At 41.7% G+C, this 264,142-nt stretch overlaps 2 protein-coding genes across 2 annotated transcripts; one reads left to right on the top strand and one right to left on the bottom strand.

Moving 5' to 3' along the window:
• The first annotated feature begins 46,178 nt into the window (after nucleotides 1–46,178).
• On the top strand, nucleotides 46,179–236,705 carry MYO1E (myosin IE). The gene is made up of 28 exons (XM_019732308.3): nucleotides 46,179–46,572; nucleotides 123,015–123,158; nucleotides 129,060–129,149; nucleotides 132,277–132,371; nucleotides 152,070–152,157; nucleotides 155,782–155,871; nucleotides 159,635–159,766; nucleotides 162,259–162,393; nucleotides 163,797–163,929; nucleotides 168,854–169,050; nucleotides 172,099–172,179; nucleotides 172,485–172,571; nucleotides 174,894–174,980; nucleotides 175,939–176,106; nucleotides 177,116–177,201; nucleotides 179,236–179,317; nucleotides 184,174–184,280; nucleotides 189,692–189,790; nucleotides 196,434–196,578; nucleotides 200,061–200,175; nucleotides 200,391–200,560; nucleotides 202,017–202,162; nucleotides 209,318–209,464; nucleotides 210,977–211,134; nucleotides 213,144–213,236; nucleotides 215,675–215,876; nucleotides 226,744–226,913; nucleotides 235,602–236,705. Exons 1-28 carry the CDS (start codon nucleotides 46,570–46,572, stop codon nucleotides 235,676–235,678), a joined length of 3,327 nt encoding a protein of 1,108 aa, XP_019587867.1. The 5' UTR covers nucleotides 46,179–46,569; the 3' UTR covers nucleotides 235,679–236,705.
• A 5,038-nt stretch (nucleotides 236,706–241,743) lies between these two features.
• CCNB2 (cyclin B2) lies at nucleotides 241,744–255,954 on the bottom strand. The gene is made up of 9 exons (XM_019732213.3): nucleotides 255,797–255,954; nucleotides 254,036–254,164; nucleotides 253,834–253,947; nucleotides 247,421–247,591; nucleotides 247,159–247,317; nucleotides 245,426–245,662; nucleotides 244,986–245,126; nucleotides 243,129–243,239; nucleotides 241,744–242,022 (listed from the first exon to the last, which is right to left on the bottom strand). The coding sequence occupies exons 1-9, from the start codon at nucleotides 255,818–255,820 to the stop codon at nucleotides 241,912–241,914; spliced, it is 1,197 nt and encodes a 398-aa protein (XP_019587772.2). The 5' UTR covers nucleotides 255,821–255,954; the 3' UTR covers nucleotides 241,744–241,911.
• Between the last annotated feature and the right edge of the window lie 8,188 nt (nucleotides 255,955–264,142).

Genomic DNA, 264,142 nt, shown 5'->3' with positions numbered 1-264,142 from the left:
TGTGCAGGTGTACTAACCCTCGCTGCTGCCAAGTGTTATTTAATGAAACACCTTGATACCCGCCGCTGGGACCAAGGATCGTGCCTCACCCGCGACAGACGCGCGACAAGAAAGACCTGCTACCACCCTTCTTCCTTACATTCCTTCCTTCTCCCTTCCACCTCATCCCCCTCCAGGGGCGTCCTAACTCTTTCCACCTTCCTCTCTATTTGGATTCTAAACGGTATGCACGAGCCGATCCACTCAATGTTGCTTCCTCTGGGTGGGCGGGATTTAATTTAAGCAGTGTTGGGGACCTCCACCTTTGCCTGCCTCACGGCCTCCTGTCGCAAGTATTTACTCAGTTGCTGTCTGACCCCTCCCCCCCCACCAGCCTGAGCCCCTCCACCCAGGAGAAGGAACAGTGACCTGGTAGAAAGACCCTGGGTTGTGGAGGCAGTTGTTTTGGAAAGCTCTCTCTCCAGCAGTTACTTCTGTGTGGTCTTGAGTATTCTATGACTATCTCCACACCTATAAAACGGGCTCATGCTCCCCTCTACAAACGGTTCATGCATCCATAACATTCATTCAGTCAACAATATTTATTGGATGCCTCTCAAATTCTAGAAACTGTGTCTAGTTCTAAGCTTAGACACAATGGTGAAAAAGAAGAAAAAGTGACAGCACCCCCCCCCCCCGCCCCTGCTCTCATAGAGCTTACAGCCTGAGACACATTAATCAAATAATCACAAACACATGTGAAACTGCCATTGTGCTAAGGAGAGTGCATGACCTTGAGATCTGTGATGTGGAGGTGGGATCTAACAGCATCCCTTTAGCTCAGGGATTAGTCTTTCCTTTTCTCCCTTAGGTTCCCACTGCCTGGCACATGGTATGCATGCAATAAATATATATTGAATTAAATCCTATGTCATGGTGATAACAGCATCATTCAGTTTTCCAGTGACTTTTTGCCACTGAAAATATATTTGAAACATATGTAACTTGCTACTATGTCTGGAAGGGTGTGTAGGTGTTACTGGAAAGTGCCAGTTCAAACCCAGAGACCATCATCAAGGGTCCTGAGAAAGGTTCAAAAGGTTCTTGTCTGTCCCTACCAGGTTGCCTTCCATTGTGTATGGTGTGCATCTCAGATGGGCACATGAAAGTCCCCTCTGTCTCATTTCCCCTCTTTGCTTACTATTCCACTCTCTCCCCATGTCCTCGCTTCATCCTGCCACCCACCTTTGAGTTAGAACCTCAGGGCACCCATTTCTGGCCTCCTAGAAGCATGACAGTGGGTCCTTATATTCCTCAGAGTGGAGCACCTATAAAACAGGGAACTCAATCCTGCTACTACTGTTGGCTTTAAATCATAACTTTGATGCTTTACTTGCCACATGACTCCATCACTCTCAAGTGTAGGGAAGGAGAAGAGCTGGGAGGTGAGGGGCCCTTGTCACATATATGTGTACTCTTCTATTTAGGCTGACTTTAATTTCCTTCTTAAAAATCATACCAATTCACGTTAAGTAAAATCCAAAATTTAAAAAGATTCATTAACAAGAAGACAAACAATTGTAGCTTTTTCAAGCTCTGAATTCCTCAGTAGGAATCCTGAAGTTTCATAGTAGCCGTCCTTGAATCAGACCCATAACCCCCCACTTCTGATCATTTCTTTCCTTTCCAGGTGATTTTTTTTTTTAAATACGAACGAACAAAATTTAGTGCACAATAATTTAAGCCTACCCTAGTTTTTTTTTTTAAACTTTTATTTATTTAAGTGTGTTTTTCCAGGACCCGTCAGCTCCAAGTCAAGTAGTTTTTTCAATTCTAGTTGTGGAGGGCGCAGCTCACAGTGGCCCATGTGTGGATCGAACCGGGAACCTTGTTGTTAAGAGGACTGCGCTCTAACCAACTGAGCTAACCAGCCGCCCAAGCCTACACTAGTTTTTTCCCAACTCATACACTATTTCTATAGAATAAATTTTAAATAACTATTTTTCCAGAATCATTTGACTATGATTCATTACAGGAATTAGATTTTTCTGCATTACTTTAATTAAAAAGCTATGGTTTATCACAAATTATTTTATGTTGGCAAAGGTTACTGAAAATAATTCATCAGAGAGAACAATTTTATCAACTTTACAGCTGTCATATTATTCATTAAATACAAATTACCTGTGCAGCATATTGTGTTAGACATTTTGGAGAATTTTTTAAAGTGATTTATTGCACAGCTGAGTACTGTTTCTACCTGTGTGTCAGCACCACCACTAGTCATGAAGATATGATGTACAGGGCATCTATGAGGCTACCAAGCAGTCTCATTTGGTAAAGGTCAAGGGTTTGTATGGGGCAAAAGCGGTATTTGTAAAAAGGTTGGAAAGCAGGCCAAGAAGGTGGTGAGCCCTGCGTGATGGATAAAAAGTTAGCACCTTATTTTGTAGCCCACGATTCTCAATCGGGCTTCTCACTCTGTGAGGTGTCAAGATCCATTGTGAAGCTATCACATGATGTCACACTGTGTTCCTCACTAGTAATCAGGTACCAAAGGATTGACCTGCAAGCAATGGTCACATATAAGGACCAGAAAGAGGAAGAGGGGTCCCACAAAGGGAACAATGAAGAGGAACCAGAGACGTAAGTATAGGCACAACATCAGAGAAGCTCCAGGTGGAAAGATTCAAGAACTCAAGGAAATTTAGTGAAGGCCACTAGTCACTTTCATGAGTATTTTTTAGTTATCAGATTGCTGTGGGTTAAAAAAAGGCTGTCTGCGGGAGGAATGCAAGAGCAGGTGTGAGCCGCTCTTTAAAAAAGTTTGGCAGTGTAGGGAAGGTGAGAAATAAAATCAATAGAGAGGTTTCTAGTGCCCAGTGGACATTTTCATGACAGGAGAAAATAGTCTTTGCGTCTACATGTATCGTTGTAGTCGTGCAGAAATGAAGAGCACAATACATTATTTTGCACTAACTCTGTGTAAATCCTGCCATTAATTTCATCATCACCATATTCCTTTTCTTTTTAAAATGTTTCATCAATAAGAGAAATCTTACATTGAGCAAAGGTGGGGTTCAGGCCTTGGGACATCATTCTCTTAATAACCAACTAAAAACCTGGGTTAACAATCAGTTAACACAACCTATATTCTTCGTTCTGGCTTTTCTTTGTTGGTTTTCTTTGTTGATAAAAGTAACATCTTAGAATTAAAGAAATCCCTTTTTTTTCTTTTAAATGCTAAAGTAATTGATTTTTCATACGTCTTGAGTAAACTGTAATTGGCTTATTTGTTTTTACTAATAATTTCCTTTTATGTGTTGGCTAATTCTCTCAAATATTATGTTTTGCTTATGAATTTGTTAGTGTCTATCTATCTCACAAGAATTTTTAAAAAGTAACTATAATTAAGGCACCACCAGCAGAGAAAGCATAAAATATTAAAAGATTCTTCCTAGTTGTGTTAATTTAGGAAATTTTATCTATGTCTTAACTTAGATAATTGCTGGTATACATAACAGCCTGGGTTGTATTGAAATAGCGTACAACTGAGCCGTCACATAATACTACTCTCTAGAGTGTGAAATCTGGAGTAAAGGAGGATTCGTTCAAAGAGCTTATGGGCAGAAATTCTAGAATAACCTAAAAATAAAACACATTCATCCAAAACACCCAGTTTAATGCAAGTTGAGCATTACAGAAAACTCCATTGCACATTGATTTTGGAAAACACTTCTTTCCAACAATTTTCAGAAAATAGAACAAATATATATAGTCTTTAAGCTATTCTGAAGTTTCATGCCACAATGGCTCAGTTCAATATAGTTCAGCAAACATTTATGTTTATGATATTTACCTGGATGAGCCAGTTATGACACCACCGTTTAGACAAGGGAGCCCCGTGTAAGCTGATGCTCTTGTTTCAGCTTCTCTGCCAAGTAGTGCTGTGATCCTCACAGGGAGGAGAATTGAAAGACAACTTTCACTTCTGTTCAACAACACAAAAGAAATGACAATACCTACTGTATGACAATATGTACAACATACATGTTACCGTATACAGTGCCATGCCAAGCCACACTGAAGCTAGGAGAAGGAAAAATCAAGACTATTGATCCTGTGCTTTTCAAAAATTTTAACATTTTGTGTATCGTAGATTTTTTTGCATTCCTTTTGATTTTTCTAAATACTGCATTAAAATGTTATTTATCTTCATTACTGAGTTGTTTGTGCACCCCCTTAAATTCTGCACTTGAGACGAGTGCCTTACTCACCTCACTTTGACCCTGCCCCTGTTGGTATAATAGCTAATGTTTATGTGTCAGGCCCTGTGCTAAGTCCTTTACCTACAGTATTTCATTTCTTCCTTGCAACAACCCATGCGTAAAAGTGAGGCTTAGAGGCATTACGTGGCTTGTCCAAGGTCCCAAAGCTGTTAAGTGCTAGAGCTGAATTTGAATGTGGGCACCTTCGATACCATAGCCTCTGCCTCCCGATGACCACATGAGACTAGAAAGGAAAAATGCATCACAAACTTCAGTATTTAAAGTGTGTGGCATAGTGAGACTTAAATAAATGTTGTTCCCTTTTCCCTTCCCTTCCCCCAAAGATAGCCTATGTTAAAGATTATAAATATTAAAAATTATTTTGAGACAGCAAATGAACTTTAGCATTCTGATTTCTAAGTCTTTGTCTCACATCTACATAAGCAAAAGAGTGAAGCTTTAGTGTAATTTTCCAACTGAATCTGATAAAAGAATCTTTAGTTTGAAATGCACAGAGACTGAAATATTTGGGGATTTGAGCATCTTCTTAAATAATGAGACTAAAGCAAGTTCTTTATGAGTACATGCTTGCCAGCGAAAAGTATATAGAGTGATACACATTTTTAAATCCTAATTGTTAATAGACAATACATATCTTGCTCTTAAAATAAAATTAATACTATGCAGTTTGTGCTCAAAGAGAAATACCAAGTATCAAGAGAAATACCAAGTATTTCTCTTTGTTTCCCCTCCAACATTTGGATACACTTTAATCATTTTCATGTACATATAACAGATTTCCCAAGGCAATGTGAATGGGTTGTAGGATTTTCTATCAGGAGCTGGAGCCCCACATTGCTATAGTAGGTTATCATCACTATACATTCAGGAAACAGCTTTCTCTTCCCCTTAGAATCATAAATTGGACACATTCTTTTTTTCCTTAGGAGGATCCATGCTGTAAAGTTGCTGGAAACTGTTGGTATGTGTTTAAGCAAGTTACTTAATCTCTCTTTGACTCAGGTTCATCTATAAAATGGGAATAACGTAGTGCCTACCTCATTAGGTTCTATTGAAGATCAAAGGTACCAATTCATGTAAAAAAGTTTAGGATAGCATTTTAGTTACTATTTTAATATTGTTTACTATCTAATACCATATACATTTTATTATTTTCTCTAAGACCCAATCAGAAGAATAGTGGTCTAATTAATATTGACTCAACTATTTTATTTTATATATGGAGAAAAAATTTGGTAATTAATCTGGTTGACTCATCCCTCACACTATTAATGATGTTGCTTGTCTTAGAACAATTCTAAGTATCCTTCTGGTGTCAGTCACACCCCAAAAACATCTCTTTTTTCCTTTGCATGTAGTTATCAATGTCCTCGTCAAACCTATGTTCAGTTCCTAATATCTTGAATCCTTGTTGGCTGCACCTAACACAAATGACAAGGTCTCTCTTCTCCAAGAACAATGAGTGAGATGATCACAGTATGGCTGCTGCCTCATCTATCTGAATCCTTCCTGCTCACCTATGTGATCCATCCAGGCCCTTAAAATGGGAAAGAGGCCTATGTATTTGGTATTGTAAGAAAGGTAGAAATGGCATTACTGGCCCATCCTCCTTCTTCCCACTGCCAACTGAAGTCATTCTTCTCACAACAGACATCTCTGAGGATGGATGAATGTCGCTAGCAATGACTTTGAAATCAATGACCACCCCTGCCGCCGCCACCACCAGACAGTTATCTGGCCCTGCTTTCAGTTGTTCGGTTTCTTGTCATGACCTATAAAGTAATATTTCAAAGCAACACCAGAACAAGGAAGACGCCCACACTACTCCCACCACACCTGATCTGGATTGTGTCCTCTAAGATTCTTTCCTCCACCTGCCTAGCCTGTTGTTAGCATCAACATTGCATGTGGCCCTCTTCCTCACGAGTATCTCTACCCAAGACCCTCCATCAAAAGTTAGGGCTTAGCTTCTCCTGGCATATTTTCTGCCAAATCTAGTCAGAATAGTGAACTACTAATTAATATTAGTTCCACTATTTTATTTTACACATGGAGACAGAATTTGGTAATTCCAGTGCTTACAAGTCAGAACATCATTTTTGGACAGGTCTGGGTGACAAATACAAAATTATTACTAATTCATTTTAGGTTTAAAACCCAAGCATACACAGTATCTAAACCTTAAGTTAATCAGTTAAATATTTCTTTTTCCAAGGAAGAGTCTATCCTTTTTCCCAGGGGAGAAAATAATAATGGTATTTATAGGAAAATTTCCACAAAAGATATTTGCTTTTACTAAGTTTAAAGAGAGAAAACTATCATTAAGATTTCAAAAAAAAAGTCTTCAACATAGGCAGTTCTTGTGAGCAATATTGAAGGGCAGGACAACTAATAAGACTGCCCATAGTAAGCCCCCTAAAGTTGCAGAAATTATAGCAAAAAAAATTTCTTATAACTGAGAGAATTAGATAGATTGAACAGAACCGCCAAGTACCTGACACAGTGAATGAAAAAAGACCCATACCAAGGCAACTCATTTTGAAATTTCAGAACACTACAGAGAAAGAGAAGATCCTAAAATCTTCCAGACTGTAAATATATCACATACAAAGAATTAGGAGTCAGAATGACATCAGATTTCTCAATAGTAACACTGGAAGAAAGATTAGTACCTTTAAAATTCTGAGAGAAACTTATTTCTATTCTAGAACTCTACAACCAGTGAAACTACCCATCAAGTCGGAGGGCAAAATAAGGTCATTTTCATATATGCTAGTTCCCAAAAAAGTATCCCATATGCACCCTTTCTCAAGAATCTACTGTGAAATGTAAACTATATGAGAAAGTAAACCAAAAAGAAATAGAAATGGGTCCAGGAAGTGGAAGAGCCACTCCAAGGTAATAGCAAAGGGCATTCTTAGGAATATGATAAAAGGAATTCCAGGACTGATGTCTAGCAGGTCTTATGGAGAGCAACCAGTGCAGATGAAGCAAGAAGAAGAGAGCCACAGGGAGGATAGCCTAAGAAAATGAGAGAGAGAGAGAGAGAGAGAGAGAGAGAGAGGGAGAGAAAGAGAGAGAGAGAGAGAGAGAGAGAGAGAGAGGAATAGACCCAATATGTTTGACCATAGTGAGGGGAATTATAGTTCATTTGGAAAGTTTGTAGATGAACTAATGAGAGATGCAAAAATAACTAAACCAATGGCCAAAAGAGGCAATTATTAATGCCAAGAGTAAAAAAAAAAAAAAAAAGAAAGGTGTACAATCATAACTGGCCTAGCTGTAAATAAGACACAATGTAAACATTATCAGTTTAATCAAAAATTCTTACGTCACTATATTGGGAAGGTTGGGGGAGGAGAAGTATATGTGGCAGAAGGTAGACTGAGGCATCTGAGAAGACTAAATCCTTATCTTCCATAGTAGGAAGTCAATAGATAATGTTTAACAGTGAAAGATCAAGAAACATCAGTATAAGCATATGAAATCTGACAAGTTCGTGAACATGTTGCAATGATGTTACTAGCCTTTTTTGATATCAGAGTGATTAATCATTATGAATTTGCACCAACTGGACAAACAGTTAACCAAGTTTACTATCTGAAAGTGCTGAAAAACCTGCACGAAAAAGTTAGTCGACCTGAACTTTTCGCAAACAATTCATGGCTCTTGCATCACGACAATACACATCACTATCTGTGGGGGAGTTTTTAGTCAGTAAACAAATAACTGCATTGGAACACCATCCCTACTCACCTGATCTGGCCCCCAATGACTTCTTTCTTTACCCAAAGATAAAGGAACTATTGAAAGGAAGACATTTTGATGACATTCAGGACATCAAGGGTAAAACAATGACAGCTCTGATGGCCATTCCAGAAAAAGAGTTCCAAAACTGCTTTGAAGGGTGGACTAGGCACTGGCGTCAGTGCATAGCTTCCCAAGGGAAGAACTTCAAAGGTGACTGTAATGATATTCAGCCATGAGGTATGTAGCACTTTTTCTAGGATGAATTCGCAAACTTAATTGTCTGACCTTGTATTTGACTTTATAAACCCAGTACATGTATTTATTTGATGCAAAAAAGTTAAAAGAAAAGCTCAGTGTATTTTTAAAGTACATGTACCTATTATTTTGAAAATCCTCAGGATATTTATTTAAGAGTCTTATTACTGCCTCTCTTCCTAGAACATAATTTCTGTATTTCTATTTTGGGCACATTCAACATGTGTGGTTAGCAAACCACAATTCTGCCATCTCAGAATGGCATTATGAAACCTTTTTTAGAGGACTTAAGACACTAATTTAAAAACCATTTTTGTTCAAAAGAACATAAACCCATTGACTGTATAGCAAATTGTTCCAAATATATTTTAACAACTTTCTGACAAAAAATTCAGTATATGGCTTATCCGGTCAGTTTTAGTCCGTTAAAAATAGAATAGTCAGGGCGGCCAGATGGCTCAGTTGGTTAGAGCCCGAGCTCTCAACAACTAGGTTGCCAGTTCAATTCCCACATGGGATGGTGGACTCTGTCCCCTGCAAGTAAAGATTGAAAATGGCAACTGGACTTAGGGCTGAGCTGCGCCCTCCACAACTAGATTGAAGGACAGCGACTTGGAGCTGATGGGCCCTGGAGAAACACACTATTCCCCAATATTCCCCAATAAAATTGAAAAAAAAAAAAAGAAATCGAATAGTCAAGGGTGGCCGGCTGGCTCAGTTGGTTAGAGCTCAGTACTCATAACACCCAGGTCGCCGGTTCGATCCCCATATGCGCCACTGTGAGCTGCACCCTCCACAACTAGGTTGAAACAACTACTTGACTTGGAGCTGATGGGTCCTGGAAAAACACATCTAAAATAAAAAGTTTAAAACATTATTAAAAAAAAAAATAGAATAGTCAAGGTAAAGCCCATTTTATTAATACAAAAAAAAATTTCTGGATATATAATAGATATTCATTTAAAGTGTGATATGTGTGCATATAACTATAATAATGTTTTAAAGCAAGAGAAAAAAAGACTTCCATTTTAATTAACTTTTTATAAGCATTATTGTATAAAGAAAAACTACGCAGTTTTCCCTCTGCCTGTGTTTTTCTTTCTTATGAGTCTTTTTTTTTTTTCTCACTTACAAAGAACACTCACTTCTGACACTTCTGGTCACCAAATGTGTAGAGGTGTTTCCCCACACTAAGAAATTCTCCATGACACTAACTGGGTGCCCTACAATTTAACTCAATTCTGACACCATCTAGGTGGAGATAATATCAGATCCCACAGGTTAAGTGCACAATCCCACAAGGCTGCCCCACCCCACTTCAGACGCCAATCACAAGTCTCAGGTAACTATTACCTGTGCTTCTGACCAATCCACTGTAAATCAGAGGTTCCCATGACCTCCTCCTTGGGTTCGATTAATTTGCTAGAGCAGCTCACAGAACTCAGGAAAACAGTTTACTTGTTTATTATAAAAGGACATGTTAAAGGAGACAGATGAACATTCAGATGGAAGAGATGCATAGATATGTGGGAAGGGGCTTGCAGTTTCCATGCCCTCTCCAAGCACACCACCCTCCCCGCATCGCCACTTGTTCACCAACCTAGAAGCTCTTTGAACTCCGTACTTTTGGAACTTTTATGGAGGTTTCATCACGTAGGCATGATCCATCATCAACTCTATTTCAAACCTTCTCCCTTCTCAAGAGAATCGAGGCTGGAGCTGAAAATTCCAAGCTTCTAGTCATGACTTGGTCTTCCCAGTGACCAGCCCTCATCCTGGAACCTACCCAGAGTCACCTCATTAGAACAAAGGACATTCCTATCACCCAGGCAATTACAAAGGTTTCAGGAGTCTTGTGTCAGGAAGTGGGGTCAAAGACCAAATATGTTAGAACAAAGATGCCCCTAGAACTTTTGTCACTTTGGAAATCACAAGCTTTTAAAAATTTTTAGGAGCTCCATGTCAGGACCAGGGGCAGTTATATGTTATATATTGTATAACATATATAATACATGAATTTTCATGTAATAGAAGAACTCCAGAATTCAGAGTCAAAAGACTTGTGTTCAAATTTTGGCTTCATCTCTTACTAACTGGATGATCTGGGGAAAGTTATTTAATTTTTTTGAGCCCCAATTCACTCATCTGGTGAGCACCTAGACTGGGTTAGGCCCTATTTTAGGCACGAGGGATACAGTTGTCATTGTGTAGTCTAAGCCCTTCTGGAGCTTGTGGGGAAGATCATAAACAAGGAAAGCCATTTTAGATAGTGATGAGGATCATGAAAAAACACACAAAAATCCCATATGATAGTCACTGGTGTGGAACCTGGTGTCTAGTTCAGAAAGGGTGGCTAGCATGGACTTCTCTAAGAAGGGGAGATGTCACTGACATCTGGATGATCTAAAACAAGCTATGTGAAGATCTAGGAGAAGAGAATTTCAGGCAGAAGGAACAGCCAGTAAAGAAGGGGCTTGGCATATGTGGGGACTAGAAAGAAGGCTGGTGTGTAGAGTTTAGAAAGAGATGGGGAGAGAGGGGCACTAGATGAATTCAGGGGGCAGTGTATGTAGGCGTTTGAAAGCCATAGTAGAGAGTTTTAGTTTTGTTTAAAATGAGAGCCAAAGGACAGTTTTAAGCAGGAAAGTAACCTGATCTGATTTGCTCTAGTGGCTATTTTGAGAATGAATTACAAGAGGGTATAAGAAAAAGCAGAGAAACTAGTTTTAAGGCCTGTAGTGAGGTATGATGATGGCTTGGATTACAATGCAGGGGAGATGGAGATAGAAGTGGACTGATTTTGGGTATCAGGTAAAAGAAGAGTTAAGCCAACTTGCCATGAATTAGTTAGGGATGGAGGAAAGGGAAATCAATGTGTGTTGTTGTTGTTTTAATCAGAGCAACTGGGTAAACTCTGATACCATTTATGAGATGGAGAACTCTGTGGAAGGAGCAAGAGCTCAGTTTTAGACTTAAGTGTAAAATGCCTATTCAACCTCTAAGAAGAAATACCAAGGTGGCAGCTGAAACTATGAGTCTGAAGTTTGGGGGAGAGTTTGAACAGAAGATATCACTTGATTAGCATTAGCTTCTAGGAGAAGCTACTTAAAGCCACGAAAACGGATGAGATCATCTAGGGAAGACCTGCAGATAGGAAATTGCATGGGTCCCAGAACCAAGCGCTGGACAGAGAAGGAGGAACCAGATGCCTGGAATCAAGAACCAGGAATCAGAAGAGGAGATGGAGAAGAAGGAGCCTGCGTGGGTGAAAGAGAACCAGCAGTGTATGGTGACAAGAGGCAAAAGAAGAGTTTCAAGGAGAGTGTTGTTGACCAAAAGTGAGTGATGGATTTGGCAACACGGACGTCATCGGTGACCACGACGAGAGCTGTTTCAGTTTCAGTGGAGTGGTAAGGACATAATCACAATGGGAGCAGGTTGGGGAAAAGATGGGACATGAATAAAGAAGCAGTGACCATAGACAATACAGTAAAGGGAAGCATAAAAACGAGAAAGTAGCCAGAAAGGTATCATAGGGATCAAGGGGGGCTTTTTGTTGTTGTTTTGGTTTGTTTTTTAAAACAGAAGACATTAGAACAAGTTTTTTTTGACAGTAGTGATCCAGTAAAGGGGGAGAAGTCAGTGATGCAAGAGAAAAGAGGGAATGAGTTTAAATTCCTGACAGGTAAATAATTAAGTTCCTTAAATTGTATGAAAAAACTTCCAGCTAAAACTCCTTAATTTTGAACAGTCCTGTGAAGATTTCTGGGGTTTTGTTAGCGGCTTCTCATTCCTTGTTTCAATGCATTTAATCTTGAGTTTACATGTATCCAGTTTTTTGGGGTTTTTTTTTGCTTTCTGAGAGTTTAACTTTCTACATAATTCATACTTGTCACAGATAATAAGTCTCTCTCAACACGAGGCATTATTTTGTTGTGATTAAGAGATCAAGTCCTGGCGTCAGACTGGCTTGGGTTAAGCCTCAGCTCTGCCACCTGGTAGCTGTGTGGGCTCAGGCAAGTTAATTAAATTCTCTGAGCTTCAGTGTTCTTTTCTATCAAAAGTTAATAATACTTATTTCATTACGTTGTTCTGAGACTTAAATAGAAAAATACAGTAGGCAGTCCATGAATAATAGTTGCTATTACCATTATCACATAAGCAAATAAAAAGCAAAGTGAAAAAACATTCATATAGTTAAGAGATTTACAATTGTTTAAGAGTTCACAAATTGCCGGGTGAATTCAATGGATGACAGAAAGGTCTTCTGAATCACCCAAGTAATTTTTGCTTTCAAACAGTTGCGTTAAATGTTTCTTTGGAACTGGATAGAGGTGGTGGTTTCACATCAGTGTGACTGTACAAAATGCCACTGAATTATACTTTTAAATGGTTAATTTTATTTTATGTAAACTTTATGTCAATTAAAACAAGTATGCATTAATACCTGCTATGCGCAAGGCACATATTTTGCGCCTCTACCTTATTTTGTTTGTGAAGATATGGCCACAATGAACTCTCTTGGTCAAGAACATCAAGTTAAAGCAGAGGTAGATGATAGGTTGATGATAGATAGATAGATAGATAGATAGATAGATAGATAGATAGATAGATAGATAGATAGATAGATAGATAGATAGATAAAGACAGGGTTTGATGGTTTAGAAAATCTGTCCCCAAAGAGAGAGTTTAAACACCTCAATACTTTTTCTCATGCAGAACTAAAGGCTCCAGGAATTGGCCGGTAATAAATACAAGGTACAGTCAAGCAGAAAAGTCCACATAAAGCACATATACAAGCAAGGGTTTAGACTGAGGTTTTAGACAAAAGAGCAGAAATTCAAGAAAGGATTCTGTGAGGAAAGCAGATGGGAGAAGTCTGAGGCAGCACCAGGGAGAGCTCCCAGGCAGTTAGACATTTCCTACTATGCCCGAAGAAGCCACCATCCTTCCAGGTCTGAAATTCTGGGGCTCCTTCTCTTGGCGCCTAAGCTCCTATTCTAAGTGATTGCAGAGACCTACGACTGCAGCTTGTCTTTCATGATCTATCAGTGTCCATACGATGGAATGAATGGCAAGTTCTTGGACAGGAAGGTGACCCCACGTGAAAGCATTCCGGGGCACCAGGAAGCGCTGTCTCACTATGCTGTAGTTTTTAAGGACTGCTGGGGCCCAGAGGCAGTGAGGTGCCCCAGGACCAGATGCCTTAGCGATTGCACATTCTTCCGTTATTCCATCATTTCCATTGATCTGCCTAAGGTCACACAGCTAGTGAGTAACAGAGATAAGATTGATGGCAGAAGGGAAGAGCAGTAACATTTGCTGATCTCCTGGTGTCTACCAGGCAGGGAGAAGGAAGAGGAGCTGCCACCCATTTCCTTCCAAGCACTCAGGTCTTCCCCATCTTGCCCTGCCTTTAAAGCAGGGCCATCGAGGATTCAAAGACGCTTCTGACCTCCAGAGATGGGGACCACATCTGCTTCCACACAGGAATCTTTGGCCAAGCTTTCAGGGACTTGCCTTGCCACTGAGCCCCAATTCTAGGACATCGCTGCCCAAGCACCACTCTGTGTTAGAATGCCGATGCACGGGTCCCACGCCAGAACTATGAAACAGAATCTGCATTTTAACAAGATTGCTCGTTGATTTTTATGCACATTAAAGAACTGGGAAGCATTCACCTGGAGAACATGACCCCACCAGAACTTGTCTTCTTCACTGGATGAGAAAACAGTGGTCCAGGAGGCAGGAGTCCTGGTCATTGGAATTATTGGGGGGAAAATCTGGAATTCTATGTTATAAAAGAATCTCAGCAACGCCTTGCCATTTGGAATTTATAAGGAATAGCTATTCGATTATATAATAACTCATATAAACAACCAGAAAGAAATGTGATAAAAAGGAAGAAACAAAGGGGAAATTTTTTTCTAGGCTGATATTCACTATGCAACAACAGGCAACTGATACTCGGTACGGAACATGTTTATTTTTCCATTAAACTCAGCTGTCCTAATTTAAGAGAGCCTCCCAAAATACCAGTTTAGCTTTCCTCAGTTAAAAGTTGTTGAATTTTTTTAGACAATGAAGTTAATTGTCATCACTGCAGAAGAGAGAACAAAGTGTCATAAAGTCACAGAAAAATGTCCCTACCTACACATAGTGCCAGTGACATGACTGGGGGACCCTATGACTAAAGGCATGTCCTGGTCACATAAATTGACAGGGTCACGATTGGGATTACCAGAATCAGCACTAGAAGCTGCATATAAGTGATATGTTTCCTGCTCGTGTTTGCTTTTTGCATTTCAATTTCCCAACAGGAACACTTTGTTCTGCTTCTTAGATGGAAGTCCCTCAGGAGTGATTCTCCATTTTTACCTTGCAGTGGATTTTCTAGGCTATCATTTCAGGTAAATTCTCTGTGAATCAATCAAGTTTTGGGCTGAGGGAAATCAAGGAAGGGAAAGGGGGCTGGGGTAGTAAGACCCAAAATATATTTAAGCCTCAAGAGGTTTCTTGTCTTGCTGGGCAGAGTTAAATTATATATTATATATTTTGTATAACACACACACACATCAAGAAACCATTGAAAAGAAATGAAAGACAGAGTAATAAAGTCCTAAATTATATGGCTCATACTTTCAAGGCTACCTTCTGAAAAGAGACTAAGAAAGCTTCCAATGGACTCTGGTATATGTGTGCCATTTCAGCACATAGAAGAGGGATTAGGGGCAATTCCTAGAAAGGAAAAAGGGAGAACAAAGATGAGAGCTATTTAATATCCTTTAATCTTACATTTTTACTTCCTTAAGTGGGAAGAAAAATGATAGTATTTGGTTTGGTTGACTCATAGATTTTTAGGAGAATTAAAGGAGATGGTATTTATAAATGTTTTATAATCTAAAGAGTTAATCAAACTGACAAAATGATTTTAGTAACTAAACCTACCAGTAGTGATTTAAAACCAAAATATCAACTTCTGATTTTACAACTCAAGACAAAACAGCCAAAAGATTTGTATCAGACTTCTGCATAAGATCTTTGCCTGCAGTCAGTCAGAAACCAAATTACAGTTCAGAAGAATAATAGTGGCCACCATTTATTATACAGTGTTTCCCTGAAAATAAGACCTAGCCAGACAATCAGCTCTAATGTATCTTTTGGGACAAAAATTAATATAAAACCAGGTCTTATAGTATGTTATATTATATCATATCATATCACATCTTATTATATATTACATTACATTACATTACATTACATTACATTACATTACATTACATTACATTACATTACATTACATTACATTATATTATACCTGGTCGTATGTTATAGTAGACTAAGACCAGGTCTTATATTAATTTTTGCCCCAAAAGACACATTAGAGCTGATTGTCCAGCTAGGCCTTGTTTTCGGGGAACCCCGGTAGACCAGTGTGCTGGGCTCTCTGCACACATGACCTTGTTGATTCCTCGCAGCCCTGTGAGGAGGGACAGCAGCCCCCACGCTGCACCAGCCAAGCTTCACAACTAATAACTAATGATGACTTAACTTCATGCCCTTCTGGCTTCAAAGCTCAAGCTCTTACCCCTATGTTACCAGGTTTGAAAACGAAATCAGTGTAAGAAAAGTTGTTCATTAAGGTTTTTCCTGCCATGCCAAGTGCTAGCATGAACATGTGGAAGAAAAAATAGCTGAATAAGTGAACTGAAGTGAACATTGTACCATCCTTAAGAACCACTTCTGCAACTTTGGGTGAGCTACTGATCAGACTGGATTCTAACAATCTTTCTAAGCTTTCTTTACTCACTCTTGGAGAGAACAGATTCAAGAGAGACCATAGAACCAACCTGCCTATCCCCGCTGAGTTAGAGAATGTTGTTTTCTGAAAAGAGAAAAGTAGGGTTACAGCTAATGAATTTGACTGATTTTTATAATCAATCAATAATTTTACTTTGGATAAATTACATCCAGGGCATCTCTATTCTACATACGGTAGATTTTCTGTTGCCACTGTTTGTGGCTTCACTTCTGCACTGGTCTATGAGCACAATCTTAAAACTACGTTCATAGCTCGTGTTATGTCCTCAGTGCACCATGAAGCTTCTGCGATGACGTTCATTTGGTTCCTTAGAAAAGAAAAGGTGTCTCCTCGCTTAATGTGTTCCTGGTAAAGTAGAATGAGTCTCTCTCTCTCTCTTTTTTTTTACATTGCTATATTGATCATAGAGTAAGCGTAACATTTAGAGCTTGAGCTTGAGGAGGCAACATTAAGAAAATCAAGTAAATATAAAAGGGGAGGTGACAGGTTGGGATGGCATTGGAGGGGAGGATTGAATCTGGATACTGGGGAGCATTCATCCATCTGGACCCTCAGTGAGCTGAACTCACTTTCTATTTATAGTCTCTTATTTTGATTTTCTTTTAAGTCATTTCCCAGGATTCTTTCAGGACAATAATGGAAGCTCCTCTACTGCTTCACCACACACTTCCCCATCGTCCACCAACCTCCTTAGTGATTCTGGGCACATCACCTGGGGAAGACACACCTGCAGAAGTCTAGAATGGTTGTTTAGAAACTCTAGCTGCTTACCCACAGAAATAATTTTGCAAAACTATGTACCACTGTGTCCATTTTAAAGTTGATATCTAAAAATTTTCACCATAACGTCAGATAATTGTAAAAGGTGTCATTTCTAGCATAATGATATTTTAAAACTGAACTGTTCCAACACACTTGGGAATGATTCCAATATCCTCTAAGCACCACAGCTATTTGAAACATACCCGATAGGGTCGTTATGAAGACTCAAGCACTTAATAGATGCACCATGCCCTGCACAGGATAAACACTATGTATTTGCTGTGCATGTGGGTGTATGGAGAGAGAAAGTGGTGGCAAGATGTTGGCAGTCAGTCTTAGAAGGGGTTGTAGCAGATAATGTTGATGCCCCAGACCCCAGCCCCTCAGCCCATGTTTGCATTTGCTCGCAGCTGTGGGTCACAGTTTCTGCAGCTCTGAAGACTTCATACCTCACGTGATGCACTTCTCTGCTTCCTTACCAGAGGGTTTTCTTTCTCCAGCATAAAGGAGTTTACTCCTTTCTATTTATAGTGTTATCTATTTATAACATGATGCATAGGTCCAACCTGGAAACTGATGCAATTGACTCCCTCAGGGTCAACCCTCGACCAATGGGGAACAGGAGGCAGTGGGAAAAAGCCCCCATCTCCTCATCCTCTGAGGAGACCACTGGGAAGCTTGTACAGTGTCCCAGAGGGTCCCCAGCAAGACTGAGCCCTGGTGGCCCACAGTGGTGACCATCTTATGAAGCACAGATTATTGTGGTTTTCCTTTTCCTGCCATTTTCAAAATAAATAGATTTATTTTAACGTCTTAGAAAAGCAGCTTCATGGTGTGTATAGTGGGGCACTGTCCTTGGCTGTGCTCCAGGGTCTAGCCTATGGCCCTCCCAAAGATTTTGTAAGCTTCTGAATATCCCTTAAAAAATCCATTTCTGTTTAAAAACAAATCTTTGTTTCTAAATGTAATTAATAGCGAGAGATACAGGACAGTTGTTCTAAATGGGGGAATCCATCTGTCACTCACAGACAGCGAAACCCCTCTCAGCCTTTTCACTACTCCTGTTGCTGCCAGCAAAAAATTACCACAACTGTGGCTGCTTCTATAACAGCACAAATTGATATTTCACAGTTCTGTATGTCAGAGATCTAATATAGGTCTCACTGGGCTACAATCAAGCCCTCTTTACTCTTTTGGAGGCTCTAGAAAAGGCTGTTTCCTTGTCTTTTCCAGCTTCTAGAGGCTGCCCTTATTCTTTGGCACATGGTCACTTCCTCCATCTTCAAAGCCAGCAATTGCCAGTCAAACCTTTGTCACATGGCATCTCTCTAATCCTTTGTCTGCCTTCCTCTTCCACTTTTAAGGACTCCTATGATTAGATGGGCCCCAACTCTAGATCAGCTGATTAGCAACCTTAATTGCATCTGCCACTTTAATTCCCTTTTGCCATGTAAGGTGACATTGACAGGTTCAGGAGTCAAGATGTGGACATCTTTGGGAGAGCCATTATTCTACTGACTGGAGCCTCACAACAGCTTGACCTCCATTCTCCCTTCTCTAAGGATGACAGGAACACCTGGAAAGAAGCTGTGGCTTCCAAGCAAATAGGTTTCCATGCCTTTTCCTGAGAAATGGAGACAGCTGTCTACCGGTGGCTTAAATAAGAACTCTTGTGTGTGAATAATGGACAACACGTAATGGCTTAGAACTCTACAAATTTAGCCTTAAGTGGAGAGACTTTTATATGTTCCCAGGGTTATGTCTCCTAAAATGTGGGAATGGGATATTCATTCCTAGGTTCACAAGGTAAAATACAGTTTTTTTTTAATGCCTTCGTAACTAAGTGTTGGAGGCCTGGCTAGAGACCAGTCAGTTCCCCTTCTTGTGCAGCTAATTAAGTCCACACCCCAACTCACCTCCCTCATGAGACTGTTACACTCTGGGCCACTATATATCAAGGTACCAGACCATCCGGGACAGCACCTCTGCCCCAGAGACACTTGAAATTATTCAAAGTAATCAATTCTAAGCCTTCCTGCCCTGCCTTCCCACAGAAACCACAATACGGTATTTGCCCACGGTTCCCCTTTCTCCCTCCACCTAGTGACTGGCCCTGGTACTTCCCCCTGAGTGGCTTCTGTTTCTCCCCGGGGAGCTGTGAGTACAACAAAACCATAACGCTCTTTCCGGTTGCTCTCTCTTGACCTGCATCTGGCCTCACCCTTTCTCACCCCAGGTAATATGGTTATAAGTGTGTTTAATTGATTTTTCTCACAAAAATTTTTTAAAAATTTGGTTGATTCTCCTCCCTGCAAAGGGCTCAGGGAAGACCTTTCTCAATGGCTTCAAGGCTAATTTTAAAGCCAACAGAGGAAAGTCCAGAAAGGCCAGAGGCAACTCCACTGAGGGCTCCCCTCTGCCTTCTCCTGCCCACCCCCATGCCAGAGACCCCCTCAGGCCACTCCATAGCAGATGGCAACAAAGTGCAGGATAGGGAGCAACTCTAACACTGTTTCTTTGGAAGGCTTTTGATTGGTCTGGAACCAGCCCCCAGGGTAGGATCAGGAATTAGGACTGAAAAAAACAGTTTCACAAATAACCAGAAACTGCTTCTCACACCCACAATGCTTCAGCAAGTCTTTTCTGTTCCCAACAAATTCTGAAATCTCCTTTCCCAACACAAATGCCACACCATCTGCCCTAAACTTCCAATCTTACCTCTCGTCTTACGATCCTCAGTCTCCTTTCCACTCAGGAGCCCTGACTCTCTCCAGCATAATTTCCACACTCAGGGAGGAGCAGGGAAGCTAGATCCACGCACAGTTCTGGACAACCAACCCATGCATTGAAGCCGTCCTCCCCACGCCTCTCGGCCCCTCCGCTCTCACTCTGTCCCATTCTCCCCCATTCTCTTCACAGGGATAGTCTCACTTCCCCTGTTTTGTCTCCTACCCACTTAAGCAAGGGCTGTAGTAGATTTCACCAGAGGCGTGGACCTAGGAGACAGAGCATTTTATTCCTCTGGTGGAGGGAGTTGATTTCACTCCTCTGAGGGTGAGAGGACGGAAACATTTCCTATACTTTTGTCTCTCCTCTGCTCTGAAGAAGTGGTGCAGTTGGGTTGAGTGTGAAAACTGCTGTAGAAATTCCCATAATTACTCAAAGTAATTTCATGCCCCTGGTTATGCTTCCAGCTGAAATTGTTTGTAAACTTTTCTTAGTGGGAACTCCAATGGTCTCTGCTGGAAGATGCACACATACCACTTTTTTTCTGCTGCAGATCTAGGTTCATCCTGCTTCTCCTTCCAGTTCTCTCCAGTCCAGCTCTCGGCTGCCCACGACCTCACATGGAAAGACCCCATCTCCTCCAGTATGTCCGCTGCCTCAGCAACTCATCCCAAAGCAAATCCCAGCCTGTACCCTGTCCATGCTCCTTCCTGACCTGTGGGACTGAGATTTGGGTTCATTCATTGAGCAAAACCATAAAGTAACCATAAAGCTAATATAATTCAATATAACTGTCAAAAGCAGAATGAATAGCCTAGTGTAAAATCTACACTCCAGAAATACCTGTTGCTTCAGCTTAGCTTAAATGCATCATTGTTCCCACTCATTTCTAACTATTAAAATGGTTTCTTTCTTCCGAACACAGGATGTGGGACTATTTCCCAGGTTAATTAGTTACCCATTTCCCTGTTGGTTATAAGTCACCAGAAAGTACCTGGAGTTTTTTCCGCTTCAGTCACTGTGATTGTCCAGCTCAGAGCCCCCTTTTCTTCCCCACACTCATCCCCTGCTCTGTGGGGCAGCTGCAAGGGGGGAGAGGAAGTACTGCTTACTGGGTAAGAGCGGAGTGAATTCACTAGCTCCACTGCTAACTCTGCAACTTGAGGTCAGTTGGCTTAACCTCTCTAAGCCTCAGTTTTCTGAAAAAAATGGAACCAATAATAATAGTATGGATACTATTTTCTGTACTAACAATTTCTCTACTATAATAATAACAATACTGATGCCATTTTTGTACTATAGTTTCTGTTTTATAAGAATAATAATTTCTGTAATAATGGTACTGATACTATTTTCTGTACCAATAATTTCTGTACTATAATAACAACATGGTGCTGTTGTGTATTAATTTCCATAAGAGAGTAATCATTAATAATACTTTTTGTACTATAATAATAACCATACTGATACTATTTTCTTTACTAATAATTTCTACACTTTAATACAGGTATAATAAAAAGTTTGTGCTACCAATAATTTAATAATGATAATAATTCTGTATAATTTCTATGCTAATAATATCTGTACTAACAATACTAAAAGTTTTCTATAAAATGAGGCTAATAATACTGCTGATCTTATAGAGTTATTCTGAGCATTATAAGAGAAAACAACAGGTACAACTTAAAGAGCATGCTACATAGTACATGCTTAATAAGTGTTAGAGATGATTATTATGGTGGCTGTTGTTAAGCTTCTAGTCAGTCTCCCTTCAGCCGTTCCACCAGAGAAACCTGTGAGTAAAACTTAAAACTGGCTTGTCTTGGTAAAGAAAAGACCACTCCTGAGAGTGATCTGCAGGGAGGGAGAGCATCGCAGAGAAGCGGAGTATTCAGGGATGCTGGTAAGGAGGAAGGAAGAGTTTCCACTCCCTCCTCTGTCTCTACCGTGAGGAGGTAACTTGGGCCTTTGCCCCAAAGAAAAGCATCTTAGGAGTCATGGAGGGTCCAGAGACAGGAGAGCAAGATCCCTAAAGAGACCTGGGTCTGGAGCAGACACTAATATTGCAAGTTGTCATGGCCAGTATGGGGAGTATTATGGGGCTGGGGATAAAAAGGAGTGGCCCCTTGCCCAAAGGAGTGGCCCCTTGCCCGTGTCTGCCTCCCTTCCCCTTGCAGGGAGGGGCTTCCTTACTGTAGGGCAGAAGTGGGTGTGGCTTTTAGGTTGACCCCTCAGATTACATTTTGTTAATTAGATTTGTAGGGTTTCATGTTGCTTTCTGTATTTTATTTAAAATGGAGCCATTCCTGAAGCTATTTGGACTGGAAGCCCGTGAATTAAGGTGAACTATTTCACTTGTTTTAAGAAGTGAAAGAACAGAAGAATCAACATGTATGAGTCCCTCATCCCAACTCTCCACTTCCAGCCTGGCAGTGCTCAGATCTGTGTTCTCAGAAGCTTGGAATAGTTGACAAACAAACAAACAAACAAACAACACTTGTCCTCCAGGCCTCCTGCAGAAGTGGAGGTACAATGCCTTCCTTCCTGTGCTCATCCAAAGCACACGTCTGAAATGAATGTTGAGAACTGACTAAACAGTCTTCACAAAACAGATGCAGCTTTTTGCAAAATAAGAGACAATGCAAAATGATTTCCCTTATAGAAACAGACAATAGATCAGCAATTGCCTCAGACTGAGGGTAAGAGTGGGGATGAAGTAAGTGCAAATGGGCATGAAGAAACATTTTAGGGAGTGTGGAAATGTTTTCAAACTGGATTGTGGTCAGGGTTCCACAATGCACTAAGTTTACAAAAATCATGGAGTTGCACCTGTACAGTGGGAGAGTTTTATGATATGTGAATAATGCCTCAACAAAGCTGTCTTTTGTTTGTTTGTTTTAAGTGATGTGGGTAACTGGTTTAAATTGGCCAAATTGGTTTAAATTGGCCAAATAACATAGTGGTTAGTACCTGCATAATAGTCCGACCACTTGCAAATCATGTGCATTGGAGAAAATTTCTTCACATCACTCAGCCTCAATCTCCTCGTGTGTAGAGTGGAAGATGATATCGCATGTCTCTACAGCAGATTGCCAGTTAAATGAGATAGCTTGCAGAAAGCACCCAGCTCAGCACTGGCATGAAGCCACTGCTTCTGAAAGTATGTACTTTATCCTAAAACTAGGAATGGGGAGATGCCCTGTCGGGAGGTGTGAGTGTTGATCATTTCTTGACTTGGGAAGGGAAGTTTATTTCAGATTTTTCAGTGAGAAGGCTCTGGAAAGATAATGCTGTAGCATTGTTTCCAGCCTCTCGGGCGCACCAGGGGTCCCTGGATATTGACTTTCACCTCCTCCTGGGTCGAGTTGTGAGGGCAAAGGAAGTGAGATTTGTTACGAGGTACATGGAGAGAGCAGAAGGCTGCAGGTGCTTTGGGCCTCTTGGTGACTGTCCCAGGCCGGCTGCCCTAGGAGATGCTCGAAAGTGGGTATGATCAGGGCAACTAGAGGTGCACATGTGTCCCTGTCTCCTGAGAGATCCAGATGAGCTCTGAAAAATCAAGTCTGACTGTGAGGAGCGAAATGGGATAACTGGAGCTTGCCTCTAGAAAGCAGCAGTGTGGGAGGAAGGAAGCTGGTCCTAAACCAGCCGGGATGGCTTGTTTTCTCCTTGTGTATGGAGGACATTTTATTCTGAAGTTTTTAGGGACCATGGATGGACAGAATGAAGTATCAATTATTCCTGGAAGAAAAAAAGCATACAGATACATCATTCACCCCCTCACATACCCCATTCCTACTCTGTCCTTGGCAGGCTGACCTGCTCATTCATTCATTCAACATCTGTCTTCCGAACTTTTGCTATATGCCTGGGGCTGTTCTATACAAGATCTTTCCCCTCACAAACCTTATATTCTAGCAGGAGATACAGACAAAAAGCAAAATACCAAATAAATCTCTATATAAATGCTAACGAGGGTAAAAGATGCAGGAGACAGGGTGCCTGGTTTAGGTTGGGTGGTCAGGGAAGCTCTCTCTGAGAAAGCGGCAATTTAGCAGAGCCCTGAGGGATCAAAAGAAGTACAGGTCTGGAAGAAGGGCATCCTGCCAGAGGGAAGAGCATTTACAAAGGCTGTGGGCCACGTGTGAGTTCTGTGTGTTCAAGAAGCAGAAAGAGGCCAGGGTCACTGGAACAGGATGAGGCAGGCCCGGTGGTAGGAGATTAGTTCAGTGGAGTGGTCAGGGCCCAGACCTGTTGGCCTCCTGGCCACAGGAAACATGGATTTCATTCTAGGTGTAATGGGAAGGCGTTTGGAGTGTTTGGGGCAGGGGAGGCAGGTGATCTGATTGATAGAAGATTGTTCTGGCTGTGTGGAGAATAGACTTCTGAGTGCAGGAACTTTCTCATTGAGCTACAAATATAGACTTTCACACCAAAGGGAACAGCCCCTTCTGCCTGAGGATCCCTGTGCCCTCTGAGCTGAGAAGAAATTAGGACTGTGGACCTCACAGCACCAGAACGAGGGGAAGGATCTCTCCTCCCGTTTTGTTGTCTCAATGGGTCTTCTCCTTGCAGGTTAGGCTCTCGAATGGAGATGTCTACATTCCTCTACAGCCCCAAGAATAAATGGGTTTGCTTGCTTGTTTATTTGTGGAGGCTTACCTTTAGAAAAAATTCAATCCGCATCAATTCTCTGACATTGAGTCTTAAAGACATTGAAGAAAACATTTGTTAAGAGCTGGAGGAAATTCACGACATACAATGTTTACAAATGGAAAGAATCAATTACCTCCCGGTATGCCATGCATGCCAACCCGCTTTTTCTTTTTTTTGAAATATCTTTACAACTCTAACCAGATCTCCTTCTGCCTGGACTGAAAGAAGACACTAGGTGAGGCTTTCTAGTCAGAGACACCTTTCCATAAAATAACCAGGACACAGAAAGGTCGTAGTAGTCTGCGCAGGCTGCCATCACAAAATACCACAGACTAGGGGGAGCTTAAACAACAGACACTTCTTTCTCACAGTTGTGGAAGCTGCAAGTCCAAGATCAAGGAGCCAGAAGGGTTGGGTCCTGGTAAGGTCTCCCTCCTCCACGTCCACTTCAGCAATCCTCTTACCGTGCTCTCACGTGGCCTTTCCTATTTCCCCTGTGCACGCATGGAGAAAGAACTCTAGGGTCTCATTTGGGGGCCCTATGTCCATGCCCTCTCATTTTCATCCATACATTCATTTAATCCAAGGTCACATGCCCCACTCTTGAGAAACCCTCATGGAGTCAGTGCCGCCTCCACCAGGCCTTGTGGGGGGTCTCTAACTCAATGTTTCCAGGAGCCAGGCAGATAACATGCGTTTCAATACAAGCAGACGTTATCTGCCAAAAAGCATTCAAATACAGTTAACATTTTCAAATGATTAAAAGAAAAGTAAACATCCTTCTAGCCAAACAAAGTATATCTAAAGGACTAATTTGGCCTGTAGGCCACCAACCTGTAACCTCTGGTGAGTATAAAGGGTATGATACTTGTTCCTAAGTGTAGGAATGTGGGAGACAGAAGAACGCAAGCAGAGCCTTCTCCCCACAGGTGCCTCTTCCATGGCCAACTCTCCTAAGAACTTTGAGCCTCACATTCCTGCTGTAGTTGTAGCTGAAATGTTCTGGGTCTCAAAACAGTTCAGGGACATTAGGATAACACCACCCTACCTCCCCAGTCATGGGAGAGAAATTTGGTTTATTATTTCATATCCATATAAAGCAATAGCAAAGTTAATATAAAATAATAATTCTTTAGGATCTCAACTTAAAATCTTCCTCTTATCTGAAAATGTTAGAGAAGATCACCTTCCCTCTAAATATGCAAAGAGGAAATGTTTCCAGAATTAATTTAACACTTTTGTAGCCCTTTGGCCTGACGGATCACCGACTAAAAACTCCTGTTACATTTTGACATTGTGGACCTTAAAGACAAAACTGGAGGCCAGAGACCTGCCAGAGGAACAAGGAGCCCTGATAGCTGAGCCCATCCCTGAGAACAGCAACCATTGACCCAAGAGACCCCAGCACAGAAGTCGTCATTGTTTGCTTAGGTGTAGGGGTTGAGATGGAAAATTGGTCTGAAGCCCTCTCTTAAACGAAGCAGACTTTTTTAGGTTTTTGAGGTTTATCTCTGTCTTTAAAATATTAAATTCCCACTAGTGCCTTCCACGTATTTTCATTTTTTATTGTGGCTATAAATTGGGAGACATGATAAATTATTGAATGAAAAGGTAAAATCAGAGGAAATATTCCCAGTTTTAGGGTTTCGTAATAAAAGGAACCAGATACTTTATCGCCTTATATTTAACCAGTAACATAGAGCACAGTTGTGAATCCCACTCTCCTTCTCCTGAGATTATGCTTGTGCTTCTGCTTCCAGAGCACTGGGACCCCGTGTGTGATGTTAATCAAATAGCCAGTGGACGGGAAATCCCAAGGCAGCATGTGAACCAAAGACAAGAAACATGGGAAATGTGAGAGGAGAATTCTTAGCAGACTGGGAGTTTAGGAATGACTTCCCGGAGAAAGCAACCAGAGCTGAGAACAGAAAGAGGACCAGCATTCTTGGGGAGAAGGGAGGATCCCTGCAGCTTACAGGGAAGCCCTGCGACAGAAGGGGGTGCCGTGTTGTTGGAGCCGGAGGGTGACCAAGGTGGCTTTGACTGGAGGGGGAAGGGAAGGGAAAGACACCCGATGAAGCAGGAGAGGTGTGTGCCTGATGCCTCAGTGCTGTGCAGGCCACAGTAAGAGAGCCCCGACCGGGTTGTAAGTGGCGAGGGAAGAAGATCATGATGATATCATACCATGAAATGACACTGGCCGTAGCACGATCAGTAGAGGGGTCTGAGCTGGTGCAGGGCAACCAGACTGACAACCATTGCTGTAAGACAGGAAAGGAGGTAGTAGCTTGGACTAGCACAGGGCAGTGGAGATGGAGAGGAGACGGAGATGCTTGGTTGCCTCAGTTTTTTCACTGGAGCACTGGGATGTCTGGAGGTGGATTCATGGAGACAGAGGACATGGAAGGGGAATGGATTGGAGGGGGCTGGTGAGAGCATGAGCCAGTCTTGGACAAGCTGACTTGGAGATGCCTTTGCATCTCCCAGTCACCCCTGGTCTCCTGGTTCACACATCCCCACATTTAACGGTCGCCATAATAATGGAAGGAGGTTATCTTCAAGGTATGGAGGGATAGAAAAAGACTCGTGGGGATCCTCTCCCTCTCCCTCCACCCAGGATGGAGCCTCTTCAAGGAGTCCACTTAAGATGCTTTTTTTTTTCATTCTGGTTTAAGGAGAAACTCAGTTCTCCTATTTTGAGAAAAAAGTAGGAGGCTTTCTTAACATGGATGTGGTATTCTACCCGCTCTTCCCCTTCCTGCCCTAGAGGGATCGCATCCCTTTAAACTTGGAGAATCAGATGAAGCAGGAGACGAGGGAGAGATCCAGACGCCTACAAACGTGACTGTAGGCTGAGGCCTGGCCCAAGCGTCATGTAGGGAGTGAGTGCTCCTGCCTGCGCTCTATAATCCAGCCAGAGGAGCATCGTTCAGTTCCTCCAACATGTCACGCTTCCTCTCCCTGATGTCCGCACACATGCTGCCCCTTCCCCTTCCTCCTCTCCTACGTCCCTTTCATCTGGAGGAAGCCCTGATCATATTTCATTCGTGCTCAGACATCACCTCCTTCGGGGGGGCCTTTTCTAATGTCCACGGCCACGGATGTTCAGTGTCTCGAGCAGAGACTGCTAGTGGCAGGCACCCAGTATCCATTTTCTCCTTTCCTTCCTTACACCAGAACCTCTGCATTTTAAGCTGAGCCTACGGAGCTTTGGGATAAAGACTCTCATTTCCCAGCATCTTTTGTAGCTAGATGTGGCCATCTGGCTAAGTTCTGGCCAATGATATGAAAGTGGAAATGTTTGCAACTTCTGGGATGTGATCTTATAGGGAGAGGATGTGCCTTTCTCCTCCTTCCTCCATTGGAATATAATGGCTGATTCTCTAGCTCCCTAGTTGTCCCATAAAGACAGGCCACACCCTAGGGGTAGAGCCTTGCCCTGGAATGAGATTGGGTGTGTTTTCTAATGACTTCACAGACCTACTCTGCACTGCCTACTGCCTGCTTTTACGTGTGTAAGAGAGAAATAAACTTCCATCCTGTGCAAGGCACTGTTATTTTGGAGGTTTAGCCACATGCAGCCAAACCCAATCCTAACTTTTCCAGTGTCCCTCCCATGTGTTTCTCCCCCCCCTCACCAAGAAAACATTTACACCCTATATTATCATTACACAGTTGCTTATCTGGGTGAAACAAAATCTGCCCTCCTAGAATTTAGACTTTTCTTCTTATGCAGATGGCTCCCACGCTGCCCCCACCTAACATACAGATCACTCATGTATCCACACGTGTTTAGGACGTAACTGAAAAGCCAGGCCCCGTTATCCAAAGGCAATGCTATGGAACCACTTTAAATGCTGCTTTCCAGTCTCGAGGCAATGCCACCGTTAGGACTGTGTCCATTTCTCTAGTGCAACATCTCTGTCATGGACGGAACAGTCAAATAATACTACCAATAAATGCACCGAAGACAACAAGGCAAAAAAGCAGGCACAAAAATGTCTTATAACTGGCATCTCCTAGTCTACATGTTCTGATGTGTGGTGTTTGGCAAATCAAAAGTAATTTTAAAAACTCTGATGGTTTGGCATTTGGAATGTTGAAAGCAATCTGGAAAGTCCTGATAGCCAGCATTTGTGTCTCTATCACTAGCTGCAGAAACAGATTGTCAGGATGGATCAGAGGAGTGAGTGTCTCCAGGGGAGATCAGCTCATTTGTAGCTACATTAAAGAGTTTGGGTGATGTGCTCTTTAACAGACTTTAGCAATGAGCCTATGCTGATTCACTCACCTTTTTGTCCCCAGAGCCTTTCAGAGAGTCAAATACTGTGTGATTTTTGCTTTAATTGGCTCACATGTAATGGATAAAGGCTTCGAAGTATAAGCGCAAGTAATAATGGCCAAGAGCTAGATAGAAGCACAAAACCTGGACAGTATTTCTGTAACCTGAAACAAAAGTAATTACGCAATATCAACAGCATAATGTCCAAATGTCTGGACAAATCTGGTAATCTTACAGGGTTGAGATCCCAGATATGCTGGCTTTTTGGACCTTCACTGTCTTTAGCCCGCAGAAGCTGCAATAATAACTCTTACTGGAGGCAAAATGTTTACCAACTAAAATGACTAGTTAGGTTACTATGTAATATTCCATTGGATTCTCCTTTTCCTGCTCCAAAATCACAGTCACATGCCACAGCTTGGAACAAGAAAAGCCTCTCTTGTCTAGGGCTCCTGCCAAAGGGCTCCACAAAGTAGCCTGGCTCCCCAGAGGATGCCCACGAGGGTTTATGAAAGTTTAGTCCCTATCACAGGGGTCAGAGACTCCAACTTGGCAATACCTATTTATGTATAGTCATCAGAGAACTCATGTAAAATAGTCGAAAGTCAAAACAATAATGCCACAGGAACCTAAATAAAATGACTTCTCTCCCTTACATTACGTGAAACCTTTTCCCTCCGCCATTGACTGTGCACATTTTACTCTGGCTAACAACCTCAGACCCACCTGGCTCCAGTGATCACACTGTGACCACTGTGGCAGAGCTCTCCTTCACACACAGACTCTGGGTAGGCCTGCGTTGTACTTATAAGACGATCCTAGCAAGGACTCTTGGCACTCCAGCTGCTTCTCACACATTCAGTTAACATTGATCAGATATTTTGAGGGTGCTTGCTATGTGCCAGGCACTATGGTGATACTAGGGATACAGTGTGATTTAAAAATGGGGTTCCTGCTCTCAGGGAGTTAACGCCCACTGGGTGACAACAATTAATGCCTATTGACCAGCTGCTGTACTCATATGTATTATATGCATTACCTCACTTAATCTTCAGTCTTATAACGTAGACTATTATCATTCCCATGTTACAGATGAGGAAGTTGAGGCAGATAAAGGGCTAAGTGCTAAAGTTTTCATGTAAAAACATGTTACAGCTGGGATTGATCCCAGGTAGCCTGAATCTAGAGACTGCGCTCTTAACTATTATGCTCGGCCTCCTTTCCATTACCTTCCCATGTGCCCACCCTGGAAGGGTGAAAGAGTCTGGGCAGTGAATAAGCAAGACATTCCCGGGCAAAGGGGAACAATCTTTTGAAGATAGAGATAAGAATGAGGTGAGAGAAATGTTTTTCTAGGAGAAGAAGTCAAGAGGAGATGTTTGAAATTTTATTCGCTTTCTTTGGGGGAAATTATATTGCATAGGATAAGGAGAAAGTGGGAGGGTGGAAGTTTGTGCTCATTCCTCGATTTGTCTCTCCAACCTTCAACTTGCATCTGAGGCAATGGGGCAGGCACATCCCTTAAAGAGGATGCGGCACCATTGGACAGAACCCAGATTTGACATATTGGAGTGAGGCCAGACTTGTCTATTTGACTAGTTGGAAGTTTCTCTAAGATTGAGGCCATAAAAACCAAGTGCTTCCTGGAGGTAAGACTGAGAAAGTTTTTGCTGAGGCTGTTTTTCTAGCTATGTGTCAGCTCTTGACAGTAATTTGCATGAAACCTGTAAGAAGTGTATTTTCAAGGCCCGAAAACATGAAATTTGCCAGATTTAATGTAGGGACTCTGGTTGACCAGACATCTATCTGCGTGCTAAGGATTTACCACGCATCATCTTCCAAGAACCAACCAGCCAGGTCCAAGGTTAACATTTTAAGAAGCAGCTGGGTCTACAAATGTGTTCTGCAACCTGCAATAGGAGAAGTGGGAGTGGGATGTCAGGCCCAAGTGGGTGGAGAGGCAAGATCAAAAGCAATATTGGCTCACAGTAGAGTCAGTGTTTTGGAGTCGCACACAAGAGTAAATGAGTTTCCTCCTCTTATGGAGTTAATGCTAGTACCAATCAGAAAAGACAGTTGTAATAACTGAATGAGTTAATGAACATAGCACACTGCACATTGGCTGCACATAATATACTTATATTCTCGAAAAATATTACCTGTCTTCATCATTACCACCACCACCCCACCACCACCATCACCACCATCATCATCACCACCATCCTGGCTCTTACACTTACCATGTATGTGACCTGGGACAAGTTTTTTAACATCTCTAAGTTTCAGATTCTTCATCTTTACATTGGAGATAAACAATAGTTATCTTTGGGGCCGGCCCAGTGGCTCAGGCGGTTAGAGCTCCATGCTCCTAACTCTGAAGGCTGCTGGTTCGATTCCCACATGGGCCAGTGGGCTCTCAACCACAAGGTTGCCAGTTCAATTCCTCAAGTCCCGCAAGGGATGGTGGGCTCCGCCCCCTGCAACTAAAATTGAACACAGCTCCTTGAGCTGAGCTGCCACTGAGCTCCTGGATGGCTCAGTTGGTTGGAGCGTGTCCTCTCAACCACAAGGTTGCCGGTTCGACTCCTGCAAGGGATGGTGGGCTGTGCCCCCTGCAACTAGCAACGGCAACTGGACCTGGAGCTGAGCTGCGCCCTCCACAACTAACATTGAAAGAAAAACTTGAAGCTGAACAGCACCCTCCACAACTAAGATTGAAAGGACAACAACTTGACTTGGAAAAAAGTCCTGGAATTACACACTGTTCCCCAATAAAGTCCTGTTCCTCTTCCCCAATAAAAATCTTTAAAAAAAAAAAAGTTATCTTTAAGGATACAGGAGGATGAAACAAGATGACACACATAAAGCACCTAACACAACGCTTGGCAAATAGTGGGTGCTCACTGAGTGGGTGTTATTACCTACTGGTTTTAAGAGCTTGCCTTTCCTGATTGGCAGTCAAAACAGGTATTCTGACATGGATGTGTACGACTATGAAAGAAGATGCCGAAGTCCACCCAATGGAAAAGTCCACTGGAAGAGACTCTCTAGTTTTCAATGGGAGTTTTTCTTTTCATCTTCTGTAGGGCCCCATGTGACATCTAAGATCTCAGATGTCCTTGGGTTTTCAGTCCCACACATTAAAGAAGCTTTTGTTGTTAAAGAAATTAGAGAAGATTGAAGATTTGGGGACTCATAGATGTAGGGTTGCCAGATTTAGTAAATAAAAATAAAAGTGTCCTATATTTTATTTGGCAATCTTGCATGGATGTCAATTATCTTTTTGAAAAATCCAAGCTAGGAGTCGACTTGAGTTTTGTGACTTTCTGTGATGCCACAGAATTCTACTTTGAAGTCTTCACGTAAGACAGATGCTACAGAACTTGCATTTCATTTCTCATCATAGATGGTTATCTGGGGGGGGGTTCTCCCATGAGGCATGTTGGGCATATATAGAAGCAAAGTGGACCTTAGAGGTTAGACAACAGTATGAAGGCTCTAGAATAACTTCCTCAAGGCTTCTCTTCATTATTATTTCCTGTTACTGTCAGTGGAATGTTGCATACTCCCTCCCTTAGCCCTTCCCTAGCCTTATAATGTCCTCTCCCTTACACTGTGGAAATAGTGCAGGGTTTCCACAGTGTAAGGGAGTGAGCTAAGGATGGTATTATGATAACCCCATGTACACCTGACTTCCTGGGCTCCATTTTGTTCAACCCGTAATAGTCAGGAGTTGACATCATTTCTCTTTCTAAACTCCAACGGCATTTCCCAGTGAAAATGCAAATGGCAGAGCAAGTATCAAGTTAATGACATTTAGCTCAAAACCAGGATAGTGTACTTACTTCTCAGTGTATTTTTTGATGGGGATGAAAGGAATATGCTTCAGAGAAAAGTCAGGTGTTAGGGACTCTCTGCCTCCTTACTAACTGCCCTACCCTAAAACATTTTCTTCTGCAGGGTAGGCCTTGATGTATTGCTGTGCGTGTGTGTGTGTGTGTGTGTGTGTGTGTGTGTGTGTGAATCCTTCCCTGGAATTTTCGTGTCCAGTTCTTACACCATTACTGGCTGATATCCCATGGAGCTAGCAGCCTTTAAGGCAGAGACTTTCAGAGCCTGGTGGCTCAACTAAGATGGGAAACAAGAGGTTTGATACCCTCCCTGGTTTCAGAGCACACCTGTCTCCCTCCTAGCCCGAGTCAGGGGGTGAGAAGAGACTGCAACAGCATATCTTGCCCCAAGGCATCATGCTCAGCTTCTAAGCCCCTCCCCCACCCCTTCCAGTTGGGAAGTTCTGAACTCATGGTCTACAGAGCTGCCCTGTCTGCCTCATGCTTGGACCGACACCATCTGAAAAGGATCAGAGGCTTTGGGGTGATACAGTTCGTCTCCCTGTCTCTCAACAGAACGGACTGCACCTGAGCCAAGGGTGTGGAGATAGAATGCATGGTGACACTTCTCTGGTCCTTAGACATCTTTACCTCCTCATACTCCCACTCTGCCTCCCAGCCTAGGTGTCAGCAAAGGTTATTTGTGACCAAGTTAGGGAAACTAACATTTTCTGCTGACATGCCCTGCCTTTAAAGATCTTGATCCTCATCCCTGCTAGCGCAGAAAGCTGTGAGGAACAGAGGGGCACTTTGCCTCATACTAGAAGCTGGGCAAAGGGCACTAATGGGTGAGGGATGGACCGTGGTTCACTGAGCTCCCCCAATATCCTGTTCAGCACAGGACATTGAGGTGGCATAAGAACCTTTAGCAGTCATGAAATCCACCCCCCTCCCTCCTAGCAGCACTGGCAGTTAGTCAACGGTGACATTGACCTTGAATTTCCCCAAATCATCTAGGAGAGGACCAAAAAGATTATGAGTTGGGAGCAAACTCTTTGGCACCCCCTTTTGTGGGACAATTCATGGGACCTCAGAATTCTCTGCCCAAACATCCCCAAGCTTGCTTCCAGACAGGGAGCAAGCCTTTTCCTAGTCAGTCCTTCTACTGGTCATTCTAATGCTGGTATGTGCACCCCAGGCTTAAGGAGTCAACTAAGAGTGAGCGTTGGGGGTCAGAGAAAGAACTTGGATTATAAGGCTAGGAAGTCTATATGGGCATGCAAGGAGTCTCTGATAAGAGGGGGAGGAGAAAGGGAAGTAGGAGGAGGGCTGAAACGTGGGCTGGCTTTCCCCATGCTGCCAGTCTGGCAAGGAACTCTAAGGAGTTCAAGAATTCTAAATTCAACCTGGCCTTCCTGGCAATCCTGAAGGTATTTTTGTCAAGGTAGGAGGACATATTTTATGTAATGATCTGTTAGCTTGATTTATAACTTCATAATATTTAGACATGTGGTTTGTGGGCTCCATTTGTGCTCTTGTCTTGGGGCCTATGATACACGACACCCCACCCTGCCACCTTCTGGGGGAGAAGCCTTCACAGCCCGCACGGCTCAGTGGTCCAGCGGGACCCACCTGCCGAGCAGCCTCCCATGTAGCCCACTCTCCAAACTGCCCTATTTTGACTCCCAAGAGTGGTTAGATCTTACAAGACATTGAGGAAAAGATTCATCCTCATGGCCTAATGTTTTTAATAAAACCTGTTATTATAATACTAGTTTTCGTATCTGTGTTTCTTAGGGCATTAAACAGAATATAACTTTTATCTAGCTTCCAGGGACCATTAAACTTAATTCAATTGAACTATGGGCCTTGGAGACGTGCCTGAGGAAGATGAGGTGGTGCACATCTGGCTGACAATCCAGGTGGCATGTGCCAGGTGAGGGAGAAGGCAACAATGGGAGGCACAAGAGGTCCCTGTAGGCAATTTGGGCACAGAGGGGGGTAAAGCTGCTGCTAGGAGAAGGACTTTGAAAACGGAGCAGAAGCGTACACAGGTATTTTTAGGGAAATTTGACTATGTGTTATGAGGAACCTGCCTAACTTTCCCAAAGAAAAGTCAGTGAACTCTGCCTTATTGGAGACTGCTTATAGCTTTGGATTTGATTGTTTTGGAGGAGGGTAACTGAGGGATGGGACCAAGTGCTGAGTCTGGCCTGAAGATGATTTTGGAGTGACAACAGAAGCTACAAAGGGCCCAGATGCGTTCAGGTTAACTAAGTAAAAGGAATATTGGGCATCTGTTTCTCTTCCTCCAGAGCTGATTGTGTGAAGGCTTCAAAATAGATGACCAAGTATCTGAGAATGGAGCAGGGGCAGCACGCTCAAACAGGGCTTCCTGGAAGATAAACTAAGAGAGAGACGAGCTGCATGCGAGGCGTTGGTCCACCAAACTCTCTGCTTTTAAATATGTGCTTTGGTTGTTTTGCTTGTCCACTTTTACTACAAAAATAGTTTGTGCTCATTAAATAAAATCGGGGAACTATAGAAACATTTATACGAAAAGAAAAATCATCCATGCCTGTACCATCTGAATCCCATCAATGTAAACATTTGTTATATTTCACTCAAGGCTTTTCTTGTTCTTTGCATAGATGGTGTGTGTGTGTGTGTGTGTGTGTGAGAGAGAGAGAGAGAGAGAGAGAGAGAGAGAGAGAGAGAGAGAGAGAGAGAGACAGAGAGAGAGAGAGAGAGACAGAGAGAGAGAGAGAGAGACAGAGAGAGAGAGAGAGAGACAGAGAGAGAGACAGAGAGACAGAGAGACAGAGAGACAGAGAGAGAGAGAGAGAGAGAGAGAGAGAGAGAGAGAGGTTATTTTAACATAATTGGATTCACTTCCCTAAAGCACTGTTTTCAAGGCAACAGGATTAATGTGATTTTTTAAGATACTAAAATGAGTCATTTTAGGATTATTGAGCAACTTCATGAGGTTTGGTAGAAACAAAGTTGACTTTTCTTTATCCTGTCATCAGGAATCATCTTATATTCAGCTGTTCTCATGTGGAAAGGATAACTAGATATAAATCAAGAGATGGAAATATAAGAAATGTAACTAAGGCACATGCTATTACGACTTCAATACTTAAATAAATTGTTACGCAAACCTGAGTCCCTCAGTCACAATAGACCTATTTCTGAATAAGGTTAAAGAGGTTAAAAATTAAGTTTAATCATTTGAATTTTCTGATAAGTCCTGTCCTAAAATGGATTAGGATTCCATTTTTATGGCATAGGTAACTTCGCATTTACTTGGTGGCTCTTCTCAAAGATGAGCAATGGATGAAACCTGACATATCTGAGCGTGGAATATCAACAGTCTGTAAGACACATCATCAATTACATTTTACATTGAGCAAAGACTGAGGAACCAGATTAATTTTGCTACAGTCCCAAAGAGACAAAAGTGGACCCTCAATTCATTATTTTCTCAGTGAGTTTGAGAAAGTGTCCTGGGGAGAAGCATTTTCAGTCGACTCAATAAGCTTTCAAAACCCTGGGCTTCTGCTTATGCAGACCCTAATACCTAGAAGATCCTATGTTACTCTCCATCCTTCTAAACTGATCTTTAAAGCCAGCCAGATCATTCATGTGCCTCCAAAAAGTCCTCCTTATGCTTTCAAAATCTTTGCTTACACAATCCCTATGTAGCCTTTGTATTATTCTGCCATATGTAACAATGTATTCTGCTTAATAACAATATTTTTAAACGTTTCTGAGTAATACGTTTACAACGGTTCAAAATCAAGCAATATAAAACATACCCAGTGTACAGCCTTGCTCCTGCCCCTGCTCCCACATCTCACAAACACTTTTTGGATTTGAATTTGCGTCTTTTCCAAAGTTTCTTCATGCAAACATAAATATAAATTTATTATTTCCTCATCCGTCTTTTCTTACACAAAAGATATACATACTATTCTTGATATACTATTCTGTGCTTTGTGCCTTTAATTTTAACTTATCAAACAAACATCAAGGAAATCTTTCCATATCATTTGAGAGAAATTCCCCATTCTGTTTTAAAAGTTTTTTTAAATTTTAAAAATTCTATTTTATGTTATCTCCTCATATATTTGACCAGTTCCACTAATGGTGAACATTTGGGCTGTTTCCAATCTTTTACTATGTCAATGATGCTATGCAGACATATGTTAATTTGCATTGTGTGTGTACATCTTTGGATAAATTCCCAAAAGCAGAATGCCTGGGTCAGAGATCGCACACAATTCTGTAATGTTGCTAAATGGTATCAAATTGCTTTGCACAGGGCTTCTACCTATTTATACTCCCACCAAAAATACAGAAGAAACCTGTTTCCCCGCAGCCTTGCCAACAGAGAGATAAAGAGGGAGAGAAAGTTTAGGAAGGAGCGGTTTAGCAACAAAAGCAACAAAAGGACAACTAGATGAAAACTGACAATGGAGCACACATATCTTTATGGATAAATGTTTTCAGATTTTTGGGGTAGATACCCAGGAGAGGGATGGCTGGGTCATACGGTAATTCTATTTTTAATTTTTTGAGGAACCTTTACACTGCCTTCCATAACAGCTGCACCAGTCTGCATTCCCACCAACAGTGTATGCGGGTTCCTTTTTCTCCACAGCCTCTCCAACACTTGTTACTATTTGTCTTGTTGATGATAGCCATTCTAACTGGGGTGAGGTGATATCTCATTGTGGTTTTTATTTGCATTTCTCTGATGATTGGTAATGTTGAGCATTTTTCCATGTCTATTTGCCATTTGTATGTCCTCTTTGGAGAAATGTCTCTTCAGGTCCTCTGACCATTTTTCAATTGGGTTCTTTGTTTTTTTGTTGTTGAGTTGCATGAGTTCCTTGTATATTTTGGATATTAGCCCCTTATCGGAGGCACTGTTTGCAAAAATCTTCTCCCATTCAGTTGGTTGCCTCTTTATTTTGTCGATGGTTTCTTTTGCTGTGCAGAAGCTTTTAAGTTTGATATAGTCCCATTCATTTATTTTAGCTTTTACTTCCTTTGCCTTTGGAGTCAAATTCACAGAACGCTCTTTGAACCCAAGGTCCATAGGCTCAGTAACTATGTTCATTTCTATGCAGTTTATTGTTTCAAGTCACGTGTGCTCCAATGTTCATTGCAGCTTTATTTACAGTGGCCAAGACATGGAAACAACCAAAATGTCCTTCGATAGATGAATGGATAAAGAAATTGTGGCATATATACACAATGGAATACTATTCAGCAATAAGAAAAGATGAAATAGGAATATTTGTGACAACATGGATGGATCTTGAGAATATAATGCTAAGCGAAATAAGTCAGACAGAAAAAACAGAGAACCATATGATTTCACTGATATGTGGTATATAAACCAAAAACAACAAAAGAACGACAAAAAATGAGAAACAAAAACTCATAGACACAGACGATAGTTTTTTGGTTACCAGAGGGTAAGGGGGGTGGTGGGGTGGTGAATGAGGGTAAAGGGGATCAAATATATGGTGATGGAAGGAGAACTGACTCTGGGTGGTGAACACACAATGGGATTTATAGATGATATAATACAGAATTGTACACATGAAATCTATGTACTTTACTAACAATTGTCACCCCAATAAACTTTAAAAAAAAAAAAGAAAAAAAGAAAACTGACAAAGGTACAGACAATACCGCTCCTGAGGTTCAACCAGTCTCTCCCGGAGATGCTTGGAACCTCTATTAGCTTCACCTGAACGCATCTAACACGAATTCACTGAACCTCCTCTTGGTTTTTCCTTTTCCACCAATGGAAGCACCATTTCCTCACATTGAAAATCTTGTAGGAGAGAGTGTGGGCAGGTAGACTTTCACTTTTTATTTTACACACTCTAAATGTGGGTGCTTTATTTTATAACAAGAAGTGCATATTTCTTTTGTGACTTAAAACCGATGGTAACGTACTACAAAAAAAAAAATTGGAATTCTGGTCACTTTTCTCTTGGTTTTTATTTATCTATTCAACCATTTTTTATTTTGTTAGCTGTTTTTCTTTTTCTTTCTTTCTTTTAGTTTTTCTCTGCCAGATACCTAGGGGAATGGTTTTAAATACCTTAGCTTTATAGGGAAGCTTATCAAGAAAAAAACATTAATTCCATTCCTTTATAAATTATTTCTAAGCACTGCCCCCTGCCATCAATCTCATACCCATTCTCAGTTTATAAACTGAATAAAAATTAAGAAAAAAAACTCTTACTGAAATGTTTAATAATTATCAGAGCTAGGATACTATTTTAGGGCAAATTTACATAGTTAGGATTTATGACAGCCGTGTGGTATTTTTTTAGGGGCGATAGTGCACTTTTCAATCCACTGAGGTCCCTTATATAAGTGCACATTTATAACCATTTTATTCCATTTGAAGCGAAATTGTACTACCTTAACTTAGAGAAGCTTATAAATGTCAGAGCTGTTTTTTAGAATCACACTGTTGGCCAAATACAGAATTCCTTTGTTACCAACACCTTATCGAAGCGTCCTCCTGTGGGAAACTACCGTGTTTCCCCAAAAATAAGACCTAACCAGAAAAGAAGCCCTAGCATGATTTTTCAGGATGCTCGTAATATAAAATAAGCCCTAACGCGTCTTTTGGAGCAAAACTTAATATAAGACCAGGTCTTATTTTCAGGGAAATACGGTAGGGCTTATTTTATATTACGAGCATCCTGAAAAATCATGCTAGGGCTTATTTTCCGGTTAAGTCTTATTTTGGGGGAAATACGGTATAACAACTTTGTGACGTTTGGCTGTACAAGTACTTTGGGATTTCCAGGAATTTCATATAGTAAAAGGGAGGGGCCCATCTCCTGTGCCCTTAACCTTTGTACATTCACTTTTGTACAGATAAGGACATTATATCTTACTGCACCTGAGCCATCTATCTCATATGGCATCAGGCAATAATCTAGATAACAAAAGAACAGTTTATTGATCTCATGGGGGCGCTGCCTGCAGCTCAGCTCACAGTTCATTTCCATCTTTGTCAACCGCAGCATTTATTCAACTATGTTCCAACTAAGTTGCATTTAGCTTTGTTGCAAAATTAGTGAACTACCGGGAAAATATCCATGTGAACTCCAGTAAGTATAAGTGTAGTTCTCATAAACTTAAAATAATCGTGACAAAGAAGGAGATCATTAGGTGTACAAAAGGTGGTGAATCTTTAGCCTCAGTGATGAAAACTCATACAGAACGCTCTCTCCACACCAGTCACTATTCTAATCACTCTATAGGACTTAATTTACTGAATTCTCACAATACCATGTGAGAAATAAATGATGCAAGCACTATCATTATCTGTTTTTACAGATAAGGAAAATGATTCACAATTCATAGAGAGGTAAATAGTCTGACCTAAATCAGAAAGCTGCCTTTTAGATGTTAGGTGGCTAACTCTGCTCAGCAGGGATGGAGAAACCCAAACTTAAAGGATACCTACTAAATTCTGAAATTATCCCTGAAGACTATATCTAAGAGAGAAGCCACAATTAGGAATTTTATACTTATTTCACCTGTCTGAAAATAGAATCCTCTCCTTGAAAAGCACAAATCTGTTTTTGAATTTCACACCTCTGACATTGGTGTGTACATTCAGGAACACGTTGTGTATGGAAGTAGGAAGCCCTTGTTGTATGTGCTTTTGATGTGCATGCAAAGAGCGGAACCCTGGGGGTGGGGTACCTGTCTCACACTGCGCCAGTGCCTACAAGTGCTCAGCAAATGTCTGCTGTGGTAGGGAGTGAAACAGTAGCGATTTGGAAACCATGCTGCCAACACCAAGAAACACTATATTCAAATAAATACTCCTGTTGATAATGGAGGAGGCACGTGTGGGGGCAGGAGGTATATGGAAAATGTCTGTACATTCCCCTCAATTTTGCAGTGACCTTAAAACCGCTCTAAAAAATAAAGTCTACTAAAAAAGAGTAAATCCCCCCAAGTGTCTGTAACAATATCTTGAACAATATGTCATCTTAAATACACATGCATACACATCTATGTGTATATAAAATATGTATAGGCATATATAGAAACACACATTTATAAGTACATGGTCATAAAGGCAAAACATATATCACATCTTAAATATATAAATACATTTTTAGGTGTATGATGATAAAGTTGAAATGACAAAGATTGTTGCAAAACTCATATATTTTTTTCTGTTGAAGAGATGAGTAGAATTTCCCTCATGGCCTCACTAAGACAACGGTGTATAAGTTAAGGCAGTGGACAGATGTAGTTGGCAAACTGAGTATCCCAAATTTGGAGTGCCTACCACGTCCCCTCCTCAGAGACTCTGTCCCTATTCACCATCTCTTTTTAATGGGGCAGTAGCTTTAGGACACCAACCCCATGACAACATTTGCTTGGAATGCAACTTACAACAGATTCAAGCAGAGCCTTCCATAGTCACACGGCATACTGACCTGTGACCTAAGTGGCATGGTTTGGGAGCTTGAGTTGAGTGAGTCAGGTTCTCTCTTTCTCTCACTCCCTCTCTTTCTGTCTCTGGAACTTGAATCAAGAGAGCAAGAGGGGAGTTTCTAGGGACCTGTGGGGAACACTGCTGAAAGGTCATTTGAGGGCCTGTGTCAGGATCATGACAAACTAAGATACTCAGCAAGCTGAAATTATGGGTGGAGGAGCCACTATGAGTAAGTGGGCGAAGCTTGAAGAGACAGAGAACACCCATCTGTGCAGGAAAGCCAGGAAGCCAGGAAAGGACCAAGAGCTTGTACCTTCCTTTGTATTCTGCTTTCTCTGGGCTCCTGGGCATACATACTTTAAAATTTTTTTTCTCATGAAGTAACCCATTTACTTTTTTTTCTTTTTGTTTGCTTCTTGTAACTAAAAGAGACTACACTGGAACAGCAGATAGCAGGAGAAAAAAGTCTCTGACAATGGAGGGTATAAACTTACAAATAACAAACACCAAAAAAGACAGGAGAACTGTAAAAGTACAGTGGTCCAGGGCCATGAAATGGTCCAGGGCAAATAGCTGTTCCATCCAATAGTCCCCAGGACCTCAGCTCAGGACAACCCTGTGAGGTAATCGATATTTAGACTGATGACTTTGACCCTTCAGGGACAAGGCTGCTTGATGTTCAGCGTATTTTCAAAAGGCAACGAAGCATGTAATTTACTGCAGAAAAATTTTCCTTCAAGTCAAAAAAGTTTTGGTGCTTTAATAAGGCAGATTCATGAAGTTATTTTTATTTTTTAGTTTTTTAAATGCATATATTTATTTACACATGCCTTGCCTTGTTCCAGTCATCTTGTAAGGATGACTTACAAGAATACATAAAATGCAATCCGATAACATGAATTGACAGTAACGGGGAAGAAAAAGAAAACCAGGCTGAGGACCTAGAATTGATCCAGGAGATTCAGTTATCTGCAAAGCTCACTTCTGTGGAACACCTCACTCCTTGACAGGTCACAGAGCACTAACTAGTGGTACTGATTATTTAATCTTTTTAAATCTGGAGAAAGGTCAGTGCTTATCTTTTGGATGTAAAAAATCAAATTAAAATGGGAAGAAATAGAAAAAGAAAATATTGGCTTCAATCAGAGAAAATATAATAATAAATATAGATAAACATACTCTAAGCTGAGTATTTTTTGTTCCTTTAGTTTGGCAAAATAATTCTTATATTTCACTAATTGTCACAGTATAGCAAAAACATTTATATTAATCAGCACATTACATTATCTATCCATTGAAATTCTCTGCAATATCCTTTTCACAAATCAATATTAGCCTATCAGGTGAAGAACAAAGCTACGTAAAGTTGAGTTAAACTCTCTATACAAATGCAATTCTTATGCCCCATAAAAAAGCAAGAATTTTTCCAGGAGTCCTGGTTTGGACAGGTTCCCAGAGTTTTAATAAATGTGTTCCTATTCATACTGGGCCTACATTAGGGAAATTTCTTCCGATGGACATTTGTACTGTGCGTATATAGTCTCACTGCTTAGAGGGTAAGAGTTTGGGTTGCAGAGTCAGGGAAAAATACAGATTTGAGGCATGCTGGCTTGGGCAAGTTAGTTCAAACTCTCTTAGTTTCTTAACTGCAAGTCAAGTTAATAGAGTTGTATAGAAAATCAAATAAGATAGTGTACATTAAGCACTTAGCTCAGTAGCTGATACCTCCTGTACCTAATAAATGATGCCTATTATAGTAGAAACTGTAGGACATTTCACATTGATGTGATACAAATCTCTTTTTCATTGGCGTCTTGTTAAAGATTTCTGGCCTAATTTTCCCATTAACAAATTTTTCTTTAATTTTATTGTTGTGGATGTATTCTGATGCTCTTTTATGGTACTAACATGGGACCTAGTTTCATTGCTGCATATGGTCTTCGTACTGATTGTTTCCCAAAATATATAAGCAGTGATTTTTTTTTTTACTGATAGATTGATATGGGAAATTGTGCTTTGTATCTGTCTTGATATTTTCCTTTGTTCCTTTTGATTCAGCTCCAGATAAAATGCAGTTAATCATGCCAACATATGTATAAAGTCTCATCTGACTAGCTCCATCATGTGTCTAGAATGAGTTTTACAATTTTAAAAGCTGATTTCACTTCATTGCTACTATGACTTCGAATAAGAATAAATATCTGGTAATATATTACTGAGTCCTCTGAAAAAAACAAGTGTAAATCAATAAAATTGAAAAAAATTCTCACTTTAAAAAGTGAGGATTTTGGAAGGAGGTGCAATTTGACAAAAAAAAATCTAGGGTGGCCATAATATATCATTCAAACTAGGCCTTTTTCGGAATGCAAGAGGGGTGAAATTAATAATTTCACTGAGATAAAGGCAAAAGCCAGGACTCTCCCAGGTAAATCAGGACATATGGTCACCCAGTCCAAAACTGACAATGTACTGCCCTAAGATGGAACTGGGCAGATTTAAAGAGATTTTCCATGAAGTTTTAGGCTCTGTCACATGATCGCACACTATGTCCTATTTTCTTCTTGGATTCTACTTTGAGAATCCAAGCGGAACTTCTGCCCTTATAATGTCAGACTCAGTTCTAATCCCTATGCCTCAATAAAAACAGTGACACACACAAAGACCCAGGGAAGCATAACAAATATGATCAAGAGCTATGGGGGTCCTAATGTTTTGGCATTTACAGCATCTTTGAGAATTTGATGAACGCTATTAACTCTCCCTGAAGAAAAGGGAACACACAAACAACAGGACCACTTGGCATGCAATTCAGAGGGCCACGGTCTGTCTGATCTCATCCAGGGACCCAGGTCTGAATCCCTAACCTAGGGACGCAGAGCATAAGTGAAGGGGAGAAGGAACCAACATTTGTTGACCATCTTTATACATATTTCATTTTGTATTCACAGCAATCTACTTTATAGGACAAGGGAACTGAAGTTCAGAGAAATTAAGATCTCACAGCTAGTTAAGTAGAAAAGCCAGACTTCAAAATCAGGATTATGTGTCACTAAATCTCATAATCCAAGTACGCCTTAGACATAAACATTAATATATACATATTTATATTTCAATCTGGAAAGGAATCATATTACAAAATCATTAAAAACAAACACCTACTAGAGTTGGTAACACCTCCTGAAACTGAAAAGAGGATTTTAGGGTAAATAAAAGTAAGCATTTTTAAAAAATCTCAACTGTTAATACAACTGACAGATGGTGTCAAGGTAGTTTTAGATAAATCGAAGATTGATAGGTTGTTGATGGATTATTAAGTGATTTTCAATGTCTCATTGTACCCCCAAGGGTTAACCTTGGGGTAAATAACTACATCTTGGTCTGTATCCCTTGAAGTCTATGTCAATCCAACTAGTAATCAGGGTTGACCATAGACTAGATGGTGGCTTAGGCATGTTATTTTCAACCTAAGTAGTGTTTCTTGTGTTACTGGTAAACTCTGGTCATTAGTTCCTAAAATATCTGATTGTATTCTGAAGCTGACATGCCCGAGACATGGAATCAGATTTACCTGAAAATTTGGTGAATCACATTTGTATGTACCCAACAATGCCTAGCACATAGTGAGTGCTTAACAGATGTCTTGCAGTTTCCTTTCCAGTCTGTACTACAGACTGCTGACAGATGAATTCTCTAACGTAAACTATAGCTCCAAAGATGGCACAGCTACCGTCACTTCTCATTATATTTGTACTTTTCCTTTAACTATTTATTGTTTTAAAATTTATCTACTCTCTCCTTTATTCTAAAATCTTAAGTTTGGTGAGGGCAGAGACCGTGCTACTCACAGTTGCTGTGCTAATCTATACAGTAAGCTTTTCGTTATAGCTATTGCCTAACTATGTGGGTGATTATTACAAGAATTTAGTCAACATGATTTTCTTTCAATTTTTGAAAATACAGATATAATTCCCATACCACAAGATTTACCCCTTTAAAATGTACAATTCGGTGGTTTTTAGTATATTTACAACGTTGTCCCACCATCCCTATTATCTAATTTAAGAATATTTTCATTGACCCAATAAGAAAACACATACCTAATAGCACTTTCTCCCATCCTCCCCTCCTCCCAGCCCGGCAATCACTAATTCACTTTCTGTCTCTATAAATTTCCCCCATTCTCTACTTTCATATAAATGGAATCATATATATCTAGTCTTTTGTGCCTGGCTCCTTTCACATAATGTTTTCAAGATTCATCCATGTTACAGTATGTGTCGGTACTTCCTTTTCAATGGTTGAATAACATTCCGTTGTATGAATATACTACATTTTGTTTACCCATTCTAGACAAGATGATTTTTAACATCCATTCTAACTTTAGGATCCTGCATTCAGGATCCTAAAGGATCCTTCCATGGCTGCCATGGAAGTTCATAGAGTAAGTCACAGCAAATCATTATGCTTCATAGTTTTTCTATGCCCTGAAGTTTTCAAATCTTACCTACCACAGATCTCAGGAGCACAATCCTGTTGTGACCCACCAAGTTTACTTCCCCAACCCTTAAAACAATAAAATCAGACTCACTACCTTTACTTCAGGATTCTGCTTTTCCTCCACCCCAATCTTCTCCTCACTGCCCACTTGATTTCTTGAAACCACACTCTGGAATAATGTACTTTTACAGGTCTATTGTTCTGCCAGTTGTTCCCAACAGATGCATTGACTGGGGCTGGATGGTGCTTTCTTCCCACTTATCTCTCCCCTGTCCCTCTGCTCACTGCACGTGCAACTTCACCATCAAAAGTACCCCCCCACCCCCCCAAAAAAAAGTCTCTCTTTGTTTTCTAAGGAAATTCAGGTAAAAGGAGGGGTGAGGGAAATGGTATTTTTGACTTTCCTCACAATCCAGACGTTGGAAAGAAAAAGGATTTCCTTTGGGCTGCTGCCACGACTCTGATCTTTTATGCTGATAAAATATTTCCTTCTTCTAAAAAAAAAAAAAGTTATGGGAAAATCATACCACTTCAGCTTGGAAGCTACACCTACTCTAACTTTCGCGTTAAAAGGAAAAACAAAACCAAAACCTGAGAGGTTTACCTCTCTTTCACAGAGGTTTTTCTTCCTGACAGTTCAGGTCTTGGCAACCCGGAGCGAGCTGGGTCAGCAGCGCTCTTCGGAGGCTGGCGTGGAGGAGGACTACAGCATCCAGAGGTCTTTGGAAACTCCAGCAGCTCCAAGCTTGTTGGCTCCTACGGTTTCCCTGAGGAGTGACGCTGTGAAAACAAACCCTGATTGGTCAGGCCTGAGCTGACTTCTCCATTTATGGACAGATTGCCCAGCCCGAGCGGAGGCTCAGCCAGAGGAGTACGGAGTAAGTAGCTGAAGAAAGAGGAGCGAGGCAGGGGAGCTAGGCTGACGCGCGGAGAGCATCGGACTCAGGCGGGCGGCGAGCACCTGGTCCGAGTGGACCCCTGCCCTCCGCAGCATGCGCCCCGCCTGCTAAGTCGCCTCGGTCTCACCCTTACCTAGCGCAGCCGATCCCGCCTGGATGGAGTGCCCCCAGGGTTCCCATTGGCTCCTGTGAGTGCTTGGGTGTCGAGAGCCTGTTTTTGGCGAAGGGAACCAACTTTTGAAGTTCGCCCAGGAGACTGCGTTCCAGCTCAGCTTCCCGGCAGCCGGACCCGGCAGAGGCGCGATCGCGGCGCGAGTCACCATGGTGAGTTGGCTGCGCAGCGTCCCAGGACGCCTGACCCTGGGCTGGGGCAGGAAGCCCCGGCGCGGGGCACCCACCTTGGGCGCGCTGCCAAGGCCAGGGGTGGAGAAGGTGGACGCGGGAGTCGGCACGTCGCGAGCCCTTATTTCCTCCTGCTTTCCTTAACCCGGGTTGGGGGAGAGGTAGTGAGGAGCCAAGGAAAACTTTCTTTCAAGTCCCTTTCGGCGTCGCAAAACTTTTTGTGACGGGGTTGCGATGGCTGCCAGCTGTCGGAAGCCAGAGTGTGGGGCGATCTGTGTTTAGGGGCACGGCCCTCGGAGGGGATCCCTTTCTTCTTGCTGGGAAGGTGGAGCAGCCTCCTGTGCTCCTCTGGTCCCACTGGCCCGGAGGTGGATCGCCGGTACGTTGGCGCAGGAGCCTGCCGGCTGCGCCGCCTCTGTCCCCGCGCGCCCCTCCCGCCCGCGGGCACCGGCGCGGGCTGCGTCCCTCTCCCCCTCCGCGGGGCCGCCTCCCGGCCCGCGTCCACAGCTGTCCCGCGGGCCATCAGCACGCTGGCGGGGGCGCAGGCGGCACAAAGGCCGGTGGGGGCGCCAGGTAGGACAAACACCTGGCGGTGGGCAGGCGGCTGTGAACGAGAGTGATCGGGTGTAGCCCCGAACTACGCCGGCCTGGACTGTGCCGGGGGCCGGCCCCGAGGGTCTTTGCGCCCAAGAGGCCGAGTAAACACCCCCATGCCTACCCCTTCCCTAGTGCGAGGTGACTGGCCCTTATCGGGTGTACCGTGAACTGTTCGCACAGGAGGAAGTCGAGTTTTTTTGTTCCTTTTCCTTTGGCACTTTGGGAATACCTGGAAGTGGCTGGCTTTTTCTCCGACTCGTTTCTGACTTTTCCTCCTTTGCCCCAACTTCCCGCCCTAGCCACCCCACCCCCAATAACCTTAGCCGCATCTCTTGGGCTTTGGTCTACTTTACTTTGCGAAGCACAAAAGCAAGGACTCTATTTTGAAGAGATTGGCAGTCCATCAGAAGAAAAAAAGAAAAAGTTCTACTGCAAGGCTTCATAGTTTCCACACTTGCTGCTTTTCAATCTTGCTTAGGTGGATGAACTGGTCCTCTTCTGGTTTGTTTGGTTTTTTAATGACTGTGAAAGTGGAACTAAGTCAAAATAATAACCAGTACAGCACTAATTTAAAAATCTATCCCGCGTGACCAGTCTGAGGGACATGTAGCAAAGGCCCATGGGAACCTACATACAAAACTCAAAAGCAGCTCTTGACCCAGTGCTGTGTTTATTATAAAAAGAAAAAAAGATTAAAAACAAACAATATTTAAAAGGACAGCCTTGACCAAAGATTTTTCTTTCTACGTAGTTCAAAATTATGTCACCTTTGCCCCCTACCTAAGAGGACATTTGATCTGCGAATAAAATTCCTCTTTCAGTTTTAGGGTTTAAGAAGTCAGACTACCCTACATTATTTTTGGAACCCCTATACAGAACCATGTACTTACACTGAGTGTGTGTCAGGGTGGAACTACCTAATTGGGCCACTGCCTAACTGGCCACTTGAACTTAAGCAATGTGATAGTCCTAGTACTTGAGAATTGCTGTAATTATTTTCCATGGTTCAATATTTCTAAAAAAAGCAAACAAACAAACAAAAAAAACAATGTTTTTGTCAAGAGCTTAAAGAATCTTACTGAATTTAAATACTTGAGAAAGTGGTACTGTGAGAAAATTAACTTTCCCTTAGTTGACGTATTTTTCCTGCTGGGCAGACTAAAAACTAGTCTAGGATACCTTTTTTGGCGACTTTGAAAACTTGGTGATCAATTAATGCCCATTGCTGTTGAAGTAGATGGTTAGTCAAATGTGTGCAGAGGAGGCATGTTCTAAGGAAGAGAGTGGTTTCCAGAGTTGTGTAGCCATGTATATTGTAGGACAGGGTGTGACTTACCTATTGATGGCTTCCCTGCCAACCACACAGATGGCCACGTTGTGGGCCGCCAGGAGACTATCATCAGTGCATCAGATACGGTTGCTGAGGCCACGATTCCCTGACAGAAAAGTTGGAACAGCTGGCTGTTCTGAAATAGGAGATGTGCCATCAGTCCATCTACTGGATCTAGAGTAATTTGGCAAAAATTAAACGATTTATTTCTTCTGTGGCTTGAAGAATTGTCTGTTCATTAGATATGTGAAGTTGCCTTGGAACAGTGCATCAGCATCTTAATTAAAGGCAGGAACCTCAGTTATAATGTTTTTTGTTTATTTAAGACCCTTGCAAGCCAAAGGAGGCTTCATTTTGTGTTTCACCTGTGTCTGGGTTTGCCTAGCTGCATCCCTCAGCTGCTTAGAATGGGAAGAGAAGGGGCATTGCCTTCTGTGGGTGTGAGGGTTAGCATGGAGAATATAATTCATCAGACTGTTGACTGGGCTGTAAGGAGAGCGCTGGATTTAAATACTTGAGAAAGTGGTACCGTGAGTCCGGTCATGATCTTTTAAGAAGTCTGGCAGTACATTAGGAAGGCTCTCCATCTATACCCAAGGCCTTACCAAGACTCATTCAGTTGTGACTCATAAGAAACATTGCCATTTTCTGACTTAGGAATGCACTGTACAATTTATAGATCATCTCCTATCTTCGTTCTGAAAACTCACTTTGGGACACTTTTCTCCATCTTTGGAGAACCAAGAACACTACCAGGCAATAGAAATTTTTAGAAGACTTGAAGAACTGAAAAATCTGATGTTTTTATAATTTAGTGTACATTGGTTAAGAGGGTAGGACAATCTCTTTTGACTTGAACTAAAGTCAAGCTTTAAAATTTCAAATTTAAATGTAAAAATTTAAGGTTTCCTTTGTAGAATCTGACTTTATCATCATCCACAATGGAAGTTCAGCTTTTGTGGCTGTGACCAGTTTGGACTGCTGATGGCCTGAGACCCATGTCTATACCTCTGCTGTGTATCTTGGACCCCAAAATTATGATTCATAGGTTTTCTGTGACTTAGACATACTGAAATATTTTAGTAAATCTGAAGTGGCCAATATATATCTCAGAATATATTCAAGATATGTTCCCTTTTCCTTCCTTGCATATTACTTGTGAGTAAACTGCAGATGTTACATATAAAAATACACAGGAATAGACTTATAAACTTAGAAATCTGATAGATAGCTAAATACAAGGTAGGTAAATTCCTTTGGGTGAAGACATGACATGTATTTAGAAAGTCTGGAGTCCATTTTAGAAGTGTTTTCTGGGAAGGTAACCATGTCCATTCCCACTGATTAGTTTATCAGATTGCCGAGTAGTTTCCTGGCCAAAACAACACAATACGACAAAACAAAACCAGAAAGGAATGGGATAAAGTACAGAAAAGTTTTGATGGAGGCAGAGGGGTTAGGGAAAACTCTAGAGTCCAGGACAGTATCTAGGGGCAAGTGTGGGTGGGCCAGCCTGGTGGGATATACTTGTCCAGCCCAGGGCAAGGAGGGAAGCCCAGTGGGGCAGCGGATGGAGAGGAATGGAAAAGTGGAGGAAGCAGACAGTTGCGGAAGCTGAAAGCCAACTCCTTCATCGTTTTTTGCCTAGGGTTTCAGTTCTATCAGTGGTTGCAAACTCAAAGGTCTAGAGAGGCCAGGATATAGTTTTTGAAGGAGTGAGGCTGGCCTCTAGAGAGTAAATATGGAACAGATGCCCCATCTACGGAGGCACCCTTACTTGACTCTAGGCCATGGTTACATCGACCATATTACCAAATTGTCTCTTTTTTCAAGAGAAGCTAAAAAAATCCAGATTTTTATGCCAGACTTGCTAATTTTTAAAAGTGTTCTGAGCATCGCGGAGACCTCCTGTATGTCATGTTTGCACACGAACCCCCTGGAGGTCATCTGTTTGCAGCCATTCCATTGTAAATCTCAAAGTGGTAGCCTGTGAACCACAGTGCTTCCTTCCTTTCACTCGCCAGCAGCAAGGTTTAAACTTCAGCCACATACCCAGGAATGGCGTTCTATTTGTAGTGGTAAATCCACACCTTCCCACTGGGTTTCCCTGAGGAGAGGGAGTGAGTTGCTTGGATCCAGGGAATCTTTAAGCTATTAAACAGGGAAAATCAACATCCAGCTGCTACTACTATTCCAAGCTATCTAAACACCAGTGTAGACATTGTGAGTTGGTGAGGTTGTAAATTGAACTTTTCTTTCTTACCCCTTCAACTGCCTCCTTCAGGGAAAGTACACCCTCTGCCCAATACTGTATGATGGCCGTCTTTTATTACTCCTTCCCTAGTTGAATCTCATGAATTTGAGGTCTGTTTCAGGGGTTATTCTTGGGGCTAGATAATGACCATTTTGGTAAATATGGCTTGGAATATGACTTTTTGCTCTTACACTTAATGTCATGAACTTATGTGAGACTGAGTGAAAGAGAACATGTAGTACTTTGCATTTCCTGATGAAGAGAGGATTGAGTCTTATTCCTGGTATGAATTTATGAAAGCTCTTTTCATCAGCTTTAAAATGCAGAACTATTTTGAAAACCTCTATACAAGTGCAAGGTATAATGAGCATCATAATGGGATATTATAGAAATTATGTACAGTCACGATTTTCAAGTTTGAGTCATCTACTATTTTGTTTATACAAAGATGCAAACTGTTTTTATTAATATGTAATTAAAATGAGTTTCTCCTTGGTGATTTAAAAATTTTTTTTTAACCTTGCTGGGACTTAATATTTACAGAGTAAATAAAGGGTTAAAGGTTAAATGCCAAAGGTATTAAAAATAAACATCTCAGTCTTATAAGCACATTCTGTAATAGTGGTAAACAAATTGTGTTTTGAATTTCAACTTCAAAATTTATTTTGGCAGAGACCAAAGGTTTTGGGCATTCTCGCAAAGTATCTTTTTTACATATCTTTATGACAGCCACACTTGAGAGAAGTAGAACTCTAAGAGTCGTCCCTAAAATAGTGACATTGGCTTTGGCCAGCCATGGAACTCACACTGTACATCTGTCAGCTCTCCCTTCTGAGTTGCCACCATGGGAAAAATACTGTTAACATTGTTCAAAGCACTTTTGAATGGTCATTTAAGAAAATCTATGTTTTCACTTCCTGTATGACCTGAAATGTTTGTGTCCAGCCAGCCTGATCACCCATCTTACTCACTAGAATTCGTATCAGGTGTCTCTCAGCTGTTTCCAGAACTTGCATTGTGTCTCAGAGGAGGAAAAATTGGCCCTCCTGAGGATGTGCAATATTGTATAGAACATGGGCTGTGGAGGCCAAAGAGTAAGTGGCTCTTTCCAGCAATAAGTATGAGAACTGAGCTGAAGGAGGCCACACTCTCTTGGGTGCTTTGTGTTCTGATGTGTTTGTTAAAAATTCATTCATAGGACTTTATAATCATATGCTGCATTGTAGAAAGTAAAACTCACACACACTTTTTATAGAAAGTCCAGAAGAGAGCTTAAGAATTCTGTCCTAAATCCTTTTGCTTGACATCACAGAGAGGTCAAGAGGGGTTAGATGACTTCAAAAGTCTCAGAGCCAGGTTTTAGCTGAGCAGGTGCCAGAATCCAGGTCTTCTGATCCAATCTAATAAGACTTTTCCCGCCAAACCACGATGGTGGATTAGAGTCTATTTCCTTAGAGTCTAGACATGACCAAGTAATTTTCTTTCTGGGACCATTCAAAAAAGCCTGCTTGGAGATAGAAGGTTGTTAACTTATTTTTGATTCACTCCTGTTTAACCTTAAAAGATTATAAGAAATACATTTAGAAGAATTCACTCATAATAATACTACCCTAATGGTATTCTTTTCATGTCTTTGGGTTTCCTTTCAATCTATCCAAAACACACATCGTTTTTATGTAGTTGTAATTATGGGGCAAATATACAACTTGTGCTGTATATTTTGCCACTTATTTTATATGTCCTTTTCCTTGGTAAGCACATTTATCATATTTTGGCAGCAGTATCATAATCCCATGCAGCCTGATTACCCAACCCGAGTCATAACTGTATAGATCTCTGCTCTGGAGCTGTGCACTCGGGAGAGTTCCTCCTGCACCCACTAAAACTGCCCTGGTCACTAATGTGCTGCTCAGCCTCCTGTTGCTCCTCAGACGTGGAGCCCCCTCTTTAATGTAGAGTCTGGAGCATGACGGGCAGGCTTGGGGTACACTCCACACTTTTAAGTCATGGCCCAAAGGTGCATACTGTGGGGTTTTCCTTAGATTATGGTGTTGGCACTCAATGTGACACCAATGGGTGCTCAGGCCTTTGGCTCCAACTTGGCAAATACAAGTGGTCGTATCATCGAGTGGTTGGAAATAGATCTTTGGACCTCAAAGTTGCAAAGACAGTTAGCATACCTGCTTGATATGTAGACATTCTTACCAAATATGGTGGCAACCACTGGGAAATTGAAGATGAATTAAGCGCTGCCTCTGCTTATGACAAGCTCACAGTCTAGTGGAGAAAGGATAACAAAAGGCTTTCATAGAGGTGATTTCATTTCATTCTTGTGCCAGTGGTGGCTTTGGTTGCCATTTTATAGGTAAGAAAACCAAAGTATAGTGAGAGAAAGAATTGCTCAGGGCCATACACCTTGTATGTAGTGAACCAAGTCTGCTAAGTTTATGTTCTTTCAAAAGCAATTAATTATTTTTAAATTTGAGTCCAAGTATCTGTATAACACTTTGTCATTTCACATATTCCTGAGGGAAGGCAAGGTTGATTTTTAAAAAATCATCTATTTTCGTTAATTTTACTCACTAATACTGAAGTGGGATAATATGATAATTCACATTGTCTATTATGAGTAGTAATGGTCTGGGCTTTAATTTCCTTGTTTTGGGTATTTGGATATCACAAAATTTGGGGACTAGATGATATCATACTGGAGCAAGCATGAAAGTAAAAGTAACGCTAGAAAGCTCTCTGATCTCAATTAAGCAAAAAATATAGAAAATAAGGAAAATGAGATAACCTCAAGAAATTCAGCCCTTTAGTCCTTATGTATAGGACAGAAAACAAACAGAAAAATTAGGATATCCTATCATTAGTCTCTTAGTAATTTAATTGGCACGACTAGCATTTGATGTTGACAGCAGTGTAGCATTACATTGTTTGGTAACAGTAATGTGTAGCACCAGGATTTAACGTGGATCACCATGTTTTGGTCAATATAGTTGTCTGATTCTAAGGAATTTTTGACAACAACAACAAAATAAGGTTGTTTTAGTGTCCCCAAGTAGATGCAGAAATTTTTGTTATAGGAAATTTTGGATTTAAGTATAGTGGCATCTATTAAGCTGGTTTAGAGTGTGAATAAAGATGGCTTCCTTCAAGACTTGGGGATGTGCTAATGCGGGAATATGTCTGCAAAGTGATAGCAATTGCCTTTCCCCCATCAGATCGTCAAACAGAAATTCCTAATATTTGGGGATGTCCTGAGGTCCTCTGAAAACATGTTGGAAACTATTGACCTGCTCCTTGACAGTGTTTGTAATAGTAAAAACAAAGAAAATCAAGAACAATCTAAATGTCCATTAGTAGAGAAATGCATCAATACATGTGACTTATTAATAATAAGGGTATCAATATGGATAGATCTCACAGAGATAATGTTTGGTTGAAAGGCAAGTTGTAGAAAGATACATATAATACCATTTAAGAAAAACACAAGACTATATTTTGGGGGATATATATTTATATACGTATATATTTATGTATATATTCTTTTCAAAATATGAATCAATGGGCTAGAAAGATACCAAGTTCAAGCTGCTGATGGGGGAAGGAGGAAAGGAAGAGGACTGACTGCAGTCAGTGGACTAACTTGAATGTTATCAGTAATGTTTTATTTGCTTTATATATTAAAAAATCCAAAGCAAATACAATAAAATAGTATCATTCATTCTGAACAGTATGTACATAGCTATATTTGGTATTCTCCATAGTTTTAACATCTTTTTCCAATTAAGAAGAAAAAGCACATGAACATACAATTCTTTATATAATTTTAGGAGATTCATAAACTTCCAAAGCCCAGTATTCTTCTAAAAGTTGTAGCAAACATTGTCTTGAGATGAATATTAGGGAGTATGTTCAATTTTAGATCTATGTCTTGTTATTTTTAATGACAGTTGACATACAATCAAACCAATAGTAAGTCCTTTTGAGTGTTATGTAAAGTGTCCTTAGGGAATACTTCCCAGGAGGTTGAGTACATCTTAGCCTCTCTTAGTCACCTTTTCATACCCTATTGTGTCTGTTAGCTTTTGGTATAACAAACCATCCCAAACTTGGTGGCTTAATAAACATTTATTATTTCTCATAATTTTGTGTATCGGCTGGACAGTTCTGGGCTGGACTGGCTCATCAGATCCCTGTGGTCAGCTGGTGGCTTGGGTGGGGATGGAGGATTTAGGATGACCTCACTCACATGTCTAATAGTTGGCACACTTTCAGTTGGGGCAATAGAGAAGACTTGGTCATGTATCTCTGGTCACAGCAAGCTAGTCCTGGCTTGTTTACACAGCAGTGGCCACAGGGTTCCAAAACAAAGCAAAAGAGAAAGCAAGCCCCAGTGCACAGTATTTTTTAAACCTCTGCTTGCATCATGCTTGCTGTTGTCCCTTTGGCCAAAGCAAGTCACATGGCCAAGTCCAGAGTCAGTGTGGGAGAGGACTACCTGGGGGCTCAGATACAGTTCCCCACCCTCAACCTTTTCTTTCAGCTTGCCTTAATTGGGTGAATACATTGAGACAGGAATAGATTCAGTGGCAGCACCAGTTTTCTCTGGCTGACCCTCTGAACCCCTGTTCATGACAGAAGCCCCCATGGCTCCTGATACGTCCACTGCTGTTTTCCCAAACCATGAGGAATTGGAATGCATTTTTTTGTATTATGGATATTCAATATGATTTTTAAATTGCTATTTTTGTTGAGAAAAAAAAGTAAAAGCAGAAGCTAACAACAAGAAGAAAAAATAACTTCTGTCTATTAATGGGAGCTTTGTGAAAATAACAAACATTTTACAATTAAGTCAAAACTGAAAGAACAGTGAATCATGCCAACCAGACTGGGCTTAGATGGCCTGTTGGACAGAAGGGTGGAATAATACTGTTTGGAACAGGTGGGGACAATACTGCTCATTGCCTAATTTGGACTTTTTGGCCAACACTGAACTGTCCATGTGGAAAAAGACATTCTCACACACAAAAATGCTTTTTTGTCTTGGTTGAAAGTCATGTCTTTTGGATTGTACAGTGGTTCCCAAAATAACACTGTATCAATTCCATATTCTGAGAGCCACATACTGTGCTATCTGTGGGCTCCTCAGCAAGATGTAATTTGAGTAGCGTTAATTTAGCTTTGTGCACAGGTCTCAAAAAATCTATTAAGCTATGGATCTTTCACTTTGACTTTCTTTCTCCCTCTTGTTTTTTAAATGAAAAAATTAAAACTACACAAATGGGGAGAAAATTCATCCAACTTTAATAATTAAAAACTCATGGCCGTGCTCTCTTCGGCAGCACATATACTAAAAAACTCATGGCCAAATGTACTTTCTCCATTTTGTTATGTGGTGTATCACATTGATTGATTTGTGCATGTTGAACCATCCTTGCATCCTTGGGATAAATCACACTTGATCACGATGTATAATCCTTTTAATGTATTATTGAATTTGGTTTGCTAGTGTTTTGTTGACGATTTTTTGCATCCAGGTTCATCAGGGATATTGGCCTATTATTTTCTTGTAGTGTCCTTATCTGGTTTTGGTAATGCTGGCCTTGTAAAATGAATTTGGAAGTGTTCCCTCCTCTTCTATTTTTTGGAAGAGTTTGAGAAGGATTGGCATGAATTCTTTAAATGTTTGGTAGAATTCACCAATGAAGCCATCTGGTCCTGGATTTTTCTTTGTTGGAAGGTTTTGATCACTGATTCAATCTCCTTACCAGTAATTGGTCTGTTCCTATTTTCCATTTCTTCATGATTCAGTCTTGGTAGGTTGTATGTTTCTAGAAATTTATCCATTTTTTTTCTAGGTTGTCTGATTTGTTGGCATATAATTATTCCAGTCTTGTTTCTTCTATTCTCACCTTTCCTTGGTTTATTTTGAAGCAAATCCTAGATATCATATCATTTCATCCTATCTCCCTATTACACTAGCTTTTAAATTAAGCAAAACTCAGCTCTTGGCACTACCATGTTTCCCCGAAAATAAGACCTAGCCGGATCATCAACTCTAATGTGTCTTTTGGAGCAAAAATTAATGTAGGACCCAGTATTATATTATATTATATTATATTATATTATATTATATTATATTATATTATATTATATTATATGATATTATTAACCTGCTCTTTTATCATATAAGACGGGTCTTATATTTTTGCTCCAAAAGACGCATTAGAGCTGATGGTCCAGATAGGTCTTATTTTCGGGGAAACACGGTAACTACTCTTTGGGTTAGAAGAAGGGGTGTATCTCAGAGAACCAAAGCAAGTAGCTTCCCTTTGACTTTTAACAGTAGGGGCTTTGTTTTACAGTACAACGCAGACATCTTCAGTCACTGGGCAGACTTCTTAAAACTTGGCCCTGTCTCATCCACAGGAGTGTCTGGCAGTGATATCTCAGCATCCGTTGTCTTGGGATGCAGGACAGGGGTGGCTCCCCACCCTTCAGTCCCAGCTATACTCAGGCACTGCCTTTAAGGATGATTGGTAGAACCAGTTTGTAGTTATTAATTTCTTCATTCCTTTTTATGCATACCTGTATCATAGTGATGGCTATACAGATAATACTTGTTTGTTTCGGTGATCAGGTACCTTGAATACAGAATGTCAAGATGAGAAGTACCCTGGAGACTATGTTGGGGTTTCTATGAAGTTGTATGCTGAAGTTTGTGTCTGTGTTTATGCGTGTATTTTCTCCTGGGAAGAAGATTCATAAATCCCCAAAATGGTCCATGCCCTCCCTAAATGACTCTCAAAGGTCCAGAGAATTTAAATAGCCTGACCAAAGTCACCTGGAAAGTTAATAGAAGATGTGGCCCTAGAATATATCTCTTGACCTGCGGTCCAGGGATCCTGGAAAAATCCTGCTTTTACTGAAAATGTTTGGAAATCAAACATAATAAAGCATTAGAGATAGAGGGAGGTTGCAAGTAGTTAGTTAAATTAATTTTTCGTAAGATTCCCAGAGACTCTTAAACCAATATAAGTTACCATGACATAATAGTAGGTATTATTTGCTGACAACTAACTTGATTTTTCAGAATTATAATAAAGCATAAAAATAGAATCACAGCATTGGTCTTGTATTATGTTTTTATATTCTCCTATGATCACAAAGAGAAATATATCCTATACAGACCCCCAATATAAATCAAGGGCATAAGGTTTTGACTTTATGTAAATAACTGAAATCTCATTTCCCTGGTGAGGATTCATTGTTATTAATTATAAAATTAGTATTTACTAATTGAGGACACATAGTAAGAAGGAAATTGCTGGACTCTGGAGCAGATTTCTGTGTTCTGTTTCTATTATCTAGGACTATGGTTTGGGGTATAGAAAAATATTTGGAATTGAGATGGCCTCTTGCTTCTAGCTCTTTCTCTCCCCTGCTCCAAGCCCCAACCATATTTCCATCTATCTACATAGCATCCTGTTTTTTCCCCAAAAGGCTCAGGCCCTTCTAAAAGCAGGAGGGTGGGAGAAGGCAGGAAACACAATTTGCACTTCTTCAGAAGTGAGGACAAACAATTAAGGCTGCCAAAAGAACTCTCTTTCTCCTCCTGCATGAAACCTGGTTTAGCACCTCTCCAGTGAATGTGGCGTGCCAATGAGTCAAGAGTTATCTGCTCTACAGAGACAATAAGGCACTGTCCTCTTAGGGGCTGTGAATCAAAGTCTTCAGGTTTTGCAGCAGTTGTATTTAAATGTCAGTTGGCAAAGATATATTTTATATATTGTAGATATAAGATGTGGTGGATTGCAAGATTCCATCACCCACAGTCCTATGGATTCCACCTCTGCAGTTGGCTTCAACCTACCTTTTTGCTTTGTCTCTCACTAGATCACCTGGCCAAGTTCAACTACTTGCTGTGCCCCTTAGAAACCTAGTTGTTCTCACCTTTGGTTGATGTCTGGCTGCAATTCTCTTCTCTTCCCTCATCCCAATGGTCTAATTCTCCTTTTAGGCCACCCCCAAGTCTACCTTCTTGAGTCTCATAGTTGGAAGTTATCTTCAAAATCTCCTGGCACTTTCTCTGTGAAGATTTTATGATTGTGTATGCCATTTTATCTTCCCTCTGATCAGTTAACGTTTCAGCTAGAGTCCTTTCTTGTTCCTTTATATCCCATCCTCTGCCCCTTATTGTCACTTGCCATACTAGGTATACAGAACTATTTTTATATGTATTGGGGGTTGGGGTGGGAAATGCTAGCATTTCCTTCTGCTGTGTATGAATTATACCTTCTTTAAAACTGCCCCCAGGTCTTTATCTTGAGGGACAAAAGTAGAGTGCAGAACTGCCAACACAGCAAAGTACTGTGAAAACCCACTCCAGTAGCCTACTGCTCTTGGTTACTCTGCTAATGGAATGAAACGGGAGGATCAAATCAGTGAGAGCACTCTGTGATTCATATGTCACAGGAACCTTTGATTTTAGTGGGAATGATAAGTCCTCTGATGTAGGTGTCACTCCTCACTTCATTTAGCTTGTTCCCAGAGATGGAATGGTGAGGACAGAGGAGAAGGATAAAGCTACTTAAAAGGGCACCTGAAAGCCGAGCTCTTTAACGGAAGGCAGGAGAATCAGTCTGCCCATCATCACGTCTTTCTTCACTCGTTAACCAGCTACACTGTGGAAACGAGGGTAAAAACCCTTTCCCCCAGCAACTCGTTCAGAATCTGGGAAGTAAGCTAGTTCTCCCAGAAAAATGCAATCCACTGTATGTGCAGGCAGTGATTTTCACAAGTGTGGTTGTTGAAGAAATAGGTAGAGATAGTAAGATGAAAGAAGGAATTGAGAAAATTGAAATGGGATATTGAAGTAGACAATCTGCATTTTTATTGCATGTAGTTTCGGAGGACAGGTTGAATTCAGATGTTTAAAATTCACAGGACTCCTAATACTGGTAAATTCAAACTGTCCTCAGGAAGTATCTGTACTGGAATTCATCAAAGAACAAAAGGGGCAGATTTGCATTTTTGGAGATTTCTGGAGAAAGTTTTCCAAGCTCTGCTCTAGGTAGATTGGGTGAGGTATTCTTGAGCTCTCCAAAGTGTAAAAGTAATGGCGTCCAAGGTGAGGCAGGAGGGAAGGGAAGAAGTCCAGGTAAGTCATGGAGGTCTGGGAAGATGGATGATCACCAGTTGGAACATTTTCAGTGAGGAATTTTGAGTGATTTGCAGACCAGGAATGGAGGACTTGGAAAAGGCAAGTTGAGGTCCTTCTGCCAATGGGAGTTTTTTGAGTGATGTTATTCATTAAATATTTGTTTATTATTCTGTCCTAGTAGGCTGTAAACTCCTTAAGTGGACACTGTGTTTTGCTCGGGTATTTTTTGTATTTCCATCACCTAACACAGTGTCTGGTGTTTGGGAGAATCAGTGACTTTGCTAAATTAAACCAAACTGTTCCCATGGTGGGTCAAAAACCTTCCAATGCAACACAGCCTGCGGTGAATGAGTGATTGATGAGAGCCGGTGGGTTAGACAGTTCACTAATTGTAAACTGGAAATGTTTTTCAAAGATAAAAATAGCCCCCTCAGATAAAACCAGGAGGGCTTCCTTTTGAGTTTTCTTTAATAGAAGAGAATATTGGCAAGTTCATCTTAGCTCTTGCAGAAGGCAGAAACTGTAGAGGGAAACCGGGTGAATGGCTTCTCACTCCCTTTATTTTAACCCTCCCTCACCTGAGACCAGAAGAGGTTAAGTGATTGCCCGAGGCCACACAACGTCTCATCTTGTCCCCTCAAGGAAGTTACAGCTCTTTCCTGGCAGAAATAGAAACAAAATTCCCCAGGACCCTTTTCAATGAAAAGTTCCCAACTCCAAATGGAACCTTCCAAATCAGGTGTGATCTGTGACTCCACTATAGGGCTTTTCTTCACTGTTGGAGGGGGCGATAAGAATAGATTAAAAGGGTAAGAAGAAGATAAGAAGATAGAAAGATAGATAAAAAGGTTTTCCTTCTTCTGTTATGTGGCCTTCAGAATGTAAAATTTCCTTACAAAAGTTTCTATCTATTCTGGTTTAAAGAGCAGATTTACTGCCTGTGTTTTTCCTTAAGCAGCCTAACCACTCACCTGCCCAAGTGGGATCTGGTTTTGCTTTCCTTTAAAGGCCAGATTGTCTCCCAGGAGACATGCTAATAGCTTAATTGTTTTGTTTATTCTGCCCCTCACAATTCCAGTAGGTTTATTTGCATTGAGAGTAGAACTTCCAGTGTCTTGGCATTTCCTTTGGTTTTGAATGGCTCTTAATGTTGCTGTTTTCTTTTTTTTTTTTTGAAATGTTGGTTATCCTTTAGTGATAGGTGTGGCTTTCTCTGCATAAAATGTTTTCTGGGTGTGGGATGGAGAAAGTGAGAGAAAGGGAGAAGATTTTATAAATGATTATATAATATGCACTCATCTATACAACAAAACTAGATTATTTTGAAGCCTGGTGTATATGCAGTTATGTTCACTTGGTTCAGATACTTTAGTCTTGGGCGTTGAAAGATTAAAGCATGCAAGGAAATGTTGATATTTAGCCTGACAAAAACTATGCACTTACAGAGCTGTGGTTTGCTTTTCAAAATGTGGAAATGTAGAAAAGCTTTGTTTCTTCACCTATGACAAAGAATTCCAAGTATAAGACTATTCTGGTTCACGATGTAATTGCATTTTTATAGGTTCAGTGTAAATGATACATTTTAGGTCAGATAGCATCATCATGCACTAGGATGGTAATTCTCAGTGCAGGGAGGTATATCTGACTTTTGGGAAGGGGAAATGTGAAAGTTGAAGGAGCTTAAATACACTTATATTGGTTAAACCTGGGTATCGTGCTCTCCTTAGAAAAGAAATGCTCTTTCCCTGCCAACTGGAGTTTGGGAATTTTAGAGTTGGGAAATCCTATAGTAGGATCTTAATGTTATAAATTACTCAGACAAATACAGGATAATGCTAATTTTGGTTGTGTTTGTGGTTATGTAGCATTACATGATGATAAAGAGTTGTCAATGGCTTCTCCACCTGGTGAGGGTGTGCTGTGTTTTGCATTCCCAGTAATTCCCTCCACAGACCTTAGCCTGTGGTGGGGGAGGTGTGCTTCCATGAATTTAACAGTTTTCCACACTATTGAAGAGAATGTGCTATTGAAATTAACCAGTTACCGAGGACCCACTCTTCATCATCTAGCATTTGCACCTCCTTTGTGGTGGGTATCATTTTCTTGGTTTACTGACAAGGAAACCGTACGTGAGTTAGGTAACCTGCTCAAAGTCACCCATCTGAAAAGTGGCAGAGGAGGGATTTAAATTCAGGGGCACCTGAATCTAAGATCTGCTTTGGAGAGGAGCTGTTTTTTCTTAGGCACGTAGATATTCAAGTTGTGGGTCCATGGGCTAGCACAGCCATCCCCGGGATGTTATTACAACTGCAGAACTTCATGCCCCGCCCCAGACCTACCAATTCTCAATCTGTATTTTAACAAGATCCCTAGGAGATTGCAAAGCACTAGTGCACCGGAACACGGTGTTCCGAGCAAGGTAACATGACTCCAAACCTGTCCTCAGAGGAAGTCTGATGGTTGTCCTCCCGGGTGTCATCTTCCAAGGACAGGGTTGCAGGTAAGCACCCTAAGCTTTCAGGGATGCCACCAATCAATCATCTCTAATGATGCTGGCCAGACAAAAACGACAGGGCGGTACTCAGGACTGGGATTGAGGGAAAGTTTGCTCCCAGGCAATTCTGGCGTCAGCTGTCCTTAAGTAGAGGCATTGGATTGATAGGTGGTTGGTTGTCTACAGCGCTTGGAAGACTCTAGGCCCAGAATGTCTCCTCCATGGCTGCTGGGGATGCTAAGCTTTCTGCCATTACTGATCCCTCTGAGCTACTGCATTGTTCTTGATAAAAGGCTGCCTGCTTGTCAGTTAATAACACCTCCCTGTGAACTAGTCTGTTGAACCTTTTCCTTAGAGTAGCCAAGAGCAGATTTTGTCAGGCTGGAGAAGAAAGAGATCCAGACGGGGCAATAGCAATAGTATGAAAATAGAGAAGGCATTGAAAAGAGCCAAACCTCTGGGGCTGGAGACAGTGCACTTTCCCTGCTCTTCCTCACTGGTTTTCATTTTAGAATTCCCCCAGATATCTAGGCTGGAGACATTAGGGTCCTTGTGTCTCGGTCTCCTCCCCTCCAGACTTCTGTTGACTATCAAGCCCTGTGAGTATGTCCTCACACTGCTCTCTCCCTTTTCACAGCTGTCACCCTAGTTTGAATCTGCATTGTGTTTTACTGGGACCATCACAAGAGTTTCTTTAGTGATCTTCACTCTCTTCCTCTGTAATTCACAGAGACAGCATTGTCAGAATCATCTTCTGACAGCTTTGCACCTGTCACTCTTACTCAAAAACTTAGCTCCTAATGAGAACAGACTAAAACTCCAAATGCGGTACTGTCTCAATGAAACCTTTTCCAGGCTGCCTCTGTCCAACTCTTATTTTCCAGTAGTCCCAGAATATGGAAACTCCAGGAGGGCAGTCTGAACACCTTGTTAGCTCCTGGCAGAGTGCCTGCACACAGTAGGTTCTCAGTAGATAGTGATTGATTGAATGGATGAATGAGTTGATTCTCATGTTGATGTTTTACAGTCCGGTTAGAATACACTCTGGTCAGGCCATTTTCCATGACTGGACTTCCCTTTTTTGCCATTTATCAGAATCCTTTGAGGCCCAAATAAAGGCTCATTTCCTGGAAACATTTGATTTAGCTCACTTAGATCATTCCTTTTTAAAATCCGTAGCCCTTGACAGGGAGTTATTTATTTGGTGCTAAATTCTATGTAATCTTACATTGCTATCTGTTTGTGTATGCGTCCTACTGCCCAGATGGAATGTAAGCCCCTTGAAGTCAGACCCTGATTTACATTTCTTTGTACTCTGCAGAATTGATCATCTTTCTCTTTGGCCTTTCCACATTCCTCTCTGCCTTCCTCAATCCCAGTCATTCAGCGGCATTTCAGTGATACTTGTGTTGGGTAATTATGGCTGCTTGTGGATCAGGTACCTCCTTCCCCCTAGGAATACATCTCGTCCGTGGGGGCAGGGACTGCATCCTCTTGTTTTCTCTTTGTGTCATCTACGGTTTGTTGAATGATGCTACAAATGTTGTCCTTTTGAATTTTATCTCCCCTCTTTTCCTTCTGCTCAGTCCTTGGAACTCCCCTTTCTCAATTTCTACAAGTACCATCATAGTGAGCAGAAGTTAATGCCTCTATGACTCAGTGTATCCTCCAGCTAGGGTGTGAAGGTGAGTCAGGAGCCACCTCAGACAGCAGTAGTGAATCTCTCACCCTGAGGGGGAGGCAGGAGTCTGCCTGGTGATCTGGAAAGAGGTTTTCCCCCCCTTCTCATTGTTTCCTTGAACTGAGCAGAGCAAATTGTTTAACTCTCTGTACTTCAATTTCATTCTTTAAAAAAAGGAACTGAGAATAGTTTACATCCTCACTGGGGTGCTGCACTGAGTATTAATAAGAATATTATAAAATGCTTTGAATCCAATCGTTGAGACAGGTCAAGTACCAAAAGGCTATCACCGCTGAAGCTGTGTACTAGATGCCTCTCCTTCTGGCTCTCCTGCCTGCCCCCAAGGTGGAGGCAACTATCCCCAAGACAGGACTACATTAGTATTTTTCTAACAAACTTGTTCAAGTCATGGTTCACTAAACTGTAGGGAAACCATACCATTTATCTCCAGTCTTAATAGATTATCTTTGAGTTACATGTTGCCTGTTAAGGAAATACCTCAAAAATTGGAAGCAATTGAGTGAGGCTAAAAATGTTTCAAGAAAACAATCTGCTTGTCCTGCCCAACTTCAAACTTTCACATCTCCTAGTTTTGGGAGGGACACAGGACGAAGAGAAATCCCAGAATGAAATGAGTTAATAATGTATTCAGTGAATTTGGACTGGGAAGTTTGCCTATTTGAAAAATTCTTGACAAAATTTCTCATCTTCCTCTTCCCTTATTGGCTAGGTAATTTAAAGTAGGCTTATTGCATTTGAATTTTCTGAATAGAGTGACTTCAGTCCACCCTTTTGCATATGGTAGATTATTCGAAGTGCATTACTGGGAGTGGAGGGAAGGCACCCATTTCTGCCTTAACCCTGGGCTGGAGGAAGCACCGCCCTGTCTAGAAGCACGCTAAACGTATGATTAGATCCAGTTCATATGCAGTGTGACAAAATCTTCTATTACTTAGAGAGAATTATAATTGCAAGTAGAAATAAAAAGGAGGTGTGTGTGTGTGTGTACCGTATTTTGCCGTGTATAATGCATAACCACGATTTTGGCCCAAACTTTCAGGAAAAAAAAAATCTTTCATTTTAATTTTTTTCATTCAAATTTTTATTTGTTCACATTTAGGTACTTGTTTTTTTGTATTATAAAGGAATTTTATTTATTTTTAACATATTATGATACAAGAAATTTTATGTAACAAATAATTACAAAACTCAAGAACAGGTACAAGGTACACGACATTTTATGTACTGGTAACAAATTTAGGGTATTTACACATCATAGAAGGCCAAGAACTCTGTAGTTGCAAGTTTGTTGTTAAGTTCATCAAAACCGATGATCGTATTCCAGGGTATTATTTTTGTCTACGGATACCGTTACTGATTTCTAGAGTTACACTTTTAACTCATAAGCACAAATAAAATAATTGAAAACATTTATATAGATATGGAATAGTACTACTCATCTATAATGCACATCCTTATTTTTCCCTCACAAATTTGGGCAAAAAAAGTGTGCATTATACATAGCAAAATACAGTGTATATCTGTATATACAGTCATATGAGAAGTTATAGGAGGAAAATGAAATAATGAATTACTAAGCATTATTTTTTTTTCTCCTCTGCCTGGGTGCTTTCTCTCCATGCATAAGTCTGAGGTAACATTCTAGATCTAAGGTCAACAAAATGCCATCCTCTCAACAAGCCTTCCTCTTCCTTGGCACCTCGCTTGAAATGCTCTTAGACCTCATACATCATGGTCTGTCTTGTGTCAGAACCAGCAGGATTCTGTGTCTCATTAAGATGTGGAACTCTAGAGAGCAGCAGTGGTTTCTGTACATTAGCCAGTGGTCTCCATCTAATTTAGAAGCACCTGTGGAGCTTTTAAAAAATGTCAATCCCTGAATTCCATCCTAGATCAGCTGAAATCAGAGTTCTGGGGGGGTGAGACTCAGAAACAACTGAATAACTTTTCAAAGCTTCCTGGGTGGTTCCTGAAAGCAGCCAGGGTTGAGAGCCTCTGTTAGTACATATTTAAGAATGGCTGACTACGCCATAATTCGGTGTAACACCAAATGCAGCTTGATCAGAATGTATTTCGCCATGCTGCAGCAAACATGAAGTTTGGGTTTTTTTTGGCAGAGGTAGTGGGAGGGTATTTTGTTTAATAAATCTGACTTCTGTAAAGAGGAGACAAGTTCCCAGGGGACTTTACAAAAGAGGAACCTTTGCTTGAACAGCACCTGGGGGCCTTCAGTCATGGCAAGGCTTGAGCAGGCTGGCTAATGCCTTGCAACCTGAATCCTCCTGCCCCTCCCCATCCTGGTGGAGCCTGAACCAGAGGCCTCCACAGCAAGGTGGTGTCTCAGTCCCCCTGGGCAGGTGATTCAGCAGGCTTGGGATGAGGCTCAGGAATCTCTTTTTCACAAGGATTCCTGGTGATTCCAGTGGGAAAGTGATGCTGCCAGCCACTGCTCTGTAGTGCTGTGGAACTGAAAATGATGTGGGCCTTGTATCATAAGCAGTGGTTCTTTTGTGTCTTTTCTAGGTTGTCTTTCTTTCCCCCAAATCATGTACAGTTATGTGCCACATAGCATTTCAGTAAACAATGGACTCAATCTATCCTGGTGATCCCTAAAAGATTGTAATGCAGCTGAAAAGTTCCTATTGCCTAGTGACACAGCCATCCTAACTTCCTAACCCAACACATTACTCGTGTCTGTGGAGATGCTGGTGTAAACAAATCTACGGTGCTGCCAGTCATGTACAAGTAGAGCACATACAATTATGTACCGTACGTAATACTTGATACTATAATAAACAGCTATGTTACTGGTTTATGTATTTACTATAACATACTTGTCATTTTAGAGGGTACTCTTTCTACTTACAAAAAATAAAAGTTTACTGTAAAGCAGTATGGCCATGTTACCCTGGCAGCAGCCTCATACCTTGTGTTTACTGAGTCTCTTGATCACATCATTTTCTCTTGTGTTTGATTGAATCTAGTGTTGTTTTGTGCAGTGACATGTACAGGCTTGTAGCCGAGGAGCAAGAGGCTAGCCTAGGGGTGGTGTAGGCCATCTAGGATTGTGGAAGTGTACTCTATGATTGCAAACGGTGAAATCCCCTACAGATGCATTTCTCAGAACATAGCCCAGTAAAGTGGCACATGACTGTAATCGTGTACTTATTTTCTCTACAACTTTTACCGTGTTTCCTCGAAAATAAGACCTAACCGGGAAATAAGTCCTAGCATGATTTTTCAGGAGGACATCCCCTGAACATAAGCCCTAATGAGTCTTTTGGAGCAAAACTTAATATAAGACCCGGTCTTATTTTGGGGGAAACACAGTACGTATGTAGTTTTAAAGTTTAGCTCCTTACATCATCTGATATAGTTTTTTTCTGGTGTGAGGGACCACACCACATAACTTTTTCCAAATGGTCCTAAAAATAGTTTGCATCAGATAATGCATTCTTCATCCTCTTCTTTAAAGTGCTGCCTTTATCCTATACTCAGTTCACATCTGTAATATGTTACTGGCCTCTTCTGATTTCATTGATCTTTTTTGCCATTCCTGAACCAGTTATCAATACCATACTGTGTAATTACTCTAGTAGTTTTAGAATGTTTTTATATTTGTTTGGGCAAGACTTCCCTAGTTATATTCCTTTTAAAATAAAGTCTTGGCCATTCATATTCGTTTTCCCTTTCTGATGAAATTTAGGTTCAGTGTCAAAGTCCCAAAACAGAATCTCTTTAGAACTTAGATTGCAGTAGGGTAGACTGGAGAGCAATTTGAGAAGGTGAACATTTTTATAACAGAGTCTTTTTATCTACCATCTTTATCAGCTCTTTTTAGGACCCTCTAGATAACTAATTATGTTTTTCCTTACACAGTTCTTTCACATTTCTTATTAAGTTCAGTAGTGGCCTTTTATAACTTTTGTTCCTAATTTGAATGGGATCTTTTCTATAATGTTTCTTTTGAAAAATATTAATTTTTAAATATCTTGTTCATATAATTTAATAGACATGTCACAACCCACAGAATTAAAATAAGAATATCACTTATCTGACTATGAAGGGATTATGGCATTCTGGTTCATTCCATTTTTTAATGAATGAACATTTTTTTTCCTTGATTAAAAAAAATAAAACAAAGCAATTTCCTCCCAAATGTCCTAGTACATACTTTCTAGATCTGTTTCTTCATTATTAGAGTGGCTTGGACCATTGGGTCATCATTCAGAAGACTCATGGCGGCTCTATGACCCCATGGGTGCAGAGGGGTGGAAGCTGGACTAAACGTATTAGGAGCAGACACACCCTGTGCTTCCGAATAGTGGCCAGGTGTTCAGTGATACACCTCTTTCCAGAGGTCAAGAAAACACAGGTAAAAGTGAAAAGAGGAGGGAAGTGTCTTAATTTTGCTTAGCAGAACAAGGGATTCAGGAATGGGAACCACGCTTTTGCTTGGAATCTCAGTAGGAAAAAAGAATGACCCCAGGAATCAAATAATTCTAAGACCTAATTATATAAAAATGTTTTGCAAACTATAAAGTGATATTCAAATGTATTAGGAAGTACTAAGTCCATGTATTTTAGCCACATTTGAGAGATTTCCAGATAATAAACAACGTCATTGCTGGATAAAACCTGGTCCATCCATCCCAGGATTCTTGTCATGGTTTTAAAGGAAGTTTTTGTGAAAGCAAAAGAAATTGTAAGGTAACTCTTTAATCCAGATACGCGTCTAAACCATGAATAACCCGTAGAAAGCCTTGGGGATTCTGGTAATTTGTGAATGTGCTGTCTATTCTTAGCATCCACAGGCTAAATACCCCTCCCCCCGTTCCTAATTGAGGGCTTGGGAGAATAATGCCCCATTATTAATAATTAATAATGCCCCATTCCTAGTACCCCTCTCTTTGCAATTTTCTGTATTTCCTCAATCATTTTTTTATTACTGGAAAAATGTTAATAAAACATAGTTAGGCGATCCTATTTTTTGATATTAAGCTAAAAGCCAAAGTTAAAGATGAATGCTTAACCAGTCAGGTTCTAACAACTAATGAATCCAGAGTTTCATGCACAAGGAATAAATATTCTGTATACTAAAGAAATTCAATTACTTTTTCTCATCTTCATATTTTCACATTATATTCTGCGGCTATGAAATAAGTAGATGTGAGATTTTTCTTTAATGTTGATTTTCTTTTTAAAGAAAAGGCTAGCAAAACATTAGGGAACCAATATATGTATAAAATTCTGCCTATGAAACAGAGGACCTGTTTGTCATTACTGGGAGAAGTAGGGGGAGGAGAAAATAACAATTAGAGCCTTCCTAATATAGAAACGACTAGAAATTCCTGGAACTAATATTTAGGATCTTTGGTTTTATACTCATGTATATTTCTATTCTGTGGTTCTGTACTCAAGTGAATGTAGATGTCAGGATGGTTTTACTGGTGAGTTCAGTAACACTTTTAATTAAGAGTTACACAGGTTTTCTAATTAGTTTCAGAGCAGAGAAAAAAAGGATTCTGAATTCTTTTCTATGAGGTTAATAAGCCGCAATTAAAAATACTGGACAAGGATGGCACAAGAAAACTAGAGAGTAATTTCACTGATTAACATAAATGCTGTCTCATTGCAGAATTTTTGAGGTAGAAAAGACTTTGGAGACATTCAGACCATGCTTGCCTTTTTTTCAGGTGAGAAAACTGAAACTCAGAGTGATGGAATGCTTATTTAAGGTCACAGTTGGGTACATGTTTCCCGAAGGCTGTTTCTTGACTGTGCAAAGTCAGAGCAGCACCCCTCTCAGGAAGGGGTGGGAATTAACAGTGAGTGAGTGAGTGCCAGTACCCACCATGTGCTGTGTGGATTATCTCCAGGAATCTCCCAGTCACGCACTAAAGGAGATTCTACTGTCTCCATTTTTCAGAAGAGAAAGCTGTGGCTTAGAGAGGCTAAGTAACTAGTGTGTGCTGAGAGTCAAATCTAGTTCTGTTTCCGTTTGCTTTTTTATTCTACTTTTCTTTTGCAACATTCTGCACTTTGCTTAGGTTTTTTTACAAATCCAACTACTGACTTTTTGATCAAGCAACCTTTCCATGTATGGCTTCCTGATTGCTTTAGGGAAAGTGCTTCCAGTGGGCTAAACACATTTAATACACTGTGGCTTCTAAACTTGCCTCTCTATGGGGGCCAAGTGGCTCTTTTGTCCGCTTCATTAATCAAGCCTCTTTTTTTTTTTAATGTCCTTTTTTTCTTCATGAAAAAGTTAGACATTTTAGAAATTTCTCTCTTTTTTCTTAAATAATTACTGCAAATTATTTTGCAAGCCATGGTCATAGCTCTTCAATATGAAAATAGATGAGTTGATAAACAAAAGTGACATGCTAGTTTGGGTTCTTGGTTCTTTAGTATCCATTGATTCTTCTTGCCTATTAACTGACTACTCTTACGCTGCTTGTATTTATTAAATCTAAATATTATGTTCTTGTAAGACTTCTAAAATCCTTCTTGATTTTATCCCAAAATAAAAATCAAACATTATAAAGTTAGTTTTAATTTTAACTTAAAATGTCCAAGTAAATTAGAAGGAAAAATAGTAAACAGGAAAACAACCTCAGAGAAAGCAATTATTTGCAAAGATGACTGTAAATATATTATCTGATCCTGTCATTTGATGCTACACTGGTCATAGAAAACGACCCCAAGTCTTACCTCTTCCTGTCTTGGCAATTTTGCTCCTCCCTCCAATTGTCCATAGAAATTATACTATTTAGAGAAAAATGTAGCAAGAACATAGCATTTTGAGGAATTAGAACCTCAATGAAACAAGGTTTTATGTGAATGGTTTGCTTTCCTTAATTTAAATGTCTGGCTAGATTTTAAAAACTCTGAGTGGCTCTAATGAGTTAAGTATGAAGGTAGGGGAAAGCCCTCCTCTTTTTTTACTTTTAAACTTTGCCCTGTCCACCTGTCTCTGTATTTCCACCTTGCCCTTCAGGTGTTTGTGCTCACCTCTGCATATCCTTTGGAGCTCTCCTCATTCTGAAAAATACAATGACCTCTTTTTCCTTTGAAGAAAGATATACTTTGCGAGTCCAAGTACATTTATTCCCACTCAACTAATGGAAGGTCCATACATTGAATTCCATTATGCAGATTTTAATTTTGGTTGCTATATTCAAATTGCAACTTTCTCCAGTTGAGCATATTTAGGAAAGAAAGGAAAAAAATAAAACACCTAATAGTTGATTATAAGAGAGGAAAAGAGAAAAATGATGAGGAATGCCTGGGAAGCGAGCCTGAAGTTCCTAGGACTGCCCCTCTATGTCTATTGGGAAGGTCTATTGGTGTGGAGGAAGTAGGCAACAGAAAAGTGGACAAATGTGGGTGTTGGGGAAGTGGACCTGAGAAATACCAACTCTATAGTACAGAACAGGTCTTGTCAAAGATGTTCCACCTCAAGTAAACAAGTTACCTTATATCTCTGGCTCCACTTGGGAACCAGGTCAGTTGAACCTTTGGTTAGAGAACCAGGCGGAGGGAAACAGATGTGTCTTATTACACGTAAAATCTACATCCAAGCACAATTAATTCAAAACCACTCATTGGACCCACTGGAGAGAAACCCCGGGAGGTTTCAGTCTAGCAAGGGATGATAACGTGGAAGTTAAGAGTTTAGTACCCACTGTTGCTAATTCAAGATGTATAAAATGTCATTGACATTTTCTTTATAGGGTGACATCTTTATTCTTTAAGTGTCTATTTTTAAATGCTGATGAGATTTTTGTTGTTTCACTTGTGGCTGTGGTCTTCTTGCACAGTTTTCCCTCTAGCATTCTAAATTTTTAGCCATAGGGCTTTTGGGTAACCTGCTTTTCCTTCCAGTGGGAAGTGGTTACAGGTTACAGAGGGTTGAAACGTTCCCTGAACAGCAGGATAGGTGGTCACCAACTCCAATACTCCTGATACCTCGTAGAGACAATCCTGGGTGGCAGCTGAGTACAATTTGGAGAGCAGGGTTGGCTCAGTGGTTTATGGAGCGAATTTAGGAGGAGGTGTTCTAAAACCACAGAGGAAACAATTTTTCTGTTTCCCACATCATAATTAAGCAAACAATGTGCCTTCATGGATTGATGATATAGTCCTATCCCTGACCAACAGGTTGAAAAAAGAAAGTTTCCTTGGCGCAGATCTGGGAGTCAGGAATGTACTGTGTGCTGAGTAAAATATTTCAACTCCTCCTTGAATCAAAAGGAAAGTTTCAACATTGACCTAGCTAACGTGGCTATTATAAAATTTTTTCCTATTAATGAAAATAGAAATTTCGATGTAAATAGAAGAGGCTACCAAATTTCCAAGGCTTTTTTTTTTTGTCCTTTCCAACTTAATTCCAGTTGCTTTGCCTCACAACGCAATTGTTGCTATGGGGTCACTGTAGCTACTACTATACCCTACCAGCTGAACCTGCAAATACCACAAAGCTTACTTCCCTCAGAAGGATTTAGTTTGATTAATTTACACTCTTGGGTGACATTTCCCAGTTGAGTAGGAGGGGAAAACTAGCTTAATTTCACTTTATTAGCCACATCATGGATGGGGAAATATAGGGAATGTGCGTAAGTGATTTATTTGCCTTATTACTTAAGTGAAGATGTTTCCAACCTTAGGTTTTACCTTGTCCTGTACGAACTTTATGAGCAAGGTATTTCAGACTGTGGTCGTTTCAATGTTCATTTAAGTCTGGCACTGCAGGCTAAGGCTTATTTTCTGCCAAATGTGAAATAGTAGAGCAGAATAAAACCATGTGTGTTACATTATAAAAATTATATCTGATGGATGTTCATGTTTAGAAAAATCATAATCAAGCTCACCATTTGTAGATATGAATTGGATAGCACAACTCCTCTGCCAAACGAAGTCGGTTTCATCATGGGTTTTATTTTTCATATCTGTAGTAAACTCATTTTGATTGTACTTTGAAACTATTCAGTGGAAATTTGTAATATGGAGCCTGGTCTGAGTCCTGGCTCTTGTAATTTTAGAGCAATTCCCTCAGTTTTCACATCTGTAAAGTGGAAATGTTCACAGTATTCTTAATAATAAATCATCTCCTGGAGTTGTTACAAAGATCAAATCAAATAACGTATCTGGAAGTATATTGTAAACTGCAAATGACTTAGTATTTGTAAGGGAGTATTATATAAGCATAGATTTGCTTTAGAACCAGGGGGCTCCTACAGGTGTGCCATATGAATTACTGGAAGTACCAGAGAACTTGCCAGATGGTCCAACATGTTTCCAAAATTCATGTCCTATTAAAAACACATATTTAAAAAGTAAAAGACACTTGTCATGGCATTCTGAGATCTAAATTTAAAAGAACATAAATAAACATTGAATATATATATTTTTTAAATCCAGGAAAAAGCTTTAAGATTTTCTTTTTGTGTTTGCTGGATGTAGTGGGGGAGGGGAGTAACAAATAGGAGTCACTGCAGGACTGGCCCTTTTGTGTGACCAGATCCCCACGCAATATAACCAAGAGGTCATTACTTGAGAAGGCGTCAGACATGGGTGCAGATATTCTAAACTACACTGGTAATATTGCTCCACATAAACTAGGGCCATGCACAATTTCAAACGGTAAAGGTCTTTCCCTTTATTTTCAAGGGGAGTCATTTGAATATATTAATTCTTTCTCCCCATATCATGCCTGCCAGGGTTTATTGGTAAATAAACATGCAGGCTGTTTAACAGTGGCAGTTCTCTACGGCAGGAAGTGTATACTCGTATACATTTTAAGGGCAAGTCCATCCTAGCCTCTAAGTAGCTAGGAAAAACAGGTGCTGGACTTAAAAAAGATCTGAGAGTGAGCCTGGCCAGATCCCTTCCACTTTTCCAGCATCGTGGGGCATGTGCCTGGGAACAGCAGTAAAAAGCAGCCCTTGATGCAGAACCAAGTGGGTTTTTTACTATTCACATTCAGCACAGATTTGCTGATGCAAAAAACATGCTCTCCTGATGTGGCCACTGAATCATCTCACTTGCTTCTTGCAAAATCTCTCAAGTCCTCTCTTCTGATTTGGTGGATCACGTCTCATACTGCAGCAGCTCGTGCTGGCCAGTGAAGTGTCTGAAAGTGTTTTCAAGTAATTTTAACAAACTCTTTGATGATAGTCCACCTTTCAGTACATACTGAGACTAGAACATATATCCACCAAGTTGTGCCAAATCCTGTTCTTTTTTTCATTTTAACATCAAATTGGTACTTTGTTTAATACTAAAACTAGAAAACCATGAGCTATGCAAGGAATGAATAAAGGTTATTTTGAGTAGGCTTGTGTCCCACGTGAAAGCCCTAGTTTTTCTTTCATAGTTTGTCCCGTTGTGATGTGAATATTCTTTTTGATACAGTTTTTATTACATTTTTCTTATAAAAGATATTAAGACTATTAAATCTCTATGCTAAAATTTGTTAAAACGTCCACAGCATTATTCACATCAAGGAGAGGTGGGTGGGTATGTTTTTTGTAAATAAGCTTCTTTTGTCGGCTTAGTAATTCCTTCCAGGTTTCTGAAAGTGTCACCCATAAAAGACACATATGGGTAGATGGAGCAAAATGTTGGAGACATCTATGATATCTAATGAGTAATAATGCTAATCGTCAATGTTAAAGAGCTGGCAAGTTTTTCCTAGGACTTCCAACTATTTTTAACCCTCCAGACTAAACCAAAAGACCTGTAGTGTCGACGAGAAGGGGCTGTTCACCTCTGCCAACTGATTTCTGTATCATCATCTTAGGGAGACTTAACAGGCTTTGGAGAATATTTGGGTGAAGTTGGTGGCAGTTTTATTGCTACCATCTGACTCTGCTTTGGGCCTGTGGCAGTTTCTGCCACTTTGTCACCAATGGGGCGGCGGGGTGGGGGTGGGGGTGAGAATGCTGTTACCATAGAGGGAAAAGATGGCATTTGGTAGCATTTCCCTATATTCATCTCAAAAATCATCTAAAATGGTCATATTTTGAAGAGCAAAGCATTCTGTTGATGTCGATTAGCTCTGAAACATTGATTACTTCTTCTCATTTGAAATTATGTTATCCATCATAAGAATGAGCAAGATGAACTAATAGAAGTTAGCAGTGGGGCTATGTGGCGGTCCCCTTGGCCCCAACTTCCATTTTGGTCTTACAGTCCCGCCAGGCTATGGGCCCAAGGGAGGCAGACGGTCTGTCTTGTTCACCACTTTTTCTCCAGGACTTAGTTCAGTGCCTGGCTTAGAGTAGGAGCTCAGTTTGTTGAATTAATTAAGTGAATGGAAAACCAAGTAGAAAAGGAGATCCGGAGAATAGCTGAAAAAATAATCAACTGCATTTTGTGTAGGTTTTTAGGTTTGTTTGGTTAACTGGTTGGTTTTGGAAGGCCAAGAATATAGAGGAAAATCCCACCAGCCTCCAGTCTTCATATGGTTGTTTGTTGGTGATGTGATGCATGGAATGAAGATGTCCTCTCCCTGTCCTTGCACCACATCTCTCCTGTTGTATCTTGGGTGTCAACCACTACTCTGTCCCCTTGTTGCTGCTGTCCTCTGCTGCTCGGAGATACCCAATACTGGTGAACATTTAGCTTCTTTCCATTTTTGTTAAACTCTCCTGCTGGTATTCCTGTGAAGCAGGATTGCTGATTTGTAGGGTATTTGCATAGATGCTTTGATAGGAACTCCATAATTGGCTTCCAGAAAGGTTTTGCCTATTTACATGCTCACCAAGAGGATAAACTAATGGAGTTATGAAAATAAGGTAACAGTTTTTAATTATTGGAGGATAATACCAAGTAACAAAAACTGCCTGTAAGCTCATAAAATTTTTTTTTTTAAATAATGTAACTACCTCCCTCATTAGTATTAATTCTTGGAAGGAAGTTTTTTTGTTTTTTGTTTTTTTAATTTTATTGGGGGATATTGGGGGACAGTGTGTTTCTCCAGGGCCCGTCAGCTCCAAGTCATTGTCCTTCAATCTAGTTGTGGAGGGCACAGCTCAGCTCCAAGTCCAGTCACTGATTTCAATCTTTAGTTGCAGGGGACACAGCCCACCATCCCATGCAGCAATCTTGTTGAGAGCTCGCATTCTAACCAACTGAGCCATCTGCCACCCCCACCCCCCCCTCCAGCTCAGAGGGAGCTCATTGTCTTCAATCTAGTTGTGGAGGGCACAGCTCACTGGCCCATGTGGGAATCGAACTGTCAACCCTGTTGTTCAGAGCTCGCGCTTTAACCAACTGAGCCATCCAGCTGCCCCTCACAAAAATTTTGAGGACAAGAGATTCTTTATATTTGTTTTATATCCCCCACCACAAAGTTAACTGAGAATGTGATTGACCTACTCAGTCAGGAAGTCTCTATCTTTCACACTCTTCCCTATTACCTGGGCCTACATCCAGGGGGTTTCAAAGGAAGAAGAAGTAGCTTTTTCCTACGAGGATATGCTTGTTCCCAAGTGTTTGCTTAGATACAGGGTGGAAATGCACAACATCTTTATTAAATTCAGTCTCTCCACTATAAACATTATGCAAATAAAGACAAAAAAGGAAGGCAAACTAGAGGCTGGAATCAAGGTAGGAAGAGAGAGTAGATCTAGAAGGAAGTGGGGAATCAAGTTTGTTCGGAGGAAGAAGGATACACCACCAATGGGAAATAGGTCTAGTGTGTGTGGTTGAGGAGTGGGTGGCAGCAGGAAGTCTCAATGTGTGTAGAAGGTGAGTAAGTGGATGGACAGTATTGGAAAGTATATGGCAATGAAGCTGGAGAGTTAAAGCAGAACGTTGAAAAGATGAGGAATTGGCACGTATGATTTCAGAATTTAAAAGAAATGTGACATTTCTATGTATGGCCAATCCAGATAAGATTTCCACCAAGTCTTCGTGGAAAGGAAAGAATTTGAGATTCATATCGCTGCCCAGCTCAGCTCCCTTTTTAGGTTTGTCTACATAATGGGAAACACTTGATTAAAAAGCAATATGGAGCCAGTCTTGACAATCTAATCGGCTGCATCCAGTAGAAAGCCAACAAAGTTAATTCCTGAAATCTCTGTTCATTTGTAACATAAAGGCGTGACCTAAGTGATGGGGAAATTTAGTTTATGGTTTTAGCATTAGACAGATCAATGACAATTCCACTGTGGATTTGGGAATACTAACTAGAAATACTTGTAACTAGACGGCTGCTGTGATTCAGATTAATTTATATTCTAAAGAGGATGAATGTCACCTCCCCAATGATGACCAAATAATGGACATCCTGGATCAGTGTAGTCACTCATTTCAGTCTAACTGTGAGTCGTAATTTGGAAATATTGCCTTTACTTTTAATTTTGAGAAGATAAATGTGTTTGTAAGAGCTGTAAAAAAGCCCAGAATTCATTCCCATTGAATTGGCTGCATTCTTGGACATTGTAATCCTATCCTGGTCTCCCAAGCAGCAATGAGAAGACTGAATTCTTTACCCATGACTTTGAGCAGGTGATCTAACCTCTCTGAAAAGCCAGTTCCTCATCAGCAAAATGGAAATAATGCCTACTTCCAGTGACAGGTTGTTTAAGGGCCCAAAATGGGAAAGGAGGTAAAAGCTAAAATACTGCAAAATTGTCAGGTGCTTTTTGCTTTTAAATTAATTTGTACTCAGATCAATTTTTGGCTAGGGCCTACATTCTAGGCTAAGAAAGAGAGCTCACAGGCTTCATTCTGCTTTAGCCATACTTTATCCTTACTTTAAAATTAGTCTTTGTATTTCCTTTCATCTCTAGAACATCACCCCTGTCCTTCAATGATAAAATAGAACTACAAGTTGTGAAATCAAACTGTGAAATTATAGAATTGTAAGCCAGAACTGGCTATAGGGAAAGAGAAAAGCATTGCCTGATTAAAGCAACTCTTATCAAGGTGAAAATGACCAACAGGTATAGCTCTAACAGGATTATTTACATTTTTTAGAGATATACTACTACTGATTGTTAATCTAAGTAAATTTCAAATGGTGGAAAACGAGGTATTGATATTTTGGGATTCAAATTTCAGTGTTTTGTGGGGTGGGGGAGTGATGTGTGTATATCATTTCCCATTAAGAAACAATTTGGGGCTGACATTGACAGTCAAATTGATTGCAATCCGTAGAAGAGAAACTCCATCCTGTCTTTTTCTTGTCTGTTGTGTATATTGTGCCACCTCCTCTATCACATCCTAAAACATGGGGCAATTACTGGGTTCCAATGACTGTTCCTCTCCTAATTTGTTGCTGGCCTCTAATTCCACATAGTGTTCTTCCCTTAGTTCAAAGATGTGCTTCTTTTAATTGTCGGTTAGAGTTTGAAAAGAAAGGTAATTGTGATTTTAAAAGCTTGCCCCTTCTCCAGGTAGATATTTTGGTCACCCCATAGGGTGTCCATAACATAGAGAGCACAACTGTGGACTGTGCAAGGCTGTTCTCATAGCTTTTGGGATTTCCCTTAATTTGTCCTTCTGCATCAGGTCAACAAACTTCTATAAAGAACCAGCTGGTAAACATTTTAGTGAACCACATAGTCTCTTTGAAACTTCTCCACTGCCATTGTAGTGTGAAATCAGCCATAGAAAATACATAAAAAATGAGTGTGGCAGTGTTCCAATAAAACTTCATTTACAAAAACAAACCGTGGGCCAGATTTGGCCCACAGGCTGCAGGTTGCTGACTCCTGTCTTACATCATTTCCATAAAGACAGGACAGATGCACTTATAATATTAAATGTAATGCATTGAATTAATTTAGGGTGGTAACTTGTAAATACCCTCAAGTTGAATCAAAGATAGATTTTTAAAAGTTTGCCTAGAAATTTCCCTTCAAAAGACTGTGTTACCACAATTTTCAGTTCATCTCTATACTATGTGCTTATAGATTGAATTAGGTTAAGGCCTGTCAATACTGGGAATATTTACTTTTCTCAAGTATACACTTTTCTGCACACAGTCTGCCATTTTCCACTTTGTACTGTCATTTTAAATTAATGCCACCGACCTAATTTAAAATATACCACTCGTAGAGCTGGCAACTGTGTAAGAGGGAAAGCAAGCAGGTCTAGGAGAGGGAAGTTTACCTTAAATGATCCCTTGAAGTCAACATCAGATACCTTGAGAAGCCATTGCTGCTTGATTTTTAAGATCTTCAATTACAGTACTTTGATTCTTAACCTAAAAAATATTCTCCTTCAGCCATTTCAAGCCATGTGAAATATCTATTACTGCTTAGGAATTTACTGTGGTTTTTCATTGATCGTGGCCCCAGACTCTGGAATATGTATTAATTTATTTGGGCAGAGAGTGTAGGAATCCACATACAGAATAAAGTAAACTTTATGCTGAAGCAGAATATTGAAGCTGGGAATGATTAATTCTTAAAAAATGAACCCTCAGCATCAATAAATATTGAATTCTAAGAAAGTTATTTTGCAGTTTGCTTTTTAAAGGACTGAGGTAATCTGACTGACTTCCCATTTAAAAGAGAGGGTTCCCCCCCCCCCCGTGAACAATATTTGTTTAGAGTCATTGGTAAATTATTAATCTGCGTTCCAGTGTTTCATGTTTGAAATATCAGTCCTCCCATCTGTGGGGGATTTGTCTCACGCTGTGCTCAGCAGAGGGTTCTGGGAAGTGGGAATGGCTGTGGTTTGCTCTTTTAAAGACCTTAAGAGAGAATCAAACAGCAGTGGTTATACAGGAAGTAGGCCTGCCCAGTGTTTGACAGCTGGCAGTTTCCATATGCAGTCATATGGTGCCATGAACTTGGAAGGAACACTAAACTGGGGGAAAATTTGGGTGGGCTTCTCCCCCCTTTGATTTGCAAAGGTCCTAGAATGTCCTTTAAAGTGCTCCTGCAGTTCTTTGGAACAGATATCAAAATCTCTTTTGGTTTGGAGCTACCCAAGTTTATATTCTGAGTCTTTGGTCCATTTTCCTCCAACAGTGCACATTTTGGGTCACTATTGGGGAGTCTAATGAACTGAACTGGTCATAAGATTCTAGGGCACTCTGGCCCTGGCTCCACACCACTTTCTGGTTATGGCAAATCAGTTAACCTCTCTGATTCCTTCACTGAATGCAGTTTATAAAAGGATGTACATCATAATGTTGCTTGAGGGTTAAGAGAAATAGCTCATGAGGCGGGCCTGAGGTCTCCTCCACAAGAATGTAAGCTCTATGGGGTAAGCTGTATTCCCAGTGCCCATAGCAGTGCCTCGTACCCAAAAGGAGCTCAATCAATATTTGTTAAATAAAGTAATACTAAGCACTCAGTAAATGTTAATTATTACTTCCATTATTAATATTATTTTCATACTAACTATTACTACATTACCCTTAGCTCAAATTCCGTTTTGAGTCTCTCTGCGTAACCTTCTGCTGACAACACTAATCTTTATGAAGCAGCTGTGGTGTCAATAGAGTACTGGGGTTCAGATACTGATCTCCCCTGATTAGCCCATGTGCATTTGCTTACTCTCTCTGAGCTAGTTTTCTCGTCTGTAAAATGGGATAATAGTACCCTTTCATAGAGTTTAAGTGGGTACCATGTCTCTGCCTTAGTTTTCTCAAGAGTTTATAAACAACCCCAGTACCTCCTCTTTTCCCCATTTCTTGGATTTTCACTTGTTCTAACTGCTTAACCCTGTAGGTGTTCCACACTGGAGCCCATTGGAAATTGCCCAAGATGTGGTCCTCTGCCCAGGGAACAGCTATGTTGAGAATGTTTGTCACAAGCGGCCAGATTTCGTCTCCACATTGATCAGATATCTGTGTTTTGATCAGGCTTATCTATGAACAGCTAGAATTGTGTATTCCCTTTACATTTCCAGGATTTGCCTTCATAAAATACTACTACTACTAATGCACATACTACTTCATGTCAGATGAATTGAAGAGATACCAAAAACAACAGCATGTTCATAGGGGTTGTAAACTTAACTTTCTGATCACCCCCACATCCCAGCAACCTTTGGTTCAATGTCTGGTCAGTCGCCAACGCAATGCAGCTCGGTTCCTTTTCAGAGTTTACAAAGCCTTAATAGTTGGAGTCTGGGAATGGATCAAGTTCTCTTTCCTCCTGTGGAATCTCTCTTCTGGTCCACACTCTTGGGAGGCAGGTCCGAGTAGAAGCTACCTGCCCAGTGCAAGATAATGCATTGCTCCTCTCCCACTCCTGTCTTCGAGCAAAGGCCAAATTCCACAAGGCCTTTTACTGCCCAGTTAATACCAAGAGTAAACTTTCTCTCACCCTCTTTACTGATACGTCTGTCACCTGGCCCTATGCCCGCTGGGTGTAGTGCAGTGGATTCAGGAACTGTCACCATCACAGCTGCTCCTGCTCGTACCAGCCCCACCATCACCTCAGTCCCACCACCCAGCTCCATCTCCTTTAGAAGTAGGAACCTCTGTAAGGCTTTGCCTTCTCCTCTACCTCCTTTCAGCAAGAGGTGAGCTTCCGCACTCCTGCCCATGCTCTTGGGCCCAATACCTTCTCTCTCAATACAGCTCCCTTAGTGCTAGGGAGGGAAGGGGGAAGAGGGTGTCCCTGTGGTTAATATTCCTTTGTCCTCTGACAGGGCGTCTCGGCCTTGCCCAGCGTGTGTCTGGAAATAACAGCCCAACCTAGCCTTTCCTTGACTTCACTCTTTTCTTCACCCCTCACATCCTAGCCACCAGCACATCTTGCATTTCTACCTATAAAGATACAAAGATACATTGAGTCTGACAGCTTTCCATTACTCCATAGCTGCCACCCTAATTCAGTGACCACCATTTCTCACCTAGAATGGTGTAGGATATTCCTAATTGATCCCTCTGCCTCCACACTTGTCCTCCTGCATTCTCCACACAGTGGTGCTGTTTTTAAAGTAAATAAATGCAAATATTTATATAATGCTTACTATGTGCCAGCATATAAAGTCGTATTTAGGACTAGATTTCCTGCATATACAAAATGGTGGAAAGGTAAGCAGCTGGAGCCTGGCAGTAGGGATAAGAGGCAAAATCTTATCCCTGTCAAGGTGGGGGCCAGATTGGAGACTCCTGTACAGAACTGTGTGCTCAATGAAAGAGGCAAATAGGAAAATACCTTCCCCATTAAAGGGGGTGGTGTTATCGACATATTCCTTCCTTTACTGAGATCCCACCCAGGTTCCGGTTCCTAAAGGTACATGTAACTCACTGATGGATTCCTAGTGCTTGGGACCTTCCTACTCTCCTCGGAGGGGTTCCCCGAATTGTAGTTTTACAAAACCTTTTAACATACATGCGAAGTGGTCCCTCAGCCAATAAGAGGTAGGCTTTGAACTGAATACTTTTGAGTCATTTCCCAGTGTCCTTTCTACTCTATTGCAGAAGGAAGGAATTCGTGTAGTGATTACATCATCTTTAATTAAAGCACGGCTATAAAACATACAAGTAGCATTGCATATTTTAACACAAAAGAAAGGTTCATAAACAAAAACAGAATGATAGAATCATAAAAATGTAAATCTATTGTGTAGGAGTGATGTAAGCCCAAAAGATTATTTAAAAACCAACAGAGGTCATCAGTTGATGTGCCACTGCAAAACATCTTGTGATTTTAAATTGGAAAGTGGGTTCAGGCTGACCACCCAAATAATTCTACTGTATAATTTTCCAGAGGAAGTGAAAATTAGTTTTGTATTGAGAGAAATATACAGCTGTCTGGGGTTCCCCCCCACCCCACCCCACCATGTAAGCACCTGATAATTAAAAAATGTACTCAAGAGAAGAGGAACCAGACCTTGGAGTTTGATTATAGAATTTGGTCTCTAAAGAATTCAAGACCATGAGGAATGTGTGGTGAGTTTCCTTTTCCAATTACACTGAAAGCTCCAATGTTGCCTCTTGTACTGTGAGAAGATTCTTGATGCCTCCACATTCTGATTTACTAGGCAGCCCTGGTCATAGATCATGGAGGTCAGAGCTGGAAGGGATTGTGGAGATCAAACCATGCCTCCCCTTTGTCAGGTGAGAAAATGAACGCCAGGTATTGGGGGTCCAAAGACTTGCCTAAGCTAACATAGTCACTGCAGATGCCATGAAAATAGACACCTGCCTCCACACTCTGCAGCTTTTCCCCAGCCTAGGTCAGCTTAAGATGGAAATGCTGGTTTAATTTTAACTAATTTAATTTTTTAACAAATAAGGAGGAAATGTTTGATTAATTTTTACAAATAACCCTCACTAGGTCTTCATGCAAAAAATTTAAAGTGATTAGACATGTACATTTTAATGCTCATTTTTAAAAAGATGCATTATTGGATTACCCTATCAAACTCTAGAAAATCCTGAGTTGAAATATGGAAATCATCTCAACCAACAGTTTATAGTGGAGTATGTGCTGGTCAGCTGATCTCACACCCTGCTAACTGGGATTTACTACAGGAATTTAAGGCCATCACTCAAGCTGTGATCATTTCCACAAAATCCCTGGTTATGTAATTTGGAGATTTTTTTTTTTTTCCCCCTACTAGAAAAGAAAAATTGAATTAGTTTAGATTGTAAAACCCTGTGGAAGAGGAAGATAGTTCTCCAGACCAGTTATTTCTTTCCAAAAAGCCTTAGAATACTAAAAATAAAAGCAAATCCAATGATAATTTTAAATTTGTAACTTGTCCTTGAGATCATCTGGATTCTTCTCAATGCTTTCATTACTCCCTGATGGAACAAAGGCCCTTAGGAGGAGGCTTTTAACATCTTTAGGACATAAGACAGCAGTTTACACACTTAACAGTCTGGGAGAAGTAGGTGTAGCACTTGGACATTCATTCAGCCAATAATTCTGAGGCTCTGCTCTGTGCTGCTTTCCACGTGAGGTGCTTGGGTAGCTCTCTCCTACCTGGCTTCCAGGAGAAGAATGTTCACCTGGAACTTGGGGAGCTCTGTCGGCATCTCTGAGATGTTTCTTCCCCATCTTTCCTCACCTTGAACCACCCCAGATTCTCTAGCATCCCTAATCGCTCCCCCAATCCTGCCCAATTCCCAAGATGGCCTGATTTCCTAATGTTCCTTTACTTTATTCTTATTAAAAAAACAAACTATTCTCTTCTATAACATGGGATTTAACTGATTTGACGTACGCTTGCACTTTTGTGTGCTTACACACTAAGTACACTGCATAGCAGAGTTAAGTCTGGGTTTTTCAACAGTTTAGATGTCATACTCAGCCTTGTTGTCCATCTAGATATATGTACTTGTCTGATTTTATGTCATGCTCTTTGACTTCAGAAAATCTAGTTCCCTTACCTTCTCCCAGCTAAGCCGTCTTTTCCTATTTATGGTTTGCGGCCAAAGTGGGCCCTGCCCTCTAGGAACGAAGGCACGAGTCTACTTCATTTAAATGTGTAGCTGGGGCAAGTGGAGATTTCCTCCCCGTCCCCCTTGAATCGTGAACCTCACATTTCTCTAGGATTCTGTTTTCATCCCCCTTTTGGAGGCTTCCTCTGTCATCCGGCAGCCAGCAGGGCTCCTGGGGCCAGAGAAGCCACTGTGGGCATAAAAGAAGGGTCTTTGTTGCTCCAAACTCAGAACACCAGAGCCCCGAAAGCTGTTCAGTGATAATAGAAGGTGACAGCCCCCCCCGATGCTCTTATGGGCCAGCCAGATCCCAAGCATGCTGCTGCTCTCTCTTCACCATCGGGTACTCCTCCGTTCGGTATGGTGGGGCCCTCCTGCTCACACCAACATTGCTGCAATCATCAAACACACGCAGCCGTCTTAAGTCTGAATTTTAATTCTCGTGTCAAAATTGTTTCTTTACGTGTCATGTTCAGACATTGCTATATTTCACCAATACTAAGACTCCATTGGTTTATTTGTTTATTTTTTTAAAGAAACTGATGTTTATTTTTCATCAAACTCGTTTTTATGTTACCACTGATTTTTAAGAAGCACGGTTTTTTATTTTTCTTTAAGAAACAAAAATGCTGTTAACTAGATTAAGATATGCCATCACTTGTAAGGTATATTCTTTTTAAATGAAAAAAATTTCAATTACAGCTGATATACAGTATTATATTAGTTTAGGAGTACAAGACATATTTTGATTTCAGATATGTTAAGTGCAAAAAAGAAACAAAAAACAGTGCTTCTTAGAATTGATAGCCTGGGTCAGGACTTGATTAGATTTCACTTTTTCCTCTAACAGAGCTACTTATATTTTTAAAATAGCCAAGTAGGCAGGGCAATTTCCTTTCAGCCCATCCCAGCTCTCAGCTTCCTTCTTATACCTGCGAGGTAAGCATTTTGAACTTGAAAAACACTTGACTGTACTCTCATATGGTCTGGATTGTTTAACCACACAAGGTTTGGACTTTGATATCTAAAAATGCTGTGCATTTCTTTTTTCTTTTAATTTCACTTTTCAAAATTAAGAAATGTCTTTTAAGATTAATATTGTCAAAATAATTTGTAGGTATAAATACAGCTTCATGTTGACAGTTTCTTAAGTTATATATAAAGGTGACTCAAAGGACACCTTTTCTCAGTAGAGTCCAGAAACACCTTTCAGTAAGAAAGGGTAATACGGAGAAGTGACCAGTGAAGGAAAAAGACAGGAAGGATTCTTGAGTTCAAAGATAACTATCTCAGAGTTCTTCTGTTGCAGCTTCACCTTGCCGAGAAATCCTTCTGACAGTTTCTGACTATATTCTTGAATATTTCCAGTGAGTAAGAACCCATTGTCTCAGAAGGGGTCCTGTTTATTTTTGAACAGCTAAACTTATTAGAAATGTCAGGGTGATTGTGTTTCTTTTATTTTTTTTTAAGAAAAATTTGTATAATCCATTTATTTTCTTTTGAAATTAGAATAAATACAGGTTACCACAGAAACTTCATGTTTGAACTAAAATTCATTTTTAATGACATTTATCAATTCATGCTGGTTTTGCTTTTCTAGAATTACCCAGCCAGACAAGCCTTTCTAAAGCGTTATGATGTCTCCTACTTCCCGAGACTTACAGGAAATGTTCAGTTCTTCTAAAACATGAAGTTAAACAGACCTGGGTTCCAGTTCAGCCCTGCAATTTACTCACTATGTGATCTTGGGTAACTTACTGATTTTCCTCATCTTTCAAATAGGGAAAATAGAGAGTTTTGTGAGAATTAATTTAGTTGGCACATGTAATGTCCTTGGTACAATGCCTAGCAAATAGTAAGTACTTAATAAATGTTAGTATTCTTAGTCACCATTCTGGTAAGCTTTTTCTACTACTTCCTACTACCCAAATTCAAGTAAAACATAAACATTTTAATCCTTTTTAACTTCCTAATTTCTATGAATGGCACCATACGTGTTCAGCCTCATAATTTTAAAATCCTGGTACCATTTCTTTTTTTCTTCAAATTTTCCCTTGATTTCAATGTTCAATCAGTTATCAAGTCTTCCGCCCACCGTTTTCTCTAATTCTCATGTCCACTTGTTTTGACAATTATAAAAATCTACACCTGGTTTCCTTGCCTCCAGCATTTCCAAGACAGTACGGTGGGAAAAGCAGGCATTTAATGGTAGCCTCACTTAGGTTCAAATCCTGATACCACCACCTACAGGACGGAGTGGGCAAGTTATTGAACCATTTTGAGACTTCGTTCCAGGACTGGTAAACTGGGAATCTGCCTTTTTCAAAGTGACTGTTGGACGATGAAGTCAATTATCAGATAATGTCTGTAGCGGTCCGGGCACACCTGAGGCATTCATTAAATGCCAGTTACCTTTCCCCTTCCCCTTTGGTTCATTGTGTTTTTGGTGACTACATGAATTCCTGAAATCACTGTTCTCATTATGTGGTACCTTGCGTAAAAATCCTCTGTGACTCCCCATTTCCTACTAAGGCGCATCTAACGTCTTCGACACGTGTAATATGGAACAAAGGTTCTAGAGCCAGGCCAAGTGTGCTGGAATCCTGGTTCCATGACTTACTAATAACCTTGACAAGTTATAGAGTTCTCATAAAAATTGAATTAGTTAGCCCATGTACAGGGTTTGGAAAAGTTCCTGACTATAATTATCCCATGCCCTCCCTGATGTCGCACCAACTTTTCTTGTCTGGCACTTCTCTCATTACTCTTCTTTAGTACTCCCAATGAGCTCCCAATGAGCCAGACAATTTATTCTCTCAAATCTGTCCCTCACTTCTGCTTCCCCTTTTATACAGGGTTCACTACTTTGGTGAATAGGAACTCCTCTACCTGAACCCAGGCTTCTCAACCAGTGTGGGACAGATACCAAAACCAGGCACTGCCCCTCTAAAATCAGACTGTGTAGACATTCTGAGGTGGGTATGCTGTACTTAGGGGTACGAAAGGCCATCAGCAGTCATCTTGTGTGTCCTAGTAGCCTTCTTTATGGAGGTCTCTATTGTTTCTCTCTTCCTAAATTTTTTCCTCTGTTCGTTTACCTTGGTGATTGTGAGTTTAGAGTTTGCCCCCAAGAATCCTGACTGTTTCCATGACTCAGGTCAGATTAAAGTCTCTCAGCCCGTTGTTCCAGCTTTTTTGGGGGAGGAGAAAAGTAAGGGCCTGTCCTATCTACATGACTCTTTTTAAAAAAGATTTTTATTAAAATATAGCTAACATACAATATTATGTTAGTTTCAGGTATACACCATAGTTGATATACCTAAAGAAGCGATCACCATGAAAAGTCTAGCAACCATCTGACACTGTACCACACTATCATAATATTATTGACTATATTCCCTATACTGTACATTACATCTGGTGTATAGCATATGTTTAGACATTTATATAATTTAAGAAGTGATCCTCTTGACTAGTCTATTACCTACCTGGCACTATACGTAGTTATTACCATATTATTGATTATATTCCCTATGCTTTACTTTACATCCCATTGGCTATTTTATAACTTCCAATTTGTATTTCTGGATTCCTTCACCTTTTTCATCCTGCCCCCAAACCCCCCTGCCATCTATAACCCCGATAGATTTAATACCCATCTGACACCATACATAGTTATTACAATATTATTCATTATATTCCTTATTCTATACCCTACCTCTCCATGACTACTGGGTAACAACCAATTTGTATTTCTTAATCCCTTCCCCCTTTTTACCCACCCCCATGGGTATCTAGCAACCATCAAAATGTTCTCTGTAATTATGAATTTGTTTCTGTTTCATTTGTTTATTTTATTCTTTAGATTCCACTTATAAGTAAAATCATATGACATTTATCTTTTGCTGTCTGACTTACTACATGCAGCACAGTACCCTTTAGGTCCATCCATGTTGTTGCGCATGGCAAGATTTTGTTCTTTCTAATGGCTGAGTAATATTCATTGTATATATGTACTACTTCTTTATCCATTCATCCATTCAGGTACACCCAGGTTGCCTTGATATCTTGGCCATTGTAGACAATGCTGCAATGAACGTATGGATGAACATGTCCCCTTGAAGTAGTGTTTTGGGTTTCTTTGCATAAATACCCAGAAGTGGGATTACTGGATCCTTGTTTGTCTCTTGTTATAGCCTCTGTTTTAAACTCTATTTTGTCTTGTATAAGTATTGCTACCCCAGCTTTTTTTGTTTGTTTGTTTTCATTTTCATGAAATATCTTTTTTCGTCCCTTTACTTTCAGTCTGTGTGTGTCTTTTGATCTGAAGTGAGTCTCTTGTAGGTAGCATATGTATGGGTCTTGTTTTCTTATCCATTCAGGCATTCTTTGTCTTTTGATTGGAATGTTTAATCTGTTTACATTTAAAGTAATTGTTGATAGATATGTAGTTATTGCCATTTTATTTATTATTCACGTTTTTTATCTTTTTTATTTTTACTATTATTATTTTTTTCTTAAAGAAGTCCCCCCACTAAGATTACTTGTAATACTGGTTTGGTGGTGATGAACTCCTTTTGCTTTTTCTTGTCTGGGAAGCTCGTTATCTGTCTTTCAATTCTAAATGATAGCTTTTCTGGGTAGAGGAACCTTGGTTGTAGGGCCTTACTTTTCATCACTTTGACTATTTCCTGCCAATCCCTTCTGGGCTGCAAAGTTTATGTTGAGAAATCAGTTGACAGTCTTATGGGTAATCCCTTGTAGGTAACTAACTGCTTTTCTCTTGCTGCTTTTAAGATTCTATCTTTGTCTTTAAACTTTGGCATTTTAATTGTGAAGTGTCTTCATGTTGGTCTGTTTGGGTTCATCTTGTTTGAGACTCTGTGCTTCTTGGGCTTGACTATCCATTTCCTTTGCCAGGTTAGGGAAGTTTTCCATCATTATTTCTTCAGGTTGGTTTTCAATTCCTTGCTCTGTATTTTCTTATTCTGGTGCCCCTACTCGTATGATGCAAATGTTGGTATGCTTGATATTGTCCCAGAGGCCCCTTTAAACTGTCCTCATTTTTTTGGATTCTTTTTTCTTTTGGCTCTTCTGTTTGGGTGTTTTCTGGCACCATATCTTCTAAATCACTGATTTGATCCTCTGCTTCATCTAATCTGTTGATTCCCTGTAATATAGTCTTCATTTCAGTTATTGTATTCTTTATTTCTGTTCTTTTTTATGTTTTCTATCCCCATTTTTATGTTTTCTATCTCTCTGTTGAAGTTGTCACTGAGATCATCGAGCATCTTTATGACCAGTGTTTTGAACTCTGTATCTGGTAGGTTGCTTGTCTCCATTTTGCTTAGTTCGTTTTCTGGAGCTTTGTTCGGTTCAAGTGCTCCAGGTATGTCCTTTGTGTGGGTTGTGTGTGCTCTCCTGTTGTAGTTGAGCCTTGGCTGCCTTGTTACATGTCAGTGGGAGAGATTGCTCTTCAGGCTGATTGGCTGTGAGGACTGGCCATGACTACAGTGGAGGAGCTGTTGTGGAGAGTCTGATCCTATGGAGTAGGACTCACTTTAGCAGGGCTCTGGTGCCTGCTCAATCTGCCCTTTGGGTTTGTTGTTTTTGGCGGTGGCTGTGTGATACTGCTGCTTGATTTGAAGCTGGCCCCTGGGTGTGCCAGCCCCCTGGCCACCTGGTAGGGCACCCACTGCAGGCAAGTTCAGTTGCAGCCTGTACCCTGCCCGGGGCTACATGGCATGAGCCACAAAGCAATCCAGAGATGGCTGGTGCCTGCACTGGGTTTGGAGGTGCCTTGAGAGGCCAAGCCATTAACCAAGGCTGGCTGCCGCTAGTGCTGGACTTAGGGCTGCTCAGCCAGAGGTACGGGACATGCTGAAGCCAGATGCTGTTTGGATTTTGTGAACCTTTGACAGACTTTAGGCAAGTCTGCAGCTTGAACCAACGCATGCAGTTTGTAGGAAAAAGCCACTGAAGCAGCTTGGATAGACCCAAAAGTTGAGTGGGGCTTGGTGTCAGAATCACCAGGGTGGGACAAATGAACAGTGTTAGTCAGGTACATGGAGACTCAGATATGGTGGCCTGCTATGTCTGCATGCAGGGAAGAGGAGGGATCAACACGGAAGTAGTGGCTTCCACCAGCTCCTCTGTCGGGGAGTAAGCTGCCCTTTCAGCCCTCACTCTGAAGCCAGACAACTCAGTTCCTCTCCATATATCCCTTTCACCTTTCGAGCTGCTGCCCCAGCACTGGGAGCTCAGAGTGAGTAAGTCCATCAACGAGGAAATTCATGCACAGGCCTTTTAAGAGTAGCGCTTGGGAGTGCAGCCCCCCCCTCTGGCTCACTCAGCCACAATCTCCACTGGTTTTCACAACCAGAAATTATGGAGACTTCTTTCCTTGGCACTGGAACCCTGGGCTGGGGAGCCTGGTGCAGTGCTGGGATACCTCTCTCTTCCCTGGGAGCAGCCAAGATATCCCTCCTGATTTTTAATGGTCACGTGATGTGGGACCAGCTAGTTCCACGTTTCTGCCGCTCCTACCAGTCTCAAGGTGGCTTCTTCTGTATATCCTTAGTTGTAGGGCTTCAGTTCAGCAAGACTTCAGGCGATTTTCAGTGATGGTTTTGTAGTTTAGTTGTAATTTTGATGTAGTCATGAGATAAGGTAAGCACAGCGTTTGCCTATTCCACCATCTTGACCAGGGGAAAAAAACAAAACAAAACTGTATGACTTTTATCCAACTGTTGGAATTGCTTTTTGGCCTGTCTCATGCCTCATTGGACTGTAAGCTCTGTGAGGGCAAGCAAAGTACCTGTCTTGTTCATCTCTGTCTCCCAACATATAGCAAAGTGCCTGGCACATAATAGGCACTCAATAGTTACTTATTGGATGGATGGATGGATGGATGGATGGATGGATGGATGGATGGATGGATGGAGCAACACAGGAAAGTACAATGACACTTTTTGGCATTTCCAAATTGCAAATATCAGATGTATTTTCTCTGCCTAGGGAGGAAACCACTTCTAGAAAGAATACAACTCAATGCTTTAGAATAGTCTTGGGTTACTGTGGTTATTTTTTGGCTCTGCTGTTGATAAAGCCATGGGAAGTTAGTTATTAGCATTTATGAGTGATATCTTAATAATATCACTTTTACAGTTACTTGGACTGAATTCAGATTTATTTCCTTAGTATAGTTTCAATTTTTAGTATGCATTATTTACTTTGTTTCATATCTTCCTTACTTAGCACAGTGATTTCATGGAAATAATAAAAGGAGTTGCTAATGAACCCAGAAGACTTCATATAAATTATCTGTGAAGTCTGCTATGGAAAGCAAGAAATCCAGTATCAAATTCGTTTGTGATTAAATGAATGTTTGTTGTTGACAGACCAATTTATATTGCCAAAAAGTGATCAGAAATAAAGTAGGATGGACACATGTAAAAAAGCATATGTGATCATTTGGTCTTAACATCAGAATTCTTTTTGGATTTTATTCATTTCCATTTCCGTTTATTTCTTTCTCTTCTCTCTATAATACTGCTGGAAAGAGAGAGTGATGCCCACAAATTTTTTTGGCAGACTTGGGTGTAAGTTAATTAGCATTTTGGCCTCCAGTCTGGAGAGCAAACCCTATTCTCTTTGTACTGGGTGCCATCAAGGAAGCTTTTCAAAGCCGAGGGGGAAAAATGGCACTCACTCCGCTGTCAAGGATTTTTATGAGGGTCAAGGAGCCTTGGCAAGAAATAAGGCCAGAATGACTTGGCTGCAGGAAAGAATGCCACAGCCCTTGTGACAGGTTAGATTTGCCATAAACCTGAATTCACTAAATTCTTAAGATGGTGAGAGATTGTTGCTCTCTGGCCCAAGAATTTTTGTACTGTATACTTTTTTTTCTTTTTTTGTGAGTGGAGGTTTGATAGTTTGACAGCTGCCCTCTCCTCGCTCACTGTCTCTCCTGCTGTTCATGCCCCTTCTCAGAATGATCGTAAGCAAACCACCCTCGTACTTGTTGGCCCACCATGCATCAACACAAAATATTCTTTGGCGTCTGCAAAGTGTTCCAAAAATGTGTCTAAGTGACCAATGAGACATGGCTTATTTGTCCTGGGAAAGTCTGATTTAATGTTCAAGTTCCACCCTGTGTGAGTTTTTATGCTAAGCTCAAACAAATATTAACATTACTCTTGATCTAAGTCTGCTGGTTTTATTATTTTTATTAGCAGCAGCAGTAGCACTAGAGCATTATTTCCAAAGGCAGAGGATTCAAGGAGGTTGTGGTGATATGTAAACTCATTCAATCTTCCTAACAGCCTGATGAAGTGGTAATTATCATCTACATTTTACAAATGAGGAAACTGAGGCACGGAGATGTTAAGTAATGAGTCAAATATATTTCTTGGAAGGTCAGGACTAGACCTTATTCTAAGGTCCCTTTCAACCCCAAGAGATGCAAATTCTTATTTGGGTGGAGATGGCACACAGGGTCAAAGATGTAACTGCTCAAGGTGAGAGAGGTGTGTGGGCGGTGGGCAGAGTGTGGAGAGAGAGAGAGAGAGAGAATCTTTGGAGGTGCCTGGGCAGCCTCAAGACAGTGGAGGGAGGGGCTAGATAGCTTCAGGAAGTTCGAGTAAAGGAGACTTGGGATCTTCCCTCCAGATGAGAGGTTGCAAACTAGTGACCCCCTAGGCTCCATGAGGCCTGGAGATGTGTTTATTTGTCTCATACATTAAAAAAAAAAAAAAAATTGAACCAGCATTTAAAAAGCAGATTTCGCATGAAAGTCCAGATTTAGACTTTTCTAGAGATATCAGATGAGGCTACCCTGGGTCTGTGTCTCCATGGTAACGATTGGCCGAAGCTGCGGGTGCATTGGCTGCCCCCTTCTATAGTCCCTCCCGCTCCAGGCAGCTCTGCTTCTGCGCTGCCTGAGTCTGTATTATCTGCCTGACCCTGTAGGCTTTTGCCTGGCAATCTCTTCTCTAGTGCAGGGACTCTCATCCTTCGTATGACATTTAGAGCCAGGTAATTCTTCGTTGTGAGGGGCTACCATGTGCGTTGGAGGACGTTTAGCCGCATCCCTTGTCTCTACCCACTAGATGCCAATAGTGCCTCTTCCTCAGTGTGAATACCAAAAATGAATCTAGACATTGTCAAATGCCTGCTGCGGAGTAAAATACCCACCTATCCCCCTTCATGAGAACCACTAAGATAGTGTAATGAGCCTAAACTACCTACAACTTGGTCTCTAAGGCTCTCTATTTTAAATTTCTGGGAATGAGAATATGATTGGGGTGGCTTGGGTCAGAGGTCTTCTCCTGTGGCCAGGTGGCAAGGTAGCATTGACCATCATGACTGCCACCTCTTGCAGGGCAGGACACCCAGTAGGTGTCCATCATAAGACATTGGAAAGGGGGATGCAAAAACTACTAGGTGAAAACGAAAGAGAGAGAGGTGAAGAATAACTCTCAATAGTATAACAATCTTAACTTTCCAAAAGACATCCTTTGTACTGATTGCCTCATTTTGTTCTCCCCACCATTCTATGAAATAGTCAAGGCACATAGTTGCCTTTGTCATTCAGTAGAGGAGGTAACTCCAATACAGAGAAAAATTTAAATTGCTGCCTGAGTGCACACAGCCACTAGATAGAGAAAGGACTAGAACCCAGGTTTTCTGGAGCCTACCCTGCCCCTCTGGTTACTTCGGACATGGGAGCCCTCTGTAACATACCACCCTGTATATTGTAGGGAGATTGTGAGAGAAAAGCCACGCCAGCCGTCATCCGACTAGCCCAGCCCTACAAACATGAGCGACGCAGTCACACATGTTTGTTGAGCAGGTTTAGTTGGCAGGAGGCCACTCTGTCTAACTCCTGCTCCAGTCCGTCTGGGTGTAACCCAGCCATTATGGTCTCTCTCGGGTTTCGAATGCACAGGGAACAATTAAGTCATTCTCATAATTTCATGTGGTACAGAAAGTCCCAAGCCAAAAATACCATCCTTGGTTCCTACTTTTAGACTTCCAGGGAACTTCCCCTGCTTCTCTCCCTGCAATTCACTTTGCTTCTTTCTTCTTTCTACTTTTCTCTTGAATGCATTGGCCAGACGCGGAATCCTAGTTAATGAGGAGCTGCAGACCCAACACAAATCAAAATAAGAGCAACATTTATTTGGTGGGAGTAGTGAAAGTCGGAATGGTCAGAGGTCCTCAAATACAGAAACTTAAAGCACAAAGAGTGTGCAGATATTATCTGGTGTATGGAAATATGAGAACTCGCCACCAAATGATCACAGAAAGATGATAGTGTGACAAGAAAAGTAGTTGTATCTACACTCCTATTATTGTTTCTGGGTCCTAGGTAACCACAGTTAAATCACTTTCTTTATCTTCAGTATATAGAATTTCTTATCCCGTAGGACTGTGACATCAGACCTGTGTTGCTGCCTTCAATAATTAATTTTTCTAGCTCTTTCTCAGAGGTATATTAACAGTTGCTTCCTGGCAATCAGACGACTGATTTGGTTCATGTGCACATAATCACTTATGTGTCCGCACACGGTGTTTCTGCTTTAGTGCTTGGCACATATTGCGGGACCTCCATTTAAGTTATATCAAAGAACTAAATGAAATGAATTCTAGTTAGAGATGACTTAAAAGTTTCTTCTGTAGGGATACGTATTATAAACTTATTTATATAACGTGTCTTCTCCCTAGAGCAGTGGTTCTCAAAAACTGCAGCCTGTATCGGAATCACCTGGAGAATTTGTGAAAACAGATTGCTGGGCCCCACCACCAACCCCAGAGCATGTGATTCAGTAGGTCTGGGGTGGGGCCAAGACTTTGCATTTCTAACAAGTTTCCAGGTATTGGTGACTTTGCTGGTCTGGAGGCCCCTTCTGTGAATAGGCGAATCAGGAATGGTGTTTTAAATATTAGGTTTCCCCTGCAGTGGTGGTGACTGCTCCTTCTGTTTCTGTGCCTCCATTTGTGTTGTCCCTGGAAAGTCCTCGTCCTGTTGGCCAGCTCAGTCTTCTGCCTCTGCCAGGCTCAGCCTAAGTTCCCATTCCTCCATGGACCCTTACCTGACTGTTCCAGTCCACTCAGGTTGCTTCCCTTCTCTGAACTCTTCTAATTTTTAAATTAAGCCTTAGACTCTGCTGCTTTGTCATGGGCACATTGCACGTTAGTCCTTTCCCCAGCTAGACCGAACTAATTTGCTTAGTGAACTCGACATGCCTCATATACACTTGAGTGTCCCTGCACCTAGGACAGGACTACACACATTGTATATAACTCAATAATTCATTGACTGATGAAGGTGCGAAGTGAATTCAGAGAGGAAATAGAATACTGTGAATGCCACCAACTGATGTACCTACCAATTTATGCTTCTGATATGGTAAACCGCTGTGATGTCTATGCCAAAAGCTGCAGATGCTTCTGCCTTCTTCAGCATTGCCCGGACTTTGGCCTTCTACAGAAAGGACGTTATGGGCTTGCTCAGTACAGTGGACATCCAGGCACACTCTCATGGTTGCCAGCACCATGCCCATTGTCTGTCAGCGAGGGCTGGGTAGGCAGAGCCCTGGGAACAAGAAAACCCAGCCTACCCTCAGCATTTCTCCAAGGACTGGTCGCTGGACTCCATGGCAGTGTGATGGCTAAAGGTTCGCATACAAGGAGAGAATTGGAGAGGAAGGGGAAGGATGGTGATTATCCTAGAAAGGTAGGTTGGGCCACACTGGAGCCCTGCCATACTAGGGATGTGGACTTTGTCCTGTAGAATATGGAGGGTTTGTTTTTGTTTTTTTTTGTTTTGTTTTTTTAAAAAAAACACGGGATGACAACCAAGTTTGTTCTTTAGAATCACAATTCTGGAGGCTACTGGTTTCTTCTGGGAGTAGGTATGAAACTAGCAAAGGCAAACTTGTAGAGTTTTTATTTGAAGGCTTCTTTCTTGATGGTGAACTCTTCCCCCTTTTCTTTAGGCACTTTTAGTTTCCTAGGGCTGCCATAACAAATTACCAAAAACTGGGTAGCAGAAAACAACAAAAACTTATGCTCTCACAGTTCTGGAGGCTAGAATCCGAAATCAGGGCATCAGTAGGGCCATGCTCTCACTGAAGTCTCTAGGAGAAAAATCTGTTCTGTGCCTTTCTCTTGGCGTCTGGTGTTGCCAACAATCCTTGGAGTGCCTTGGTTGATAGACACGTCACTCTAATGTTTGCCTCCATCATCACATGGCTTTCTCCTTGTATATCTGTTGTCTCTTCTCCTTTCCTTATAAGGACATCGGTCATATTGGATTAAGGCCCACCTGAATGACTTCATCTTAACTTGATTACATCTCCAAATATCACATTTACAATGCCCAGGGTGTAGCACTTCAACATACCTTTCTTTTGGAGGGGGACGCAGTTCAACCCATAACAGACACTTACTTTGCTGCACCTTATTGTTTTAAGACTCAAGGTAGCAGTAGGCTTGCTGTTATACCCAGCTGGTCAACTCACCTGTGTGATGTGGGCCTTGGGAGGGTTAGGAAGCTGCCTTCACCTCCAGGAAAACTAGCAACTCACTTATGTAATTATGAAGGGAGGGTACATTGTGAAGGGAGGAGCCAAAGTGCCAGGAGGTGGGACCTGACCAAAAAGACCAGTTAGGGTGCTAGTACACGTGAGAAATAATGAGCCCTTAAGTAAGGCACGTGGCATGAGAAGAGCGAGGAGGGGGTGGAGCTGAGAAACAGGTCTGAGGTAGAACCAATAGGTTTGGATGTGGGGGGAGTAAGGAGTCAAGGGTCACGCTTAGCCTATTGGAAAATGTGAGTGTGTGTGTGTGTGTGTGTTTGTGTGTATATGTGTGTGTGGGTATGTAAGTTTTCTATGGATTATATATATATATATATTTTATATTATATATTATATATATTTTATATATTATATATATATATTTCTATGGAATATATATATATGTAAAAAATACACAAGGTCTTAAAGAAAACCTCTTTGTGTCTCCCCAATTAACTTGAATTATGCTTTATTGTGTTGGAAAGAAAAGTGAAAAAATGGAAATTATATGGAAGAAAGTCGGGAGCAACCTTGGGAATAAAGGTATTTTAAAAGGAAAAATGGATAAAAGACACAAATTTTGGCCCACAACTTTCAGAGAAGGTTCCTCTCAGTGGAGTGCCTTTGTCTAAGGGAACAGCCTCCTTCAACCTACTCAGTGCCCTTCGGATGCAGCCCCTCCTGCCCTGGGCTCAAGCTGGACTACTGGCTGACCTCCGGGGAGACTCACTTTCTTAGTGGACATAAATTGCCAGGTCCTAGCATTATCATCATAATATTCTCTACCCTTCAGTAGCTTTTGCATCCATAATCTTACTCAGTTTTCACAACCTTGGAACAATGGGAAATCCCATGACCGATCAGAAGAACTGAATTCGAGTCCTGCTTCTTTTTTGGGGGCCTGGGGTGGGGTTAGTGTTTGGACAAGACTCTTAATTTCTCAAAGCTCTATTTTCTCATCAATAACACCATGCTTATAGGATTACTGTGAGGATAAACATCAGTTAATGTATGTAAAGTGCCTAGATCAGAGCCAGTGCATATACATATTTCTTCCCCTTCCCCGCTCCTCTTCAGTCTGCTTTCTCTTCTTCCTAGTTTTCTGACTCTTAGGACTCTTTCTGCCATTCTCTCCCTCTGGAAATAAAACATAAGTAAATAAAAAGAAATATGCTATATATTGTTGTAGAGGATTTGTTTTAAATTCATTGAAATTGATCATAAATTGCATACTCACCCAAAGGGCTAGATTAGGGGTATATGAAGCAAACCCTGAGAGTGAGAAGGAAATGTCAGAATTATAATCAGGATTAACGTCGATTAAATTTGAGAGACAGAATGTGGTTCTCACTCTGTCCCTGTCCCACTGTGGCCAGTCCCAGCTCTTGCGTGTTCTCTTTCCAATAAAGAACAACTCTGCTGAACCTCATCCCTCCGGGCCCCAAGGTGCCCATGCAGCTGCTGGCAGAGCGGGCCTGCTAACCCATGCTCAAGTGCCACCCAAGACGCTGGAAAGAGGCCACTGCCCAGGCCATCCCAGCAGCTCCCTTGGGTGCCATCCACTTGGACTTAGTTTCACTCTGAAGTTAGAAAGCTGTGGCCTACATTTCCAGCTAAATAAAACGGGGACAGTGATCTCGTCAGGCATGCCTCCGTGACCTGTCTCTGTGCTCTCTTTCCTTTCCCTGCCAGCAATGCCTTCCCAGTGCCCCTCCACCTCCTCACGTCCCATCCTCAAACCTTTGACCAGAAGTTCCACTTGGGAGTCTGTCCCACAGAAATGTTAGCCCCGGGTGCAAAGATACAGGCACGAGACAGCTTCCTGCAGCAGTGCTCAGAACACAGAATCCAGGAAAATAGCCCAAAGGGCCATTTTACAGGGTTTTCTTAGCTCCGTGGCTCCATGAGCAGTGACTCACCATCTCAGGACTTTTAGCTCCTGTTTGTAGCTTGTAAATTACTAATACGTATCCAGTCTGACTATAAGGACTGTGACATGAGTATGAAAGCACGTTGGTAAATTGCAAATGGTTTTGCAATTGTAAGGGATATGATGAATCAACAGTGGGAAAAACAAATCCTTTGAGGCCTTTTACAAATAAAGGCATTTTATATACTTAAACTCTTGGTACTCACAGATTTAACATTTGAGGTTTTGCCAACCTGTGGAGCAATCCCATAGCAATTTACAGTTTAGCTGAGGTATATATTTTTGTCCATCCATGAACATGAATATCTCACATGAGGATAAGTGAATAGAAGCAGTAGAAGAGGATAAAATAGGATTTCATTATAGTCTTTAAAGGCTCATTAAAACAGACAGTTGTTCAGTATCTTTTATGCCCCTACAAGAGGGCTTTGGGTTATTGGGAAAGAGTGAGACAAAAAGGTGAAAATTAGAAGTATACTGCATAATTAGATAAATCATAAAACAATTAGTGAATATAACAACAAACAACAATGTTACAGATTCTTACCTGTATTGTGCATTACTGAGAAGAGGGGAGGACCAAGGCAAAGCAAAGGCATTCAAGTAGGGAAAGGTTTGTGTAAACCTAGTGCTATAGAAGAACTTCTGGGATTAAATTTAATTTTGCCCCATTTAAATGGAAAAAATTTCCATCTGAGAATATGCAACTGCAATTACAAATGAATTTTATTGATTGTTACTGCAGTGTGAGTATTTATTTCTCTCCCACTTAAAACTCTGGCTATAGGCTGTGTAAGACTGGTATGGAGCCCTGCGGTTGCCTGGGGTTCAGGCTGCTTCCCATTTTCTGCTCTGCTACCCCCAGGGTGTGGCCCTGGTGCTTATGGGCCCACGTAACACTCTGGCCACCACCTGCCAATTTTGAGCAAGGAGGGGTAAGTGGAACCACACCTGCTCCCTCCCTTTTTGAAGGTCCTAGAACTTGCACACACCCCTTCTTACATCACCTGGCCACACCTAGCTGCACAAGAATGAATTCTTTATTCTGAGTATCTAGGTGCCCGACTAGAAGCCAGAGATTATATTACTCAGGGAAAGGAAGCACAGACAGTGTAGGTGCTGCCACAGTTCAACCTACTATCTGCCCACGAGCCAGCCAATTGTTCAGAAGGGGATCGGAATGGAGGAAGGGACAAGTCCATGCAAGAAGATTGTGACTCAAAGCTTATCACATCTGTTAGAGAGTTCCTGGGACAGTTTAGTGCTGATTGTAGTTTTGGTTTCACTAAGTTAAGGTTTCATTTAAGTTATAGTGAATGCTCTTCTTGACTTTCTGCTGGATTGGAAGGCTGCTCAGAAGCTGTTGTTGGAGAAAGAACAAAGCCAGCCCTGACATTCTCTGGTCTGACAGAGCTAGGCCTTGGTGTTCTTAGAAACTGGCCTGGCCCATCTGGGCCATGTTTGTCCTGTGAGACATGAGCAAGCTCACCCAACACCAGCCTCAGACAATGTCCAGCTGAAGCCATGGGCAAGTGAGACCAAGCAAGTCCACCACGTGATTTTGTCTAAGCACAGACAAAAACGAAGTTCTGTACAACCTACGCCAATGCCTCCCAACCATCCTCTCACCCAGTGACCACTGCTTCCTTATCAGTTTACGGCTTTCTCTCTGGTCTAGTGAGCTCCCCCTGGAGATAACATTTATTGAAATACCTCATCATAGAATTGCCTGCTTTCTTACAGTGCCTAATTTAGAGCAAAGCCCTGTTTCCTTAGACCTCTCCGAAATCCACCCAACCAAAGCCCAAATCCTGTAATAGGTTCTAATACTTTCTTACTGAGGAGGCCTCCTGGTTCCCCTCACTGCAATGAATAATGAACCCACCTTGTGCAACTACAGGTGTGTTCCTGGTGGGCTTTGGCTGGAAGACATCGACGTGTTATTGATGTCCTATATACAAGGGGTAATACTGTCCTGTAAATTCAGGAAAACTGGGTTCATTTAGAGGAGACCTCACTGTAACCTTGGGCCAGTTTCTTAACCTCTAAAAGTTTCCATTTCCTGATCTATAAATCAAGGATGGTACTACCAACTTCACAATGTTATGAAGATTAAATGAAAAAATATATGTGAAAGTGCTTTTTAAAATTACAAAGCACTTTAGAAATCCAAGGCATTTAATTTTGATTTTGACAGGGAAAATAATGACAAATTGTATTTTTCTAAGATTTGATTTGAGCTCAGGTCAATGAATAGCTCAATTTGTAGCTTAATTTACATCAGTAAGTAATTTTGCATTTGTAGTCCCCACTCATCTGTACTTGGGAAGGAACTGTGAATTCAGAGCCTGGTCCCCTGGGCTTTTCTACCTAAACCAGGCTAGTTTCAACAGAGCCCTCTTGACAGGAGAGTTCTTCTGGAAAGAAGATACAACATTCATTTGAATGGAGAAAAAAACACAGGCAAAAGTCACATTATGACTTGTTTTGTGTCCTAAGTAATTAGTAGATCACCCTTTTTCCTGACAGCCCTGTAAAATTTTCAGCGAGCTTCAGAAGCCTAAAGGAAAACTCTAGACCCAAGATATATTTCAGCTCCAGATACTTCTCGGTGTCATTATCAGGCGAGTTCTGTGAAGAGATGAAAAGAGGCTATACCTGAAAGTGAAGTAGAGTAAGAATCCAGGTCTGCCTTTTGCTTTATGTGTGACCTCGGCCAAGTTCCTGACCGTCACCTTGCTCATTTAGAAAATGGAAATAGGGATGCCTGCCTTATAAGTACTTCAGTCATCACTGCAACAGGATAATGTATGTGAAAATGCTTAACTGTGAAGTGCCACGTATTCAGGAAAGGAACCATTATATTCTTAGTGTTATTTTATTAGGCGAGGGTCTTACATGGCTTGTTCACGATAATAAGCAGCTTTTGAGCACCGACTTTATGCCAATCACAAATTGGACACTGGGAATTCAGAGACAGAGACAAGATTTTCCTGCCTACATGGCACTCAGGGTCTAGTCAGGGAATCAATTATAATTATGTCGAATTAATGTCAGGACAGCAAAACAACAGACTAATTTCTATTGATTGTATAGGAATTATATTTTGGGTTGATTGTTCTCTCCAGATATTAAGGAAAGTGCGTTAGTTATTTGGACATGTCCCCAAATCTTTAGTAGCTAACTGATCTCATTACCATTCTGGTTCTGTCAGCTTCCCGGTGTACCGTTTCTAACCTTTTCTTTCTTCACCTTTCCCCACATCTGATTCTCAGCCTGCCTGGGACTTTACTGGGGTTTTAGCCAGATCCCATCCTCTCTCATTACCTCCAACGGAGGCTTTACCTCTGCCAGGCAGTAGACAAATTCACCTTTATTTATGTGTTCTCCTTGCAATTTTTTGGAAACAGGTTTGAGGATGGAGGAAAGTAAATTCTGTGAGGTGTATCACAATTAGTGTGAGGGCATTACTTAATAAATTAATAGTATCCCTGATTCTCTCTTGACATTATCAAAATAACTCACTTATCTGGTACCATAAGGTTTACGAAGGACTTTCCTGTTCTTTATCTCATTGGTCCCTCACTAACAACCCTGAGAGGTTGGAAACCAGGGAGTTAAAGTAAATCACACCCACCCACCCCCAGGCCACCCATCCAGTATCAGAAGAGGAAATGCGAGTCTGTTCTTCAGACACCAGCCCCAGGACTTTGCACTCTGCCAGGTTGTGGCAGAATTGGGACTTTGTGATAATAAAGTTGGCTCAAGTATTGAGAGTGGTTGTTACTCACTTGATTTCTCCTAGCGTCCCAGAGAATCTTCTGAGGTATAAATGTTAGCCTCTGAGACACTGCTGAGGGCCCTAAGTGCTTTCACTGAATGCAGGGCTCCTGCTGACAAGTCTGGGAGGGGGCTGCTGCATCACAACAGGAGGCTAGCTTTCAGGATTGCAGCCACAAGGGTAAGGTTTCTTAGGAACGAGGACATTTCTGAGGAAGGAGGAGGTGAACTCTCCTGACTACAAGTTGCCATAATATAAATGGGGGAATTCATCTATTTTAAAGTGCTTAGATGTAAATACACATTGTAATATGAAGTCCACATTTTCCTCCAGAGAAGATGCTTCCTGGGCTTTGGGTACATTCGTTAATGTAGGCCATCAACTAAGGAGACATTTAAAACAAATACTGAGGATTCATAGGCTGTCATTGCCCAATTTTTAAAAGAAAAATAAGGTATAAAATAAGGCTGCTTAAAGAGTTTGTTATTGCTATTACTCTTGTTACAACTATAATTTTATCGTTTGGATGTTCTCTTAGAGCTAGGCGATGAGCCCTTCAAGAAAGCCTGCCAAAATTCTTCATAACCATACCTCCAACCAAAGAGGGTCGTTTTCAGAATGTCTTTTTAAATTAGAAACCAAGGTTTCTAGCTAAAAGTCAATCGCAGGTTTCTAGATCGGGCCCCCGCACATTGCTTTCGACCAGCACGAAACTTCCTTTATATCATGTGACCCACTTCCAGATTTCAGAAAATGTGACAACATCAGGGATGGATTCACTTCCTCCCATGATTAAGTCTGAGAGTGGGGGTGGGTGGAGAGGGTGCGTGGCTGAGAATGGCGGTGGTGACTGTTAAGTAGTTCTAAGTAGTTGGTAGTATCTTTTGCCAAGAAAGACGTAGGAAAGGGAACGGCCTTCAGTGACTGGGTAGGCAGAGCCCTGGGAACAGGAGAACCCAGCCTACCCTCAGCATTTTGCCAAGGACTGGTCTTGCTGGTTGGGAAGAGCTGTCCTAGATTTTCTTCTAAGAAGAGATTCAAGAGGGCCCAAACCCAGGCATTTAACACTTAGCACTTTACCTGAGGATAAATTATAGAGCAGCTAACTGGTCTGTAGTAAACAGTTGCTCAAATGTCCTTTCAGTTTCTCAGTGGCAACAAAGTCTATCCGACAAAGATCTTACATTACATTAAAGATTTAGGGATTCCAGTTAGGATATTTAAAACCTCTTGCCAGGTGGGAGATGGTGTCGCATGCCTCACACTAAATTTCTGTCCCACAGCTGGGCATTGAGATTTTTTTTTAAAGCAATGCTTGAGGTGGGAAACGTTTTTCTTTTTAAGAAAAAAAAATCTAATCAATTTAAATGGAATGAATGATAATTAGAGCTGACCATTGGCAGAGCTTGGGCTTGTGTTTCTAAAATGAAATTAACTATAGCATTTTTAAAATGGGGTCATTCAGGTTGGAATTCAGTTGTCCGTGAAGATCAATGATTTGTGTAAACTTAGATCTTCTCAGCTTACCTGGCAGCCAGGGGTAATATTTCACAATGAAGTGTGAAGGGCATTCTCGCATTCTTTTTCCTAGCGGTCACCGGCTCATTCAGTATCTTTATAAATTATGACAGGATTGAATCTTATGTCAACAAAATTCATTTTTCACACTGAAACTACGACTGAGTGACTTACGTGATTAATTTGTAAACCTTTGTATCTTTTCTAAAAATCATTATACCCCCAGGGCCTGACACAGTACCTAACAGGTTTTGTTGATTAGGTTCAATGGTTGAATCAGTGAATGGCTGCATACGGAAGTGGTTCAGGAAAAAGACCAAATGAGCGCAGCTGTTATTAAAAGAATGCCATCCCTGAAATTACTGTTATTGATGCCAACTCCTGTTTATGTTTATGACTCCTTGGGAATTTTGGACTACACTACCAATACTTCATGCCTCATTATTCTAGCTAGAAGAGGGAAAATGAATCTTAAATGTAAACTTTTTATCTAAAAAGTATAAAACTTTTATTTTTCCAGTATTGTTTCAGCAGTAGCTATTAAAATCACATACATACCTTTCAGGAATGGGCTCTAGGCTTGCAACACATGTGGCTTTAATATTGACAGGGCAAGGAGAATCTTTGGTCTCTGGATAGATTCACGGCTCTTCATTTCTGTGATAACTGGCTGTAGAGACAGTTTGGGCTTCATTCCAAAGTTTTGCCCCAGCTGCTCTGATTGGGGAAGTGGCCATCTACTGGTGGTTCTTGTATAAGAAAGTCCTCTCAGGTAATAGTTCCACACAATAATGTTTAGCAAAAAAAAAAAAAAAAAAAAAAAAATTTGATGACTCTCCCCCATGGGAACAAGAATGGCTGGGATCTAAGGTTGGGCATAAAGGTCTTCCTTCTCTGTGGCTCAAGAACAATTGTTGGCAAACTCTTTGAACTGACTGGTGGAACCTTCATCCTTTTCACTGATGTTGTTCTTAGCCCCCAGCTCCCTTGACCCCATCTGGCTTAAGCTGTCTGCTCCAAAGACACTTCCACCACGTCCACCTTGTAAGTGGATACTCATTTAACAGCACTGTAGCTAAAAAAGAGAGGAGGAATGAGGTTGGGGTGGGGATGAGGCTCAGAGGCACACTGTTAGAGGGAGCCACAGATAAATATCCCACCCATAATAGCTTTGTATATGGACAGACCCAATTTCCTTGTATACCCCTTTCCTCTTTCCACGCTGCTGTCTGGGCCATTAAGAATCACCTTGACTCATACTTCTGGTTTTCAGCTCAACTTCTAGGAATGCATTATTTCACGCCCTGTGGAGGTAGAACTAGGTGTCACAGATGAGGGGCCTAGCCACCCAGCAAGCTCAGCCTACCTGGAAGCCAGCAGGTGTGAGGAAACCAGCTACCATGTCTCTGAGAGGCCCATATAGATATTCCAGAGCGCTTGTCTGCCTGAAACACTTTGCTTCTGAGAGTAATGCCTTCTCCCTAAATGCTAAATAACTCGACTTTAATTCTATCAAAGTTTTTGTCAAAGTTCGAAGAGGAACAAGATATTTATGTAGTCTCAGAGTATCTCCCCACAAATTGCTTTCCACTTACATCAGGGAAATAATAGAAATTATGCAATGGGGAAATGGCACAGTACTTAACCAAGTGATAAAAATGAGTATCACCAACAAACACCAACAAACATCATTGTACCGCCAGACGTGATACCCTGAGCAGGACACAGAATCACTTGACTAGAATTCTAGCCAAGAAATGCAAAAGCTGAACCTAATTTCAAGGAAATATCAGACAAACCCCAACTGAGGGAATTTCTGTAAAATAACGGGCACAAATTCTTTAATATGTCAACATCATAGAAGACAAAAGAAAGCTGAAGAGCTGTTAGAAATGAAAAGGGACTAAAGAAATATGAAAACGAAATGCAGTACGTGATTCTGCACCAGGGGGAGAAATATTGTCAGAGGACATTATTGGGATAACTGATGAAATTGGAATATTGACTTGGATGATAAGTATCAATGTTACGTTTCCTGAAGTTGTTTAGTCTGGTTATAGAAGAAAATTCCCTTCTCAGGATATACACATTGAAGTGTTAAGGAATAAAAGGGTATGAGGTATATAACCTATTTTCAAATGGTTTAGATAAACACACACACACACACACATATTAGAGAGAGAGATTGAGACAGACAGACAGAAAGAGAGAGAGAGAGGCAGAGACAGAGAAAGAGACAGGGTGGGAAGCAAGCAAATGTGGCAAAATGTTACAAATTGGTAACAAGTATAAGAATTCTTTATTTATTTTTTGTAACTCTTCTGAGATGTTGAAATTGTTTCAAAATGAAAGGTTTTTAAAAAACCATATGTTCATTATCCTAAGATCAAAAACAAACACAATGAAAAAAAAACCCTAGTTGTCTCCTCTACCCTGAGATGGGTTGGCAATCAGCTGAAAGACCTGGAAAAAGATATTTGTCCCCTCTCTGTCCCTCATCCTTACCCCAAAGTCAAATCAAACCCTGGTGGATGTGGACAGTTCCTGCAGAGACACCAAACACCGGGTCCTGACTGTATTTCAAGGGCCCCAGGCCCGGGAACTGTTAGACGACATTGCTGCTCTCTCTGTCTCGGCCCCACAGAGCCAAGAATTCTCTCAGTAACAGTAATGGTAATGGCCGCAAATTGAGGTTAGTAGGAAAACATCTATTTTGGGTTGTAATGTTACACATAATGTGATGAGTGGACAGAAAAGAATGTACCCCAGTGAAAGGGACGGCCTGTGAACTCTGGGTCTGGTTCTGAATATCCTTACGATGCCCAGCATAGAAAACAGGAAACATCAGTTAAAATGGGAAATCTCTGTGGGCTGAATTACTGTAATTCCTCATCTTACTTAGAAGTTGGCATGGCATAGGGCTTTCATCCACAGCCTGACGTCTCTGCTTCTCCCTGCCTTGATAATTTTGCCCTTTCTTTAGGGTGGTGCATTACCAAGCTGAGAGGCTTCCAGGCTGGAATTGCTACCTTTAAGTATGCTTAGAAATTGTGTTTTTAAAGAGCTGTTTGTTTTGTCCTTATCTCTACCAGGGTTAAAAGCAGTCTAGCTCTGTTTTTGGTTCTGGTTCCCTCCTCCTGCTCCCTCTTTATTTCTAAGTAGGCGAGATCCAGCACACAGAGAGACTTACAGCCCAGCTTAATAATAACCCAGCAATAAGTGACATAGCCATCATCATACTAGACAGATGAACAGAGGGACATTCCCCGAAGCTAATGAGCCCAACCGGAAATTTGCTCTTCAGCCCTCCCCCATCTCCACCACTCCTTTGGGGTCCTCAAATGTATCAGGGAGATTTTTCCAGCCTGTTCAAGATACAAAATGGAGATAATTATACCTGCTCGCTGCCTGGCTTGCTGAGTCACTTGAGGACTCACATGGGATGATAAACAGCTAAGTAGTGAGACGCTAAAAGCAATATACAAAGAAGAGGTGGTGTTATTTCTCTTACTGGAAGGGGATCTGACTAAAGTAGTTCGGCCCATTCCCTTTGGAAAAAAGACAGTCTTTCTGTGTGACCTGGGCTGCACTCTGATTAGGATTCCATTTTGGCTGCCTACTTCCTGGGTCCACGGCCAAGTACTCAGCCCTCCTGACCTTCCCTCAGCTGCCTCTATTTTTCCTACCTGTCCTATCTGTGTTCTGCCTCCCCAATGAGAAGATAAGCTTGATGAAAGCAGGAGCCTTGTTGGTATGGTCTGCAAGTGTTACTCCAGGGTCTAGAACAGTGCTTGGCTCCTAGTAGGGGCAAAACTATTGGAATGAATGAAGGAAGGAATGAACGAATGGATGGATGCAATAACTTCCCATCCTTAGTTTTCTATCTCCCAGTTGCTCCCTGTTCTGCACAATCTTGCCCATGCCTATGGCAACAACTTGTCAGTAGCCAGTGGAGGACTCCCAAACTCTGGCTCCTAAGCTCCAGAGTTCCAGATCTGAACACCCATTGTCTCTGTGGAAAAGCTCAATAAAGATTCTGGAACTGGAATATTTGCTTATTGGCTATTGATCTGGGGCAAGTGATGTCATTTTTTGTGTGCTAGGGCCTTAAAGTGGGGATTAATGATAATGCCAACCATATAGGTTTGTGGGGACAATTAACTGAGTTTATATATGTAAAGAGTTTAGAACGTTGCTTGGTACATAGTGAGCCCTGAACAGAGTTCATTGGACAGGGTTTCATTCTAGGTTAGTGTTCCATCTGGTAAATTGGGATACTTGCCTTCTGCCTTTTCATGGTGGGATTAAGGGGCACTCTGCTAAATCCTGAATGGTTTTCTCCCAACCAAGTGTGGTCATAGTCTTTGCTTGTGCCATTTGGACCATGGGTATGTAGCTCCAGAAAAGTGGCTATCCCAACCCAGCGAACATTATGGTTGAAACAGATCATGAGGTGTGAGGCTTCTTGGCCTGCAAACTCCCGTTTGCCCACCAACCCCAAGCCTCTGGGAGAGACCCCCATCCCATCCCCCCCCAAACACTGTACAGGTTTACTTCTCAAGCTCTGGCTCTTAGAAATTCAGTCCCTTCTCGGCTGTGTGAGTGATTTAGGAAGCAGATAGTGGGTTACGATCCGATAAGAAAAGACCCCCTAACTGGGTAGGCCCATGCTCGTTTTGCAGTCTTGTTTGTAACTATAGTAATGTCACAATTCAGTTGAGATTTTCATCACACTGGTCAGGAAATTCATCGTGAAGGTTACTACAGCAACCTTAACTCTGCTCTGGAAAGCATATCCTTTACAATGGGCCCTTTCAGAGGCTGGGCCCCGAAGCTGGGCAGTGATTCAGTCTATTCAAAACACAATGGGGCAAAACAGAATAGAAAGGAACTGCACATTGTTTTTAGGCCTCCCATTGCCATCTGTAGCTTTGCGCATTGTCGTCCATCCTTGTGCCCAACTCGAGTTTTGTTTCTGCCATAATACACTTTTCATTTCACAACTCACAAGCCTGCCTGTTGAGGTGCCTTTCATGGAAGTTTAAATAATAATAACAGCTCTATAATAACAGCGGTGCACAGACTCACAGCCGAGAAGTGCTACAGAAACACCTTTAAGAAAAGGTGGTGCAGACTTTTGATTTGGAGACAAAGGAAACACCAATTACCGGGTATGTTTTAAAATAGTCAAACCTCTCTTCAAAACTGATAAATTTGCCTTGGAGTCCTGTAAAACAACTCCAGGTGTTGTTGTGGGGTTTTTTTATTTGTTTCTTTTTTAAAGGAGAAAATTTTAAATAACAAAAAAATAAAATTACCCTTGCCTTTATTCACAGACACTCAAAACAAACCCACCCAGCAAACAAAACTTGCCCACTGATTGGAAATGATTGGTTCACTTACATTTTTTTGAACTAGAGAATGTTAGGTAGGTTTTTCAAAGCTGAATTCAGCCATTTAATATGTGAGCTGTAGTTATAACAAGCAAAAGAACTGTGGTTTCCTTAGAATGGAAGTTGGAAGGAAACTTTTTTCTTCTTTAATTTTTTTTCCTTTAGAGCATTTATGGTATTTTATTTATTCACACAGCTTGCCCTATGATCAAACAACTTTTGTTGTTGTTGTATATTTAGATCTCTAGGGTTGTTTTATTTCCTTCTTTAATGTTTCCTGCATGTTTCACTTAAATCATTTGCTTTTTATCTTTCTCAGGATCTCAGGCTATTTCTCTCTTTTCTAACCTTTGTACTCTTGGTCCACTGGATTAAAAAAAATAAATTGAAATGAGTTTTTCTTCTAAGTGCAAAGTTAGCAGCTACGTCTGTATCTTAAACTCAGCCAAACTCGATCAAACAAATGGTGAAACCTTTTGCTTTTGATTCCAATGGACCTTAATTGACTTGTGGTCACTCCCAGGTATCTTTGGGTGTTGGTTATTTGATAAGTAAGTTATACTGTGCTTTTGGCCAGACTCCCAGGAAGAGAAGGGGTCACAGCCAGGGAGAATATTAAGCCTGCTGGCGCTCCTTTTCCTCAGATTTTGGGTCTCAGGGCTCAGGTAGAAAGGGACTTTTGTGCACTTGGGGGTAGAGTGTAGTACAAATCCTTCCAGCATTTTTGCAACCAGAAACCATGCAAATGTTTTTGCAAATCCACTTGTGGTCTTGCTGGCAGTTTTTGAGCACAGCCCTCTTTGGGAGATGGTGATGTTGACATCTATTTTCTATTCGCTGTCCTGCCCAAAATGGAGCACACTGTTTTCTACATAACTGGGTGGACACACTCTCCTACCTTACACAGAGAGCAGGTCAGTTTGTCTCAATTCCTTGCAGAAAGTGATTTCTGTTATTACTGCTTCCCGATCATTTGTGTGTGAATCCCAACCCCCTTGACACTCATTCCTGTCCCTTACTACAAGGAAGACCAGAGTTTACTACTGCTCTTGGCTTTGCAGGGCTGAGAGTGCCATGTGGTTTGACTTTGGAAGCTCTGTCACAAGTTCCTCCAGTGGATCCCTAGCTGGGACTGTTTTGGCAGTTGATGTCTATCTTGCCTGTTTTGTCTGAGTGAGAATTTCTGTGAGGTTATTTTTAACATACTTGAGTGTCCTTATTGTGCTAAGAGGCATCTTTGCCACAAAGGGAAATCATCATCTATTTCTCAAAGAATTTTGCACGAGAAGCCTGCATTTACTGAAGACCTGGGTGTGGGGCTCTGTCTTTGAAACTGGCTGTGAGTAGTACTTTGAAAGGGACCAACAGAGCCTATTGTCACAGGGTGGCTCCAACCGTCTGGTCTCTCAGCTTTCCTGATGCTTCTCATAGCACTAGTTATCTTTCTACTAGTAATCATATCAGTGGACCTAAAATGCCCCGCCTGTTTAGAGTGGCAATCTCTGTTCCGTAGCCAAGGCAAACCATCCAGCTTGCCATGTGGGACCTAAGGCAGCTTCAGGTGCTCTATTTGAAGCCTCACTATCAGAGAATGGCTCCCTTGTGCTATTTTCAGAGTGGGGAACCCATATCTTTTGTCTTCCCCCATAGCCTCAGTGAAAGCTGCTGTGAGTTTCTAAACCCACCAAGCCCAAGAACAGATCTGGACTCCATGACTTTCTCTGGCCAATGTTTTCATCTGTTCCATGGGGATCATAGGACCTCCCTGGTGCGATAATTCTTTTGAGACCAAATGAAACAAAGCACCTAACGTCGTGTTTGGCACGGAGTGCCAAAACAGTTCCTTAAACATTGTGGAGCACACATCTTGATGACATGCATTGACTTTTTGACGCTGTATTATATTTTACAGAATACAATGAGCAATGGGCAGCAGTCACCAGAAATTTCTTGGACTTTCTATGGAGTTGTGAGGTTAAAGCTGGTGTGACCCACCCATGCCCCTTAATCACATCAGACACGGTTAGCTTGTGTTTTGTTTTCAATTTTAGTGATTCTGGCAGAAGAAAGTTACTATTGGAAGGAGCACCATGGAATTCTCCAGCCAGAGATCTCCAGTTAGATTACAGTTTTCTAATTTCTGCTGGCATTTCTCCCATCTTCTGGAGATTGCCTTTCTCCTTTACCTACTTGTTTCTGATTTTTAAGCCAATATCTTGACTCTTAATCAACCCTACCCCCAACCCATAAACAGAGGCCTGTATCTTGGGTAGAAGGCAAAGTGTTCTAGGAAAGGGGTCCCCAAAATGTGGGATCTGTGCACCTTTGCATGCAAGATAACCCACTGGAAAACAAATATTAAAACTTCTATTTATATTGCTCTTAATATTAAAAATGAGGAAGAAATTAAGCTCTTCTAATATTTAATATTTGGGTGGACACCCATGCCCTCATGCACTCTGATGGCTAGAGGGTCAAGGTTCACAAAACCACCTCTCTGGGCCTCAGATTCCTCACTTGTAAAGTAAAACCTTTGGCCTGGTTGATTGGTAGGGAAGGCCCCTTGCAGCTATAAAATTTTAGAATGCAGAAGATAAATGTAGAAGTATTCTTGCCTCTTCCTTCCCCTATTCCTTTGCAGTTTAAACATCTCACTTATTTTTGGCCTATAAGGCATCAGTCTGTTACTCAAGATGGTCCTTATTGTACGTCTTCATTACTGGCTTCCTTTTTACTTAGCCTCTTAGATTCTCTGTGTGCCTTTTCTGGCAGCGACTATCTCCTACCCTGCTGTAGTAGATCCCTATTCTCCGAGAATCTTGAGTGCAGATGTCTCACATAGCATGCACTTATACATCATTTGTGTATCGTGAAACTTGAAAAGTTCTGTACTTCTTTGTTGAATCCTGTCTCTGCTAGTCTTATTGCCCAGATGATATGATGGTTCTCTGATTCTTTCTTGAATCATCAGATATCTAATCAGGGCATTATCCCTGGCTACCAATGTTCCCAGTTCACTTATTACTATTAACAATAACTTTACTTACCACTCACTGTGGGTCAGGCAGTGTAATATGAACTCTCCATGTATTATCTAATTTAACACTCAGAAGCCCCAAGTGGTAGATACTGATACCATCCCCCATTTCACAGAAAAAGAAAGTGATGCTTAGAGATTGGAATCCTGGCAATGCCACTTTTATTAAATGTCCTTGAAACATACCACTTCTTTAAAAGTCTTTTTAGTTGTAAGGGTACTACCACCTCTATTCAGTTAGAATCTCTTCCCCTCAGAGAGAGGGGGTCCTCTCTCTCTCGCTCTCTACGTAGCTCTCTTCACCTTCCTTTTCAACTTCTGTGTTTTTAAAAATCTGTATTTGCTTGCAGTTGAATCTTTGGAAAGGTAAGGATCCTTTGATAAGGACTCAGGCAAAATGTACCTGTTGGTGCCCTCTCCCAAACCTGGAAGAACGTAATAATGAGGGTCCTGGATAAGCTCACAGTGAAGCCTCCCAAATTGGTTTTATTGCACATTCATCCCCTGAACTGGAGGGGACGGTTCACAACAGGTAGGTGGTAAAAGCCCCTTAGAATTTCTGTAGTCAAGGACACGTGAAAACAAGATAAGAGTCTCTGTGTTCCTCCTTGCTGCACAGCCACCCATGCCCCTGACACTTGGGCCCCAGTGCTGGCCTTCCGAGGTGCAAGTGTGGCTTCTGAGACCCTAGCTGATAACAGGGGCGTCAAGAAGCAAAAGCCTGCTGTCCTGTCTATCTTAGGGCTTTTAATTGAATTATCAAGTATATATTATACATGACTCTCCCTGCCCCCTTCTAAATTCCTTCATCCCAGCCCCGTTTTTGTCCCATTCCAGTATGGGTGGTAAGAAATGGCCGGGTGATGAAAGGGACTGAGAGGATGGACCGGGAGTTATCTTCACACATGAGGTTGTCCTGAGCCTACAGGACTCTTGGTGACACTGCACCACAGTATTGATTACTGGCTGCTCTGGTGGCTTCTCCCCTTGAGATGTGCCCCCTGAACCCTCTTCTTACCACCCTGTCTGTGGCCCAAGATCTCTGTGGATCTGGTCAACATGTCTCATTTATACCCGAGAAGCTCCAAGACCAGCAACACCTTATGGCTACATTTTGTCCCTGGAGGAACATGACATCTGTGTGCCACTGATCAGGCCAGATCAAACAAGCAAAGAGTCCACATGTGCCAGTGCCCAAAACAGGAGAAGGTGTGGAAGCCATTTATCACTTCTGTACTTTTCTGGTCAGTGTCAGCAAGTGACTGTGGTGCTCAGGGGACGCCCCTCACCCCTGAGCTCAGCTTCTATCCTGGACTCGGTATTCCCCTGCTGACCCATGACACACAAAGGCTGCCCATGCCCCTGAGACAGCCCATCACATTCCAGACCCTTCTCCCCACTTAGCATATTGTGCAACAGCACCTCTAAGTGGGAGATGACATATCCATACCTCCTTATCTGTTGTACCTCCACTTAAAATCCTACTCTTACCCCCGTTCAGTGTTTCCACATTGGCTTTAAAAATATATAGGTAAGAAAAGAATTCCATAGTGAGTCCTGGGAGACTGTTTTTAATCATATTGATATCAATTCTGCTGCAGTCTGCTGATAAGTCTTTGCATATTTTTCTTTTCCCTCAGAGCAGCATTTAAATTAGGATTTCTTTCTTCCTTGGTGCAGCACAATAGTTCATTTTATGTCACAAAAAAATTGTTCAATTACCTCCCTGTTTTTATTACCATTTGAATCACCAATATGAACAAGAGCCATTGGTGCCAGTATTTCTAACCTCATCCTGTGGTCAAGATTAGCCTGTTGCCTGGAAGACAGTAGACAGTTAAAGAGAAGAATTGTCTTTAGGGGCAACGTTTCTTCCCTTTGATCTCTTGGGCTGGGAGTGATAGGAAAGCTTTTGAAACTTCACTCTTCCTTGGGGCAGACTCTGGGCCCCAGTTTTCCCTGCTGTCGCTGTCACAGTGAGGTACACCTACTTCTGAGATGAGTTCAGGCGGCCTGGAATTCATTTACCAGAGTAATGATTGAACCCGACCGTGTGCTGGGCACTGGCCCCATGCTGGGGACACGGCAGGGAACAGATTCCAAAGGCCAATGCCGTGGCACTGAGTTTTCTCTGTTTTGTGCAAGTCCAAGTAGAGCCAAACTTCTCACCCTGTGGGATCCTAGCTGCCAGGCTTTGCACAAGGTACCATACATACCCTTAAGAGTGTCTGCTTCAGGGTGTTGTGCAGATGAAAGAAGTTGATACATGACACACAGTCAACATGCAATAAAGCAGATAGTGTTAGCTTTAGCATTATTGCTGTTAACCTTATTACGAGATACAGTAGGTATAACGGTTAAGCCCCAAGATTCCAGAGCTGGGTGGTCTGAGTTTGAAGCCCAGCTGTTGGAGCTGGGCAAGTTAGTTAACTTCTCCGTGCTTCAGTGTCCTGCCTGGTCAGGTGGTGAGGATTAAATAAATTATCACGCATAAAATGTTAGCACAGTGCTAGTATGGAATGAGAATTAGTCGTTTTGTGAAAAGAATAATATTCTCCCAAAGGGGAGACAGTCACCATTTTGATTTCCTAGAGACTGAGACAGAAAAGATAGAACAGTGCTGGTAATACTCGCAGGAAGTGCTTCCCTAGAGAGAAAGAATAAATTGCAGGTGCCCAACAGAGAATTTTCTCCTTAAGACAAGCCCTTACCCTGGGGATGACTAGAATGTTCCGTGTGTGGCTGGAAGGCATGGGGGGTCCTGAGGAGAGAGAACTACAGGAGGGTTCTTGGGGCCTCTGCTGGAAAGTGCAGGACGTTCGGAATATGAATACAGAATAGTTTTCTACTTGTGAAAACAAAACCTGGGCTCTCACCTATTATCTAAAGGGGAATCTGGTCTTGCCATGTGAGATTTTCCATAGCAGAGAAAAATACGTTTGGGAAATACAATAGAAGTCATTTGAATTCCCTATGACTAGACTTGAAATTGGTAGGAACGGGCTGAACAGAGAATGGCAGTGGGTCTCCTTGTATGGAGATGGTAAGATGGGGATATACAACCCCACACTGGGTGTTTTAAATCGTACTCGTATGTCCTCATTATAATTGGAAGAAATATTTCACATCTTGAAGAAATAAAACTAACTCACCAAACTGGTGATTTTGTGGAGATGATTGTTTATGATGTAACCAAGTTAAAAAGGACAGTTTATACCAACATTTGCAGTTTATACAAGCATAGGACTGGTGGAGCTTGTCTATAGGTAAGCAAAGTTATGAAAGTAATTGATATAGATAAGTTACAGAAAAGTTATAAAAGTAGTTGAAATTGACTGATGTTTAGGAAACACTGGAGTATAGTGTATGTAAATAAAGGTCAGAACTCATAATTTCCTGGGATGGACATATCACAGGATTGGGGAGCTGGCCCACGTTTCTGCTTCAAATGGTCTCAACACTGAAGGAACTCTTAGATTACAAGAGCTACAAGTCTGTGCTTTTACAAATTGAAGAGGAAATGACCTTGCTTTGCAAGCTTGTGGTCTGGTGATGGGCCACTCTTATAAGCAGCTTGTCAGCCAGGACACACACCCTCATCCTGTTTGGAATGAGGTGGGGGGACACCAGCTACAAAAATTTTCAAATCAAAGCTTTTAGAACTGGGTAATCATCAGCCTCACCAGTAAAAACCATTGCACAGGTCCTGAAGTGACATTAATACATGGTGCAACTCTTCCAGAACAATCAAAATCTTTATACTATTTTATATCTTTGATGATATTAAACATTAACTTAATATTCATAAAGTGCATAGAACAGTGCCTGTCCCCTCGTAAGTGGTACATTCATAATTCATCAAGCCTTAGATGCTACTGGTCGTTAGAGACATCACTTTTCCCCCTTTAAAAACAAAAATGCTGACAGTTAAGCTGTGTCACAGAATTGATTTTTAAGACACATTCTAATTTCAGAATGTTAGAATTGATGGAATATGTTAACTGTTTATAACAACTTAGATTTGATTTGTTCATTGATATAGAAAATGGTCCTTTTGGGAGGGACATTTCCGACAGAGAAAGTAAAAAAAAACAACTGTTTCTTTTCCTGATTGGGGCCCATTGATATTTAAAGAAGAGTTTACTATAGCTGCAAGCTGGGGTAAACAAGAATTGGAGGCCTGAGCTGACACGGAACAACGAAAAATAGGGAAAACAGTGTCATGGATACTGAGGGTGCCAAAAGAATGTATACAAGTGGACACTTCGGTCAGCGTTGCCCAAGCAGTAGTTCGCCGTAATCAGAAGTGTCTGGACGCTGATGGTAACCACTTTGAGTACTTCTTGTAATTGCAGAAGTCAAAGGTGACTTGTATTCATCTTTTGTTATTGATATATATTGAGTATTCCAATTTTAATAGTTTTCCTTTCTTAAAATGTGTAGGCATTTTTTTGGTACCCTCTGTATATATATTTCATTTCATTTTATTAGATGCTCTCACATCCCTTATCTTATTTGATCTAACTTTTTCAATGAAAACAGCTATATATGTGTGTGCACATTTTATATAATACATGCTCAATAGAAAAATAAAGCCATGCAGAAAGTACACTTAGAGATAAACAACTACAACATTTCAACAACCATATTTTCATACAGAGAGATACCATTTTACATAAATAGTATCATATATGCAACTAAAACAAAATTGGGGCACTTTATCATCTCCTGCTACTTTTTACAAACCTTTTTTCCCTTTCCCACTCGATCAGTCAAACCAATGTTGCCAGCCGGGCATGTACTGTCTACCCTTTGCCCTCTGGTCATGTCATCATATAAAACCAGCGGTACTCCAGAAGGACTGGGGCTTGTTATGGTTGTTGGTCTTCTGTGATCTTCACAGTAGCTCCTGGGGGCACTGTAATGTGAGGAACCTCTGTCTGCCGAGCAGGTGGCTAAGGCCCACACAACACAGAGGCAGTGATTTGTGGGAGACCCTGTGGTTGAAGAGCCCAGAATCTTGGCTAGAAGGGCTAGTCTGAGAGTTACCCCTGACTTTTCTGAGATCAAGTTGGTCACAGATACAAACTCCTGGTTTATGCCTCGTGTTCCAGCTTTATTATTAACAACACTCCATTCTGCACTCAAAGTGTCCCTGTTTGGACGATAATTTATGTTTGCTCTACTTGCTTCCTGGAAGGTTGACTCTGGCCAACCTTGACTCAGAGACTGACCACTGGACCTGTGATCCTGGCTGGATCCAGCATCTACACACAGCCTTGATGGTGTTGGAAGTGAGATGTGCTGTAGCAGAAAGAGCAAAGAAAATGAAGTCAGGAATCCTGATGACACGTCTCAGCTCTGGCCCTTTGTCCCAGGGAGTAATTGAGACGTATGTGGAAGTGTCACACAAATATTGAACTTTGGTCCAGGTCACATGTACTTATATGAATGAAACTAATAAGCACATCTTCTGTCTTCATCGAGCCTCCTCTCACCCCCACTTTGTGTGCCAGCCCCACAATGTACTTTCCCACACCCAGCCCCTCCAAGCAGAGGCAACTTGGTAAATTATAATCAGACCTCAACTTTACCCATTTGTAAAAGAATAATAGAGAGATTGTAATATTCATATCCTGTAGGTAATGGGTGAATTAAATGAGATCATGTGAGACATCGGCACATATTTATGTGTTTAGTAAGTATTAGTTCTAGTTACCCGCAAGGTTGAGGAGAATGGGGGTATTTGTTGGCTGCTGACTGCCCCCTACCACTCTTCCAGAAACACTCCTTCCTTGCACTCTGTTCCCTGTACTTCAGCACACACACATGCATGCTTCAAATATAATCTTCACATCACATAATGGTGGGGCTTCTAAATTGCATAAAGTTGAAATACATTGCAAGCTCAATGCTGGCTTACTGTGCTTGGCACATAGGATACAACTAAATATTTAGGGTTGGTTCCCCTCGTCCCCCCGCCCCATAGTTTGCAGTGGAGGTGTTTCCAATCAAATAGCAGAACTGCAAAAAGTAGAATTCCCAGACTGTCAATTTAAAGATTAAAATCTAAACAGATAGTTCTGTTCCTTTCCTGTTATGACTCACTGGGACAAAAAGAAAAAAGAATCCCAATAAAAAACTAGGGCAGTTTGACGGCAGACCAGAGTGTTCCCCATGGTCCATTTTTCACAATAAGTTTATGTTTTCTCTACTTCTCAGAGTGATACCCTTCTAACACTGGGGGCATTCTAGTTCCAAGTTTTCTGGAAATCAGATCTGCTGTCTTACCATGCTTGTGTACCAGCTAACCATCTCAGACATGATATTATTTCATCCATACATCATCTCCCAACCCACCTTTCAAATCTTGAAGCTGCACAGAACCCAGGCTTAAGTGATGGTCCCTGCTTTGGGGATAGCTTGGTCACCACCGAATAACCACCCCCTGAAAATGCTTGATTGTATTGGCATCATTTTCAATGTTTCTATTTATTTTTAAATTTTACTAAGACATGCATATGGTTCTTTTAAAAATGTAAACTGCAGAAAAGTTTAAAATGGAAAGTAGAAGTCACCCTTTTCCTGAAACCCTTTCTCTCCCCAATAGAACCTTGTGTATCGTCACAAAAACAATTATATAACACATGCCTTTTTAGAAATTTAGACACATGCATTCATTTTTTACTTAATCTACATATTGATTGCTATTTTCATGAAATTGTATCTTTTGCAGATCTTTCCATGTCAGCACAAGCAGACTCCTTTCAATGACTGCATAGAACTCCTTTGTAGGGAGGGTGTGCCATGTTCTCCTTAATCCACAAACCGTGTGTCCACTTTCCCCCATTACACACTTTGCTACAGGGAACAACAGCCTTCTACATTTATCTTGGTGTATCTAGAGGTAAACTCCTGAAAATATAATTGCTGGGTCAAAGAGGTGTGAATTTCATTTTTATTTAGTTCACTGTATACGTATTGGTCTGTGTGACTACAATTTTGATGCCTATTTTCATGTTGCTCTTTAAAAATGCTATGTAGTATCCTCTTCCTAGAACAGTGTGAGAATATGGACGATTACCCCCACCCCCAGGGGGTAGCCCAACACTGGGTCTGTTGTATTTACCCAGCACATTTAATGGCCTCCCTTTTCTGGGCAACCAAAGGGCATGTTTGAAGCCTGTAGTTACCCAGTATATGATCTCCTCTCACCTGGATGAACCAAAGAAGAAAGATGGTCACGGACACACTAGTGAGAGTGTCTGCAGAACCTGGCTGTAGCAGGCAGAGGACACTGGGGCTTTCTCCAGGGAAGGCAGGCTTTCAGGAGAACAGTCCCCACCTTTGTGCTGACTCACCTTTGCTCTTCCTGGTCCCCACCCTGGTAAACACACACCAGTGAGGGACACTCCGCCTTTTCAAATCAGCCAGCGAATCTGTGAGCTGGGCTCTTCCTGTGTAAGGGACCTCCTGTGTCTTGGTGCCACCTCCTAAATGTGAGGAACAAACCAGGCCATTATGTGGATCTGGGCGTACCCCACTTTCTAGAATTTGTGTGTGAATCCATTGCTTTTTAATAAACTGAATCATCATTAGAAACTAAATGTGAACTCGAGAAAGTCTGCACTCAATCCTCATCTGATGGGAAATATCTTCCTTGTAATTTGCAGTCATTGTCAGGGGTAAGAGTAACTTTTCACCATCATCATTGTAATTATCATTATTTAATATTATTATCATTGTCATTTCTTAGCTGGCACGTCAGCAGCTACAATCCTTCCTTTGTACAGCCACGCCCCACTCATCAAGGACTGTTGGGAAATGAAATACCTTGCTGAGTACCCCTACTTGTTTAAAATGTTAACCATTTTTACTGGGGAAACAAAACAAAAAGGAGTTCCCACCCAAAAAGAAGCCCGCAGAGAAGAAGGAAGCTAGCTCTTGCCAAGGTGACAGCCTGGTAAACTGGGCCCTTGCCATCTGAGGAAAGTGGCCCTCCTCACACAGAAGGGGAGGTCCCCATTTCTGTCTTTCCTCCTCCCAGTGAGGGGTGCGAAGAAGAATCTAAGGGGTTGAGGTTTGTTCCAGAAACACAATTCATGCTTTCACAGTTCTAAGACAGTAGTTTGCGGTCTGAAGGCAACTTTCAGCCTCTGCTTCTGAGGATATTGTCTAGGGTTCGAAAATGATAAACCATTTCCCACTCTATTAACAGCCTATTAATACCCCTGCTGTTTTGATCAACTATGGTTACATTTTCCAAGGAGAAAGTGTCTTTTTTTTTGGTGCCTCTTTTAAGTAGGGGGATATTTATTGGGGTCAAAAACACATATACAAACACACCTACTGGTTAGTTCCTCCAAGACCATAGTTTTCTATGCAGAGTAATTTTTGTGAGCTCCCAGAAGGAACAATCAAGCTGGAAAAGGAAGAAGGGCAGAGGAGGGAGGAGTCACTAGGAATCTTAATCTAGTTGGAAGGAGACCGTGGGCATTTGATTGAGATCCAGTGAGTCAGGCTGTGGCCAGTGCTTTTTCTTTTTCTGCTTTACCACAAGAGGAAGAAGGAGTGGTGAGGTCCGAGGTAATTTTGTAGAACTGATGCTGCATGTGGTTCTGAGAAAGCCAAATATATCATATAAACAGTTTCCCTCTGCAAGGCAGCATGGGTGGCAAGCCTTCCAGACCCTTCTGGAGCCTGAGCCCATGGCACTGGTATGCTTTTCCTATGGTGTCTCCTTCCTGGTTGTTGTTTTTTAAATTTGCTTTTCCCAGAGACTCTTAGAATTTGCTCTTATCGAAGGACCGGTGTTTCCTACAGAGAAAACAAACAAGTTTTTAAAAGTGAAATTTAAAATGGCATCCATCTTGTTTCCTTCCAACCTCCTCCTTATCTCGAAGAGCCAATTATTACGTTTTTCTCATCCTAGTTTTGACACCTTTCTAGGTACCCTTATTCAGACTTTTTCTCTCTTTAGTCCAGATTCTCCCAAAAAGTGAACTTCTGAGAAGGCAGCAGGAGCTGTCTTGCTCAGTTCAGCGCCTACCATACTTGTCCACTGTGTGACATGTCCGGTGGGATGCATGAAGGGTTTGAAGAGAAGGGAGAATCTTCTAGTATCTTGCCATGTGTTATTTGCCGTTATTTGTTACATATTGTTTTTTTTTTTGCCCCAGTAGATTATAATGAATATCCTCCCTCCTCTAGTCTCCTCTGACAAATTAAAAATGTTTTAGATCCACTTCAAATGGCGCCTTCTCCAGGAAGTTATTTGTGTCTCTCTGAGAACAAAGGAGTCTCCTAGTGCTGGAACACCCATTTTACATGTATTTACATATCGACTGTTGCTGATGCATGAATCACCTCTGTGAGTCATGTCTGTCAATAGCTAGATGTCCTTTAATGGACAGTGAACTCCCCACTATGGTGCTCCCATCCCCCCCTAACTCCAGGGCTTGGCCCATAGCTGAACACATGGGGGAATACCACTGTAGAAATGCCAAGGTGAAGGAAACCCTGCAGGTCACAGGGTGTTTAGAAGCCATTCCTGGTGTTAAGTTGTAACTCCAATAAGCGGACAAGGGCCACAGCTTCATCTGTCCAAGGAGACCATAGGGCCAGATGAGGGCCTCCTGCTCGTAGCATGTTTTATGATCATGTGTAGGCTGCCCTGTCCATTTCTTCATACTATAGCAGTGATCAGTCATCAAAATGGAGCTTATCCTTTGAATGTGAAAGGCTAGTAGTACACTGACAGTGGTAAATTATGGAGAGAGAATTGTGACAATGTGGCCTAGTCAATGTGTGATACGTAGTCTTCCCACTTCTTAGTTCTGTCATATATATGATTTGCAAAACAAATCCAAAAAGTTCCTATTTCACTCAAATTCTACAAAACAATAAGATGGAAGGAATTCTTGGAGACCATCAATCATTGATTGTACTATACTCTAGACACTGTTTGGTGCTTTACATTATATCATTTTATTTAACTCTGATAGCAACTCTATGCAGCGGGTCTTATTTCTCCCATTTTACAAATGAGAAAAGAAAAGCTGAAGTGACACAGTGGGCTTAGATAACTTTTCCCCGCTTCACTTAGTTTGTAGATGGTAAAAGCGAAACTTGAATTCAGGTCTGAGACAGCAAATCTTTGTTCTGTTGTGTTTGACATGAGGAATATGAGTGCCCTCCCCCCACCCCCTTTTAAACCCTGAAAGAAGATAAACTATCCTAACAATTGTGTGTTTTCCATTTGTAGGGAAGCAAAGGTGCCTACCGGTACCACTGGCAAAGCCACAATGTGAAGCACAGCGGTGTGGACGACATGGTCCTGCTCTCCAAGATCACAGAGAACGCCATTGTGGAGAATCTGAAGAAGCGATACATGGACGACTACATTTTTGTATCCTTTATTGGTTTCTTTGGACATTTACAATTGATGACCGTGTCCATGGTGAAACATGGCTTTATTCCTAGTGTGAGAAGATCCAGCTGAAATTGTGAACGATGCTTTTGTGCTCACGTCATTTTCACCCTTTCAGAACGTGGTTTTGTACTTTTTTTGTCCCTTGGTTCAAGCTGTGAGAGGGGCAAAGATGATGCTAAATTATTTTCCTGGCATGTCAGAAAATCAGGATGCAGCCAATGTCTATTTTCATTCCTGGAACTGTACCGGTGACGTCCTCTAGCCACACACGTGGTGTCTAAAACCTCTGCGCTTCCTAGAGGAAGTTCCAGTCTGCACAGAGCACTGTCGATAGCGCTCCCTAATTGCAAAGTAGTTAAGTCCAGACTTGAAAAGTTTAAAAAAGAGTGCCTCCTGCAAAAAAGTAGGCCGTTTTGTCTGCTTTTCTGCATTCTTATGTTTACTAAAGGAAGCACGAGAAGTGAAGATCAGCAATTGAAAAAGCCTGACATTCTTGAGTTGTCCTTTATGTTTCCATGTTAGCTTGCCACGTGCCATTTTCTATAGGGCTTTTCAAAATTCAGCATGGAAATTTGATTCAGCTTTGTGTTGACTTCATTATAAACAGAGAACTGTGATATTTTCTTAAGTTTCTACAGGATTCAGGAGTTTTGTTGGGTGCAACGAGGTGAAGATGTGTTAGTGGAATTATTGTAGAGTTGGTCATAGTCATGTGAAGATTTGTGTAAAATCCATCTAATTGTACCAGCAAGTTTAAGTTCGATGCTGTTGGTGGCTTTTGAAGGTACGGCGGTATGGATGACCGTTCCAGGTGAAGTCTTTGCAGCCCTTGTAATCTGCATTTTAGATTTTAACCCCAAAAGCTTGGGGAGAATAGTTCTCACCTCAGTAGCTTCTGTTTATTATGTACACCATTCATTTGAGTATTTGTTAAAATCACCCACACCTGTGCAACAATCCTGGTGCGGGGACTGCCTAGCCCATTGTTGGGCGAGGAGGGTTCAACTCACCAGGCGTGGATGTAGCAATACTAATTAACAATATTCTTCCAAGGCATTTGGACAGTTCTGGTCAATACTGTGCTGGTTCTCATTTACTTTAGGAGATTTTACCAAATATCTGGGTAGTTAAATCCCTAAAGCCCCGCTTTTAAGTGTTAAGAGCTATACGTGGATTTGTTAGCTATATTATAATAGCATCTTAATCAAGGGTGGCAGCCTACTGCCTGCAGACAGATTCTTGCCTGCTGCCCATTTTATAACAGGTTTTATTGGAACCTAGCCATGCTCATTTGTTTTATTATTGTCTCTGGCTGCTCTCATGCTACAATGGCAGAGCTGAGTAGTTGCAACAGACCATATGACCCACAACGCCTAAAATAATTACTTTTCTGGCCCTTTATAGAAAAGATTTGAAGACTCCTAGGTAGCTGTGCAGAGCTTCTTCCTTTCATGTAATTGTATGGAAGCAATTGTATGGAAGCAATATTCAGTTGTAAGATTTAATTTTATTTGATCAAAAAATTGAACTATGCTCACTTGATCTGGGCTTATCATCATCAAAACATTTTAATCACTTTTATGTGCAAAACCCATGGCAGATGATAGACTAGAAAGAGTTGGGTGCAGGATATGGTTTGGACTGCCTGGCTTTGAACCTTACTCTGCATGGGCCTGGTGACCTGATGAAGTTTTGTGTGATCTATGTGCCTTGCTTTCCTCACCTGTACAATGGGAGTGATAATCAAATCTCCTGCATAAGGCTGTTGTAGGATTAAATGAAATAATGATTGCAGTAACTACATAGTAAGTATTAGTTATTATACTATGGCAAGTTCCTCCATATTTCTGAGTTATGTTCCAAAAATGCAATTGTAAAGTCGCTTATTGGAAATTCAAATGCGTTTACCATAGAAACTTTTAAATGGAAGATTGGTTTATTGACAGGCCCATAAAAGGCTGACTTCCACGAAATGTAGTTGAACAAATTATTTATTGGAATTTTCTTAGAATGTAGGCTCAGCTTATTACATTATTTACATAGAAACTTGGTTTTTGATAAACTGGGTAAGAAAAGAAAAAAATGATGACAGTGGTTCTCAGCAGCCAACCCAGGCAGATTCACTTTCTCCCCACAAAGATTGTTTACCCCTAAAGCACCAGAAAGTCCTCGAGGACAAGGGCTGTGTCTTATATGTCTTCTTATAAAACAAAAAACCAAAAAAAAAAAAAAAAACACACAAAGCTTTAAAAACCCTTTAAAGCAATATGTGTTCATTTAACATGATTTAGAAAACGCAGTCAAGCAGAAAGGAGAAAACTGAAATCACCTGTAATCTCACCCTATAGGGTTAATGCCTGTCAACTTGCTGTATATTTTTCAATTTATCCACATACAGACATGCATCTATATGTGCTTTCTTGTTCATTTTTTACAAATGATATCCTCTTGCATCGTGTATTTTAGTTTTCTGCATAATTCTTGGCATGGTGCATTATTCATTGAAAATTTGTTGACTATCAAGACTTGCTTTTTATATTCAGACAGCATAATTTTTAAATGACTCACACAGAGGGGGCTGATTATCAGCCTTTGAATCAATGACTGACTAATTGTGTGTTCTACCAAGGAAATGCGTTAGCTGACCACTAATGACTTCGTGTTTTAGAAATCTCTGCCCACTCAATAAATGAGAAACTCAGCATCGATGTGCATTCCACCAATGGCAACTCTGCTGCTTTCAGCTTTAAGGAAGTTTGACGAGTCTGTTGGATGTTTATGAAATAATACTAAGGGTCTAGCTGCAAATTTTTCCTCTGATAAGTGATAAAAGCCAAAAGCCTTCTTTATCAGTTTAGTGCTAAAGGAATATTATTATGATAACGTAGCATTATTTTAAATAAGGGGTTTTTTTTCCGTCTCCTAAGCTTAGTAGTTAAGGCAACAAGAGATTCGATTTCCAATTAAGTTATACAGTTGCTCGTTTCACCTCTTCTGTATCTAATACCAGCACATTGTCTTGTACTGAAGGTCAGCATTTGGAACAATCAATTGTTAATGCATTTAGGCTGAATGCACATTTCTTTGTTCTGCATTAAAAAAAACATCTACTTAGAAAATGCTAACATTGTTTACCAATAAAACCCCATATTTTTCAGCTTTTTAGCCTAAGACAAGGAAGGAAGGTTTAATTTACCATCCATTTTTCCTGAATGTTGCCACACTTCTTACAGTTACACTCAAAAAAAAACACACAAAAAACATTGCAGTGTTTGCTCTTGTGCCTGACGAGACATCATTTAAAGCCACTTGGCTGACAAAACTAGTTCCCGTGCAAAGCACTCCATTCTCGTCTGGTCCAACCTTCTCCAAACTTGTTTTTACTCAAAGACCACACTCAGTTGTACTTGGCATTTTCAGCCCTTGAATTAGGAATTAAGACTTTCGTGCCAGACCAAGAGGAGCTCAAGGCAGTGAGTGCAGTTGTTCTGAGTGAGGTTTGGCCCTTGGCAGTCAGTTCATGTTGGGGGTAGGGGGGCAGCATGTTGCAGTGAGATGACCGTTGGTCTGGCGGCCGGAGCCAGGGGCTCAAGATCGAGCGTGACCATTCTCCACATAATGTGACTTCACGCAAGTCATCTCACCTCCCTGACCCACGTCAGTCACAAAAACAGGGAAGTCGATTAGGTCATTGTGGGTGGTTTGGGGAATTCTCTGGCTATTAAAGAGTGTGTGTGTGTGTGTGTGTGTGTGTGTGTGTGTGTGTGTGTATGTAAGTAGAACTCTTAACTTTGCCTAATAAGACCATTAAAAACAAACTTACGGAAGCTGCACTACCATCACATCTCGTCAAAGAAAGAATATTTTAATACCCTCAAAACAGAAAGGAAATAATCTGAGAATAAAGGATAGTTTTTTAGATAGAATAAACCGAGCTTTATGAAAAATTCAGAGCGCTGTTTCCCTTTTTGTCATTCTTGCTACAGATCAGGGGAAACTCATAGATCCGCAGCAAGCATTTGGGAACCAAGATCTGTTGGGTCCCTTCTGTCTTGCAAATTCTATTACAGGAGATGGCATTTATATATGGTGTTGTTGTTTTTCTGTTTGTTTGTTTGTTTGTTTGTTTTTGTTTTGTATCATAGCCTTGTAGCTCCATACATTTTCAAAATGAACCTAGGGCCACACCTTCACGGCCAAAGATTATGTGGGTAGAGACAGTGATGGGAGCAGCTTTTTCCAAAGACACACCTGAATTATGCAGGAGGGAGTGGGAGTGAGTATTTTGAGTTCTACACAAGTGACCCACCCAGTAGGAGGCCTGTGCTCTCAGGGAAGTAGCTGAGGTCTTTGCCAACCCAGCCAGGTGGAAAAAAAGGCAGGCCGTTAGATAAACAATTAGGCCAAACTCTCACTTGAAATAACTAAAATATGTTTGTCGTCTTTAAATAAATTATCTTGCTCAATTCTTCTGATGTAGGTAAATGTGTAGCTACTTAGCCAATATGCAAACTACATTATCTATTTCAAACCCAACTTTGTTGTTTGGGAATCCTCCCAAATATTATGGCCCTTGAGAGCCTGGGAAATTTAGGGCACAGCTATAGTTTTCCCTTTTCAACCTGAGTCATTGATTCAGGATTGGCCTAGAGTAGACTGAAAGATGTTTTTTTTTTCTGAGTGTCTCCTTACCAGAATGTATATAGATGACTTCGTGAAAATCAAGACTTTATAAGATATCTCTTCACATAGCAGATTATTAATAGTAAAAACAATATGTTGGCTCCTATAGAAGCTCTTAGGCAACCCAATCCACATTTATTTGATAACCAAGGGCTTGGAAGGTAGGAAGGAATTACTGGGGAGGTGATTCCTTTGGCTTCTGTCCTCAGGCAGCTCTTTCTTTGTTCGTACTGATCAATTTGCCTCGGATAGGTGGCATTCACAGTATTCCCTTTACAACTAAAGGAGATCTCATAACTTTACCGCTTCAACTGCAAAATTTCTAAACGTTTGACATCATTGATCAAAATAAATAATGTTGGGTATGTGTGTGGTTTTATTTTTTTTGTTTTCTATTTTTTATGGGTTTTTTTTCTTTCTTCAAGAGGGCAGAGAGTTTCGTCTATTCCATTTTGTTCATTGCTGTATCTCCAGCATCTAGAACAGTGCCTGGCATGTTGTAGACACCCAATTCAAGCTAGTTGATTGTTGAATGAAAAAATGGAAAATTTTTTATGTTATAATAACACTTCTTTCATGTGAGCACATTAAAATGTGTTGTGTAAAATACTTAAGATTCAATATGAACATTCTCTCTTCTGAGAGGCCTTCCTGGATTCTTCATGCAGAAATAACACCTTCTTCCCCTAAACCTGATCTCTGGTCTGAATAATACCCTGTGGATACAACTCAGCTCCCCTAAACTTCTAAAGAGTATGACTGTTAAGTTCGTCTTGTATCCCTCTGTTTGTTAAATGAGTCTCTTCATAGTATACCTAAGAGATGAAAAAGTTCCAAGGAAAAAAATAATGTCATTTGAGAAGAGAGATGGTAACTGCGCTTTTAACACCTTCATCATGTCTGTTTTTCCTAGCTGTACATGTCACCAGTCTTAAAAGAATGTGCTTCAATTTATTTAAAATAATTTCTTTTTGTAGCACCTTGGTAATTAAGTTCATTACTCTTCCTGGAGAGGAACAAAATCTGAGCTAGCTGGTAATTGCCTTTGTCTTTATTTGTCATCTTTTAGAAAACAAATACAAGAGCTTTCCCTTTGACAGTCAGTATGGATTTTTGATAACATCCGGTTACTTAATTTGAAAAAATGTGTAGCTGTGAAGATTAATAATGGACCTTAACTGGATATAAATTCAGACATATATAGGATCTGTATTAATCTCAGTCAACCCTTTCAAGCAGATGCCATATTTTGGGGAGAAGGAAATTGAAATGTACCAAGGAGCGGTAAGTTACACGCCACATAAAGTCCTGTGGAGTTTTGGGCTTCTTGGAAGAATGTTTAGTTTTTCTTGATGTTGGCAATAATTTGCATTTCTTTACTATGAATATTATTGGGGAAGCTCAAGTAGGTGACATTGTTTGATGTTTAATGACGTGCTGCTCTTTACAGCGTAGCTCAAAAAAGCGTAGGGCTATCTAATATTGGAATATTACAAAATCAGTTAAATGGGATGTAGAACCTTGGAGCCTCTTACTCCTTCCTCACATGCCACAAAATTCTAGGACTGAAAAGTCAATAATGGGTAAAAAATAAATAGAGCCATGAGAGTCATTCTGTCTGAATCAGAACTTACTTATTAAGCTGTGGCTAGGACTGGAACATTAAAATGAATCTTTTATTACTTCATTTACTAATGCGACTCTGGTCCCTATTCAGACCCAGCTCCATAGCCATTTCTGTTGTGTGATAAAAATAGAAACTGTAATCCTAATTAATGTATTTCCTTAGGTGGTTCATCACTTCCCCAGGCCTCCCCATCTCTGCATCTTTTTCCCTTTGCTCTTCCTTTGCAGCAGAAGCACAAGAGCATTCATTAATCCTGACCCCTGGAAAACAAACAAAAGAGAGCCCACACAAATTCATTAGTTGAAGTGGAAGGCAATTTACCCAGAGCAAGAGCCCACCCCATTGTTGCCAGATGAATGGTGCTGGTCGCTAGAGCTGAAGGAGGCTGCCACGCGAGAGTCCCGTTTGATAATGCTGCCTTTATGGGAGCCCAGCACAAGGGAAACTCTGTCGGCAGAGGCTGCGCCCTGCCCTGGCGCCCTAAGCACCAGGCCAGAGGCAGGGGGCGCAGAGCTGGCTTGGCAATCTCCATGACAGCCAAGGCGGGTGGATACAAGTGCTGTGCGTTCGTGTTGTTTCTTTCCAGTTCTCTGAAAAGCATTGCTACATGAGTCCCTTTTAGGCCGTTCATCTTTTGAAGAGTTCTCTTTAAAGACATGCCCTAGAATTTTAAAAAATACACATTTATTTTTAACTGCTAATGGTAACAGAGTGTTGTAAAATTGGTGTTTACTGAGTGTCAGGTGCTGTGTTACACTTGTGACAATAATAAAACAGCCCTGGATGCTGGCTGTGTATTACTCTCCACCCCCATTTCACAGATGAGGAATCTGAGACTCGGAGTGGTAAAGTACTCCAGTCTATTAAGTGTTGGAGCTGAAGTTGGGTTTTAATAACTTTCAGGGATTTCAGGGGAGGGCAGAATCAGGTGGAGTAAATGCCTACCCTATAATCCTCATAGGTAGCTAAGAAGTTTGATGAGACCACAGATAGGAAACTAATTTGAAAAACAGAGTCACATGCAAATGTAAAGTGTAACTAGTTAATCAGCTTTAAAGCCTTAATGGGCACTGACTTGCCCACAACTTCCCCTCCACTGCCCAAAGCTCTACTGTGTTTCCCTGAAAATAAGACCTAGCCGAACCATCAATTTCAATGCATCTTTTGGAGCAAAAATTAACATAAGACCCAGTCTCATATTATACAAGATCTGGTATTACATTACATTGCATTGCATTGCATTATATTACATTATATTGTATAAGACCTGGTCTTATATTATAGTAAAATAAGACCAGGTCTTATATTAATCTTTGTTCTAAAAGATGCATTAGAGCTGATGGTCCGGCTAGGTCTTGTTTTCGGGGAAACACAGTATCCTTTTTTTCTTTCCTATTATCTATTTCCCTGTTTGCAGAAGTATTAAAAATAGACGTGCATAAACAATCTAGGCTAGAAGGCCATTTTTAAACTATGTCCTGAGGTCCCTTCCATGCATCCCTTTCTGACTGTTAGGTGAAGGCAGGGACCTATTATTCTTGTTGCTATACAGAGTTGTTCAGGCGACCAGTCCCAGAAATAGTCTCTGACCGTCACTAAGCAGTTCCCCTTGTGAACCTCCTGCTCACAACATCAGGGGAACCGTGGGCACTGGATACACCAGTGCTTAATGTTGTGTGCAAGCATCCAAGCACCCTCTTCTCGTTGCCTTTCATCATTCAACTCTGCTCTGCCAGAACTTGCAACAAATGGCAATTTCTGGGCCAGGCCCCCTTTCCTATAGTAAATCATTGGATAATAAGTATGAAAGCTGGATTAGTAAATGCTGCTGTACCTTTGCATATTTTTCTACCTTTTCAAATTACTTTCCCATCCATCATCTCAGTTACCCGTGACATTTGTAGCAGGAATATCATTATCCCAGCTTGAGAGATGGGCACCAATGAAGGGAAAGACAGAGTCTAAATGTCTTCTCACTCTGAATCTGGTATTCCTCTCACTTTTTAATGTTAGATAGCCTTAAATTTAAGGAATGTTCTTTCTCCAGCTTCATACCACATGAAGTATTTTTCTTTGTGGTAATTTTTGAGGAAGTAGTCAAGGTGGGTGCTAAGAAGTTGAACAAAGTAGGTTTGAAGTCATCCTGACATGGCAAATTTATATTTACGCATAGCTACACTATCCCATGACACTAAAACACAAACCCAGGAGAATACCCTAATGTGGTAGGATTTTTTTTTCCCCCCTCTTACTGAAATGAAACCGGTCAAACCAGTTTGTCACTTTAAAGAGCCATACCTCTTGCCCTCTTATGGAAAATTTTTAGTTTTTCTCTTTCCTCTGTCATAGATAGTCATCTCCAACTTACCTCTCAGGAAAAAAGTTGTGTAGGAATTTAGAATTCTGCTACAGTGAGATCCAGGTTTTTAGTAGCCTCTCTAAAGACCTGTTGCCCAAGTGTCTTTAGAAACGCTTAGCAATGGAATGTCATGTGCAGAGGCATGTTTGGGTGGAAGGGTGTGTGTTGGAGTATCTGAAGACGTGGGCTGATTCAGCTGAAGGCTGAATCACAGGTATGCCTCCAGGGGAATCCTTCCAAAGTCCATCTTCATTTTGTTAGGTGTAACTCCTCCTAGCCTAGGCAAGTTAATGAATTCTTGTATTATGTAAGCTTTAGGATGTAATTACAGGCATTGGAACTATACAGTGGTTTAGGCCAAGGCCAGGAAAAGAAATTTAATGTGTTGCTCTATCTGACCTTTTTTTCCCCCCCTCCTTTTCTAGGCACAGTATGAAAACCCACCTCATATCTATGCTCTTGCAGATAATATGTACAGAAACATGATCATTGACAGAGAGAACCAGTGTGTCATCATCAGGTATGGGAACGAGCCTTATTAGGCATGGAGGATGTGAGATCATGCTGTAGTTAGAGATTCTGTGGAGAAGCAGTGCTTGTGCAATAGCTGCTGATGTCAGAGGCTGGATACCTGAGTAATAAGCACACTGTCTGCTTTGTCTTGGTTTATTTTATAATTCTAAAATATAAATGCTTTGCGCTTCCGTGGGGGTGCTGTTTATATCCCTGTTGCTTAAGGCATTAAGGCTTTAGGGAACAAGGCGTTGGCCAGATCTTCATTGATCATCCCTGGGGCCCTGAACTAAAAATCGTAAAACACGTCCCCTCCCATTTGATATTTCTTTATGTCATAAGTTTCACTGTTTTGTCAGCTGGAGTCCTTTTCCCAAGGTCCCTCTTTTCTTTCCCTAAAAATACAGTTCAAGTTTGAGCTTTTTTGGTATATAATATTTTGTCATCTGCTTTGAATTTTCTATGGGCATTAGTGGTAAAGGCCAGCATTAGGTGTCTGTAGCTACATTTCAGAATCCTTTTAACCTGACCCAGCTGCCAGTTTTTGCTGGGTTTAAATGCTTTTACAATTTTGTTTACTATTATGAACATTTTCCAGCGTAGAGAAAATATAAGCCATCATTTTCCCATCACTCAGAACTTGACAGTTAACATTTTGTCATATTTGCATTCATCTTCTTTAGTTCTTTAATTTTTTATCTGAAGCATTTTTGAAAAAATTTGTATTAGGGATATTTACAAACATGCAAAAAATTAGACTGTTATGATAAGCCCCTGTGTATTTATCATCCAGCCTGTACATTTATTAATATATGGCCAAACCTGTTTTACCTAATCCTCCCATCCTGCCTCTATTTGATGATGTAAAGCACATTCTAGGTAGCAAATCATTTCGTTTGTCAGTAATTCATTATGTACCTCTAAACGATCGTTCATACCACACCTGAAAAATGAATAGTTCTTTTAACATCATCTAATATTATCAGTTCTATTCCATGACTGTTTTATAAATTCTTTTTTTATCGTTTGTTTTTATTTAGGCTCCAAACAAGGCTCATGCACTAGCCTTGGTTGCTATGTCTCTTAGTCTTTTAGTCATTAGCAATCCTCTCTCACTCTTTTTGTTTTCTTGGCATTTATTTGTTAAACGAAATGGTCTTTTGTTTCATAGAATTTTCTATAGTCTGGGATTAGCTGATTGTATACCATGATGTTATACTGTCCTCTATAGTTCCTGTGCGTTGGTATTTATATCTAAAAGCTTGATCAGATTCAGATTCAATTCTTTGGGAAAATTCTTTCTCAGTGATGCTCTGCACTTAATGCCTGTTGGTCTCTCTCTATATCACGTTCCAGTGGATTGCCAGTGGATCCATCCATTATAAATTGTCATTTCACAGTCATTGTTTAATTAATGGTTGAAAATTAGTTGTTTTCTAATTCTATGATTCCATCTATGTTTATTTGATGGACTTCTTTTATTTGGTTACCTATATTATCTGTTTAACTACATTGCAGTTTTTCTTTGGGGCCCAAAAGGTCCTAACTTTGACCAGTGAGAGCCTTTGTGTTGGCTCCTAGGTCCCTTTAATATGACCCCGGTGTTCTTTGATAGTTCCTTGTTTAAGATGTTCGAGACTCATCTTGTACATTTCTTGCCATGCCCTGGAATCAGCCATTTCACCAAAAATCTTTGGTTCATTTTAATGGTAAATGGTATGTAGACTACCAATCTGGTCACTGAGCGCTCATGGCCGTATGTTGTCAATGCTACTAGTTCTTTTCAGAAGACTGAAGAATATGAATCTTTTAAAGAAAAAAATGGAACATAAGTTCATGCTGATACTTTTCCGGTCATTTTTAAGAATATAGGATTTTTTACTCCTTTGATTTTTATATTTGTGTCCCGTTTCTCTTATGCTGAAAATGTGGGTTCCTGATGACATTATCACAATTATTTGCTTTATACTGTGTGTATAAATGTAAATATAAATATAGAAATAATATGTATCTACATATACTTATAAGTAAATACATATATATGGGATAAAGCAAATAAGTAATTTGATTAATGCTTTAAAATAACAATACCAATGTTATTAGCAGCAATACTGAATTCACTCTAAAATTCCTTTGTTTTTCTTTTGGTCCTTAAGATGTACAGTCAAAATATTGGGTTTTAAAAGTCACTTAAAACAATCTTTTTCTGTGTCATTAACATTCCAACTTGACCTATAGTTAGGTTCATTTATTTCATTTTGGATTTTAGGGGTTTAACATTTTTAAGTTTAATTTCATTTTATAATTGTATAAAATATTTACGTGGATCCAAAGTCAAAAGCATAAAACAAAGAACACTGAAGTATTCAAGGTAAGTATTTCAAGGTAAATATAGACTTCATGACATTTTACCTCTAAATATTTCCACACATCTCTGGAAAATAAAAGCATTTTATTCCTTAGCCCCAGGACCATTATCACAACTAAATAATTAGTAAAAATTTAACATCATTTAATAAGCAATCCACATTCAAATTTCTCTAATTTTTGCAAACCTGTCCTTTCCTGCTGATTTATGTACATCAAGGAACACTGGTTGCATTTAGATGTGAGTCTTTTTTTTTCAGCCTACCATAGTTCCCTTAGTACCACCGTGTTGTTTTTTTCATAGCATTGACTTGTTGAAGGCACCAACCCAATTTTCCTTTAGATACCATTCAGATTTGTCTAACTGCTTCCTCGTGATCTCACTACACTAATTCCTTCAACTGGATTTTCTGTAATTTGGAAGTTAGCCCTAAATACTTAATTAGATGCAGGTTAAGACCCTCTGGAAGGAATACTTGGGCAATGATGAGTTTGGGTTGCTTAACAGGAAATGCTTCTGTTTGACCCCAAGTGGAGGCCACTGGCCAGTGGGTGGGTGTGTGGGGTCGTTTTCTTAACTGGAATTAAATGAGAGAGTACATGAGTTTTCTAATTCAGTCCCTTGCTTTTTCTCCTTCCTTCTGGGGCCTCTAGTGAGGCAAGAAAGAAGGGAAGCATGAGCTTCCCAGTTTGGAAGCTACCCTAATCTTGCCCAGCCCACATCTCTCGCACTCAGATCCCCCTCAGCCTGTCCCTGCAGGATACACCTGCACTGTAGCAGGACATGGATCCATTTCTAGGATCCTTTTTTCCAGCTGCTCAGGTAGCAAAGACCTGAAGATACTGCTCCAAGGATTTCGGTTCCGGGGCTTCAATTTAGATGGTGGAACAGGGAGCTGCTTCGACTTCTGACGCTAACTCCCCAGAGTTAGGCCAAACATCACAAGTTAGCTTGGGGCACAGCCTCTCCAAGGCTGCCCTCACTGCAGACACCAGGGGTGGTACCCAGGCTACCCTCACTGCTGACCAGCTAGCTACAAATTCAGAGGTTCCCACTACGCCCTCAAGGTCAGTAATTTACCAGAATGACTTGCAGAGTCATGAAAGCACTGGACTTAATGAATACAACTTTATTATAGCAAAAAGATACAAATCAGAAACAGAAAAAAGTAGAGACATGTAGGGCAATACCTGGGAGGGGGTCAAATATGAAGCTTCTGGTTGTCCTCTCTTCATGAAGTCATGAATGGTGTTACCGCCTTCCGGTTACAGTGTGTGAGCTGGCGGTAGTGTCGCCAACCAGGGAAGTTCACCCGAACCTTTGGTGTCCAGAGTTTTTATTTGGGTTTAATCACATATTGCCTGCATGGTTGACCTTTAGTCTCCAGTTCCTCCAGTGAGTGGGGGAGAGTCAGGACTTTTACAAAGCCCCCATCACAAATAATATTGTTAGACTATCTCAAAGCTCCCAGGCAAACAGAGAGACTCCCATCAGGCAGGACATTCCAAGGCTGTAAAGATTACCTTCCAGTAGCCAAGGGCAAAAGCCCAGCCTCTCTTTGTGATAACTCTTTATTGCCCAAGAGCTATGTTCGTCTGCTTTGAAAAAGTACATTTGTCACCTCTGGCATGCCATGGTTCACTCTGAGCAGCTCTATAATCCTGGGCAGCAAACCCAACACTTGTCTGAGCCTCACTTAATCCTTTTGTGAGTGAACTGATGGAACTGATGACCTCTGAGGTCTCTCCTGGTTTTGGAGCTCTGTGTCACGCGGGGTGTCATGCAGGGTGTAAGCTCCCGCTCCCCACATAAGAACGCAGAACATGGTGAGGCCGAAAAGGAACACCCACGGAGCCATAGGTAGGGGAGTCATACCACTATATTCTCGCTGGTGGCTGGGTTGGAGACACAGGAAGCAGGAGCCACACTGTTCGCAACCCTCACTGCTCCGCTTGCAGGCTCAGCCACCATCTTCTTGCTAGCCCCCCATTTTCTGCTAGCATAGCCACAGCAGTTATATTAGTGGCCAATGGCTCACTGGTTACAGCTGATGGCCATCCAATCACAGTTGATGGCCATTTACTACCTGAGCCAGCACCTTTCTATGTGAGGCTGAGGGCCTGGAAACTGCACTCCTAGCTCTGTCCCCACACTCCACCCTACAGGCTCTCGCCTCACAATCTATGCGACAAGCGTCTTCCGCAAGGGGCCCTGTGTGAGGAGCCTAGAGGTGAATGCAATATCCTGGGCACAGGCAGGCTCTCTGGGCACAGCCAGGGTTTCTCAGGGCACCACCAGAGCTTCTGGGCACAGCCAGACTTCCTGAGCTTCTTAGGGTACCACCAGTCTCCCTGGGTACAGCCAGGGCCTCTCAGGGCACTGCCACTCTCTCTGGACACAGCCAGACTTCCTGGGCTCAGCCAGGGCTCTCAGGGCACTGCCACTCTCTCTGGGCTCAGCCAGACCTCCTGGACCCAGTCAGGGCTCTCAGGGCACTGCCACTCTCTCTGAGCCTCTCAGGGCACCGGCAGGGTTTCTAACATTTTCTCGACGGCGGCCGGTCGAGACACAAAAGCAAACATCCGCCAGTTCCAGTACATGGTGGTATATGTTGTCGTGCGGGAGACCCTGCTGGGCATCCAGAGAGATCTCTGCTCCCGCTCCCCACATAACGTAGGATATGGTGGGGTCAAAAAGGAACACCCGCGGAGCCATAGGTAGGGGAGTCATACTAGTATATTCTTGCTGGCGGCACTATACTCTCACTGGAGGCTGGATCCACACTGTCCACAACCAGCCATCCTAACTGCAATCTGTGCTTGCCAGCCCAGCCACCATCTTCTTGCTAGCCCCCATTCTCTCTTTTTGCTAGCGTAGCCACAGCAGTTATATTAGTGGCCAATGGCTCACTGGTTACAGCTGACGGCCAACTAGCCACAGCTGATGGCCATGCAATCACAGTTGATGGCCTTTTACTACCTGAGCCAGCACCTGTCTATGTGAGGCCGAGAGCCTGGAAACTGCTTTTTGGGGTTCTGTCCCCACATATGTTCCCAAGCAAACAGTCAAGCGGTCCATTAAATTAGGGATGGAAGGCAATTCCCCATAGTCCATAGTCATTTGCCAGGGCTGTCCTGGGGCTAAGGGACGACCTTGACCTCACCCTTATCTCCCACAGAGGACTCAGCAAGCATTTCCTCCTGGGACTACAAGTCCTGCATCCGGGCTGCCTCAGCAAGCACTTCCCACCCCACAGGATCGCAATGACCTTCGCTTTCTCCGGCCTATGCTGGTTGGAGAACCGTCCACATCTTCCCACCCCTCCACGGGGGTCCAGCTCTCCAGTAGCTGCTCCTGCTGGTCTTCCTGAGACTGAGTTTTCATATGCACAAACTTCTCCACCGCCCATCGGAGAGCTTTGGCCAGCACTGTACCCTGCTCGCTGCGTCATGTGTCACGCGGGGTGTTATGCGGGATGTCAGCTCCCGCTCCCCATATAAGAACGCAGGACATGGTGAGGCCAAAAAGGAACACCCACGGAGCCATAAGTAGGGGAGTCATACCACTATATTCTCGCTGGCAGCTGGGTTGGAGACACAGGAAGCAGGAGCCACACTGTTTGCAACCCTCACTGCACCGCTTGCAGGCTCAGCCACCATCTTCTTGCTAGGCCCCATTTTTCTGCTAGCGTAGCCACAGCAGTTATATTAATGGCCAATGGCTCACTGGTTACAGCTGACGGTCAACTAGCCATAGTTGATGGCCATCCAATTACAGTTGATGGCCATTTACTACCTGAGCCAGCACCTTTCCACGTGAGGCTGAGGGCCTGGTAACTGCACTCCTGGCTCTGTCCCCACACTCTGTTTTCCATATGATGCCAGAGGAAAAGGAAGGCAGGCAAATGCTGTTGCAGGTAGAGAGGACCGAGTTTGCAGCTAGTGACACTGGGAGAGCTGGGTGCTTGTTCAGAGAGGGGCTGAATCAAATGCTGCCTGCCTACAATCATTTGTGAACAGAAACCAAACAAAACTCATTGTCCTGGGCCTGGAATAGAAGTCTGCTCCTTGTGCTAAGGGGCTTTTGCCTTAACTGGAAAGACTAGGAGTTTTTAGAATCGTTGAATTAGAAAATAAAAAAAAATTAATGATGACCTATCCTCTGGTGTTCTTTTTAGACCTTCACCTCCCAATTACCCTGGTGTGACCACGTCTATGTGACAAAATGCATTACTCTCTAGATGCGATAGTACAGCACATAGAGGCAGTATTATCAGTTTACTCCTGATCTTACTCATGGTTTTCAAAGAGATGGATATGATACAGGATGGACTGGAAGCTGACTGTTTTCTGGATGAGAAATCAGTGTAACATACTGAAGTTAAACAGGAAAGACATCAAGGAAGGAGACGGGCTGCTTTCTCAAGCACGGGCCTCCACCAAAGCCTTGGTCCTGAGTTTTGCGTGTCTATAGACTTGTTGGGTCAAAATAGCTGGAACTTAGCAGCTTCACATAGACTGACTCTGGCCAATCAAAATCACAAATGAGTATGAATTAGAACCCACTTCAAGAGTTTATAAGGAGAATTCTGCCTGTGAACAGCTCAGCCGATTATTTCCCTGGAACATAGCCCAAGAGGGGAGCCAGATTACCATTAGAGGGTTGAACTCAGAACAAAGGAATACTATATTAGCTAAGGTCATCAGATCATGGCCCCACGTCTATCTAGAGGCAGTGAACTCAGGATGTTGCTCTATTCCTCAGCGCAGTCTATTCACTCGGGGGAAACCCATCATTTCTGGTATTTATTTTCCTGTCCTGACTCTCTGTAGGTCAACCCATTTTTATTAACCTACACTTTCTCCTGCCAATCCCAGCCATCCATTAGATTAAGTTCTAGTCAGGAAACAACACACGATTTCCTTAGATATGTCCCCATTTTCTCCAACAGTCCACTGGCAGACAGGTCAGGGAGAGTGGCTACCAATAGATGCTTATTTCATCCACCATGCCTTGTGTTCACTAATCAACTTTCCAGGGAGAAATGTTTCCAATTCTGGAATTGTCTTATTAGCTCAGTGGCTGTGGAGCTCTCTGGGCGATACATCTAGAGATTCTGTTTCAACTAATTTATGGTGAGCCCAGCACATGAATATCTTTTTTCAAGCTCCCCATTTTATTCTAGTTGGGAACTAGATGAAGCCTCCTGAAATCCTAACATCCCAATCACCTCTTGTGTTGAGCACCGTTAACTAGTCCAGGCAAGCTATGCTTCCTAAATGGCTGCCCGCTCCTCAGTGCTTTCCATATAGCTAGGTCATGTCTTTTCATGCTCTCAACCACCTGGGTGCCAGCATTTCTATTTCTCTAGGTTTCTTCTAGAAAATTAGGTTTAAGAGAATTCTAAGAGCTTCGAACTAGTAAATGGCAGAGCGTCTATTTGAACTTAGCCCTGTCTGGCTTCAAACCTCATACATGTTCTCAATACCCTACTGGTAAGTGACTCTCTGTTTCAAATGTCCCACATCTCCATGGAGGTGTTAATAGCTATCACATACTATGAGACGAGGTCAGGACATTTGGCGAGGTTGGTTATCTTGGACTTAAGTTCCTAGGGTAAAGTCACCCCCCAAAACACAGCTGCTTTCTTAAACCTAATCCTTTATATGTTGTTGGCCATGTGCTCTCTGCAACCCAGGAGGCTGGTGATTGTCCTTGCCATCAGCTGGAGGACAGACAGTTGACAAGCAGATGGACATAGTGAAAGAACACAACCTTACTGATATATCCGTCTTGATTTCTTGCCTAGAAGTAAAGATGCATTTATACACTAGAGGGCCATATGGGCCATTTCTTTATCTTGCTTGACTTGTTATCCCCTGACATGTGAGAAAGAATTATGTTTTGATCCATGCATTCGGTGCATTCTATCACTGAAGCCCTCAACAACTGAAGAAGCCAGCAGGTTTACAGATATCCCTGCTTTTCACCCCACAGTATATTCCTTGCAAGCCATGGAGTTATAAATGTGCACATTTATCAAAGAGATCTTCATATGGAACATAAAATTATGCACATTTGGCACATAAGAATAAAGTGTCAGTGTATTGTAAAGTTGACCGATATGAAATAATAAAATTCTAATAAACCTTATATAAGCTTTTAGTAAATATTAATTTTGTTTATCTTAGAATTTAGAAAAATCTCTTGATACAAAGGGTTAATATCTGTTTAAGAAGCTGTCTCAAAAGTTTAAATGGATATATTCTTTTGACAAATTTATAAGGAGACATTTAAATTATTTGAGTTCTCAACTAAAAGTTGAGACCATTCTTTATCAAATGGGCATTACACTATCTTATTATGTGAAAACATTAGAACTCTAATAATGAGGATTGAGAGAGCCTATATCGCCAAGCGTGGTCTTTTCCCCGAACTGGGGAGTGGGGAGACGGGGCTCACAAACTAGGGCCTAGTGCCTGTTTTGGTCAATAAAGTTTTATTGGAACAAAGCTACACCCATTTGTTTCCATATTATCCTTGGCTGCTTCTGTGCTACAATTGCACAGTTAAGCTATAGTGACAGAGACCATATGTGGGCCGTCACAGGAAAAGTTTGCCTTAAACCCCAATGATCACCGCAATAACCCCATTTATGTGATACACCAGCATCTCAAATTTAACAAGTTCCTAATCGCTCTTTTCATGTTATCCCAAAATTCCTCCACCAACCTTCTCTTCCAAACCCCGTTGCCAGATGAACGCTCCTTAACTATTATGTCATTTGTTTAGGTCCCACTTCTGCTAAAATATCACATTGGCTCTCCATTGCCCAATAAAGTCCTGAGTCTCTAGCTTGGGACACCTCTAACTTTATTTTCTGCTACTCGAACCAAATTGCTCTACTCTTTTCCCTCGAACGAGTCATGTTCATTTCTGTCTCCAAGTTCCTGCCTAGGTTGGTCTCTCCGTCTGGAGTTATACCCCCGCTCAAGCCTTTCTCATCTACCTCAACCCAGTGATCTCTCTCCATCCTCTAATTTCTGTAGCACCTAATATACCCCTCATTTTCATCAACTGCTTAATATTATTAGTTTTAATTTGCATGTGCTCATTTTAAGTAGTTTCTCAGTCTTTGATGACTGGAAGCTGGTGTTAGGCGTCTTAGTTTCTCTAGTACACACAATACATGTTGAATGATAATTTTGAAGCTGAAATACTTGTAATAAACTAAGTACTATTTGCGTTTAGAAAAAGGGGAGTTTAGTTTGGACTGAAACAGTCAGCAAATGTGTCTTGGAGGTGCTGGAACTTGATTTGGGTCTTCCCTATAGGATGTGTGGGGTGAAACAAACATGAATGGGGTCGGCCTGTTCGCTCAGTTGGTTAGAACGCAGTGCTCCTAACACCACGGTTGCCGGTTCCATCCCCACATGGGCCACTGTGAGCTGCGCCCTCCACAACTAGATTGAAACAGCTACTTGACTTGGAGCTGATGGGTCCTGGACAAACACACGTTAAAAAAAAAAAAAGAAGAAAGAAAAGGAAAAAAAAAGGATGAATGGCTTGATAGCTTCTGAAACTCATGTTGTGTGATGGGAGAAATGAGGACATCACTGTGATAACTAAAGAAGATTTCCATTGACAAATGGTCCTTGTCGATTACTTGAAGGCCTGAACTGGGTCTTCCACATCTGTTTCTGTATTATAGCCACATAGCATTTGTGCAGCCGTGCACGATAGGTTGATTTGGGGAAATAAGATAGATTGAATGACAGGTACCTCCTTGAATGGCAGCCTGGGTGATCTGCAGATATGCCTGCAGGCCTTGGTAAGGTCTGTCAGGTCTCTGAGAGGGACAGGATACTACAAAAGGTTGGTTTACAAAGATAAGTCTGTTAGTAGAAAAGAGATGGGATCTTGAGAGAATGTAGAAGTCCAGTGAGTGATGAAGGCCTGCTCTGAGTTGGAAAGACAAAGAGAAAACTGATGTGTGACATTCAATAAGCCTATGAAGGAATAAAGGAGTAGGAAATGAATGTGGACTCCGGGCAGTGCCAACAGAGAAATGCAACAGCTATGCTGCGTTAGTATCATTGACAATGATGAAAACTTGAAGACACAGGTAGACAGACACCTGTGAGGCCAGAAAATGAACAGGCTATATCTGCTTAGCTCATTAATCTTCTGTGGTCCAAAACCCAGAATTTGAATTTGTATTTTAAAATGACATATCTGATATCGTTGGATCTATCAGAGACATCTGTGCAAATCTATTTAATAAAATAATCATGGTGTGGTAACGGGAAATCAGAACAAGCAAGTTTTTCTCGAATTCTGTATCATGTCTGTATCACCAGATGAGATCATGGCAGTGTGGCCAGAGGCATTTCTGAAGCCCTTGCCAGCGATCTTTATGGAGACTTCCAGGGCCTTGCAGAACATTTATGTGGCAGTTTTATTGCTGCCATCAAGTATAGTCACGGAATATGGAGTACAGCATAGGGAATAGAGTCAATGGAATTATAACAGCTATATATGATGTCAGGAGGGCAATAGATTGGGAGGGGTTATCACTTTGTGAGGAGTGAAATGTCTATCTAACTAATACATTGTTTTGTACACCTGAAACTAAAAAAGCAAGTAAAAAAAAAAGTGAATTCCTATCACTTTTGGCCTGCATCAGCTCTTGGCTTGCATCAGCTCCTGCTCTCCTAGCCTGTTTTAAAAATGTCATGTCAGTGTAACAATACCACATTTCGTGCAGTTTCTAATTTTTTTTGCTTGAAATATTCTGAGGCCAGTTTTTTTCTGGAGAGTAGGGCATTCTGTCTTTAATGTGCCCAACACTAGTTTGCAAAGCCTTGTAGGTTGTATCCTGAATACATGCTGAACGAGTATTTCTTAAAGAATAAAAGACGTGAGAGAGATTTTGAAAGTACATCAAAAGGATTCGGTGACTCACTGAATGAGAATTTTAGTAGAGGAAAAGGAGATAGTTGTGACTATTGGAGCTAAGATTTCTGACTTATCTGCTTCAAAAGACATTTTGGATTTGAAACCCCTAATATTTGCAGTAGTGAAGATTAAAAATTAAAAGATTTTAAAAATCAGAGTACCTCTAATTTGGTTTGGGTCTCGTCTCTATCTAGGCACCAACAAGTCTTTCATGGATTCTCAAGCTGTCTTCGTGTCTTTGACGTATTTCAGGAACTTTTTATTAGTAGTATTGGAACTCTTTTCTGCTTCTGGTGGTCTACCCAATTTCTTGTTTATTCCAGCAGCATTGGCCTTTGAGGCTCCCTGGCCCTCTGATCTGGTTTTGGGGGGCCCCGTCAATTCACATCCCTGACTGTGGGGTTTGCATGAGGATGGCCCTCTGGCTGTGGGTTTGAAGATCAGGGGCTCAAATCTACCCTTTCCCCCAAGCTCACTGCGAATCTTACCTTCTAGCCTGTGTGCAGAAATTCCTTTATCGTCAGTCAGAGTGTTACTCAGGAGGGCTGACTCATTAACTAATTAATATATTATCCATAATCATAATAGTTAACCTTTTGGGGGAAGTTGCTTTGTGTCTCAGCATCTTTTACTTATATATCACTTACAACCTGGCAAATGAGGTATTCCTTCCCCGCTTTTTGCAGATAAAGAAACTGAGTCTTAGAGAGATGTGAAACATGGTAAACATCTCACATTTGAAATTTGGTAAAGCCATGCTCCAAGCTAGGGCTGCCTGGCTCCACTATTAAATCCTTTCCACTTTTCTCTGCTGCTTTGAGCCAGCAGGTATCAGTTTATCTGGTTAATAATACGTTACTAAACACAGTCATATTGTGCAGTGGAAAGATCCCTGGGGTTGAGTCACAGGGTAGATTCTATGCCCTTCTGTCTGAAGTGTATGACCTCTGGAAGCCTTGGTCACTTCATCTGCAAAATGGGGATTAATACCTTAAATGGATATAAGGAAAGCTGAATAAGGAAATACACATAATTTTTGCAAACTCTTGAGGAGTGATATAAATTATCTGCTAGTAACATTAAAAGGAATTTCCAAGTTAATAAGTAGTGGAGCTAGGGCTCAGACTTGGCCTCCAGACTAAATGTTGGTTTCTTCCTATTTCATCAGGCTGGGCCAAGATGAGCATTGCCAAAGGGTTGTTTTCTTGGCAGTGTATAGATGAAAATTTTATCTGCTTGACAATAATTGATTGGGAAGAATTAACCACTCTTTGTCGTTTGCACACTTTCCTCATTATGTTAAAGACTGAGTTTTTTATCATTTACTCAGTAGCTTGGCATGACTCTTTGGTTTTGGATTTTATACGTTTAGCCATTGCATGTCCTTGAGAATTTATTCTTCAGTGTTATTCCAAGGTCTTGACAGATCACCCCTTTCTCTTCAAGCAACAGAGATGCTTCACTTACTATTTTCCCAAATCTGGGAGGGCTGCAGGAAGGGAGTGTGTGAATTGAGTCTTTGGAGAAAGCTGTCCAGAATCTTCTTTGATGTGTTTCTCATTCTCAGTCACATCTTGTGATCACAATGGTGCAGGCTATTATTTGTTAGTTCCAACTGTGTGTGAGATAATAACTGTTTTTGGCAGAAGCGTTACTTAAAGGGGTGTGTGTATCAATAAAGATTCAGGAGTGGTTTACAGATTTGATTATACTACAAACTGTGCTATTCATGGAGTTACTTTGGGAAATATTGTTGATTTTAATTGACTGTCTAACCTATATGCCGATTTTAAATACATACCCTCATCTGAAGCACTATAGCTCAGGCTACTGAGTCAGAACGTCTCAAGTCTTTTCCTAGCAATGCCACTCACTAGCTATGTGTTACTGAGCAAGTTGCTTACGTTTCTCATCAAAGAATGGGGATAACAATAGTACCTACCTAACAGGGTTATTATTCATATAAAATGATTGATATACGAGGTCTGACAATTAAGTTCACGAACTTGTTGCACTGCTGTTGCTAACCTTGTTTTGATGTTAGAGGGATTATTCATTATGAATTTGTACCAACTGGACGAACAGATAACCAAGTTGACTATTTGGAAGTGCTGAAAAGGTTGTGTGAAAAAGTTAGACAACCTCAACTTTTCACCAACAATTCATGGCTCTTGCATCACGACAATGCACCAGCTCACATGGCACTGTCTGTGAGGGAGTTTTTAGCCAGTAAACAAATAACTGTATTGGAACACCCTCCCTACTCATCTGATCTAGCTGCCAGTGACTTCTTTTTTTACCCGAAGATAAAGGAAATACTGAAAGGAAGACATTTTGATGACACTCAGGACATCAAGGGTAATACAACAATAGCTCTGATGGCCATTCCAGAGAAAGAATTCCAAAATTGCTTTGAAGGGTGGACTAGGTGCTGGCGTCCAGTGCATAGCTTCCCAAGAGGAGTGTTTCGAAGGTGACTGTAGTGATATTCAGCAATGAGGTATGTAGCACTTTTTCTAGGATGAGTTCGTGACCTTAATTGTCTGACCTCGTATGTAAAGCCCTCACAGTAGTCCCTAACGTGGATTAAACACTCAGTGGACACATGCTACAATTATTATACTCAGAATATTTTAGTTTGCTCCTCTCTTTTTATTGAGGTGTAACTGACAAATTATATTAGTTTCAGGAGTATAAGATGATTCAATATTTATATATATTGCAAAATGATCTCCACAATAAGTCTAGTTAATATCCATCACCATACATAGTTATAAAAAGTTTGTTTTCTTGTGATGACGACTTTTAAGATCTGTTCTCTTAGCAACTTCCAAATCTGCAATATAGTATTAACTCTAGTCACATGCTAAATATTATGTCCCTATGACATGTATTTTGTAACTGGAAATTTGTACTTTTTGACCTCTTTTACCCACCACCACCCACCCTCCACCCCCTCCCCTGTGGCAACCACCAATCTGTGGTGGTCAACCACCTATCTCCTTTGGAATTGATGTTATTTCTCATCTTCTGGACTATTTTCCAGTCACTGATATGTTCATCTTTTATAATTCTAGAAGAAGAAAATACTATTTTGTTAAAGGTGGACTTGTATTTTTTATCCTTGTGTGAAAACTTTTGAAATGCGAATCAAATTCAATCCTAATAGGTCCCTCTATCAAAAAAGTGGGGTCTAGGAGAATACGTAGGTTGCAGTGGGAATTTTCCGAATTTCACTGTCTTGTTGATCTCCTGCCATGTTGACACAGTTGACCCCAGTATCCTTGGCTTCCCCTCCATCCTCCTGCTTGAGCCTCTCTAACCTTTTCATCGTGTTCTTGGTGGGGAGCTTTTTCTTCAGTATGTTCCTGAAATAGCAATGGTCCCCATTTAATGTAACATGCTTTGAGCTGCCAGCAACTGAAATCTCATTCAACCTGGCTTAGAAATTAAGGAAACTTGTTATCACTCCTAGAAAAACATGCAGAGGTTGTGCAGTCCCTATGGTCAGGCTGACTCAGTGGTCCACTGACGCCACCAAGGACCCAGGTCCTTTCCGCATCTCTGCTTCACGGCCTACACAGCTGAGATGGGTTCCCCTTGGCAGTTCCAGGTGAAAACCAGTGGCCATCAGAAAGTAATGTTCTCCCTTACTCCCTTCCTAGAGGAGAAAGAAACCTCTCCCATTCGTTCTTCCCTTCAATCTAATTGGGCAACTTTATTAATACGGACTCTAGACATTGCTGGGAGGATCCGATGCAGATGGTCTGCGCTGAGGGTGGGGCCAGCGTCCCATATGCCTTGTGTGCCAGGACAGGTGCGAGAACCGAATCAGGATATCATCAGGAAAGAGGAGGTGGGGAATAGTGCTCGAGTAGGAACAAACAGTGGCCACTCCAGTGCCCAAGGTGCCAGTGGAGCCTGTGCTCGAGCACACTTTTCCTTGGTCATCTCACTCACTCACACCATTTCTACTCTCCTTTACAAGCTGGTCACTCACACCACTTTGTCTTCATCCCGAACCTTTTCCTGTGCTTCAGACACATTTTAAACTGTCAGCTATCATTTCTGTCAGCCTCTGATCAAGACAACTTAAAAGAAAAAATATACACACACACAATTGATATTATCAATGATATTAGTCTTTTTCTGAACATTTAAGGGCAAGCTCCAGACATGGTAACTTATCACCCCTAAATCTTCCAGCGTGTGGTTCCTAAATACAAGACTCTGTCCTGTATAACCAGTTACAATACTCCGAATCAGGACATCAGTGTTGGGACAGCACTTCCACCCTACCTGCAGACCCCTTTTCCATTTTGCCAGTTCTCTTCTAAATGTCTTTTCCCTTTTTACTCCAGGATCCTATCCAGGAATACTTGTTAGTAATCATCTCTCTTCAGACGCCTTCATTTTGGAAGAGTTCCTCAGACTTGTGCAGTGTTTTCTGCCCTTTGCCGATTTAGGGGTTCAGCCATTAAATTCTGTACCCTGGGTCTGTCTGATGGCTCCTCATGACCAGACTCGGGTCATTCATTCTGGGCAGGAATGTCACCCTCTAATGTGCTCTCTCTCTCTCTCTCCACCTCTCCACCTCTCCACTCCCCTGCCTGGCTAACTTTACGTGTCTCACTGAGACTTAACTGGTGTGACTTGACTTAATTAGTGTGACTTCCTTTAGGAATCCTCTCCTAGCACACACTCCAATCAAGGATAGATGCCCCACACCCAGGAGTCTCTACAATGGTATCCCCATTTCAAGGCATTATTATAGCATTTGTGCACTCTTCTTCCCCAGGAGGCAGTGAGTTCCTCCAGGGCAGGGGACACATGTCATTTCAGCCTCCAACCTACGGCACAGGGAGTGGCTTAGGTGATGCATGTTGGGTAAACAAATGCACATACAAATTTTGTTTTAAAATTTTATTCCTTCTAACATGCAAACATATACAGTTGGAAAAACAACATTTCAGTTACATTAACTTGATCAGTTATAACGGAACACAGCTACTGTGGTAAGACCAGCAGACATACTTTGAGACTAGGAAGGGGGATTTGGGAATAGACTGATGAATTTTCCAACAGTAGATGTGGTTGACTTTACTTATTCTATGGGATATCTCTGAAAAAATATGACTGAAATATTTTTACATTTGCCAGAATAAGTTGAAGTGAATTGAACACACCATTGATTTTTAAGTGAGAAATAACCTTTAGACTAAGAAAAACAATTACAGTCCTTGAATTCAATTATTAATACACCCTTGTATATTAATTAGCTTCCCCCAAATATTCATGCCATTTCTTTGAAATTGTAGTATTTCTACATTTTTCCATTTCTATAGCTAGCACACACAAAATCATTACATTGTTTCCTATTTGAATTTATATTTCCTATCTTGACTTTATTTTAAATTTGCTTGGCCGGTTGCCAACCAGCTATGTAAGACCATAGGAGTTTTGTTAAAAATTCTTATTTCTAGGCCCTGTCATTAGAGACTGGGATTCAGCAGGTCAGAAGAGAGGCCCAAACATGGGCATTTTTAAAGTACTTTGAGAATTTCTTATAGGCTCCTGGATTTCGGGACCAGTGGGGGTGAAGGCACATATACTTCTAGAGTATTTTTTTTTGGTCCACTTTAGAAGTCAAGTGAAGGCAATTAAATTAAAAAAGGATGACTATAATCATAAGCCAAGCAAATTGCTCGAACTTCTCTGAGATGCAAAGCAAATAATTTCGGGTGTGCTATATGATTTGTCTGATACCTTGGGTTTTTAGTCCAGGGGAAGAAACAATATTTTCCCATCCCTAAAGGCCTGGTATAATTATGTTTGTATATACTGTAAGCTTCAAGTAATTATCTAACATTCCATTATTGTACCATACTCTGGGCAAATTACCGGCCTTTGATCAATAAAACTTCTTTTTAAGTGTCTGTAAATTGAAACCAAGAAATGAAAATTCCGATCAATATTCAGTCAGAACTAATTATTTTAAATCTTCTGAAAAATATCACAATTACTAAGAATATAGATGTCATATTATTGGACCTGGTGTTCTTATTTTAATATATGAAATGAGTTATTTTCCTTTATTATCCTTTTCTTTTGCTTCCAATAAAAGAGACAAAATATTTCATGTCTGATCATGCCATTAGCCAAAGACACAGTGGGGGAATCACTATACTTTTATTTCATGATTTTAATAGAATTTGTTATTTTTTTCCTTCTCTCTTTCACTTGCACACACACATACATGAACACACACACATTTGCTGAAAGGAATTCTAAGAGGAAAATGTTTACTCATCGTATATGAAGTTGAATAATCTAAAGAAATTGATTTTTGTTGATTATCATTGTAATGCGTGATCCCACTTTTTCTGGAAATGCTGTTTTTAAAAATCTGAAATATATGGGTAATTGCCAGTTTCAAAATGGAAGCATTAAGAGAAATCACATTAAAAGAAACAAGAGTCACCCAAATATCAGCACCCCCCAACAAGTCAGAAATATCTTTTCCCTTGTTCCATTTCCATTCTTGTCCACACATTATTTTTACATAGTTGTAATTATGTTACAGATATATTGTCTTCAGCTTATGTTGCCACTTTAATTGCATTGTCTTTATGTTGCCACATAGTTTTCAAATTATTTTAAGTGTCTGTGTTATCGTACATGGTGGTCGTACCATAGTACTCTTGGACTTCCCAATATTGTTGAATGTTCACACTAGTTACAAAATTGAAAAATGGAGTTTCATTGTTGACAAAATCTGTGCTTCATATGAGCAAGAGTGTCTTTTTTGACCCTGGATCTAGCACTTAAATCCTCTGATTGTATGGACCATTTAAACAGATAATTTCCTCATGGAGCTGAAATATTTACTAGAGCTGTTTGTGCCTGTGAGTTAGCAGGTTCTTTGTAAATGGTGTGTTCCAGACTTGCTGGCTTTCTGCTTGCCACCGTACCTTTCTTATGAAATTTAAGTTTGGTTTCTCTATTCACGTGACCCAGAAGCCAGGAGCTGAGTATGAGGATGATAAATGAGTTGCATAGATGGATTCAAACCTTTGAAGTTCTCAATGAGTATGGTTTCCTCTTTCTTCTCTATAATCTCTAATTAAACATGTATTAGTTCAAGGAAATTGAACAAAATTCTGCTATGTTTTGCTATGATGGCTACTTTAATCTTGTATTTGTTTTCTTTTGAAATATTAAATTGTTCCAAAATATATTTCAGTTTCCTTAGGAAGTCACCTGGTTAGGTTGTACCCTAAGCAAATGTTTCTTCTTGTCTTAAGTAACTAAGCAATTGATAATAATTCATTAGGTTGGGTGCTCAGAGAAGAACAATTGCTCTGTACCCTAAAATTATTGATCACCAATAGCAAACAAAAATACTGTCTGAATTTTTCATACTAAATGCCACCATTATTTTACATGCGATGGATTCCTTTAATTCTATCATGGTAACACAAAGGCTACCAATAGAGAGATGAGAAATCTGACATAAGCATATTTTGAATTGAGTGTTTTGAATTGAGGTCATCATCAATTCAAGGGGATTTTGAAGGAAGTGTGGGTATTTTGAAGAGCAGATTATATTTTAACAAAAGGGTTTCCCCATGCAGTAAGGCCACCAAGCGGAAGGTAGTCATTGTTATTCAGGATATGATTAATATTGCCTCATCATTTAATTTTAGAACTTTAATTTTAAAGTTGCTTGCATTTGTTCAGACACGTGGGTTGAAACCTGAGAGTGTCTACTGCGCTTTTTTTAAATTACAGAAGTAATATATGCGTTGCTAAATATTTGGTAAACAATGAACTGAAAGAAGTCTTCCATGGTCTCTTTTCCTTTAGCAAAACCTCTGGCAATATTTTGTGTTAGTTCTAGTCTTCTTTCCTTATGTACTATTTTTTCTTTACATTTTTGTAACTATGTTTTACGTATAATTTGAAATGGATTTCTTTTACTTCACGTTACTTCATATGCTTTTTTTCTGTGTTTACAGTCTTCATGTCAGTTGTAATTTTTGCCCAATACGCTATCCTTCTGATATTCCCTAATGTGCCTCAGTATGTCCCCTTATCTGGCATTTAGAATGCGCAATTGCCTGTGCTGTACGTCATGATGATTATCCAGACTCTGGTCCACACACCATGTTAATATTATTCAGACGAGTCATGGAGGTGAGCTGATCCTGCCATGATTTGCCTTTCTCAACCAGTGTTGTGCATTTTTTACTGAATTCCTTTCTGCCTGTTTTCTTTTTTGTTTTGGGGTTGTTGTTTTTTTGTGTTTTTTTTCAGAGGGGAGGGAGCTGGTTGTAATCAACTTAACATGGGTGGGTATTTTTGTCTTTCTTTCCTCAGTGGTGAAAGTGGTGCTGGAAAGACAGTGGCTGCCAAGTATATCATGAGTTACGTCTCCAGAGTGTCTGGTGGAGGCCCCAAAGTCCAGGTGAGTTTGTGACATGGCCCATTTTGAGACCGTTTTATATGAAATACTAGAGGATCCATTTGCTGTTTGAAAAATAATTTTTCTTCCACAGAAAAGATACTGGTTGGTTTTATAACCAAGAAACTTGAAATCTGAAAGAAATAGCGTATTATGAGATGGAGATGCCTAATATAGAATGAGCTCCTACAAATCAATGAAAAGGTCAAAAATCCAAAAGGAAAATAAACACAAAGAGTATAAAAGACAACTCATAGAAAAGGAAATGTAAATGATTCACAAAACGTGAGAATTTTCTCACCCTCATGATAATAAGAGAAGTGCAAATTAAAACTATACCAAAAATCTATTTCTTAACTGTTGGAATGGCAAAAATTTTGTAGTATTTTAAACATTCTGTTGGTAAAAAAAAAAAAAAGGAACATAATCCTTCTCAGACATTCCTGGTAGCATACTTTTCTGGAAGGATTTCAGCAAAATCTATCAAATCTACATGCATGTACCTTCTGACTTGTCAATTCTGCTTAAGAGAATGTATCCTTTAGATGTACAAAATGATACTTGTATAAGTATCATTTGATGTGGCATTTTTTGGAAATGTAAAAGACTGGAAATAAATGTTCATCAGTCTAGGACTGGTGAAATAATTTATGGTTCATAATACAATTGAATATTAGCTATAAAAAAAATGAAGCTTCATGTACTAATAGGGAATGATCTCCAAGATATATCATGAATTGCAAAAAGCAAGGTTCAGAACAGTTTGTATAATGTGATGCCGTTTGAGGGGATAAAAGAGAACATATATCGATATTTTTGGGGTATGTATAACATCTCTAGAAGGATATGTAAGCAACTAATAAATATTTCTGCAGGGAATAAATTAGGGAGCGTGCAGGAAGGGCATACTCTCCTTGTATACCCTTTCGAACCTATATTTTAAATTATGTAAATAAATTTCCAATTCAAGAAATTTACAAAAAATTTTAAATGGAGAGAGAGTGAGAGAGAAAAGAGGGAAAGGAAAAAGAAAGGTATGGAGTAAACATGAGGAAAGGGGTAAGACCCAGAGAATGAGGACACAGGAGAGATAAAAGATAAGGAAGGGAATACAACACAGGCAGAGAAGCAACACATTCAAAAGGACAGTAAGAACAATAGGATAGACACAGTTTCATCTGACTTGACAGTCATACATTCTGAGGAATGCATCGGTAGGCCTCTTGCGCCTACGCTACACCCCTGTGCAGCATGGTATCGTACAAAACAACACGAGATTAAATCAAGCACAAGACAAAATGATGCAATCGAGACGCAGTATGAGGCTGCTGCTGATGTAACACAGCATACTTTACAACAAACATTTTTGTTTTTGTAAGTAGAAAGAGTACACTCTACGTAAACCAGGACCATAATTGTTTATTATGAACTGTACACGATTGTTTGTGCTGACCGAAAGGAAGGTCTAGAGCACCACTGTCCAGTAGAAAGATATTGCATGTCACATGTGGAATTTAACATTTTCGAGGGGTGGCCAGTTAGCTCAGTTGGTTACATCCTGGTGCTAATAACACCAAGGTTGCCGGTTCGATCGCCGCATGGTCAACTGTGAGCTGCGTCCTTCTTTAAAAAAAAAAAAAAAGACTATGCCAAAATGTAAGGCAAGATTTAAAAAAAAAAAAAATTTTTTTTTGAGTAGCCACATTTTAAAAAAAGTAAAAAGCGGCCTATGAAATTTAATTTTAAAAATACATTTTATTTAACCCAGCATATCCAAAACACTATCATTTCAGCATATAATAAACACAAAAAATTAATGAGATAGTTTACATTCTTTTTGGTACTAAATCTTTGAAATCCAGTGTGTATTCTGCCCTTCCAGCACATCTCGATTGGGACTAGCCATGTTGCAACTCAAAGCCACATGTGGCTCATGGCTTCCATACTGGACAGTGAGTGCAACTTAAGACCTACACTGGTATGGTGCAGTCCACTTGATTTTTTTCATTCATGTAATCACACCCATCCCTAGAGATTGACAGGGAGACAGGAATCCAGGATGCTGTTTTATGGGTGTCCTATTCCTTTACCTTAATTTGTTCTTCCTCTTTTCTCTAGTGTGCTTAGCACAAAATTCTGTTGGGCATCTTGATAGTGGATGGATGGATGGATGGATGGATGGATGGATGGATAGATACATTGAGAAAGATTCTCAGTTAACAAGTCAATAATTAAAGAACGCAAGAAACAAGGAAGAGCCTTTCTTGTGTTATATCCCTACGAGAAGCTGAGTATTGATAAATGTGTAGGCACCTCTGACCAGCAAACAACAGATATAAAGGATTAGAAAAGACCCACAAAGTTAAAATTAATTTTACGAAGAAAAACAAAGTTTATATAAATCCATGAGTTTTTAAAGGAGAGTGAGCAGCTTGTAAGTAATGTTACTAAGCTTTGAAACTAACCCCATAGGGGGAGCACCCAGAATTTTCTCTGGTGCCATTGCTAACGACATGTTGCTGGCCAATGGAATTCCAGTTTTCCTTCCTCTTCTGAATGTTCAGGAGAGGTCCCAAGTACACTTTGGCTGTTACATAGTTAGTAGTTGGTGCCTTAATTTAGTCCTAGTTGCTACAGACTGTTCCTTAGTGGCCAGGCAGTAGATGTTTAATGTTGAATTTTCCTGTTTTCCTATGAGAACAATGATACAGAGCTCTTGGCTTAAAATTAGTAGCTCACACCAAAGATTTGTTATTTGTAGAACATGTTTAACCACAGCATGTGAATAGTTAGAAGTACAAGGATTGACTCACTTGTTGAAACGACTTCCTTAGCATCAACTTCTATCTGTTGAGCTATATTGCCCATCGGTGTTTTGCACACTTTTCAGTCCGGCACAGAACTAAGGTGTCTGAAAACCAAATTCATCCTCTCTAGTAGGCCAGGAATTGTTCCATACAATCCAAGATTGGCCCTTGCTGCTCTAAATGTGGCTCCATGTTGGCAAAACGAACAGCACCAGGGAGCTGGTTAGAAATGCAGACTCCCGGGCACGTCCTCAGACCTACTGAATCCACACCTGCATTTTAACAAGATCCCCAGATGGTTCATGCATATTAAAGTTTGGGAAGCACAAGCCTATGTGTCCACAACCTTGTTTGAGGAGAGACTGTTTAATTTCCCTTAATTACCTGACACTTGCAGTGCAGAGAGTGGAGGTGGGAAGGAGAGAAGGGGGAGTGGTAGTAAAGATTCTGATCAGAACAGCAAGGAGATACCCCTTCGTGCTTCACTTTCCTTCCTGCTGGCATTCCTGGCACACCAGGGAGTGCAGTCTACAGCTGCAGCATCCAGTGTGGAAACCCAGTCTGGGTGGTAGATGGTTATTGATGGCACCCTGGCTCTAGGGAATCCTGTATTAAGTCAAGGGCCTTGGAAGACACGAATACACAAACAGGTTAAGTCCTGTAGAGAGGAAAGAATAAATCTTCCAGAAATCCCAGGGACATAGATTTGACGCCTTTCACCTTCCCGCATCCAGAACCTGGATCCTTAGGGAAAGTTTGGCTTTCCCCCCTGTGGTAGGCGTTTGCACCTTCCTAACCTCTGGTCTGTTTGTTGTGACAGCACGTCAAGGACATTATCCTGCAGTCCAACCCACTGCTTGAGGCCTTTGGGAACGCCAAGACTGTCCGTAACAACAACTCTAGCCGATTTGTAAGTCTCTCCTATTTCAGAAAATGTCACCTGATTGATGCTGTTGATATTCCTGGTTTAAGTCCGGTAGCCCCAAGGAAATGGGAGATTTGCACATATTATCAGGAGGCTGCCTTTTCGATCTTTCCTTCATGTTCTCTAGCGGTGTGCATTCAGGCTTCCATTTGCCCTTTGACTAAGTTATTTTTGAGCCCTAGGATATAAATCAGATAGTTTTTGAAAACAGTTCTCATCTTGAGTTGCCTTACTAAGGAAAATAAAAATGGATAAAAGTGTCAGCTTTGGTGCTAGAGGAGTTTGCTTGGTGCCCTGGAGAAAATCCTTCTTTCCCAGACATGGACATGAGTAGACTAGATCGCAGGCCTTCTGCTCTGCTTTTGCTTCACAGAGCTGGGTCTGTGGACACTGAAAGGAGCAGACACTTTCATCTGGCTCCTTGGAGAGAGCCTTCCTCCTCTTTGTCAGCCAGAGTGAGCCCACTGCCTCCCCTACCCCGCATAGCTTAGCGCATTTGTTTTATGTATATTCATGTAACATGATGACACCCAAAAGTGATTGGACTTAACCTGACAGATTGCCTCCTAATTGGCCCGTTTACCTAAGGTTAGCTGAATGTACTATCATGAATTCCTATGAAAACATTTTTCTGTCTGCGTGTCTCCTGAGAATTAGAAGGCTGGCAAAGATGAAAATGAATATATTCCCCTTGACAAATTCCACATTTACAAAGAAATGAATATTTGCCAAGTAGCTTTGATTTATGCAGATTTTGCATCTTATCTCATAGATTATGTCTGGCGGTAAAGAATTCAAGGAGCCATCTGTGAGGCTGATTCTGGACCATTTTAAAATAAATAAGTGGGAATTTTGGAGAAAAACGATTTTTTTTTCACCCTTCTATTTTGGAAGATAGCTTCTATTTCCAAGGGAATTCTTACTAAGTTCTCATGCAGTAATTAAGTTCCCTGGTGAGCCAAATCTGTTAGAATTGCCCTCACTTTCCTTGCTGTTCAATATTATTCAAACTACTCTTTCGTTGATATCTCCTATTTCCCTGCTCAATGCCAGGGGTGTGTTATCTTGAATAAGTTCCTAAGTAATGAAATAGGAAAGAAGCTGTGAATGATTTTCCCCTTGACCTTTTTTCCCCCAGTTGTCGATCTCAATCTGCCTTGTAAAAATGCACTTGACCAAATTTAACTCTATTGCTACTCATCCCCACTCTTTTGCCTTCCTTAGAGAACAGAAAAATAATTAAATCAATTATTTCTCTGCACTTTTTCCAATATAAATTATTCTTGGACAAGGAGGATACATCCTCCTTGCAAAACAAAACAAAAATACCCAGCAATTATTTTTCTGATTAGAAAATGTCCTACAGCCCTGCTGGAAAGATGGGAAAGAGTATGGAGGAGTAATTCACACACACAGAGTAATGTCTGATGGGCATCAAAAGATGTTCTCAATAATAAGGAGAGAAATGTAAATTAAAACCATATATCATTTTCTATCCCTCAGGTGGGCAAACATTAAGGAGATTGATAATACCAGAGAAAAGACACTATTGTTTGAATACAGACACATTTCCCCTGGAGAGCAATTTAGCCATCTTTATCAAAATTTAAAATGCTCATTTCTTTGACCCAACATGATTTTTAGGGTATAATATCTGAGTTAATGAAGAGTTATTTAAAAACATACCCATAATATACTGTTGAATTAAAAAAAAACACCAGGTTGCAAAACAATATTTGCAATATGGTCTCATTTTTATTTTTAAAGGCACATTGTATAAACCATAATTAAGGTATCTATAAATCAGAGTTTGACTATATCATTTTAGTGATTAGTAGGAGATGGAAATGATATCAGGATGGGATTATGGGTAATTTTACTTTGAAAAATGGACATATAATATGAACAATAAAAATTCGTGTTTCCACTTATAAATCTTTTCAAGTTTTAAGAACTGTATTATAAAGTAGTTCAAGCACTAAAAATTGTACAGTGAACACCTGTGTACTTAGAACCTAGCTTAAGAATTAAACATTACCAAGAGTTGAAGTTTCTTACCTTTTAATTTTGAAAATACAACATCCTCTCTTTAAACAAGTTCCTCTTCTCCCCAGGCTGATCTATAACAAAACTACACTTTTTGAGCTCTCATTAGAAGTTTTAACTTTTATATAACAACTTTGAATGGTGTATAAGCACTTCTGTTACATCAGAGCAGTGGTTCTCAACCTTGGCCGCATATGAAAATCACACAGGATTTTTAAAACTGCTCAGGTCTGGGAGTCCCCAGAGACTGATTTACTTGTCTGGGGTAGCACTGGACATTGGCCTTTCTTAAAGGCTCCTCACGTCTTTCTAACAGGTGGCCAAGGTTTTGAACCACTTCTAGAAGGACTTGAGAGTTTGCCATTTACAGCATCTGCCCAACCTGAATATGATGTCCTGTTTGGTTTCATTCCCACCGTCCCCCACTTGATAGGGAATGGTGAGGGGTGGATACATGGATGAACACTGAATGATTCCTTTCCAAACATGCTAAAAGGAAAAGATGGTGCAGAATGGCCACAGTAGGAAGCACACGGTCTCTTGCTCAGCAAGCTTTTCTCAGGAACCACTGTAATTCAGGATAACAGGGGTTTGTGGTCCTTCTCTAGGACTGGTGCTTCTGAGTGCTTGTTTGGGGGTTTATTTTGGGGACTTGTGGGGAGGAGTCATCAGATGAAGACAATTAGGCCATTAGAGGGTGGCCTTCTTTTGCAGCCTTTCTGATACTGGAAATCGGCAAGTAACTTAACAGGAACAAGCCAAGTTCTGGGTGCTGTAGGCAACAGGGAAAACACACAGTGTGCTTTTCTGTCCTTAATGAGTTTATGCTTTTAGTCACAGACTTGTGGCCTGGCAGGATTCAGCCCTGAGATGGGTGGAATTCATAGCATCCACACTTTTACAGTACTCCATGTGAATGCAGTTAGACTGAGCGTGCTCTCCAGTTGGATCCAAGGCTACACCACTCCCTAACGCCCCCATTTTCATCTTTTCCTTCATTTACATTTACCCCTCTGGACCTTTCTGAGGACTGGAGAGAAGCTAGAGTCTAATGAGAGAAAAAATATATCATTTACTTAATCTGGGCACCTTTTCCAGCTAAATTCCAATGTTTTATTCTCCCTCATTCCCTATTAGCAGTAATTTGAAAGGAACTATTAACAACAGCAGTAACAAAAATCTCTACATCCACAACTAGCTGGAAGAAACTTTATTTATAACCAAGTGGGGTTTTTTATGTTTATAACAATTTTAGATGGTCCAGAGGTAAAATGGATTGCTTTTGCTCAAAGCTGATAAAATAAATCTTCCAGAGGGAAAATTCACTTCCTCTAAAAGAGGATGATAGGGTTCACTCTCAGATAAAAGGGACCATGTGATTTTTCTGTCCCATTCTTTACAGCTTCTGGCTTAGTAGGCAAGCACCTACTGGCGGGAAATGGGCAAGGACTGTAACATGTCCTTATTTAGTTGGGCTAGAATGATAGATTTTCTCTCTCAATACAGAACTGTGTGACTGGACAAAAACCCAGGTTATTGTCTGATAGGAAAAAGTGGGGAAGTCTAGACCAGAACAGGGAATAATTCAGAATGTGTCTATTATTAATGAATTTCCTTGAATTATATGCTGTATCAAAAGCCTGTTTGGAACATCATGTTTTTGTTCACTAACCATTGAAGGAAATCCCTAACTTTCTTGCAGGGAAAATACTTTGAAATCCAGTTCAGTCCAGGTGGGGAACCAGATGGTGGAAAGATCTCCAACTTCCTTCTGGAAAAATCTAGGGTGGTGATGAGGAACCCTGGCGAGCGAAGTTTTCACATATTTTACCAGGTTTCTCTTTATATTTTTTCTTTACTACTTCCATATTCCTTCTCCACATTTGTTTGTTTATTTATTTTTCTCTCAGCCCTCAGATTTAGACAATCTAGTCTGACAAGCCAAGGAGTGTTTATGTGTAGTATGTGTCAGTCTGGGCAAAGGAATTGTGAGAATGCCCCTAACTGCAAAGGAGAATAAAGTCTAGTTGGGGTGAGAAGACAAACATTTCCAAAAGTTAAATAAAACCTCAGCCAGTTTGCAATGGCAGAAGTCTCTAAAAGGTGAATTGTAGGATGAAAGACTTGAAATAGGCTATGGATCTTTAATGCCAGGTCAGAAAGTTTTGACTTAGACACTCAGAGGCCATGGAAAGTCTGGGGCTAGAACGGTACAGGATGCTTTTACATTGTGTTCCAGGCTTCAGTAATCATCTGATTCAACTATATTTTAAAATTTTTTAAAGTATTTAAAAAATACAATGGTACCATAAACTATTTATGTATGAGTTTATGTATTAGTATTTCATATACTAATAGGGATCCACATTAGATTTTCTTTGAAGAAAGGCCTGTGACTATTTTTTGTTTTATTTTTGTTTTGTTATACTTTGAAGATCACTGGATTAGAAGAGAGTTAAACTGTGTTGGTAGCTCCCATTCAGTCTTTTGAATTACATAGGTATCTTAGATGATGGTATCCGTTGGTTGAAAGAATACATAAATGACCCAAGCTTTTGTGAAGTCAGTAATGCTTTTAATTGTATTAATCAAAACAACATGTATAGATGATTGAAAAATAAATTTGTGTATAACACACATAGTATATTATTTACTAAGCACTAGAGAGAAGTTCATAATTGTTTCCAGGACCCCTTTCAATAAATGCCAGCCCCACCCATTTCCAGAAGTCCTCGGCGCACAGGTTGGAGATCACCAGACTAAGGGCTGCAGAGTGATGAATTTAGGAGAAGATGGACTTAAAGATTCGGACATAAAAGTAACAGTTGAAGCTGTGAAATAGATGAGACTCCTGTGGGAGTGAACGTGGAGAGAAAAATCATGTCTGTACAGGACTGGGGACCTGGGGGCTGTCTGTAGATTGGGGAGGCACTGAGGAACCTGGGACTTATTCAGGGAAGGAAAGCCAGGATCCTGCAGTGTCACCAAAGCCAGGGGAAGCTCAGGGGGAGGAGCCGCAGATCCATGCTCAGAACTCTTGGGGGTTAGTGATGGGGCAGGAGTCTGAAGACCAAGAAAGGGCTGTTAGATTAGCCCCTGAAAGTAGCCATGAGAGTCATTTCATCATAATGGTGAGGGGAGGAGAAGCCAGAGTGCAGGTGGTTAAGTCGTGATGAGAAGTAGATTCTATGGCTTGAAGAAGTTCACTGAGTCAAGGAAAAGCTTCTAAAGAAGGCAAAGAGCACATGTGTTTATAAATAGAAGAGAGTTAGAGAAGGGGTGGGGGTTGAAGATGCAAGTGTGTGGAGCTACACAGTGTGGGTGGAGAGAAGATTGAGAAAGAGGTGAGGGAAGTTCTTTCTCAGACCAAAACAAAGGAAGAAAATAGGAAGAGGGTGATACAAAAAGATTTTGAAGAGACTATGAGGAAAACTAAGGGAACCTGATGTCATGGGACGACCTAGAACTTCTCCGTAATGGAGATGAGGTTCCCCATTTGGTGGATGCGGAGCTGAGATGACATGAGGAACTTGACCACAATGGAGAACCGTGGATAGGAGCTCTCTCTATTTTCCTAAATCCCATTGGGTTGGAGCCAGGAGCTGGCTTGCGTGGGCTGTGTGCATCTCTTCCCACCTCTTCGTTCAGTGACATTTTCTTGATAGTCGGAGTATTTACAGGTAGGAGTATTTACAGCGTGAAAACCAGCAAATACTACAAACCCATCCCTCCCCCAAGAGTTGATTGTTAAGCATTTCCAGCACACCAGTGGTGGGAGCCCATTAAGTGGTCTTGCTCAGACCTAAAGCAAATATCAGAGATGGAACAAAAAGCCAGGGACAGTCAGTTGATTAGGAGGTTTCAGAATGCCAGAGTGTGGGACCTGAGGCAGTTTTCATATGCACCCTTCAGTGAGAAGCAGGGGGGGTGGGCAGCTGCACTTTAAAAAGCCACACGCAAGTTGAGCAGGAATGAAGTGGTTACAGTCTGCTTGCTTTCCACTCTCCAGAGGGATCTCACCACTGAAGCCCTGCAGTTTCCTTTACTGGACAAGGGAAACTGCTCAGCTCTTACAAGGTCTGATCAGAGTTAAGTACCAGAATTTGCAGAGATGACTTGGGGCTACTACAAGTAGAGCAGAAATTCTGAAGCCCCTTCATATTTTGGAGATGAGGATCACCGATGACCACCAATCATTTTAGAAAGCAAGGACAGGAAGTTCCGTTGCCTGGGCTCGGGGATGGTGGCAGAAGGCACCATGAGGTGGCTTTGGGTACTTTGAGGGCCACATCACACACACACACGCCCTGCTTTCTCTTGTTGCAGCTCATCGAGGGCGCCTCTGCAGAGCAGAAGCACAGCCTTGGCATCACCAGCATGGACTATTATTACTACCTTTGCCTGTCTGGGTCCTACAAGGTAGATGACATCGACGACAGACGGGAGTTTCAGGAAACTCTGGTAAGTGCTGGCACAGCGCAGGGGTGGGGGGGGACACTACGGGATCTGCTCTCCAGACGGGGTGTGGCCTCTGGTAGGAAAGGCAGTAGCGGTTAGCGGAACCAAGAGCAGCATTGAAATCTCCACCTCCTCAAACATGGTTACGCCCTCTTAAACAGCCACCTGCCCCATTGCCTGAGGACCACTTAATGATGTGAGATGAGTAAAAAAAGGTGAATTCATCATTCTCCCCCTGCAGGAGTTCTGGTTAACAGGTTAGAAACTGTCGTGGGTAATACATTTACCATACCTATTGGCTGACAGCTTGTACAGTTGTTGAGCTGTCTCTTCAAAAAGGAGAAATGAAGAGCGCTCTGATGATCTTAATCAGATTTAGAAATTTTAGAACACCTTCAGTCTTTTCTCCCACCCACTTTCTTGTCACCTCTGTGCTGTACAGATCAGAGCGCCATCCTTTCTCCATGCTCTTAACTTTGTGCGTGTGTTATAGCACAGAGTGTGAGCCCAGGTAGATTATTGCCGGGTACCATCCTCAGGGAAACAATAAGTCAATCAAGAACTTTCTGGAGGTGGGCTGATTTAGCCTCCAAGAAATGCATCTCCGCTGCCCTTTGAGTCAGCTACCATTCAGGCCCAACTTCTACCCAGATCAGAACCAAGGGGGAGATTCTGAATGGGCATTTGGAGGTGCAGTTTGAAGGAAGCTGACATTTGTTCTTGAAAGGGGCAGGATGTTCAGACAGACTGTGTCCTGAATGCCAGGGAAAAGGGCATCAAGAGGCCACATGGCCCCCAAGGAAACAATGAGAAGATGCCTGCACTGGCCCTAGAGTATAGTTGTTGTAGGATACAGATATCAAAGCTGCCTTTATGGAATTTAATGGACCTCAGAAACAAGACTTTTCTAATGATGCTTTTATTTGATTTCCTGGAGCTTTTTAATCAAGGTCTTTTTGCAAGTACAATCTATTCTCACTCCTCCCAATGAAGGGAAGGACGTCTGAGTCTATTTGGAGTAGCTGGGCATAGGCACCTTTGGCCTTAGAGGGAGAAGGGTGGCACCACAAGCACACCAAGGGACGAAGAGAGGCTTGGTGGCTTTGTGTACAGCTGCTGCTCCATCTGAGTGTCTCTCCGTCTGGAGCTCTCTTGCCCTTATTCCTGGACAATTGCATGCCCTATTTAAGGACAGAACTGTCATCCCAGCACAAAGTTGAGACTTGAGAAGACTCTCAAGTGTGCGTGTGCATTGGTGGGTGCTAATGTCTTATAGGGGTTTCCAGCTGCCATCGCAAGCTAAGCCACATATAAGTGTGCAGAGTCATCTAAGCTTGGGCTTCTTTATTACGTGCTTTTAAAGCTGGTGACCAGCGTGTGTGGGCAATTTCTCCTTTCTCTTCCAGCATGCGATGAATGTCATTGGGATCTTCGCGGAGGAGCAGACGCTGGTGCTGCAGATAGTGGCAGGAGTCCTCCACCTCGGAAATATCAGCTTCAAAGAAGTCGGCAATTACGCAGCAGTGGAGAGTGAAGAGTGTGAGTGGCTTTGGCCCCCAGCAGTTGAAGGAGGGGAAACAATTGTTTAGCTCCATCAGAAGCAACCCACCTCTTTCCTTTGCTTAGATCTCAATCAGGGTATTTTGGGAAGAGATGAGAAGTCTTATGCGTCCTGCTGTGGCAGAACAAAAGGGCCTGTGAGAGTCCAGGCCCTCCTCCCCACATCCCACATTAATTATACCAAGTTACATACATAGACCATTAATGAATTTGTTTCAATTTATCATTAACCTTGGGGAAGTCTGACAGAATTTCACATCTAGGTTTAAAAGTAAAGTGATACTTTAATGCAGATTAGTCATAAGTAAATAACTCAAAAGATTTGTCTCCTAATAAAAATCTTTTCCATACCTGATCTTTAGGGGTCTATGTTCCCCTAAAGGTCCTGAAGAGCCAGTGCTAGGAGATATATAAATATGGGAAGCTCACAGATTGAGTTTGTCCCATGGGTTGAATTAGATTGGATTTCTGAAAACAGAAAATAAAAAAAGAAACAAGACATTAACTATTGTGTTGATATTGCTAATGACAGCCTTTATTGGATACTTATGCAGTAGTGAGAGCCTGAAGACCTGAATGGTCATTTTTAGTCTTTGAGAAAAAAATCAGGTCCTTCCTGCAGAGACATTATTGGTTATGTGTGGTATAATCTACCAGCATCACCATGGCCTGAGACTGTAGCCTCCTAGGCATCAGATGACTTTCCCGGCTGCTTTCAGAACCCACACATCCTCTAACCACCCAGGAAGACATTTCTCCCTTTCTCAGCATTCTTCAAGAATGATAAATTTAGATGCTTAGTAATAAATAGTATCCCACTCATTGCTGACAATGCAGTGAGGCAATTTCCATTCCAAATAAGGTTCTTTTTTATATTTTTGTTTTCTTTTGTGATAAAAGAGGGAAGTTCTGCTAGCTTCTGATGACTGTCTGATAAAGAGCAAGATAAATTATGTTTACCAGGGAAAGGAGTAGGGTGGAAAACAATAAATAGACAGGGTGTCCATAGAGTCTAAAAACATGACTTAACAATAATAATAACTGTTTCTAGACGTTGTAGGCATTACCCGTCACATTTAACAAATGCACCTGTGTGTCCACAAGGGTCATTACCACCTGGCCTTTTAACATTGATAGTTTGGGTTTCTTGGTGGTTTCTCTGGAAGTAGATTGGATTTCTCTTGCCTTTTTAGATAGTCCAATCTTTTATTGCCTCTTTATGCTTGAGAACAAAGTTATGACTCTGACACAGCAAGCATTTCCCCATATACTTGAGCCAAGAAGTGGTTCATTGCACATTTATGTCCGGAGGAAGTAGCCTCCTCAGCCAGCTGGGGGAGGCCCAGGATTGGCAAGTGCCTGTGAAATTCCCTGATTGGAGGTGACGGAGTGACGGAAATCAGGAAAGGCTGTGCTTGAAACCAAAGAGTTCTAACAAGGAAATGTGTCCTCCTTTCTGTAATTTGTTTTCTGTTCAGTTGGTACTACCTTAGCATGGTTCAGGTGGGTACTCTGTCAGAGTTCTCTCAGCTACCCCTTTGCTAGTCACCTTCTTCCCCTCCCCAGAGGGAACCGAGCTTTCCAGTCTCTTGTATTCCTTTCAGGGACTATGTGTTCCAGAGCAACTGCACACATACACCCACTCTTTTTTTCTCACATTTTGTATTAATGGGAGCATATAATATAATCTACAGTTGCTTTTTCACTTGACATTATATCATAAAGATGATTCTATATCAATTCACTAAGGAGCTTCATCTTTACTATAACAGCGTAGCATTCCACAGCTTGGCTATATTTTAATCTATTGAACCAATCATCTATTGAGGGACATCAAGATAGTCTTGGATCTTCTGCTATTACAATACTGAATGAACACTACTAAAATGAATAACGTGGTTTGTGTTGTCTTCCTCATAGTTGAGTATACCTGTGGAATAAATTTGTAGAGGGAAGTGCTAGCCCATGTTTGTATAATAGAAGAAAGCAAACTTTCTCTAGCTGTTGCAGGAAAAAAATGATAAGATTCCCATCACAAATGGCCTACTGAAGCCACTAATAACAAATATTGTTGTTACCTGATCCTAGACTAAGGGATCTATAGAATTTCCTGAGTCAAACCTTTACATTGCTGAGAAGTCAAACAATCCTCAACTTGGGCACATGTGTACCTATCGTTAAATGGCGTTTTGGAAACAAATCTTGCTCAAAAGGTATTAAATAAAAATTAACCTAAGAATTTTGTTGAAGGGAAAAAAAATACCACATAAATAACAATGAGGCGTACAGATGACAATGCCCTTACTTTGCCCCATTATTAATGGATTACAAAGTCCAGAACCTCAACACGAAAGACAAGGAAACCACATTTACCTTGCCATTTTTAAAAAATTTGTGAAATGGAATTTTGTTTTGCTATATCTTTTTGGTTTCCCTATCATCTCTACACTTCAAATGTAAACAAACAAAAAAAATTGAACCCGCCTTTGCTTACTCTTTAATGCAGTAATAGAAATCTATCTTTATTATCAAAATGTGCCGAAACATTATTTTGTAGCAGGTTCTTTGATAAGAGTTCTACACAACCCTGATGAACTATACCAGAGTTACATCAGCATTTTTACTCAACGTCTGCTCCATCCTCTCCCTGCCCACAGCCTCCACGCCTCCGTCCTGCCACTCTTACCCAGCCACACTCGCACACACGCTCATGGAAATTCACAGCCTGAAGGAAGTCAATATGAGCAGCCCTCTAATTTCAGCACCAGCACAGCCACTGAAGAAAGTACAAGGCCATAAAAGCGTATACTTTAAAAACATGGCATGGATTTTTTCCAAAACAAGTGCTAGATTTCCCCTCTAGACTTCTCAGCTGTTTCCCTAAACTTGTGGCCGAATTCCATGCCTTGTTTTTCGAGTGGCTGTGCTCCTTCACTGGTGCCCTCTTCTACAGAAGAGGTGCGAGACATGGAAGTGCAGCATGTTTCTTTTTCAGTCTGGTCTGTCTGTTTTGTCTCAAGGACCCACCGACGTAGCCCGTTTTGTTATATTTCTTTAGCTGTGGCTATAAAGATAATGACATAAACATTTTCACCAAATATTTGAAGCATGTTCCTATTTTAGCACAGTTAGGGACTTAGCAGAAGCCCATGTTTACCAAGCAGACAAATTGGGGCTATTTGTTGTATCAGACTATTCACTGTGTAATTACCGTAAACAGTGGGGGGGGCTTGGTGAATTTACTATAACCCATTGATAATGATATCCGCTGTATCAAGTGAGATATACATGTACCTGACTATTTGCCTGGTGATGGTGACAATAACCTACATTATAGCTTCCCCTTAGTGAACGTCTTACATATATGTCAGACACTTTGGTAAATGTCTCTTGATTCTCATAACAACCCTAATGTGTCCAGTCTGATTTATGGGCAGCTTATGCCTTTGCTCTGTGCAAAGGTAAGTTTCTGTTTAGTGGAAGACACATTCAGGTTTCTGAACATACGTGGTAACTTTAAAAGTAAACTAAAGGAAATGGCCATCGGCAAATTAGTGCATTTGATTTTGTTCACATGCCCTCTACTAGTCTCAGCATTTCTGTGGAACACTCACATAGATAATATATACCTTGTTCTTGCATTACCCTATTTGAAAAGGCATTTACTGACTTAATATCATTGGAAGGTATATGAGAAATGTCAGCCTGTTCATTCTAACACCATCTGTGAAATTCAGGATTCTCCTTTATTGGGAGACTTGTGATTTTTCGAGCATTATCATAAGGTCTTTAACAAAATCCTTTATCAGAGAATTTTGTTAAAGCTTTATGAAGAAAAAGAAGACTCATATCCCAGTTTCGAATTATGATTTGTGTTCATAATAAACTTTCATGAATACTGGGGAAAATCTGAACTTTGTTTTATGCCCAAGAATGGTGTCACTTATTCACATTAGAATGTTTTGAGCAGAACAAATCCGACATTTTCCTTCTTCACCCCAGCAAGTAATAATATCTTCCTGTTCTAAATTCCTCTGGGACTTTATTTCTATTTGTGTCACATACTCTGTTTCCCCGAAAATAAGAGCTAGCCAGACAATAAGCTTTAATGCATCTTTTGGAGCAAAAATTAATGTAAGACCTGGTATCATATCATATCATATCATATATCATCATATCGTATCATATCATACCCGGTCTTATTTTAGTATAAGGCCGGGTCTTATATTAATTTTTGCTCCAAAAGATGCATTAGAGCTGATTGTCCAGCTAGGTCCTATTTTCGGGGAAACATGGTATTTAGATTTTAGTAGGCTTCTTTATTTGGTAAACTACTTTTGCCCCCCTCTAGATTGTCTTCAAGATTTCTTATATATTTTGTGTCCTGTCCTCTCTCTTTAGTAACCCTACACATGTAACCATTCAAAAAAATACGTGATTAGTTGTAATTATTAGTTTGATGATACCAGGTGCTTCAAACTCTTTGGGAGTGATGCTATGAAAACACTGTACCAAAAAGGACGAAAACAATATTTGGAGCCAAAGAAATGTTTCTTGATTTAGTTCCTTCCAGCTGTCTTGCTGCAAGCTTGGAAGGATATCCATTTTAGGCAACCGGTGGTGAGCTCAGTGAGGGGGACTGGTTTGCCACCCTTCTTGGATCACTGATTTGTATTATTGGAAGACTCAGTCATCATAGGAATTGACTCATGCCATAGAACTATTGTGCAAAACAAAGTGGATGGATATGTGTGGGATTGCTGATAAGCAATGTTCACTAGAGGGCAGTTCTTGGGGGCTGAAGATGGTGGCGTGTGTGTGTGTGTGTGTGAGTGTCCATATGTTTGTGAGATGAGTTGTTAAAATTCTGAAAGACAATCATGTTTTATTTTGTTTTCTATAGTTTTGGCTTTTCCTGCATATCTCCTGGGGATAAACCAGGACCGGTTGAAAGAAAAGCTAACGAGCCGGCAGATGGATAGCAAGTGGGGAGGCAAGTCGGAGTCCATCCACGTGACCCTCAACGTGGAGCAGGCCTGTTACACCAGGGACGCGCTCGCCAAGGCCCTGCACTCCCGGGTCTTTGATTTCTTGGTAGATGTAAGTAAACACAGGTTGGCTTCATATTATAAGCTATGAAAAATAACACTGGTAAGGGTTTTGTGTTTAGGCTTTAGCTCATTCCTTATAACCATTACCTCACTCCTCCACGTTTTACCCTCTTCTCCTGGGATCATTGAATCCCATTTTTGCTTCAAGAATTGCCCACCAAGACGTTAATATGGTAACGGCTTCTCGTGGACAAAATATTTCATAAAGGCAGGACCGGAGACCAGGAAAAGAGGAGACCCATGGTCATGAGTCTTTCTTGACTTTTGGGCCTAAAGATTTAGGAATGTTGTATTTGTCATCTATGACTGTGTTACAAATTAGTCCAAAATGTAGTGGCTTAAAACCGTAAACATTTATTCTGTCACAGTTTCTGTGGGTCAAGTATTTGGAAGTGACTTAGCTTGGTGGCTCTGGTTCAGGTATGAGATTGTAGTCAAGATGCTGATTGGAGCTACAGGCATCCCAAGGTTTGATTCGAGTTGGAGGATCTAGTTCCAAGGGGACACACTCACATGGCTTTTGGCAGGACACCTCAGTTCCTTGCTACGTGGTCCTTTCTTTCGAGTTGCTTGAATATGCTCTCAACATGGCAATTGACTCCCCCCAGAGTGAGTGATCTAAGAGAGGGAGCAAGGGAGAAGCCACAGAGCTTTTAATGCCCTCATCTTGGCCTCAAATATTGCTGCTCTGCCATATTCTATTCATTAGAAGCAAGTCACCAAGTACAGCCCACACTTAAGAGGAGAGAAATTAGATTCCACCTTCTAAAGGGAAGAGTATCAAAGACATTTTGCACAGCCAGCCCCCCATATCTGCAGGTTCCGCATCCATGGATTCAAGCTACCGCAGGTAGATACTCAAAAAATACTCACAAAAATAATAAATGTTATATTGTTGCTGATATGTACTATATAGTTAGGCCTACAATAGTTCCCTCTGTACTAAACATGGACAGACTTCTTTTCCTTGTCATTATTCCCTAACTAGTACAGTATAATAACTATTTACATAGCATTTACATTATATTAGGTATTATAAATATATAATAGAGAGATGATTTAAAGTATATGAGAGGATGTGTGTAGGTTATATGTAGATACTATACCATTTTGCATAAGGGACTTGAGTAGCCATGAATTTTGGTGTCTGCAGGGAGTCCTAGAACACCAATCCTCCATGGATAGCAAAGGGACGACTGTATTTTAAAATTACCACAGATTTTTTTTATGATGGAATAGTCATATATATACTTCCATGCATATATGCATGTGTATACATATTTATATATGTGTACCACATATAGATCCTGAAAATTAGTCTTCCAGCAGTGCAGAACTGCCAGTGACAGTTTACGTTAATCACTGTAGCCTCTGAATGGAAGACTAATAATAGCAAACACTTAGACAGCACTTACTACTGTATGTGTCAGATACTGTTCTAAGTATTATAGAAAAACGTAACTCACTTAATTCTTACAACAACCCTGAGATTTAGATATTAATAGCTCCATTTTACAGATAAGCTAACTGAGGCACAGAAAGGTTAAGGAACTTACCCAAGGTCACCCTACTATTGTATTAAATAATAGACCTAGGAATTAAACCCAGGTAATGTGGCAGTGCTACAACTATTCTAATCAAGCTAGAAAGAACTCTAGGGAAACCCTAGTCAAGGGCAGTAGCACAGCAATTATATCCACAAAGTCTGTGTTTAATCTGGGCAACAACATCTGTAAGGCTTAATGAATGGGGGGTGTGGTTAGGGCAGAAGAGGGCAAGGCAGTGTAGCGTAATTATTCTGTGTACTTCTTGTGGCTATTTTAAGAGTTAGATTGTCTGGGGAGGTCAAAGTCATAGTAAACATTAGCCATGTTTTTAACTTGTCCAGAGCCCTCATTTCCCAGACAAGGAAATCTTAGGCCCGAGTGTTAGTGGCCATTGAGCAAGAGGGTCATGCAGAACTGGGACTAGACCCCACATCTCCTGTCTCTTTGTTCAGTTTCCCTTCCAGTGCTGGACTTCCCTACTTATTTCCTTCCTGTCTGCCCTCAGTCTTTTGTGTGGTACAGGGGGGGAGAGATGCCCCAGGTAAGTGATACTAATTAGAGGTGCCATTCACTGAGCCTGACTGTGTGCCAGGCACTGGGCTAAGTGCTGCAGTATGTCGTTACCCATTAGTTTGCACAAGATGATACGTCATTTTTATTTTGCCTGGAAAACAACTCTGGTACTTCAGGATTCCTCCAGGTCTTCGACACCTCCAGGAATTTCTCTCCTCTATTTTCCCTCCCCTGCAGTCCTCACTAACCCTGTCTAACTTCGAGCTGCCTTCCTGTCATGAACTCTAGTCTATTGAATTGTACGTCTTTCCTCACAGTGATCAAGAACACAGATTTAGGCAGCATACTACTTAAATTTAACCCCAGGCCCTCCCTCTTGCCCACTGCGATCTTAGGAATTATAATGTTATCACTGTCATTATGAGAATTAAGTGAAACAACACATGGAAGTCACTTAGCAAAGCCTGGCCCAGGTGAATGTTAAATACATGTAAGCTGCTTTTATTATCCTCACTTTAATAATAACTACTGGTCTGTAGTTGGCTCACCTTCTCTATAAACTCCTGGGAATAGGGATGTCTTTGTGACACCCCTGGCGTGTTGTGGTAGGTGATCATTAAATGATCACTGAATTGGGTTCTTTATGTGAAATAGGTTTTCCTTTATCCAAGATGACATTTTCTTCTGATTTTCAAGACTTCCTGAGAAAAACTAACTCTACTAGAATTTAATGGCTTTCATTATTAAGCCAACATTTTTTTTCCTACCATAGTAGTTTCTTGGGTACCTGGTGGTTTTCCAAAGTACTTGACATTGCACTGAGACTTTTTTTAAGCTGCAAGTTACCTGTCCTGTCCTCGCTTTCCAGCAGGCAGTAGTATTTGCTATGTACCATCTTGCTTCCTTTTCTCCCATTCTTGCCTATTTTTAATATGAAAGAAAAGGAGTTAATTGTCGTGTTGGTTACTTTCTCCTAGTCCATCAACAAAGCAATGGAGAAGGACCATGAAGAATACAACATCGGTGTCCTGGACATCTATGGCTTTGAAATATTCCAGGTAGGACCAATTTGAATAATTGGGGACTGGAGAGGGTGATGCATTTCATATGTCTTCAAGAAATAATTCTATGCAGTGAAGAAAACCTTCTACCACCCAATTTTTGCTTTTGTTGAGTTCTTCATGTACTTTTTCCAAATTAGTTTCTCCTAAATATAAACTATACAGCTTTTTACTGAAGCCTCAAACATTTCTGTTAAGCCTGTTCTCATTGAAACATCTCACGAAGTCACTCAAGAAATGAGTTCAAAATGACTTTGCATAAACAATTAATGCAAATAACTTTTTCTTTCTTTTTTCCCCAGAAAAATGGCTTTGAACAGTTTTGTATCAATTTTGTTAATGAAAAATTACAGCAGATTTTTATTGAACTGACATTAAAGGCAGAACAGGTAAGCGGTCCCTCTTCCTTTATCTTGTTCTACTCCTAATTTGTTTTGTTTTAATGGATATGGATTTCTCTCTTTCGGTAATAGATTCAAATTTTAGTCTTGTCTTAGGAAATGTGCTAAATAGATAGAGTCAGGCAGAAAAAGCATATGCCATTATGACATTTTAGTCTGTGAAATATAAACACCATCTGCTACATTTTCTTTCTCCTTCAAGCACGTGGTGCTGTGAAGTTGGACTTAGGACTGGCTGCTTTTACTACTCTCTGACTCATTGACCAAGTGGAAAATGGAAACCTAGTTCCAATCCCAGTTGTCTATGGCATATGCTATGTTTCAAAGGAAAAACTTGGCTTTCTCAGATTTGCTTTGCCCTCAATCTTCCCTAGAAATGAATGTGTCTTTCACAAAGCTGATACTTTAAATCTTGAGTATTCTTGAGACTTGAGGTAACATGTCTTGTTTATAGTTTCTTCTGAAAGCCCAGTGCAGGTTCCCTGTTATTCTGGATACCACATTGTTTTCCAAGTCTAGGATTGTGATAACAAAATACCACAAACAGGGTGGTTTAAAACAACAGACATTTCTCCTCTCATAGTTCAGGAGGCCAGAGACCATAATCAAAGGGTCGCATTCCTGTCAAAGGCTCTAGGGGAGAATCCTTCCTGGCCTCTTCCGGCTTCCGGTGGCTCCTAACATTCCTTGTTTTGTGGCAACATATCTTCAATCTCTGCCTCTGTCTTAACATGACCTTTTTCTGCGTGTGTCCAAATCTCCCTCTCCTTTTTCTTGTAAAGACACCAGTGGTTGGATTGAAGGATCACCCTAGATCCAGGATGATTTCATTTGTGAGATCCTTAGCTAATTGTATGTACAAAGATCCTGTTTCCAAACCTCATATTTTGAGATTCTAGGTGAACATGAAATCCTGAGGGACACGGTCAACCCGCTCCACATATGAAAGGCTGTTTTAAGAACATCTAGTCATAGAGGTGTTCATGCCTCTGTTTAGGAACCCCAATGCCCAATGGTTTTCACATAAACCTCCCTGGAATTCTAGCCTTCCACCACCTCAGAGTAACTGGAGCAAAATAGCCAAGGGAAAGCGTGGGAAGGACTGAGACGGGAAGCAGTAGGCAGCCGCTAGATCATATAGGAATTTTGTAGGGCATGGCAAAAACTTCAGATTTTATAGGAAGTATGACAGGACACCATTGCAGCATTTCAACGGTTTGTTTTTGGAAAAGGTCACTCTGGCTCTATAGACTTACAGAGTGCGGTGAAGCCAGGAAAGCAAGTAGGAATGGAAGTTGCAAAAACAGCTAGGAGACGACTGCAGGATACTAGGCGAGAAATGGTGGGGGCATAGACAAAATGATGGTACCAGTAGAGGTGATGACACAGTGAGAGGTGGTCAGATTCACTATATATTTTGGAAACTGAGACAACATGACTTACTCAAAATAATTAGCAATAAGCTAAGAAGGACAGAGGAATCAAGGATGATTCCAACCTTTGTAGCTTGAATATGGGGGCCAACGTTGAGACTATTTACTAAAGGGTAAGATTAGGAGAGCAGTTGGTTAGAGATGGTAGGGGACTGTAGAATCAGAACTCGGCTGAACAAGTTACATATGAGAGGCCTGTTATAATACATCAGAGTGGAGATTCCAAAATGTGAAATATGTATGAGTCTGGAACTCATGGGGAGGTCTAGACTAGAGAAATTAATTCGGGGGTAATTAACCTATAGGGGCTATTTAAAGTCGTGGGAGATTGAAGTCACCTAGAGAAGGAAGGTTGAGAAAACGAGAAGGCTGGAAGACTGAACCCTGAGACTATCCATCATATACAGATCTGGAAAGAAGCTAACAAAGGAAGACTGGGGAGGAGGGAGGAAAACCAGGAGAGTGTGGTGTGTTCATCAAGTTAGAAGAACAACTGACCTTAGTGAGGGACCTTCCCCTTAAGTGCCTAGATGCTAATCTGTACTGCTGTCCTGTGTTCAATTCAAAGAGATTATTGTGAAACAGATTATTGTGAAGTTAAGCCATATTAAATTGCATGTTTTGTATATCAAAAATATTTGCATGGTAACAATTTCATATGATTCATACTGAATATAAAAATTACCAAGCAATAAACTGTTCCTTTCTATCCCTCTTAGAATTTTTAAAAAAACCAAAATTAAAATTCCAAATTTTTGTCAAAGGGCATTCAGGTTTCTTTTTTCATGGTGATTTATGTGCCTTTGATAGTCATCTGTGCAGAGTTCAGCTCGTCTTCACTGGGTAATAATGTGAATTCCCACTTTCTGTCCTATAGGAAGAATATGTTCAAGAGGGAATAAGATGGACACCCATCGAGTACTTTAATAACAAAATCGTATGTGACCTCATAGAGAACAAAGTTGTAAGTATCTGTCTGTTGTGTTTCTTCACTACTCACAGGTTTACTTTAAGTGAGTTTTTCTTCTCTGTGTCATTGTTTTAAAATAGGCAAGGTGACAACTCTGATTGGAGAATTTTAACAATTAAATTAATTTTGTGTATATGCATATGTGTATGTGAGAAAATAGGACAAAAAAGTTTTATTTTTGTAAATATAAGTATAGAAGTAAAATGTCAATTACAAACAAATTGTTACTGAATTCTAGGAGATGACACCTATTACTTTGAAGACACAAAATTATTCATACAACTTCTAGGCCTTTAGCCTTAGAAATTATTCAAAATTAAACAAAAAATATGTAGACAGAGATCTCTACAGCACTGTTTTGTTTTTTAATAAAAGCCCCAAACTGGAAACGTGAAAACATCCATAGACAATTCAGCTACTATGTAAACTATAGCATATCAGAGTGGGGAAATATAGCCATTTAAATAATAAATATGAAGACAATGTAAAACATGAAGATTGTTTATAAAATAGTGCTGTGTAGGAAAAAAGTAATGCATGACAGAATGTGTACACTGTAACTCTGTAAACCATGCCTATAGGGGTAATAGGCTGAAAGCGAACATTAAGAAATGAATTAGGGTCAAAGGAAAATGTTTTTATTTTTCTTTGGGGTTTTCAAAACCAACTTAGTACAAATAGGGTTGAGCAGATTATGATCTGTGTGTGACTTTGAATAGAATTTCAGGGAGTGAAACACCTTTTTTTGGAAATTGACTTTCCTCCATCTTTAGATCTAAGTGGTAACTCCCATTTGGGATTATTAATGGCATTCTTGCTCAAAGGGAAAGTGACTTTCACGATAATATCTTGAGTCTAGAGAGCTGTTTCCTTGCTTAAGAAAAGATCCAACAAGCACTGTATATTTTAGAATAGTCACTGAATTGGGGCTTTGGCTTCTTGGTCCCGTCAGAACCCTCCTGGGATCATGAGCATCCTGGATGACGTGTGTGCCACGATGCACGCGGTGGGTGAGGGGGCGGATCAGACGCTGCTGCAGAAGCTCCAGATGCAGATCGGGAATCATGAGCACTTCAACAGCTGGAACCAAGGCTTCATTATTCACCATTATGCTGGGAAGGTATGGCCCGAGAGAGAGCAGGGGTCCATAGGAAAGGGGAAGTTACCCTTTTCCATGTCTCCCTGTTTTAAGCCTTTGGGTTGGTCTGTCATCTGTTTTCTCATGAGGCAACTGAAAACAGTGTCCATATAGTTTCATCTGCCTCACTGTATTTCATTCATTCAACATTGATTCATTCGTTCAACAACATGGGGCCTGTGAAGTATTGGGGAGGCAATGCAAAAGACAGTATACACTACTGCGTGTGTTTTAATCACGAATCACCCTGGTATATATATCGACTGCTGACGGAACGGATTTTTGTCTTGCCTCTTGCCGCAGTCACAAGCCTGTGTTCCTTCCCTGTCTAATGCCCACTGGGAATATAAGTAAGGACCACAGGCTCACTTTTGGTGTTATTCTCATAAAATGCATGATTATTGGGGGCCTACTGAGTACTGGCTTTGTGATGATACAAAAATAAATAAGTCGAAGTCATGATATTTAGGGACTTCTAGTCCTGTGGAAATCCACTGGTCTCACCTTTCATCCCAACTAATTTCTTATAAGCCGGGTCCCCGAGCATGAGTTTATGGCCAAATCAGTTCAACTCTGACACCATATGTTGGAGAAATTGCAAAGCCTCCAATGACATGGCCCATTGCAATGTATCAATGAGCATATGGAGTTTTATTTTATCCTGTCTTAGCTGATAAGTAGGGAAAGAATTAAATGTATTACTTAGATGCTCCTATGGACCCATTGAAGAAAAGATATGAGAGCATGGGAGCTGGAGAAATAGATCATCTGGGCCCAATAGGAAGCCAGATACCATTCATCAGTGTCCACAGGCCATCACCCACCAAGTCAGCTAACAAGTCAAGTAAAAACATGCACAGCCTTAATGTGACAGTCCATGGTGAAAGCCGGAAATATACACTTTCTGGGGAGACTAGTCATGCCAACTTGGATTCTTTGTTCAATGAAATACTTAAAGGATAAAATCGGATTTCTTTCTATTCTTGGCCAGGTATCCTATGACATGGATGGCTTTTGTGAAAGGAACCGTGATGTGCTTTTCATGGATCTGATCGAACTTATGCAGAGCAGTGAGCTGTAAGTGTGTTCCGCCTTATCTGACGTGGGACAGAGATTGGATCAGATTTGCAGTATTAAAACAAACTTGTGACATTGAGTGCTCAGCATTTGTTCCTTTGAGCTGTTGGGTCTGGGTTATCATAGGACAATTTGGTTTCTCAAAGTAGCTTTTCTTTTTCCAATCGCAGTCTCACCCTTGTATCCCTAATATTTTCCACCCCCAAATGCCAAGTACAATCTGTATACCCTTCAGGGCCCCTGGCTTCATCATTTTCCACACTATTATCAGAGAGAGGTGACCATCCCGGGGTTGGATTGAGATGGCCATTTCTGATCATCTAAGAGGAGAACAGTCTGGTTCTATGATGCTTTGCCCTTGGAATATCATCTCAAGGATTTTCCATGGTCACTCAATTTTTTAAAATGGCTAATGGCTTAAAAAGACCAAAGTTAAACCTGAGTCCCTGAAGCAATGGGAAATGGCTCAAGAACTCTGAGAGGGGAAACTCGAGATGGATTGCCTCAGAGATCCATTTTGACTCCCAAGACCCTGTATAAGCTGTAGAGGTAGAAGCAGTGGAGGCTTCCCCCTTGCAAGCTGCCGGAGCTCTCAGGACCAGCCCTGCAGTGTCCCTTTCTCCCCTCCTCCCTGCGTAGGTTTCCAAGAGCCTGGGTAGTGGATAGGAGATATAATTTACATGATCAGGCCTATCCATGCCAGGCAAGTACACTATTGCTGTTTTCCAGACTTTACAATTTTTGAGCTACCTCCAATTAGTAGCAGCCCTTTTAGTCTCTGTCACTTAAACTGTCATAATATCAAAGCTGACGTCCTTAATCAACAGCAGCGAGTCTGATAATTTCCTCAGAAAGGCCTACCTACAATGAAAACAAAACAAGATCCTTTCCAGGAACTGGTCAAAAGTTGCTCTCCTCCATTTAATTCTCTTCCCCCTCCCCTCAACCTCCACTCCTCCCCGGTCCTCATCTCCCCATGCCTGCCCTTCCTTGCACTCACACCCCCAACTTTGGAGATTCGGAATTTCTTTTCATTTGAAAGCACATAAAATGTATTTGTTCTTCTCTTAAAAGGTCAGGTAAGCCACAAGCCCTAGCTTGTGGGTTTTATGACAGTCAGGTGCAGGCATGCTTTCAGAGAATTTTTTTTTTAATTATTAAAATTAGTGCCAAGTTTGAGAGCTGTTTATGCTTCCACGTGAACTCCTGGCCTACAGACATGGTCTGTTGTTTGTTAAACACATTTGCTGTAAAAATCTATAATTGTGTCTGGTCAAGTTAAAAGTAGATTGCTGGGGAGAATTCTAGAAGCTGCCCAAGAGTCATATAGGAGGAATTGAATTTGAAAGTCTAATTGCTCATTTACATGGGTCACTTTATTCAGTCAGCAAATCATCAAATATTTATTGAACAACTACTGTGTGCCAGGCTATGTGCCAGAGACCAAGGGCACTAAAGTGACTAAGATGTTGTCCCTGCCTTGCAGTGTGCTACTGGCATCTAGTGGGCAAAGGCCACTAATGCTGCAAAATATCCCACAGTGTTTAGGACAGCCCCCATGCCTGACTCCCCAACAAAGTATTATGCAACCCTAAATCCCAAATATCAATAGTGCCACGGTTGAGAAACCCTGCAATAGAGCAAAGCAAAATCTGCATTGGTCCTGGCCAATTTGTGCAAGTCCCTGAACTCTGCCCTAGCTTACTTATTGAACTCAGCAAATCCATACAGACAGCCCTGTGTTGTCAAGGGGTACCTCAGTTTCAGTGAGTGGGGAAATTCAAAAGGCAGAGTTTTAAAATTTATTTTACAGGCTGAGACTCCAAAATGCTTATATCTTAGAATTCTTTCTCTCTGTTTCTTTTATCCATTGCTTATTTCCCTGGGTCACATCTTCATGGCTTGTGCTTTGAGTCAGATGGCCTTTCTGTAGCCAAGGTCACGTGCTACTGGACAGCCCTCCCCTCCATTCTCCGCAGAAGCAGGCTTTCAGCCCCATCTGATTGATAATCCATTCTCTTTCTCCTTTTCCAGACCTTTTATAAAATCTTTATTTCCGGAAAATCTGCAAGCTGACAAGAAAGGGCGCCCAACTACTGCCGGAAGCAAAATAAAGGTTTGTTCTATTTTGGGGAAGTTTATAGATTCCTATAAGAGGCAGGGTTTTCTAGGAGTCAGGAACTGCACCCTTGAGCCAGGATGAGGTCAGTACAATGTAACGGATTGGTTACAGTAGGTGCTCAGAAGTAATGTCGCTGCTTGAAAAAAAGTTACAGGATGCAAGCTGAATTTCACTTGGCTGTACTGAAACCCCAAATGGATATTAAGTACCTCAGAGCTTAACAGTCAGCAGATGATAATCAGCTACTTTCTAAGAGGAAATGGCTTTAAACTGAACCTGGAAGAATTCACATTATCAGGGAAATTTTATGATTGAGAGCTACATTTTGGATTTTGATGATCGTTTTCCAGACCAGACCCCAAAACTTGCCGATTATGGAGCTGTACGTACCTGAAATTCTACTGGGTCTTATAGGGGCAATGTATGCGCCCTCCTCCCTGGATCTTGAAGACCCCTCCTTTCTGAGAATTACCACGACATCTGGCCCCATGGTGTCTCCAAGTTGGAGGAATTCTTACAGTGTTCCTTGGGAGCCCCTTGTGGAGAGTGCACTGTGTTTTCTGAACCATTGTGTGATGAAATTCATTGTCCCTAATTACATTCCTAATCAGAGGTTGTGTCAAACACTTAATCGTGATTCTTTGAGAAATAGTCACTAAACTGTTTTTCAAAAATCATATCAGTTAAATGCCACCCCAGTTTTATAATTGAATCAAATGATTAACAGTAGGGCTCTGGGATTCAATCGCCAGTGTTCACATCCCAGCTTTGGCTTTCACTAGCTGTGTGACTGCCTGCAGCTTCCCTAAACTCTCAGTGCCTCTTTTGCTTAATTTGTAAGATGGAGATCTTAGTACCTATCTCGAGGGGGTAGTGTGATGATTAAATTCAATAATCCATCTAAGACATTAAGCACACTGCCTGAAACACCATAAACACAAAATATGTATGATCTCCTGTTACCTTCCGCCCCATCCGTCCACTCCCCATATGCCACGCTTATTCGTCTCTGCTTAATTCTTAGTGGACACTTGTATGTGCATGTGCTGGGTGGCGGCCTACACTGTCCATTCCCCCTCACTGGCTCTGTGTCCACGTCCTACGTGCCTGTCTCACAGCACCCTCCTGGATTACCCCAGCCGTGTCCCGGGCACCGTGGTGGTTATTGTCTGTTCTGTTCGCTCGCTGTTTCTTCTCTGAGTGTTTCCTATGTTGAAGCCTGCCTCCTCAGACCCTGAGGGCAAGAACACTGGCTGGAATAAAGGAACCAATCATGGAAACCTCATAGCAATGGGACCATTCCAGTCTAGAGAAGCTCCGAGTTTCATGGAGGAGCCCATGCAAGCTGGGTTTTGAGCTGGAGGGTACAGTCCTCTGGGATTGGGGGCAATCATGTTCAAAGAACTAGAGAAATTTAGTCCTGGGACAGTCTCTGGGTTGAGTTCACTGGAGTAGAGAGTTGAGGGCAGAGAGCACATGCAAATCTCCGGAGGCCCCAGATATTAATGTCTGCGTGAAGCTTCTGACTCATGCCTTCACTTCCAGGTCCTGAATAAGGATTAGCTCTGGGCTGGAAAATCTGGTCACAAGACTGTCACAGTCAGATTCAAGGGGCCCAGATCATCATCGTTGCAGTGACTCACTTTCAAATTGTCTGGATTCTTGGTCAAGCTTATTTCCTATAAAAAGAAGGGCAGGGTTGGGAACATTTTTCTCCTTCTTGGAAGACTTGATGCTTTTCTTTCCTTCATATTCTTGTCTAGCTGAATGCTCAAAGTTGCCACTTTCTGGTTGTACAGAAAATGTTCAGGATTGCAAGTCCTGCGAGGATCGTTATCATCTGGGGTGGTCAACCTGAAGTCAGCAGGCTTATCTAGGGGAACTTACTGTGCATATTCTCACCCCCAACAGTACCCTCCTTGGTGGACTGAGTGACCTCTCTGTCTGACACTGCCCCTCAGATGAGTGACATTCTCCCTGTTTTATACGTCTCCTCTGAGACACCTCTCATAGATGTGTAGCCATTGCCCCATCTCTTACACCTTCCACATCCACAGTATTTTGCAGATATGAAGTATCATCTGAATGATGTCTTTGAGGTATAAGCAAGCATTTGAAAGGATACTGAGTTCCTTGGAAGACATACTAACTTATGTTCAAGGTAGTTTTAATGCTGGGTATTTTATTGTATCCTAATTCTTTAAAATTTAAAACTGATCTGTAGGATTGAATTAATAGAAGATCTGTTTGATGAGAACTTCGTTATCTTGCTTATACATAAGAGTGTTCTATATTTAATAATAGTTGATTTTGAGGCTTCACTACGTTCTACATTGTTGTGGCTGGAAGGGGTCCGTTTTGAACTTAGAGCCAAAGATTGATGGTGTAGGGAACTGGAATCAAGCTCAGAGCTGACAAAATGGACTGGATGGCAGCTTTATCTGAGACTGGACCTGTGACAGGAGACACAGCACCATGTGGTGACTGAATTGGCTGACTTACTACCCATTCCAACCTTTAGCTTAATATATCACAGGTCTTCTAGGTCAGCCTGCTTCGTTTACAGATGGGGAGACTGAGGTCCAAAGAAATTGAGTGATCTGTCATGTAGCTTGGAAATGGCAGAGCCAGGACCCCAACTCAGGTTTACTAATAATTTGTGTTGAGGGTAGAACGAGAAGCCTTTGCCCTGAGCCTTCTCTCACTGACCTCTCCATCTGCATATTTTGACTCCTGCTTCTGTTGGGCAAGTGCATTCAGTAGTTCATCGACTTGTGGACTCGTCTGGTGTCAGGATAAATCCAGTCACTGCTTCCCAACAACCTCAAGGGGCATCTGAAGTTGACTCCTAGCTAAATTCAGGTTATTTTTGATGGCTAAGATATATTGCTCTTTGCTGAAATTAATTACCCACAACCTAAAGGCTTCTGTTTAATGCTACTGTGTTTCCCTGAAAATAAGATCTAGCCGGACAGTCAGCTCTAATGCGTCTTTTGGAGCAAAGTCTGGCTAAGTCTTATTTTTGGGGAAACACAGTAGCTTAATTCCTTTTATGTCACACTAAATCATCCCATATCTTCCTTAGGAAGGCAGGGTATAGCACTGTGGTTAAGAGTCAGACTTGGGTTCAAGCCTCAACTCTGTTGCTTACTAATTGTGTCATCTTGAGCAATACTTTATTTCTTTAAGGCCCCATTTTCTCAGCTACAAAACGGACATGATAATACTAGTGGCTGCCTCTTAGAACTATGAGACATGAATGAGAACATCCACATGTCCAGTCCATGATGCATATTCAGTAATTGTTACCATTGCTATTTTGAGCTAGAGAGAACTGTGTCTGGTGGCATATAAACTTAAGTCACACTTGCCCCTGTGTTTTCTTAGGCTAAGGTGAAAAGAAAAAAGGCTGTTAAATGCTTAGGACGAAAGAGTCTGCCAAATTATTCTTGGAGATTAAGAAGTTTTAATAAAATAAAAAAATGAAAATTAATAGTTTGGGGACTTCAAAAAAGCTTTGTTATAAGCACTTCCTCCCCAATTTCCCCTTATGTGTTGCAAAGATCATCAGATTTGTTCTCAGCACAATGTGCATCAACAAAGAAGGGAAGAGTCAGTTTGTGTTTTCCTCATAGAGCTTTGCTTTGGTCATACAGCCTCTGCAGCTTTGCCCTTGACTCCAGGAATTGCAAAGAATGCTGTATTCTGCACATCTAAACAGAGGACTTGATTCACCAGCAAACATCTTGCTTTGAATATACCCCAGAGTTTTTCTCAAGGGTTTCAGATTTCCCAAACCCATAAAAACAGAACTGCCCTAATTGAGAGAGGGTTGTCTACAGCAGGCAAATCCCTTCTGCTGACATTGTAATGGTTTTCTGGCTTCAGAGATGCTTGTTCTCTATTTTCCTTTAGAGGTTTTTCTCTCTTCACACTGATTTGCTTGGAAGGGGAGTTTGCCTGTGTGTCCCCATCCTTGGTCCCACAGGGTGTATTCAGCTATGTGGTGATGTGAATGCTGATGTCGGCTCTGTTCCTATTTCTTCAAATAACGTTTGTGAGACTCACGATTTGCAATACATCATCAGCAGTTTCAGCTTCACTTCTGTGACTTTTTCTACTTAAACCCAGTTCTACTTTGGGTGCCCCGTGTGCGGGTAGTGAGAGATGATTTTATATTGAATATTTTAGCTTCGTGAAGGAGCAAGTTACCTAGCCCGCTGAAAGGGCTCAGAGTCTACAGGTTTGTAAAAGGACCTGCTAAGGAAGAAATTGAATGAAATGGCATATAAAAGGTTTATAAATTCTGAGATTTTGTGGATCTTGCACCCTTTAACTATGAATTTCCATCATTTTAATAGGTGATTCTTCATTGGTTGGATTGCCAGGAAAGAAAGTACAGGGGATTTTGATGATTTACCCTTACAAATATTTGCCCCCCCATCCCTCCAAAAACAGTTTAGGAGGGCAATGTATGTGTAAAGGCCATCAATCAATATAAAATTAATTTGTTCATAACTGGCGTGCTTCCTTGTTTCTTATTTTAAAGAATTGTATGTGACGATTTAGTGGGTTTTAGTTTTTTTGTTTTAATTTTTTAACTGTACTAAAAAGGCCTAGTCGCTTTCAAAAATATAATTTCAAACCCATTTATGAGATTTAAAATCCTCTTAAAAGTCAGTAGAGCTTTAAGAAAGTGTGACAGACCTGAGTTAAGCCTAATGAACAAATTGGGAAGATTAATTTCTCGCTATATCTTTCCACACTGAAGTTCCACCGGCCTCCTTTGAAAGCTGATCTGCTTCAGAGAAAGTTCCAAGTTTCTAACTGATGTTATTCTTCCTTTTCAGAAACAAGCCAATGACCTTGTGAGCACGCTGATGAAATGTACACCTCACTACATTCGCTGCATAAAACCAAACGAAACCAAGAAGCCCCGAGACTGGGAGGAAAGCAGGTATGCTGAAGACAGCACATGGGGAGGTCGAAGACAGCTTCCGTGGGCCCTGGAATGTTTTTCCCTCTGCTCAAGCTGGGCTGTCCTACGCCAAAGGCAGAAGCCACTTAAATTGCCTTCAGATGTGTTTCATGTCCTTGTGTCTTTAATTTTTCAGGACAAAGACTATATATATATTTTTTTCCCTCCTTGCCTTTTCCTAAAATGTTAGCAGTGCCATTCAGTTCAGAATTAGCAATTTATAATGTTGATCTTGGCCAGTGTGGGGCAGATGGAAAAATAAAACAAAAAAAGTTTCATACCACAGAGTCGGGATGGTTTTAAAATTAGTTTGAGGCTCTGTGTAGACATTCTTAGTACACTCAGCTCCTCATCGGCACCCACAGGATGTGGCCTGTAATGCTTAGCTCGGAGTTGAAAGTGAAGGTCCAAAGAGATGGTGCAAAAGCTATCTGTTATTTACCGGTACTCATGAGAGTTCTGATGCCCTATGAGCTGCAATTCCCCCTGGGGACAGTGCCTATAAGCCGAGTGACTCCAGGAGGCAACAAGCCAAAGGGAGACATGTGGAGCCCAAGCATGCAGGGAGCCCTCTCCTCCCTGACTTCTGAGGACGCTATGTCACTAATCTTCCCACGACTGACATTTAAGGGTGTGGCCTATGCAGGAATGGAATGGGGGTGTCGAGTGGGAAAATGTGAAGATGATGCTAGAGAATATAGTTTTGCAGCCAGCTGGGGGATCCAGACACACGTTCCTGCTGATCCCACTGTCCATAGGAACATGGGAAGCAGGGCTGGGCAGGGACCTTATGGGTGACTTGGCCTGGAGAGGGGACCCCACCATTGTCCCCAAATAGTCAAGTCCCTGGATGTGAGCATACCAGGATTGCCATCATTTTTGTTTTCTCTCTTGGAAAAAGTAGATAGACTCTTAGGTATCGAGTGACTTCATCAAGGTCAACCTTGAACAGAAAGATTGGGATTCAGATTCGTACCTAGCTGCTCATTACTCCTCTGAGAGACACGTATGGGTCCATTTTCCACCCTGCCCGCAAGATCCTCTCTACCCATGCCCGATGGATAATACTTGTTCCTTTGTGTGTGTTACATGCTGTTGAGTCAGCTCCAGTTCCTGACGATCCTGTGAACGAGTGATGTCCAGTGTCCTGTCCTCAGCAGCCCTGCTCAGCTCCCACAGACTCATGCCCATGGCTTCTTTATGGAGTCCAAGAATGTGCATTTTAAGAAGCTCCCAGGTTGCAACAACATGCATAGACCTAGAGGGTATTATGCTAAGTGAAATAAGTCAGTCTGAGGAAGACAAATACCGTGTGATCTCACTTATATGTGGAATCTAAAGAACCAAATAACAAACAAAACAGAAACACCCATAGATACAGAGAACAAACTGATGGTTCCTAGGTGGGAGAGGGATTAGGGGGCTGGGTGAGAAAGGCGAAGGGATTAAGAAATACAGATTGGTAGTTACAGGAGAGTCCTGGGGATGTAAAATACAGTATGGGGAATATAGTCAATAATATTGTAAAAACTATGTAGAGTGTCAGACGGTACTAGAGTTACCAGGAAGATCACTTCATAAATTATATAAATGTCTAACCACCTGAAACTAATATAAAATAATATTGAATGTGAACTATAATTGAAAAAAAAATAGTCACGGGGATATATAGCACAGCATAGGGAATACAGTCAATAATAGTTGTCAGGTGGGTAATAGACTTATTGGGGTTATCACTTTGTGAGGTATATAAATGTCTAATCAGTATGTTGTTCTGTATGCCTGAAACTAGTAAAAAAAAAAAAAAAGAAAGAAAGAAAAGAAAAGGAAAAAGAGAAAAAGAAGCAGCAGCTCCCAGGTGAAGCAGGTCATGCTGGCCCAGGCATCATACTTTGAGGACAGCTGATCTAGAGCAAAGGGCTGGACTGGAATTTGGCACAACTGTTGTTCTGGTGCTGGCCTGTCACCTACTCTGAGTGAGACACTTAATCTCAGTCCTCAGTTTCTTCCTTTTTAAACTAAGAGGGTGAATCCAGAATGGGGATCTCCTTGTATCTGACAGAATGAATTCTCCCAGATCTGTTTCCCCAGGTCTGTCAGTCTACCTACCTCTGCCTGTCTCTGTGTCAATCCTACACTCCCCCTCTCATGTTCACTTGCGTACACACCACACTTATATCTCATGCACATATAGACACAGTAGAAGGGTGGTGTCATAGGCAACCTCAGAAATAAATTATGAGAGTCTTGGAAGCAGAGGTATTGCTGTTAAATGGGTACTTTAGCCCATCCTTTCCCCCACTTCAGACTCCATCCAGCTTCCCTTCCCTAACCCTTCCCAACAAACATAATCTTAAACAAATATAATGATAATCTCGCTCGCCCTGCAAAGGCAATACCTCCCCAGCACACCACCCCCGACCCTACGTACATTGTTCTGCTGAAAGTCCCTCTAATAGAGAGATTTTTCAACAGCTACTGCTTAGAAGTTCCCCAACCCCGATGCTACCTTCTTATAAAATCCAACAGCTTCATTGGAATAGCTGAAAATGGAGAAATTAAGACAGTGGTACATTTATTAACTAAATCCCCTAGAATTTCCCCATGCTGTTTTTTGTTCTTTTAATCACACCCCTTCTTTGAATTACAGAAAAGAACTTCATAACATATATTTATGTAAAGCAGTTTTAAGAACTCTGAGGTATTAATTGGTCAAGTGTTGATTTATATCTCCAGTAGGATCACTTCCTGGGGTCGTCCCCCCAATCCTGGTTCAGGTTTATTGTGTAATGGATGGTTTCACTTCATCCAAGAGAATAGATGGAGCATTGGTGTCCGTGAAAGGACAGTATGCTTCATTGGCTGAGATTATTACATGGTCAATTGAAGCTATTGGTGGACAGGGTTACTCATTCCACAAGTTTATGGGGTGTGGTTTATTTTTCTTTTCCTGTTGAAAATGTGTTTTTGTTTGGTTCTGGCAAAGGTGCCTGCCCTGGATTGTGAATTGCTGCCCTAGCAGCATTCCCAGGCCTTGACCCACTCATGTTAATTGCTAAGGAAGAAGAGGACTCCCTCGCCTCCCCCTGAAGGGAGGAGATAGCGCAACCAAAAGGACAAGTGGTCATTGCCTGCCTGGCTGATGTTTACTGCGGAGGTGACAGCATCTAAGAATATGTAAAAATGAACTTGGGTGCTTTGATTACATGAACTTTTAAACATTACAGAATTTGCTAAACTGAATGTCCTGTTGAAGAAAAACATTTCTATGAGAAAATTTTCTGATGATGGAAGTTATAATGAAGGAAACAATGTTTTAACATAGGCATATTCTTTCCTATGTAATTTATGGGAAAGGAACGTTGCTACTTAAATCGATGGGCAGTGCGTTCCCTGCCTCAGAAGCTTGGGGTGAAGCCAATATTTATGAAAAGTACTTAAAATGAGCAAATATCTCTAACTGGCAGCTTCATGTGAATTTTACTTAGTAGAGACAACACCAGTGGTGCATTTCGGATTTGGAGGATGGGATTAAGGAAAATTAGTTATTTTCCTGAATCAGATTTCTTCCCCTATAGTTAAATAGATGTGTGTCACAAATCAAATGTGGTTATTGAATATTAGTTCTTTATATAAAAGTTTTTTAAAAGATTATCTCAAAGGGGCTGACATTTCTGGGTGCCGGTTCAAGTAAGGCCAGTTGGACTTGAGACATTTCACACACCCTCATTGTGTGACCTCATCCTTCCCAGGGCACTCAAGGCTCCACCCCCTTTTCCAGCTTAATTTTTCCACCTCCTCCACTCCCACCACTATATGCCACAGGCCTTTCCCATCTTTATGCCTTTACTTTCACTCTGCCCCCTGCCTTTCCCTCTTCTGCTCCTGGTAAATTCAAGTCAGCCTTCTAGGCCCAGGCACATGTCATAATCACTTCTGAAAATCCTCTCACTATGAAAAATCCATGTCATTTAATTCAAAAGTTACAAGTTCTCCTGTCCTGATTTACTTATTGTAGCTGTGACTATATTAGAAAAATAACAGCTTTTTGTGGCTCAAGCCAGGAAGTGCTTTACATGGAATGTACCCAATGAGGACGAAAGAACCAATATCACCATCTCGTGTTACACAAGTGGAAACTGAGGCACAGAGACGTTTCATAGTGGCAGAGCCAGGGTTGTACCAGGCACCCAGCTCCAGAACCTGGCTCTTGCCCCCTGTGCTGTCTATGAGGGCTTCAGCAGGAGCCATCCCAGCCCCTGGCACAGTGTGGTGCATAGTGGGTGCCAGGAAGTGCGGGGCTTCATTGGAAATGATGGGTTTCCTGAGAGCGTTGCTGGGGAGACAAGTGTTGGGAACCTGTGTGAGGCTGTAAGGAGGATGCTTCTAACGGCCCTTTCTGCATAGCAGGTTCATGAGGGACCCCCTCCCCTAAAACCCATCATTAGTGCAGTTGGCCCCAAATGTACTGAATGGGTGGAATGGGGAGCTGCCTCCCTGCCACAGCACAAATGTGACATCCCGTCTTAAAAGAAAGGAAGTTTGCTTTTTATATCTCATTTTCCTCAAATATAATGTTTCCATGTGTCTGCATTCAACCTTTCTACATAATAAGCAGCAAAGGCCCCTTTATCTCTCAATCAGAAAAGCTAATGTCTAGGATCTATCACTCAACTTGCAGGACACTGTGCTGCTAAGCGGAGCGGGGGGAGGTCACGATTCACACGTCCGTGCACCACCCCAGACATACCAGGCCTCCTAAACCAGAATCGAAGGTGCAGAGATGAGGCATGAAGCTTTTCTCTGATATGAAACGCCCCCTGTGAGAGCATCAATCCAGTACTACCCTGCCTCCATTTTCCAAAGTACACTGCCAGTGTTTTACTCTTATACAATTGAACTAAAAACTGTATTTACATATTTTTAAGAGCATTTTTAACTTAGGCATTTGAAATTAATAGTTTTATATCCCCTTTCTTACCTTGTCTTTGAAAACAGAAGTGTAATCTCATTAGGTCTAGAATCACTGTTAAACTTCAGGTTGATAACAAAACAGCTCTAGTGTCATTTAATTCAAAAGTGACAAGTTCTTTCCTTTAGTCTTTTGAATACCTGACATATTTGGGTGATAGTATATGGTGTATTTTTTGTTTTTGTTTTACTATTTTAAAAAATAGATATGTAAATTCTCTTCTATAATAGCTATATTTCATAATAAGATATTTTTAAATTAATATTCTATAAACTGAGGGTCAACTCAGACTCTACACACTGTAAATTGTAGTCTTTTTAGTATATTTCCCTGCAGCTTAGATTTTGGGGCGGGTGTGTAGGAGAGCGGGGTGAAAGAATTATCCGGTAACATCCGGGTTCCATTTTCTCCTTTATAGGGTAAAGCATCAAGTAGAATACCTGGGTCTGAAAGAAAACATCCGAGTGAGAAGAGCTGGTTATGCTTATCGACGCATCTTCCAAAAATTCCTACAGAGGTAATGAACTGGTGATTCTGGACGCTTTTTTGTTTTAAACAGGTTTATTGAGATATAATTCACATACCATACAATTCACTCATGTAAAGTATACAATTCATTGGCTTTTAATATATTCACAGAGTTGTGCATCCATCACTACAATTAACCCCAGAACTTTTTCATCACCCCAAAAAGAAATACCACTTCCCTAGTCGTCACTCCCCATTCTCCCCTTCCCCTCTACCCTGGGGACACACTTCTTTCTGTCTTTATAGATTTGCCTATTCTGGGCATTGCATATAGAGTCATACAATATGTGCGCCTTTGTGTCTGGCTTCTTTCACTTGGCATAATGTTTTCAAGGGTTATCCGTGTTGTATCTGTATCAGCACGTCATTCCTACTGATTGCCCAAAAATGTTCCATTGCACTAATATTCCAATGTATGACGTTTTACTTGTTCATTCATCAGTTGATAGACATCAGTTGTTTCCCCTTTTCGGCTATTAAAAGTAACAAATAATGCTGCTATCGACATTCACATACATGTTTTTGTGTAGAAGTATGTTTTCATTTCTCTTTCATACCTGAAAATGAAATTGTGGAGTCATACAGTAATTTTGTTTAACTTTTTTGATGAACTTATCAATTGTTTTCCAAAGTGGCTGTACCATTTTACATCCTATCAGCAGGGTAGGAGGGTTCCAATTTGTCTGCATCCTTGCTAGCATTTGTTATTATCTGTCTTTTTTATTCTAGCTGTCCTAATGGGTATGAAGTGGCATCTCATTGTAGTTTTGATTTGCGTGTCCCTGATAGGAAATTATGTTGAACATCTTTTCATGTGCTATTGGTCATTTGAGAAATGTCTATTCAGTTCCTTTGCCCATTTTTAAATTGAATTATTTTTTTTTATTATTATTAAGTTGTAACAGAATTCTTTTTATTATCATTTATTTTATGGTAGCATAAATCAGCCCCAAGTATTTGGTCTGTTTAGGGTAACATGTAAGTTCAGAAATTCATAATAATTCTGACACGGGAAGGGCTGAGGTTTAACTTGACTATGCAATTAACAGTATGAAGACAATTTCAGGAAAATATTTAACCTACTTAAGAAAAGAAGCTTAAAGTATTTAACCTCAAAATTTTTGTACAGTCCATGTATAAATCTAAACTGATTTTTAGATTTTCATTGAAGTGTATATGGCAGGACCTGTACTTAAACTGTTCTTATTTTGTGATATTTATTTTTGAAAATGATAAAATTTAATGTCCTTAAAATATTACATGGTTCTAACTTCCTCTAATGATTCTAAATTAGTGGAGTTACACTGTATTTAGAAAGAAGAAAGCCATATTTAGCATTTTAATGAGAAAATAATTATGTCTTTCTTATATGATACAGGAGCAAGATGTAAGAGTTCTTTTGTTTTTTTGTTTTTAATTCAGGTTTTATGTAACAAAGAGGTAACAGGCTGAAAAGGAGCCTAGATTTCTTTGAAATTCAGTACATCTAATAAAGTAATTTTTCCTTTGGGGCTGTTTTTCCTCATGCTATGAGATTGACATGGCTAAACTACTGGTCATCAATGTAGGTTATCATATATAGTAGGTCATTGATGTGGAATGTCAGAAGAGGCTTAACAAAAAGGCTGATCATTCCATACAATAAAGCCTCATTGACTCTGTCCTCTCACATTCAAGATTCCTGATAATTTTGGAAGTGGATTAAACTAGGAGTAAATTCACCCTCATGGCTCTCTGAATTAAAGGGGCCACTACACCTGTAGTGCAAGCAAAGCTGTATGAAAAGAAGTGTGTAGGAAGCTGAGAAAATAAATTTTTAGAGCTCTTGCAGCTCTATAGCAGCATCCATTCGCTGCTAGCTGAGATGATTATGAAAGACTTTGCTCTTTAAACAAATTGGTAACATTAGCTTAGAACAGGGTTTCTCAGCCTCGGCTGTTGATACTTTGGTCTGGATGAGTCTTCGTTGTGGGGCTGTCCTGTGCATTGTAGGATGTTTAGCAACCTCCGTGGCTTCTACCCACTAGATGCCAGTAGTCTACCATCCCCCTCCCACCATGCCCCACTCGTCATGTTGTGACAACCAGAAGTATATACAATCACCTAACGTCCCCTGAGAGGCAAAGCCAATTGAGAACCATAGCTTATATAATCATTAAAGTTTTTGCAAAACTGTATTTCTTTGAAAATTCTTTTTTTCATTAAGAGAAAACAGTGAAATGCAGAAAACAGCATATGAAAAGTATTTCCTCCATCTTTCCCTAATTCAGAAAAGTCTGCCCTCAGTAATTCCAAAACATTTCTAATTTTATCCTCCTTCAATATTTTTTCTGTACTTAAAAACTCTTGATACTTGAAAATTCTCTCTAATTGGCATTACTATTGAAAATTGATCTAACCTTGATTTTTTTTTTTTTTTTTTTTTTTTTTTGAGAAACCAATTCTGGAAGACTTCCTTCCTTCCATATTATTTTAAAACAAACAAACCAACAAACCTGATTTCCATAAGCAATGCTGTGAGCTCACAGCACTGGGAAGAGCAAGAAGTCTGTGCTCTCCTGACAGGAATGTCTGAGGTACCCTAAGCAGCCGTGTTGTTTGCAGCAGCTCATTAAATGAGCTGTGAAATTACTTTGTTGGTTATAATATCCAGACCTCTCAAGTGCCATACTAGTATCATGACTCCATGCACAGCACTTTCTCCCGTGCCTTACACAGAGTAAACATTTAGTGAATGTCTGTTATTCCCTTTATGTTGAAGGACTTTCACTGAAATGACTTGGATGCCTCCCTTCTTAGCTCTCCTACTGTGGGCTTTCCTTTCAGAAGAGACAAATAGACAGCCGTGTTTTATACAGAGCAGGCGCTTTTGATGTTGTCATACTTCTTTTGATTTGAAAGTACTGGAAAGGCAATAAAAATAAAGTTTGGAAGGAAATTTAGTTTTCAATAAAATGTATGTTTTCAGTCTATCACTCAAAAATGGCTAGATGGCCACATACATAAATGGGCAGGAAATATTTCTCCTGAGACAATGCAGTTTTCCATAAGGTTTGTGAGTCTAGGATCCTGGTCATACAGAATCTGTCCAGAGTCTGCCATTGGCTGTCTGAACCGGTGATCCCCTGTGAATAACTGAACCATCTCATAGCTTTACCCTCTCCATGGCTGAGAGAAAAGGATTTGTTTATAAAATTGTTTTCTGGGTATCCATAGAAAGGCTACCAAGTGAGAAACAGAAAGTGATAACCTGAAGGGAAAGGATATATTAATACCCAGCACAACTATCCACATGTGCATACATCATACACCCTTCCCTGGGAAGGAAGCCCACAAATGTAAACAGAGCAGTGGTTCAGACACTACCTAGAGCGTAGAAAATAGGAAATGGGGGCTTTGTATGTGTTTATTTCCTGGCTGGACGATCCTTTATATTTATCAAAACCATCCCTCTTGATTGATAATTGGAGATTAAAAATCAAAAGACACCTTAATTTCCCCATTGGTGGGCTATATGCTCTTCAAGTAAACCCTGTACTGCCTTAAGCAATAGAAAGAAGATCCCTTATTCACCACTTGCCCAATACAATTTTCATGCCTTCAGAAAGTGTCAAAAATCTGTGAGAAATGGCAGCCACTTTGAGTCTCAGTTTGGGAAATTATCTGTAAATTCTTAGAAAACACCTTTTGAGCTGGGCAGCATACACTCCTTACTGTGGTTGAGAGAAATAAGCCTAAATGTGAATTCTGAGTCTTGGGGGAAAAAATGTGATAGAAACATAAGAGACTTACAAAATTTATCTTGTGGCACCATTACAGTTCCTCACAAACATGCTTCCCTTAACCTTGACCCAACCCCTTAGAATGTGGGGCTAGAAAAGGGATGCTTATGAGAAGAGGCATTCCATGTCATGGACAAGAGATAAGAAAGAATAGGAAACTCAGGACAGCATGGAGTATGGAGAGCTTCGTACTGGCTGCTAGGATTTTTGTGTGTCATTGGGGGTCAGAAACATCCTTAACCCTAAGTGGCAGCAGCTAGAGATCACTGGGGTCTGGGCTGCGTTTCCTCTGAGGAGGAAACATTGAATTGCTCGTCTGAGAGATAACAAGGAGCCTACCCATAAATAAGGATAGGGAGGAGAATTCCAGGCAGAGAGAACAGCTGGTGCAAAGGTCTTGAGATAAAATATTGGTATATCTGAGTCTTAAACTGAAAACACTTGATGACAGAAAGGAATGTAAGCTATTATGCTCACCTCTCCAAAATTATCACAGGCACCAGTTAGGCAGTGCACCAGTGCCTTGTGCAACCTGTTCCCACCTGTATATCCTGGAGAAAAACAAGTGAACTAGCTGTACTTACGTAGTAGAAGAGCATTGTACCAGAATTATAGGCCCTGGTCTCTCCATTGGAAAGAAAAGGAAGTGAGGAAAATGCATCAGGCTTTGTGAAGGCAAAGGGACCACCACAAGTAGTCCATGGTCAGAGGGCCCTGGAAAGGCCAGGCAATCTTTGTGTCTTACCCAGACCCAAACTGTTAAAGGTTTTGTCAGGAAAAAAGAGAGAATGTCTCTGCAAAACAAGTTCCTTACTATTAAAAAAGTCAAATGAGAACTATAACATTATTTTAATAGGGGAGAAAATGTGAATCGCAAAGAGCTACCTGTTTTCTGTTTGCAGTTGCACAATACAGATACTTGAGTTTATCATTTTGATTAGGTTAAACCAGGCAAAATTGCATTCTTAGAAACTTGTCATCTTGGAGGTCTAGTCTTTCTTTCTCACCCATACTCTGCATGAACTTTTCTCTCTCATCCATTTAGATCGTGGATACATTACTACTCTTTCACCGGGTTCTAAAGGCAGGGCCACTCTTCCTAACAAGGATTCCCTTCTCCCTTGGTTGCTATAAATCAGTCTAATCCTGTAGTAGCTTCTGGGAACAAAGAAAGGACTGGCTTTTCTAGAGCCCTCAGGTCCATTCATTGCCTGTGTTCTAGATTTGCCTGCACATAGACCACGCCCTCCAACTTCTCACCTACACTCTCCTCTTGATTTTTACTTACATCCTTCTGCCTTCTACCTCAAGTCTTCGGTACCGTCTGCATTTGGTATACTATAATGTGCTTCTCTCTCCTCTATTATGTCAGCCTCTTATGTATGTCAGCCTAATGTTTCTAACATAGACATTTATAGAAGTGCATAACTCTTTCAAAGAAATATTTATGGTAGTTATCAATGGGAAAGGGGAATGGGGGAAAGTAGAAAAGGGTAAAGTGGATCAAATATATGGTGATGGAAGGAGACTTGACTTTGGGTGGTGAACACATGATGCAATATACAGATGATGTCTTATGGAATTGTATATTTGAAACCTATATAATTATATTAACCTATGTCTCCCCAATAAATTTAGCAAAATTAAAAAAGAAAATCCCAGTACCAAAAGAAAAAGAAGTATTTACATATCAGCCAATTCATGGTTTATATGCATTACCACGATTAAAGAAACAGATTGGGGTTCAAATCCCAGATCTGACACTTACTAGTTAAGCAAACTTGAGTAAGTCTCTGCCTCTGTTTCCTACTCTGCAAAATGGAATAACCAACCTAATCAGGTTGCTGTAAGAATAAAATGAGGTCATACATTTAAGCACCAAGAGCATCACCTGATGCAGAGAGAGCACCCTATAATGTTAACCATTCATGTTAGTTATTATGTCTGTGTTACCATTCATGTTAGTTATTATGTCTGTGTGCCAGGCATTATGTAAGGTGCTGGTGTACAGGATGAACCACACAGAGATAGCACCCACTCATGGAGCTCTGGTCTTCACAGAGGAGGCATAAATTAACCAAATAAGCACAAACATGAATATAATTACAAATGATGATACATGCTTTAACAGAAAAGTATTATTTTCTATGAGGGAAAATAGCAGGGGGGCGCTTTTTGCTTAGGTGGTCTAAAAAGGGCTCTCTGGAAGTGTCACTGAAAGGCAGTCCCCTTGAGGGGAAGCAGCCACGTGAGGAGTTTGGAGACCAGCATACCTGGTAGAGGGAACTGCATGGGCAAAGGCTCTGAGGAAGGAAAGAGTTGAATATGCATAAGGAAGTGGCCCGTCCTCCCAGGAATAGAAAGCCAAAGGGAGAGCAGAGATTGGAGAACAGCCAAGGACCAGATCACCAGGCCCTTGTGACAGAATTCCAGAGATGGAAGTTGATACACCATAATGATAACAGCAGCTTATAGGGAACTTTATAAAACTCTTCGCATTAACTGTTAAGTGCTCTGAAGAAATCAGGGGACATCAGTATTGAGAAAAGACCATTTGATTTTGGCTGCTGAGTGTCATTGGTGATCTTCAGCAATGCTATTTTTAGACAGTGGTGGAGAGGAAAAGCAGATTTTCACCAGGCGTTAACATGGAAACGGTCAGATAGGAAGGGAGTAGGAGGCAGCTCCAAAATGGGCATCCCAGACCCGATGCACTGTTGCAGTTGTCGAGATCTATCCCTAAGCTTTTGAACAGAGGTGAATGGATCGGCAGGACCCCAGCAGCACCAGGCGCCTTTGTGGGACTGTCCAGTCTGAGTCTAATCCTTCTCTCCCCAATTATCCTCACAGGTATGCCATTCTGACCAAAGCTACCTGGCCTTCATGGAGAGGAGACGAGAAACAAGGTGTCCTCCACCTGCTGCAGTCTGTCAACATGGACATTGACCAGTTCCAGCTCGGGAGGAGCAAAGTGTTCATCAAAGCCCCCGAGTCTGTGAGTATGCGGCTGACCTCTCCCCTCGTTCCCACAGTGCCACCTGTAGCACCTCCGCCGGCCCCTCCCACACACAACCTGGCCGGATTCGTTTTCTCATCCTTCAGTTCATGCCTCAAAGACGGCTTCCGTCTGCTCCCAATCCGAGTGTAGGCCATTCCCTGAACCCCTGCTCTCTCGTAGCCTTTAGAGCACTCAGCACTCTTGTTATAAAGATATCACCTTATAATGGTTTCTTTTCTTACTTACTGTCTCTCTCCCATTCTAGATGGTCATCTCCTTGAGGTCAGGGACGCCTGTCTTTTGTATGCCATTGTGTGCTTACAACCTCATAAAGAAAGCGGCTCATGAGAGGTGCCCGATAGTTATGTATAGTGTCCAATAGTGCTTAAGCTAAAAGGGAATTCTTTGTCCCATAAAGGAGGCTTGGGTAAACCTACGTCCTCACCTGGGTGACACCAAGGAGGCCCAAGCTTCCTCCTTGAAGGCAGAGCAGCGCTTGGGAATGAGAATCCCCAGGACTGTATCTTGAAGACATGAGGGAGCCTTGGAAGGCCTTTGAGGAGATGAATAGATAGGAGGAGAAATCCCTGGGTTTACAGAATGTGATTATTTGCGAGTAAGGAATTCAAACAATTTTATAATTCACAAACTTCTTACACATCCACAGATTAATTTAGAGGAACTTCTTTATCCTTTCTGATGAGTGTGTGGTCACTGTGAGCCAAATCAGTGTCCATAGAAGGTTCTCAGTTTGAGCAGAAATCCAACACAGCTCAGTTCTGCCCAATTAGCTCTGGGACTTTGGAATGAAGACATTACTTTTTAAGTTGGAGATACTGCTAGCACTTACCAGGTTTGACATCATTATTTCTTGAGGTTCTTCTAACAATCGCAAGACTCCATTTCAGGAGCCTATGGTGAACTTGGCAAAATTAGTCATCCGATCCAGGGGAAATAACCTAAGAACTTGCAGTGTTGGTAATAACGGAAACACTTGACTTTAGGCAAATCCTGGACTCGCGGTGAGTTTTCTTCTCCTCTAGAATGGGGCCTGCAGCTGCTGTTCTGCCTGCCCTAGAGGATCAGCCTGAGACCCACAAATGATAATGGCTGTAAGTGAATGGCTTTATGAACTATAAAGACTATATTAAGTAAATAAATGGCACACATCGATAGGACCCGTTTATGAAAAGTTTGTGGTAGCATTTTCCACTTTGAGTTATTTGTAGCTTCACAGCGATTTCATTTCCAAATATAAAATGAAAATGTTGTGTCATACACCATTAAGCAACCCACAGAACAGTTCCTGTTCTTTCTAAAACGGGATGGAGTGATTTATCAGTACAATGCAGAACTCCTCTGTTGTTTCATACCCGCTTTTACTTTCTTGATTTGCTAAATTTTTGCATGTAGTTAAAGCAGCCTGAATATTTTGCATACTTTTTTTTTCCTGATTCATTTGAGCTTTGGGGTTTTAGTTCCAAAATGAAGATTTATTTTTGGTTTTTCTTTTCCTTATCTTCCTCCCATTGCTTTATTACTGTCACCTGACTCCTCTTCCATCTTTTTACACACACACACCATCACCGCTGCTCTCTCCTCTCCCCCATTGTTCATCCATTCACATTTAGCCCTGACATGGCAAATACTTTGACAAAAACTGTTTTTTAATAATCCACTTTGCAATTTTTGCTTTGACTTTTATAGTCAATGTGCTGAATATACAAAATAACCCATTTGTTCTAAGAACCCACATTAGACATCAGGCACCAAAGGGTTTGGTTTTGCTTATTTGTTCCATGTGTCCATGATATGGGGTTTTTGTTTTTGTTTTTTTCTCTCTTTCTTCTTTTCAACCTCCCTGATTTCCAAACCACATGGCTTTTGGAAAGAACCTAAAACCCAGCTCATCTTTGAAATAGTCTATAGGAAGTGGAGAATTGGTTGCCTCTTCATCCTTTCTGAGTCACAAGTGTATTTTCAATGGCACTCCCAAAATAGTTCTGGGAAAGAAGAAGAAATCAAGACTTACACAAGAAGCCCAACACAAGATAAGAAGCACCAGCGAATATTCTTACAATAGGCGACCGCAGGGCTCACATTTTAAACATTCTGTCCCGTTGTTAACCATGTATTCTGTTTTATTTTTAGAAATATGTTCTGCATGCCTGTTGTATATGGCACTGTAGGCAGCAGAATGAAGTGGCCCCTCGCATGGTATTTTGCTTTTGAGATGTTGTTTTTGCACAGCTGGGGCCGTGGAAGGGGAACTTGAGTGACAGGAAGGGTAGATGTGGCTCCTGAGTATAGACCCAGAAAAACAGACAACAAATCAAGTCCAGCTGCCTTCGAATCAAATTTGTTTGTTTACTTCTGGAACATTTTTGCAGTGATTGTTCATCATCTTTACTTTACGTTTTTATTGGTCTATTTTCTTTCCCTAGACTGTCATGGTAAACCACTTCCTAGGTGAATGAGAAAATTTCCTTCCCACCATTTTGCAAGTTGATCAAAAGCAGATTTACAGAGAAAGACCCATATGTCAAAGTGAAGAGGAACCTGGCAGCGCCTGAAGGACTTTGGTTCACTATGTAGCCCCACCCAATCTTCGTTCCAATTTTCTCATCTGTAAAATGGAAATAATAGAAATACGTGGCTCGCATAGCTGTTGAGGGGTCGAATGAAAACAATGCACATAAAGAGTCTAGAATGATTCCTGACCTGTAGTAGGCCCTGAGTCAGTACCTTACGGATAATTGCTATCATCTTCATTATTCCAGAGCTGCGTTGAGTAGGGTGCAACAATCAGTATTAATCGTTAAAATGGCCTGAGTCTCAAGACCTACCTGTGTCTAATATGGGCCGTAAAAACAAGTTTCAGCCCCTCTTGGTGAATTTGGGTCCTAACGAGCACATCTTAAGTCCCACTCCAATCACTCTGGTTATTATCTTCTGCCCCAGTGATTCCTTGGAGAATTCTGAGGCAGGAAGTCTATACTTTGATGGAACTGAAAGTAGGGCAACCCTCTTTCCACAGCAGCAAAAGCTGGAAAATTCTATTAAGAGACTATATGCAGCAGTAAACAACAGCCTCTACCAACTCTCTTGATCTAGCCACCTAATACTCTCTCTGGATCAAGGTGGGGAATAAGTGGATAAATGTTGAATCACTCATTTGATTCTCACAGAGATTATGAGTAAGGCAGGACACCAGTTATTAAGATCCAACTGAATGCACGCAGATCCAGCTATTTTCCATTATGTTTTTTGTTAAAAGAGAAAAATATGTAGATAAATAAGTTATAGTAATCATAACCAACATTCCCTACTAATCATTTTTTCACATTTGTTCGTGAGTCTGAGAAGCTGCTTCCCATGTACGGCCTTGACTGAAACTGAGTGTCCCTGAAATAACCAAAAATAAAAATGAGGCTCAGGTCTTATGAATTGGCTCACATTTGTCTGCTTTACATTCACAGCTATTTCTTCTAGAAGAAATGAGAGAGAGAAAGTATGATGGGTATGCTCGAGTGATACAGAAATCATGGAGGAAATTCGTGGCGCGAAAGAAATATGTCCAAATGAGGGAAGAAGGTATTTTAGTCATTTTGTTTCATGCACTTAACAAATCTCAAGAAAAATTTTGAGTCGATGAAAGTCACACGTTGAGTTTACTTTGCATATAATGTCGTGTGTTAAAAATCTTGCGTTCCTTTAGAGTTTTCTCTGTATATTTTCACAGTAAGTATTGTACTCCTTTTTCTGGGGGATTGATCCTTCTCCCTCCTCTGCCTTTGTGGGAATTGCAGCCTCAGACCTCCTGTTGAACAAGAAGGAGAGAAGGAGAAACAGCATTAACAGGAACTTCATTGGGGATTACATCGGGATGGAAGAGCACCCGGAACTCCAGCAGTTTGTGGGCAAGAGGGAGAAGATCGATTTTGCAGATACGGTGATCAAGTACGACAGGAGGTTCAAGGTACACGCTGACGACCCGCCTCTGAGGTCGTCATTCCTTAGCTTTAAAAAGAACTCATAAGTTGGCTTTTCTTATTACCAAAACAAAGCATGTTCATTATAGAAAAATTTAGAAAATACAGATAAGCCAAAAGAAAAATAGCCACCTACACCCAGAAACGATCAGTGTTAACATTTTGTGTGTATCTTTTAGAACTTTTTTATACAGAAATATATATTTATATTTCAGGTTTTCAAAAATCAGATCTATATTACATGCTGGTTTATGTCCTGGGTTTTTTGGTTTTTTGTTTTGTTTGTTTTTCCCTTAAAATGTGCCAGAGAGAACTTGCTGTGTTAATAGATGTATCAATATAAATTATTTGCTTAGCTACATAGTGTTTTATTCAACAGATGCGTCACTATATTTTTAACGAATTCCTCATTAATCCACTCTTAGTGGGCTTCTTTTTTTTTTACTATTATTATATTTTTACAAAGGATGCAGCAAGCATCCTTTTCACATATATCTTTGTGCACTTGTCTGATTATGCTCTTAGGATAAATTGGTAGGAATGGAATCACTGGGTCAAAAGATTCAGAATATCAGGCAATATTGCAAAGTGTTCTTATCCTTCTCTGAGTGAATGACTAAGCAAGGCTGTCACATGGCCACTGAAAGGACGGCCAATTTTTTTTTTTTCTTTTCTCTTTGACACTTTCTTTTGCCTGATAAAATCTTGGCCCTAAAAGTGAACTCTAAAGCCACAGTTGCTCATGGATCCACTAAGAGCTTTTTTTGTTTGTTTTTGGTCAGGCAAAAAGTGAAGTAAAATAACAGTATTAGCAAGAAGCATGACGTTGTTTTGCTGAAACCAAATAATTCCTTACAACCCAAATAGGGTGCCAGCTGCCCTGGTGGCAGATTTGAATGTAAACATGAGTCCTTAGGGCTCTCGGTGGTGTTTGGATATAAGGTGGCCAGTAACCCACATGTTCCAAAGTATGTTTATATTTGATTTTTAAGGATTATCATTGAAATGAAAATTTGTCAATTTAAAAAAGTAAACATTTCATGGACTCAAAAGATATATAAATGCAGACATTTGAAGAAGGGATCCCTGTTTGAGGAAATGTTCTGTAACAGATAATTGGTAGGGTCACCATATGTGTTGGTTTGCCCAGTTCTGTCCCCTTATACCTGTTGCCCTGGTACCTTAGGTGGATCCATATGAGTTTGCCATTTTTGTCAAAGAGAGTCAAATCTCATCAATTTCATATCTGTCAGACTAATAATTAATAACAGTATCGCCTTTTGCTCTCCAGGGACATGGCTAGATGCTAAATGGAATGGCCATCCGAAGGTAGTGAAAAATTTGCTACCCAAGACAGCTTCCCTTTATCTGTTAACAGATGCCTGTTGTGTGGATGTCACTTTGACATGTCTAACCACCTTCGTAAAATACCTCTCCTTCCAGGGTGTAAAGCGAGACTTGCTTCTTACTCCAAAATGCTTGTACTTGATTGGACGAGAAAAGGTCAAACAGGGCCCCGACAAAGGCCTTGTGAAGGAAGTGCTCAAGCGGAGAATCGAGATAGAGAGGATCTTGTCTGTGTCCCTCAGGTGAGTGGCAAGGGGTGGGAGCGGGTGTGCCCCATCTCCCCGCAGTGTTGCCATCTGCTATCCAAACGCAGCCTGGAGAAAGACCTGGTCAAGCTCCCCAATTGTCAAAGTCATGATGAAGAGAACTGAATTTCCTCTTCTTCCCTAAGAAGACCTGACCTTCATAGGTCTCAAGGATTCTGATATGCCAGGAATGAAATACCAAGAAAACGTTGCCTTCTGGTTAGCTCCTCTAATCAAGAGACACTCGGATCCTTTATTCCCATAAAATTTGAGAAATAAACCTAGTATATAAAACAGAGTGTAATTGCTCTTACTGCAGTGGAGCCATGAAGGAGGGACAGGCCCACCTCAGCCATGTGGCAGATCTAACCCATTTCACCAGCAAAGGCCCAAGCAGAGATGGCCATTAGGTCATCAATATTGCTTTTTAGTTCATTGTGACTTCTGATTGTTCTAGAAGTTTCTTTGTTCTCCTAAAGGTTTTTCTGTCTGTTTATACAAGGCGGGAGTACATATTTGTCTCCATAATCTGTAGCCCTGGAGTCATCGCCAAATACTTCCTTCAATTCCAAGTTCACAGGCACGGGCCCTGGCTCTTCCTGTCAGCACTCTGGCTTTCTTTTGGCAAAGAGGCTTCTGTGTGTGGGGGAGACTTCCCTAAATCCTCCCATGCTAAAACCTCCCAGACTAAGTTTCCTCTGATGAGAGGAAATCCTCCCAGGAAGGCTAAGAAAAGAGGAAGAGAGGCCTCTTTCAGCCCAGTAGCTTCCTCCTGGAGTTGCATCCCTGGGTCCTTCTGAAGTTACCGCTGCCTCTGCCAAGGCAACCTTCGGGCTGCTGTTGCATTCCAGTGATGTTCTGGTTGCTTGTGAACATGTCTTCCTGGAACTGGGACACCTCTAAACTCTTATTCCACACAGAAAACAAAACCACTGCCCCTAGGAAAGAGCAGGGGTTTTGTGTGCTCAGGCGTTTGACCTACCAGACTGGAAATTCTGGCTCCAGTGTGATAATCCAAAGCAGATTTCAACTTATATCCACTTGCCTGTGTCACTGTGGTTTATGAATCGGTCTGTTCCCAATTTTCCTGATAAAGGGCCAGGTGGTGCAGTGAGGTTAAGTGTTTAAAACATTTCAACTCAGGATGTGGTAAAACTTCTAAGCAGATGAGTCCCTCAGCAGCCTTTTGGCAGCCCCACCTCAGGTAGGTCTCAGAGCCATGAATTTCAAGGAAAAGCTCCAGACGCCGTCTGGTTTTCAGAAGGTCTTCCTGAGCATTCGGCTCACTGGCTGGGTCACAACTTGAGCTGGGCAGCCTGCTGGCCTCACTCTTCCTGGCTAGCTGGACATTGTGACTGCCCTTGGTGTTCTAAGGACCCCAACTGGAAGCGTCTCTTCTTCTGGCACGGAGACCAGCCATACCTGGGCTAAGCTAGGTTAGCTGAAATGGGCTGTGTATGCTTAATAGCAGCTGTGGCTCAAAGCCAGGAATCCCAGCTCTGAGTCCATGTGTTCATTACTCTTGAGAGTGATTATTATTCTTCCTATTATTGTTGCCCAAGTCTGTCTTCAACCTTCACACCACTCAAGGAGTACTTGATAAATTGTCGTATAAATAATCGTATCTACATTTATGTATCACACGCTTTGGCACTTAATATCTTGTTGATCAAGTCCTTGAGGCTTATCAGGTGTGGGATATTCACACTCCAACTTTTTCCTTGTTTTTTGGGGTGTGGGTTTGGGTGTCTCACAGCCTCTGAGGATACAATGTCTCATGATAAAATCACCTTCTTTTGATGCTTCTGCTTCAGTGTTCATAGTCTGGACATTTGCTTCCTAGTGGCCTTTCCTTATTAGAGGATGCAACCAATGAGGTACTGAGCCTGAAAGTTGTTCTGGCTCTTTTTTTTTTCCCCAGGGGAAAAAAAAAAAAAAGCCTGAGTCATTTTAACTTGTGATCTCTGCATGTTGCAGTCACTGAACCTCACTCTTACCAAGATTAGTATTGTTCCCTCATTTCCTTCATCTGTTGAGTTAAGCCAGTAATCTAAGCCAAGTGAGGAATACAACCAGATGGGTGATGGTGTGTATAGAGTCAAACCCAGAGTAGAGATTGTTTGTGGTACCAGATCACCAGATCACCAGAGAGAGAGAGAGAGAGAGAGAGAGAGAGAGAGAGAGAGAGAGAGAGAGAGAGAGAGGAAGAGAGAGAGAAAGATCTAAATATTGCAACAGTGGTATAGAGAGAGATTTTTACAGTTGACCTGATCTTCAGGGAAAAGTTATAACATGTTATGTGTGTATTGAAGTCTTTATGAGGCTTGCTTCTTGACTATTGGCTGGAATGACCACCTAATGGCTTCTTCTACTTAAGACTGTCAGTGTCCCACAAGTTTGATCTTTCAGCCCATCTCTTACTCTTATAACTACCGTCAAAGCAAAACGGGCTCACAGCTCCCTGTTGAAACAAACCAAACATACCCAAACAATTATGAGACAATTTGGGAAATGTGAACATGACTAAATACTTGATAGGAAGGATGTACTCTTCATTACTTTAGGTGTGATAATGGTATTATGGTTACTTTTATCTTTTAGAGATACGCACTGAAATATTTAAGGATAAAATAAAATACTATTTATGCTTTGCTCTAAAATAACCTAGTTTGTGTGTGGAAGTGGGAATGTAGATAAATATGATAGTGATTGATAGTTGTTGAAATCTAATATGTGGATGTTCATCCTGCCTGCCTATTTTTTTATATGTTTGAAATTTTCCATAATTAAACGTTTTTTCTAATCTTCCAGTAGACATCATATTTTTAGAAGTCTTTACCTTTCTAAGCATACTGAAATTTATCTAGTTGAATTATAATTGAAATTAAAAGAAATTTAACTTAGAGAAGAATAAAAAAACAGAATAGGCCCAATAGCTGAGAGAGAGAAATGAAGACTGCAGTTGTTGAAAGGGACTCCAGGATGATTTGAGCAGGATAATTCCTCATCTAAACAAAAGTTAGACAGAAATACTGAGGCCTGCGTTTCTGCCTTCTTTGGAGACTCCGTGAGAGTATCAGGAGATGACGCATCGATATATAGTTGAGACATCGTATTTCCGAGGCCTGGGGTATCTGCTGACAGAAGACCAAGCATCAGTTTTTGAAGGACCCTTCCAAAGCTGCTTTGTGTCCAAGTACTGACCTGCCCTCGCTCTTATTTGAAAATCTCAGTTTGCTGGGAGGGTGGCCACAAGGTGTAATAGCCTATGTTCTTTGCTTTCCCAGTTGTTAGGCGATGAGATTGGTACTGTAAAAATCTCCTATTTGGGGTTTTCTCCAATGAAGCTTCTAATAGTCCTTCTCATTCCAATAGCTGACCACCAGAGGCCTCAGACCAAGGGCTACGTGGCTGCCTGTCTGGGTCAGTACATTCTTCCAATCCTTGTGTGTAGTGGGTAAAGCAACCTGTAAGAGGGAGCTTTAGACAGAGGCCCCTGCTCCCCTGGTCACGACCTTCTTGCCTAGAGTATTTCATTGCCTAATTGCCTAAGCCTCTGGCGGTAACAACAGCCCGCCTCACACCTGCTTAGCCGACCTGAAGCGTTACTAAAATTGTGGCTTGCTGTGGCCTTAGAGCTTTGGGAACCTGGAAACTGTCACCATTTTTGAACTGACCACCTACCTTATGTTCAGCCTTGGGATTCAAAGGTGAATGAGACATAGTCACTGCCTCCAGGATCTTCTTCCCATTCTGGAATGGGGAGTAGACACCCGAGTCAATATGTACCACACAGGTTACCCAGGGTGCTCCTGGGATACCAAAGATTAAAGTGAGCCTTTGCACCTGGGGGTCAGGTGATGTCCCTCCTGGGAGGTCTGATACAACCTGTATCTGTACTTAAGAGAAATTAAGTATGAGCCCAAACTGGTGCCACCGGTTTCTCTGAGAGGTGGAATTCAAAATAAGGTTTATTTTCTGTTTTATTTACTTCTATACTTTCCAGTCCACTAAAAGGAGCATGTATTTCATAATCAGGAAAACTTTTCATAAAGGCTTACATAAAGGCAGGGCTGTCCTAGGAAATTGCCCTCTCAGCTTTAAAAAACAACAACAACAACTCCTTTAAGACCTTACTCACTGTTTTGTAACTAACATTTTTGTGAAGAAGATACGGGTTAAATGAGTAAAACAAGATTTTCTGGTGATGTCAGCAATACCACAATAAACCACAAAGATGAGGGGATAAAAAACAAGTAGAAAGCCAAAGCAGGGACTAGACTAGTAAGGGATCTTTCAACACACAGTGTTAACATCTGTAAGGAATTGCAGCTTGTGCATAGGAAAAAGACGGGGGCAAGGTCCAACGATAAGTCTGATTTCTTAGAATAAATAAATGTAGAAGCTTTGTTTCCAGATCGAGGAGCCTGGGCTGAGAGGGGAGTGAGCTGAAACTCTGGCCTGGATGGAGATGCTTTCCCTGACTCTCATGCCTGGATCATGGAAGGGAGGGGCTTTTGAATTTGATGGTTGAAGTCAAAGTGTCCAAATAATCTCTCCTCGTTTGCAGACTCATGCTGATAATTGACCTTGAAGTTCTGGCCTGCTTGCTTTTTTTCTTTATGGTAATGAAACTTGTAATAAATCTAAGCACATGATACTTCTCAAGGTTACTTGCGTTGGGCTCATTTAGCCCTGCTGAATAATCACTGTTCCACCCAAAGTACAGCCAGGCAAACAGACACGTCCAGACACGTCAAAGAGTGCTTTATGTCAAGCCATCCATATAAGAATGTCATTCCTCACCCCACACACCTGAAAATGGTGCTTCCTGTTTTACTCTTTCCCCATTGCATTCATTCCCTTTCTAATGCAGCAGTCTTCTTATTCCTGGGCTAGGATGCTTGGACTTAATTTTATTAATTCCAAATGACTTGGGAGAGCTGTTTTGAGCAGCTTTTATGTAAGTGCCTTTGGAGTTTTGAATTGCTGTAACTAACATGAATAAAACAATTCCAGAATTTTCCTAGAAATTAGAAAATGCTAATAGCTTTGTAGTCTCAACCCTCTGAAGTATATTACTCTCAAACTTTAAGAACAGATTCCAATTCCTAGTCTGGAAAGGTTGGTGAACAAGGAGGTATAGTGGGGATTGTGAGCTGTCCTGCAATACCCATTCTCTCCTTCACATGTTAATGGGTGGCAGCCTACCCAAAGACTACATTTCCCAGGCTTCCTTGCAACTAGGTGTCACTGTGTGACATAGTGCTGACCAGTGAGGTATGAGCGGAAGTGACTTGCACAACTTCCTGGTCATATCTGTAAAGGGAAGGAGTAGGAGTGGATGCCTGGCTGCTGGTCACTGTAAAACTATCATGGCGGCCATTAATGTTGCTTTTGCACATGCTGTTGAGTGACAGATAAAAACATTATGTTGTTTAAACCACCGATTGTCAGGGTCTTCATCACAACAGAAAAACCTATATCCCCACTATCACACAAGCGTGTGTAGGAAGCATGGTTGTGATGTAGGGATGTTTGAAAAGAAACTCTTGAGATAATAGTAATAACCATGTGCTCCATCCAACTGGCCATTATGTGTCCAAAAATGACTGTAAAGTATCCTGACATCACATCCAAGAACTGTTGAGCATACTCATCTTCAACAAACATGCTGTGAGGGGCCAGTTCCTTTCCCCTGGTGATGGTATTTTGCTGCTAGTTTATTTCATTCCTCCCCTGTGGTTTGTTTATGCTGCTATTCTGTGCCTTTAAATTCCAGCTGTGTTGTGGTCCTACCTTAGGCCTTTTTTCTCTTGTGGATTACCAAGCTCCTTTCCTATAGGAAGACTGAGGGGCTGAGGTTTCAGGGAGAGAGGCTGTGGCTACAGCTGCTGGCTCAGTCAGGTTCAGGTCCTTAGCTCCCTGAGTAGCCCAGAGACAGAAGGTTCCTGACAAGCCTGGGAGTGTTCACCAAGGCTCTCTCTGCCCAGGGAAAACCTCTGGCCCCACACGCGGACTGCCCATCCCAACCTTGTCATATTCATGGGACTGAACGGAGAGACCTCAGGAAATGCAGCTTAGATGGATCCAAATCTATAGGAAGAAGAATGCCCATCTCAGAGACTATCTGGCCTCACTACCTGGCTTTGTCAGATCACAGTAATTCTACTGGTGCAGCAGTACCAGGGGCCCCGAGAGCAGGGCACAGCTCCTGCGTGACACAGCTCAGCTCTGGTTACTAAAAGAACCATGTCGTTGGTATTTCCTGTACTTGGTGGGATTAAAATATAACTGTGGTCAACTCATCAAAGCAGGATTCACTTACTTCGGTTTTAATACCTGGGAAAACACTTATCTCTTATGAAATGTCATTCTTTAGAGGGTTGTCTTATATATTTGACAGTGGTGCTTGGAGGTAATTGTAAACTTGTATATTGTGAAGCCTTTGGGGTGATAGCGTCCTTCAACTGAGCTCTATACCTAACAGCTGGGGAATAAAGATTCTCAATTATATGTGTGTTATAGTTTCCACAAAGTCTAGCTGGGCCTGGAGATAGAAGTGTGTCTAATCACCACCACCTCCTCCCCCAACCGACCCTAAGCATTTTCCCCAGGACTGGATTTGCCTCAGCCTCTTCCTTCCATTCACCCCTCCAGACATGGGTTTCTCCACAGCCCTAGCCCTGACCAAACATGCAGTTCTCGCGAAGGTATGTTCTTTCCATGCCCCAAGAAATTCATTAGCTGGGATGTGATGATGTGCTTGCTTGCTGTTCGTACACTAAGCGAGTTTGGTCTGGTATATCTCTGTACTGCGGGGTGTTTGTACATTCAGCAGCACTAAGCATGCGTTATAAAGCAGAGCACCACATACCCAAGAGCTCCTAATAATGACTGCATATGAAGCCCAAGACGTCGGCTTCCCTTTTGATAACAGCTTAAAATTCTTCAGGTTAGGATTTATTATGACTGCTACAACCGTCTCATCAATTCTACTAACGTGGAACTCATGGAATCATTCATGTTTAGCCACATTCTAGAAAGACTGTAGAAGCCTCGTACTGACTTACAGGATTAAAAGAAAAATAAGTGGGAAAAAATGGAATAAACAAAAGTGCAACTTTTATTGTCTTTCTAATCTCGTTGCAGTACTATGCAAGATGACATTTTTATTCTTCATGAGCAAGAGTATGACAGTTTGCTTGAATCCGTCTTCAAAACTGAATTCTTGAGCCTCTTAGCAAAGCGTTATGAGGAAAAAACCCAGAAGCAACTACCTCTGAAATTTAGCAATACGTAAGTTGGGATTAGGGCCCAAACTTCGGAGTAGAACCAGAGGGCGGGTCTTGATCTCATCGCTGGGCTCCAGGCTGAGAGGAGGAGAGGCCGGCAGGGTGGGGGTGTGGGGTCTGATCGGCTCGCTTGACTTCAGCAAAGCCCAGCCCTGGGTGACTCAGCTTCTTCCACGGCGTCTCAGGGCTGCAGAAGACAGCCTGGTTGGTTGTCACAGGCTTTGAAAAGGTCACTTTTGCATTTCTGTGAAGTAATGACTTCAAATTGTATATTTTGTCATTTGGACAAAGGTCACCAAAGTCAGGCCAGGAAAGGCAGATTTTTGTATATCAGCAATAAAAGAGTGTTTTATTTAGCAGACCGAAGTAGAAGTAAGGCTAGAAGCTGAAGAAAGTGATTACAGTGGGAGCTTAAGTTCCCCAAATCAATGCATAATCAAACCTATCGGTGGGGCATTCGAGGACTTGGGGGCTGCAGATGGCCAATATCTCCTGTCTCCACTCACCTTCCTTTACTTTGGCAGCATGGTCTCCTGGACTACCTACTCGTATACTGTTGAGCTTCTAATTTCATATTTGCCGAGTAAGAGTTCCTTTTTTTCTGCTTAAATCTGTCTGTCACATGGAGATATCCTCCATCTCTTCTGGCTCACAAGAATGAGACCAAAGGAAAGCCTTAATTCCACGGTGAGGGAAACTTTCCATGGTTAATGCTGCTGTGGTTGCAGTGAAATAGATACTGGTAGCTCTATGCATTCATTCCAGTTTTTCAAAGAACAGTTTGGCCATCAGTACTGAGGCAATTATTTTTGTCTGGGAATTTATGATAAAGGAATAACTCAAAAAAAAAAAAAAAAGGAAAAATATGAAGAGCCAAGCCACTCGATAGAATAATAGGCAGCTACTTAAAATTATGATTTTTCTGATAACATGAGAAAGTATGTTAGAACAGCAGCATATGGAGCTACATTAAGTAGGCATCTAGGCAATGTGAAAAAATAAACACTGGCCTTGGAGTTGTGAGTAAACCTCCCTTCTATTTAGATTAAGTGTTGTCTCTTCTCTACCTGGGAAAGGGTGATGTTGGAGGAATAGAATTTAGTTAAGGAGGCATAGGCTAATGTGTCTGGCATCTCTGTCTTCCACAAATACTGACCCGGGGAATCTGAGAGAGACAACAGGACACATCACAGCAGATGTGGCCTGGAAATTGTCCCCTTCCTTCCGTCCCCCAGGCAGTCCCACCTGACTGCACCTGCAGAGTGACATGGGCACCTGTAATGGGGTACCTCCCTCATCAACTGGTTTCTCACGGTGTTGGGCCCCAGCCTGCCACCTTGCCAAACCCATGCTGTCAGCCCCATCCTCACGGCCCTGTGCTGGTTTCGTTTATCTGGTCTTGCCATGTTTTTATAGCACATTTGCCCAGCAGCAGCATTCCATCCTGGATTCTGTGAGCCCCTCTTCTCACAGCTTCATTCCAACTTGTTAATTCCAACAAATATGCTTGTCACAGGCTTGAACTCAAGTTGAAAAAGGAGAACTGGGGTCCCTGGAGCGCAGGGGGCTCTCGGCAGGTGCAGTTCCACCAAGGCTTCGGGGACCTGGCCATCCTCAAGCCCAGTAACAAAGTACTGCAGGTCAGCATCGGACCCGGGCTGCCTAAGAACTCCCGTAAGTGTTCTGTGGGCCCCACGGGCAGAACCACGCTGGGCTTCCGGGCCCGCCCTGCCTGGCTCTCCCTCACCCTGCTCTACTCCAGACTCACTTCTCACGAAATGCTCATAATATGTGCACAGGTCTGCGGGACAAAGAACCAGTACCTCTGCTGTTTCCTGTGGCTGGGGCTTTCTTCAGATTCAAACATGTTAGACGAATCCAACATCAAGGCAAAGGGGCAGGTTAAACCTTTCTGAATAGCTCAGTAATGTCTGGTGATCCTGGCATGACAGTATTAATTGTATTTAAAACAAATCAGTTGGTTGGCTTCAAGTTTTCCAGCCCTTTCCAGTCAGATGTTGTCAACAAAAACGTGTCCTTTCTGTCAATTTTAAAGAAATTGGCCGCATTTACCTGCTCCCTACATGGTTTCTCTATGTTACTGTGCAGCAGATCCAGTATCTCCCACCTTCACTGGAGAACGCATCCTTAGACCACACACGTGCCCTAACTCATACCCCACTCTAACGCCTTCACTGCCCTTTGATTCCTTTTCTATTTGTAAATGGCATTTGTAATTTATGTGTATAATGCAGCGTATAGAGTAATCATATATGCTACATATTTATATAAAATAGACGTCTTCATAAAATACAGTCTATATGTATGGTCGATGAAGAGTATGGCAGATGTAACATAGGGCTTTCTGTCTACAAAGGTACTCATTGGCAGGCAGTGTAAACCACTAATACAGTGCAGAGAAATACAGGGAAACAACCACTCAGAACATGTTGGTGTGTGTCTGTGTATCACTTGGTACTTGCAGAAAACAGACAGTACATTTAGGTGGGATTTTTGAAACGACTTTTAAATAAAAGGATTCTTTCCAGAGATGTGGGCAGGGATGAGGGAACAAAGTGGGGACCAGGGACAAAAAAGAGTAGGACACTGTCATTGCCCTGAGCCTGAAGGGGCAGAACGAGGACAGAGCTGAGCTGAAGGATGCAGGCAGGAAGCAGCAGAATAGACACCCCAAATTCTCTCCTGGGATTCCAGTCTGCCAGTGCCTGCCACTGGTCAGACCTAGCTGGGGTGCAGAGGCCTAGTGGCCCAAGTGAAGAGGTCCATTGGGCTTACTACACTCCAAGACACAGAGCATGGCAGAGGAAGGCTGCTGGTAATGAGCAGGACGTGTGTACGCAATGCTCAGTAGGCCCCAAAGTGGGTCATTGTCTCATTGTCTAATACAGCGACATTGGTCCAGGACACCGAGACCCAGTTCCTTTGCTTTGTGCTGTTCGTGCCTTGTCACTTCCTGCTCTTCTCCGTTCTTCAGCTCTTCTCTTTATAAGGAGTTCCCTCTGGACCCCTCTTCCAGCTGGTTTAATCCTACCCTCCTTCAGGTCCCATTTGAGAACTTGTTTACTGTTTTCTTTCCCAATACATACGTCTCGACCCAGACCTCACCAGTGGCTGTGCCATTTAGCACCAGCTTGTTTTCTAATCCTTCATGTCTGTGAAGGTACAAGGCTGCTTCTACCCTTTGTGGTCTCTGCATTTAATCGGAAGGCTGGAACACAAACACTTGCATGAAAGGCTTTTGACAGAAGCAGAGGTCCACGTAGTGCGGACGTGTACTTCCTGCGGGTGGCTGTGATATGCAGCCCCGGCGTGTTAGATTCTACGCTGTGTTCAAAACACGACTATGAAAGTGTCACGCCTGTCTCTTGTGAAAGTCTACAAAAACAGAAACGCCTTTCTAAGATTATTAATGCCTCTTTTTAAAGCCATTGTCTCTAACCTTTCAAAGCCATACCTTCAACACATCTTCCAGCCCCTCCCATCCAATAGCTACGGCAAATATTTCCCTCAAATATCCCTTCTCCACTGCAACTAGTCTCCTGCAGATCTGACTGACACCTGGATTCCAGCATCTCACAAGTTTTCCATAAGCAAAAAAGCCATCAGGAGCCATAAAACCAACCAGTAGTACTGATTGTAACTGTCATGCTTGTTTATTTCAGGTCCTACCAGAAGGAACACCACTCAAAACAGAGGTTATTCCAGTGGGACTCACAATGCCAACTACCCAATGAGAGCTGCCCCTCCCCCGCCAGGTAAGCCAAGCACGTGCCATAGACTGGCACCACTATCCTGGACTTATAACTTACAAAATATATTTGGGAAGAAACCCATTAACAAATAAATGCACACCTATTTGCCAACCAGGAGCCATTTCAGCGCCAGATGTACTCCCACCAACACAATGGCACTACTTGTGACTCTGAAATTCAGGGAAAGTATGAGCTAGTAAGACTGAACTGTGGCTGGATTTCATTACCTAGCAATATTTCTCCCTTAAGAAAGGCTTCCTCCCTCGGTAAGAGAAAAAGGGGTTCTTTGCCTTTAAAAACCTGAATGTTGTCAGCTTTTAAGTTATAGGATGATGTCTTTATAGAAATAGGAGTTTTCCAGGTATAATCCCACCACTGTTAGCCAGCTCGAGCCAAATACCATGATGATATTTTGCAGCTAGTTTACAGCTTAATGAATAAGCAGAAATTTTTTATTCTTCATCAGAAAGTAATAGCTGAAATAATTACAAAATTGATACAAAAAATGTTTAGATCTTATGTTTCATATTTCTTTTTATGATAAAAGTATAACGTGGTCAATAAAATCTAAACCCAAATAAATGTAAGACTTTGCCCTTAAAAATCTGTTTAGTGTTTGAAGAGCTCTCAACATTTATGAAATAGTTTTCCATCACTCACAAAATTCAGTTAGTAAAAAACTGCCCCCAGAAGGTTTGATGTTAATAAGTTTAGGATTCTAAGCCTAAGAGGATCATCTTAGGACCACACTTGACTCAGCTCATCCCGAGCAAGATGTAGCAGCGTCTGAGATAAGCAGTAAAAAGCATTTCTTTTGTCTTCTGTGCTGGAACCTGATAGTTGTATGCCAAGGTATGGACACCCATGCCAGTTCTCATCTCTTTTGGCATCCCCATCCTTCCTGGCCCAGCTGCCTTTATCCTTGAAGAAAATTCAAGCACAAAGTAACCTTAAGAGCACCGGATAATATCATGTTACCGTTATGTGCCAGCCCCCATGCAAACTCCTGGCCAGACCACCTGGAAAAGCTCATTTGCCTCAGTTAGGTTGGCCAAAGTCACCCCACACCAAATACCTGACCTTCAACATGGCTCCCAACCTCTCTATGTGACAGATTCTTCATAAATAAAATGAGGCAGTTGGACCCAAATCCCTTAGATCGGCACTTTTCACACTATCTGTGGTGAAGGACCTGGGTTATTGTCATTGTTTTTTCTTAATTTTCAATCCATCACAAACCATACTTTGGTCAGATAAAATAAAATTACTAGAAGAATGGAATTTTAAATGCATTCAAAGTATAAGCCAAAGTTTCTTATTAGATTCAACAGGTATGAAATATGTCTTTGAAACTGCTGTGAACATTTGTAAGTGCTTATTCTTAATTTCTGAACTTATGGCGAGTGAGTGGGTGAGGAACAGCATGGAGTGGCCCATCTCTGGACCCCCCTTTGAGCATCACAGCCCTAGAGCTCATCCCGCTCTGCATGCCCCTCTCCTGGCCTTGGCACACTTGGTAGCAATTGGGGTTTCACCAAGCTCCTTCTTTCTTTAATGAAGAAATTGACACTCTGAAAAGTAATAGACCTTGCTCACGGTCAATGTAGTTATCACAGGCAGAGACAAAACTGAGCCCCTCGTCCCTCTTATAAACTAAGGGCATCCCACTTGTACCAAAGAGTTCCTCTCGTAATTCAGTTGGAAGAGGTTTTATGGTGGTTTCACCAAAGTGCGCCTTGAGGAGTCGTCTTCTTCACTGCTGCCCTGATCTGTCACTGGGAGGAGACATAAGGGCTTCTTCATACATAGCATGGAATGATAATGCCCTTTCCAGCCACGGCCCATGGTTGGGAGCCCATAACCATCATCCATTACTTACCAGATGATGCGATTGTGACTAGGTCCGTTTTTTGGCTAAGAGAGCTTGCTCTATCTGGATTGATCAAACCAGTGGCCACATTTTCCTTGCGTGTGTAGAGTGTGCCCTCCACCTCTCACAACAGGTTCCTGCAGAGGGCACCTAAGACTGACCCTTTGAGAATGGGTGTCCAACTATTTCAACAGCTGCCTGCCAGCCCCCTGGAATCATAACCTCATAATTTTTCTTAGAACCAAGAATGTGCCAGCCAGCTAGTTTCAAGCTTATCTTTCCTTGACAGTGGGCTGTGAAAGCCTGAATATCTGATGATTCTACTGTCAAGTTCAACAAGTATGTGTGAGTGTCTGCCATGTTCTAGGCACTCACTGGGCAGTTTATGTGTATTAGCTCTGTTCCTCACAATCTATTAGCAATTATGCCCTCCATTTTTTCAGATGGGGAAACTGGGCCCTGGAGAAGTTAAGCAAGCTGCTCTTGGTTAATAGATGAAAGAAATTTGGAGAGCCTTTTAGCAAAGGATCACAAAATGTAAGCTTTGTTTCTCTTCTTTTCCTCTCTCTAGGATACCATCAGAATGGAGTCATCAAAAACCAGTTTGTGCCACATCCCCACGCTCCTGGAAACCAGAGGTCAAATCAGAAAAGCCTGTACACCTCCATGGCCCGCCCGCCCTTGCCACGACAACAGTCCACCGGCTCAGACCGAGTGTCACAGACGCCGGAGAGCTTGGATTTCCTCAAGGTCCCAGACCAGGGTGCTGCAGGGTAAGATTCCCACCACTCATGGGTGAAGCCAGTGGCCTCCATCTCCATCAGTCACACCAAGGTTCATGGATTTCCCTGGGCTGTCTATGCGTGATTCTGAAACCCAGGTTTCCACCCACATGTTGTAATCCAAGACCGAAGGCCAGAAGGCCCTTGGTTGGCATTTCTAAAAGTACAGTCAAGTTGATAGCACACAGCTTGTTCTCCAGAGAGGACTTATCTTCGGAGCTTCAGGAGAGAGGTCCCCTTTGGCACTGAGATTCGATTACTTGGTGACCTTTTTGCTCTTGGGCATGTTTGAGAAATAATGGCGTTTTTGAGTTATGTCTGTACCTGCAGTCACATGAATACAATAGCTCAAAGAGTCATTAGAAACACTGAGAATAACATCCCAGCATTCTATGAGATACAGACATTTGTTTATGAATATAAAACTTAAAGGCTTTAAACTGAGAGACTTTCTGCCTTTCTAGAACAGAAAATGAAGAGTAGTAAAAAGAAACCCGGGCTTTTTAGCTGGAGGAAGCGAGGATACTTGGAACTCTATAGATATTCAAAGAATTATCAGCGTGGAAGGGGGATTAGATGTGTCGTGTACAGTCACCAGGCATACAGCTGGGGCCACCGTCAAGACAAGTGAGTGAACTTTGCCAGGAGGTAGATTTTGTCACCAATAAACAAAACTTTCTAGGAGCCCAAAAATGAGCTGCCCTAGGATGCGAGGAGCACCTTGTCCCCAGGAAGTATACAGGCATGGGGTGCACGGAAATCACCAGGCAGGAATACTACAGTGAAATATCACAGTTGTTAAATGCTAGGGAAGGATGATAGCCCTATTTCAGCCTCTATTACTTGTCTAATATGAGACCTGCTGCTTGTCTTCTCTGAGCCTCATTTTCCTCATCTGTACACCGATGCAATACGACCGAACTTGCAGGCTTGTTGGGAGGACTAGAAATTACACATAAATATACCGTGGTACTGGGCATGTAGGAGGCCACTCAGCCAACTGCAGCTTGATGAAGAAGGTGGTGGTGATAGTGAGGAAGGTGGTGCTGAGACAACCAACTGAACTAGTGACCTTTCAGGAATCTCCCAACTCTGCACGATTCTCAGTGTTGGAGTAGTGCTTCCTGCTGAACCCGATAATGGGCCTGCTCCAGCCCACGCTTTGCTTCCTTCATGCCTTCCTCCATTTTCCATTTTCTCCATGTCTCTAGAATGATGAACTAGTTTTAGATGCGATCAGGAGACTTGTGTACAAAATAGAGCCGTGCTGGGGGAAAAACAACAGCTCCTTCCTCTCGGGGGCAGCCACCCGGTCACCTCCAGGCACCAAGATGAGACGTTTTTCCTTCTTTGTCATCTTTCTTCTAAAGACCACAAAGCGCTTGGGAACTTGACCACGTTCTCTCTTGGTGTTTCTTTTCCCCTGGCAAGTCTTAACTTTGTCTGGGCTACAGATATGGAAGCACCTTAGCTTCACACAGCTGGTCATCAGTGGAGTGGCTGCCACCCTTTATTAGATCTCTCTTGCTCTCTCCGCCACCCGCCCCCCACTCTTGTGTAAGTAGCTGTATCCCCAGTTCTAATGATCATGGTTTACCTGATTGGCTGGGTCTAAGCTAAAGCAACAGTTCTCAAAGTTGAATGTACACCAGAGTCCCCAGAGAACTTACTGGCCCACTCTCAGAGTTTGTGATTCAGTAGGTCTGGGGCGGGACCCAAGAATTTACATTTCTTACAAGTTCTCAGATGCTGCTGCTGATCCAGGGACCGCATTTTGAAAACCACTGCTCTACAGTCTCACGGATAAAGCCAAGGAAGGGTCTGTGTAAAAGTGAATTGAAAGGGTGATGTTAAAGCAATAGGATTTTTACTCCGTAACCCAGACCTACACTATTCAGATGGATGGACATCACTAAAATACTCAAACAACCCTTCCTGGGCCCGGTTGGATGTCCCAAAGTAGACAGGGGATTAAAATCAATCAACAAAATACACCAAATCTCTTAGCTCTGTTAGCTTCCTACTTGCTTTGGTTTTGGCAAGCAAAATCATCTTTCCAGCCTGCTTTGCGAGTTACAGACTTGCACACCAGCCAGCTGGGAGCATCTGTCAGCCAAAAGCAGGCAATTTAGGAACATTGTGTCTTAACCGAGGCTGCTCCCTTCCAGCCCTCAGCTCTGTAGTTCCCTATTTAAATCTTATCACACTCCTTGCCACCTCCAGGCCTAAAGATCAGGCATACATGATGCCATCTTGGCGATGGCTGTGAGGCTGGAAGCAGAGGGTACCTCCACAGCCGTCTCCCAGGCAGTACGGTTTTCCCCTCCATTGTGTGTAAAACTCATGATCTTATTACGCACGCGGAGGGCGGTAGCTACAAGTTCTCCGCCAGTCTCCTCATTGTACACTTAAAGTTATTGTGGTGCAAACATTCCTTAAGAAATTGTACTCTGGTCAAAGGGCCAAGCTTTTTCTTAGTATTTATATTCTAAAACACATAAAAATTAAAATGAAAACAATTTCTAATGTTGCCAGGGACCTTAGACGTGTATTTCAAAAGCCTCATGGTTACCTGCATTTAACAGCTCCTCTGTGCCAAGGAAACATGAGTTGCATTTTTCCACAGAAGGTTGTTGGAGCCAGCAGCCAGCTTTGGGATCCCAAGCTTGTACCTTTCCATAAACACGAAAAGTCCTATACATTATACATTCCAGTTCCAAACAGTGATCTTGAATTTGCCAATCCAGATAAACAAGATTGCCACAGTCTTTCTCTCTTTTGCCTTTCACACCCTGGGGTTCGTCTTTCCTTTCCCTTTCCCATCCCCGATGCACTTTTCTTTGTAGACATATTTATCATAAGCAGTCATTTCTTTTGGATCGTGCAATGTGGATAAAATCGAATGGTGTAATTAGCACCTCAAGTTAATTCAGGAAAATCTTTGTCAGTTTATTTTAGGTTCAGTCAAGTTTTTTTTGGAGAGAGCATGAAGTCCTCACTAAATTATTTGCCATCCCAACTGGATTCTTGACCCTTGCCTTGCCACGTGTGTGAAATGGTAGCTATTCTTGCTGTGGTCATCGTTACCGTCATCCAAGAAAACAGAGATGTAGAGGGATCATTATCTCGCATTCCCTTAGCATACCTTTCAAAAAGTCTGGTTCGGCTTAAAGATCTTTTGTGGTTCTCAGGGAAAGAGAACAGGTTAAGCAAGAATTAAATAAGCAGCTCATCGTTGGCCTTTGTTCTGACTTCATAGGAACATTTGATGTACCAACCAAGTGTGCTTTATATTTCCCCTCCTATCACCAAGACGCACATAATCTACCTCGACTTCATTGCTGCAAGTATTAAAACCCAGACTGGAAATGTCTTTTCTGTTGGCCTTTTCAATCCTGTGGTCTATTTCATGGGAGGACAACTTCAGGAAATTTCGAGATACTCCAGAGATTAATCGAACTAGAGTTTGGAGAGACAAGAAAAAATTGAAAGTGCTCAGTGGTAGGGCTTCTGGCCATGCCACAAAGGCGGGATCGATAGAAAAATGTAAATGCTGCCTGTGTGTCTCTTGTCAAGATTCTCCTAATGGAGTCATATTTTCAAGGGGCTTAAAATTTCCAACAAGTGTCCAATAGCAATATTTCTCAACCCCTAATCTGCAGGAGCAGGAGCCGTATCCTGGCCCAGGCAGACACGAAGCTTAGGAATTCCTGGCATCCAGTCCCACATTTCCAGTAATGTTTATAGATTCAACCTTTTGGAACAGAGCATATTTTAAAGAGCCAATGAAACAAAATGCCATTATTTTCCTTCTTAGAATTTCAAGGCATAAATTTCACATCTGCAGAACAAAGAAATGATATCTGAAAGCTTAATTCCAGCTGACCCTGGTACGGACCAGGTACGCCCGCTGCCCCAGAGGTGTGGGGGCTGCAGAGACGTTTACCAAAGGTGGCCTGACGTGTGCAGTAGCATACAGTTCCTGGTTGCAGAGACTGGGTGTGAGTCCCAGGCCATGTGTTTGTTCCTTCCTTGATTCGTTCATCGACTATTTACTGGGCCACACGCCTTCTCTGTGCCACATGCTGGCACAAGGGTCACTTCACTAATTACCAGCTGTGCTGCCTCACGTGTGTCGCTTCATCTTTCTACACCTTAGTGTCCTTACCTGTATAACAGGGCTAATAACTATAATTTTAAAGCCCACACCTCAGGATTTCTTGAAGTTTAAATAAGGGCTTTGTAAACTGTAAGGCACTGCAACTTGAAAGTTTACTTGTATTTGTTTTATTATTGTTATTCATGTGCTTTGGTCTTGCAGGGAAATATTAATGTTCTACCAGGATTGAAAAGTGGGTGTCCTGTGGCCCAGTGGCTTTCCTGTCATGCACTGCAATCTCTGACATGCATAGCTCTGGACTCCATGAGGGTCTAAGCTTGGGTATTGCTGGCTTTAACAGGGGGACAGGCAGCCTGTGGAAGCCAAGACAAGGGGACCAGTCAGGGAGACACCTTCCCCCACAGCACATACACTGTGTCACACACGTGTAAACGCTATGCTGCTCTCCGTGGGCACAGAGCAACAGCAGAACAGAGAGTTGTGTGGTAATACTGCAAGAGACATTAGCTGCTTTTGGACGATGTAAGTAAAGTCCCAAACTCCTTCTGCCGCTGTACTATTCTGGTCTTTGTCTAGTTAAACAGCCTTTGCTCCAGTCACCGGAACAACTCATCCCTTAGAAAGTAGCGGGCATTCCCAGGAGAGAGCGAACAAACAAACCCTCACTTTAGAGCGTTTCGTTGTCATTGATGTCATTTGGGGTTTTGTTTTCTTGTGGGCTCTTGGCATCTTGTGAGATGGGGCAGCTGTCCATGAGGGTCCAAATGTCGGCCGGCAGCTGGAGGTCTCAGGGCGAAGGTACCACTTGGTCTCCCCCGCCATGAAAACAGGATTTCTCCAGCAGTGCAGGTTTTCACAACGCAACACAGATGTAACGTGCTTCATCACTCAGGAAACTGTGGTATGGGCTATAATGTGTTTGCATTTGAGGTCTAATGCCCTACTCATAAAAAGACCTGCTGTAAAAGCAAATTACTGTAGCTCAGCTCCTTCGTGTAATTGTTTCCTTAATGGGGAATAGACACAATGAAGAGGTCAGTGTGTACAAATTACCCCGAAATCGTGGGTCAAGTAGTAATAGGAAAGCGACATTACATGGTGCCACAGTTCCATAGAATAAAACACTGGATTTGCTCAATGAGGTGGAGTTTTATAATTACATGCTAATATATATAAAGTGAATTTTTGTTATTGACATGACAACAGGAAAAATAATTGTGTTGTTGTGAGTCTGAAATTCTTGCTCCAACTCCCATTATCCCAATGAAATCATGGCTTTTATAACACAATTTTCAATCATGTCGGGTTTATTGGGAATGCAAATATACAATCCCAGAGGTACCAGAATTATCTAACTCCTGCATCTCCATTACAAAACAATCGAGGCTGTGTTGCTTTTTGTCACTTCTGGAGTTACCTCGAGGGTTGCGTGGGAACAGGGGCGTGCTGGTGAATGGCTGGCTCTCGGGGGTTAAAAAAGCCTGAGCTGTAGTACTTTCCAGTTTTTACTCTCACTACGGCTGATTTCGTGCTGCCGGCGTGACGACCACCGGTCTCAGAGTTACCAAGTCCTGCACAGCCAGCCACACACCGTTACGCAGGCTGCCACCCGACGTAAGCGACGGACATTAATAACTTCAAGAGCATCCATAGAAGTAAAATGTAGTAAAATAATTAGAGGTTGAGTTATGAGTAGTTATTGCCTTTGCTTTTAATATAATCAATAGTAAACATGTTTGATTTCATCTTTAACAATGACTGTTGAACAACTGACCAACAAAATTGCTGACAGCGTGACCTCTTGCTCATCACGTGCTGGACGGAGCCAGTTCCAGCTCCCTAGGTGCAAGGTTTTCTCCCTGGGTGCAAGTTGTTTGCTGTGTGAGAAAGACTGAATCCCTTCTTCACTGCATTGACCAGTTGGCTCGTGGCTATGGATGGAGGCCTCCGGGCACCTAAAAAGACCTTATTAATCACATCCTGGCAGCTTTGTAGAAAGCCGTTCTCTCTCCTCATTATTGATTACACAGGATCGCCACCTAGTGATGCAAAGGAGATTATCTGGGTTTAGGGCGAGCCCGTCTGACTTAGAGCCTGGAAAATGGCTGTTCTCGCCGACTGTTTTCTCTGGTGGTTTCCAGGTCCACGATATGGTGAAACATAGAAATAGTGATTACTTCCTGGGCATAGACTACCTGTGTTCTGTGGCACATCTGACAGTAGAGATTTTGTTGTGAGCACTCTGTAAAGCTCTCTTAGAATTAGAAAAAAGACCTGGGCCATCACCTGAATCCCCGTTTTTTAACAGATGAAGCCACTGATGCCTCAAGAGGTACATTGATGCCCCCACGTCATGTGCCAGCCGGTGGCAAAGCTGGGCCTCAAACCCAGTGCACTGACTCATAAGCCAGTGTCTCCTGCTGCAGACTGTCACTCCAGCAGAACGGTCAGATTGAGGCCACATAGAGTTCCTGGGCCTAGTGAGCACACACAGGTGAGGCCTTACCCCTGCGGAGCCTACTGTCCTAATAGGGAGTCAGCCAATAGTGACACAAGTCCCTGTACCATTACACTGATCCCCTGCTCCGAGCAGGCGTGGGCTACCAGAGAATGTGATTAACAGCACAGGTTGGAGGGTGGGGACAGGCCAGGGGAGCATTGCCAGACCGAGGGGCCAGAAAAGTCAGTGTGGCTGGAGCTCTGGGAACCTTATGCGTATGCCATCCTGCCATCCAATGATGAAACCAGCAGGAAATCCCAGGACCCTGCATTCGTCATTTCACAGGAGTTTTGTAAGGTTAAAATGAAGCAACCTCTGTGAAAATGCCTCGCACGTGCCTTGCCCAGAGCAGGCAGAGAACCAGGCGAGTTTACCTATATTTCATACAGGTACAGGCAGGGGTTCCCAGATGACATCCATGTGTGGACACTCGCAAGAAGAGTGGAGGCCTGCTCAGGTGTGAGCATGAGGCAGGAAGGACTGGCCAGTGAACAGGAGGGCTTTGCTGTAACTGGCTCTCTTTGGGAAGGTGCTGCCTTAACTGGAGCAGTTATACCGCATCCTGGTCACAGAGAACATTTAAACAGGAAAGAGCCAGACATGGTGATCTCAGGGTTGCTCACACATACCCTTTCCCAATGCAAAATGCAGAGCTGTTTCCGCCTCCACATCCATTTCCCATCAAAGACAGGCTGCCAGTCCACACTCATCCCCAGCAATAGCACCACCTCAAAGCTGACTGGACTCTCCTTCCTCCCAACTGTGGAGCGCTTCGAACCCCATTCAGGCAACTGATAAATGTCCAAGTGACTTTACATTGCCCGCATGGTACCCATTTTCCAGGTCCAGAGATAATCAAAGTGACTGTTGCCGGGGGTTTACCCAGGAACCCAAATTCCCCAGTAATCCCTGAGGTTTTCCTTTGATTGGTTTCACTTTGCCTTTCCTGAGGAAGTAGCCTCTGATGCCTTGGGATCGAAAACCACACAATGGCTGTGTTCACACAGATTTCTCAGCAGTCCTCCTCACGTCCATCCGCCCCTCTCTGCCCGGTTACCTGGACACCCAGTGGCTGCTTGCGTACAGCCTGGCCAAGGTCACTCGCTTTCAGCAATGTACTGCAAAGCCCCAATATTTACTTGTTGAGATTTTAAAAAATCAACTCTAAAGTACAATTCCACAGTTTTTGGTATAGTCGCAGAGTTGTGCAGCCATCCTCATAATCTAATTGTGGAACATTTTCATCATCCCAGAAAGAAGCCTTCCCATTGGCTGTCATCACTCCAACCCCCAACCCCAGCCCTAGGCAACCACACTAATTTACTTTCTATCAATATAGATTAGCCTTTTCTGGACATTTCATATAAACAGAATCATCCTTTTGTTAAATTTACTCCTAAGCATTATATTCTTTTTTATGTCTTGTAAATGGAATTGTTTTCTCAGTTTCGTTTTTGGATTGTTTATTGCTAATACATAGAGATAGAGCTGACTTTTACATATTGATCGTGTATTCTATAATCTTGCTGAACTTGTTTTTAATTCTAATAGTCTTTTAGTGTGTTCCTTAGGATTTTCTATGTGCAAATCATCTCCTCTACAAATAGAGGTATTTTCACTTCTTTTCCAATCTGTGTGTCTTTTATTCTTCTTGACTGATTGCTCTGGCGGGAGCTGACATCCTGTTTTGTTCCTGATCTTAGGGGGAGAGCAGTGTCTTTCACCTGCAAATATGATGTGAGCGAGGAGTGTATGGACAGGGGGTCCTAACTCCAACCAGGCCTCAGGGACTTCCCATGAAGAAAGGTGGGAAGGTGCCAGTGTGGCCTGTGGCAAGTCGTGAGGCTGAGGGCGAGCGGGACTCACGCCAGTCAGGGACTTTGTTGGCCCCATGAAGAGTCTGGGTCCAGTTCCCAAGAGCAGAAGGACTCTCAGTAGGGGAGTGAGGTGAACGAATACATGCTGAGCTGGGGTGGTGTTCAGGGGCCCAGGAAGGAAGCAGCCAGCAGGGAAGACATGGAGGAGGAGGAACCGACAGGGCGTGGTCAACGGGAGGCGATGGGCAGAGGCACATGGAGGAGTGACTTCTGGGATGGCTACAGGGAGAACATGCCTACCTTTCAGGGGTCATCCGTCTTTATCTCCACGGAGAAGCCCGCCTTCCTCAGGGGACTACACCTAAATGCTAGTACTCTTGGGTTCCAGATACTTCATCAACTTGTACTAATGGTGGAAGGTTTTTTCCCCCTGGGGATAAGATGCTAAATGTCCATCTATGAGTACTTAATGAGTATGTGTGTGTGTCTGTGTGTGTACACGTGTGTGTGTGTGCGTGCGTACACGCACGCCTAAGTGCCTTCCCAATCCTCCCTGGATCTACCAGGCTGGAGGCTCTCCTTCCCAGGGTGTTCTAATGCACACCCCACCCTCCACCCCATTCCCTGTTGCTGGGAAATCAGCTGACTGCTGGTATTCAGGCTAATGGCTCTTATTAACCAAATGCTGACATCCCTAATCTATAGGTTGCTTAATTAAAAGCTTGCTTGCCCAGTCAGCTTTCAGGGAAGTGAGCATTTGTCCAGCAGGGATTGGGGATTTCCAATAGACAGGGAGGAAACGCTGTCACGCTAACGATCTATAAGACTTGGTGGGGGTGGGCTGGTGCAGACGGGGGTTGACCTGAGAAGACTGGAGCCTGAGTAACCTAGGGGCTTGCTCCCTCCCACACAGGGAGCTGCAGGCAGCACCCAAAGAGCCCCACCTCTTCCAGGAACAGTCCTGCCACCCAGCTGACAGCCAGTGCCCCTGTTTCCCCCAAGCCACCTCTCATGATCCGAATTACTTATCAGCACCCAATTAGCATCTGCTATCACAGGACTTCAGCAAAGACAGTGGGGCTCTGGCCTCCTGAGAGCACAACTCAAAGCCACGTGTGCTTTTTCCTTCCAGAACTCAGGGCCATGGAGAGACCTTCCCCTTGCCGCCTTGCTCCCACAGGTGTTAGGTGTTAACAGACCCGCCCAGACCTAACAGCCAGCTCTATGTTGAGTTCAGCCCAACCCCTCTTAGAAGAAATCTGAAGCATAGGTTTCTTTTGTAAGCAGATGAAAGTAGGCTTTCCTTTGGTTTGTCCTTAAGCAAAGTGGGGGGTGGGGGGACGTGGGGAGGGAGAATGTTTTCTATATTTCCATTTCCTGTTATTTTATGAACATATTTAATAAAGTTATTTCAGATCTCTTTAAAAATCTCCCTAAATAGGAGCAAGCTATAGTTATATGCCTTTGAGACAATGTATGAATGGTGACTGGAGGCAGGACAGTGTGTAGAAAGAACACATTGAAAGCTAGAACAGCTGGATTAGGGTCCTAGGGCTGGAGACACTTTGGGTGATCGCCACCAGGGGAGGAGGTGCTACGGGCCTCCTAAGGGTAAAGGCCGGGGGGGTTGCTAAACCGCCTGTAGTGCGTAGCTTAGCCCCCCCACAATGAAGAAGGATGTGGTCAAAATATTAGTAGTGCTGGGTCAGCTCACAGACAAGAACCTTCATTCACAGAAGCATTTTTTTGTAATAAAACGAATCATCCCAAATGACCTTTAACAGTGGACTAAGTAAATTATGTCATCCATGCAGTGGAACAGTATAAAGCAATGAGGGTGAATAACTACAATTCCATGCATCAACAGGGTACACCTCAGAAATGGAGCGAGTGGTAGAATATGATTCCTTCTGCAGTTAAAAAAGGCAAACTGCGTGTATCATTTATAGGGAGACTTGTGTGTGTGGTAAAACTACAAAGAAACGCAGAATTGTTCATCGAGTGTGTAGTTCATTCTGGGAGGGATTACGGCTGAGGAGAGGCACCTGTGGGCTTCTAGGGCACCGCCCAAAGTTCCTCTGAGGTTGGGGGAGGGGGTAGGTTCATGACTATTTGTTTTACTTTCGTTTAGGTGTATAAATATGCTTTATAAACTTTTGTATGAATATGTATGTTTTCCACAATATGCTGAGGACACAATAGCAGCTAATGGTTATTTAGAGCTAATTATGTACTTTTGCACTGACCTTGTCAGGGAGGGTATTTTGTTCTCAAAGTTGAGGGAGCGACATATGCTTCTAAGGATGGAGCTAGATTTGAACTTGAGCAGGCTAGTGCTAGCCCCATGGTCCAAACCACCACACTGTCCTGTGCCACCTCCTGTCGGGTGCCATCTCCCACCTGCCTCCTCTCTCTCCACAGGGTCCGGAGACAAACTACCAGTCGGCCTCCCCCAGCAGGGGGCAGACCCAAGCCCCAGCCCAAGCCTAAGCCTCAGGTGCCACAGTGCAAGGCTCTGTATGCCTACGATGCTCAGGACACAGATGAACTCAGCTTCAATGCCAATGACATTATCGATATAATCAAAGAAGGTAAGTACAAGGCTGGCTGGCCGGGTGGTTGGTTTGGGGCAGCTTCCCAGAGAGCATGCGGACATATGGCTGTAAAACCTAGTTTAACCATGAAGGGAATTTATGGGCTCCTCTACCGGAAACTTGCAGAAGTAGGCCAGATTTCAGGCGCAGTTTGATCAAGATGCCACTTTCATTTTTATAATGCTTATTCCAGCTCTGCCCTCTTTGTAGCTGCTGTCATGCAGGGTGTCATGCGGGGTGTCAGCTCCCGCTCCCCACATAAGAACGCAGGATATAGTGAGGCGAAAAAGGAACACCCACGGAGCCATAGATACTGGAGTCAGGCCACTCTACTCTCACTGGCGGCTGGGTTGGAGACACAGGAAGTAGGAGCCACACAATTCTCAACCCTCACTGCACGCTTGCAGGTTCAGCCACCACCTTCTTGCTAGGGCCCCATTTTCTGCTAGCATAGCCACAGCAGTTATATTAGTGGCCAATGGCTCACTGGTTACAGCTGACGGCCAACTAGCCACAGCTGATGGCCATTTACTACCTGAGCCAGCACCTTTCTACATGAGGCCGAGAGCCTAGAAACTGCTTTCTGGGGCTCTGTCCCCACACTCCACCACTACAGGCTCTCGCCTCATAATCTACGCGACAAGTATCTTCCGCGAGGGGCCCTGTGCGAGGAGCCTGGAGGTGAATGCAATATCCTGGACACAGCCAGGCTCTCTGGGCATAGCCAGGGTTTTTCAGGGCACCACCAGTACTTCTGGGCACAGCCAGACTTACTGGGCTTCTTAGGATACCACCAGTCTCCCCGGGCACAGCCAGGGCTCTCAGGGCACTGCCACTCTCTCTGGGCCTCTCAGGGTACCGTGCTGGAATAACAGCAGCTCACAGTCAAGGTGCTTACATATTCTCCATGGCGGCCGGTCAAAACACAAAAGCAAATATACCCCAGTTTCACTACATGGTGGTATGTTCCAAGCAAACAGTCAAGCGGTCCATTAAATTAGGGATGGAGCCCATTCCCCATAGTCCACAGTCACTCGCCAGGGCTGTCCGGGGGGTGAGGGACGACCTTGACCTCACCCTCATCTCCCACGGAGGACTCAGCAAGCGTTTCCTCCTGGGACTACAAGCCCTGAATCCGGGCTGCCTCAGCAAGCACTTTCCAGCCCACAGGGCCGCAATGTCCTTTGCTTTCCCTGGCCTTTGCTGGTTGGGGAACCGTCCACGTCTTCCCACCCCTCCACGGGGTTCCAGCTCTCCGGCAGCTGCTCCTCGTCTTCTTGAGACTGAGTGTTCATATGCACAAACTATTACACCAACCTTCGGGGAGCTTTGGCTGGCACCGTACCCTGCTCGCTGTGCCATTTGTCATGCAGGGCGGCCTGCGGGGTCTCTGGTCCCGCTCCCCACATAAGAACACAAGACACGGTGAGGCCAAAAAGAACACCCACGGAACCATAGTTAGGGGAGTCATGCCACCATACTCTCGCTGGCGGCTGGGTTGGAGAAACAGGAAGCAAGAGCCACACAACTCGCAACCCTCACTGCGCTGCTTGCAGGTTCAGCCACCATCTTCTTGCTAGGCCCCCATTTTCTGCTAGCATAGCCACAGCAGTTATATTAGTGGCCAATGGCTCACTGGTTACAGCTGTCAGCCAACTAGCCACAGCTGATGGCCATTTACTACCTGAGCCAGCACCTTTCTACGTGAGGCCGAGAGCCTAGAAACTGCTTTCTGGGGCTCTGTCCCCACACTCCACCACTACAGGCTCTTGCCTCACAATCTACGCGACAAGCGTCTTCCGCGAGGGGCCCTGTGCGAGGAGCCTGGAGGTGAATGCAATATCCTGGATATAGCCAGGCTCTCTGGGCACAGCCAGGGTTTCTCAGGGCACCACCAGTACTTCCGGGCACAGCCAGACTTCCTGGGATTCTTAGGGTACCACTAGTTTTCCCAGACACAGCCAGGGTTTCTCAGGACACCACCAGTGCTTCTGGGCACAGCCAGACTTGCTGGGCTTCTTAGGGTACCACCATTCTCCCCGGACACAGCCAGGGTTTCTCAGGGCACCACCAGTACTTCTGGGCACAGCGAGACTTACTGGGCTTCTTAGGGTACCACCAGTCTCCCTGGGCACAGCCAGGGCTCTCAGGGTACCATGCTGGAATAACAGCAGCTCACAGTCAAGATGCTTACATATTCTCGATGGCGGCCAGTCAAAACACAAAAGCAAATATCCCCCAGTTCCACTACATGGTGGTATGTTCCCAAGCAAACAGTCAAGCGGTCCATTAAATTAGGGATGGAGCCCATTCCCCATGGTCCACAGTCACTCGCCAGGACTGTCCTGAGGGTGAGGGATGACCTTGACCTCACCCTCATCTCCCACGGAGGACTCAGCAAGCGTTTCCTCCTGGGACTACAAGTCCTGCATCCGGGCTGCCTCAGCAAGCACTTTCCAGCCCACAGGGCCGCAATGTCCTTTGCTGGTTGGGGAACCGTCCACGTCTTCCCACCCCTCCACGGGGTTCCAGCTCTCCGGCAGCTGCTCCTCCTCGTCTTCTTGAGACTGAGTGTTCATATGCACAAACTGCTTCACCAACCTACGGGGAGCTTTGGCTGGCACCGTACCATGCTTGCTGCGCCATTCGTCATGCAGAGCAGTCTGCAGAGTCTCTGCTCCCGCTCCCCACATAAGAACACAGGACACGGTGAGGCCAAAAAGGAACACCCACGGAGCCATAGGTAGGGGAGTCACACTACTATATTCTCTCTAGCGGCTGGGTTGGAGAAACAGGAAGGAGGAGCCACACAATTCGCAACCCTCACTGTGCCGCTTGCAGGTTCAGACACCATCTTCTTGCTAGGCCCCCATCTGCTGCTAGCATAGCCACAGCAGATATATTAGTGGCCAATGGCTCACTGGTTACAGCTGACGACCAACTAGCCACAGCTGATGGCCATTTACTACCTGAGCCAGCACCTTTCTATGTGAGGCCAAGAGCCTAGAAACTGCTTTCTGGGGCTCTGTCCCCACACTCCACCACTACAGGCTCTCGCCTCACAATCTACGCGACAAGTGTCTTCCGCGAGGGGCCCTGTGCGACGAGCCTGGAGGTGAATGCAATATCCTGGGCACAGCCAGGCTCTCTGGGCACAGCCAGGGTTTCTCAGGGCACCACCAGTGCTTCTGGGCACAGCCAGACTTATTGTGCTTCTTAGTGTACCACCAGTCTCCCCGGGCACAGCCAGGGCTCTCAGGGCACTGCCACTCTCTCTGGGCCTCTCAGGGTACCGTGCTGGAACAACAGCGGCTCACAGTCAAGGTGCTTACATATTCTCGATGGCGGCCAGTCAAAACACAAAAGCAAATATCCCCCAGTTCCACTACATGGTGGTAAGTTCCCAAGCAAACAGTCAAGCGGTCCATTAAATTAGGGATGGAGCCCATTCCCCATAGTCCACAGTCACTCGCCAGGGCTGTCCTGGGGGTGAGGGACGACCTTGACCTCACCCTCATCTCCCACGGAGGACTCAGCAAGCGTTTCCTCCTGGGACAAGTCCTGCATCCCGGCTGCCTCAGCAGCACTTTCCAGCCCACAGGGCCGCAATGGCCTTTGCTTTCTCCGGCCTTTGCTGGTTGGGGAACCGTCCACATCTTCCCACCCTTCCACGGGGGTCCAGCTCTCGGGCAGCTGCTCCTCCTCATCTTCTTGAGACTGAGTGTTCATATGCATAAACTGCTTCACCAACCTTAGGGGAGCTTTGGCTGGCACCGTACCCTGCTCGCTGCGCCATTTGTCATGCAGGGCGGCCTGCGGGGTCTCTGGTCCCGCTCCCCACATAAGAACACAGGATGTGGTGAGGCCAAAAAGGAACACCCACGGAGCCATGAATGGGGGGTTAATACCATAATATTCTCTCTGGCGGCTGGGTTGGAGAAACAGGAAGCAGGAGCCACACAATTCGCAACCCTCACGGCGCCGCTTGCAGGTTCAGCCACCATCTTCTTGCTAGCCCCCATTTTCTGCTAGCGTAGCCACAGCAGTTATATTAGTGGCCAATGGCCCACTGGTTACAGCTGACGGCCAACTAGCCACAGCTGATGGCCATTTACTACCTGAGCCAGCACCTTTCTATGTGAGGCCGAGAGCCTGGAAACTGCTTTCTGGGGCTCTGCCCCCGTACTGCCCTCTCCTTTCTCAGGCTACTTTTCCTCCTGGTAGCAAAATGGCTGCATCAGTTCCCGACTAACAAATCAAACCACGTCTGAAATCTGTATCTCTGAGACTTCTTCTCTTAGCCATTGGACAGAAGTCTTAGTTTCACTTGGTTTGGACCACATTGGTCATGCACCCATCCCTGACCCAAGCTCTGTAGTAGCCAGACAAAGGTTATACCGCCCATTGTGGGTTAGACCTGGCAGGGACGGCCCTGGGAAATAGGAGTTAGGTCTATCCCACCCAAACTTCATGGCCTCCTCATAATGAAAGGGATGGAATGGAGGCTGGGGAAGTAACCTATAATACCCATTATAAAAGTGACCTGTGCTCTTGGCTGAATGCTTTATTCATTTGGTAGGGAAAATAAGTTAGCATATGATATATATATATATATATATAATAAAACATTAGGGCTTATGGAAACAAAAAACAAGGATAAGTTCTGACTTAAGGTGTTATTAATAGAAAAGGCACAATGAAGCAAATGGCATTTGTGGTGACGGATGGGGAGAGAGACAGGCAGAGAGAGAAGACATGGAGCCTAGAAAGAGCAGCTCATTTTAGAGAAAAGAGCCAACACTCAACCACGGTACAGAATTCCCAAGGAGGTGAAGTGGGAGATGAGACGAAGCTAGGAGTGGCCTGGTCATAGAGGGCCCTGAAAGTCAGGCTCAAGAGAACTTGTAAGGACAGTGCAGAGTCTTCCAAGGTTTAGGAGCAGAGCAAGGACAACCTGGGTGAACAGTGGTCCTTGGCAAGTTTGGCTTTCAGGAAGAAGTGGCCAAGGACAGTTCTAGGAATTGTGCTTTTCACAAGTGTCTCATCACATGGGCTCACTCTGCCGAGAATTCCAGGTCCCTGGAACAACATCCCTCTAAATGGCCTCTGGGTGTTACTGTTATCTTTTTTAACCGTCTGGTTTTCCACAGTTTTTAATAGTCATTTAGTATCTCCCTTCAGAAGTACCGGGGTAAAAATAAGTGTTGAAATAGTAAAGACAAACAGGATTTTTGTGTTTTGTTCAGCAAAAATATTGGAAATGACCTAATATCCAGTAATAGGAATTTCTTAAATAAGTTTTGATATATCTGTCCAGTGAACTTCAATGCAAAAAAGTTTTCATTAAAGGTAATGATACAAAAGTACAGTATATTTATTGAAATGGAAAAAATGTTCCTGGGAAAAAGGAAAAATTAGTCTATGTACAAAATATAGACTATAAACTATAGTCTCATTTTTGTAAAAATATAAAATACATATGACTATATGCATGTGTGGGGGCAGAACCCCAGAAAGAAATTTCCAGGCTCTCGGCCTCACATAGACAGGTGCTGGCTCAGGTAGTAAATGGCCATCAACTGTGATTGCATGGCCATCAGCTGTGGCTAGTTGGCCGTCAGCTGTAACCAGTGAGCCATTGGCCACTAATATAACTGCTGTGGCTACGCTAGCAGAGAGAGGAGAAAGAATGGGGGCTAGCAAGAAGATGGTGGCTGCCTGGCAAGAGCGGATTGCAGAGAGGCGGATGCCGCCAGCGAGAATATAGTGGTATGACTGCCCTACCTATGGCTGCGTTGGTGTTCCTTTTTGGCCTCACCATATCCTGCATTCTTATGTGGGGAGCGGGAGCAGAGACCCCGCCGGGTCTCCCGCACGACAGCATGTATGTATATACATATATATGTTATAGAAAATGTTAAAATGGTCTCAAGTGTCAAATTTTAAGTATTACTCTCTTCATTTCTTAATATTTTCACATTTTTGTATTAAAACATGTATTAAAGAAATAACATATATTAAAAAAATAAAAATAACATGTATTGGGTAAAATTGAAACAATTATATATATGTGTGTAAAATGCAGAGTCCTAGAAGTTATCAAAACATGTTATAAATTATCACTATAATTTAAAGTGTAGTGTGAGTGCAAGAATAAATACATAGACAAATGGGAAAGAATAGAATCCAGAAACAAACCCATCTGTATATAGTTATTTATTATATGATAAATTGTGGCATTTGAAATCAGGGGAAAGGATAGACAATTACTTTTTATTTTGAAAATAAAATAAAATTAGATATCTACCTCATACACAAAATAAATATTAGACGAATTAAAGATCTAAAAATATGTATCTAAATTCTAACAGTGTTAGCAGGAAGCCTAGAATTTTATATTAATCTGTGGTTAGGAAAAGCCTTCCTATGGATGACATCAAGCCCCCAAACCATACAGGATTTAACCTCATAAAAAGGCTAAATTAGAACCTTCTGTGGTGAATAGCACCAGGAGCAAAGTTAAATTATAGAAAACAGACGAGGAAAAAACGTTTTACGCACATAAATAGCTCCTCCACATGAATAATAAAACAGAGAATCCAGTCCCGAAGTGGACAAGGGCTACTGAGGCGATGCATAGCTGAGCGACCCCATCATCAGTGAATACAAAGCAAAACATTTCGCCTGCAACACCAGCAAAGATTAAAATATGATATAGCCACATTCCTTTATCCAAATGAGTTTCAGAAATCAGAGATGGGAGCTTTTAGGAAGTTAATAATGATGTGTATGTATATCATATATAAATAACACCTCTTGAAGGTTCCAGGGCAAGAGCCTAGATCAAAGTCAATATTTCTCCAGTGAAACACGAGCACTCACACGCCATGGAAAGTGGCAGCATAAAGAAACTCATGTCAGTTCGGGTCAAGTTCTCCCATCAAATGAGTTACAGAAAATTTTTGATTTTCAGAACATTCTGGGTTTTGTCATTGCAAATAAAGTGTGAACTATAATATCTGTGGTCAGTCAGGGAAATAGTTACCTTCTTTCACTTTTTCCTGCTGGAATAGACTTCTGGGGAGGAAATTTAATAGTATTTATCACAATATTTAAATCCCCATGTCAAAACAGTTACTTTGGGTTTATATTTAATCCCTTGCACCAAGATAAATCTCAAATAAATAAATACTGAAATGTATAAAATAAACATAAAAGCCCTATAAGTATGGGAGAGTTTATTTTTTAATAACATCAATGTGGGAAAGGATTTCTAAACGTGACATAAAACCAAGAAGCTGTAAAATAAGAGATCATTTGATTCAACTACTTAAGTATTAAGATATCGTAAAGAGTTAATAAAAATAGGAGGGCTATTTGCAACTCATATGACAAGGACCAACAACTGATAGAAAAATAGGTAAATGATATGAACAGGGAAATAGCTCATATATGCAGCTATAGACGAAAATATGGAAGCTGTCTATATACTGATATGAAATGATCTTTAGTATGCGTTATTGTGGTTTTAAAATGTAGAACATGCAATATGCACAGTATGCTATCATTTGCATACAAAGGGGGTCATTTTTAGAAATACTTGCCTTTATATACATGAAATAGCTCTAGAAGAAAGTATGAGAAATAGGTAACTTTGCTTGCCCTCAAAGAAGGGATCTGGGTGGCTATTTCCACTGGTTATCCTTTCATACTTTTGAAAGTACATTTGAAAATATTTACCTATTTCAAAAAATAAACTATATTTTTCTTATAAAGGATAATAGAAGGTTCATATTCTTTGACCCAGGAACCTCTCCTATAGAACTACTTGCACATGGGCATAAAGATACGTGTATATATGTATGCACATTTATTGCATTAATAGTGAAAAATGGGGAACACATGTCCATCAGTAGGGGACTGGCTATATAAATTTTGGTATACAGTGCAGCTGTTTAAAAAATGAGATACAGACATGGAAAGGTTATATCTGTTAAGTACTGAAAAGCAAGGTGCAGAATAGTAAGACATAGAATGGCCCATTTCTGTTTAAAATGTGTGTGTGGTGGGGGGGTGTTTATGATCACAGAAGGTCAGGAAGAATATGTACCGAATACTTATTAGTGTTGCAGGACTGGGATTAAGGTGGGAAGTGAGGATTATGAAGTGTTGCAGACTAGGCTCTCCCAGCGACACTCTGAGGGGGAGCTAGGAGTGTGAAAGGTGCAGTGGGGGAGTAGCCCTGTGAAAGAAACCGGGTGGAAGCACCACTGGGAGCCATCAGACCACAACACAACCGGACAGTCTGCCAGCCCAGCAGCTGCGCCAGAGCCAAGGTTGCTTGTTGAGGAGCCCGGAATGCATAGGCCCTGGCTCAGCATTAGCTGCAGCTGCTCCGGGAATGGCAGTCAGTCTCATCTCACAGGCTGGGCAGCCCTAAAAAGCTTGACAGTGGGAGTGTCAGCAACATCTCACACGTGGGCAGCAGGTTCTTCCCTGTGTGTCTGCTGTGGGGGAGGGGTTACTTTTTACCACAAACCTTTTTATTTAAAATAAAAGGAAATAAAGAACTTGGGTGGAGCCAAATCACTCTTGCCGGTGGGATGCACCATGGGCGCTGGGTGTTTGGCCCCGGGCAGAACAGCCTTGCGCCCGTTCACGGTCGCCATCTCTGTCTCCCTGTAGATCCTTCCGGCTGGTGGACGGGCCGACTACGAGGCAAGCAGGGCCTGTTCCCCAACAACTACGTGACCAAGATTTGAGGTGCACAGAGACTCTGACACACGGGGTGAAGGAACTCCAGGCTCGGACAGGGGAGGGGACATTTGGAAGTTCTCCTTCTGATCCATAGCCAGCAATTGCTTCTCCGCGGCCTGGAGTTATTCTGGCATGTTCCCCATGGAGGACATTGAAAAGCTGGGTTGGGGAAAGAGAGTGTCACTCAATAAATGATCCTAAAAGGTAGCCTCTTCATATGAACCCAGGAGGGCAAAACAACCATCCACTAAGATTTATTTATTCTATTTAAACCTGGTGAGCGGACAGGCGAGGTCCACTCGGACCTTGTTGGCTCTATCAAAACAGTACCCCGCTTGCTCACCAGGCCCAGGGAAAGGCTGGAGCCGGCCGCTGACAAGTGCCTTTACTTGAAGAGCACATTTCTTTCATCCCTCTTTTCCTTACCTGACACATTCCTCTCTGCCACCTTCCCTCAGGGAGGACCCGCTCTCTGCAGGCTGGGCTTGGCGTGAGTGGGCACTTCCTGTGCAAATGCCAAGGTCCGGCATGGCCTGCTGAGCCCACGGCTGCAGAGGGGCGCTGGTTTACACTTGCCGGGACCATGAGGCTGCCGGGCTGAGCGGGGGCTGGGGCTGGGGCTGGGCTGTCGGCCCTGCTTCCTCTGGGTCTTCAGTTGGAATGTGGCTGGCCCATGTTGGTTTTGTGTTTCATGCTGTACCTATTACTAGAAGGGTCTCTTTTTCTCAAGCTGTACATTTATAAAAACAGATCATATACTGTATATATAAAAATCTCAAGAGGTAGAAACATGTATGAATGTACTAAGTAGTATTCCACTGTACTTATTCATAAGGTAGGTTTTATTACAAAACTCGCACCAGGTACTTACAAATGTGCACTACTCCTTTTCAACTATAGAATCAGTGTTACTGCTTTCTAGCTCAGTCCCCGCAAACCCTTCCAAACCCTTTCCCCACAGGTAATTTTCCTCTGATCCCCTCTGCGTCCCTCCCCCTCCCTCCTAAATAAATAAAGGAATCCGTGAACCACCTTGTTCTTTCTTGACATTTGTTATGGGTTGAATTTTGTCACCCCACAAAAAGATCTGTTGAACTCCTAACCCCCTGTATCTCTGAATATGGCTTTATGTGGAAATAGGGTCTTTACAGAGGTAATCAAGTTCAAATGAAGCCATTAGGGTGTGCCCTAATTCAGTATAACTGGTGTGCTGATAGAAAGGGAAATCTCGGCACGGATCGACTCCCAGAGGGGAAGAGGACATGGAGTCGCCATGTACAAGCCACAGAGGGGGTCTGGAACAGATTCTCCCTCAGCCTCAGAAGGAGCCAACCCTGTCGAGACCTGGATCTCACACTCCCAGCCTCCACAACTGTAAGACAATCAATTTCTGTTGTTAAACCACCCATTTCGTGGTACTTTGTTAAGGCAGCCCTAGCAAACCCGTGCAATGTTTATTACAGTAATAATGAAAAGTTGGGGAAAATCTAATGTGCGTCAATAAGGGAAAGATTATAGGGGAGACTCACTTCTCTACCTCTCCTTCTCCCAGCTGCCATGGCCATTCTTGAACTAATGGGAAAGTAAGGTTTGACCAGCACACACCTTTTTGTTAGTTCAGGATCCCCAAGTCTATGGGAAAAAAATTATCAGGGGTTACATATAAGGAAAAAAATGTATGTATGTTTGGAGCAAAGTAAACCATTTAATCCTATGTTTTATTAAGAACAGGAAGCAAACTTTATTCAGTAGCAATAACAAATAGAGGAAAATAAAGCCATAATGTGATGACTGAGGAAAGCAGATTACCTCCTTTGACTATTTTACTATTGACACTGATAGTCTATATTTTACAAAGGACTTTTCACATCCTGGACTCACCAAACGTGGGAGGAAGGCAGCAGAACCAGAATTCCAACTGGAAGCATTGTAGACTCCCACAGCCCCTGCCCAGGCGGCCTTCTCACGAGCAGGAGTGCCAAATCCCCTTGTGTTCGCATCTACCCCTGGCTGGCTAGGAGAAGCTTATGTTTTTCCTGAAAAATCAGGCCTGATAAAAGAAGCTCAACTTGAAAAGAATTTGGGGCTGACAGACAGGTCTGGATTCAGCACAGATTCTTTGAAAAAGGACTAGGTTGGGGATAAATCTTAATTCAAGCTTCGGAGGAACCAAGGTGAGCTTGATGATCAATGGAAAGAATCACAATATGTGAAATTCCTTAAATAAAAATTCATTGGCTTTTAATAATTTTCCCTAATGTTAAACATGGAAGGGAGGGAGGGAGGAAGGAATCCCCACTGGACGCGGGGAAACCAGCCCTGGCTGCTTTTAATTATTGCTATTTTAAACTAGTGTGTAACTGAGACCTCTCAGGCTTTAGGGGACCAAACAGGAGCTGGGTTAAACATCCCCACAAGCAGCAGGAAGAACCGTCATCCACAGGGATCCCAGAGCAAGCCCCAGGCCCTGCCCCACGTGCCTCGTCCAGGCTCAAGGAGGTGCTCGACAGCTGCTGCTTGAATAGGTAGGTGAAGTTGTGTTTACAGGTGAAGAAAACTTCAAGTCATTACCCTAGGTTTCCTCTAATCTCTGGATCTTGCCAGGCCTGCGTTTTTGTTCACTCTTCAGTTAAACACACATGTGATTAGTTCGAGTCACTTAACCTAGAATATAATGAGGATCAAGGGGCCTTCCCTGACTTCTAGAATGTGCCGTCCTGTTTGGGATAAGGGGCGTGCCTGTGCACATACAGCACACATGGAACAGCTGTAGAAAATGCAGTGTAAAGGTCTGACAGATCCCTTCAACCAAAGGTTTAATGTAACCAAGAACGAATGAGCAGGCTTGAACATGGGCACGAGGACAGACATGTTTGAACTAGACCAGCTGTTCTCCAACCCTTTGGCCTCAGCACGCCTTTACACGCCTCAGTATTAGAGAGTTCTGCTTTTGCCGGTTCTAGCTATCAGTATTTACCATATCAGAAATTCAAACAGAAAATTTTAAAACACAGACACATTCCACTAACTGCCAGAGTGATGCCATCATATGTAACCTCTGGGAGATTTGACCATACCCTACTGACAGAGTGAAAAAGAAGCAAACAGCCTAGTATAATGAACATAGTTTTGACCTCATGGACTTCTTGAAAGGGTCTCAAGGACCCTCAGGGTCCCCAGACCACATTTTGAGGACCTACAGACGGGGGTAAGTGCTAATCAAGAGGGAATGCAGCAGGGGGAGCAACCGGCCTGAAAACATGCAAAAGGGCCGTTGCTCCCACCATGCTCAGGGAAGCAAGACTGGCGCCCATAGAGGGCAATGGGGGGCCTTTTTATGAGCTTGCTCCCCCAACGGGTACAAACACCCACATCCCAACATGTGGACCCAGCCCATCTGATCAAACGTGACTCACCACCATTACCAAGTCCAGCGCCACGAAGGCTGGAGGGCTGGGGAGTGCAGTTTCCTTTTTAAAAGGCCATTCCCTGCAAAGTGCACACACCATGTCCACGCACATTCTACCAGCCAGACTTAGTCATGTGGCCTCAACTGCAAGGAGGCCCTGGGGGCTGGAAGTCTCCTGCTGGAGAAGTCTCCGCATGAAGAGCATCTTGTCCAGGTCGCAGGGGAGAGAGCCTTCCTCCTCTTTCAGCCCCCGGCTCCTTCCAGGCAGAGGTGCTCACAAGAACAAGTGGGAGACAGCATGACTGTGCATCTCCACCAACTTGCACACCGCAAGGATTCCACATAACCCAAATCCTTTCCCTTTTTGACTCCTTCTAAACTCCTCCCCAGACCTCCGGAGTGAAGCTGGGGAGACAAATGCTGGCCCTGCCTCTAACTGCTACTTCTTTTACACGTGGTTTTCTGGGAAGTGTTGCTGGTGGGTGGGGATGGAGTCTGGATTCGGGAGTACAGAACACACAGAGCATCTTTGGTGGAGAGCCTCTATACTCATGTTCAAAAGGGTAGGAGCCACATTCCCTCCTTATTTTATGTCTCTCCCAACTCCTAGATGATGTTTACAATTGCTCCTGAATTTAGAAACTCTTACTCCTACCAGCTAATCCTGTTGCCTTTCCCTCTTCCTGTACTGCCTCCTCTGACCAGTAGAGCCTAGTCTATAATCTCCACTTTGCAAATGAGAAGGCTTAGTATGGTTCACTACCTTGCCCAAGGTCACACAGCTCTTAAGTAGAGGAGCCATCATTTGAACCTGATCCGACCCCGAGCCCCATACTGTTAATCTTTGTCTTCAACAAATATTAGGGAGTTTGATAGGCAATCTAATTGTCAACCTTTAAACTTCTAGTATCTTTCTCTCAAAGATGAAAAACATAAAAAGCTCACAAATAGGACTCAACTGCTCTAAATCTGTAACTCCTTTTGAAGGGCAAGAGCTGTGTCTAACATTTATCTTCAAATGCCCAGAGTTCATCTCTTTCCAAGACCATCAACCGCCTTAAAATAATAGCCACTAATATTCAAGCACCTCCAGATACTGTGCTAACAGCTTGACATACTTTAGTACAACACTCTGAGGTAGACACTAATCTCCATCTTACAGACACACGTCACACAGCCCCTAAGTAGAAACAACCCAGTATCCAGGTCTGTGCTCTTCAGATACTGTGGTTACATCATCTCATTTTCTAATTTCAGTGTTTTTATGATATTATGACTTCTACTTTTATAGCTCGTTTCACATTTATAGCACTTCAATTTTGCGTGCCTGCTGTGGCACATAAGGAAGTATCTTGAAGGTCTTTTTTATGACATCCTGGAAGTAGGAATTTCGTGAGTCAGAGTATTTAATATTTAACTAAGCAAAATATGTAATAAAGAAGCTATAAAATGTTTTGGTAATATGCCTACAAAACCCATCCTTTCTTGATGAGAAGTTGGAGCTCAAGCATCCCTGGGAAATAACTGCTTTTCAGAGTCAGGGAAGTGCCCTTTCATGGTCTCAGTTACCATTCACACTTGTGACCTAAGTCAGTTTAGACTGCGAGGGAACAAGTTTCACTATCTCAGCAAGGGGTATTTACAAAACTTTACACAAGGACTTCAACATAGAAAGATATCCAATTTCTTTAAATGCTCAAAACCAAAAGACTTGCTCATCAGGCAGCCCTGGGCAGCCAAGGAAAGGGAGTGAGAAGCAGCCCCAGCGGGAGCCAGGTCCTACCCTGGGCAGCCACAGCCACAGCTGAGTCACGAAACCAGACACCTCTGCATTTCGCTGTCATGCAGGAGGCAACTTTTACCACACTCCCGGCTGGGGAAATGCTGAGTTAAGTTAGTTTACTGAAGCTTCTCAGAGCCTTTATGCCTCTTACACGTGTTTGCGATGTTTCCCAAATGTAGTTGACCTACTCCTTTCTCTCAAAAGACCAATTAACATCTTGTTGAACTAATAGTTTGGGAAGTTGTTGCTATAAGAGACTCATTTATTGGGGGAGAAATGGGGTTGGGATTTTTTTTTTAGCGGTTGGAGACAGAAAGCATTCCCCCTTAGAAAACAATGTTAAATGTGATCTCATGCCTACTCAAAAAAAAAAGTAACCCATAATGTAGTTGAAACAGCACAACAGGAAAATGCATTCTAAGTCTCAGCTTAACTAGATGGCACAAGCCCATCTCCTTTTTCCAGCTGTGGCCCCTTAGGCTGCTAGTCTTGGTCTCAACCAAGCCTTTGAGAAAGGCCAATTGTGAGGGTTACTTCTGGTGGCAATAACCCTAGTGGGCCAGGTGTTCCTGTATAGGAATTAAGAAAATAGTTGAGTAGGTTCTAGAAAGGTAATTGTCATGGTTATTCTATTTTAAATTTTCATAATGAATCAATCTTTTTATATTCAAGAAGTTTGGGACTGGGTTGGTATTCACTAAAGCCAAGGTCTACTTTTTCCCATTTGAGAAAATGGTAGGAAGATCTTTCCCAAAGCCATAAAGGCAATAATTTACATGCTATTCATAATAGCTCAAAAAGAAATTAGTCAAAGTAAGTGTCTACTGAGTTCTTCAGAATAGAATGCACAAATAAATACACGGGATAAATATACAGGATACCTAAAGAAAAATCACTAGCTTTATTTTTCCTCAATATACATTTAGAAAATAGGCCTGAGAAGAGATTTCGTGAACTAGACCAGAGGATTATATACAAAGTCACGAGTTCCCAATCGCGAACCAAAGTGCACAGACGAAGCACTCTTTCCCGAGGGCCCCGGCAGCCTAGGACCGTCCCATCAGAGGCGAGGCAAGCTCTTGGATGGCTTTTGAGTTCAGCTGAGGAATTGTGCTGATCTTCAGGAGTTTGCTGCTTGCGTACTTATTCTTGATGGCCTGTGGAAGTCATCTGTGATTAAGCACTCATCGGGGCCCCCCCGACCCTTACACCTTGTTCCTAGTCTCATTTACAAGTACTGAAAGGCCAGACCCACAATCTCCAGGTGGTCTGAGACGCCGAATCACTGAAGCCAGCGAGCACTCTGAGGTCCTATGTTGTGCCTGACAACTTCCTTCCATGCCTACTAATGGGTCCAGCCCAGCTGGTAGCACAGGTGACGTCCAGGTCCAAGGAGGGCTTGGAAGTGGGAGCAGTGTTTATCATACCTAAGTGCTGCTAGGACAGAGCAAGTTCAGCAGGACTGGCAGCAACAACTACACTAAAAGTGCGTGGCGACCAGTGCTTAGCAGAGCCCAGACAACACCCTCAGGTCTGAAACACACTGCACTCCCAGGTGCTAAGTCTTGCTGAGACCGTACCTAAGGAAGCCAATCAGGATGTAAGGGCGCTTGGCACAAATGCCTTGCTGTGTCACCAGACTCCTGGTAAGCTGATATTCGGTGTGACACAAGCACAGGACAGCAGCCAATCTCCACGGGCTCCTTCTCTCAGGTGGGCCACACAGAGACCGAAGCCATGGCCCCAGAACGATTCCTGAGTGGGCTTCCTGCCCCTCATTCCTCACCACACTTGCTATTCAGGGACGTTTCAGTCACTGTCCCAAAAGACCCTGGACAAAGGCCCTGAGTAATATGACCTGAATACCCAACCTTCCACAGGGCCGTGTGAGGTGGTCCTTGGTGTTCCCGGCCACATGCCGACCAGCCTCCCTACTTACTGAGTGTCCGACCCAGGACACTGGGATGAGCGTGGATCAATACACTGCAGAGTCGCCTGGCTGACTACTCTGGGCCTGGGCACAGTTAGCCTATCTACCTTGTTTTAAAAAAAACTCTGCTTTCAGAGTTTATCAGTATGCTTCATCCCCTGCTATACTAGAAAAATATAGAGTTATGCTAACATACTCTCACATATGCCAATATATTTACATGAAAACACAAACACACATGGTACATACTCTCATACAGAAAACCCATAATCTAATGCTTTTCACAGCTTAGGAAAGAGTATTTAACGAATCTGTGTAGGAAAAAGTACTTACGATGAATTTCATTAAGTTTTCATTCACTTTCACTACATTTTTGGCCATGTGCTGCATGACTTCCAGTATTTCATTCTCTGTGTATCCTGTGTAATACTGCTGTTTTAAGTTCTGGAACACAATGCAAAGAGAAGGGACACAGTAAAGCCTCCACTTCTTTAGAAGAGCGTATCTTACACATGCAGACATTACTTATGTAAAAGCCATAAAAGAATATTCTTAACCATCTAGTAATTCAATTACAGCCCTAATCACTACCACGGTACCAGCAAAGCAGCTAGTAAATTGTTGTTGTGTCTTTAGTCTTTTAAAATGTAAACAACTTCCATTTTCTTGGCTTTAAATGGCATTAACTTTTTTGAAGGATCCAGGCCAGTTGCTTTTAGAAGGTCCCACATTTTGGACTTGTCCAAGTGTTTCCTGACATTTGAAGTCATGTCAAACATTTGGGGCATAACTTTATATGAGTGATAATATATACTTCGTATTGCACCAGAATATACGTCAATGCAGGTGACGTCAAGCTTGCTCACCAGAGTAAGCTGGTGCCTACCAGACTCTCCATCACAAAGGTGCAGTTATTCTTCAGTATTACTACATAGCTGAGGTGACACTGAAACCGGGTGAATCTCGTTCCCCCAAATTATTTCACCTAATGATATATAAGCATCAATTGATGATGCTGGCTTGAATCAATTATTACACTGAGGGTTAAAAATTGGTTGATGTCTAACCCTACCGTTCTTTCTACTTTAATTAGCTAGCATTCTACTGATTAAAAAAGAAAAAAAGCCTCCGTTTCTTTCCTTCTTTTCTTCCTTCCTTCCCTCCTTCTTCTCTTTCTTTTGTATCATTATGGACATGCGGGTTTTTAAAAATGCATTATAATCTATTACTATCACTGTTCTTCGTAATGGTCAAATTTAATCAGTAAAAGCCCTTTCAAGCCAGTTCCTTAACCAATACCCAGTATCCGTTTTCATTAGTTGCTGGTCTATTCTCCCTGTATTTTTTTTTTAAAAATTAGCAAATATATAAACATGCAGGCATATATTCTTATTCCCCCTCTTTCTTACACACAATGTAAACTGTGTACACTTGTACAGAGAACCGCTCCGCCATGGCGCCCGGGCAACCTTGCGCGTATCCACACAGGCCACGCAGTCAAAGGCTGAACCACAGCGATCTGTCTGTCGGCAACATGCCTTGTGATCCTGCAGGAATGTGAGGAGATGGCAGGCCTGGGAAGAGCGGCCTCCAAGCCAGCTCCTACTCACCTCCCTGTCTCCCCTGGGAGGCTGTTATGAAACTGTTTCTTATCACCTCCTGGGTTCTGAGGCTTTTGCTCTGCTGCTCTCGGGGTACAGCTACAGACCAGACAACTGTTTCTGAGTCTAGAACTAGCTCGTGTGCAAAAGGGCATCCGTGCCTCACACTGCAGTCACCTGACCCATTCTGTTTAGGTGTCCTCTTTGGTGTCGTACACAAGGACCCAGGGAGTTAACATCTTTGGCTCCTTGTATGAATCTAAAAGTGGCTCATTTTATCTGTTCTGGCAAATCAGTCAGGCTTTGACCTTGTTTTGTCTTATGTGCTTCAGACTTGCTTACTTCACTTAACAAAATACCCCAGAAATCTTAGCATATCAGTTCTTAGTGGACTTCCTCATTCTTTATGACTCTAGAATACATTTGTATACCACGGTGTCATTCTAATCTCCATCGGAATTGGTCCAAGCAGCTTTCCTTTAGGCCTTTGGACTTCAACAATTTTTTGTTGAGAAAATGCTGAGGCCTTTTCAATCCAAGAGGGCCTAAAACAGAACCTAACTAATTTCTTCTGAAATCCAACACTCACCCATTTTCCTTGGCCTAGAACCTTCTGGGACAGGCAGGAAGCAGCTGCTGCCACCTTAGAAGGGTGATAATGCACCATGTCGTAGTCAATGAGAGTCAGCTCCATCAAATATTTGGCTAAAGTGTGCTGTTCAACATCAACCTACAAAAGAACAGCCAGGGACAGTAAGAACCAGTTATTACGCTTGCAAAATTCTGGGTGAAAGCCTAAGAGCCTAAATCCATTTAACTGACTTTTCTTTCCCAGGAGCTGCTCTTTGGACATTATGTTACAAACACAAAATGTGAGGTCTTCTCTCTTAAGAACTGATGAGGTAAGTATGAGGACTTATCTCAAAGATGTTTCCTATAAGTTCATAAGCTTTCCTTTAATTGAATCAATGTTTCTGGTGTGACAAGCAGCAGCAAAATAAAGTCTCCTACAGAATTAGAGGCACTTACCTCCCCAGCTTTTGATGCCCGTCTTAAGAAATGTAGTGGCAAAGGTCGTCCCAACTCAAATTTCAGCTCTTTCAAAATTAGAGTTTCCATTTCTCGGATTTGGGAACTGGTATACGCATTGTCTGTGATGTAAACGAAGTCTTCAATATTTGGAGAAAACATCTCCTCATATTTGGAAGCCAAGAGCAGAGCCGTAATCCCAACCAGTTGAAGCTTCTTACGAGAGACTGGCTGAACCTAATCGAAGAAGACTATGTCAAAAATCATATCTAACAAAACTGGGGCTCTGGGGGAAGAGAAGGGAACCAAGTCCTGGAGATATGCACATCGCCTGCGCTCACACCCCTTACGGGACCAGGAAACCGAAATGCTACTACCAGGTACCAGGACCACTCACAGCGGCTGTGACCGAGTACTCAACTATGTGTGCCAGGTACAGTGCTAAGATTCTAACAATCATTTCATCAAATCCTCATGAAACTCCTAGGAAGTACCTATTTCCCCCCCCTTACAAACAGATGGCCTGAGAAGAGATTCAAACACCAGCCCACGATCACTCAATTGCTCAGTAGGTAAGAACTGTACCTGATAACTAAGCCCTAGTCACTGCTCCAGCGCCACCGTCCTGGCTTGAGTGTCTAGGGAGGACCCAACATGGCACTCAACATGGTCTAAGCAGAAATGTAACAGATGCTTAGGGATGAGGAAGGGGGTATCTCAAACGTTTCTCTAATCCTCACCAAAAATACACTCATTATTTGGCCTGAAGAATCTTTCAAAGATGTTTCAGAATCAGGGATAATCTCAGTTTAGGGAATAAGTGTTTTCCTTAATTTCCTTGGGGAAAAAAAAAAAAGACTAGGACTTTGCTTTTTTTTGCTCCAACTTTCATTATTGAAAATCTACCAAAAATATGACTGTATAATTAAACCACTTGTAAAATGAAAACCACTGAATCTAGTTAATTAGGATTTTGTAGTATCTCAGGGTCATTATCATAAACACAATTATTAATGTATTGTTAATACTTGACCTAAACCTGTATCATAAATGTTGACTTTAAATAAATCCTTATCTTCAAGTCTACTGTTTGGTAGATAACACACTAATGGTTTACGTTTGGAATTTCTTCTAACTGGTCAGTGTTTTTGTATCACCAGTTGATAAGTATTTTGATGAGCACTTCTGCCTCTCAGCTTAACTTCTTACATTCCTCTTTACTTGAGACTTCATAGTCATACACTCCTCCCACACACCCCAACCCGGTTTGTAAACTCCTGCCTCTTCCCGCTTCTAGTGACTCAATGCCACAGTTAGCTAGGGACTGGAAGCTCTCTGGCCCAATTCCTGTTCTCAGATGCAGAAACTTAATACCAAAGAATACTGACCTACAGAAACTGCACACAGGTCTGGAAAGCCTGCATACAAAGGGGCTACAGGCTTCAGACTGCCTTTCAGACCATCTGCTGGTGTGTTTCCTCTGGTGAATGACTGGCAATGCAGTACTTCCCCGAGCATGTTTCAGCAGGCTGACCTAACAGAAATGCCTGCCATTGGTCAGCATCACCAGAGGCTTGACACACCTGGACTGCTTCCCTTCCCAGCACCTGAAGTTCTTCGGCTTCTCCTGAATTGGCTGTTTTGGTCTTCTCTTCAGAAATACGACACCTGGGCAATACGTAACAGCCATGTTCTGTGAGCCACTGGTACCAAGTCCCGGAAGCCACACTCACCTGTAAGAACCGATCCATAATGGCGATGCACATGTACAGAGTTTCCTGCAGCAGCCGAAACTTGGAATGGACTTGCACCAGCCAATCCACCAGGATGGCACGCATACGGCCGTTTATGTCTCTTCCATCTAAGAAATGGGGATTTATGGACTGCCGAGTCTGTTGGTGGAATTACAAGTTTAAAAAGCTGACATCACTTCCTTCCCAGCTGTGTGGTACACCCCACATTGCTTATATAACCAAAACACAAAGGCCCACTCACCTCAAGCTGCCTTAGATACTGATAGATATCCTTAACGTAGTCGCTGCAGAGCTGAGGGTTCTCCCAATCTTCATTATCAATGTCCTCGATTTTGCAGAGTAAGGCATCAGAGAAAGCTTGGCAGAGGTTCTCTTCCTTCATGGAGGTATCTTCAGGTGTGGGAGAAGGACCCTACATCGACAAATTAAAGAGCATGTATTACTTACTGCCTTCATCACAAATACATGCAGAGCCAACTGGTTTAAAGTATCATGTGCATTTTTGAAATATATTAAAGCCAAAATAAATTTCAGAGTAAGAGGTGAATCATTCAGGATACAGTAGACGAAGTTTTTACAGATATACTCCTGTTTAACTCTCTAATTCCAATCAAAGTGGAAGCCTAAGTCCTCACAATGGCCTATGGGCCCTTCATGGTCTGGCCCTCCCCATTCCCCTTGCTGACCCATCTCCTGCTTCTCTCCCCTCCGTCTGCTTCATCCAACCTAGGGGCTTCCCTCGCTGCAAATAGGCTCCCTCCTCCCAGGATGCTCTTGTCCCTGTATCTGCATGGGTCATTCCCCCACCTTCTTCCAGTTTCACTTAAATGTTACCTTCTCCGTGAAGTCTATCCTGACTCCTATTTAAAATAACCACCTGCTTTCTGTTCCCCCCATGCATACGTTTGATCTCTCTTACTGTGTTTTCCCCCCCATAAATCCTACAATCTAACATAGCTTACTTATATATGGTATTATTTTCTGTCCACCTCTGCCAGGAGCTCTATAAGCTTATATTTATTTAAATGGATTTTGTCCACTAAGGTGGCTCAAACACCTGTATCACCCCTGACACACAGTGGGTGTTTGGTAAATATTTATTGAGTGAAAAACTGGGTGCAGAGATTCCTAGAGCTAACAGTTCACTTTAGCAGTAGCCTCTTCTGCATGTGTAATGTTTTCTTCTCATCAATTAACTTATTCTAAATTGAGAAATTGGTGACTAAAAAGCAGAAAAGCACATTCCAGCCTATGAATGAAATAGGAAGAAGCAAAGACTGAGCAAGCATACACCCAGTAATTTATTTTCTTATACTGACAGGATGATCATCTATTAAACAAAAAAATATCACACACATTAAAAATGTATTAAGTTAAAACAAGTGTTTAGTAATGAAGTATAAATAAACCATTACTTTTTAAAAGACTAAGAGGTACTTCTCAAAGTAAAACCTAACAGGATTGCTAGGCTATAAAGGATATATAGTAAAGTAATAAGGTATAGAAAGAGAAGCTATATAATAAATAATTTTGATTTACATTAAAGCTCAATGATTATAGTTTCCAATCTTAAAGGATAAAACAATAACAACAAAATATACATAGCAGTTCAAAACAGGCCCTTCCCTCTTAAATCAAAGGTCTTAACCTGAGGAAGGGCCAGGAGAACAAGAGGGATGCAAGTAGGCATGCCCTTTATTAAAGAATTTAAGAAACTCAAGGGACTAGAACAAATAATAAGAGCTACTTGGGGTACCAGGGAGAAACCTAGGGAAGGAGGGGAAGGCCTCCAGGAAAGTGCCTAGGCAAAAGGTACCCCAGTACAAAGTCCCAGGAGAAGCTGAAGGGATAAGGGCCGGTCTGAGGACTGCATGTTGATTTGGGATGGTGGGAGGCACGCAAAGATGAGCTGGAAAGGTTGAGCAAGAACCTGGTTAAGTTTAGGTTTTATCTGAAAGGAATCCACTGAAGTAACTGAGCAAGAGTGACTAGAGTCACATGTGCATTTTAATAAGCACATGTAGCTGCAGTTGAAGGTTACCTTTTTCAAGGATAAGCATCATCACTCTCCCCAAAGGCAGTCAGTGCCAGGAAGCTGGCTTAAGGGAGAGGTTACCGTCTCGTGCTACATGTGCTGCCTTAGCAGCTGGAAATGTTTACCTGTGTCTATTCAGCAGCACACCTGAGTTTAGCGATACCAAAAAGCCACCAGGATAAGACAAGGTAAGTGCTCTGGCCCTTCGTTTAGAATTTCTTAAAAGCCTTCCTGTTGGAGTCCAACATAATTTAATCATCCTAAAATCCTTTCTAAGATCCCCCTCATTTGTGCAGGTAGTAATCTAAGCCCTGTGGACCAACTGTGCAACCCTCTGTCCAGTGCCCGCAGCATGCAAAATTGAAAAACTGGATCAGCTAGTTCACCGTCACGCACCTTTGAATGCATGACAAAATCAGTCTGAAGAACAAAAACCTTCAAATTAGATTAACAAATGAGTTCTGTGGGTTGTCAGAGACAACTGAAAAGTCCTCTCAGAAGCAATCAAAATGCGCGATTTTGTGGAACTTGAAACGCTCCTGTTTGGTTAAGGAGCTGGGTGGAGCGCAAGTAAAGGCTACTGAAGGTCCAGTACCCACAATGCCTGAGCTGGGTCTGCTGAAAGATCAATATTAACAGACCAATACATAGGTATTTACACAAGGCTGTGTAAAACAGAGTGCCTTTATTTATTAAACTCATGATACCAAACATCATAAATTATTGTCCATTAAGTGCAACAAGGAAGGACTCCCAGCAAAACTGTTGATTTTGATTAGATCATGATGTGTAGCAGTGTGTACTCGTGCACACACAGGCACGCACAACTGGAGAAAGGCAAAATGGGTTACTGTAATTAGCTTAGGGACTGCAACATGCAATGGAATGGACTTTGGGGGGTAGGGAGAGTAGTAAAAATGAACTGACCTTTCGATCTATGTACTCTACATACGTCTGCATTGTTTTGTTTTGATGACTGTTTCTTGTGTAATTAAAAATGAAAGTCACTCTTTATTTAATGTGAATAGTTGTGCTTATTCCACTTTTACATACTTTTTGTATTAGGGAAAGTTAGGCCATAAAATATTCTTATATTTGAATGACTGTCACTGAATTTAGTGTTGAAATCAAATCTGTGTAACTAAAACTGCGTCCAAACTTCTAGCTGCGACTCCTGAGCACACTGCCTAAGCTTGCATCTCTCTTATAGCTATTATAATGCATGCTTCTTCTCCTCCGACCTTCCTGACTTGATTGGGAGCTACCTGAGGACAGAGGACGTAGTTCATTCAACTTGCTTGCCCACTGCCCAGCACACAAAGGGGCTGGTAAAAGGCTTTCTCCTCCCTTCAAACTACTGTTTGCCAGAGCTTCATTAGTCAGCAAAAAACATTGTTTTCTCCAAAAATTGCAGGATAATAAATGCCTGCAATTACCTGTGAATGGCGGGAACACTTTCAAGGCCTCAGCCAGGTTCCGTTGTGATTCGGTTGCTTCATCTCCTACAAAAAAGCAATCGGCCCTCCAGTTTTGCAGAGGGGATAGGATGAATTAGATTAGAGGTCTGGGAACATCTGCTTTCATAAACACATGGCTCATATCATCAGCTTCCCAGGGCTCCCTGCTGCTACACATCCTGTACTCGACTGGCATTTCCACACCTCCAGGGACAGGCTGTAAAGGAGCAGCAATGGCTCTGCAGATAGGGCAGAGTAAAAGCCAGAGACAGGTAAGCTGAGGGGCGCATCTGCCGGGAGGTGGCGCTTCCCCTAAATTGTGGACTTCATGGTCTCCTCTGTCCTGTTTCTCAGAGGAAAGTGTATTTGAATTGGAAATAATTATTGTTCATTAATCCCTTATGTCTTCTAAAACTAGAAGCACATTTCAATCACAGGAGTGATTTTTATATGGACTGAGCTACAGGTTCATAATTCTTTATCTGAAACACAGTGGACTCAGTTTTGTCAGGAAGCTAGAGAAAACGGAGTCAGCCAAGGACATGCGGGTAACGGGATCTCAGAAAGAGGAGAGTTGTGGAGGTCGCAGAAGGAAACTTCTCCTTCGTTTTCTTCATATTTTTGGTTCTTTGGTTTTTTTGGGTTTTTGTTTTTGTTTTTGCTTTTTCCTGCTTTGATTCAAACAGTAATATGTGAAAAGTCTGAAAATTTTAAGGAAGAAAATGAAAACGAATCTTAAGCTCAACGTAATACTCAAAAATAACTACCATCAACACCTTGTATATAAGTGCACACTTTTAAAAGCAAATTTGGGGTTTCACTGCATTATATTGTTATAATCTGGTTGTTTCCTAATGTAATGTTCATTTTGACATCTTTAAATACTCTATGAAAACATGATACTTATGGTTGCACAGATTTCATTAAATGGATTTAACTGATTTCCTATAGAATATTTCTTTGTTATGTAAGAGGTTTTCATTACTGCATTATTTACAAGTTCTCGACTGTCCCTCTGACCACTTTCTTAGGATAAATTTGAAAAACAGACTTACTGGGTTTGGAGAATGACCATTTGAAATATAATGCTAAATGGCCCTCCTGAAATGTGGGAGGAACCACATTCAGTCACCCATATAAAATGCTTCATAATGGTGAAAAGCTGCTTTGGGTTTGGCATTTTAGGAGGTCGCTAGAAACCCACCAGGAAAGGCCCATTATTAAAGAAAAGTTGATCGTGAGTATTTGTTCTGAGCTTTAGTCCTTGATTTGAAGCTTTTTTCTCCTGTCCAATGAGCAGCAACGTGCTTGCCAACATCACTTCTAAGTACAAGGCTCGCAAGTCTGTCCCACTCCTTCAGATGCTGCTGGACCATTTCCAACTGTATTTCCCAGTGGATGAATCTGTTACCTCAACACATCCACAGCCAAACAAGACACCTTCCCCAAAGCTACCTCCCTTTTCTGACTTTCCCATTTTTCATTTATTCCATAAATGGTTTCTTACTCAGTGGTTAAGGATCTCACTCCTCCATTGCAAGTAACTTATGCAAAGAATTCCTTCTATATACAGGATGGTGTCCCTGAAAGGAGTTCTGGTACATCCTAACATGTCTGATGTTGTCTCTTAGCACCCGCATAGGCTAGTTCATGACCCTCATCAGCTCTTGCTTGGACAATTGCAATACTTCCTAATTTATGGCCTTTCCATGGCCACCCTACACTGCTTTCCTCACTTCTCACATCTTTTCACAGGTGCCTCATTGTCTAATGGAATAAAATCCAAATTCCAAGACCTTCAAATCCAATTGCAATCTTCTCTCCAACTTAATCTTCTGCTTCCTCAAATCTTCTGACCCAGTTTAGACTTGTGGACTCCTTACCCAAATAACATGATTACAGGCCTATTTCCACTTTCATGCTTTGATTCTTGTTACTGCTTTGTTCCATAAAAGGTAATTTTTCCTATCAGTTTCTCCATAGCTATCCTTACAAATGTCACTTATTCCATGAAGTTTCCTTGACTACTAGTGTTCCTTTAGATGTCCTTTCCAAAGGATGGCATTAATGTCTACCCCAGTCATTTAACATTCAGTCATACATTGCTTGGAAGCATCTAGCATCATTCCCTAGGATTACTAATTTAATTTTCAGGTACTTATGCACCTTCTAGATAAGCTTCCTGAAGGCAAAATGTCTCCTTTTCAGCCTTAACACAACTGGATGTATATCGTAAGTGCTCAATATATATATTTCTCAAATATAACTCATGTTTTGTTTTGAAAATTTTCAAATATGCAATAATACACACACATACACACACACACACACACACACACACACACACACGGTGCCAAAAAATGTATACACATTTTAAGAAAGGGAAATTGTATTAAAATTGTAATAATATATACCGATAACAAAAGATGAATACAAGTCACGTTTGACTTCTGCAGTTACAAGAGGTGCTCAAAGTGGTTGCCATCAGCCTCCAGACACTTCTGATTACGGTGAACTACTGCTTGAGCAACGTTGACCAGTGTCCCCTTGTATACATTTTTTTTGGCACCTCCCGCATAAACACACATACACACACATTTTTGAGCTGGAAAGAGTGAAGTAGTTATTGTATTCTCAGTACCTACAACAGTGCTCATTTCATAGTAACTATATGAATGTATGTAATCTATGAATGAGAGCATGCATGAACTGGAACATGATGGAAGGGGAACAGGCCAATGGGTCTCTTAGCTTTCTAACTCCAAGAGAGCTAACCAGTCACAGAAACCACAATTTATCACCCCAGAATGTTGGCATTACCTTGGTCCTACATGAGTATGGGTTTCAGAACCTTGAGCTTCCACAGCTTTCATGGGCAAGTTCATTCTTATGGTGGATTATTTTAATAAAACCTACCAAATTTCACTCTGAGATGACTAAATTTATCTGGGTATTAAAGTAATTAATTTTGTTATTCAAGTTCATAATATTAAATTACGATACCGTCACTAAAAAGTTATAGATATTCATTTCTACAGTGTTGTTTCAAAGTAGAGCTCTAGCTCTGAATGTTCTTCAAAAGTTGCATTGATAAAGGCACGTGCAGTCTGGCCAAAAACAGGCTGCTTCATTAAGCCGGTTTGTAAATTTTGACCTTCGTACCTTTGGAGTCAACATTTTCACCTGGACTGGTTTCACAGAAGCAGTAGGTTTCAGTTGTTTGTTGACATTTGTTGTTTTGGTGGGCTGAACTGGTACTTTGATGTTCTGAGCTTTCTACAAAGAAAAAGAAATGTGAATAGGGCAAGACATTCCGTATTTTCCCCATTGTGCACACGTATGTTCCTAATGGTTGTCACCTTACCTTAGCTACTTGTGTGGGTCTGGTTGTAACTCGATTTCCAATTTCTTCTAAAACTGCCCGCCGGAGTGTCACATGACTATTCGCTTTAGAATTAACTCCTGTGTCAATATTATCCAAATCGCTGGACACCTAAAAAATTAAAAATTGAAAAATTAAAGAAAAGTTGGGACAATTTAAAATACTTCCCTAATATCAGATACTCAAATTCAGAATTGCTTTAGGAAAGGTGAATATGCTGAGATCTAATTAAGGAAGGGAATAAGTACATTTTAGGAAGTCTAGAAATACTATTAGTGTTTGATAACATCACTCTAAATTAGGCAAATCACCATCCCACCTAGTCTATAAAAACAAAAAAATCCCACTAAGAGCTTTACAGATAAGTGATTTCTCATAGAGCACCCACGTCACTTGTTAAAGATCCCTGTATATTTAAGGTATCTATAGTATTTAAAAACCTTCTTTTACAGAAATTAGTAACAAGTGCAATTAAGACAAATTATTAAAAAACTATAATACGTCTGGCTGTTTAAACACCAGATGTTTAAAACCTAAACTAGATTTGATTCTTATGCCATTCTAGAAAAAAGTGCTCCTATAGACATGATCTTTTAGCTAAAGCTTTTAAAAAATGCAGTTGCCATAGCATAGACTCTCTTATACTAAGGAAACTTAGAAAAAAAATAGTTTTCATGGGTAAAATAGTTTTACTTTCAAATCCCGAGAAAGTTGGAATTGTATGAAATAAGTTGTTAGTTGACCCTAACCTGCTTTAGACAGCATGTGCTGAGACAAAACTTACTAGCTAAAGCAATTCATACAAAAAAGTCAATTTTATCAGATGTGATAAACATGTCACAAGAAAAAACAGCACGTCCCATTCCCCAGAAATTGGGAGTCCTATTCCTAAAGAATTTCCCAACAGAGGGTTTGAATGGACCTACCAGGACAGACCGAACAGGGGAAAACTCAAGCCTTCCTGGATAGATGGAATTTGACTATGAAAGAACCATATAGGACAGATTAGACAAAAATTATTCACCAGTTCTACTTTGATCCACAAAGGGGTAGAAATTAAAAACTGAATGTATTCAACTTATTAGGATTCACAAAAGTCATACTGTTCAATTTTTCCAGCAGTAATTGCCAACTTTTAAAAATGTTTGAAAGTTGAATGCTATGGGTGGAAGCCTGGTAATGTGACTAAGTTTAAACCCATTTGGAAAAGAAAATTGGCAGCTTTTAACTAGCCTTATAGCCAGGAGGATGGAACTCCTGGTGTGTCACCACCTTCTCTATTTTTCAGCAAAGGAAAAGTAGATCCACGTACAATTCAAGCCCACAGGGGAAAAAAAATAACCAAAACCCCATTAACACGTCAAGGAAAACAGAGGAAGGAAATCCCAAGAACCCTGTAGTTAGATCTCTAACAACAAAGAGCACTCAGGATCGCTCGCTGAGTACTAGGCGCAGTGCTCCGGGGACGCGCTTAACAGGTACCACGTCCGAGGCGCTTTCGTGAACTTCCCCCATTCCCAGGGCAGAGACCCGCCGGGGCAAGGATCCGGAGTGAGGAGCCTAGGCCGGGGAGGCTGGCCAGAGAGGACAGGCCGCAGGGCCCGGTCCGCGGGGGAAGCGGGCAGCTGGCAGAATGGGGAAGCGGCGTCGGTTGGGACGAAAGAGCTCTACAGAGAGAAGCGAGAGACAGCCGAGGGACCTACGCGGCCGAAGCCCCTGGCGCTTGTCGCGGAGCCCACTCACCGTCGGGCGTCGGAGCAGCGCCATGAGGGACGCGGCAGGCAATAGTGCCAGCCCGGCCCAGGGTTGGACGCGGACCGGAGAGGGTAGGCACAAGCTTCCGCGGCGCCGTTAGTTCTACACTCCGAGCCCGCAGTTCTGGAGCTCTTCGTGTTGTCGCCTGGCTCCAGGATTCAAATACCGCGCCGCTCGCGCTCCCATTGGGCGGCCCTACGTACGGCGTGCTCTTCCCATTGGTTAAGCAGGAGGCATTCCCGTATGCTGATTGACTGAGCTCTACAGACCCATTTGGTTGTCATAACAACTACGCCCCACACACACACACACACACACCGCCACACCCCCGGCCTGCTGCCTTTTTTTAAAAAAAACATCTCGGCTTCCAAGATAAACAAAAACGAAATGTTTCATTGGGACAGCAAACGTAGGCCACCTCTGAATTTTGACAAGGCTTCGCCTATGGATGTTTCTCTACGTTTGTGCTGGGTGGACAGAAGTTGATTCTAGGGAACACCCTGGAAATGCCATTTCTGACCTTTATTCCTCTTCCGGAAATTGCGAATTGGGGTTTAGGTTGGGTTGGCCTTAGTACTTGCACAGGCGCCTCTGGTGGCTCAAGGCTGCACTGTAGGTGGTTGAGATGCAAACGGGTAAGGGGTAAGAAGTGTGACGTTTACTCAAAAGTTAAGATTCCCGAGAGAGGCAAACGAAACAAACAAAATGCGATTTGCATTATCTGTGATTCTTGTGAGCTCTCTATAGTATTCCCGACACCTTGGTTTGTGTTCTGGTCGGTGCTCAATAAATTGTCCACGAATGGATGATCCTATGACATACAGAATACTTTAAAATTAAAAAGAAGGTGTGATCCAGCCTTGGGCCGAAGGGTAGGAGGATCAGATCAAGACAGGAAAAGAGGAAGGAAAAAGTGAGAGGAACAGGAAAGGGGAGAGGAAAAAGCTAAGGAAAGGAAAGGTCCAATGCCCCTAGTAAAGGTAGTGGAATGACTCCTGATAACAGGTTCCGTCTAAGATCTGAGCAAGCTTTCCTGTCACTCCTGTTCTACTCTTTAAAATATGGTTTACCTCTTTATTGCTGGGGTTATCAATGAGCTTAAATGAAGTTAAGTGATCTGGGTTAAATTCCTTCCCTTGCCCTTGCCCTTGCCCATGCATCTGGCATTTCTAAACTTGTTTCCTCTTCTATAAAACAGGAATAATTGCAGCTACTATGCAGCATGGGAAGATGTTAGTGTATCTATCCTCCTATAAGGACAAGTCTTGGGAGGCCGCCAGATGGCTCATTTGGTTAGATCACGTGCTCTTAACAAGGTTGCTGGTTCAATTCCCACCTGGGCCAGTGAGCTGCGCCCTCTAGAACTAGATTGAAGGACAATGACTTGACTTGGGGCTGATGAGTCCTGGAAAAACACACTGTTCCCCAACATTCCCAATACAAATCTTAAGAAAAGAAGGAAAGATAGTCTGGGGAAGGAAAAGTAAATGTTTAGTGCACTGGGGTTGTGAGTAAAATTATATTTTTGCTTTATTGCTTTATTGTTATAATGTGGTATTATCAAAAACCACAACTATAAAAGTAACAATCCTCACCGACGCACAGGGCTTTGTAAACAGAAATGCTATGAATGGTAAAGTGCCCTTATTAACTGACTTGACATGGTCAAAATAAATAATTTAATTCACATTAGACATATATTTTCATTAAAATTGAAGTAATATTTCTTTTGTATCCCTCACTGCAACTAACCTAGAAACTTACAAATAAACTTTTTGATCCAACCTCATTTAATGCATTGTAGTCCTGTTTTTTACTTCCTGTCCCTTCCTGCCTTAGACAACATTGATCACTCTTCCTGTATACTAATTCACATAAAGTTTCTTGTTGAAACCTCATAACAATCCTTATAAAACAGGTAGTATCCTAGTTTTTTGTCATTTTTAAATTGAGGTATAATTGACATATAACATTATATTAGTTTTAGGTGTACAACATAATGATTTGATGTTTGTATATATTGTGAAATGATCACCACAATAAGTCTAGTTAACATCTGTCACATATTATCTCAATTTGAAGAAACTAAGGCTCAGAGCAATTAAATGTCTTGGCTGCAATAATAGCACTTAAGCGTTTTAGAGCTAGGATTTGTACTCGGGTCTGATTTCAAAGCCTGTGTACTCTTTCCATTATGTTTGCCATTGTCCAGTCTATTTACATGTGGCAGAAAGAGTGGGAAAAGTTTGAAACAGTCATTGAAGGAACTCAAATAGAAAATTAACCAAGGATAAATTTCTCGAAGGCCAATGGCACTTTACAGTATGGTAAAATTCTACACGATCTATTTATTTTCAGGTACTGCTTCAAAAAGGTGCGTATGTGAACTTCAGTGAATATGGGTTGCAGGCAGAAGCGCCCCAAGCAAAAACACAGACCACCAGGACTGGACCGGCATGATGGGAGACAAGGTAAGAGGTTGGTTTGGCAGGAGCTATTGGGCTTCAAGGTAGCTCTTGCTTAGTATCTTCTAACCCCACAAGGTGCCTACATATAGGATGTTTAGGTCCTGGAATGCCAAATGGGAACTGTTCTTTTCGGACATCTGAATCTCCCAGTTTGGGGTATTCTTGCGGTCTTTGCTATGAGGACTCCTTCTGAATCACAAGCTGGTTGCACAGTTTATTTGGTATCGAACCATGGATCAAATGTAACTGAGAGCCCTGGGGAGCACTGAAGCCAGTTTAATAGAATTTTTGGTGACCGAAGTCCAGATATCTGGAGATTGGATCTTTTTTTTTTTTTTTTTTTTTAAGCTTTTTTTATTGGGGAAGGAGGATTGGGGAACAGTGTGTACTTCCAGGAATTTTTTTCCAAGTCAAGTTGTTGTCCTTTCAGTCTTAGTTGTGGAGGGTGCAGCTCAGCTCCAGGTCCAGTTGCTGTTGCTGTTGCTAGTTGCAGGGGGCGCAGCCCACCATCCCTTGCGGGAGTCGAACCAGCAATCTTATGGTTGAGAGGACACACTCCAACCAACTGAGCCATCTGGGAGTTCAGCGGCAGCTCAGCTCAAGATGCCCTTCTCAATCTTAGTTGCAGGGGGCAGAACCCACCATCCCTTGTGGGACTTGAGGAGTTGAACCAGAAACCTTGTGGTTGAGAGCCCACTGGCCCATGTGGGAATCGAACCGGCAGCCTTCGGAGTTAGGAGCACGGAACTCCAACCGCCTGAGCCACTGGGCCGGCCCTGGAGATTGGGTCTTCACATAGGGGATAAGAGAGTTACTAATTGTGTTTTTAAAATAGTCATGTGTTGCATAACGATGTTTTGGTCAACGAGAGACTGCATATACAGCTGTGGTCCCATAAGATTACAATGGAGCTGAAAAATTTTTATTGTCTAGTGATGTGTTAGCCATCATAATGTCATAGCACAAAAAAGTTGCAAAAAATCAAGGCTACGGATGAGATGCAAACAACGTGAACCTGGGTGTGGATGAGGACGACACTGAGGAGCTCCTAGAGGTGGTTCCTCAGGAATTGACAAATGAGGAGTTGTTGGAACTGGAACAGGAACGCACAGGTGAAGAAGAGGCAAGAGAAAAGGAAACTGCAGAACAAAAAAGAACCCCAAGAAAATTCAGTGAAGGGTTTAGCAGCTTTTGCAGACCTCAACAATCTCCTTAAAAAGTTTGAAAACATGGACCCCAACACTGAAAAGTTTTCATTAATGAAGAGGACGTGTTTCTGAAAAGAGTGACACCTCCTCCGAAGAATCGGAGGCAGGTCCTTTAGGAGGTGTTCCAGAAGAAGGTACTGTTATCATAGGAGATGACAGCTCTGTGTATGTCACTGCTCCTGAGAACCTTCCAGGGGGACAAGATGTGGAGATGGAAGACAGTGCTATTGATGCTCCTGACTGTTTAGGCCTAGGCTAACGTGTGTTTGTCTCGGTTTTTAATAAAAAAGTTTTACAAGTAAAAAAAAAAAAAATTTTTTAAACAGAAAAAAGGTTATAAGGGTGTAAAGAAAATATTTTTGTACAACTGTATAATGTGTGTGTTTTAAGCTAAGTGTTACTACAAGACTCAAAAAGTTTTAAAAAATTACGAAGTTGATAAAGTAAAAAAGTTATAGTAAGCTAATGTTAATTTGTCATTGAAAAATGTTTTCATAGACATTTAGTGTAGCTTAAGTGTACCGTGTTTAGAAAGTCTCCAGTAATGGACGGTCACGTCCTAGGCCTTCAGGCTCACTCCCCACTCACTGACGCACCCAGAGCAGCTTCCAGTCCTGCAGGCTCCATTCATGTAAGTGCCCTTTACAGGTGGACCATTTTTTATCTCTTGTGCTCTATTTTTACTGTACATTTTCTATGTGTAGATACACAAATACCATTGTTACAATTGTCTACAGCATTCAGTACAGTAACATGCTGTACAGGTTTGTGGCTAAGGAGCAATAGGCTGTACCATACAGCCTAGGTGTGTAGCAGGCTGTACCACCTAGGTGTGTGTAAGGGCACTCTATTTGATGTTCGCACAATGACAAAATCAACTAATGATGCATTTCTCAGAACACATTCCTATTAAGCAACCCATGACTGTATGTACACAAATTCTTGCTATACTCTCCTTCAAATGGTGAAATCTAATCAACGTGTCTTGAGTATACGCTGTAGTTTAGTGACTCTCATTTCTAATGAACAGAATGTAGCGGAAGAGAGTGTCAATTTTGAAACTAGATGTAAAATGGCACTGTGGTTTCCTCCTCGCTCTCTGGGATCATTTGCTCTGGGGAAGCAGCAACCCTGCCGTGAAGACATTTGGGCAGCCCTCTGGAGAGGCCCACATAACAGGAAAGTAGCCCATAGGAACCAAGGCCTATCAGCCACGTGAGTGAGCCATCTTGGAAACAGCTCATCCAGACCAGACCCAGGAAAGGCTGCAGATAACTGATGACTGCAGCCCCCACTGTCATCATGATTGTAACCTCATGAGACCTGGAGCCAGAAGCACCAAGCTAAACTGCTCCCAAATTCCTGATGCACCCACAGAAAATAAGATGTTTGATGTTTAAGCCACAAAGATTCAGGGCTACGAAGCAATAGATAACCATTTCACAGCAACAGATAATAAACACAAAACTTTGGGGAGTGTATGGCTAACAAGGAAGTTTTAAGTACATCATAACAACTTCTTCTCTGAACAAAACAGCAGTTCAACTTCACGCACACATTCATTCCTTTTTCAGGGCAGGTTGGGGTGCAGCGGATGGGAGACTTCCCACAGCTCTTCTAATTCCCTCATCTAACATTTAAAAACTTAAAACATTTTGTTCAATTACAGTTGACATTCAATATTATATTAGTTTCAGGTGTACAGCACAGTGATTAGACATGTACACACCGTGTGAAGTGATCCCCCAGTAAGGCTCGTCCCCCCCAACACCAGTTATTACATTGACTATATTCTCTATGCCGTACTTTACACCTGTGACTATTTTGTAACTGCCAATTTGTACTTCTGAATCCCTTCCCCTTTTCACCCAACTTCTCTCCCACATGGTGACTGTCAGTCAAACACTTTTCTTACAAAGGCGCTTGAGAATCTAAAGAATAGAATCCCTAGAAAATAGGTTTAGAGCATCCCATATTATGGAAGAATTTCCAGCTATGTGAGGGGGTAGGGCAGGCCTTTGGGTCCTCCTTGAACTGCCAGATTGGAAATCTGAGTGTCTTGAATTGTTACCACACAGGCATGCAATGTCAGAAGCCAAATCCTTCCTAGAGCACAATGTATCAATAGCAATCTGTAGAATTTTATACTTTCCAAAGTTTTTCTCCCACACACACATTGAATATTTACACCTACAGCAAATTGATTCAGCAGTTTGTACTGAAGGTTCAGCAGAGCCCACAATAAAAATTAGTATTTAGTGTAATTAATCGTTCTCTGTAGTGATGATAAAGGATTAAAAGAGACATGCAAACCTCACACCTGTCAAATTAGCTATTATACAAAAGACAACAGGTAACAAGTGTTGGAGAGGATGTGGAGGAAAGGGAACCCTGGTGCACTACTGGTACAGCCATAAACAGTATGGAGTTTCCTCAAAACACTAAAAATAGAACTACCATGACTCAGCAATCCCACTTCCAGGTATCTATCCAAAGAAAAAAAATACTAATTCAAAAAGATATATGCACCCCTATATTCATTGTATCACTCACAATAGCTAAGATAGGGAAGCAACCTAAGTATCCATCAATAGATGACTGGATGAAGATGTGATACACACACACACACACACACACACAGAATATTCATCAGTCATAAAAAAGAATGAAATTTTGCCATTTGTGACAACATGGACAGACCTGGTGGGTATCATGCTAAGTGAAATAAGTCAGACAGAGATGGACAAATACTGTATGGTTTGTTTCACCTACATATGGAATCTAAAAAGAAAAAAAAAAATAGACTCATAGACATAAAGAACAAACTGATGGTTGTCAGAGAGGAGGGGGATGGGGAATAGGTGAAGGGGAATAAGAGGTACAAACTTCCAGTCATAAATGTCACGGGGATGTAATGTACAGCATAGGGAATATAGTCAAGAGTATCGTAATAACTGCTTCTGGTGACAGATGATTACCAAATTTATTGCAGTGACACATCATAAGGTATGTAAATGCTGAATAAGTATGTTGTACATCTGAAATTCATATACTATTGTATATAAACTATAATTAAAAAATGAGACATGCAATTTGGGCTTATCAAAACTTCTTCTGGAAACCCACACCTATCAGCCTAGGATTAAGCCTAGATGAAGTTAATATAGCAACCCAGGAAGCTCAGCAGTGTGTGCTTAATTAACCCTTAATGGGCACCAAGTCCCTGCATCACACAATTTAGTGAAGAGAAAAACTAGGAGAGAATGAGAAATTCCAGTTCATTTCTTCATAAAATTTTCTTTTAGGTCAGAGAACACAAATGGTTTCATATCCTGTGCCAATTCTGCCCCACTGGCAGTAGCTGCCTAAAACACAGCATTGGGTGGTACTGATGGGCAGCTATGTTCCTGTTGTGACTACAAGGCAGGGGAAGAAAGCACATGTGCTGGAAATCTCCCATGCCTCTCATAGAAGAAAAATTCCAACCCATCAGAGAAGGGCTGAAGAGAATCATTTCTTCCTACCTAGGAATTAGTTTCTTGGATTATAAGAGAAAGAGCAGCAAACACTGTATAGTTTAGCACCTTGCTATGCTACCATTTGTTATCAAAGGCAAGGATATTGGGGTGGTGGGGTGAGATGGAGTGAGCTTCAGGTGAATTTATATTAAGTATGTACTATATGCTCTTCACACTCATCTCTCATCATTTAATTCTAATAACAACCTGGTTTTGCTTTATAAATGAGAATGGTGAGGCTCAGAAAACGACAGTTGTCCAAAGCTACACAATTTCAAAGCCCAAGTCTGTTTGACACCCAAGCCTGTATTTTTTCTTAACCTCAAAAAATTGTGTGGCCTATGAATTTCTACAGAATACACAGGAGAGAGGAGACTGTCCCCAGCAGGCACAACCACAAAATTGGTAACATCTATTTTCCTTTGCAAGAAATAGTTGTTTTAGATACAATTCTTAATTTAAGAAAATGATTGAAATCTATAACTGAAGGATATTTCAACCTTGATATAGCCAATATCATGACACATGAAGTCTTGAATAAGCAAGAAAATTTACTGTATCTCCACAAGTTTTGGAAGGTAAGTTAGAAATCAGGATGCATTATCTATAGAACTGTACTATTCGCATTTATGAAAAACTAGTAATGAAATGTCAACAGAGTTTTGTTTTTTTCTCTCAGAGTTTATATTTTAATTTTAGTGTTACAAATACCATTTTTAAAAGAGCTAGTTTTCTGTGTGTCAAATTGCTATGGTTCAAATGATGAAGTGTGCTAGCAGCTAAAATAAAGTCACCAGAGTAACAAAAATGTTTCAAATATCAGTTTATCAGTTGCATAGTAACAACAATAAAAATAAGGATTTGCTGACAAAAGAATTTTAGTTTTAAAGTATTTGGACAGCTATCACTGCAATTTTGACGTAAGATGCAGCAGGATCTGTAAAACACTAAAACAAAGCACAAAAATTTAAAATATTTGAAAATTGTCTTCTTTACTTGGTTCATTACTAATCACATTTTCTTGTAACTACAGTAGCTTACTAAGCTCCTGCATTAACAATTCAAGTTTGTGCCACAAATACTAGCATTAAATAAATTTAAGTAATAATGCTTTATCTAATAAAAAAAAAAAGTCAGTAG

This window comes from Rhinolophus sinicus, chromosome 3 (assembly GCF_057876585.1).
Source record: "Rhinolophus sinicus isolate RSI-liver-muscle chromosome 3, RSI-T2T, whole genome shotgun sequence".
NCBI lineage: Eukaryota > Metazoa > Chordata > Mammalia > Chiroptera > Rhinolophidae > Rhinolophus > Rhinolophus sinicus.
The sequence above is the reverse complement of the archived record's forward strand: the minus strand, read 5'-3'. Positions and strand labels throughout refer to the sequence as shown.

What these genes read in the sequence shown, in the direction of transcription:
- MYO1E (XM_019732308.3), top strand. An exon ending in AACCAGTGTGTCATCATCAG is followed by an intron (nt 132,372 to 152,069) that starts GTATGGGAACGA and finishes TTCTTTCCTCAG; the next exon opens with TGGTGAAAGTGGTGCTGGAA. An exon ending in GTGGAGGCCCCAAAGTCCAG is followed by an intron (nt 152,158 to 155,781) that starts GTGAGTTTGTGA and finishes TTGTTGTGACAG; the next exon opens with CACGTCAAGGACATTATCCT.
- CCNB2 (XM_019732213.3), bottom strand. Translation starts at nt 255,820, where the DNA reads ATGGCGCTGCTCCGACGCCCGACG. An exon ending in TTATGGATCGGTTCTTACAG is followed by an intron (nt 245,663 to 247,158) that starts GTGAGTGTGGCT and finishes TTCTTCGATTAG; the next exon opens with GTTCAGCCAGTCTCTCGTAA. An exon ending in TTCTAGGCCAAGGAAAATGG is followed by an intron (nt 243,240 to 244,985) that starts GTGAGTGTTGGA and finishes ATTGTGTTCCAG; the next exon opens with AACTTAAAACAGCAGTATTA.